Here is a 281,008-nt window from a genome sequence, read left to right as displayed (position 1 = left end):
TCAGCTTCACTAGCTTGGAAATTATCTGCCTGGAGGGAGGAGAGCACGTGAGTCTGGGCGATGAGGGTGCTCAGTGTCAGTCCTTTCACCTCCTCTGTGTTCCACACGCTGGGGTAGGGACACATGGTATTTACTTCATTTAAACAATTCAGTCCACAGCTGCACAAACCATACTAGGGTCTCTTCCATAAAGCACCAGGTTATACTCACCAAAGTGCTGTAGAGACAAGGTACTCAGCTTCCTGTGCAAATTCTCAACTGCCTCTCTACAAACTTTACCCCACTTTGAGAATCTCTCACGGCTCAGTGTGAGTGTTTTCAGGGTTTGAGCTCCCAGAGATATATGTAATATCTCTTGGGGCTTCCTGTCCCCCAAGCGGGGCTTGTACACCTCAGAATAGGGGAGAGTATTTCTGGGAGGAATATTGTCATGATACTCTGATTGTTTCATCCCTGAGATGGCATTATATCTTCTACCTTTGTGTCCTACTCACTGCCTGGCACATGGTCTGGAATGTGGAATTGCCCAGTAAAGGGTGAATGAAAAATACCAAACCTTTCAGAGCCTCCATTTATATCTATAAAATGAGGATAGTCATTCATGCCTGTCTCAGAGTTGCTGTGAGGCTTGTTGGAAGATGCATGTGGATGCATTATGTCGAACGCTACTCTGCAAGCATATGGATTTGCCAGTATTACAACTGCATCATGTTTTGTGGACCACTCCTCCAAGGCCTGTTGTCTCATAAGCATCTCAAACTTGACATCTTTAAAAATGTGATGTTCCTTCTCTAAAAACGTGCTCTTCCTCCTGTGTTTCCCATTTCACTAAAAGGTACCTCCACATACCCAGTCACTCAGGCTGGAAACCCAAAAGACATTCTCAATCCCTCCTTCCTTACTCCCATAATCAAACAATCTCTAAATCTTGTTATTTCTACTTCCAGATTGCATCTTGAATCACCTCTATAGCCGATGCCCTAGTCCAGGATTCCATAATTTCTTGCCAGGGTGTTGGCAGTAGCCTCCTGATCTCCCCACTCCCATTTTTGCTTCCTTTCCATCCAATCTGTGCACAGCAGCCAAAGGGGGATATTTGCATAATTAAATAGGAGGACGCCACTCCCTCACTCAAAACCTTTTCTGTCTTCCAGTGCACTCAGGATTAAGTTCAAACTACAAGACCCTCCATGACATAGTTGTGCCTCCCAACCTCCTATCATCCTCTGTTCTCCATTCACATTACACAAAGCTTCAGAGCCTTCCCCCCCTTTTTTTCAAATGGACTTCTTTCTTTAATTTTCTTTATTTTCCTTATTTTTTATTTATTTATCTTTTGGCTGCGTTGGGCGTTAGTTGCGGCATGTGGGCTTCTCTCTAGTTGTGGCACTCAGGCTTCTCTCTAGTTGTGGCATATGGGATCTTTCATTGCAGCGCTTGGGCTCTTCACTGCAGCATGTGGGCTTCTCTCTAGTTGTGGTGCGAGGACTCTAGAGTGCACGGGCTTGGTTGCCCCACAGCATGTGGGATCTTAGTTCTCCAACCAGGGCTTGAACCCACATCCCCTGCATTGGAAGGTGGATTCTTAACCACTGGACCACCAAGGAAGTCCTCCCTTCATTTTAGAAGGAACCACAGTCTGGTGTTCTTGATGGCTGGTGGGGTAGAGGTGGGGGTGAAGCGGCAGCTCTCAGCTCCAGGCTGGAGAATCACTGGACCCAATCTAAGGGGTGGAAGGTGCAGGGTCAGGATTGGGAGTGAGTCCTGTAGGTTTTTCAGTCCCCATCTCTTTTTGTCAGAGGCTGAAGGAAGGAGAAAAGCTGACTGCCCACCCCTCTCTTTGTTTGTCTTGTCTAACTTATGTTATTTATCAAAAAGACAGGTTATTTGGAAAACCAGATGGACCCAGGCAAAAATCATCTGGGTTTTCCAAACGTGAAAAATTAGGTTCTGGGGGCCCAGGAAGAAAGGCATATGAGAGTGTGTGTGTGTGTGTGTGTTTACGGTTGGGAGGGGGTGAGGAGTATTGAAAGTATTTTATGTCTCTGTAGTCAGACCCGGAAATCCCTCCATAACATCCAAGCTTTCCCCCTCCCTCTTTTTCCTTCAAGTTCTTTATGATTACAATCTAAATGAGAAAACTAAAATCTGTATATTGGTGGCTGGGAGTGCTGAAAGGTTTAATTGGCCAAGAATGAGAACATGTCAGTGCTGTAGCAGAACGGCAGCCGACAGCTTTCTCTAGCTCTCCTGCCCTCGCCTCCTCCCACAGATCCACTGGCTTACTGAGAGTGTCAGGGTACAGAGAGGTTTCTAGAGCAGAGACCCGGCCCACCTCTTGTCCCTTCAATGTTATCATCCCAAAATGATCACAGCAGCTATGGAAGTTAGACATTAAGGGAAGAACTTACCCTTTCATAACTTTGTGATGATATTATGGCCAAAGAACACTGGGGGTTAAGGGCTGTCTGTCCATTAAATATCCAGGGAAGGAGCTAGCTCTGTGCCTACAACCAGGAATTTTTAAAGCTTGTGGTTCTGTTACCTCTGGGCAGCAACATTATTAGGAAAGAACTAAAGCAGGAGGCTATGGAGGCATGACTCTTGGCTGCAATAGAGGAAATGTTCTGGCTGAAATCATAGGGAGAGCCCTCTCTCTACATACACACATGCATACTCACAGAACAGAGCCAAGACCCTTTCTGGCCTGAAGAATCTCTGGCAGCAGCACAAGCACTTGTCCCATGTTGAGTGTCATTTGTCACTGAGCCCTGTCCGGCCCACTCACCCATTGTCACAGTGCCATCGGACTGTGATAGCCACTTAATAACTTGATCTCATCTGTATAATCTGAGTTAACTAGCTCCACAGTTGTGAGGATTAAATTTGAGAAATTTGTAAAGTGTCTGCCTCCAGGTCCAGCACATAGTAAATCTCAATGAGTGCTTGTTGAATGAATGAATCCGTGAATTGGAGCGTTAAGGCTCCCTTGACCATTTCCAAAAGTCAGTGTGTAACAGCTTGAATAACAGGCTTGTGGGCTGTCCTGTGGAGCCTGGAGCCTGAGGCATGCTCTAACCCTGCCATTCATTTAACATATGTTTAATGAGTATCTGTGGTATGTGGGGTAGACCCCGTGATGCACCACCCTATCCCCTTTAGTGAAGGCTTTGCTGGCCCCTCTGCAGACAGCCTTCAGTGAGGGGACAGCCTCAGCTGCAGAGAACCCCTTACCCAACGCTCATGCCCCATTGTAGCACAGCCCACATCCAGTGATGACAGGAGTGTAAAGGCCTGGCCACCTCAGCTCATTTTGGGACAATTCTAAAGGGCCCATTCTCACTTCAGAGCTCCCTGGGGGGTTGGCTGAGGCTGTCATGGACCTGTATGGTAGTTCAGCTCCTTTCCCCTCACGTCCACAGACGTTGATCCCAAGGGCGGCATCCTAAACTGTCTGAGTCTGCTTCCTGGGGTATCCAGTCTATGAGTGTGCTAGTCCTGGTGGCCAAGGCTTTAGGACAGGAAAGGACAGAGACTCCTTTGCAGTTTCCAGCACTTGTTTCCAGCGTTGGAGATGTCCATGCTGCCTTTTTATGTCCACCAGAGGGCAGCAGCAGCATAGCAACCCGTCCTCCTGAGGCTCAGTGGGGTGGGCTTGGAGGTCTTTCCCCCAGCCCCCTCCAATTTCCCACCCCTAGTACTGAGTATTAGGCAGGATCACCCTCCTAAGGGAAGAAAACTTTGGGAAACTGTCTAGGCCTTAGTTTTGTCAGTCTCAACACAGCCCCCTCCCACCCCAGTGCCAAGGCCAATCTGTCTTCCTAATGCGGGCCCCACCCCCCTCCTCAGTGGGCAACCTCCTTGCCCAGGATCTCCCACCTCTCCACACTCACCATCCACAATAGATTTGTTTTCTGTGTGACAAGGTAATTATGAGCTTGGGGATAGGAGGCCCAGGGGCCAGTCTGAGGATGGTCACTTCAATCTGGTTCTCCCTGTTCTGCTAACATTATTGATTGTTTAGTTTTATTTATTATGATGATTTTTCTGTGTGAACTGGCTCTGATGACATGAGGTATGGAGGTAAGAGGGCAAAAGCGAATTTATTCTTGTCACAATTTAGCTTCCTGAAACCACCCACCCGACATTTTTTTTTTTTTTTTTGGTCTACTGGTTTTAGCATCTTTGCTTACCTGCCTTCATTCTGTTCCCTACTCCCCAAATTTCTCCCAAAGATTCTTCCAGGAATTGGAGCCAGATGTGGCTAGAGAATGCCATTAACTTATCAGCAAGCCTTTATTGCATTCCCATTACTAGTCAGTTATTTCTAGGCTAAGCTCCCCAACTTCCTGCTTCCTTCTCAGCCCTTCCCCTGGGGCAGTCCTGAGACAGGCCAAGCTATGTGCCTTTTTTTTTTTTTTTTTTTCCTGCAGGAGTTTCTCTGGCTGTGAAATGGGTATGAGGAAAACCTGAGGCGGAAGCTTTCAGAGAGGGAGATTGAGATTGAGTGGAGCCTATTCAAAGAGCATGCCTGCCTGACCTTCAGGCTACTAAAGGCCTCCCATGGTGTACTCTACTTCCTTATGGAGAACGGGAGGGGCAGGGTGGGACAGGGCACGGTGATTGCCAGATTGCCGTGGGAATCAGCTGAGGCCGAGGGCGATTTGTGGAGCCACGTTCCCCCAGTCTGTTTTCTCTGTGTGTGCCAGAAGAATGAATAAATCATTGTTCAGGGGTGGGATGCAGCTGCCGGGCTCCTCCCCTCCGGCACATGCCCCGACTCCAGCTCCTCCATTGAGGGCTGCTGGAGCAGAGCAGTTTATACACCCAGCTCCCCAAATCCTATTGAGGCCTCCCCCTCCGCACGAGCCACCGGCTTCAAGCCCATTCAGCCTGGCCCTTTGTGCTGGAGGTTAAGTGGTTACATGTGGGGGGCACCCAGAAAGGACCTGTCAGTCCCTGAAAGGCTGTGCTGATAGCGTGCCCTCCTACTGATGAATGGGTGGGTGGAGGAGAGGTGGGCGGCCCGAGGGTGGGGTGGAGGAGAGGGCAGGGGGATTATGGAGCCCATGGAGGCAGCTGCTAGGAAGGGGGTGGAACTGGCACTCCCTTCTCTCATTCTCCCTTCAGATCGGCTTCTCTACCTCACTCTGTTGTGGGCTCTGGGACCTTGGATTTGGCTTCTCTGGGCTCCTGGTGGAAGAGAGGCTATTTACCATTTGGGTGCATTGGGGAGAAAGAGTCTATGCTAACTTTCAGGCTTCCAGCATCTCCAAAACACACCTCAGTTTCTCCTTTTTCCCTTCAGGGTCAGGAGGGAGGATGCAGGGGGGCTTGGGAAGAGAAATTCATCTCCCAGGTTAATGTGGAGCAGTACATTTGGAACTGCCCCACTGAGCTTTAAAAGCTTCCTGGGGGGCTTCCCTGGTGGTGCAGTGGTTGGGAGTCCACCTGCCAATGCAGGGGACGCAGGTTCGTGCAGGTTCATGCCGCAGTCCGGGAGGATCCCACATGCCGCGGAGCGGCTGGGCCCGTGAGCCATGGCCGCTGGGCCTTCACGTCTGGAGCCTGTGCTCCGCAGCGGGAGAGGCCACAGCAGTGAGAGGCCCGCGTACCATTAAAAAAAAAAAAAAAAAAAAAAAAAACTTCCTGGGAGGTCCCTCAGGAGCTGTTCAGGGTGGATGGTTCAGGGCAGGAGAGATCTCAAACTGGGTATATTACAAAGATTTTGTTGGAAAAGGATGATTCTAAGGCTTACGACAAAAAAAGCTGTAAAACTTCAGATTTGATGTACCAGCCCCTCATTTTACAGCTGAGAAAACAGCCATGTCGGGGGTGGAGAAGGGACACATCTTACCCAAGGTGATCACACATCAATTTCTGGATAGATGAGAGTGACACTTTACCTTTAAGGGGTGGTAGAGAAATGGATGAACAAAACAACTAGGTCACCAGCTTCCTAGGCCTTCCTTTGCTGAGCTGAGCTAATTCTGGAGAATGGTTTTTTTCTGCCTTAAGGGCTCTCAGGTACTTCAAAGTTCCTCCAGGGCTCTGCCTGGCCTTAGGAGCCCAAGTAACAGCGTTCACAATTTTAATGTTATTTAACAGTGTTCAAGGCATATTATCTTTATTTAACCTAAAAGGGTTAAAATGCTTTGATTTGTCCAAGTTCCCAAAGCTATGTGGGAAGTTGACAGATGATATGAGCTCAGGAAAAGAGAAGAAAGCAGGTCACAATGGAGCTTGTCCCCCAGGATTAGATGCCTGTGCTTTGTTTTGATGTGGAATCTTTGGGGGCTTCCTCAGTTATTTCCCTGCCGTTCACAGGATGAAGCCCAAGCTCCTTGGAACGCAGGTCAAGGCCTTTCACAACTGGGCCAACTTTATCCTCCAGCCTCACCTCCCATCTCCATTTCCTCCCAAGCTCCAGCCACACTGGCCTCCTCTGTGTTATCTGAACACGCACACAGCATACAGTTTCCGCTGCCTTCTGCTTTCTCTCAGTGAGCTTCTATTCATCCTTCAAAACCTGGCTCAAATATCACCTCTGTGAAGCCTTTTCCTTCCCGTCTTTTGGGCTCATTACTTTTGCCTTCTAGCTCTGTTGTAGGACCTATCATGTTGTACAGCCCACTCTTTTCTATTTCCCTTTCTAAACAGAGAGCTCTCCGAGGCCACCACCACTTCTGATTCTGCTCTTAATCCTCAGCACATTACCTGGCACAAAGTAGCCCCATGTAACTGTGTCCTGAATGTGAATAAATGAATGGGAAGGGGCAAGGTCCTTGAGATTAAAACACCTTGATCCTAGCCATCTCTTTTTTCCTGGGAGTACTGGCATTGAGAAATTATCCACCTATAGAGGAACTCATGCCGGTCCTATTCCCTGAAGCAGAAATTCCTCTCAGCCTCCCTTGTCTGCTTGCCTCACATCCCAGGCCCCTAGGGCCTGGATCTGGCCACTCACTGCTAGCCAGTCTTGGCTCTGACATTTGTCTGCTCACCAAGATAGCGACTCACTTTCCACTGCTAGATCTTCATGATGGGCTGGCCTTCTGCAGAGCCCTGTTTGGGCTGGTACTGTCCATCTCTGGTGATTTCTGTGTCCCTGCCAGTTAAGTCCCTGCAATCTATGTAGCTGGGTGGACACAGCTACAGACACCCCTTCACCTGGGGTGACTGATTCCCTGGCATCCTGACTGAAGAAGCCTCTGGTGACTGAATAACAGACATCTGTATATCTGCTTTTCTGTGGTCATGGATGCCCCTGCCTTCCTGGGGGTTTTTGTTCTCCAGGCTCCCAGCTCTCTTGAAAGTCATGGAGCTGCCAGGACCACTGTCTGAGCACTTACTGCATTAATTATACGTGCTAGAGTATCCCACCCAAGATTATCCTTGCCTAAGAAAAGAGAAGCTACATTCTGATGCCCTTGGAATTCAATTTACCTGTCAGGTATTATGTTATTTAGAGATAATCAGCTTTATAGAACAATGGAGTGACCAACGGATGACTCAACTATGTCAGGTTATTGCACGCTGAGTAAAATATAGGCTTTAGATCAACAATCAATATATAATTCTTGTTTTTTTTGTAACCAGAATACATAGGAAGAGGTAGAGGTAGGTGTGGCATGTTATGTGATTGTACCTAATGACTTTCTCGGAGAATTTGCTTCCTGTCTCTGATATTCGACATTCTGCGGTTCAGGAGGTTTTAGCATCTAGGGAGAAATGTTTCTAACCAGGGAATGCAGAGACGATTCCACTGCGTTTTGGGCTCCTTGTAATACTAGAGGAATAGAAGAAAGGAGGTCACACTTGTAGGCTGATAATGGCTATTAAGGGGAAACAGAGTTGCTACTACTTAATGAGTGCTGAGAGGTGCCTCAGTGGGACCCAGGGGACCACCTTGTGCTCTTGTATTAATCAAGATTCTTTTGATTGCCAGTGAAAGAAATTCCACTCAAGTTAGGCTTGGCAAAATTAGGGTCTTGCTGCAAGGTATACCAGGGCCTCAGGAAACAGGGACAGGACCATCACCAGGACTTCTGTCTTTCTGTGTCTGTATGTCAGCACTATTTTCTCCTACTACAGACTGACTTCTATTTGGCAGGAAATGTGATTGTTACAGCCCTAGGCTCACATCTTCCCTGCTTTGTCTTCCTTTAATTTTATTTCAAAAAGTCCCAGAGAAGGACTCTGACACCTAGAGTGGGAGTCCTATTCCTAGATTCATCAGGCTTCCACATGACCCACCTAATTAGAGCTGGGAGAGACAGGAGAGGTATGAGGAGGAGCTATTCAGGGCCCACCAAACAAACAATGAGATTTTGTTGCGACTTTATGACATAGGAAGACCTGTATCACTGCAGACTACCAAAGCTCAGAGACTTTACAAGTGAGGATTTGGGTCACCTCATAAGGAAAAAAACTCCATCTGAAGGTAAGGGGAACTTGCAGCGGATAAGGGAGAAGCGAGACTAGTTAGGCCTCAGAACCTGATGTAGAAATGGGGCTGAGGTCTCCATGTGTATATTTTTAGCTGGGGGAGTGTCCAAAGCTTGAGTTACTTCTGCCTTTTCCTTTTTATTTCCTTTTCCCTCTTAACATAGGAGTTGTCGTAATCATGAAATTTTTTTTTTTCTCTTCCATTTCCCTTATTTTGTATATAGGATTTGTTGGTGTGATTTAATTTGCCATTTAATCTCTAGGTTGCAGAATGGTAAACTGGAATTAAGTTGGAAATGGAAGAGGATGCCTCATTATGGAGATCAGACTCAAATTCTTCTTTTAAAACAAAAAAAGCAAAAGAAAGGGAGGCGGGAAAGACAAGGGTATTTTTTAACGTATTATGATTCAAAGATGAATCCATAGGAGTTTTGTTTTGTTTGTTTTTAATTGGTGGCATGGAGGGGGTAGCAGGAGGAAGGTATAGCCAATTGCTTGGTTTACTCAGTAAAGCTGGGGGGTAGGAAGGGACCTCCTGGAAGCTCATGTGCCCTAAAGGCTAAACTTGTCCCAGACTTCTTTCTGGGGCTGCCTCTCCCTAACAGCAGCCAGTGCTTTTTGGTCTTATCATTAGAGTAAGCAATTACTCTGTTCAGTAAGTGACTTTAATTAAATAAGCACAAAATGAACATATAACTTCAAATTGTGATAGATGCTATCAAGAAAAGGATCAAAATGCCCTGGGATAATATAAAAGGGGGAACTAATCCGGCCTAGGAGGTCAGAGAAGGTTTATCTGAAAAGAGATCTTAAATATGAGAGGGGGAAGAGAATTTTAGGCAGAGGGAACAGTGTGGCAGAAAGAAGCATGAGACCCAGTTCCAGAGACCGAAGGGCAAAGGCTGAAGCTGGAGAGATAGAGCAGGACGCTCAGAGCCCTGCGGCTGCAGCCTTAGGATTTACCCTGCAATGCGAAAGCCATTGAAGGGTTTTAGGCAGGAGGGTGGTGACGATCAGATTTTCATTCTGAAAATGTCACTGTATCTGCAGTGAGGAAAACCGATCGGAGCGACCCAGTAAATGCGGTAGGGAATTAAACAGGACCTGCAAGGCTTCGGTCCGGGCTGCCGAAGCCGGGGGAGGCGATTCCGACGCTCCGCCAGGCGCGCGGCTCCGCGGAAAACCGAACCGGCACACGTGGGCCAGGCTGCCCCGCCCTGCCGCGCTGACGCCGCCTGACTCGGCAGTCCCGGCTTGCATTGGGCTCACGGCCCGGGATCCCACACCCCACGCGCCGGTCCGCGTGGACGCCCAAGCCGAGGGATTCCTCTACCCTCCCCTCCGCCCAGCCCCGAGGGACGAGTTCCCGCCGCGGGCGCTCGGAACCAGAGCCAGCCGGGCGGAGCGGCGCCTCCAGGCCGTGAGTCGGGGCCCGGAGCGGGAGGGTTTGGACCCTAGCAGGGGGCGGGGGTCACAGCCTCTGCCCAGCTGCCTCTTTTGGAGAGATTAGGGATGGACGGTCAGTATCCTCTGTCTCCTGGGGGTAGTGTCCCTCTCCCGCAAGGCTAGGCAGGAAGGGAGGCCGCCTCCCCCCATCCTTGCAGAGCGCTCTCCCACACACAAATTGTGGACTAGCTTAGAGAGAAGCCTGATCCTGGGGTGTCTCGGTTCCCATTTTACCGTCTCCGAGAACCCCTAGGTCCTTAGCAAGACCCCCACCTCATTCCAGCTGCCTTCACGGCCCCGCCCAAATTTAGAAAATAGAAAACATTTGGGCGGGGACATCTCCAGGCACCATGCTTAGCGGGATGGAGTCTGTAGATTACGAAGGGACTGTCCCTACACCATTGACCCCAGGACTTCTTCCCACCTGGATGTGGGGCGGGTCCCTGCCACCTCCACTTACGCTCTCCCTCACTCTTACTGATCCCCAGTTTTTCTAATCCTAGTAGTTTATGGTCAGTAGGAACTTATTGTCAATTTAAACCCTAATTTTAGGAGAAGTCAGTTATTGGGGAGGAAAGAATAATGTGGTGTGTTCTCTCTCTAGGGCCTCAGGATGGAGCAAGCCAGAGGCAGGGACCCGGGATAGTACTAGACATGGAGGGAAGGGGCAAGGTCAGAAGAGAGGCTTGTCAGTGGGAGAAGGGCTTCCTCACTGGGCAGAGGAGGGAACCCAACCCAGCTCTTCCAGCCCTGGGCAGTCAGCAGTAGCCTCTGCTACTCTTGGCCCGTCTCCCTGAGCATAGATAGCCCACTGCAGTCCCCTCCCCCATTCACTTACTCACTCAGCAAGGATGTGCTGGTGCCTGCTTGGTGCCCCGTTCTGTGCTGGCCCTGAATATGATGGAGGGTATATAGAGGAATTCCATGTCTAGCTAGGGAGCCGGTAAGCTGCTATTACAAGATAGAAAACAAAAACAAAAAAAAGCTGAATAGACATTTATTGATCATAAACTATGTACCGGGGACAAGAAACAAACATGAATAAGACAGCATATACCCAGGGCAGTGGGGATCCTGAGGAAGGCATAGTTAACTGTGTGTGTTTGTGTATATCGGGGCAGTGGGGAGGATATCAGGATAGCTTCAGGGAAGTGGGCGTACTAGAGCTGCGTTTTGAAGTATGAAAAGGAATTTGCTGGGTGCAGAAGGGAAGAGCTTAGAGGGAAGGGGAGAGGAAGGATATTATAGGCCCAGGGAGTTGTATGAGGAGAATAATGGTGTGTCTGGAGATCTCTGAGCAGTGTGGAGGCAGAGTGGCAAGAGGCAAGTCTGGAGCAGTGAGCGGGGGCCAGATGAAGCACGGCCTTGCAGGCCGGAAGAGGGTTAGCGGGAGGTTAGGGAGGGAGCCATGACAAACTTACATTTTTAACTAGAGGCAGAGAGATCAGAGGACAGCCTGCCTCAGGGCTGTGAGAAAACCCTGTGAGGAGACTGAATCAGCAGTCAGAGAGGGAAGAGGAAAACCACCAAGGGAGGTGTTACCAGAGCCAAGGGAAAGGAGCAGCCTTGTCCCTGCTGCTAGGCTGCCTCTACTGCAGGCACCCCACCCTGTCCTGCTCTGACTCATTCTCTGCTTCCCTTTGACAGACCAGATGTTTGCCATCCAGCCAGGGGTAGCTGAACGGGGGCACTTCCTGGGGGACGCGCCTCCTGGAGTATGTCAGCCCGAGCTTCAACCAGACAGCAACTCCAACTTCATGGCAAGTGCCAAAGATACCAATGAGAATTGGCATGAGATGCCAGGCCAAGTGGAACCCATACTGATGAGGAGCTTCTCTGAGCTGCCCTCAGACAACCAGGCCTTCCAGGATCCTGGACTCCCTGAGGGGGAGGTCCGCAGCCCACCAGAGGGGGCAGAGATCCCTGGAGCTGGGCCTGAGAAGATGGGTGGTGCCAGCACAGTCTGCTCCCCTCTGGAGGACAATGGTTATGCCAGCAGCTCCCTGAGCATTGACAGCCCTAGCCGCAGCCCTGAGCCTGCCTGCGGGACCCCTCCCGGCCCTGGTCCTCCAGCTCTCCTTCTGCCCTCGGTGGCCCAGGCTGTACAGCAGCTGCAGGCTCAAGAGCGCTATAAAGAGCAGGAGAAGGAGAAGCACCATGTGCACTTGGTGATGTACCGTCGCCTGGCCCTGCTCCAGTGGATCCGGGGCCTGCAGCACCAGTTGGTTGACCAGCAGGCCCGTCTGCAGGAGAGCTTTGACACCATCCTAGACAACCGGAAGGAGCTTATCCGCTGTCTCCAACAGAGGGCAGCACCATCCACACCCCAGGACCAGGGCTAAGGGCGTCTCTGTACAGGGGTGCGAGGGTTTATGTATATATTTGCAGGCATGTGTGTGGTTGTGCACAAGCGAGTACAGATTATTTGCTGGTATGAGTGCAGGGAAGCATAAGTGAGTATGTCAGTGCTAGCATGTAGGCAGATGTGCACAGGCCATGTGAGAAGCAGCAGCCCTATGTGTGAGTATGTACACATGTGTATGTATAGTACGTATGTAGGAGGAAGTAAGTTTGTATATGCACGTGTGGATGGGTACCCCACGGTGTGTGTTTATGTACATGAGTGAAGATATATATGCAAAAGATGTGTGTTTCTGTATGAGTGAGTTTGAGCGTGCAGATCTGTGGTGGGTGTTTGTGAGTGAGCCCTTGTGTGTGCAGGCCTATGTGTAGGGGTGCATGCGTGCAGGTGCGTGCATGGGATGTATACATTAGGAGCATGTATATTTGCAGGCTGACTCAGGAGCAAGTGTGTGCAAATATATGTTCAGTTGCAGACGTGGGGCATCCATCCATACCTTATGTTACCCGTGGTCTCCACTAGCCTTTTTTCTCCACAGGGTGCCACTGCTCCCTGGAGAGAAGGCTAGCCTGCTCTCATTATCTGAAGGCTGTGGCTGATCCTTTCTCTTGGATTTCTCGGCTACCTCTCCTTATCCCTCCCCTTCACTCCTCCCAGATCTTGCTCTGCTAAGGCTGTTGTCCCTGATGGTGGATTTGCTGTAGGAAGTTAGGTCGCTACTCTGGCCTACTATGGCTTTTTGGCTGCAATCTTGCGAAGGCAATTGGTAGAGAACTGGTATCAGGGAAGGGAGCTAGAATGGTGATTGACACCATGGCAGGCATGGAGGCGGGATCAGAGGAGAAGATAGGGGACTGTCCCACTTGAACTCTGCCATTGGGCACGTGGGAGATGGGGATGGGGGAGATGACGATGGCAGAACCCTGAGAAGACTAGGAGAATGGGAATTCTACAATACCAGTTCCAAACAAATCACACCTCTCCACTGCAAGGGAGCTGTTGCAAACCATATTGACTTAAGCTTCTGATGAAAAGGAATCTGTGTTAATATAATGTCATATGTCAACTACGCCTCAATAAAAAAGAAAAAAGAAAAGGAATGTGTGCTTTCTAAGCTTGCAAGGAGTGGAGAGGGGTTCCAAGGCTGTTGGAGAAAACTCTTACTTCCCTCTCTGTGCTTCTACTTGCTGTGCCTCTCTGGCTGTAGCAACATTAGGTGTCAAATTAATTTGGTCAATTTCTCTGAAATCAGACTGTGTGGGCCAGGAGGAGCCACAGGTTGGCTCTCCAGAGTGCGCAGTGGGCAGTGTCAGTCCAGCCACTGGAAGCTCTTAGGATGCTGGGCCATACCCTCTTCTGTGAATGCATGGGCTTGACAGGCCCCAGCAGAGGCTCCGTGAGGTGGAGAGCCGGTGAGTTCTGGAGAGAACCAAGGACTAAAGTAGTTGAGCTCCCTGCTTTGCTTTTGGGAGCCAAGAGGATGCAAAATCCTGATAGGTGAGCAGTGACACAGAGGTCACTGATGCCTCTGGCCCTGTCTCCCTATCTGTAAAATGAGTGGGTGCATAGGTGGGAGGTATAGGGAGTGACGCTGAAGCAATGGCCCTGGGAACTCTGCGTCTCACTTTTGCATGTTGAGTGTGAACCTGGCCTCTGGACCAACGAAGATAAGCTGGGGCAAAGAAATTCATTTCTCGGGTTTGTGTTTCTATTCTACCTGTTGTTAGGTAGCCTCTTTTCCTCACTGAGCTCCCCTTTTGAGCAGGGTTCTGGGCTGGGAGCTGGGGCGCGGGTGTTGGGAAAGACACTGGGGGGAGGAATTCAGTCTGCTATGGCTGACAGTCTCATGGAGGGATATGGGGAGGTGGATGTGGGGGGAATCTTTCTTCAGGGGCCTCTCAGTCTGACGGGAGACTTTGGCCTCTGCCCAAGAGCCCCATATGGGATTGTCCTTGTCCTAAGGCACCTTTGGGCCTGAAAGGGAGGGGCGTCAATTGTGAGGGACACATATGCACCTCTGACACTCATAGATCACACTCATATACTCAATCTGCCCTGGAGCCACCAGTTCCCTGAAGGGGGGTCTGATTGTGAAAGACTGAGTCAGGGTCCTTAGATGGTTCTGACACAGATGTAGTTATAGTACATGTACATGACTTCAGGTATTTGTTGGCGCCAATCTAGATTAGATCTTCTATTTTACATTAGTTTGTATGATGATTCATAAATTAGTTTCTAAAAACTTCAATACTTTTATAAAGAAAGTATATTACAGTTGACCCTTGAACAACGCAGGAGTTAGGGGCACCAACCCACCATGCAGTCGAAAATTTGTGTGTAACGTATAATCAGCCCTCCATATACGCAGTCCTTCCATATCCATGGTTCTACCTCCTTGGATTCAACCAACTGCGGATGGTGTAGTACGTAGCATTTACTATTGCATAACAAATTACCCTAAAACTTAGTGACTTAAAACAATCACAATTTCTGTAGGTCAGGACTCTCTCACCAAGCTGCAATCAAGATGTCAGTCCAAGGTCCCTGGTCTCCTTCGTTGGGAGCATTCAGTTCCCGGAGGGCTGTAGGCTGGAGATCACTTTTAGTTCCTTCCATGTGGGCAGCTTGCTTCATCAAATCATGCAAGCCAAGAAAGTTATAGAGTATTAACGAGACAGAAGTCACAGTTTTCTGCCACCTAATCACAGAAGTGACATTCCTCAGTGTTGCCATATTTTATTGGTTAAAAATAAGTTGCGGGCTTCCCTGGTGGTGCAGTGGTTGAGGGTACGCCTGCCGATGCAGGGGACGTGGGTTCGTGCCCCGGTCCAGTCCGGGAAGATCCTACATGCCGCGGAGGGGCTGGGCCCGTGAGCCATGGCCGCTGAGCCTGTGCGTCCGGAGCCTGTGCTCCGCAATGGGAGAGGCCGCAGCGGTGAAAGGCCCGCGTACCGCCAAAAAAAAAAAAAGGTTGCTTAAAGGGAGAATATTACACAAGGCTCTGAGTACATGGGGGGGAGGGGTCCTCCGGGGCCATCTTAGAGGCTTCGTGCTACAGGAGGCGTATTTTGATTGATCAGATAAAGGCATATTTTATTGATTGTTTTTAATTATACAAATAAAAATTAATTCTACTTATAAAAACAGAAACATTTCAGAGAAATCTAATATTTCCTTTTATCCCTCCCCAACAAGGTATATATATTTTATTTTATTTTATTTTATTTTTTTGTGGTACGCGGGCCTCTCACTGTTGTGGCCTCTCCCACTGCGGAGCACAGGCTCCGGACGTGCAGGCTCAGTGGCCATGGCTCATGGGCCCAGCCGCTCCACGGCATGTGGGATCTTCCCGGACCGGGGCACGAACCCGTGTCCCCTGCATCGGCAGGCGGACTCTCAACCACTGTGCCACCAGGGAAGCCCAGGTATATATATTTTAAACCTCACAAAGTATACTTCTTGCTGAAACAGTCAGTGACCCAGGACATTAATAATTCTTGTTATCTCGACATTTGACATTTAAACAGAAACGATACTGGACCAGTTTTGTTTTATTTTAAGGTGTGTCTCATTATTTCTTTTTTTTTAAAAAATAAATTTATTTATTTATTTTTGGCTGCATTGGGTCTTCGTTGCTGCGCGCAGGCTTTTTCTAGTTGTGGACAGCGGGGGCTACTCTTCGTGGCAGTGTGTGGGCTTCTCATTGCGGTGGCTTCTCTTTGTTGCGGAGCCCGGGCTCTAGGTGTACAGGCTTCAGTAGTTGTGGCGCACGGGCTTAGTTGCTCCGCAGCATGCGGGATCCTCCTGGATCAGGGCTCAAACCCATGTCTCCTGCATTGGCAAGCGGATTCTTTTTTTTTAAAAAAAATTTATTTATTTTATATTTATTTTTGGCTGCGTTGGGTTCTTGTTGCTGCGCACGGGCTTTCTCTAGTTGTGGCGAGAGGAGGGTACTCTGTTGCAGTGCGTGGGCTTCTCATTGCGGTGGCTTCTCTTGTTGCAGAGCACTGGCTCTAGGTGCGCGGGCTTCAGTAGTTGCAGCACATGGGCTCAGTAGTTGTGGCTCGCGGACTCTAGAACGCAGGCTCAGTAGTTGTGGCGCACGGGCTTAGTTGCTCCACGGCATGTGGGATCTTCCCGGGCCAGGGCTCGAACCCGTGTCCCCTGCATTGGCAGGCGGATTCTTAACCACTGCACCACCAGGGAAGTCCTGATACTGGACCAGTTTTAATAAGTTCCATTTATTAAGAGACGTTGTTCTAGCAAAGGGCTGTAACTAGATTTGAATAACTTTAACTGTGAGGATTTCTCACAAGACAACATCAAGCCCTCAGAGCACAAGAGGGTGAATTTTCAGAAAAGGCCCCTTTCCTGAATACATGAAGGCTTTTCTGAGTAAAACCGGTGACTAAGAGCACAGACTCAGAAGCCAGACCCCTGGATTTGGATGTTGGCGCCATTTCTTTCTGTCTCCATGACCTTGGGCAAATCAATTAACTTCTCTGTTCTCCAGTTTCCTCATCTTAAAATGAAGACAATAGTAGTAACTACCTCATAGGATTGTTGCAAGGGTTAAATGGATATATACTATGCAAAATACTGTACCTGGCACATAGTAAACTATGTTAATGATTATTATAGATAGTGCTTTTGTGATGCACACTTAACTTTTTCACAGAAAAACAATCAAATTTTTCCTTAAGGAGTCTGAATCTAAAATTTAAAAGACATCATTTTAAAAAGGCTTTTAAAAAATAAAGCTGCCTAATATTCCTCTCCATAAGAGAGCTTTCTGAGCTGAGAAGAAGACGAAAGCCAGACCAAGGAACAAGTGTGGTGAATTGCATGTTGACAGGAACCCTGCCAGTCCTGGGTTTAGGGACAGACCCAGACCCTGGTGTGGTGGTGGGTTAGGGAAGGAGCTTGACAAGAGCAGGAAGTCAGGGCTGGAGCCAGGCCAGCAGAGTTTGGGGCCGGGATGTTGAGGCAGGACCCCAGTGGATGAGCTGACCCAGCCAAGAATTGCTGTTTCCAATCAGGCACGCTGGCCATCATGCCTGATAGTGGGAAGCTCTGAGGCTACTGCTGTACCTGGGTGGGGAAGACCTGGTCCAGAGACTGTCTAGACTGCCTCTGTTTCTTTGCCTGTGGCAACTGTACAGACTGAACGAGGAAATGGGTCTGAATGCTTTGTAGGCATTAAAACAATCAAGGCCCCCCTGCACAAGGCCCTACAGTGCCAGCCCTGCCCTTGAGCAAGTCTTGCCTGCGCAGGTAGATAAGACTTGCATCCAAAAGACTAATGCATTAGCCGCTCAGCCAACGAGAGGGGGAGCTGCAGCTGCCCTCTGTGAAGGTCTCTGCCTGAGACTTCTATACTTGGGAGGTTGTTTTAAAGTCACTGAGTGGGGATTTCTTAGTCCCTGGGCCAGTGAGAAGAGTGGGGAAGTTCCATACACTATGTAGTTTAGCCAGTGGAGTTTAGCCAGTGAGACACCTTCCCCTTCCTGGCAGAGTGAAACCCCATGACCAGGAGCAGGGAAGTCTAACTCAGGTTTCTGGTCCTACCTGAGGAGACTTGCTTAATAGGAGGAATGAGGTTGGGGCTGAGACCCAGAGACCCACAGGTCAAGGCACACAGCAGAGGCCTGAGCAGGCCCGAGGAATAGGAGGAAGCATGGAAGGGGTTGGCAGGGAGGTAGTGCAGGGCTGGGTCCTCTGGGGAGAAGAAAGGTCTGGGTCCATGGAAACCTTCTCTCCAGGGACCCCAAATAGGTCTGCACCATCAAGTGTTGTCAGAGGGGATGGGATTAAAACCTGGGGTGCAGGGAGGCAGGGAGTGAAGTGGGAATGAGGAGTGTAGGAGTTACGGGGATAAGGAGACTGCAGAAGGTAGGTGGGCTCCCAAGCCCTAGTAGGTGTGGCATATCATAGCGGAGCTCTGTGTACAGATGGTGCCCGACTTATGATGATTCGATTTATGACTTTTTTTTAAGATTTATTATTTATTTATTTTATTTTATCATTTTTGGCTGCGTGGGATCTTCATTGAAGCATATGCGGGATCTTTCCTTGTGGCACGCCGGGCTCTTCCTTGTGGCGTGCAGGCTTCTCTCTAGTTGTGGTGTGCAGGCTCCAGAGCAGGTGGGCTCTGTAGTTTGCGGCACGCAGGATCTCTAGTTGAGGCGCGCAAGCTCAGTAGTTGTGGAGCACGGGCTTAGTTGCCCCGTGGCATGTGGGATCTTAGTTCCCTGAGCAAGGATTGAACCCGCGTCCCCTGCATTGTAAGGTGGATTCTTTACCACTGGACCACCAGGGAATTCCCCGATTTATGATTTTTTAAAAAAGTAATAGAAATATCCTAGTATATTGTACTTCGGAGATAAAGAGTCCTTTGGGCATTTAGATCCCTACTTCATCATCAACACCATCACCACACACACACACACACACACACACACACACACATGAACAAAAATGAAAACACAAATAAATTAAGGTATTCCAAACCCTTTTTCACATTCTTTCTTTTGTATGAATCCCCCTTTATTCCAGTCATTAGTGTTTGTGTTTTCTCATAAAACCTAGTCTTTATGCTATGAAGAGCATTGGTGATGAGCACTTCATTAAGAAGCATCTCAGCATTGTCTCTAGAATTTCCTTCTGAGACAGAAAACATTTCTGGGACTGGAGACTGAAGTGTTCATCCTGTTTTCCTTCTTTCCAATTAAAGCTGATTCCATGACAGAAGTATCAATCTGTGGAAATAGCATTGTTTTTCCTCCCCAAAGCAGAAAATTCAGCACCTGTACTTAGAGTTCTGTTGGAGAAGTGGCTGAACTCAAAGTGTATTGGGAACCCAACTGCAGTTTAGTCTTGGTGGATTCAACAAATTGCAGCAGTCCTTCAAATACAGGCTATGGTTTCCTTCTGGGATGACCTCACCAGGACCCTTGGCAACAGTACCGCTCAGTAGACTCTGGCAGCAAGATACTACATTGGTTGTGTTTCTAACTGAGCTGGAGTTGAAGGCGTTCTCCAAAACATGATGGCAGTTGATGTCTACAGAAGTGCTGGTAAGTGCTATGGATGTGAGTCTGCCCGCCTATCACTATGCCTAGGGAACCGAAATTGGCAAAGCCACAGAGAGCATGAGTGGCAATTGTCTCAGCACGAATCTACATATATTGCTGCACACCATCCACAAATTGGGTCCACCCTCTTGCCTTAAATGGATCAATTTTGAGAGTTTCTGATAAGCCACAATTTTATTGAAGAATGTCTTATAACCTATGAGTTTGGCAACCACAAAGCTGTCTTGCCAGTCCACTCCCATCATGAAGGAAAAGGGCATGAAGATGTAGGAGCATATTACTTCGAAACTCAGTTGTGGGTAGTCAAACATGTTTGCAAACCAGGAAAGGGCTGAATTCACAAAAGACAACAGGGCCAGAAAGGCAATCAAATTCACAGCGATGTTCGCCACCAGGGAAATGCATGAGGATGCTCCCTGAAGGTTATTTTAGGTGTTTCTGTCTCAGGTCAAGAAAGTTTAGAAATAGCCAATGCTGCAGGTGTGGACATAACTGAAGCAGTTAACAGGTGAGAGGATGAAACCCCAAAAGAAATAAATGCACCTAAGACACTTCCAGCAATGGTAGAGAACCCAGTGGTCATGACTGTGTGGAGTTCAGACTTGGTGACATATGGTAAATGTGGTTGGACCAGCAGTGGAGACTCTCTGTCCAACAAATCTATTGCCAGAAGGAACTACAGATTCAACAGATGTTCCCATAGTCGCTAGCATTACCCATCCATCCTCTCAAACAAACATGGTTGATGGTCCCAATTTGTAGTGGTCCTTCCAACCAGAGACTGTGGTGCCCACCTCAGAATGGGGACTTCCTGTTGCATCCTCTCTCCTTCCTTCCTGCTTCGATGTGGACACAGGAATGCTTTTTAATGATCCACTGCGTCAATCCGAGGTAGTGCAACATGGACATCACAGTGCTGAAGAAACCCACGATGGGCAGGACCTTAAATGCAAAAAAGTGGTCTTTATATTTCTCACCAAAGACAAATGTGGCGCCAGCATCAGTGTACTCCAGGAATGTCAGAACTTGTTTCCGTAGCCAGTCAAAAGCCATAAATCCAGTTTCCGTCTTTAGTATCAAAAGCCCAAGAAGAAACTGTAACTCAATACCCCAGAAGACAGGCCTCCAGTAAACTTTGGTTGGGTGCTTGGAAAATAGAAATGTCAGGATAAGGTACGTTAGGAGTCCACCGAAGGACAACAGCTGCTGTTGGCCCAATCTGGTGGTGTCAAAGACCAGCCAGAAAATAACTCCCAGGATCAGGCAGGCCCAAATCACCCACTTCAGCCAGAACCAATGGCTGTCCAGAAGCCTTTGGCCAGGAGACGGGAGCTGAGCGATTTGAGACTCATATCTGGCCATGAAGATCACAAAGAAGATGGCAACCACCGTGATCACGAAAAGAGGAAGGGCTCTGCGAAAGTTCAGCACACAGGCCGCAATCACCAGAGCCAGGTAACTTGCTGTTAAAATGCCCCAGATGACGGGCTTCCCTGGTGGCGCAGTGGTTGAGAGCCCGCCTGCCGATGCAGGGGACATGGGTTCTATGCCCCGGTCTGGGAAAATCTCACGTGCCGCGGAGCGGCTGGGCCCGTGAGCCATGGCCTCTGAGCCTGCGCGTCCAGAGCCTGTGCTCCACAACGGGAAAGGCCACAACAGTGAGAGGCCCGTGTACTGCAAAAAACAAACAAACAAACAAAAATGCCCCAGATGATATACTTAAGGGTTGTTTTGTGTTCCCTACAAAACTCATAAACTGTACCATACTTCCCTTCCAGGCACCTTTTGACGTGTCTCTCGATCGTCCTCCTCACCTTCAGCCTTTCTTGGAGAATCCTGCTCAGTGGTGACTTGCTCTTCCCCATTTGCCCTTTTCTTGTTCTCTTTAGCACAACTCTACTCCTTAGTGAGTTGTCATTTCCTGATGTGTTCTGGTTTTCAAAGCAGTCTTCATCACTCTGAAAGCCAGTGTCGCTGCAGCCCTCGGCTGTGAGGGCTACCATCCTCTGCAGCTCCACAGAATTTTTGCTGCTCGCTGAATTCTCTTCAGATGTCTGGGCTGGAGATCCCCTGTACCTCACTAATCCTTCTCATTATCCTTATTCCTTCTGGCCCATTTTTACTCTGGGAGGAAGACTCCTGTGCATGGGAACCGCAGATGGTCTCTGGTGCCTCTTCCCTGGTGTGTCGGATGGAGGGCCAGACGCCAGGTTCACTCCCCAGCTCACCTAGGAGAATCTGATTTATGACTTTTTTACTTTTTTTTTTTTTTGCGGTACGCGGGCCTCTCACTGTTGCGGCCTCTCCCGCTGCAGAGCACAGGCTCTGGACGCGCAGGCTCAGCGGCCATGGCTCACGGGCCCAGCTGCTCCGCGGCATGTGGGATCCTCCCGGACCGGGGCACGAACCCGTGTCCCTTGCATCGGCAGGCGGACTCTCAACCACTGCGCCGCCACCGGGGAAGCCCTGACTTTATTTTTTGATGGTGCAAAACTGATAAGCATTCAGTAGAAACCTACTTTGAATTCTGAATTTTAATCTTTCCCCAGGCTGGTGATATGCAGTATGATAGTCTCTCAATACCCTCGGGATGCTGGGCAGTGGCAGCTCCCAGTCAGCTATACAATCATCAGGGTAAACAACTGATACACTTACAACCATTCTGTACCCACACAACCATTCTGTTTTTCACTTTCAGTACAGTATTCAATAAATCACATGAGATAGTCAACACTTTATTATGAAACAGGCTTTATGTTAGATGATTTTGCCCAACTGTAGGCTAATGTGAGTGTTTTGAGCATGTTTAATGTAGGTTAGGCTAAGCTATGACGTTCAGTAGGTCAGGTGTATTAAATGCAGTTTTTACTCACAGTACTGTCAATTTACAATGGGTTTATTGGGATGGAACCCCATTATAAGTGGAGAAAGGTCTGTAGTGGCTATCTCTAAGGAGATTGAATGGCCCCTGATGGCAGCCTGTGACATGTCTGCCAGCCTCTGTTTCCTACAGGCCACACCCCAAACCCAGTGTTAGTGTTTCCTCCTAATCGCAGCATGAACAGGTAACAAGAACAGGAAAGCAATGAGATCTCTGAACACCTGATCAAGGAAAACTTCCTGGAGGAAGAAGAGCCTAGAGAATGAGTAGAAGTTGAGGCAACAAAGGATAGTGATTCCTGGTGCAGGCTGGACCCAGGTGTCTCGGATCTTCCACTTACTAGCTGTGCCTCACTTTTTTCAACTGTGAAATGGGGCAGTTAGTGTTTCTCTCATAGCATTTTGTGAGACTTCAATAAGTTTACACATGTAAAGGGCTTAGAGTTGAGCCTGGCACACAGGAAGGAGTCCATAAATGTCAGCTGTTACTATCTGACTAGGAGAGGATGGGGAGGTCATCAGAGCTAGGAGATGCAGCTGGGCAGTTGTGCTGTATATTAGAAATAATTGCTAAAGGGCCTTGACTCCCAGACCTATGAGTTTAATGGGGATGCTGGTGGTGAGGAGCATGAGATGGGGGTGTTCCACATCAGACCTCAAATCCACGCTCATATACATGCCCACACCCACCAGGCACCCACAGACACAGGGGCACTAGACCCCATGCCTATGCACGGCGCCCGTGCACAGACACACACACCCACACACACTCCTGGACACAGACCCACACGCGTGCTTCCTCCTCCTTCCCCAACCCCTCTCAGAAATAAAAGTACTCCCAGCCCGGGGTGGGGGGTGGTTTGCACACCGCCGCAGACCCCCGAGCCTCTCCCAGCCCCAGCGCCGGACAGCTTAGAAATGAGTCTGCTCCGCCATCTCCAGGCCTGAAAGCTTCTAGCCACACCTTATCCTTCCCAGCTCCTCTTCCCAAACCCCCAGGCTCAGGGGCGGTCGATCTTCTACTTGCTCCATTCTTTTTTATCTCCAGTAGATTTGAGAAGAGATTCGGCTGGTTGTGGGACTGGCCGGCGGGAGGAGGGAGGTGGCTCAGGGAAAAGGGGAACCATCATACTGAGGTCAGGGCCGGGGGAGGGGCCAGGTCCCCCAAGGACCTGTATGTACACCCTCCCACCCCCCACCCCCCACCGGGGATGAAAGAGGGCTCGGGCCGTGGGATGGGAGCAGTCCGAGGGGCTCGGTACTTGGGGGGCCGTGAGCTTGCCCCATAATGGGGCGCAAGGTGGAGCCCTAGTGCTCCGTGCTGGGGAGGAAGGAGAGGGCAGGAGGCCGGCGTTCAGCTGGTGTCCAGCGGTCCCCGGGCGGGGCTCGTCCCCCGAAAGGCACGGACAAAGGGGCGGCCTCCCCGGACCCCTGCGCCGCCTGGAGCCGAGGGCTCAGCACAAAGCTGGGGGCGGGTGGAGCCGAGCCCGCCCCACGCGCCGGCGCTCACGGGACTGTTGATCCGCACGATTGCGAGCGACGTTTCCTGCGCTTAATCCCAACAAGCATGAAAACGGCTCCAGCGGGCCCGCCAGCAGGCCCTTTGTCCCGGCCCCTCGCGGGACAGCTGCAGCCAGGATCCTACCCACTTTTGTGTCTCCACCCCCGCGCCCCTCTCCGCCCTCCCCAACTCAGCTGCCCGGATGGCCGCAAGCCTCCCAGGTCTCTCGCCTCGGGCACTTGGGCCGCACAAAGAGGGGCAGTGCCCCTAATCTGGGGGAGGGGGAAGATTAACCCCAGGGTCTGCAGGGAGAGGTGGGACTGTGGAGGGAAGACAGAGAGAGAGGGCTGAGGGGTGCGCCTTCTGCGAATGTGGGCTGTGCGAGTGATGTGGGCCTGCAAGTGAGAGCATAGATGTGGGACTGGAACCGTAGGTCGACACGTGTGAGTGGGTGCAAGTTAGCAGACTGGAGGGGACCCGAGTTGACTACTCAAGCTTCTTGGACTCCTCTGGCCAGCCCCCAACATTCAGTGTTCAGACAGCTTGCAGGGCAAGAAACTCCCTAGACCTTGATGCTCCCTGGGCTCCCTGGGACCTCCTGTCTCTACTCCTCCTGGGATCTCCTCCACTCTGTGCCTTGGCCCCTGCCCATCCTCTGGACTCCAGCAGGGTCTCTGCCTCCAACTGCCCACTGGACAGCTCCCTTCGGATGACCCACAGCACCTCAAACGTCCCATGTCCCAAACTGAGCTCATCTCATCACCCACAAATCTGCTCACCCCACTCAGTCACCTGGGGTGTAAGCCTTGGTCCTCCTAGTCACTCCTCGCACCCGTCACCAGGTCCTGTCCCTTCCGCCTCCGAACGCTTCTCTAGCCCATGCCTTCCTGTCCACTCCAGCTTCCCCACCTTGGTTCAGGCCACTGTCATCTCTCACCCAGAAAACTGGAAGGGATCCCAGCCTGGTTCCCTCCCTTCCACTCACCACACTGCTCTGGAGTGGGCTTCCATGAGACTCCTCCAACTTAAGACCTTTACAAGGCTCTCCATTTGCTTAGCTTGGTTTCCAAGACCTTCTCTGACTGCTTCCTACATCCTCACTGGCCTGATCTTTCCCCAGGGTCTGTTGTTCTCAAGTTACTGTCTAGTCCACAAAGACCTTTCCCAAGAGCCTTCATGGAGATTTTTTTCTCATGAAATCTCTGAGTAGCCTTGTTCCTCACAGAACCATCCTTCAGAAGGTCCAGGGAGCTACAGGGCAGTGGGAAGCCAGATCCTCCAGAGACAGTGCGTGCTGGCTCAGCCTTGCCCACACTATGCCTGCCACATGCAGGACAGCAGGGCCTCTCCCCAGCTGATGTGGTCCTGCCCTTCCTTGAGCTTCCTCAGGCCACCGTGGCTACAGAGGCCACTCCAGGTGCGTGAATCCTCAGGGCTGCTGGACACCCTTTTCTCTGTCCCAGATCTCTCACGATGGACCACATCCCCAGGGGGCTCAGAACCCCACAGTCTGCAAACATGTCTGTGTCACACTGTTCCTGTCACCATTGTCACCAGACACCTCCTCCCAGGAACCTGCTTCCAAGATGCTCTCAAGCCCCTGTCTTAGTCAGAGAGGAAATTCCTATATTCAACAAATATTTATTACTGTCTACCATGTTCCAGCCCCTCTGGTAGGCAGTGGTGATTCAGATGAACCAGACACAGTCCCAGCCCACTGGAACTTCACAGTCAATTCCTGGAGACCCAGACACGGGTAATAAGAGTGCAGTGTGATAAGTGCTAATACAAATCTGTCCATGGTGCTGTGGAAGCACTTTCTAAAACATATTCTAATAGGTGGGAAGTAAAAGATTTCCAGGTTTAAAGGGAATGATCAGGAAAGCGTTCACAAGGAATTCGCTGGCAGTCTGGTGGTTAGGTCTCTGCGCTTTCACTGTTGGAGGCACAGGTTCAATCCCTGTTCGGGGAACTAAGATACTAAGATCTGGCAAGCCACTCGGGGGAGGCCAAAAGAAAATAAAGGAAAAGAAAAAAAAAGGAAAGCGTTCACAGAGGAGCTGATGTGGAGGATGTGACCTGGAGGATGAGTAAAAGTAGGTAACCAACCTCCTAGGAACAGTGAAGCGGACTTACCCTGGAGACCCAGGAACCAGGAGCCTCCGAGAGTTCAGAAGCAGGGCACTGTCCAAGAGACAGAGGAGTCTCTAAGCCGGCAACTGCAATGAGGAGCGAGGCTTTACCTGTACAACTGTTATGAATGCTTGCTCTCATGAGGTTGGCCTGAGACATCACATCACTTCCTGGGATGCTGGGCAGTATAATAAACTCAGTAAAGTATCCCACTTGTCTGTGAGCCACACAAGCCTCTGTCTTCAGGTACATTCAGAACCTTCAGAGTTTGGGAGTGTATGGGGTAGTAATGGGTACAGACCGGGAACCCCAGAAGCCAGTCCTCTGAAGAAAGGGCTTCTGCACCAGGCCACTGGGCTTCATTATGGGAACCAACAATACTCCCGCAAAAGACCCTCCCTGCTTAATATCACCTAAACTTGGTTCTGCAGGAACCCAGCAACATAGGCTCAGTCCAGAACATGCAGGTGTACACAGATGTATATGTCTGTGTCCAAACCCCTGTGAAGAAGTTCAGAGCTTCTTTTATCTGGTGGGTTTCAATGCCATACTCCCCATCCCCCTCCCCCAATTTTATTCCTACTTGCATCCGTGTGTTATTCCTGTCCCTGTGGCCAGCTCATCCTCTCCCCATTCTCAATACCATCTTTCTCAACTCACTTCTCAATTTCAGCCCAAAGCATCGTCCTAACAACAACAGCAATAAGAGAAAGAAGAAGGAGGAGGAGGAGAAGGCAGAGGGGAGTAGAAGAAGAGTATTTTCTTAGAGTGCTAACTCTGTGTCAGGACAGGCACTGTTCTTGGTGCTTTACCTGTGTTAACTCATCTAATCCCTAGGAGAAAGATACTATTATCATCTGCATTTTGCGGATGAAGAAATTGAGGGCCAGGGGTGTTGAGCAACTTGCTTAAATTCACATAGCTGGTAGGAGGCAGAGCCAGGATTCAAACCCAGGCAATCTGGCTGCAGAATCAGTGCTCTCACCACCTCAACTCCACGTTGCCCCACAACCACTCCCTACTTGCCTTTATAACCATCTTCATATTCTCCTACCCTATCGCCATCCCAATCTCATTCCCTTTAGCATCCTGTCCTACACATATTATCCCATCCCACTTACTCCATGCCCAGTTTCATACCCATTCCTCACCCCCCCCCCACCCAACCTTTGACTCTTCCCCATTCCTATTCCCTTCCTCTTCCTTGTACCCCTTAGAAAACTGGCTTTGGAGTCTGTTTTCAAGTTCACTACGCTTTGAACAAGAGATACATTCACTTAAATTTTTGGAGCCTTAGTTTCTTCATCTGTTTGAAAGGGGTAAGAAAGCAAGTGCCATCTACTTCACAGGATTGCTGTGCATATTAAATAATGCTCTTGAAATTGCTTTGTAAATTGCAAAATATTTTACAGCCCAATATGTTGTTGTTTTGTTAATTTGCCTTGATAATTATTTTTTACCCCGTCTAGAAGCAAATGTTTTAATTTCAGTAATTGACCATTTGTTTTCTAAACAGTGAAATTGTTATGCTGTTTTGAAACTAATTTTAATGGAGGCTACTGAAATGGTAATCTTTATTGTTTGTGATTATTAATAATTTAAGAAAAAGAAAAGTAAATGTTGCTTGTATTAACAAGGTTGGGATTACTTTCCACCGGAGGTCCTAAAAATGGAATGGTTGTGATTGAGGGTGCTCTAGGACAGGATGGGAAAGAGCTGAGATGGGAATGGGGAATGGGAAAGAGGATGGAGAATTGGAAAAGAACAAGGTAGAGATAAAGAGCAGGGAAGGGATACAGGTGAGAAAAGAATGACCAAGCTGTATCAAGCCTTCCTATGTGCCATTTCACCCTATTTTATTATCCTATTTTATAGGTGAATAAACCAAAGTTTCTTTAGGTAGGTTCCATTTCTTGCAGGACAGACACAGTACTCTCTATTCTCACATTTCCCCTCAAATGCCTACTAGAAAGAAACAAGGTTTCAGACTCCTTGCCTGAGAAACAGGCTCATCTGTACCCAGAAAGGATTCTCTAAGATAGGGAGTATCCCCATGACCCACCTGGGACTAAGTTCAATGGAACTGAGCAAGAGATGGGAAGTTGCCATTGGGATGGAAAGGGGAGACATGGTAGCAGGCGTCTGCTTCATGCTACAGCTTTACAGTTAATGCTCCAGATGCCTGTTTCCTCCTTCTTTGGAAAAATGGAGGGAAGGGAAGGTGCTATCGCTTCCACTTCCTGTGCCTAGAGTACCTGAAATCCTCATACGGCTTCCCAGGACTCACAAAACCCCTCACCCCTGAATTCCTTCCTACCCCCAAAACTCACCCAGATAGGAGCAGAATCTTCTAGGTTGATTTCCTGACCTCTCCTCCCCTAACTTGTCTCAGGTACAATCACCACCTTGATCTCCATAATGAAACTCCTTTTATATGAGACACTCAGATACTCCCCTAATTATTACTGAGATCTTCTAGTTTGTGTGTGTGCATTTGTGCATGCACGTGTGCATTTTGGGAATGGGGAGTCTGAATGGCTACATCACGCCTAATGAACTTCACCCAGAGAAGGTTAATTACCCTCAGAAGTCCGTTACTAAATTAGCAGCCTATGGCTCTGCCCCCCACTGTGATAATATCCCATTATATGTGATCAGAGTTTTATAGTTGATAGAACCTCTCCCTCTATTTCCCCATTGCTTTCTCATGACTACACTGGGAGGTAAGCAATGGTGTGCCTTTTTATAGAAGAGGAAACAGGCAGTCACAGATGCTAAGTGTCTTGCACAAAGTTGAACAGCTTGCAATGGAGCAAGGACCCTACTCCTTCAACTAAACACTCAACTGCCCAGGTCTCACCCAGGTCTGCCTTGAATCCCATGGCAACAATGTGGCAGGACTTAAAGGAAAGTGTTGCTCAGGTGTGCAGGGAGAGTTACTGGCTCAGTGGGATTGCCTTGGCATTTGGATAATTCTTTGAGTGGGACTGTCCTAGGCAGGGTCCCAGTTTAGCACCCCTGTCCCCTAGACATGAGAGATACCAATAGGACTGCCTACACACTTGAGACGAACAAAACATCTCCCTCATATTTTTAAAGCCCCCTATAGGGGTGGTATCCCTCCCACTTCTCTCTCCTCACCACTTAGAACCACAGGGCTACGGTCTCATCTTTGGACACTGGCCCCCTTTCTATTGTCCACCCCCTACCACCCTTCTTTTCTCCCAGGGCAGTTCACCTCCCTCTTGAACTCTTATCAGCTAGAAAACGTCAAGAGTTACTGAGGCTTGAGCCCCATGGCTCTGAGGCTTAAGGTGGCTGTTCCTTTAAGGAGGCTGGTTCCCAGGACTTACAGGGGTAGGGGGGTGGGGGTGGGAGGGACAGTGACGGGCGGGGCGGGGCGGTTGATAGAGAGAGAAGGGAAAGGACCCCACCCCCGCCCCCTGCAGGCTTCACCTAATCGCCACACTCTGCTTTATTGCCCGCCTATCGCTGCGTGCTTTTAAATAAAATATGCAAAGATTTCCCTCTCAAATTATCTCCCCAGGCAAACTAGCTCAACTCCAGCTTGTTAATGGAAAAAATGCAAATAAGGCTTCCCACCTCTCTCCCTCAGCCCCAAGGCCCTGGACAGCTAATGCGATTCCTTCTTTTGGGGAATTTCTGTTTCCATTGAAACCAATTTTTAGGGGGATGGGGGACTTTTCCCAGGTGCCATCCAAAGGGAGAGCCTTAAAAGGGAGGGAACAGGGGCTTCTCTGGCGGCGCAGTGGTTGAGAGTCCGCCTGCCGAGGCAGGGGACACGGGTTCGTGCCCCGGTCCGGGAAGATCCCACATGCCGCTGAGCGGCTGGGCCCGTGAGCCATGGCCGCTGAGCCTGCGCGTTCGGAGCCTGTGATCCTCAACGGGAGAGGCCCCAACAGTGAGAGGCCCCCGTACCGCAAAAAAAAAAAAAAAAAAAAAAAAAAAAAAGGGGAGGGAACAGCTCAGGTAGAAGTTTGAGGGAATCACTGTGTTAGGGGTTTGCGTCTTTCTGAGCCTCATTTTCCTCATCTGAGATCTCAATTAGTCCTTCCCTGGGCGGCAGTGAGGCTGAACCGAGGGAAAGGCACGGGGCTGGCGCAGAGCAGGTGCACCTTTCCAGTTTAAACGTGCTGTGGTAGGAGGATACAGAGATGGAGAAAACAGACATGGCTTCTGCCCTCATGAAGCTCACAGCCTAGCAGGAAAAAGCCCCCAGACCATTTAAAAGTTGAAAAGCAATTAGAAGACACCTAAATCAAGCAATCAAAATCAATGTCATCATAGTGAAATAAAATGGACATCCACCCCCTAACATGGACACAATCTCCTAGGCAGCACAACTGCCAAAGATGCAGAATCTGAGGAATGAAGAACCAGAAGGGAAACCACAGGACAGACCTAAATTCAAGGTCAGGCTCAGCTGGCAGGGGCTCTTTAGAATATCAATGTCATGAAAGAAGAATGATCTGTTCCAGATTAAATGGGCTAAAGAGACAAGACAACTAAACCTGCAATGCATGATTCTGGATCAGATTGAAAAAAGGACAATGTCTGGGAAGCACAGCATTGGGACGTTTGGCAAAATGTGAATATGGATTGCATTATACATATTTTTTAAACATGAATTAACCATTTATTTATTTAAAATTTTGGCAACACGTGAGACATGCAAGATCCCAATTCCCCATCAGGGATCAAACCCGTGCCTCCTGCAGTGGAAGAGCAGAGTCTTAATCACTGGACCACCAGGGAAGTCCCTGTATTATACATATTTTATTGTATCTACTTAAATTTCCTGAATATGGTCATCATATTATGGTTACATAGAAGAGTCTCCTTGTTTGGGGGAAATCTATATGGAAATGTATAGGGGTAAAATCTCATTTGCAACTTAATCTCAGATGGTTCAGCGAACAAATGTAGCATAATATTAACAATGGGTGAATTAGGTGAGAAATTTAGGTTTATTCATTGAATTATTCTTGCAACTTTTCTGTAGGTTTGAAATTTTTCAAAATAAAACGTTGAAAAAAGAAAAAATAGAATTGGCTTTTTAAAAGCATGATAATGATATTGTAACTATGATTTTTTTAAGTCCTTATCTTTTCGAGACACTGGCTAAATAAAACATTTTCAGATGAAATTAAATGATCTGTATTATTTGCTTAACAATAATATAGGAGGAGGGAGGTTGTTGGGAGTTCAGGTGAAACCTGATTGGTGTGAGCTAATAATTGAAGTTGTGTGGTGAAAACGTTCTCTTTGTTTTCTTATATTTGAATTTTCTATAATTAAAAGTATTGTTGTTTTTAAGAAAAGCAATTACAAGAAATGTGGTGAGTGTTAGAAGGGAAGAATGGGTCTAGCAGGGGAACACAGTCCAGTCTGAGGGGTTTGGAGCAGGCTTTCTAGAAGAGAGGAGCGTTTAAGCAGAGACTCAGAGTGAGCAGGGCCAAAGCGGGGTTGAGTAGGGGTGAGGTAAGGAAGAGCTCTCTAGGCCAATGGTCCAAAAGGTACAAGAGTGAGATGCAGTGTGGTGGAGTGTGCAGGACCCCAAGTGAGGCAGAAAGGAGAAGTCAGGTGGAGAGGAGAGGCCCGGTGGGGAGTTGAGATGGAGCTAATGAGGACCTTGCAGTCCAGCTAAGGGCTTGGGTGTTTTATCCCCAGGGCAATAGAGAGCTTTAAGCAGGGAAGTGACAGGATCAGATTTGCATTTGAGAAAGACCACCCCGGTGCTTTGTGGGCTAATAGGAAGGTGGCAGGCTGGGGACTGTTGGAAACTCCTGTCCTGAGAGTTGCACCTGAATCGCTTCCCTCTCCCAAGCCTTCCTGACCTTCCCTTCCCAACTAAGGGACAGAGCTTGGGTGCCAAATTTCAAACCTGGGACCAACCCATCCTTAAAGCCCTGTTGGCTGTCATCCTATCTCCAATTCCCGTTACCTTCACCATCATAGGGAAGCTGTATGGCTGACGGTTAAGAGTTCAGACTCTGGGGCCAGGCTGCCTGGATTCAAATTCTACTTCGGTCCCTTTCTAGCTGATGACCTTGGACAAATTTCTTCACCTCAACTTCCTCATGTATAAAGTGGGGATGATAATAATACTACTTACATCACAGGGAAGTTGTGAGGATTAAATGCATTGATATATACCCAGTGCTTAGAACAGTGCCTGACCTGTAATAAGGTCTCAATAAACCTACTCCGAAATAGGTGAGGGAGATGAAGGGGCACAAACTTCCAGTCACAAAATAAATGACTCACGAGTGTGAACTGTACAGTGTAGGGAATGTAGTCAATAATTATGTGATATCTTCGTATGGTTACAGATGGTAACTAGACTTATCATGGTGATCATTTTGAAATGTACAGAAATACTGAATCACCATATTGCACGCCAGGAACCAACATAGTGTTGCAGATCAATTATACTTTAAAAACAAGCTAACTAACTAATAGAAAGAGATCAGATTTGTGGATACCAGAGGTGGGGGGGGTGGGAATTGGAAGAAGGTAGTCAGTAGGTACAAACTTCCAGTTATTGGATAAATAAGTACTAGGGATGTAATGTATAACATGATAAATATAATTAACGCTGCTGTATGTTATATACAAATGTTATTAAGAGAGTAGTCCTAAGAGTTCTCATCACGAGGAAAAATTTGTTTGTATTTCTTTTATTTTGTATCCATATGAGATGATGAATGTTCACTAAACTTATTGTGAACTTAATGTTCAGTAAACTTATCTCGTGATGTCTATAAGCCAAATCATTATGTTGTACACCTTAAACGTATACAGTGTTGTACGTCAATTATGTCTCAATAACAAGAAAAAAAAGAAGTCTTACTCTGTACCAAGTACTGTTCTGGAAGGATGTGGATGGATTGAAAGGGAAGAGAAAGATCTCAGCTTTACTGGACAGATGGAACACAGATCAAAAACAATATCAAAACACTGTATTTTTGCATTATTTGCAGTATTAAATGCAGCTGGAAACAACCAAGGTCCATCAATGGGGGAATGGCTAAGGAAGTTGTAATATCTAGTAATGTTCAGGAAGAGGTTGGGAAAATTCCCATTTTATCATATTAGGTGAAAAAGCCAGAAGCAAAATTGCCAATGTTATATGACTTCAACCATATTCTAGAAAGAATAGAGAGGAAAAAATAGTCAAAGGAAATACACTGAAATATTTACAGTGGTTTTACCTCTAGGTGGTGCTATTTGGGTGTAGTTTAACTTTTTAAAAAACCTGTTTCCAAAATATCTAATAATGTGCATGAATTACTTTTATAATGGTAGGGGTTCAAGCTTCTTTTGTTAAAAAAAAAAACAGTGCTTTTGGTTACAAATGAATAATGGTGAACGTCATCAGCCATCAGAAAAATGCAAATCGAACGCCAGTGATATAATCACTTCACACCCACAAGGATGGCTATAACCAAAACAGCGGATAATAACAAATGTTGGTGAAGATGTGGAGAAATTGGAACCCTCATGACCCGCTGGTGGGAATGTAAAAGGATGCAGCTGCTTGGAAAACAATCTGGTAGTTCCTCAAAAGGTTAGACATAGAGTTACCATGATTCCACAACCCAGCAATTTCACTCCTAGAACATATACACCCAAGAGAATTGCAAACATATATTCACACAAAAACATGTATACGAATGTTCATAGCAGCATTATTTATAATAGCCAAAAGTGGAAACAACCCAAATGTCAATTAACTGATAAGTGGATAAACAAATATGGCATACCCATACAATGGACTGCTACCCAGCAATAAAAAATACTGATGCATTTTAATTTATTATATTATAATTATATTACATTATATATCATCTCATCTCATATTATAAAAGTAATAAGGCCACCAACTACAAGTTTGAAAAATAAGGTTGTAGGATTATGGATGGCTCCATATAGATGGCTTGAAGTTGCATTTCTGTAGTACTTTACATTACTAAGAAAACAATGTTGTCCACATCTAAGAATGAGGGGGAGATTATGGTGAGGGGAGAGGGGCTAAAGATACCAGGCATGACTTTTCTGTAATACAAGGACTCTTATCACGCTGGTGTATTTTCTTTCAGATTGTTTTCCCTGATCGTATTTTTTTACATGCAATCGTAATGTATAAGCCTGATGAATCCTAATTTTTTGACTTAACCTTGCAGTAATCACTTTCCATGCTGTTGCACAGACTTTTTGACCATTATTTTTAATGATTTTATAACGTTACATAGAACAAACCACAACTTACTTAACTCATCCTCTATTAGACGTTTAAGTTGCCTCCAACATTTTTTTTCACTCTAATGCTTATAATTAACATCTTTGTTCCTATTTTCCCTCATGTTGCCCCTCATATTTCAAACTACAATTGACCCTTGAACAAAATAGGTCTGAACTGTGCAGGTGCACTTAAATGCAGATTTTTTTCAGTTGTAAATACTACAGGACCATGTGATTGACTAAATCCCTTCATGAAGAACTGCAGATACAGAGGAACCATGAACAGGAAGGGATGACTGTAAGTTACATGCAGATTTTCTACTGCTCAGAGGGTCAGCGCCACAAAACACCCCCACATTGCTCAAGGGTCAACTGTGTTTGGGGTAGATTCTCAGGGTTAGAATTCCTGGATCAAAGTGTCTTTTTTTGCTCTTGAGAGATATCATGAAGTCATTTTCAAAGACATCTTTGCAGGGACTTCCCTGGTGGTCCTGCGCTTCAATTGCAGGGGGCACGGGTTGCAACCCTCGTTGGGGAACTAAGATCCCGCGTGCCCTGTGGCACAGCCAAAACAAAAAAAAGACACCTTTGCAAATTTAATGAATACAAAATTAATAATATTAGATATGATTGTATACATGACAATTAATAAACTATGTTATATATTGTTATATATAATACTACAATTAACTATATATTATTAAACTGTTATTTTAATTTCCTCCTTCCTTTTTCCCTTCCTTTCTTCCTGATTTCTAGTGAGGCTGAGTATCTCTCTTTTTTTAAACAGTATCCCAATAAACATTTCATGTAGCACCTATTCTGTGCTAACTGGCTCTTTCCACTGAACCTTTTGGAAGGCAATTGAAGCCGTAAGGTTGTGAGGGCCTGAGCCAGGCCAGTGATAGTGGGAAAGGAGGAGATGGGGATGAATTCAAGAGACTTTAGGCAAAGTCTAATACCCTCTCTGAGATGAAGTACCAGTTGATTACAGGGTAACAGCGAGGGAGGATAACTGACTCAGACCTGACAAGCCTAGGAGTTTGGTCATAACATGAGAGAAACCCAGCAAAGAAGCAGGTTCAGTTCAATCTGGGGCATATTGATTTTGAGGTACCCAAGGATGTCCAAGTGGTGACTGTTGCGGTACATCCCCCGGATCCCTCTTTCAGGGCCAAAACAGTCATTCCCCCATTTCTGGAAGTGTGGGTGGCTGAGAGCTCTCAGCTGAGTCCCTCTCTGTATTTGACCTCCGCTAAGAGAGTCACCTGGCCCAAGGTCACACTGCCTTCTCAGGCAGCCAACATCAACGATTGACCAACGTGGGGATACAAAGGCCAGGCACCCTTGCTCAAGGCAGGACCACATTCCAGAACTCATGTTAGGATTGATTGTGGCTTTTGTTTTGACCATTAGGTTCTTTCAACTGCCCAATTCTACTTCCTCCCCTTCCCCACTGATGTTGACCCCAAGAGCCCTCCCCAATAAACTTTCTGCTTGCAGAGCTCCACCTCAGATTCTATTTTCTGGGAACCAACTTTAGACAGTTGGAAGCACATATCTGGGCTTGGGAGAAAAGTTTGTTTGAGAGATGAAGATTTGGAGACAGTTTGTTGTATCAAGGTGGACGTGGGGCAGTAGGCAAGATGATGGGAGATGAGGGGCCAGAGAGCAGAGACTGCATCTGAGGGAATAAAGGCCTACATGGAGGGGGTGGAAAAGGAAGAATATACAGAAAAGGGAACAGAGGCATGACAACATAAGTTGAGACAAATGTTTTCTTTTTTTCTTTTTAATTAATTTATTTATTTTTGGCTGTGCTGGGTCTTTGTTGCTGCAAGTGGGTTTTCTCTAGTTGAAGAGAGCAGGGGCTACTTCATTGCCGTGCACGGGCTTCTCATTGCAGTGGCTTCTCTTGTTGCGGAGCAGAGGCTCCAGGAGCGCAGGCTTCAGTAGCTGTGGTGCACGGGCGGCTTGTGGGATCTTCCCGGACCAGGGCTCGAACCTGTGTCCCCTGCATTGGCAGGCGGATTCTTAACCACTGCACCACCAGGGAAGCTCGAGACTAGTGTTTTCTAAAGGGCCACCAATCAGGGTCTCTCGGGGCTGACTGAGCCCAGGCCACTTTTGTTTATATGAGGGTCCAGGGTATATTAAAAAATGTCTAATACCAAAGCAGTGTGCTTTAAATGTGATATAATTTATTGTTTTTTTCCAAAGGTTTGTTTTATTTATTTATTTTGGCCGCGCAATGAGGCTTGCGGGATCTCATTTCCCCGACCAGGGATTGAACCTGGGCCACGGCAGTGAAAGCCCAGAATCCTAACCAGTAGGCCACCAGGGAACTCCCAAAATGTGATACAATTTAAATGCTTCCATTAATAAATTAACTATTTTAATAGTGATACCAAAAAAACCCCAAACCTATATATAATCTCATTAGAACTAGAAGTACAAAATTTAGGCTCTTCATAAATATGAAGCCTGTTCCAAAAGTCTCTCCAGGCTACTGACTGTCCTACCTTTCCCTGCACTAGGCCCTAAAGTCAGCAGAGGCTGACCTCATCAGAATTTGGAAAACAAAACCAGGAAAGAACAAATGTTGGTGAAGATGTGTAGAAATTGGAGTCTCTGTATATTGCTAATGGGAATATAAAATGGTGCAGCTGCTGTGGAAAACGGTACGGCAATTCCTCAAAAAGATATGCATAGAATTAGCATACTATCCAGAAAATTTTGCCTCTGGGTTAGTGCCCAAAAGAACTGAAAGCAAGAACTCAAAGATGTTCATAGCAGCATTACTCACAATAGCCAAAAGGTGGAAGCAACACAAGTGTCCATCAGTGGGTGAATGAAAACAAAATGTGGTCTATACGTACAATGGAATATAATTCAGCATTAAAGAAGAAGGAAATTTTGATACATGCAAAAACACGGAGGAAACTAGAGGACATTACGCTAAGTGAAATAAACCAGTCACTAAATGGCAAATATGATTCCACTTAGATAATGTAGGATAGTCAAATTCAGAAAGACAGAAAGTAGAACGGTGGTTGGCAGGGGCCAAGGAGCAGGAGGAATGGGGTGTTACTGTGTAGTGGGTAAGGGGTTTCAGTTTCACAAGATGAGAAGAGAGTTCTAGAGATGAATGGTGGTTTTAGTTACACAACAATGTGAATGTACCTAATGCCACAGGACTGTACACTTAAGAAAGATTAAGATTAAAAAAATGATGAAGAGGGGCTTCCCTGGTGGCGCAGTGGTTGAGAGTCCACCTGCCGATGCAGGGGACACGGGTTCGTGCCCCGGTCTGGGAGGATCCCACATGTCGCGGAGCGGCTGGGCCCATGAGCCATGGCCGCTGAGCCTGTGCGTCCGGAGCCTGTGTGTCCGGAGCCTGTGCTCCGCAACGGGAGAGGCCACAACAGTGGGAGGCCCGCATACCGAAAAAAAAAAATTATGAGGAAGGTAAATTTTATGTTATGTGTATTTTACCAGATACATAAAAACAAACCAAAAGAGTGATTGCCACAAGCTCCACTCTTGTGAGAGTGCATCCATCCCTGACTTGCCTGGACAAATCGGACCTAAGTGACTTCACACAATCCACACTCAGCATCATCACAATTTGCAAGCGAGCAGCACACAAGTTACACCAGCCATCTGAGCCTAGGGACCAAAAAACCCTATAGGTGATGTGGCGCTTTATAAGTCATAATTGAAAAATAAATTACTTGTGGTTGGTGACTAACAAAATAATTAGCTTATACCCACTACCAAAAAACAAGTCTATAAGTAATGAGCATGGACAGCTCGAATCAGGTGTTACAAAAACTCAAATTCCGATTTTGGAAGGATTCACCTCTTTGACTTGGGTAATCAGTGCCTTTTGGGGAAAAAAAAGAGAGAGAGAGAAGAACCTGAACTGGTGTCAGTGGACTTGACAGTCAGTGGTGACTGGAAGAAGTACAAAGATGGTTCTATGATCATCATAGTCTATGTGAATGGTACACTAGAGTTGTACAGTCCACAATCTCACAACCACACTTAGCTCCCTGAGTGGCCAGCAATGAGTTAGAGGAACATGTAAACACTTCCCAGAAAGCTCAGAAATACAAGAGCGAGGGGCTGGACTTCTGTGGTCACCCAGGATAGGGGCTGGGATTATTGTTATTTGAATATAGCCTCGAAGGCACAGGTAGTTACATAAGGGAGTCTCTAGCTTATGGGTGGGCAGATGTGTATTTGCTGGACCCCTCCTCAAGCAGGTGAGAGCAGAGGGAAGGTCTTTATCCCTAGGACCAGGAACTGGGAGTGACACCCTTGGTTGTTAGGATGGTGTTTGTACAACTCCCATAGATTAGTCGCTCTTCCAGAACAGATGTGAATGACTGTGGGCTGTGAGGGTTGGAATTGGGGTCCTGAGAACCTGACCTTACAGGCAGCTGAGCCCCTCGCTTGTGCAGTGGTTTAGCTCAGCCCTACCCCCACTGTCCCAATTCCAGGGTCAGAGAAGGAGGACCCAGAAGAGAAGCTAATGGCCCTGGGTTCAGTGGGTGTCCTGGGTTCCCATGATGCTAGTGTGTTAGGGCTGGGGAGGGGGCACTGAGGAGCTTCCCAGGCTGCGGTTAGGCCTCTTCGGAGGGGCTGAGCTGGGGCTCCAGAGGCTTAGGGTTCTGGCCAAGTGCCTGCTCCTGAGCTGAGCACCCAGTCAGCCTCCTGGCCTTGCTCTGGGTGCTCTAACCCTCCCCCGCTGCAATCCCAGCTCACCAGAGACCTGACTAGCTGGGTCTCTCCCAGGCAGGTGCATAGACAGGCAAAGCCCAGGGGAGAAAGCAGCTCCATTCCTTCCCCAAGATCCTCTTGGCCCCTTTTTACAACCTCTTTCCCAGAGGGTCCTTTGCGGAAATGGAGTGAGAGCCAGAACAGAGTAAGCCTCTGGCTCTTTATTAAAGGTGTGTGTGTGTGTGTGTGTGTGTGTGTGTGTGTGTGTGTGTGTGTGGTGTGTAAGGAGAGAGAAGTGCACTGAAAAATGAATGTGTCCCTTTTCCGGTTTCCCCACAGCTTCCACCTCCCAGCCCTGCTCATCTGTGCAGGTGGACCTCGGGCTCATCATTAAGTCTCTGTCTCTGACACCTGTGCAGCTTCCATGCCTAGGGCACATCTGCCTCCCCTCCCCCTCTCCCTCTCTGTCTCAGCTGCCTACCTATTCCAGCATCCCTGAAGTTGCTGCCTCCCACCCCAGTGCCAGCCCTCAGAACCAGCCCTCCACAAAATAACTTCCCAGCCCCACTCCAGCCTTGGTGCTGAGCTCCTAGAGAACAGGAGGAGGCAGAGGAAGGAAACAGAAGAGAAATGCAGAGAATATAACTGGGTCTAGAAAGATCAAGTTTAGGGAGAAGAGAGTCGGTCTGTCTGTCCAGCTATTTTTTTTTTTTTTTGCGGTACGCAGGCCTCTCACTGTTGTGGCCTCTCCTGTTGCGGAGCACAGGCTCCGAACGCGCAGGCTCAGCGGCCATGGCTCACGGCCCCAGCCGCTCCGCGGCATGTGGGATCTTCCCAGACCGGGGCACGAACCCGTGTCCCCTGCATCGGCAGGCGGACCCTCAACCACTGCGCCACCAGGGAAGCCCTGTCCAGCTATTTTATACTCACCTACTCCCCCAGCCACCTGCCCACATGCCTGTCTCTCTTCCCCACTTCTCTCTCTCCTTTGATCTATATTTTTCATTCATTCATTCATTCTTCATTTACTGATCAAACCCCAGTCAAGTAGACTTGCAAAACAACTTACATACAAGAAAAAATTTCCAAGCTCTACTTTTGGGAACTTTAACTTTCATCCAATACTCCCTCTCTTGCTTCCATTCTCTGCCCAGGGGTGGTTTGTACCATCCCCCTTGTCCCTCTCTCTCTCTTTCCGAACCCTTATGCCACCCAGCCCCACCTGTACCGGTTCTACATTCTCACTAGCACCCAAATCCCTCACCCTTGGCTTCCTGCAACACCTGCTTGACTAATATCCACACTAGGCTGCCTGCTGAGGATTGTGGGAGGGTGCTCTTGAGGGGCACTCAGTGACGCTCCCTTGCCTATTCCCACACCATTCCACATGTTCAGACCCTCCCCACTCTCCTTCCGTAAGCCCCTACCCATTCTGCTCCTCCTTATTCCATCAACCAGGGCCAAGCTCCCACTTTGCCTAACCCCTCAACCCCCCCGCCCATCAGGTGATCTTTGAGCTCTCGCCATCCTTCTTTCCCTCTGAATTCTGATTTCTCCTTCTGCGAAAGGCCACCAACAGCTTTGGATTTGACCCCTGCCTTCTCTAGCCTTTGTGGGCTTCTTTTCTTTCCTGTATCTTCTGCCTCCACTGTTTCCTTCCCTCAGCCCAAAAACACCTTCCTGCTCCCCCTCTCCCACTGCCACCAGCCCAGTCTTCTCTCTGCAAAGTCCCACTTCAGAAGAACCTCTTATCTCCCTCTCTCTATTGCTTCCCTCTCACTTTTTAGATCACTACAATTAATTAGGCTTTTGTCTCCCACTACTCCATGAAATGGTTCTCACCAGGGTAATCAATGAGCTTCATGTCTTCAAATTTAATGGTTTGCATTCAGTCCTTATTTCACTTGTCCACAATGCAATATTCAATATGATACTTTTTTTTTTTGCGGTACGCGGGCCTCTCACTGTTGTGGCCTCTTCCGTTGAGGAGCACAGGCTCCGGACGCACAGGCTCAGCAGCCATGGCTCAGGGGCCCAGCTGCTCCGCGGCATGTGGGATCTTCCCGGACCAGGACACGAACCCGTGTCCCCTGCATCGGCAGGCGGACCCTCAACCACTGCGCCACCAGGGAAGCCCATCAATATGATACATTTGATTCCCTTTCTTGAAACCTTTTTATCTGTTGTCTTCTGGGACATCATTGTCTACATGTTCTCACCATACCTTTGTAATAGTTTCTTGCCAGCATTTCTGCTTAAGATGTCAGACTGAGCTGGCATTTTGCTCCAAAAACATAGAAAGGTGAGACAGAAGCTTTTAGTTTTTTTTTTTTCTTCCAATTATAAAGAGTGTATAGTTGAGCTTGAAAGCAACAAAGGTAAAATTTCAAATACCAGAACAACACTACAGTTCCTTCAGGGGTGAGTTGGAGCCAAAGCTCTGTTGCCCATGAAGAAGTTGAGATCTAAGCTTTGGGGCTGGGCTTACAACACTACATGCTGGGGCAGGAGGCAAGACCATAGGCGAGAAGTGGGCTCTCTGCATAAAACTGGAAGCAGGAAAGGGCTGTATGGTCTGTTAATTTGGACTTACAAACTCTCTACCTGCCCATTGCCTGGGGGATATGGACAGAAGCGGAAATGGGCCACTTAGTCCAGCTTAGGGGAGGTGTTCATGTCAACCCTGAGAACTCTGAACCTCTGGCCTGAGCAATATGTGAGTAGAGGGCTACAATTCTTCATTACCTTCCTGATACAGAAAGCCTAACCTCAAAATAGTCCCAACCCAAGAAAAAAAATTGATCCAGATCCAATGAACCACCTTGGTCATAGGTAATCCACAACCTAGTGCACAACCCAGGGTGTTTATAGACTCCCATGGGAGAAAATTTCCCAGAATATGTCATAAATAAAAATTACAAATCAAGTAAAGAAATCAAATATCATAAGAGATAGTCTGCGAAGCAGAGGTAATAGAATAATCTAATAGGATTTTTAAGTGTTCAAAGAGAGAAAGAAAATATTTGAGGCATATATACAACATTATAAAAAAATAACAGTGGAGGCTTCCCTGGTGGCACAGTGGTTAAGAATCTGCCTGCCAATGCAGGGGTCATGGGTTCGAACCCTGGTCCAGGAAGATCCCGCATGCCGCGGAGCAACTAAGCCTGTGCGCCACAACTACTGAGCCTGCGCTCTAGAGCCCGCGAGCCACAACTACTGAGCCTGCATGTTACAACTGCTGAGGCTCGCACTCCTAGAGCCCATGCTCCGCAACAAGACAAGCCACCGCAATGAGAAGCCCACGCACCACAACGAAGAGTGGCCCCTGCTCGCTGCAACTAGAAAAAGCCCGTGTGCAGCAACGAAGACCCAATGCAGCCAAATTCCCAACAGCAACAATAGATGCTGGAAGGTAATGGAATAATATCAAAGTGCTGAAAGAAAACAACTGTCTACTTAGAGTTCTATACCTCACTGACCTGTCACAACAAGGTGAGAGCAAGATAAAGTTATTTCAGTCACATGAAGACAAAGACAATCTTTCTAAAATAATTTTTAAAGGATATATGTCAGCAAGAAAGACATTAAATCCAGAAAGAAGGTGTAGGATGCAAGAAGCGATAATGTTAAAAATGTTTCCAAATATCAAAAAAAACTTTTCACCTCTTGACAGACTGCTCTTCTATTTACTTCTTAAATATTCTTGCTCTTTCGAATTCTGTCTTTTTCTTTTCTGATTCTACTTGAGCAATCATATCCACACAAATGCTTTCAACTATCATCTATAAACTGATGTGTCAAAAGACTTTTTTGTTTTTATAAATTTATTTATTTATTTATTTATGGCTGTGTTGGGTCTTCATTTCTGTGCAAGGGCTTTCTCTAGTTGTGGCAAGCGGGGGCCACTCTTCATTGCGGTGCGCGGGCCTCTCACTGTCGCGGCCTCTCGCTGCGGAGCACAGGCTCCAGACACGCAGGCTCAGCGGCCATGGCTCACGGGCCCAGTCGCTCCGCGGCATGTGGGATCTTCCCGGACCAGGGCTCGAACCCGTGTCTGCTGCATTGGCAAGCAGACTCTCAACCACTGCGCCACCAGGGAAACCCTCAAAAGACTTTTAAAAAAAATTTGGCCATGTCAGGTCTTAGCTGCGGCACGTGGGCTTCTCTAGTTGCAGCACGAGAGCTTCTCTCTTTGCAGCGTGTGGGCTCCAGAGTGCAGGAACTCAGTAGTTGCGGTGAGCGGGCTTAGTTGCCCCGTGGCATGTGGGATCTTAGTTCTACCACCAGGGATTGAACCTGTGCCCCCCTGCATTGGAAGGTGGATTCTTTTTTTAAAAAATTAATTTATTTATGTATTTATTTAGTTATTTGGCTGCGTTGGGTCTTCATTGCTGTGCGTGGGCTTTCTCTAGTTGCGGCGAGCGGGGGCTACTCTTTGTCGTGGTGCGTGGGCTTCTCATTGTGGCAGCTTCTCTTGCTGTGGAGCACGGGCTCTTGGCACGTGGGCTCAGTAGTTGTGGCACACGGGCTCTAGAGTGCAGGCTCAGTAGTTGTGATGCACGGGCCCAGTCGCTCCGCGGCATGTGGGATCTTCCTGGACCAGGGCTCAAACCCATGTCCCCTGCATTGGCAGGCGGATTCTTAACCACTGGACCACCAGAGAAGTCCCTCAAAGACTTTATTTCTATTCTTGCCTTTGGGCACATATATGCAACTGTCTGAAGGAATCTCTATTTGAATGTCCCAAAGACTCCTTCACTGCATCATGCTCAAGCAGAATTCACCACCATCTCCAAACCTACTCCTCCTCCAGTTTCCTTCTCACAGTAAATGACACCAGCATCTGCTCAGGGGCCTAAGCTACATAACTGGACATCATGCTCGACTCACTCTCCCTAAATACTATAGGTTACTTACTTGTAAAATGTTTATTAAATCCATCTTTCCTTCCCCAAGTCATTGCCTTCATTCAGGCCACCATCATCTCTAGCTTTGACTGTAAAGGCAAGTAAGATTTTATTACTAAGCCTTGACTTTAAAAAGGCAAAACAGGGCTTCCCTGGTGGCGCAGTGGTTGAGAGTCCGCCTGCCGATGCAGGGGACACGGGTTCATGTCCCGGTCCGGGAAGATCCCACATGCCGCGGAGCAGCTGGGCCCGTGAGCCATGGCCACTGAGCCTGCGCATCCGGAGCCTCTGCTCCGCAATGGGAGAGGCCACAACAGTGAGAGGCCCGCGTACCACAAAAATAAATAAATAAATAAAAAGGCAAAACAATTGACACAGTGCCTGGCAGATAGTAACTACTCAATAAATGATAGGTAACTTTTTGCAATTAAATGGTTATAAACACTTTACGAAGTAGGTTCTACTATTTTTCTTATTTTAGAGTTAAGAAAACTGATGCTCATGGAAACTAACATCACTAACCCGAAGTCACACAGCCTTCTGACTGAAGACTTCAAGCACTTAACCACAGTGCTCCACTGCTTCACTTACTAACTGCTGTTTTAATCATAGGCAGAGCTGTCTAATTCTCCCAAGAGAGCAAGAGCTGCTCAAGGTCAGGGACTGGATTGGAATTGTTTCTGTGCTTCGGTAAATATTTGCTGCATTGAATCTGATTGAGAGCTTTGAAGATAGAGTTGGTATTGGGTGGATGCTCACGAGGATCCACGGTAGAGTTAGTGAAGAAATTAGCAGAAAAGGGAGTGTTTATGGGCAAGAGGTAGCTTTGGTGACTTATGGAAAGAGGAACTTGATGAGTAGGGCACCTGGAGGACACTGCCTGGGAGTTTGAGCCTCTGGTCCTGGTAGGTGTTTCTCCTTGGACGGTCTTTCTGGCTTTATTTGGGGGGAGGTGGTTTGGGCAGTGTAAGGATGCAGGGGGGCTGTGCTGGCACGGAAGGGGTCACATTGCAAGCATCCACACTCTTCATTGGATCTCTGGATGGAGAAGAGAGAAATTTAGAGCTCATCTCCTAGGGAGAAAAAAAATGCCTGACTCAAAACTAGGTACACACCATCAATTTCTTAGTTTTGACAGATACAACATGGCAATATAAAATGTTATAATGGGGAAATTGAGTGAGGGGTATACAGGAACTCTCTGTACTATCTTTTGTAACTGTTCTGTAAATCTAAAGTTATTCCAAAATAAAAAGTTTGTTAAAAACAGATAAGCAAGAATGCTTATCTGTTGGATAAGCTGGAAACCCAGAAGAGTGCAGCATCTGAACAAAGAAAGGAAAACTTCTGTTGCCTTTGAACAAGCTACCTTGCTGCCCTGAACTTCATCTGTGTAATGGAGAAACATCCTTTTGAAGTGTACTTGCTGGGGATATGGTGATAATGAAATGAGAGAAGGGACAGGAAGGAGGTCAGGACCCCAGCAGAGCAGTGAGATTCAGGACCAGGCTGTAGGTCCCGTAGGGAAGCAAGCACAAACCCTGGGAAAGGCAGCAGAGAAGATGGGTTCAGTTCATCCCAATACACTGTATACAGAAGCAGGCTGACTCAGGACCCCTGCCGTGGGAGATAAGGCAGTGATCTTCTTGTTGGGGCAGGGGCAGGTAGAGACTAACACTTCCTCAGAAATGATGCCCCAAAGCCCTGGGCCGTGGATGGCTTATCTCTGGCTCATCCTGTCCTTCTGGATCTCCTGGGAGACACGGATAGTTAAGAGGAGGTTGAGGGATCAGAGTCCAGTAAGAGTAGAAGCCCAGGTTCTGTCCCCAGAGGACAGGTCCTCCCTTCCCCATCCATGGAGGTAGGCAAGCAGGCAGCAGCTCATGGCCAGAGGGACAAAGTGGCAAATTTAGGCTGGGAGATGCGAGTGAAGATGGGTTCTGGCAGGTAAAGGCTGAGCATTCCTGTGTGCCTGGGCCCTCCTTTGCATTAATTACCCACTGACATGGTTTGTGTGCTGCTCTCCCTTTGTGCTATTTTAATTAACAGAGATCTCCTCCAAGCAAACCAGCAGCTGTGTAAGTTGTCAAACTGTCAGCACACACAGGATGGGTGCCATGGGGACATTAAGTGTGGGAATTACCGATGGGCTCCCCATCTCCTTGGCATATTTGAACCTCCCTCCAAACCCACCCCGGTAAGTAATCACAGGCAGAAGAATGTCAAGGTCAGGAACTTGGCTTTGGGTTCAGAGAGACTTTGCATTTGAACTTTGACTCTGCCACTAATTCGCTGTGAGAATTTGTGCAAACCACTTAACCTTCTGAATCTTACTTTCCTCCTCTGCAAAATGAGAATAGTAATACTTATCTTGTCCCAAGGATTGTTAGATAATGTACATTACATGCTTCATCTAGTACCTGTAATGCCCAATAACTATGACTTGTTATTAAATCTGCTTTCCTGGTCAGTGTAGGATTCTCTACGCCCTTTGTAAGTTTATTACAGCCAGAGGAGAACCTTTAACTAAAACATACACGGGAGGGATCCCATAGCTCTCCTTATTGGCTTTCTATTTTTCTATGTAGTACTATCATTCTATGTTCAGTGAACCCTTGTTTTCTCAGTAGCTTTGACTCCCATCAAATTATTAGGACCCTACAGTCCTCTTCCTCCACTTTCCTCACTTCACTAGAGGGTCCATGGGTGGACTGAGCATTCTTCTTGAGGCTCTTAAAGTTTACAAGTGGCTACCCTTACTGAATAAATGGACAAGTGAATAAATGGATGGATGGGAGGCGTGGCTTTAAGGAGGAATTGATGGCTGAATTGAGTCCAGAAGGACAATGCTTAGGTACAGAGGGGAAGCAAGGGTAGGGGAGGGTGTTCTAGGCAGAGATAATACCATGTTTAAATGACCAGAAGTGTTTAAAAGCCCAAATCCTGCTGTATTTGAAGAGCTGAAAATGGTTCAGCTGAACAGAGAAGGCATGTAGAAGGCAAAGGGGTAGGTGTGAGAGCTGAGGTACAGAGGAAGGTGGGGTCTGAGAATAGAGGGTCTCCTTAAGCACTTTCTCAGAGTTTGGGTTTTATCCTATGGGCAAACGAAAGATTTTAAGCAACAAAAGATACAGTCAGATTTTCACTTTATGTATTTTAAAAATAAGTTTATTTATTTATTAATTTATTGGCTGTGTTGGGTCTTCGTTGCTGTGCGCAGGCTTCCTCTAGTTGCGGCAAGCAGGGGCTTGCGGAGCACGGGCTCTAGGTGCACGGGCTTCAGTAGTTGCAACACGCGGGCTCAGTAGTCGTGGCTCACAGGCTCTAGAGCACAGGCTCAGTAGTTGTGGCACACGGGCTTAGTTGCTCTGCGGCATGTAGGATCTTCCCAGGCCAGGGCTCAAACCCGTGTCTCCTGCGTTGGCAGGCAGATTCTTAACCATTGCGCCACCAGGGAAGTCCCAGATTTATACTTTAAAAGGATCACTTAGGGTGTTCCCTGGTGGCTTAGTGGTTAGGATTTCAGGCTTTCACTGCCATGGCCCAGGTTCAATCTCTGGTCAGGGAACTGAGATCCCGCAAGCGTAAGTTAGAAAAGGCAAGAGCGGGTCCAAGGAACCCAGTTAGGGAGGTGTTGTTTGAATTCAAATTAAAGCTGAGAGTCTCAGTTGTGAAAAAGAGAAGTGGATTTCTTTTAGAAATCTTTAGAAGGTAGAAGCTACAGAATTAATATTGATTGGACATGGGAAGTTTAAGAATAAGGTAGAGGAAGAAGAGGCCAATAATGGGTGTTCAGAGAGGTAAGAAGAAGATGAGAAAGAGTCAATACTTGCCAAGAGAGAAGACAGCCAGCGGGGAGAGAGTCTCAAGAATTGGGGAATGGTCAACAACATCCCATGTCGCCAAGAGGTCCCAACTATAGGGACTGTGAAGTGGACACTGGTCTAACTCAAACGAGATGGCTGGTGCTCTTGGAGGGACAGTTGTATGTGGGTGGAAAGGGGATAGGATCTTGTGCAGAAGACAGCAGTGAGTTGGGAATAGAAAGAGTGTAGTAAGAAGAGGAGAAGTGAATGGAGACAACTCAAGAATATTGTCAATGAACAGAAGGAGAGAGACAGAGTGACAGATAGTGAAATGCTGTATAGAAGAATAACATATTTCTTAAGATGGAAGAGATGGTGAACATATTTATATGTGAAGGGAAAGATCTAATAAAGAGCAAGGGACTGAAGATACAGGAGACGGGGGGATAGTTGATGGAGAAGGTTTCTAGAAGAGGTGGGAGTGGGATACAGAGCAACAGTAAGCAATTAGCTGTGGACATTGCTGAGATGGGAGGCGATAAGGATGAGAACAAATGTGACTGGGTTTCTACTGGAAGGGGTTCATGAAGTTAAAAGTTTTGCTTCTGATGGTCCCTAATCTATTTATGTTCTCTGTAAAGAAAGAGGTGATGTTCTCTCTCAACATTCAAGAGAATGATGTCCTGAGAGTGAAGCCAGGGGGTGGTGAGATGTGGGCTTGACAAGGTTTGAAGCAGCTGTTATGGAGAATGGCTGGTAACTGACCGGGGCTTGCGAAAGGCCACGTGCAAGGCTGAGGCCCTGATGACAGCACAACAAACACGTGCTCCCTGGATAAAACTCTTCCTCTTCCCGAACTCAGTGTTTGCATCACACAAGTGGGGACCCATCTGTGCACTGCCCACCTGTGGGGCATGCAGCAGTGAAACCAGGAAAGGAGAAAGGCGCTTGGGGCGGCTGAGTTCGTGCAGATGTTCTATGAGATGTTTTTGATGAGTGTGGCATTGGCCTGAGGGCTGAGGGCTCTCCAAAGACAGGAACTGCGGCTCAGAGCATCCCCAGCTTCTGCTCAGGGACATGGGGGGAGGTGCCGTGGGCATCTGGAGAGAGACAGACAAGGAGGGAGAGGGGAGAGTTCTGTTCTTACAAACCCCTTCCTCTCTTTCTGCCTCCCTGCCTGCCTTGGCCCCAGACAGATTGATTCTCTGCTAATACTGATGTCTTGGAGCAAAGCAGCAGGTTGGTGAAATCACTTACTAACTGAGAAGTCCTCCTCTGGCTCATGGATGTCAAGTTAACTCAGCCCTCTTCAGGCTGGAAGATTCTCATTCTTCCAGTGTGTGTGTGTGTGTGTGTGTGTGTGTGTGTGTGTGTGTGTACGTACTTGCACATATGTGAACCTAAGTGGGCATATATGAGTGTGTTGTCTGTGAGAGCGTGCTTATGAACTTGGGTGTGTGTGAGCCTGTAGGGCAATTTGGTGCACTGTGTGTATGAGCCCAGACATATTTGTGTAGGCCTACAGGGGAGTGTGTGAGTGTGTCTTAGCGGATTCATGGATCCATGTGAGCATACATGCCCTAGCCAAACAGTATGAGCTTGTGAGTCTGTGTGTGCAAGGCTGATATATGAGAACCTCAGTGTGTGTTCATGGGCTTACGTGTGTGAAGCTTGTTTCTCAATAATAATAATTCCTAGTATTTGTATTATTCATAGTTTTACAGAGCATTTAGATATGCTTTTCACTTGATCCTCACAACCTTGTGAAGACCATAAGATAGAATATTCAACAAAAATCCCATGTAAATTAGTTATGTCTACTATGTACTAGTAGTGTGTTGGAAAGGGTGTATGAGGCCGGGTGTGGGAGGGAGGGTGTATGTGGTCAATCTCAGTGTGGACAGTGTAGCCACTGACACAAGCACACCCCATTCATAGTCTCGACACACCCACATCTGTCCTTGTCAAAGAGCAAAGGGGCAGCTTCCCTGGTGGCGCAGTGGTTGAGAGTCCGCCTGCCGATGCAGGTTCGTGCGGGAACACGGGTTCGTGCCCCGGTCCGGGAAGATCCCACATGCCGCGGAGCAGCTAGGCCTGTGAGCCATGGCCGCTAAGCCTGCACATCCAGAGCCTGTGCTCCGCAACGGGAGAGGCCACAACAGTGAGAGGCCCGCGTACCGCAAAAAAAAAAAAAAAAAGAGCAAAGGGGTGCCCTCTTGTCAGCACAGGTGAAGCCTGGGTTGGTCTGGATTCTCTCACTGCACACACAGGGTGGGCAGGGGATGCTTGTAGGAAGCCTGGACATATCTGGCCCTCGGTCAACCCTTTACTCTTCTGTGCCTTCAATCTGTATCTTCACCTTCTCCTGATCTACTGCCTCTTCTTTAGCCTATAAACTTGCCTAGGTTTTCTCCATTACAAACAGGCTTATCTCTCCTCAAGCCATCATTTCAAATCCCCCCCTTCCCTTTGTTACCAAAATTCTTGCAAGAATAGTTGCGGTCAATGGATACACTTCCTCCCCTTCCATTCTCTCTTCCACACCTGGCTACCTGACTTCTGCCCCACCACTCTTGATAGAGTTGTCAGTAAGTACAAATATCCATCTTGATGGCCTTTCTCACCACCTGTCCGAAACATCTGACACTGCAGTTGCCTGTGTTTCTCCTGAGACCCTCTCCCCCCTTACCTTCTATGACAATGCTCTATGCTCATCCTCTTCCTCCTCTGTGAGACCTCATTCTTGGTCCTGTGCTCCATTTCCTCCACCCACCCTTCAAATATTGGGGTGGGCTCCAATTTGCTTCTCCTTTTGTTTATAAATCTCACCTATGTCCAAGTCATGTTCTTCCAACTCACTAGTCTGACTGCTGCCCAGATGTCTCACTTGCAATCTGGACACTTTTATCCTGTTCCTATTGGACTCCACTCCCCCTTCTCATATTCACATTGTCATGTAACCATCACCACCATCCAGCTCCAGGACTCTTTTTTTATTTTTATAAATTTATTTATTTTTATTTTTGGTTGTGTTGGGTCTTTGTTGCTGTGCATGCACTTTCTCTAGTTGCAGCGAGCGGGAGCTACTCTTCATTGCGGTACGTGGGCTTCTTGTGGTGGCTTCTCTTGTTGCGGAGCATGGGCTCTAGGTGCGCAGGCTTCAGTAGCTGTGGCACGTGGCCTCAGTAGTTGTGGTTCGTGGGTCCTAGAGCCCAGGTTCAGTAGTTGAGGTGCATGGGCTTAGTTGCTCTGCCCCATGTGGGATCTTCCCGGACAAGGGCTCGAACCTGTGTCCCCTGCATTGGCAGGCAGATTCTTAACCACTGCACCACCAGGGAAGCCCCAGAACTCTTTTCATCTTGCATAAAAACCTCTGTACCTATTAAACAATAACTCTCCATTCCCCTCTCGTCTCGGCCCCTGACAACCACCATCCTACATCCTGTCTCCATGGATTTGACTACTCTAGGTACCTCATATAACTGACTTATTTCACTTAGCATAATATCCTTAAGGGTCATTCATGTTGTAACATGTGTCAAAATCTCCTTCCTTCTTAAGGCTGAATAATATTCTATTGTATGTGTACACCACATGCAACTAATATTTTATATACTTATTTAATCTGCATAATTCTATATAGTCGAGATTATTGTCCTAATTTTTCAGGTGAGACTTAGAAATCATCTGAGACTTTGAAGGGAAGTGGCTTTCCCTAAAGGCAGAACCAGGGCTACAACTCAGGTCCCATCCTGCTTCTCTCCTCACTGCTTACTTCATTATAAGGACCCCAGGCACAGGCCTCAGGCTCACCTGTGATTGAGATTCTAAGATAGCTCATGGTGGGGGTCTGCCCCACACCCCCTCATCATGCAAATCATCATAGGCTAGATTCGGTTATAGGAGACACAGCCTGAGTCAGGGACTCAGACCCCACCCAGATCTCCAGGGACAGAATAGGGGGAGCCCTTAGCTGTAGGTGAGGAGGGAGGTTGTTGGTCAGAGTCTTTGGCTCTGGTAGAAAGCAGTGAGACCTGGTTCTGACCTTAGGGATAGAACATGGGGGTGGGATTTCTAGTATGAAATAGCAGGGAAAGAAGGTGTAGGGCTTCCCTGGTGGCACAGTGGTTGAGAATCCGCCTGCTAATGCAGGGGACACGGGTTCGAGCCCTGGTCCGGAAAGATCCCACATGCGCGGAGCAACTAAGCCCATGCGCCACAACTACTGAGCCTGTGCCCTAGAGCCCGTGAGCCACAACTACTGAGCCTGCGTGCTGCAACTACTGAAGCCTGTGTGCCTAGAGCCCGTGCTCCGCAACAAAAGAAATCACTGCAGTGAGAAGCCGGTGCACCACAACGAAGAGAGCCCTCACTCGCTGCAATTAGAGAAAGCCCTTGTGCAGCAACGAAGACCCAACACAGCCAAAAATAAATAAATAAAATAAAAAAAAATAAAAAAAAAAGAAGGTGTAGGATTTGGACAGGAAGCTCCCTATGTATTTGCCAGACAGGCTAGCAAGATACTCAGTCATACTCCTATGAAGCAAACTGTTCCAGATGGAACTTCAAAAGTGGGTGGGAGTAGGAGGAGGGAAACACATACAGAGCAGAGTTGCCTTTGCCAAGCCTGGCACGGTCGCGTGCAGGTGTGTATAAGGGTGGACTCAGGTATGAGATGTATTAGAGGAGTGTGAGGCCATGCACAGGACCAGGCCCCAAATCCAGAGAATGGGACGGGAGTCCCAATGCATCTGGACTTTCTGTGTCCACTCCCATCTCCATCCCGGGCCCTGTGGAAGGAAGGCATCAAGAGGACAGATCACATCACATCAGAACCCGGCGTGGCCTGGCTCATGGCATCCTTCAGCTTGTCCTGCCCCGGTGTAAGCCTTCACGGAAGCCCCCTGGATGTTGCCTGGTGCCTCATTAATGGCATTGCTGAGCTCGTTAAATTGATCTTTCTCCTCTCCTCAGTCTGCCAGCTCTGAGCTGTCGCCTCAGTCACTCCCATCCTGGGGCTGAGTTAACGTCTGGTGGCTCCAGCACAGAGGATTCTACAGAGATTGCTGCGGGTCCCATGACACAATTTAGAAAAAAAAAAATGATCAGAGCTCCCTTTGGGGGTATATTAGTTCGCTAGGGCTACCTTAACAAAGTACCACAGACTGACTGGCTTCTACAACTGAAATGTATGGTCTCAGAGTCCTGGAGGCTAGAAGTCTGTGATCAAGGTATAGGCAGGATTATTCCTGCTGAGCACTGTGAGGGAGAATCTGTTCCATGCCTCTTTCCCAGCTTCTGATGCTTTGCTGGCAATCTTTGATATTCCTTGGCTTGAGATATCACCCCATCTCTGCTTTCATCTTCACATGGCATTCTCCCTGAGTGTGTCTGTGTCCAAATTTCCCCCTTCTATAAGGACACCTGTCTTACCGAATTAGGACCCACCCTAATGATCTCCTTCTAACTTGGTTACCTCTGTGAAGACCCTATTTCCAGACAAGGTCACATTCTGACATACTGGGGCTAGCACTTCAACATCCTTCTTTTGGAGGACAGAATCCAACCTATAACAGGGGACAATCTTTTGCCCTTCTCAATCCCGCTCTGAGCACTGTGTCTTTAGGAAACACCTTTGCATCCTTTGCATCCAGAATGGCAAGAACTAAAGCTCAGAAATGACTTCCTAGTACAACATGGTGATAGACATGTCTATTGCCAGTGGAGAGAGAAAGGAGAGGAGGAGGAAGAGAGGAAAGAAGAAGTAGAGGAGGAGAGGGAATGTGGGAGAAAAGTCACATCCAAACTGATTTCAGGACCATGCTAGTAAGCAAGGAGTCAGAGGCAACATCTCTAAGGACTTGGGTTGAATCTCTTAGCTAGACCCAAACCAAAATCTTGGTCAGGTAAGATGATTTATATTAAAGAACCTTTCCTTTCACAGTCAAAACGTTGAGTGAAAGGAGTCACACATAAAAGAGGATATGCCATATAATTCCATTTATATGAAAGTGAAAGACTAGAAAAAACAAATCTATGGTGAAAGGAGTCAGAAGTGCTTACTTTTGGGAGATATTGATTTTGAGGGGGGCAAGAGGGAGTCTCTAGGCTACCTTGATATGGTGGGGGGTGTACACATATGTATACCCAAGTTTTACATTTAAGATAATCTCACTTTACTATAATTAAATTAGGCCATAGGCAAACAAGTAAATAAACCCATTCCTTACTTTTCTTCTCACCACTGATCACTCCAGGCCACTCTGTCCAGCTCTCAGGCCGTTTCCATACTCTCTGTGCTCACAAATGCTCACAAATGTGAAATAATAGAAATGACTAGGGACTTCCCTGGTGGTGCAGTGGTTAAGAATCTGCCTGCCAATGTAGGGGACACAGGTTCGAGCTCTGGTCTGGGGAGATCCCACATGCCGTGGAGCAACTAAGCCTGTGCGCCACAACTACTGAGCCTGCGCTCTAGAGCCCACGAGCCACAACAACTGAGCCCGCGTGCTGCAACTACTGAAGCCCTTGCGCCTAGAGCTCGTCCTCCGCAACAAGATAAGCCACCGCAATGAGAAGCCCGTGCACCGCAATGAAGAGCAGGCCCCGCTGGCCGCAACTAGAGAAAGCCGGCGCACAGCAATGAAGACCCAATGCAGCCAAAAATATACAAATTGAAAAAAATAAGAAGAAATGACTAGCATGGTGCCCAACACACAATAGCAACTTACAAAATGCAAATTTACATTATGCTCCCATGCATGTGTTCTGGGGATACAGAAGGGGCGGTGTCCAGAGATGATCTGGGTTCCCTCCTCACCTCCCATCCATGGAGCATGACTCCAGGCTCTGGGGTAGAAGGTGTTCAGGCCTTGGTGGAAGACTAGTAAAAAAAAAAAAAAACTATCCCCTATCCCCAGGAACAGAACATAGCCCAGCAGAAACTGCAAATCATAATTAAAAGATGCCCTACAAGTCTCTAGGCAGCATCAATTTTGAAGATGAAAGTCAATGATTAAAATAATTCAACACTTCAAGCTGACAAGCTGCAGCAGGATCTTGCCAGCGGATGTTTGTCAGTAATTAGCTAATTAATCCTGGCGCAGATTAGAAGCCATAACAAACCAGTCAGGCTGAACAAAGCCGGCTGCTCAGAATTAGACTTTTGAAAAAGAGAAGGTTGGGAGGAGGAGAGGGCAAATAAGAGGGAAGGAGGAAAAATAAGAAAAAGACGTGACTTTTCTGGCCACCTGCCCTTACCCTGGCAGATAGGTGGGTCCAGCCTATACAGGGCTTCGTGGAGAGTTCTGGACCTGTGTCTAGTCCAGTAACCCTGCATCTGCTGGGACTTCAAACAGAATAGATGCTGGGGAGGAGGGGAGGGAGTGCTCTGGCCTTCAGACCAGAAGGAACAGTGGGAAGGAGTCCAGGGAGGAGGTGATGTCACATCAGGTGGGTACATTATTCCATTTATTATTCCATTCAACAAGGGACCCCAACAGTGACAAGAGTCCCAATTTGTGTGGAAAGGAATAAGATTCAAGGGGGGGATCAGGGCCCAGACAAGCAGTCTGGGATCAGGACAGGCTGCAGACTAGTGCTTCCAACAGCAATATAATGCAAACCACAAATGTAATTAAATAAAGTAAAAAATAAACAGATGGAATTAATTTTAGTAATATATTTTATTTGACCCAAAAGGCTATCATTCAGCATATAATTAATATAAAATATTTTTTCATGAGATATTTTACTTTTTTGTTTGTTTGTTTGTTTGTTTGTTTTGCGGTACACGGGCCATGGGATCTTCCCGGACCGGAGCATGAACCCGTGTCCCCTGCATCGGCAGGCAGACTCTCAACCACTGCGCCACCAGGGAAGCCCTATTTTACCTTTTTTTGCATTAAGTCTTTAAATTCTGGTATGTATTTTACACTTACAGCCCCTTTCAATTCGGAATAATTGTATTTCATGCGCTCAATAGCCACACAGGCTTAGTTGCTCCCATATTGGACGATACAGCTCTAGACAGAAAAAAAAGTGGGGGACTGAGATCCTAAGCCCTAGAGCAATCTGCAGCAGGGTGGAGACAGACCCAAGTGACATGACCTCCTCATTGTTTTTCTCTCCTTGGCCATTCTCCCACCTAAGCCACGCCTCCTGGAAATTTCCAGCCCAATCAGCCTTAGCTTCACCGGTCTCCAAGATGAAGGGTCTGGGAAGGACAGAGGAGAAACCAGAGGGACTGGATTTCTGCCCTGGTGCATACAACCTGGGGCAGGGCAGTGCCACTGCTATACACAGAGCTGTGCCCTGCTGTCTGCGTGTGGGAGTGCATCTATGCACCTGTGTGTTTCAGAGGTGCTCCAGGACATGAGCACTGACCCTCAGAGAGCTCCCTGCAGCTGCAGTCCTTGTGAAAAGCTGTTTCCTTCATAAGAATCATATCAGGCAATGTACAAGAGATGGCACATTTCACTCCAGTGGAATGTTCTGTAAGGACTGTCAGATGGAATCTGTCTCAGAAAATAATCAGGATCTTTTCTCTTTCCAATTACTTTATTGTGGTAAAAAATATATAACATAAAACTTACCATCTTAACCACTTTTAAGTGTACAGTTAAGTGGTATTAAGTACATTTATATTGTTGTGCAACCATCACTATTATCCACCTCCAGAACTTTTTCATCTTGTAAACTGTTCAATTACTCATTAAGCAATAACTCCCCATTCCTCCAGCCCCTGGCAACCACCATTGTACTTTCTGTCTTTATGAATTTGACTAGTCTAGGTACTTCATATACATGGAATCATACAGTTTTTGTCTTTTTGTGACCAGCTTATTCCACTTAGCATAATGTCCTCAAGGTTCCCTGTTGTAGCATTCCTTTTTAAGGCTGAATAATATTCCAATATGTATATACACATATTGTTTATTCATTCATCCATCAGTGGACACTTGGCTTGCTTTCACATTTTAGTTATTGTCAATAATAGCTAATCGGGGGCTTCCCTGGTGGCGCAGTGGTTAAGAATCCGCCTGCCAATGCAGGGGACATGCGTTCGAGCCCTGGTCGGGGAAGATCCCACATGTCATGGAGCAACTAAGCCGGAGCGCCACAACTACTGAGCCTGTGCTCTGGAGCCTGTGAGCCACAACTAGTGAGCCTGCAAGCCACAACTACTGAAGCCCGTGCGCCTAGAGCCTGTGCTCTGCAACAAGAGAAGCCACCTCAATGAGAAGCCCACGCACCGCAATGAAGAGTAGCCCCTGCTCGCCGCAACTAGAGAAAACCCGCGCAGCAAGGAAGACCCAACACAGTCATAAATAAAAAAATAAATAAATAAGAAAAAAAAAAACTAATCAGGAATTTTTTTTGAGGCAAAGATCAACTGCTTCCAGCCAGAGACCCATCTGTTTCCACTGCCATTCTGGCTTAAGTTCTCTGCGAATATGAATTGAATCTCTCAGAATGCACATGGAAGTTCTGGTAAAAGGGAGGGAGTGAAAGGACACAGCCTCTGGACCAGTGGCACAGACTTGGTGCAGTCACTGACACTGCCCCCACTGCTTGGAGGAGAGGTCTGGAGAGGAAAGAGGAGGTGAGAGGAAGAAGGTGAGCTTTGAGGGCCATGGCCACAGCTCAGACTGCAGGACAACAGAAGCCACTTTAACCCTTAAACTCACTACCAAAGATACGAAACACTTCTTTCTCTACCCCCAAAGCTCATCATCGTTTAGCAAAGCTCCTACCCATAGGAAGAAGGAAAGCTTTTATTTTTTTAAATTAAATTAAATTTAATTTTTTATACAGCAGCTTCTTATTAGTCATCAATTTTATACACATCAGTGAATACATGTCAATCCCAATCGCTCAATTCAGCACACCACCATCCCCAACTCCCACGGCTTTCCCCCCTTGGTGTCCGTACATTTGTTCTCTACATCTGTGTCTCAACTTCTGTCCTGCAAACTGGTTCATCTGTACCATTTTTCTAGGTTCCACATACATGTGTTAATACACGATATTTGTTTTTCTCTTTCTTACTTACTTTACTCTGTATGACAGTCTCTAGATTCATCCACGTCTCAACAAATGACTCAATTTCGTTCCTTTTTATGGCTGAGTAATATTCCATTGTATATATGTACCACATCTTCTTTATCCATTCATCTATCGATGGACACTTAGGTTGCTTCCATGACCTGGCTGTTGTAAATAGTGTTGCAATGAACACTGGGGTGCATGTGTCTTTTTGAATTACAGTTTTCTCTGGGTATATGCCCAGTAGTGGGATTGCTGGGTCATATGGTAATTCCATTTTTAGTTTTTTAAGGAACCTCCATACTGTTCTCCTTAGTAGCTGTATCAATTTACATTCCCACCAGCAGTGCAAGAGGGTTCCCTTTTCTCCACACCCTCTCCAGAATTTGTTGTTTGTAGATTTTCTGATGATACCCATTCTAACTGGTGGGAGGTGATACCTCATTGTAGTTTTGAATTGCATTTCCCTAATAATTAGTGATGTTGAGCAGCTTTTCATGTGCTTCTTGGCCATCTGTATGTCTTCTTTGGAGGAATGTCTATTTAGGTCTTCTGCCCATTTTTGGATTGGGTTGTTTGTTTCTTTAACATTGAGCTGCATGAGCTGTTTATATATTTTGGAGATTAATCCTTTGTCCATTGATTCGTTTGCAAATATTTTCTCCCATCCTTAGAGCTGTCTTTTCGTCTTCTTTATGGTTTCCTTTGCTGTGCAAATCTTTTTTTTTTTTTTTTTTGGTAGGTTCCCTCTATGCCCACTTTCTGGAGAGGTTTTATCATAATTGAGCGTTGAATTTTGTTAAAAGCTTTTTCTGCATCTATTGAGATGATCACATGGTTTTTATTCTTCAATTTGTCAATATGGTGTATCACACTGATTGATTTGCATATATTGAAGAATCCTTGCATCCCTGGGATAAATCCCACTGATCGTGGTATATGATCCTTTTAATGTGTTGTTGGATTCTGTTTGCTAGTATTTTGTTGAGGATTTTTGAATATATATTCATCAGTGTTATTGGTCTGTAATTTTCTTTTTTTGTAGTATCTTTGTCTGGTTTTGGTATCAGGGTGATGGTGGCCTCATAGAATGAGTTTGGGAGTGTTCCTTCCTCTGAAATTTTTTGGAAGAGTTTGAGAAGGGGCTTCCCTGGTGGCACAGTGGTTGAGAGTCCGCCTGCCGATGCAGGGGACACAGGTTCGTGCCCCGGTCCAGGAAGATCCCATATGCCGCAGAGCGGCTGGGCCCGTGAGCCATGGCCACTGAGCCTGCGCGTCCGGAGCCTGTGCCCCGCAATGGGAGAGGCCACAACAGTGAGAGGCCCGCGTACCGAAAAAAAAAAAAAAAAAAAAAAAAAAAAGAGTTTGAGAAGGATAGGTGTTAGCTCTTCTCTAAATGTTTGATAGAATTCACCTGTGAAGCCATATGGTCCTGGACTTCTGTTTGTTGGAAGATTTTTAATCACAGTTTCAATTTCATTACTTGTGATTGGTCTGTTCATATTTTCTAATTCTTCCTGGTTCAGTCTTGGAAAATTGTACCTTTCCAAGAATTTGTCCATTTCTTCCAGGTTGTCCATTATATTGGCATAGAGTTGCTTGTAGTAGTCTCATATAATCCTTTGTATTTCTGTGGTGTCCATTGTAACTTCTCCTTTTTCATTTCTAATTTTATTGAATTGCATCCTCTCACTTTTTTTCTTGATGAGTCTGGCTAAGGGTTTATCAATTTTGTTTATCTTCTCAGAGAACCAGCTTTTAGTTTTATTGATCTTTGCTATTGCTTTCTTTGTTTCTATTTCATTTATTTCTGCTCTGATCTTTATGATTTCTTTCCTTCTGCTAACTTTGGGTTTTGTTTGTTCTTCTTTCTCTAGTTCTTTTAGGTGTAAGGTTAGATTGTTTATTTGAGATTTTTCTTGTTTCTTGAGGTAGGCTTGTATAGCTATAAACTTCCCTCTTAGAATTGCTTTTGCTGCAACCCATAGGTTTTGGATTGTCGTGTTTTCATTGTCATTTGTCTCTAGGTTTTTTTTTTGTTTGTTTGTTTTTTGCCGTACATGGGCCTCTCACTGTTATCGCCTCTCCTGTTGCAGAGCACAGGCTCCGGACGCACAGGCTCAGCGGCCATGGCTCACTGGCCTAGCCGCTCTGTGGCATGTGGGATCTTCCCGGACCGGGGCACAAACCCGTGTCCCCTGCATCAGCAGGTGGACTCTTAACCACTGCGCCAGGGAAAGCTCTAGGTATTTTTTGATTTCCTCTTTGATTTCTTCAGTGATCTCTTGGTTATTTAGTAACCTATTGTTTAGCCTCCATGTATTTGTGTTTTTTATGTTTTTTTTTTCCCTGTAATTCATTTCTAATCTCATAGCGTTGTGGTCAGAAAAGATGCTTGATATGATTTCAATTTTCTTAAATTTACTGAGGCTTGATTTGTGACCCAAGATGTGATCTATCCTGGAGAATGTTCCATGCGCATTTGAGAAGAAAGTGTAATCTGCTGTTTTGGGATGGAATGTCCTATAAATATCAATTAAATCTATCTGGTCTATTGTGTCATTTAAAGCTTCTGTTTCCTTATTTATTTTCATTTTGGATGATCTGTCCATTGGTGTAAGTGAGGTGTTAAATTCCCCCACTATTATTGTGTTACTGTCGATTTCCTCTTTTATAGCTGTTAGTAGTTGCCTTATGTATTGAGGTGCTCCTATGTTGGGTGCATATATAATTGTTATATCTTCTTCTTGGATTGATCCCTTGAGCATTATGTAGTGTCCTTCCTTGTCTCTTGTAACATTCTTTATTTTAAAGTCTATTTTATCTGATATGGGTATTCTTACTCCAGGTTTCTTTTGATTTCCATTTGTATGGAATATCTTTTTCCACCCCCTCACTTTTAGTCTGTATGTCTCCCTAGGTCTGGAGTGGGTCTCTTGTAGACAGCATATATATGGGTCTTGTTTTTGTACCCATTCAGCAAGCCTGTGTCTTTCGGTTGGAGCATTATTCCATTCACATCTAAGGTAATTATCAATATGTATGTTCCTATGACCATTTTCTTAATTGTTTTGGGTTTGTTTTTGTAGGTTCTTTTCTTCTCTTGTGTTTCCCACTTAGAGAAGTTCCTTTAGCATTTGTTGTAGAGCTGGTTTGGTGGTGCTGAATTCTCTTAGCTTTTGCTTGTCTGTAAAGCTTTTGATTTCTCCATGGAATCTGAATTAGATCCTTGCCTGGTAGAGTAATCTTAGTTGTAGGTTCTTTCCTTTCATCACTTTAAGTATATCATGCCACTCCCTTCTGGCTTGTAGAGTTTCTGCTGAGAAATCAGCTGTTAACTTTATGGGAGTTCCCTTGTACGTTATTTGTCGTTTTTCCCTTGCTGCTTTCAATAGTTTTTTGTTTGTCTTTAATTTTTGCCAATTTCATTACTGTGTGTCTCAGCGTGTTTCTCCTTGGGTTTATCCTGTATGGGACTCGCTGTGCTCCTGGACTTGGGTGGCTATTTCCTTTCCCATGTTAGGGAAGTTTTCGACTATAATCTCTTCAAATATTTTCTCTGGTCCTTTGTTTCTCTCTTCTCCTTCTGGGACCCTTATAATGTGAATGTTGTTGGATTTAATGTTGTCCCAGAGGTCTCTTAGGCTGTCTTCATTTCTTTTCATTCTTTTTTCTTTATCCTGTTCCACAGCAGTGAATTCCCCCATTCTGTCTTCCAGGTCACTTATCCATTCTTCTGCCTCAGTTATTCTGCTATTGATTCCTTCTAATGTAGTTTTCATTTCAGTTATTGTATTGTTCATCTCTGTTTGTTTTTTCTTTAATTCTTCTAGGTCTTTGTTAAACCTTTCTTGCATCTTCTTGATCTTTGCCTCCATTCTTTTTCCGAGGTCCTGGATCATCTTCACTATCATTATTCTGAATTCTTTTTCTGGAAGGTTGCCTATCTCCACTTCATTTAGTTGTTTTTTTCTGGGGTTTTATCCTGTTCCTTCATCTGGTACATAGCCCTCTGCCTTTTCATCTTGTCTATCTTTTGGTGAATGTGGTTTTTGTTCCACAGGCTGCAGGATTTTAGTTCTTCTTGCTTCTGCTGTCTGCCTTCTGGTGGATGAGGCTATCTAAGAGGCTTGTGTAAGTTTCCTGTTGGGAGGGACTGGTGGCTGGTAGAGCTGACTGTTGCTCTAGTGGGCAGAACTCAGTAAAAGTTTAATCTGCTTGACTGTTGATGGGTGGGGCTGGGTTCCCTTCCTGTTGGTTTTTTGGCCTGAGGCAACCCTGGAGCCTACCTGGGCTCTTCGGTGTGGCTGATGACAGACTCTGGGAGGGCTCACGCCAAGGAGTACTTCCCAGAACTTCTGCTCTCAGTGTCCTTGTCCCTACGGTGAGCCACAGACTTCCCCTGCCTCTGCAGGAGACCCTCCAACACTAGCAGGTAGGTCTGGTTCAGTCTCCCCTGGGGTCACTGCTCCTTTCCCTGGGTCCCGATGAGCACACTCCTTTGTGTGTGCCCTCTAAGAGTGGAGTCTCTGTTTCCCCCAGTCCTGTTGAAGTCCTGCAATCAAATCCCACTAGGCTTCAAAGTCTGATTCTCTAGCAATTCCTCCTCCCGTTGCCGGACCCCCAGGTTGGGAAGCCTGATGTGGGGCTCAGAACCTTCATCCAGTGGGTGGACTTCTGTGGTATAAGTGTTCTCCAGTCTGTGAGTCACCCACCCAGTGGTTATGAGATTTGATTTTAATGTGATTGCACCCCTCCTACCATCTCATTGTGGCTTCTCCTTTGTCTTTGGATGTGGGGTATCTTTTTTGGTGAGTTCCAGTGTCTTCCTGTTGATGATTGTCCAGCAGCTAGCTGTGATTCTGGTGTTCTCACAAGAGGGAGTGAGAGCATATCCTTCTACTCCTCCATCTTGGTTCCTCTCTCTCAATCCTGTCCAAGATCAAGATCCAAAATCAAGTCCAAGATCAAGGTGTTGGAAGGTTTTCTCCTGAGGCTTCTCTCCTTGGCTTGCAGATGGCTGCCTTTTCGCTGTGTCCTCATATGGCATTTTTCCTCTGTGTGCCCACACACCTGGTGTCCAAGGAAAGCTTTTTTCTTGCACACTGAAAGATCCAAATTTGACTATGTATCTTGGCCAGGAACTCTGTGCCCATAGTCAAATAAAGCAGCTTTGCTTAGGGCCAAGAGAGGTGCACAGAGACTCCTGTGGTGGCTCAGGGCTCAGGGACATCCTTGTTAGCTGGGTTGATCAGAGAAGGCCCCAAGGAGAAGAAAAGCTTGAGTTGTACCTTGGAGAAGGGGAAGAATCAGAGAGCAGGGAAAAGGAAGGAGGGCACTTTGTAGAGGAATTTAATATAGACCCTCTCGTTCACATAGCTCTTCAGAGCTTACAAAGTATGTTCACATGTGTAGTCTCATTCCATCCTCATTGGGATGTAGGATCCCAGAGGTACTGTCTCATTTGAGAGACAATATAGCGTAGTAATTAAGAGTGCCGTCCTTGGATTTCTGGTTAAATGTGGCAGATGGAATACATGCATTTATATCTGCTCCTTTTTAAAAGCCTCGCTAAAATAAAAGTAAAGGAATATAAAAGAGGCCGTGGTGGACCACAGATGTCAACACATTTTTGGAAGATGGCAAGTGGATGGAAGAGTTGGCAGAGCTGAGATAGCTACATACTAAGTGCTACAGCAAAGGATGCCAAAGAGGAGTCAGCCAATTAGAGACCCAGAACCAGTGGAACAACAAAGGAGTTGGAGGCAACACTTATCACAGAAGGTGGGAATGAGGCATGGGGCTAAGAACATGGGAATGGGTTGAAAGTCTGCATAAGAAGCAAGTCCCTTCCCTATCACACACAGACAGCTGACTATATCTTCCACACCCTGGCAGGGACTGGAGGTTTTATTCTGCTTAAAAAGTGAACTAGAAATACAAACTATTATGTATAAAAGAAGCTACAAGTATATATTGTACAACACGGGGAATATAGCCAATATTTTATAACTATAGATGGAGTGTAACCTTTAAAAACTGTGAATCGGGCTTCCTTGGTGGCGCAGTGGTTGAGAATCCGCCTGCTGATGCAGGGGACACGGGTTTGTGCCCCGGTCCGGGAAGATCCCACATGCCATGGAGCGGCTGGGCCCGTGAACCATGGCCTCGGAGCCTGCACGTCCGGAGCCTGTGCTCCGCAACAGGAGAGGCCACAACAGTGAGAGGCCCGCGTACCGCAAAAACAAAAAAAACACACAAAAAACTGAATTACTGTATTATAAACCTGTAACATATAATATTGTACATCAACTATACTTCAATTTAAAAAAAGTGAACCACAAAAGCTCTAGCCAGGAACACTGGGCACGGTGGAAATCAGTGGAGAATGCCATAATAAAAAGAGCGACATTGTGGGGGAACGTGAACAGTGAGGCTCTAGGGCCCATGAGACACGGTTTCTAGAATGCTCATACTCAGGTGCATAACCTCTCGGGTGGGGAATGGTGGATTCTTCACTGGAGAAACTGAGCATAGAAAATATCTTTAGATATTAAAAGAGAGGTCAGATACAATGGAGAGAAGAGATTCACAGAAATAATAGAAGAAAATTTCTCAGAGCTCAAAGACATGAGCTTCCTGAATGAAAAGGCCTACAAAAGGTGTGACAAATAAATTAAATGAAAATAGGCACATACCAAGTCTCATTAGCATGAACTTTTAGATGGGCAAGGATACAGATAAAATCTTAAAAGTTTCCATACGGAAAGGACAGGGTACACACAAAGTATAACGTAAAGCCAGTAATGGCAATGGACTTCTCAATAGCCATACTGGACCAATGCCTTCCAAATTCTAAAGAATTCTTATACCAGCCTAGCTATGAATCAACTGTGAGGTAGAATAAAGAATTTTCTGAAATTCAAGATTTCAAATGTTTTACTTTTCATCTATTCTTCCTCAGGAAGTTACTGAAGGTTGTGCTCCATCAAAATGAAGGACTAAGCCAAGAAAAAAAAAAGTTGTGGGTCCTGGAAAAGGGGATACAGCCCAGAAGAATTACAAAGACAATCCCCTGAATGATGGCTGTGCAGAAGGACCAGAGAGTAACTACAGTCAGCCCTCCATATCCGTGGGTTCCACATCTGTGGATTCAACCAACGGCAGATAAAAAATATTTGAAAAAAATAAGTTCCAAAAAGCAAAACCTGAATAGCATGTACACTGTATTTACAACTGTTTATATATCATTTACATTGTAGTAAGGTAATAATCTAGAGATGATTTAAAGTATGTGGGAAGCATGCATGGGTTAAATACAAATACTGTGCCATTTTATACACTGCCATTTATTAAGCATTGGTGGATTTTGGTATCTGTGGGGGTTGTTGAACCAATCCTTCAAGGATACCAAGGGATAGCTGTACACATTGAGCAGGGAGATGGAAGACTCCAGGAACGATGCCTTTAGGAAAAACAAAATGGTGGAATTAATAGATTACTTGATGTGTTTCACCATGTGGAAATTAGCATTTAGAAGGTTTTGCATTGTGTTAAGGAGTTTGGGAAGAATTCATGATAAGGATATAGAACACTAAGAAAATGGGAGAAAGAGGGACTTCCCTGGTGACGGTGCAGGGAACTCGGAATCGAGCCCTGGTCCGGGAAGATCCCACATGCTGTGGAGCAACTAAGCCCGTGCGCCACAACTACTGAGCCTGCGTGCCTAGAGCCTGCACACCACAATGAAGAGTAGCCCCTGCTTGCCGCAACTAGAGATAGCCCACACACGGCAACGAAGAACCAGTGCAGGCAAAAATTAATTAATTAATTAATTAAATTAAATAAAAAGAGAATCTTTAAAAAAAAGAAAATGGGAGAAAGGAAAAAAAAGCCATTAACATAAGGAAAGACAGAAAAATCTGTACAAGAAATGTTACACAACATTAGTTTTGGCAGTGAACCATGTGTGCAAAATCAATAAGGCAAATCCTGAATGTTGATTTGATGAAAATTGTTATATAATTATACAAGAAGGATGCAAGAGGGAGAGGTGTGGGTGTGCTACAAGAATATTAAGTTATTATCTTTTATAGTAGATTAAGAACTAACATAAAAAGCATATTATTTAGATGCTCAGAGGTAAATACCAGTAGGCACAGCTAAAGTGATTTTAAATGGTTGCCTTGAGGAGTAAGACTTGTGTGTGGGGTATGGACTACTGTCTTTTGTGATAAGACTTGTAGTACTGGTTGGCTTTTTAAAACTATGTACATGTATTGATTTGCTTTAAAAATAAAAAAAGAAACATACAATGGAATATTATTCGGCCTTAAAAAAGAAGAAAATCCTGACAATGCTACAATATTGATGAACCTTGAGGACATTATGCTATGTGAAATAAGTCAGTTACAAAAAAGACAAATACTGTGTAATGCCACTTATATGAGGTAGAGTAGTCAAATTCACAGAGACAGAAAGTAGAATGGTGGCTTCCAGGGGCTAGGGGGCAGGGGGAATGGGGTTATTGTTTAATGAGTATGGAGTTTCAGTTTTGCAAGATGAAAAGAGTTCTAGAGATGGATGGTGGTAATGGTCACACAACAATGTGAATATACTTAACACTGCTGAATCGCACACTTAAAAATGATTATGATAGTAAATTTTATGTTTATTTTGCCACAATGTAAAATATATAAGTAATTTTTAAATTGGTTAATATGGTAAATTTTGTTATATATATTTTACTACAAATAAATTTTTAATTAAAATAAAGAAGGCAGTCTTTGACTTAGATTTCCAAAAGGTTAAGTGTAGGATTAGAATGTAGGGATTAAATGTAAACTCCAAGAGAACAGGGAGTTTTGTCTGTTGCTCACTGCTATGTCCCTGGAGCCTAGAATAGTAGTGACTCAATAAACAGGTACAGTAAGGAGTCAATAAATGCTATCTATTTTATTCTCTGTGTTTGTCTTCAGGGCACATCCCTTCATGCTGGAGCAATAGCATTACTTCTCATCACGCATGTGCACATGTGCACACACGTGCACACAAGTACGCAGTAAGTCTCAGGACATATTCCTTCAAGTACTTGCTGAACGAATTAGGAATGACTCTGTAAGACAAGCATTATCCCATTTTTCAGATGAAAAACTTGAGGCCATATAGCCCGTAAATGGGATTCCAATTTTGGTCTTCAGACTCGAAGTCTGGTGTTCTTCCTTCAGCAGCTGACAGTTGAAGAATTGTAGAAGCATAGAGCTGAGAAATCACCTAGATTTAATGGGAATGACAAATGGATCTGTTTGGCTGGAAAAGAGGAGGACTCATGCAGGGGAGGAGTGGACAACAGCTCTGGAGATGTGAATGCTTGTCAGATGGCGGGGGAGGGACTTGAATGTCAAGTGAAGGGGTCTGGAAATTATTCAAAAGCAATGTAGAGTCATTGAAAATCTTCCTATGAAAGGCCTTTTAGGATGCTTCATTTGGCAGCAGTATGCAGAGTGTACTGGAGTGGGAGGCTGGGGCATAAACACTTCTTAGGAGGTTGCCACAATGAAATGATAATGTTCTAAACTGGCATGATGGAGGCAGTGGCAGGAATAATGAAAAAATAAATGAAATTTATAAACCTCTAGTCAGACTAATCAGAAAAAATGGAGAGAGTATACAAATTACCAACAGCAATATCAGGAAACAGAGAAAGGTTAATCACTACAAATCCTAGAAAAATTAAAAGGATAATAAGGGGGTACCATGAACAACCTTACACCAATAAATTTGACAACTTGGATAAAAATACGATTTCCTTGAATTACTCAAGAAGAAATAGATAGCTTGAATAGCCCCATGTCTGTTAAAGAAACCACATCTTGGGCTTCCCTGGTGGCACAGTGGTTGAGAATCTACCTGCTAATGCAGGGGACGCGGGTTCGAGCCCTGGTCTGGGAAGATCCCACATGCCGCGGAGCAACTAGGCCCGTGAGCCACAACTACTGAGCCTGCGCGTCTGGAGCCTGTGCTCCACAACAAGAGAGGCCGCGATAGTGAGAGGACCGTGCACCGCAATGAAGAGTGGCCCCCGCTTGCCACAACTAGAGAAAGCCCTCGCACAGAAACGAAGACCCAACACAGCCAAAAATAAATAAAAAAAAAAAAAAAAAAAAAAGAAACTACATCTTGTTTTAAGGTAAAGGAGGATGTGCCTATTACTTCCCACTGTTTGTTGCATCAAGTCTCAGCACTCAGTTCCACCATCTCTCTCATCTGGCTCATTCAAAGACTAGCTTAAGCTAGTTTGAAATAGGTCTCCATTTCTTGTAGTCAGAAGAATCTTGACTAATCCACCGTCTTAAAGACTACTTCCAGGACAACAGAGCCTCTGTTTGTGGTGCTGACTGTGTGCCCCTATTCACTTCTTCAGCATGGAGTCAGGGACATGAAATCCATCCTCAACCACAGGCACTCTGGACACTGTGGGCTCTGTCCATGGTCCTGACCACAATCTTCATTTGCCACTACAGCCCTAGGAGTCAGTAGCAGAGCTTAGCCACACTTTCCAAATTTGGGAACTCAAGAACCCCCTACTCTCTGGCTGTAGCCACCTTTGATGGTCATGAAGTGCCCAATTCAGGCAAGGCTGAGGCCAAGCTCTGGTAACAGAAGGCATAAACAACTTGGGGCAGAAGGCCAGCCATCAGTAGGCAAGTCCAGGCCCCTAAGGAGAAGTCTGGCAAGATCAAGGCAGAAAATCAAGGTCACTACCAACTGGGCAGAGCTCCAGCCTTGGAGGAACAGGAGAGAAAACTAATGAAGGAAGTCTGCCATGTGGACCAAGTACACCTGGAGGCAGTGAAAGAGGTCACAGCCTGACAGGTACAAGAACGCCCAGGGCATCCCTAGATACCATGTGACAAGCTTAGGATAGAACCTCTAAGTCCAGATAGACTGGTGGTGGTGGGGGTGTGTGTGATGAATCTGAGCCTGTTGGGTTCCCTTGTTGGAACTTGACTGTTCACTCACCCAAAGGCAGCTCAATACTATGGGCTGAGCTGCCTTGGAGGCAGAACTTCTCCAGGTCAGCGAAAACCCTGAGGCTTTTGTTGTCACTTGCGCATGACACTCAAATGATGAAAAGAGAGATAGAAGTTGGATCAACCAGAGAAGGCTTCCCAGAGTGGGTGCCTCTTGAGGAGAGTGGAGAGTCAATTTCCAAATAACATTCCTACTATGTGTCAGGGACTGCAAAATACTTTTTCACACACTTCCTTGTTTTTTTTTTTTAATAAATTAATTTTGTTATTTATTTTTGGCTGCGTTGGGTCTTTGTTGCTGTGCGCGGGCTCTCTCTAGTTGCAGCGAGCAGGGGCTACTCTCCGTTGTGGTGCGTGGGATTCTCGTTGCAGTGGTTTCACTTGTTGCAGAGCACGGGCTCTAGGCTCACGGGCTTCAGTAGTTGTGACACGTGGGCTCATTAGTTGTGGCTCGCAGGCTCTAGAGCGCAGGCTCAGTAGTTGTGGAGCACAGGCTTAGTTGCTCAGCCGCATGTGGGATCTTCCTGGACCAGGGCTCGAACCCGTGTCCCCTGCGTTGGCAGACAGATTTTTAACCACTGTGCCACCAGGGAAGTCCCCACACACTTCCTTTTTTAATCCAAACAATCCAGTGAGAAAGCTATTTTTATCCCGTACTGTATTAGTCAGGGCTCTCCAAGAACAGAAACAATAGGATATACATATTCACATATATGAGGATATTTATTATAGTAATTGGCTCACATGGTGGCCAAGAAGTCCCACAATATGTTGTTTGCAAGCTGAAGCACCAGGAATGCTGGTGGTATAATTCAGCCTGAGTCCGAAGGCCTGACAACCAAGAGCTCTGATGTCTAAGGGCAGGAGAAAATGGATGTCTCAACTTAAGAAGAGAGAGAGAGAGAGAGAATTTACCCTTCCTCCATCTTTCTGTTTTATTTGCGCCCATCAACAGATTGGATGATGTCCACCCACACTGGTGAAGGTAGACCCTGTTTACTCAGTCTACTGATTCAAATGCTAATCTCTTCTGTAAACACCCTCACAGGCTTACTCAGAAATGTTTTACCAGCTATCTGGGCATCTCTTAGCCCAGTCAAGTTGACACACAAAATTAACCTTCACACATATACATAGGGAAACCGGAGCCCAGAGGGGTAAATGATTTGCCTAAGGTCACACGGTCAATATGTGTCAGAGCCCTTGCTTTTCCCATTGCATGGTGTAAGCTCCAACTTGAACCCTGCACCCACTCACTCACACTTTATCCTCCAAGCAGGCAGTGCATTTTAGAAAGGCCAGCTGCTTTTCTACCAGCTGCACCTAGCATAGCTGAATGAGGTAAGTACCAGCCATGCCTCCTCTTTTGGTCAAAAGCAGGTAGAGGAGCTCTGAGCACACATTAGGCCTGGCAGCTGGAGGAGGTTTGGAGACTTCAGGTAGCAGGGAGGGGGAGGAAACCTCTGTGGAGGGAGGAAGCTGGTGGGGATGGAGGTGGGAGAGGACTGGTTCCTTGCTGCTCCCAGAATGATTCTCACCTGCCAATCGATGGCTGGAGACTCACACAAGTGCTAATCAGCTCCATTGACACACACAGGTTGGGGCTATAATCCATTTTCACATGAAATGGCAGATCAATTCCTCATTCTCTGTAGTCCCTGACCAGCTTCATCAGGCCATCCATCCCTGAGGGACTGAGATGCTGAATTAACTCTCTGCATCTCCAGCCACCTGCAAGCTTTGGCCTTCTCTATATTTTCCCCAGATACAATCTCACTCCCCAAACCATTGCCAGGTAGCAGTACAGTGGAACTCTGGGCTGGGCATCCAACAGACCTGGGTTCCAGTTTCAGATCAGCACCTAATGGTGTGACTTTGGACAAGTCACCTCACCTCTTCCAACTTCAGTATTTCTCAGCTGTGTAATGAGGATAAAAATTTCGTATCTGCAGGATCATCGTGAGGACCCCAGCTATATCTACTGAATGTAAAGTTGGGAAACACTGCAAAATGTAGCTAATATAAAGCACAGGCTAGAAGAATAGGTTATTTTCCCAAACCTGGTCTTCCCCCTTCACCCCAAGCCCTAACCTTGAGATCTGACAATTCTGGGAGGCAAGTTCTGTTGACACAGCTCTATGAGAGGTTTATCTCCTCTCTTGGGTTATGTTAAGTAGTCAAAAACAGCTCTTGGGCCCTTGTTTTCCTGGCATGATCAGATCTTCTGGTGAAGGCCACTGGGTTCTGGAAACTGAGCTTGGAAGTAGCAGAAACCAGGCAGGCAGGAGCTGAACTCAGCTAAGCCTGGTGGAGTGCCTGTGGAAAGGATGTGTCTAAGACTCTGGGTAAATTTCTGGGCTTACATCCTACTCACAAAAAAGAAAGCTCACCCATAAGGACAGATACTTTGTCAGTACTCATCAGTTTTATTTAATTTCCGGGGAAAGGACCATGTTCTAGAGGTGCCCTTCATATTCTTCTCGTGGATATCCTCTTCCAAAAGCAGGAGTCCTCTGAATCCCTCAATCCTACCTCCTAGTCATAGATGATTAGATGGGAGTAGGGAACAGTTGCTTAAAGCTGGGCCAGTCAGATTCTTTCTCGCTTCCCATGTATTGGGGCAGCCATAATAGTGTATGTGGAAACAGAGGAAACCAGTCTCTGGGAGAAGAATGGAGCAGACATGCAGAAAAACATAGAGGCAGAAAATTAGGAGGCTCTAAGAGACAGAAATGGGGGGGGTTACTGCTGATTTCTTAGTTACCAAGCATATTGACTGGACTTGTTGGAGGTGGGTTCAATGAGTTTCTCCTGTGCTCTTCCAATGTAAAAAAACACTTTATTAAGCTGGATTGGGCAGATTTCTCTTCCTTGCTGCCAAATAGCTCTCTAGAGCAGACCTCAAGTGTGCAACCAGTGCTTTAACTTTTTCTTTTTTAGACACCTACTGCTAATATTGACACGTTAAGTGGGACAATTACTAAAAACCGAAATGGAAGTTGTTTGGCCGTGGAACAATTCTACCAAAGTGCTTCTCAGCTAGCATCTGTACACCCCATGTATCCTGGAGGTGGAGTACCAATCATTCACTCATTCAAAAAGTATTCAGTAAATACCAAGTAATACGGTTCCAGGTACCCTACTACGGACTGGGGATACAATGGGAGCGATACAAACTCTCTGTTCATATGAAGTTTGCATTCTGTTGGGCTCACTTTTTCTCATATCGAAAATGGAAATAGTAGCAGTATTAAATAACCAAAACACATTTAATTTAAACACGATAATCAAACAATTTAAATACATACATAGGACTTAATATATCTTAAAAGCTGTAATAGGTTCTCTTCATAAACAAATTACCTCATTTAATTCTTACATCATCCTTATAGGTAGATACTATTACCATCTCTGTTTTACAGATTAGAAAATGGAGGCACAGAGAACTTAAGTAACCTACCCAAGGTCACACAGTTAAGTGTTGAATTTGGGATTTTTTTGTTTTGTTTTGTTTTTTGTTTTTGTTTTCCGCTACGCGGGCCTCTCACTGTTGTGGCCTCTCCCATTGCGGAGCACAGGCTCCGGATGCACAGGCTCAGCGGCCATGGCTCACGGGCCCAGCCGCTCCGCGGCTATGTGGGATCTTCCCGGACCGGGGCACGAACCCGTGTCCCCTGCATCGGCAGGCGGACTCTCAACCACTGCGCCACCAGGGAAGCCCTGAATTTGGGATTTGAACCCAGTCTGCTTGGTGCTAATCACCCATGCACTTAACCATTACATCATACTATCAGTACAAATGAATAACATCCTAAGTCAGAGATGAATCTGCATCAGTTCCCCTGGTCTCACCTGGGCCCATTTCCCCAGATGAGAGCCAGGAAGCTGAGCAGATCTAACAGGTCATGAAGAGCGGAGCACTTCATCAGCTACCTCTGGAGCCAAAGCAGTGCACAAAAGTTGGATCCACGGTACTGGAAAGGAGCCCTGGCCACTGCTCATCCTACCTTGGGCTCTGCACAGCCATCTGAACTCCCCAGACCTGCCTGCATGCTGAGCTCTCCAGGGAGCTTCCTGGTGAGAGATGCGAAGTCACTCACGTGGATAGCTGCTTGGCAAATGCCTCAAAGAGCGGCCTGCCCAGCCCAGGGCCTGCATCTTCTGACTGTGCTCTTGCTTCTTTTTCTTCCAGAGCATTTATCGCCAGCTGCTCTGATTCAGAAGTTTTCTCACATCCATGCCTTCCTTATCAGCCTCTGTCCTGACTGCATTGTTTCCCACCGGGTGATGCTAACAGCCCCCTCATTGGTCTTCTGGGGTCAAGTCTCTTTCCCTCCAATTCTTCCTCTTCACGACAGCCACAACAACTTTTCTCAAATGCATCCTTGACTGAGTCATGCTCTTGCTTTAAAAGCAATGCCTCCCTTTAGGATGTTCCCTTTAGTGGAAACATTTCTTGAAGATGCCATCTGTTGGACACACCTCAATACCATTACATTGTTTGGAATGTTTTTCTTTACACCCTTGACTTTCTACCCTGTCAACCTGATGAGATCTTAGCCAGTTGTTTTTACTTACCAAACACTTATGTAGTATTGTGTGTTACTACTTATGCAGTAATAGTGCTGTGTTCTAAACACCTTACAAATAATCTTTACAACACCCCCATAAGGAAGGTACTGTTATTAACCCATTTTACAGATAAGGGAACCAAGGCATAGAGAAGTCAAGTAACCTGTCCCAAACCACACAGAGTTGGTATTCAGACCCAGGCACTCTGAATCTAGACTCCATGTTCTTAACCAGTTAATTAATTAATCAATCAATCCATTCACTCATTTATTTATTCTTCATTGAAACATATTTATTGAGCACTCACTATGGCCAATCATTTTTCTAGGCACTGAGAATCCATCCACCTACAACAGCAATCTGTACAACCCTATACTGGAATTATTTGTTGATCTCTCTCTTCTCTGGTGCCTCCTCCTTGAAACTGTTCGTCTTTGTAACTCCTTTAGAATCTTGCACAGTACCTGGCAGGCAGTTTGTCCTCAGCAAATGTGTTTCACAGGAATAAATGAATAGTTATCAAGAATGGTGCTGACAGTAATGATAATGTCAACCATTCAGTGTGTGAATCTGGTGTGTGACTATGACAGTGTGGGCCAGGGGCCAGCTACACCGTCACAGTTGAGCCCTAGGCCAAGAGGCTCCTGGGGAGATGACAAGTACCTTCTGCGTGTAGACCAAGCCGTTGTCACTGTGATTATTTCTGCCATTGGTGTTTGTGTTATGCTACAGTGTGGCAGGTGCCAGCAGTGAGTTGGCCTGCCATACTTCCTCATGGCAGGAGAAGCATCAGGGAAGCAAAGGCTTTCAGAAGATGAGCAGCAAGGAGGACCAGGCTCAGGAAGGGCTTTTAGCCCAGAGTCTCAACAATCCAAACATCAGTTCTGGGTAGCTGGAGTCAGGGCACATTTGTATCTTACTCTTGTCTCCACAGTCCAAAGCCCTAGATATATCAGAGAGCAGGAATATAGAAGGGGCTGCTTTGGAGCAGGAACCATTAGATTAAAGGGCCCTAATCAAGAGAGCTCATCAGCTTTCATTGACTCAGAGCCTGAGTGGGTGATGGGATAGTTAGGGGTGGGCTCCAGGTGGAAGATGGATTTGGGATGAGAATGGGAGGGGGACAGGTAAGGCAGAGCTTAACATGGTCCTGAATTCCTTTATTTTTCCAAGCCCTGGGAGGAGATACACCAGGCTTCCTGATTCTGTTTAATCTCCTTGGGGACGAAAAATCAGATGGCACAAGTGATACTTCTGATGTTTATGCAGAATTCTCGTAAGTCCTCTATGACTTTTCCTAAAGGATCCCAGAATCACTGTATTTAATGATTACAGGCTTCTTGGGTCACTGGAATTCTCTAAAAGTCATCAGGTCCTTTCCCCTTCCTCTGGGCAAGAGGTTAAAACAGTTATAGGTGGTAAATAGAAATTATGTGCCAGTGACATGCTTGGTGCTGTCAGTTTCAGACAGTACAAGACAGCAACAGGTCTCTGATTATGGACCACTTCAATTCTACTGGGGCTGCGTCAGCTCCTGTGGGACCTAAAAGAAGACTTGTGTTTTTGGCCATCAGCAGATGTGACCACTTTGGTCCCTGGGGGTAATGCAAGGAGGAGAAAGGTGTCATTTGTCTGACAGCTTCCAGGATGCTGGAGCCTGCTGCTGAAAACACCAGCCAGCCCTGGTGTTTGTGTTTTAGGCCAATCACACAACCCAGGGATGGGGAGGTATGGGAGATTTTCCAGGAAAAATTCTTTCTTTCCAGATGGAGAAGCTAAGGCCTGGAGCACAAGATGTATTCATAGAGTTTGTCCAATCCCTAGGTTCCTTATTTTTAATTTAACCTCTTCCCCAGGACTGGCTCCATCCCAAAGCCTTCTAACTGAAAGTGAAACTTCTTTTTCCCAGGCCAGTAGTGGGGAAGCAGGAAAGAGAATTTGAAATTTGAGAAGGTTCTCATCTGTCCTACATCTTTTTCTCTAAGATTGCTTCTATCACCTCAGGGTATCTTGCCCAGGAAGGACATTGCTTTTTGGGGTTTTCATTCCAAATCTGTGCAGTTCACCCATTTGTACTTTAATTTTTCTCTGTTTACCCCAAACATACCCTCATTCATCCCTGGCCTTCTCCCCTGCCCTTCCTCTCCAGTTGAGGCTTGGGTGGGCTGCCTTCTGCCTTCTATGCTTTGGTTTGGTACCCTGCATTCTGTCTGGACTGACTCCCCTCTGGCCTAACCTCTCCTGTAATGAACTTCCTTCTGGTACGTCCTTGGTACATCCACCTCCCACAGTGGTGAATGGCTCTGATGGATAGTTCTTTTTTTTTTTTTTTTTTTTTTACGGTACGCGGCCCTCTCACTGTTGTGGCCTCTCCCGTTGTGGAGCACAGGCTCCGGATGCGCAGGCTCAGCGGCCATGGCTCACGGGCCCAGCCGCTCCACGGCATGTGGGATCTTCCCAGACCGGGGCACGAACCCGCGTCCCCTGCATCGGCAGGCGGACTCTCAACCACTGCGCCACCAGGGAAGCCCTGATGGATAGTTCTTACTATGCATTGATTGGCCATTTGCATAACTACCAGACAGCTCTGGGACTTGAACAGCTAACTTTGAAGATGGTGAATATGTAATAATGATATCATTTATTAAATGCATACTGTATGCCAGACACTAGGCTAAACACTTTGTTTTATCTCATTTCATCCTCACAACAACTCTCTAAGTACTATCACGTTCATTCCCCATTTTATAGGTAATGAAATTAAGACTCAAAAAAGTTGAACATCTTGGTCAAGATGATCCAGCTAGTAAGTGGTAGAGCCAGGATTGAAACTTGGGTTTGTTTCATTTCTAAATATAAGCTTTTAACCACCATTTGCACTGTCTATCCAAGTTGGAGGAATTGAGTTTTCTGGAACGTGACAAACATCAGTGGTAAAAGCATAGAGACCATTTTATGGAAACGTGTGTTTGGAAGAAATCTTCCTGACCTGATGCAGAAGGTGCTAAACAGAAATGTGATGAGGAGAGATGAACATCCAGGCTGAAGTAAAAGTAGATACCATGAAGGCCAAAGATGTGATATAGAAAGGTGCCTTGTAGAAAAGGACGAGGATTTAGAAATGCTGCTTATGATTTCAAGTGTCTAATCATCAATAAAATATGGATGACAAAAAATGAACTATTTAAATGACACATTTATCCATCTGGGGTGGACAACCTCAGAGGTACCACCAAGGCTGAGAAGAATGGGACTTGAATGTGTAAGAGAGTGGTTTATACAGTGGGCCTGATAAGCCCAGAACCTTGGGAGTATCAGGGCCCATTCCAGAGGGGCAGGGAGCATATGTCAGATGTAATCAAGGAGGCAAGGTCGTCATTGAGAGGTGAAGCCAAGGATAACTAATGAATATCAGTGGCTGAATATCACGACCAACCTATGAGGCAAAGGTAGGGCCAAAGGGGAAGCTATAGTCACTGAAGGTCAGTCAGAATGTACCAAGGGAACGGGCTCTGACTGGCAGAAGCAAATGAAACAGGAAACATGGAAGACTGAAGAGGGGGACAGTCATTCAGTTAAGCGTGGTTCTGGTAGATGGTGCCTTGCTATTAAGAGACAGTTTCCTATCACATTGTGGATTGTTTTAAAAGTGCGGACTTGCATCTGGCAATGGAAGGATGTACCTTGTTCAAAATAAATTCATCTGCTGGAAGGGGTGTGGTGCAAACCACAAGACAAGAGATATACACCTATAATGGGTGTGAATTTTACCCTACAACTGTCACACGTAAGAAGTGGTGCATTTTTCTACATTAGATAAATATCACGTGAGCCCTCACTCACCCTGGTTAATAAGAAATTCAATTTCAGAAATGTTTTTGGGGACTCTCCCTCTCCCTAAGACCACACAAAAATTCTGAGCAATGTACAGCGGCTTGGATTAGGTTTCCTAGAAGCAGAGTCTGAGACAGGGATTCTTGTTCAAGTGACTTATTCGGGGAGTGATTTCTGGAGAGAGGGTGTGAGAGAAGCAGGATGGGACAGAGAGTAAAGAGCTGGAAAGAATGTGGTCTCAGCTGATTCTACAAGAAAGCTCTGGAGCACAAAATAGAACTCAGAATTAGTTACCCATTGAGGCAAAAGAGCCAGTCTTTTTTATCCCTGTGTCAATGAGTTATTGCTCAAGGTGGGATGCAGCCTCCCGAGTGAGGGGAAGACAGTTCTCTAGAAGAGAGGGCAGCTGTTCTGGGCTGAATGTTTGTGTCCCCCACAAAATTCATATGTTAAAGCCCTAACCCCCAATGTGATTATACTTGGAGACAGAACCTTTGCACGGAGGTAATTACGGTTAGATTAGGTCATGAGTGTTTGCCTTCATGATGGGCTGAGAGTTCTTAGAAGAGAAGAGGAAGATTCTCTCTCCACACAGAGGAAAGGCCATGTAAGGAGACAGTGAGAAGTCAGCCATCTGTAACCCTGGAAAAGAGCTCTCACCAGGAACTGAACCATGTTGGCACCTTGATCTTGGACTTATTAGCTTCCAGAAGTGAGAAAATAAATTTCTGTTGTTTAAGCCACCCAGGCCGTAATATTTTGTATGGTAGCGCAAGCAAATTAATACAGCAGCTGTGAGTTGTTATTAACCAACATAGCTGGGGGATGTCTACCCTAATAAAGCCTCTATAGTCCACCTCTTACCCCAATCAGCTCCACTTTCTTCTCATATTAATTTCACTCTGTCCAGGCATAGCTTCTCCAGGGCCCTGGTTGGTCACAAATCTGAGGAAACTTACAAGAGGAGGGTTAGTGGAATGAAGGACAGCCCCTGTTGCTGCATTTGGTCCATGAGCTGTAACTGACACTCATCATCTCCCTCTACCACCACTCATTTTATTTTGTATTATTATTAAAAAATTTTTTTTTAATTTTTATTATTATTATTTTGGCTGTGTTGGGTCTTCATTGCTGTGTGCGGGCTTTCTCTAGTTGCGGCAAGCAGGGGCTACTCTTCGTTGCCGTGCACAGGCTTCTCATTGCGGTAGCTTCTCTTGTTGCGGAGCATGGCTCCAGGCACGCTGGCTTCAGTAGTTGTGGCTCATGGGCTCTAGAGTGCAGGCTCAGTAGTTGTGGCGCACAGGCTTAGTTGCTAGGCAGCATGTGGGATCTTCCCGGACCAGGGCGTGAGCCCGTGACCCCTGCATTGGCAGGCAGGTTCTTAACCACTGTGCTACCAGGGAAGTCCCGCCACCACGCATTTTAGATCTCCCTCCCCTTTGGCTTACCTGGTAAGTTGACCCACATCCTAATTTCTTTTTACCTCCAGCTTCATTGAGATATAATTGACATATAATATTGTTTAAGTCTAAGGTGTATAATGTGATAATTTGATACACGTCCACACTCTCATTTCTAAGGTGTCTGGTCTCCTGGTCACCAGACCCTTACCAGGCCATGGTTGCTATAATTGCCCACTTATAGTTCAACTGGGCATAGGAGTACTAAGAGATGCCCCAGTAGATCACCTGAGCGCTAAACATATTCCTCTGTGCCCTCATTATGTGGCAGCAGCCCTATCTCCTCATGATGATTAGGATCAATTATCCCTGCCAACGATTTGTGCAGTTTACTTGTGATCTCTGGACCTGCTCAGACGTGATCCTAGATGTATCACTTTCATTTTATGATGTGTTACTGCTGGGCCCACTTCACCTTATAATCTGGGGGGTTAGATAGAACTCAGGTCATAATGAGAAGTTCTAACTATACGGTCATTTGATGTCCTATGATCAGACACTTCTACCAAGATGGTATGCCCTTGCTCTAGAATCATAGAGGTCTGAGCTACAACTCTCCCACTGTGGATTAACAGAAGTTCCAGATGGCATATTTCTTTACCAAAGGCATCTCTAGTAACATGCAGTCAACTGAGAGCAAATGGCCCAAGTAGCCAGGCTGCTTATATTGTAGCTTGACACTGCTGAAGAGCACTTTCTTGCTCTGGACCCACTCAAAGCTAGAGACCCTCCACATGTCGATAGATGAGACCACCAATCAACATCAAAAACAAAAAATACAAAGCTTAATGTATTGCTTACTTATGTACATGCTTATCAGGCTTAGTTTCTCCAAGAAGAGCAGATTGCTGATCTTAGAGTTTTGGGAAAGCATGGAATTCAGAGATGGGTGGATTTTCAGAGGCATGAGGGGGTTGACATAATCCTAATAAGTGTGGTTACTTGAGTGAGTCTGTTCATTAGTTGGCATTCAGAAGTATGTTCATTGGAATCAGTCAAATCTTGATTGGCTGACTTTTAGAGATAAGGAGTTGTCACTGAGTGGTTGGCTTGCAAAAACATGTGCATTAGGTAATTGATATATCAATATTGATTGATTAAAAAAACCATTCTGGTGATTTGTTACCAAGGGTATAGAACTCTCATTTATTGATTAGACAGGTTTGAAACAGATTCTTGCTGGATACCATCACCTCAGAAAACAATCAGTCTTTTCATAATAATGTGGGAACTTTTAAATTCTGTTTTCCCTTTTGATTTTCACTCAGCCAAAACTCATAAAAGGAATTTTGAAGTCACTGGGGAAATGTGATCCAAGATTTCTCAGGTCTTACCAAGAAAACCTGTTCAAACAACTCCTTGAGTCTACCTTAGATAGCCAGGCTGTGTTTTCTTTTAGCTTAGATGTAAATTGTTCCATTTCCCTGTGATGTTAATTGATGTAAAATATGAAGTTGGGGGCCAGATTTTGTGTACCTATGATGTAATATGTGAACCTCTCCATAATTTTGTTTTTCTGTTCTATAAGAGATTCTTGCCTAAGGCCTTTAGACACAGCAGCTTGTTAACATTAATATCTGCTAAAGAATTCCTTTTAGCTTCTGTAGTAGGAGAAGGGGAGTAACAGAAGCAAGATAGGGCAGGGAATAAAGCTAACCAAGAATGTGGTCTTGGCTGGAGCTTAGCTTTAGACTGATCCACAGGGACACTCTGGAGGACAAATTATATCCCACTTTAAGTTAAGGGAATTGACCTTTTATCCCTGTGTCAGTCAGTCAATTGCTGGGGAGTGGGAATAGGTGCATAGCCTCGCAGGCGAAGATGCTTCTCATGTGGTTAAGGGAAATTCTCTGAAGAAAGGCAAAGCTGTGAGTTTTTATTAATCAAGATTTACAGCAGCTAGGGGATGGCAGCTACCATAAATAGGTAAAAAGGTTATGGGCAGGACATCAACAGTATCTGATACATTAACATCTCTGAATATTTAGGAGTGGGCCACTGATCTCCAGTCTATCTTTGTCCCAACCTTACTATCTAAGTTCACAGAGTCTTTTGAGTATGGGGTGTGCTGATGCTTCCATGTCAAGCTTGGGAGTCTTGGCAAGGCTGGTAGCCTCCCGTAGTATGGCCACATTCCCTAGGTACAATGTGGTCATTCTTCTTTATGGTCCTGCTAAACTTCCCAGGGTTCATGAAGGAGCAGGATATGATTTCTTATACTCATGGAGCCAACCAAACCTGCAACTCCTTCCCATCTCAAGAGAAATACAAAGCAAATCTCTCTCCTAAATGTTCCTTTTATAAATAAGGAAACTGAGGCTCAATGAATTTTGCACCAAGGTTGGAAGAGGTGGAGCTGGGACCAGAGTTATTTGTTGATTTACAGGTCTCCCACTACTTCAGGGGTCTGAAAACTATGTTGCATGAGCCAAATCCACTTCTCCCCCTCACCTGTTTTTGTAAATAAAGTTTTATTGGAACATTGCATGTTCACTGATTTATATATTGGCTATGGCTGCTTTTGCACTACAATGGCATCATTGAGTAGTTGTGGCAGATACCTTATGGCCTACAAAGCCCAAAATATTTACTATCTGGCCCTTTACAGAAAAACTGACTACATCATGCTGTTTCTGGAACCTCCACAGACACTTTTTCTAATCTAAGATTTGGTTATTCTAAGACTTTAATTGAAGGAGGGATTCTCCCTAATTCTTAGTAAAATAGAACAAGTTATGTCTTGAAAATCTACTTTCTTTTATATTAATGAGAAGTTAGAGAATCTTTAGTTTGACTTAGCTAGAGGGGATTTCAAGAATCCTGGGGAGGAGGAGGAAAGAGCCGGTTTAAAAGATACTTGGATCCTTTTTTTTTTTTTTTTTTTTGCGGTATGTGGGCTTCTCACTGTTGTGGCCTCTCCCATTGTGGAGCACAGGCTCCGGACACGCAGGCTCAGCGGCCATGGCTCACGGGCCTAGCCGCTCCGCGGCATGTGGGATCTTCCCGGACCGGGGCACGAACCCGTGTCCCCTGCATCGGCAGGCGGACTCCCAACCACTGCGTCACCAAGGAAGCCCAACTTGGGTCCTTTTTAAAAATTAGATTTTCCAATTCAGAATTCTGCAGGCTTTATGAATGAATGAATGAATATTGGTATATACAAAGGAAAAAGGTCTGGAAGGATACAGACATTTGGTGAGTAGTTACCTCGAGTGGGAGGAGAAATATTTCACTCTTCGCTTTTGTATTATTTTTGTGTGTGTGTGTATAGTATAACTATGTAATTTTTGCAATTGTAAAACGCAAGCAAAATGACAGAGAAAGAGAAAGAGAAAGGGAGAGAGGCTTGAGAGACTTCTTTCCCATTGGTGTTTAAAAAAGGATCTTTCTAGGATGATGGATGCATCTGTGTTCATAGTGGAATGCTTGACTTAATGACCTCACTTGCCTCTGGCATCATCCCGTGATAGATGGGCTGCCCCAAACTCCTCAGGCTCTGTGTTCCTTCATGGGCAGAGAGCTGGAAGAAACATTCAGAAGGGAGTAAGGACTACACATTTCTGCAGAAGCAAGTGAATTGCACGGTTGTGTCTGGAGATACAATTGCAACCGGTTTTCCATTTCTGAGGCAGCTAGTATGGCTAGTATGAAGACTCAATTGTGAAACCATTCAAATGTCAGAAACTAATCATGGAATGTATCAGCTTTCCCCGGAATGGCTGCAACATATAAAGGGATGGCTGTGCTTTTTCCTATTAAAATATGAGTAATACGTGAGCATTGTGAAACATTCAAATAATACAGATGTGTACAAAATAAAAAGTGAAAGTGCTCCCTTCAAATCACCGTTACCCGAGGTAGCAACTACATACAATTTGAGGTTGGAACATCATAAAAAGATCTTTTACGATTTTAGTCTTCATGCTTAGATCTTTAACGCATTCATATTTTACTTTTATGAAACATGTAAAAAGGGGTCCTTTCACGTTTTTATTTTTCCTACTAGCTTGCAGGGAAGGGGTTTCTGGCGATATTTTACCGAGCACCGAAGGGAAACGGCCATCCAGAGACGCATGCCTTTTGGCACACACGTGTGCTCGGCACTTTACATATAGTGCATGATTCCCTCCTCAAGCGAGTTTTAAACTCTCAGTTATAAATAAAGAAACTAGGCATTACGTAAGTGAAGTGACCTGTACTGCCGGGATTGCAAGAGCCCTGGACAGGGCCAAGAGGCGAGGGAAGATTTTTCACACACGCCCACTTTCCAAACTCTCGCGACAGTTGTACGTCATCCAAGAGCGCCGTTGGCCGGGACGCTAGCGAGGTCTGCGTCGCGCGCATCTTCGCTCGGTTGTGCTGTCTCACCGGTGAGGCCGAGAAGCCCGCCAGTCCCGGGCTCCATCGAACCTGCAGTCCCCGGCCTCCTGCCACAATGGAGTACCTCATCGGCATCCAGGGCCCTGACTATGTCCTTGTCGCCTCCGACCGGGTGGCCGCTAGCAATATTGTCCAGATGAAGGACGGTGAGAGGAAAACAGGGAGGCCCGGGCCTGGGTATAGGGGCAGCCGGGAGGAGTTCGTGGGGGGGCGGTTGGGTGAGTACCAGGGAGGTCTGGGAGGTGGAACCCCGACTGCCCTGGTCTGCACTTGCTTAGTTTTAGAATTAGGAACAGGAAGACAAGTTTAGGGCCTTGACTTTCGCTCCTCCCAGGGCTCCTGGGTCAGTACTCTTCTCTGGCTTTTGCTGAATGCTTGCTGGGCGAGAGTTGCTTAAGGGAATTAAGTTTTTAAGTGTCTAAGCGCCAGCCTGGCTCCAGGATTCCTAGATCCCCTAATCTCTGATAAATTTCCTGTTGTCGGGCTGATGACGTTAGTTTGCTGGCAGCATAAGGTGGGATCTTGGGGAGAGTGAGAGACTGTGGGGCTAGAAACCTGGCATTTGCCTTCCGCGGCCTGTATCTTCCCGAGTCTTAGCTCTGATCCTTCTTTTCCAGGGCACTGGCTGCCTAGTTTTTCTTACATTTATGTAGCTAGGGGAGTTAGGAAACTGGAGCCCTGTCACTTACTTGCTTTATGACTTTGTACAAGTTTTTTCTTTCTCAGTGCCCAGATTTCCTCATCTGCTAAATCGGGTTAGTAATACCAACCTCAAAAGCTTGTTGGGAGGATTGAGTGAAAAAGTTTTGTGCAAATGATTAACACCATGACAAATACTTAGTAGTAAACATACTAAGCACTTATGTATGTATTATTTTAAGCAATTTACATTAATTCATTTACCCTTTTGAAATGGGTGCTATTACATTGCCACTTTACAGATGACAGTTCTGAGGCATAGAGGTTAAGAAACTTGCCTAAGGCCACAAGTGGCAGAACCCAGGTTCAAACCTATGCAGTTTGACTCCATATCTTTTGCCATAACTGCTATACTATACTGTCTCCCTACAGTCAGTACTCAATAAATAATTTAAAAAAGATTTTGGTTGCTGATCTGTGGAATTGAAGAGTGAGTTTTCGTGATTGATCATAGGCATACTGCTGTTAAAAGAGTATTATACTTTGGCTCAGATGATTTAATGTTCATTTGATAAATAGGTTTTGGGCACCTATGTGTCCATTACAGTGCTAGGTGCTAAAGGGATGCAAAGAAGAATAAGATGTGGTCCTTATCTTAGAAGTTACAGTTTAATAAGGGATTCAGATATTAGTACAGATAATTATGACACAAGCTAGAAAATGATACTGCATATGAAAAGTACAATCAAGCTTCTCAGGTAGTGCAGAGGAAGCAGAGTTGTTTTTAGGTACTCCAGAGGAAGAAGCGATTCTAGTTGTAGAGACTAGGGGAAGCTTTGAGAGCAGATAACAGTTCATTTTGGGCTTAAAGAAAGAAAAATTATTAAATTTTAAAACATTTATGGTATGGATTGTTCCTCAAGTCAGATTATGAAATTCCATGATTAGTTTGTAGAAGTTTTATTTGTAAACCATGCTTTCCAAAAGAGTCAATTTGTTTTTTTGAGGGTAAATCTGTCCATTATTTTGAATATTAAGACCTTTGACATGCAAGTGAGTTTAGTATGAAGTAGTGTCTAGATAGAGCTATAACAAAGTCAGTACATTTATAGGTGTTCTGTTTCATCACATTAATGAATATGAAATCATTTTGAAAAATAAAATGTGTTTTAAGCCTACCTACATACACAGTACTTCTAGGTGTTATAGGGTATGCAGTGTATTGGGTATAATCCATAAAGGTATCTAAGACATTAAAAAAACAGGAAATAAATACTACAAGATGATTTTATATGATGAAAGAAGTATCACTAGTAAGTATTAGGTTAATTTTTAAATCAGTGGTTTCAAAAGTAAATCCTTATGGTATTCAGAGAAAAGAAATCACTGTGGTCTATAGAAGAAAGATGAATTTGAGCTAGTTCTTGAAAATGGTTGGAAATAACTGTACTCAGCTCTGATTTTCCCTATAGTGTTTTACGATATAAAAATGTTTATGGGGCTTCCCTGATGGCGCAGTAGTAGAGAGTCCACCTGCCGATGCAGGGGACATGGGTTCGTGCCCCGGTCCGGGAAGATCCCACACGTCGTGGAGCGGCTAGGCCCGTGAGCCATGGCCGCTGAGCCTGCGCGTCCGGAGCCTGTGCTCCGCAACGGGAGAGGCCACAACAGTGAGAGGCCTGGATACCGGGGGGGGGGGAAAAAAAAATGTTTATGGTAGAAGCTTTGGAGTAGCATGAGGACTTTTTCCTACCTTTCTTTTCATGAAGGAACTGTGTAGAGTAGGCAAGAATGCTGAAAATGAATAACCTTTTGAGATTCATTTTTCTCCAGGTATAAAATGAGAGTGATACTTCCAATCAGTTTTTTGGTTTGTCACTTTGTAAGATATTTTGATACTATAGAGGAGATATTTCCCAGAGATTGATTGCTTATTAAAATGGCACAATTCTTCAGTTTGGTTATATGCCACATTTCATTTCTCTTCTGGCCTGTATAGAATTGCTTTTATTTTTTTATTTTTTTATTTTTTTAATTTTTGGCTGAGTTGGGTCTTCGTTGCAGTGCACGGGCTTCTCATCTTGGTGGCTTCTCTTGTGGAGCACGAGCTCTAGGCACACAGGCCTCAGTAGCTGGGGCACACGGACTCAGTAGTTGTGGCTCCTGGGCTCTAGAGCACAGGCTCAGCAGTTGTGGCACACGGGCTTAGCTGCTCCGCGGCATGTGGGATCTTCCCGGACCAGGGCTCGAACCCATGTCCCCTGCATTGGTAGGCGGATTCTTAACCACTGCGCCACCAGGGAAGCCCTAGAATTGCTTTTAAATTACAGTACCTCAGCCCACACAGATTGCTCTTTTTTCTGAATTCCTGTAACATGTATAATCTGAACTACATTGTCTCACACTGAGTATGATAATATTGTACATGTACAGTTTTCCCCACCTATGAGTTAGGCAGGTGTAAGTGATAGTATTACCATGTTACACACTTGGAAACTGGCTTAGAAAGGGCAAATAATTTGCCCGAGTTCAGAGTGCTGAACCCAGATTATAACCAAGGTCTATTGGGTTCCAGTCTAGAGTATTGTACACTCATGTTGCTTATTTTGTTGTCCGTTTGTATCATGTATGTGGATCTTTTAAGTTCTTTGTCAAGGATCAGAAAATTTCCTAGAGCTACATAGGCTATTTCCTGCATAACTCAAGGAGTAATTAGCATCTATCACTTTTTTTTTTTTTTATATCCCCCTTCACCAATCACTGGCCACACAATAGATGTTTAAAAAACACTTTTGGCCTTGAATTAAGTTCATTTCAAAATTGAACAGTTTACTGTCTCAAAATTTAGCATTTCTTCTAATTGTAACATAAATTCTTTGTAAACAAGCTCCCTCCGCCCCCCTGAAATAAGAACAGCGTTTTTTCTAATTATGGTAATAAACTTATTAAGTAATATTTTCTTACAAAGATGATGCATATTAAGTATAGACATTTTAGGAAATACTCATAAGCATAATGAAGGAAATAAAAATTGCCTGTACTTTTGCCACTGGCAAGAACTCAGATGCCAGTGGCATCTAATTCTCTTTTGGTTCTTTTTCTTTGCATAGATAATATATTTATAAGTGAATTTTTTTCTGTCATAAACAGTTTTGCAAATTAATAGTCTCTAAGTCTCCTGTAGCCTATAACAAATAAAAGTGTGTTTATTTAGGAGTTTCAAGGCAATTTGATACTATCTACAGGTACATTTTATGTGGTCCCTCCCACCCCCACAAAGTCTAGGAAACCAAATTACTGGTATCTACAACTCTCAAACACTTGTAAAGTACTTAACTGTAGCATTCTGTTTTTAAAATCCTATTAAGAGATTTTGACATTTCAGAAACTTTCAAACAGGAAGCATGTCTCCCAGGGAAGATTATTCAGCACTATTTGAAAAATGAAAAGTGAAAGTGAGAGTAAGATAGGGAGATTTAGCCTTTGTCTGAAGCTACAGACTGAATATGGAGTTTTCTTCCTTGGGCATTAATTGCTATCTGAATATTTATTTATCTGTTTAATCTGAATGAGTCTGGTTCAGTTAGATAAGATTAGAGCATTGGGATTTTTGAGGTATTTTTAAATAGCTTAGTATTACAATATTTGTTAGAAGTTTTGCTTTGGCATTCATTTTAAACTTTCTCTTTGCTTTGGAAATGGAGTTGGTTTACTTTCTATGGTGATTTATATTCTCAGTTGATTTTTTGTTCTTTCTTGACGTGTTCCTTAATTGTAGCACTGGTAGTTTTCATATATGTTTTTTGTATGTGTATATGTAATAATTAACATTTGTATTTGTAGAGACATTTCAGGGCTTTGTAATCATGAGCCTAAAGATAATGGCCATTGGCTTGATTCCTTCAGTTTCTTTAATTGTTGTTCATTGTATTTCAAGTGCCTTGATGTTTTCATGTATGTTTTCAGTTATCAGCTTTTACATATATTCTCCAGCTGAAATTGATAGTAATAAAATATGCAGATGAATTTAACATGCAGAGTAAGAGTAATTGATACAGTTGCCCATTAAAGTCTTCTAAAAACAGTGATTCATAAAATTATTCAGTATAGTAATTGTTAAACCTGTTTATGGTTGCCTATGTAATAAGAATAAATTTCTGATAAGGCAGTTTCTAACAGTGTGTGTTTTTTATTTTGAGCAGATCATGACAAGATGTTTAAGATGAGTGAAAAAATCTTACTCCTATGTGTTGGAGAGGCTGGAGACACTGTACAGTTTGCAGAATATATTCAGAAAAACGTGCAGCTCTATAAGATGCGAAATGGTGGGTAATACTTAGAAAATGGCTTTGGTGGGTTTGTCTTTAAATTTGTATTGAAAGAGAATATTCTCTACAGTTATATACATGAGCAAACCAATGTGGTCTTATTTTTATTTGAGTCTTCTTATTTTTGAAGCCTTAGCTAGATCCTCCTTCTGATCCTAAAGATTTTCTACAAAAATCCCAGAGCAGAAAACAGAACCATTACAACACTAATACTTGGGGGATAAAGCTGATACCATCTTGAAAAATGAGCATGTTAATATCAGACTTCTCAAGTTTTAGAGAATGTGATTTGAGCTAAAGTATATCTGAAATCTCAGAGCTAAAAGACCTAAGTTAAACTTAATGTGACAAATCACTTATCCTCTCTGAACCTTTATTTTCCTTATCTCTAAAATGGTATTATTGGGAATTCCCTGGCAGTCCAGTGGTTAGGGCTCCATGCTTCCATTGCAGGGGGCACGGGTTCAATCCCTGGTTGAGGAACTAAGATCCTGCAAGCCGTGTGGCATGGCCAAAAAACAAACAAACAAACAAATAAAATGGTATTATAATAATATTAATGAATAATATGTATGAAAATGCAATATTTGTTTTTAAACAAAATTTAAACTCTGTGTAATTGTAGGAGATTTACTGTGTCATAAAAGGGTTCTGCCTTGCCTCTCTGGTAGCTTTCTTGTCTAGGGAGATAATTAGGATTTTTGTGAGATATTTTGTGAGCTCTCTCTGTGGCTAATGAACTCTATCCACTGGGAAAGCCTCCCTGTGAAATAATACTAGCCACTAGCCCTCTGATCCAGGGGAAGTGTATAGTGATGCTCCAGCAGAAAGAACCTTCCTTCCAGTTACTTACTTCACAGTGCAATAATACTGTTATACACAGCACTGCTATATTGTGGCACTGTGAAGGAGCTTAAGTTGAATATAATTGTATGTGTAAAATGACTAGATATGATCTATTTGTATGGTTTTTTAGGCAGCAGACTTAGCATCATGCATTAAATTCTGTAAATATTTTTGAGGGCCTCATCTATGTTAAGCACTCTGCCTAGTACCACAGAGAATTCAAAGATGAATATGGTTCAGTTCCTGCCATTCAGGAACCTAAAGTACCATGGTGTTTAGGTTAAGCAAGTTTAGAATAGTTTAATAATTATTTTTTAACGACTCTTACTTATTGCCTGCATGGCCTGCGAAGGATGCCGGTGTTTCTGAAGTACAGTCAGTAGAGCAATACTTCACTGTCCTGTCCCAGGAGAGGGAGAAGGAATAAACAAGAGAGGTTCTGTTACGTAGCTATCAGGGTCTAAAGTCAGTGCATAAAACAAAAATTGTATGTGACTAAAATTAAGGTAAGTCATATACTAAAAATTGTATATGACTAAACCCCTTAAGCGGGGGACTTCCCTGGTGGTCCAGTGGTTAAGACTCCACGCTTCCAATGCAGGGAGCGTGGGTTCGATCCCTGGTCAGGGAACTAAGATCCCGTATGCTGTGTGGTGCAGCCAAAAAAAAACCCTTAAGTTACCTGTCAAGTATAGTTTTGTGCATGTATCCTTACACAGTAACTCTTATGCGTATTAAAATTTAAGAACTAAGCCAAAATAAGGGAAGAAAGAAAAATCTATATGCAGATGATCAGGCATCAGACTTTTCTGCCTTTAAGATAATTGTCAAATCCTTAGTTTATAGAGGGTTAGGTAGAGAATTGAAAAGCATTCCTGCTTATTCAGAATTGCTTCCATCATAGTTTAACATGTACTAGTAGACTTTTTATAAGGATGAAATTCAGTAATGTATGTGAAAGCACCTAGCATAGACCCTGAAACATAGTAGCTGCTGTATAAATATTTGTTAGAATTTTAATCTACATCTTACCTGCTGTGACATTGGTGTTTGGAATGTTGTAGGAAATAACCACATGCTCTCTTTCCAGACTGGCATATTCTGTGTGGGTCTACTGAGTTGTGGGTCATTCTTGTGTCTTTTGGCACTAGCCCCATTTTACTGGGAATTAATTCCCAAAGTGAGTGCATTGTTAATGCACACCTGACGCCATTCCTCTGGGCTGTACTTTTGCTGGCATTACAACTTTATTTAGAGGTTTTATGCTGGAGATCCTCTATTTTTTTTTTTTTTTTTTGCGGTACGCGGGCCTCTCACTGTTGTGGCCTCTCCCGTGGTGGAGCACAGGCTCCGGACGCGCAGGCTCACCGGCCATGGCTCACGGGCCTAGCCGCTCTGCGGCATGTGGGATCTTCCCGGACCGGGGCACGAACCATGTCCCCTGCCATTGGCAGGCGGACCCTCAACCACTGCGCCACCAGGGAAGCCCGAGATCCTCTATTTTTAAAATATTGTAGATAGTGATAGAAACATTTTTTCCCTGTGGCTCGTACTTTTGAAATATTACACTTCTTAATAAAATGTCTTTTTTTTTAAAGAAAAGAAACCTTATAAAGTATGTCTCTGAGGCTATCCTAATTTCCAGCCTCTCTTTTCCCAATATCCCTTTTTATATAAATTTTAAAAGTTGTCATCTCAAGACCTCTTTCTTTTTTTCCAACACCTGTGTATTTGTACCTCTTTCCTTCTACAGAGGAAACCACAGTCTGTTGATGAAGGAATAGCTTGAGCAAGGCTATGAATTTGATCTCACTGTAGAATAATTACCTCGGTTCTGTTTTATGAACAGTAATTACTGCCAGTACTAACTAGCTATTTCACAGCCGTTGACAAGAAGTATGATTGCACTCTTTATTCGGTGTATACTCTGAATGTCCAGAGGGTGGTAGGCTGTAAGAACAGGAGTAGTGGAAGGATTTGTACTGATATTCCTTCTGCTTCACTTTAAATATGATTATTTATCTTTCATACCAGGTTATGAATTGTCTCCACAGCAGCAGCTAATTTCACTCGCCGAAACCTGGCTGACTATCTTCGGAGTCGGGTAAGCAATATAGCAAGCAGCCTTAGGAGCAGAGAAATCTGTGCTTCTTTTCTGTTCCTGTTACACACGAGTAGTATTTTTGCCCTATTTGGCCTTCCTGAGCCCCTTACCATTGCTACTTGTTATTTTTCAGTCTTGTTGGATTTGTTTTTTCTTTCTGCATAGTTGCTAATTAAAGCCCAGAGGGTGAATATACATTGCAGAGAATTTGGATGGGGTACACCAACAGGAAGGCCCTGTGATGGCCTTTTAATTTGTTTTCAGTGTTTTCATAGCAAACCATGTTTCTTATTTCCATGCTTGAATTACTCGGTAGTAGAGATAAAACCTTAAAAATAATAATGCAAATTTCATTTTGAGATTAACTGTGTCTTTCAATGGCTCTTCTTGCCTATGCACACAGAATTATTCTTTCTCACTTATTCTGGCCTTGTTTTTACCTTAGAGCTGTCACTGTTCCATTGACAGCATGTTAAAAGATGCAACATTAAGTTAAGGATTGAATGAAAAAAGAAAGAAAGGGGAAAAAAAGGCTTGACTGTATTAAAGATTGTATAGGATGTGCTAAGAACGTTCGTATGATTGCTAAAGGTGTGTATTCCCTTCCCACAGCGACTTTGTAAACGGAGCTTTACCATGTGGCCTTACCCCCTGTGCCTGTTTACTCATCTATGAAATCGAGATAACTTCCTAACCCCGTAGGAGTGCTAGGAAAATGAATGCTTGTAAATCATAATATTTAACATTCATATGACTTTTGCCCAAAGCATTTTGCTTAATAATTTAATCTACTCACTAGTCCGCTGAGATATATAGCAGTTAATTCTCTATCAATGATACGGAATGAAAAGCGTAAAGTGGCAAAGGGATTAGCTCCAGGTCACACAGCAGGTCAGGCAAAAGCTACACTAATGGGGCCATAATTACTTGCCTGCTCTGCCTTGACAGCTCCTTGGTTTTTCAGTAATATTTCTAGAACATAGGTTTTTTTTTTTTTTTTTTCCATTTGGACTTGATTAAGCTGAGTTATGACAGAAATCAAAACAAGTACAGGCTTTTGGTTTATTTTAGTTATTTTTTACAGATCTTTAAAGCAGTTTATTTTCTAGTGCCTAATAATGCTGAATTGAGAACTCAATAAATAGAATCTCTTTTTTAAAATTAATTAATTTTTATTGGAGTATAGTTGCTTTACAATGTTGTTGTAGTTTCTACTGTACAGCAAAGTGAATCAGCTATACATATACATATATCCTCTCTTTTTTGGATTTCCTTCCCATTTAGGTCACCACAGAGCATTGAGTCAAGTTCCCTGAACTATACAGTAGGTTCTCATTAGTTATCTTCAATAAATAGGATCTCTTTTTCTGTCTTTGACCAAGGGGTTTGTGCAATATGAAGGATTATGAAGTTTGAAGAGAAGCTAGAAACATGATGGGTAGGGGAGAGGAGACAAATTTACATGCATTGTTTTGATCTGGGTGAAAAGTCAGTGGCTTTTTTTGTTCATTTCTCCACCAGAGAGGAAAATGAATCACATATGAGCTTTCCTGCCACTTAGAATTTCCTGTGGTATTCAGTAAAGAGTGTGCTGTGCCTTGTTGTGTAAAATATTCCTCTGACTTGTCAAGCAGAATTGGAATAAGAATTCTAGCTTTGGGCACAATAAACACTTGTCTTAAATGCTACAGACATAAGTGAGTTAAGCTTCTTTTAGAATTGAGATAAGAGTGGCAATGTGCTTCATGCAAATGTAGTGAATCCGGTTAATCTCCTAGCAGAAATGTTTGATGTCTTAACAAATAAATATCCCTTGTAGACAGTGACATGGGGCTCTTGTAAATATTGATTACCTCTGCCTTGTGCTTCTAGGTCCAATCCCTGCTCCCCCACCCTCCAGTCAAAATAGATTGTTAGTTCTAAAATACTATTTCATATTTCAGTCATTTTATTATGGGGAGAGAGGTGATGGTAGTTTTTCAGTCTTCCTAATAACTAAAAAGTCACTAGATTTGGTACGTTTGTATAGTCACACCAGTTGGCACATGAGACTTACTTTAAGTCAGCCAGTTAGCATGTGTAACTTTGTGTCTGTAGCTCAAATTGTTTGATTTCCGGTTTGCTGTGTACTGTGCTGTTTGCCAATTTTTTGTAAATTGGTTCTTTAAGATGTAGGTGGTTTAGCTTGTTGGTTAAACACAGTGTCTGGAATTACACTGCCTGGGTTTAAATCTTTGCCCACTGACTTGCTAGCTATGTGTCTTTGGACAAATTCTAAGCTTAATTTCCCTACTTATAAAATAATGGCACCTACTTCATAGAGTTATTATAAAGATTAAATGAGGTAATCATGCAAAGTTGTTAGCACAGTGTATGGCACATAGACCTAATTAATACATTCACTTTTGTTTTTATGCTGCTCTTACTGTTTGGTCAAAGAAACAATTTAATAGCTATAAGTTATTTTTCTATTGGAGATTGTTGTGCTATTTTAGTTGAACTGATTTGCTGGTAAAGAGTGGGATACTGGTATTGATAAGGAAAATAGAAATAAACCAACATTGACCATCTATTATGTGCTAGGCTTCTTTCTAGATTGACGCAGTCCAGTACGGTAGCCACTAGTCATATGTGGCTAATTAAATTTAAAATAATTAAAATTATCAATTGATGAATGGATAAAAAAGATATGGTATATACACACACACACACACACACACACACACACACACACACACACACAATGGAATATTACTCAGCCATAAAAAAGAATGAAATTCTGCCATTTGCAACAATGTGGACGGACCTAGAGGGTACTAAGCTTAGTGAAATAAGTCAGAGAAAGACAAGTACTCTTATCATTTATATGTGGAATCTAAAAAATAAAACAAATGTATATAACAAAACAGAAACAGATTCACAGATACAGAGAACAAACTAGTGCTTACCAGTGGGGAGAGGGAAGAGAGGAGAGGCAAGATAGAAGTATGGGATTAAGAGATACAGACTACAATGTATAAAATAAATGAGCGACAAGGATATATTGTACAGCACAGGGAAGTATAGCCATTATTTTGTAATAACTTTTAAATGGAGTATAATGTATAAAAATATTGAATCCCTGTGTTAGATACCTGAAACTAATATAATATTGTAAATCAACTATGTTTCAATAAAAAATTTTATTTCAATTTAATTTAAAATTCAGTTCCTAGGTGAGAGTCTCCTGGACTTTGAAAGAGAAGTAAATTTTTGTTTCTTTAAAAAACTTTGGTTCCTCCGTCACATTAGCCACATTTCAAGTGCTCAATAGCCACATGTGGCTAATGGCTACCATATTGGACATTACAGATATAGAGCATTTTCATCATCAGAGAAAGTTTTCTTGGACAGTGCTATCCTAGATAACCGTATATGGGACCTTATTTAATGCTTCTTATGATACCATAAGATGAGTTAGTCCCATTTTGCTTACAGAGATGCTAAGACTGGTTAATAGAAGGGTTAAATATTTCTCTTATGTGTCCAAGTATACGAGAGGAATATTTCTCTTACGTGTCCAAGTATACCAGAGGCACATATATCATCTATAAAAGGCTGAAGTAAGACTCTTAACTTCAAATACCATACTGTTTCATACTGTCTCCTTTATTAGTTACTGGACTAATGTACAAGTGTGCTTGTTCATTTGGGGAGGCATGAAATGTTCAGTTCTACTAAAAAGTCAAGATTTCCACATAGGATTATATAGTTAAGGTATAAATATGTGCCCATGGTAGGTGTTCAATAAATGTTTGCTGAATAAATGTCATCCAGTTAGGTCCACATATACCATTGAAAATGTTATTGTGCATTTATACACTGGAAGGGAATTTTATTAAAGTATTCTTAATGAATAGGTGTTACTTCTTCATGTAAGAATTAAAGATATGAAATCAGCAGGAGAAGATGAAAAAGACACACAGATTGGAGGAAAAAATCAAGAGCCTTCTTAGTTTTTATTTAGACGCATGTGTACAATTAAGTTGGTCTGCTCCTGGTTAGACCCCAACGAACGAGAAAGGGCTTATTAGGATTTTGCTATAGGTTTGACTCCCCAATTTCAAATATTTTTTTCCCCCATCTTTTTTTTTTTTTTTTTTTTTTGTGGTATGTGGGCCTCTCACTGTTGTGGCCTCTCCCGTCGCGGAGCACAGGCTCCAGACGCGCAGGCTCAGCGGCCATGGCTCATGGGCCTAGCTGCTCCACGGCATGTGGGATCTTCCCGGACCAGGGCACGAACCCGTGTCCCCTGCATCGGCAGGTGGACTCTCAACCACTGCGCCACCAGGGAAGCCCTTTCCCCCAATCTTAAATGCTTATGAGGCTTCTTTGAGCATGGATTTTGGAGTCAGATCTACCAAAGTTCTGGTCTCTTCTCTGGTATGTACTAGCTTGTGTAATCTTGAATAAGTTACTTATGTTTCCTGAGCCTCACTTTCTTCATCTGTTAAGAAGGAAGGAGTGATCAGTTGTGGCAAATTATATATGCCATTGGTTTAATAAATTTAATAAAATATATTTTGAATGAGTGAATGGTAACTCCCTGAAAAATAATAAGTATTTAATAAATGACTCCATCATTAAGGAACTGCTAGATTTTTAACAGGATTATTTTGAAAAATTTGTAATGACTTACAGGCATAGTTTGCATGATGTTTGTTTAACTTCTTATGATTTGATTAATGGACTACAGAAGGGAGAGTGATGAATTATGGAGCTATTTCTTGCTTGAAATGAATTATGTGGCACATTTGGTGTAGTCCATATGAATGCCCTAAAATTATCTGTTATTATCCATGGAGATCTCCGTTTTACATATGTGGGAACTGAGAGATGAACCAGCCGGATTTGATATACTTGGGGAACGCAGAGTTTGTGACAAGACTTAGGGTAGAATGCTGGCCTCCATGGTGTGTAATCTTCAGGGCTTTACTATACTGCTATTCACTGGCCAAAGTGTTTTCAGAAAACCTTTTCTGAAGTGCTTGATGAGCCTTTGGTAATTTATCTTCTTATGGGGCTATACCTGTAAATGTTTAGCAAGCAAACAATAGAAATAATGTTGGAAAAATATCATCCAGCCTGGTATGGTGGTTTTCAAACTTTATTACATGAAGCTGCCTCAGGAAACTCACCAAGGAAGACCAGTGTAATGAAACTTTAGCTCTGTTTCATATAGATCAGCTCAACTTCTATCTATTTTAATTTTTTTGCTTTGTTTTTTTCTTGTTTGGCCATGCCGCATGACTTGTGGGATCTTAGTTCCCTGGCCATGTATTGAACCCGGGCTCTGGCAGTGAAAACACCGAGTCCTAACCACTGGACCACCAGAGCATTCCCAACTTTTATCTATTTTATATATAGGAATTCCATGTAAGGTTTTATTTGAAAAAGTGACTTCTCTGTCCCTTTCCTACTGAAGTTTGAAAACTAGTATAATTGCTGCAGGAGGTATAGCACTAGCTCTCCCATGAGCTAGATGAAAAACCTTGGGAGAAAAAGCATATGGGTAATTTTTATGGTTTCTTCCAGCTCGCAAATAGCATGATTTAAAGATCTGATGTCAAATACTACAAAGCTACAGTAATCAAAACAACGTGGTATTGGCACAAAAACAGACATATAGATCAATGGAACAGAATAGAGAGCCAGAAATAAACCCACATACCTATGGTCAATTAATCAATGGCAAAGGAGGCAAGAATATACAATGGAGAAAAGACAATCTTTAGCAAGTGGTATTGGGAAAGCTGGACAGTTACATGTACGTCAGTGAAATTAGAACACTCCCTCTCACCACGTACAAAAATAAACTCAAAATGGTTTAAAGACCTAAATACAGGACATGCCACCATAAAACTCCTCTAAGAGAACATAAGCAAAACATTCTTGGACATAAATTGTGGCAATATTTTCTTAGGTCAGTCTCCCAAGGCAAAAGAAATAAAAGCAAAAATAAAGAAATGGGACCTAATCAAACTTAAAAGCTTTTGCACAGTGAAGGAAACTGTCAACAAAACAAAAAGACAAAGTACGGAATGGGAGAAAATATTTACAAATGATGCTACTGACAAGGGGTTAATAGCCAAAATATACTAACAGCTCATAAAACTCAATATCACAAAAACAAACAACCCAATTAAAAAGTGGGCAGAAGACTTAAATAGACATTTCTCCAGAGAAGACATACAGATGACCAACAGGCACATGAAAAGATGCTCAACATTGTTTTTTCGTTTGTTTGTGTGTTATAAATTTATTTATTGTATTTATTTAATTTTGGCTGTGTTGGGTCTTTGTTGCTGCGGACGGGCTTCTCTAATTGAGGCGAGCGGGGGCTACTCTTGGTTGTGGTGCATGGGCTTCTCATTGTGGTGGCTTCTCTTGTTGTGGAGCACAGGCTCTGGGCACACGTGCTTCAGTAGTTGCAGCACACGGGCTCAGTAGTTGTGGCTCGCGGGCTCTAGAGCACAGGCTCAGTAGTTGTGGTGCACGGGCTTACTTGCTCCTCGACATGTGGGATCTTCCCAGACCAGGGCTTGAACCTGTGTCCCCTGCATTGGCAGGCAGATTCTCAACTACTGTGCCACCAGGGAAGCCCTCAACATTGTTAATTATTAGAGAAATGCAAATCAAAACTATAATGAGGTATCACCTCACACCAGTCAGAATGGCTATCATCAAAAAGTCTACAAGGGCTTCTCTGGTGGCGTAGTGGTTGAGAGTCCGCCTGCGGATACAGGGGACACGGGTTCGTGCCCCGGTCCGGGAAGATCCCACATGCCGTGGAGCGGCTGGGCCTGTGAGCCATGGCTGCTGAGCCTGCGCATGCGGAGCCTGTGCTCCGCAACGGGAGAGGCCACAACACTGAGAGGCCCACGTACCATAAAAAAAATAAAAGTAAAAAGTCTACAAATAATAAATGCTGGAGAGCGTGTGGAGAAAAGGGAACCCTTGTACACTGTTGGTGGGAATGTAAATTGGTGCAGACACTATGGAAAACACTATGGAGGTTCCTTAAAAAATTAAAAATAGAGTTGCCATGTGATCCAGCAATCCCACTCCTGGGCATATTTCCAGAAAAGGCAAAAGCTCTAATTCGAAAAGATACATGTACCCCGATGTTCATAGCAGCACTATTTACGACAGCCAAAACATGGAAACAGCCCAAGTGCCCATCAACAGACAACTGGTTTAAGAAGATGTGGTATATATACACAGTGGAATATTACTCAACCGTAAAAAAACAATGAAATAATGCCATTCACAGCAACAATGATGGACCTAGAGAATATCGTATTAAGTGAAGTAAGTCAGGTGGAGAAAGACAAATATTTTATGATATCATTTATATGTGGAATCTAAAAAAATAATACAAATGAACCTATATACAAAATAGAAACAGACTCACAGACCTAGAAAACTATGGTTACCAAAGGAGAAGGGGACGAGTGGGGGTTAAATTAGAAGTATGGGATTAACAGACATAAACTACTCTACATAGAACAGATAAGGAACAAGGATTTACTATATAACACAGGGAACTATATTCAAGATCTTGTAATAACCTATGATGAAAAACAATCTGAAAAAAATATATATAGCTGAATCACTTTGCTGTATACCTGAAATGAATACAATCTTGTAAATCAAAACTATACTTCAATTTAAAAAAAAAAAAATCTGATGTCAGGACCGTAACCTGACTTGAATTTATTTTTTTCAGTGAAAGGGAAAGAATATAAAGGAGAGAATTTCAGGTATCAGTCATTTCCAGACATGACTCGTCTCAGCACTCTGGCCTGAATTTGAGTGTGTTTGGTCTGGTTAATATTAGGCAGGTATTGTGTGGTCCTGTCCTAGAAGAACCCTGTTGCTTTGAGCCTTCTATTCAAAGGACAATATTGTCCTCGTGCCTTTGGTGGCTGGCCTAAAGATATCTGTTTATTGGTATCAGTGAGGTCATGTGACCTTGTGAACAGATGGCCCAGGTGGAACCTTGACTTTGCAGGTCTTGTCCCCTAAAAACAACCAACCATTTGTTACATGTGATTAAAATATCACTAACAAGGGTAATTTCACAAGCTTTGGCAAACGTGGTTAGCAGGATGTGACATGACACAGCACTGCCTTCTTCCTCCATGTGCCATCTCTCTTGAGGCCTCATCTCCCCTGCTCACCCCCGTCTCACCCATGCCCAGGCTTGTCTTCCAGCTCACCTGCTCCAGATGGGTGGCACAGTGGGAGGACACTGGCAAAGGCAGATGTGTTTATTTTCCAGAGACACAATGTTGTGCTCCTGCATATGGCAGTGCCTTGAAGCAAATGGCAGCCTTTGACACTGCTGCCATGCAGCCTGGGCATCTTGACAGACAGAGCTGGCTTACTTTTGGTGATGAGGAAATTGAAAAAAAATACCAAGATGCTCATCATGAAACTCAGGGAGTTTCAATGCAAGCAGTGTTGTTTTTAGACCTGGAGAGCAGTTTTCTTCCCTGCCAGACCTCAGTTAGCTAGTCAGCTAGCTGGATTTTCACTATGGGCCAAGAGTTAAATGTCTGTTAATTACTTTTGTCTACTAACCTTAATAGAACATAAAGTAAAAACTTAAAACATATGGCTACATATAGATGGACATTCAATGGTATTGTAAGACATGTGCATCCCAGGTCACATCTCACTGGAATCTCTTAGGATTGGGAGTGGCTCATATCTGCCCCATTGGAGATACCACTGTTCTATTTTTAGTGGTCATTTTGATTATCCAAAGGCCCAGGGACAAATGTGCCTTGAAGTTGAGATGCCTTAATTAGTATGACAACACTTTGTGCTTATAGTGTTTTTCTGCCAAGAAGAAGAAGAATTCTGACACCTGCCCTTTTAAGCAGTTTGCTTATACAGTCATTAGGGCTTGACTCATTCCATTAAGGAGACAAAGACTTGGATGTTGAGTCATTACACTTACTAGTCTCCTAGAAAAAAATGGCTTAAGAACATCCTTCTTTAAAAGTTACTGGCTTTGGGGCTTCCCTGGTGGCGCAATGGTTGGGAGTCCGCCTGCTGATGCAGGGGACGCCGGTTCGTGCCCCGGTCCGGGAGGATCCCGCATGCCGCGGAGCAGCTGGGCCCGTGAGCCAAAAAAAAAAAAAAAAAAAGTTACTGGCTTTATCAGGAAACCTTTTTTCTTTTTTTAAAATATGTGCTGTTTTTCCCAGTCCTGGCACTGATAGAGTGAGGAGTTAGCAGGTGTAAAGCCCTCCCCGCTCCCCTTCCCCATCTCTCTCCAGGGGGTTGTATGTGAGAAGGTGTTGCTTTCTCACTCAGAGAGCATATATGTGCTACCCTGTTGTATGCCTGCTGTGAGCATAGAGAACCCCTCTTCTGGTTGAATGGAATGAGCCTATTGGGTGGCTGGGGTTGTGTGACCCCATAATGCCAACTTTTCACTTAAAGCATCTTTCCTATCCACAATGGGGATGAAGCAAATACAGGTAATTGGTCTTAAATTTGTGTTGTTTTGAAACTTGTGTCTTGACAATTATGTGGTTTCCTGTTAAGGTTTGGTTTAAGCTGTAAGCAGCAGAGTACAGTTTTACTAAGCAGCAGAGTGTTTACCATTAGAAATATAGATTTACCCTACCTTTCAAGATTGCTTTAAACCAGTGCCTTGGCCTGTGGGGGCATGCCCTCACACATACTCACAGATAGAAATACACATGTACCCTGGCATCTTAGTGCTTCTCTTTACCTGCCATAGCCCAGGATCACGCAGAGATATGAATTCAGGGGCTGATCCAAAAAACTGAGGTTTTCTTTATTCTCTCCCACAGTTATCTAAAATGAAGGGGAATGGAAAGCCTCTGGAGGGAGAAATAGTTGACTGTTCTGTGTCTTGACCTTGGTTGTAGTTAAATGTATGTTCAGTTTATTCATTAAGCTGTACATGTATATTTTATATACTTTTATGTGAGTGTGTTGTTCCACCAAAAAAGTTTAAGAGAATAAAACGGAAGAGTAAAGGGGTAGGAAAGCGTAACACATTTTTTAAGAGCTAAAAATGAAAAAAAGTTCAGATTTACCATTATTTTTGAGTGTAGACAATAGAGCAGATAGCATGAACTAGATTGGAAAGAAAAAGGGAAGGGAGAGGAAATAATCTCTGAATCCTTATAAACTGAAATGCCCTGCCAGAATTCCACATTTCCCTTTCTGATGCCTCCTAATTTGTACAGTTTTGTACAGCTGAGAAGTTCCATAGGTGCTGATAGCCATCCATTCAACAAATCTACAGCCTTTGGGGCTGAGGAAACAGAGGTGCAAAGCTCAGTGTGTGCCTTCAGATGGGGCAATAGAGAAGTAAATAGTCAACTGTACTGCAGAGTGACAAGTACTGCAGTAGCCTTACAGGTAGTTGCTCTGCGAATAGAGCCTAACTTGAGCTTTGAAGGACCAGCTGTCATTAAAGCAAAGATGAAACAGAAAGGAAAACTGGAGGCGCAGACCTGAAGGAGTGTGAGAGAGCAGGTTAGGTTAGGCACAGTGATTTTCTAATGATGTTTGGGGCAGGCACAAATAGTTCTCTGAACCTCCTATTCCTAATTTTTTATCTGTTTTAACTAGTGGAGTACAGAATACAAAGTAGGGCTCTATTGATGGGAAAACAAATAGAAATAAATAGCCTTATATAGTTTTTACTATAAACACATATACAAAATCCATAGTCTAAAGTAGTTTGTTAAATATGGCTCAGGGTTTTAGGGGAATGGTAAGAGATTGAAACTAGAGAGGTAGTCCGTGTTACGAGGACTTTGATGAAAAAGCATTGTGCTAAAAGCAATGGGCCTCTCTGGAAGCTTGTTGGCTAAGAGGGGGTTAACATGATCAGATGAGATTTGGTTAGATCATTGGCTACTCTTTGGTAGAGCATTTAGGGAAAGTAGAAGAAAGCAGGGAGACCAATGTGGAGCTTTCATGTCCATTGAAGAGGTAGGGGTAACTTGTGTTGGACCTAGGCTGCTAATGGGGAGCACTGTGTTCTAATAGAAGGGCTTTTTTTTTTTAGGCTGCACTGTGTAGCATGCGGGATCTTAGTTCCCCGACCAGGGATTGAACCTGTGCCCCCTGCATTGGGAGCACAGAGTCCTAACCACTGGACCACCAGGGAAGTCCCTAGAAGGGCTTCTAAATAGTCTTTTCCCCAGGATTTCCTAGTTGCTATGGACATCTGAAAACATATACAATTATATATAGTCCTAAATAGTCTTTAGCAGCAGACTTACTTCTTAACTCAGGGAGATGAATCAGCTCAGATGTTCAACATGCAAAGATATTCATGGGTGTGAGTTCCCTGGTGGCCTAATGGTTAGGATTCCGGGCTTTCACTGTGGTGGCCCAGGTTCAGTCCCTGGTTGGGGAACTGAGATCCCATAAGCCGAGTGGCATAGCCAAACTCCCCCCCACAAAAAAAAACAAAAAAATACCCCCAAAACAAAGATATTCATGGGCATGCTTAGCATGTACAACTTAATATACATATGCCTTGGGGTGTACAGAGTGTGGCTTCTGCACTTGAATTTTTTGAGAACTGACTTAAAGGTATATGGAGTCTTATATTTTCCCTGGACACTGCCAGCTCATGAAAAAAAGTTCAGGTGGCCTTGTTGCGGACATGGTATTATTGGTTTTACCATTGCACAATCAGCGATTTTATTTTGATGTTTGGGAGAAAGCAGTATTTTTGATTAGCAAGTAAAGTTAATGTAGAAAACAAATACTGTGTTAACTAGTTGGTATAATAAGGCATCTGTGCCTTGTTGCATTTCAACTCATTAAATTTCTAAACTTCTAATTACGAGAAGATTACAACTTTCATAGAAGAACCATTCAAACTTCGGGTTAGTGATGGTTTTAGAAAGTAAAATTTACAGAAATTTCATAATTATTGTGGGGTAACTTTAAAATATAATTTTGCTAAAAATTGAGATATACACAATGTTTAATTTTTTGCTTCTAAAATTCAGATTCATTTGACATTTATTGGGCACCTACTACTTCCTAGGCCTTCTTCTAGGAACTTTAACACAGATGAGTACTTTTCATTCCTCACAGCTATCAGGCAAGCAATACTGTCCTCCACGTTCAGATGGGGCACTTGAGACTTCAAGACCAAGTGGACTGTCTTTTGTAGCACAACCGTAAAGCGATAAAGCCACTTTTGACCTTGAGCCTTTATTATTTTTTTTCACAAAAACACATGCCTAACTTTTGACTTAATGGCATTTTAAAAACATAGGTTTTTCAAATAATAATTTAAAAGGTGTTTTGCTTTTAAAGTTTGAAATGTTGGTTGTGGGAATTCCCTGGTGGTCCAGTGGTTAGGACTCTGCACTTTCACTGCCAGGGGCACAGGTTCAGTCCCTGGTCAGGGAATTGCGCGGGGCGGCCAAAAATAAAAATAAAATAAAATGTTGGTTGTAAATGCAGTGATGTTCCTGAGCTTAAGTTCAAGAAATCATCCATTATAAGAATTTTTGCCAGTGTGTAAAGCAAAATTATTTGAACATGAGCTAATCATTGTTAAAGGAGAATGAACACAATTTTTATATTATGCTTTTGCATCTGCCAGCATCAAACGAGTATGCCAAATACACTTTCAGAGAATGAACTAAGGCAGACAAAAGAAATGGGAAACCTTGGTTAGACAGTCTCATTTTCAGAGTAAGTTTCTTTTATTTTGTCTTGGGCTTCTGGAAATAAAAGGTTTGCTTCATTTGAGGCACACTTGCTTCCTTATTTTTTAATTTAGTGTGAGAATTTATAAACATGGGCTGGTTTGTGTTTTAGTGCAACAGAAGATGAGTGTATCTGAAGCAGGAAAGAATGAGGAAAGTCAGTCAGTTTAATTTAACTTCTCTGTGGTGAAGCTCAGTCTAGTATTCTGATTCTGATCAGTTTAAACTCATACTATTTTTTCCATCACAAGATTAAGAGGAAACTATTTTCAACTTCCAACATTGTACCTCCTTTTTTTCCTCTGAGTGGTAACAGTAGGTAACAGGACTGGTCCCAGCTTGTGATCATGAAGGAGCAATAGGCCAGTTTTTTCTCAGCTCCCAGAACTGCTCTCTTCAACTTAGGTGTACACAGTCTTCGAAATTAGCCTCTCTGCTTCATCTCTCTTCTTTCACTTATTCCTCTGCTTTGTCTCCAGACCTACCTGTCACCCCTTTCTCACTGGCATTCTCTGTTTCATACTGAATTACTTGTACTTCCCCTAACCTGCTGTGTGTTCTCTCTTGTATCTCTGCCTTTGCCTACTCCAGCACTTTGCTGGTCATTCTCCCCTGAATGTACTTCCACATCTCCAAAGGCTAACTGTTTTTTTTGTTTTGTTTTGTTTTTTTGCGGTACGCGGGCCTCTCACTGTTGTGGCCTCTCCCGTTGCGGAGCACAGGCTCCGGACGCACAGGCTTAGCGGCCATGGCTCACGGGCCCAGCCGCTCTGCGGCATGTGGGATCTTCCCGGACCGGGGCACGAACCCGTGTCCCCTGCATTGGCAGGTGGACTCTCAACCACTGCGCCACCAGGGAAGCCCAAAAGGCTAACTCTTAATTGTTGGTTAAAACTCAATTTGTCATTTTCCAGGGAAACTGTATTTCTCCACATATGTTCGTCACTCATGAGGGCTTCTTTGTGCTCTCATGGCAACCTACGAATACCTCTGCCATAGTGTCCTGTTGTAATTGTTTCCTTTATTGTCTTCCACATGTGAACTTAGGAATGTGTGTTTGTATAAATAAAACCTACCAACTGGCTGACTCTTCATTCAGTCTCATGATTTCAGCTATACATTATTTTTTCTTTCCAGCTACTTCTGAACAGCTCAACTTAAGCCTCTTTCGGCCTCAGTTGAGTTTTTTACATTGCTCCTCCACCTTTCCGTTTATTGAACATTCTCTTAACTCCTCTTTTTCTCTCATCTTCTGTTCTACTATTCATTAACTCCTATCTATTCTACTTTCTAAATATTGATATATCTTATATTCCATATCTCCCCCTCCATCCCTACTGCTTCTGCAATTTTCTAACACATGAAAAAGGCTTGTATTGTCATGGGAATGGGAGCAGTTTTCACTGGTTTCTCCATGGTTTACATACTGATGTTCATATTCTTTTTTTTTTTTTTTTTTGGCTGAGCCGCATGGCTTGCAGGATCTCAGTTCCCCAACCAGGGATTGGACCTGGGCCACAGTAGTGAAAGCCCAGAATCCTAATCACTAGGCCAGCAGGGAACTCCCCTGAAGTTCATGTTCTTTAGTCTAGGAAGCCAGTGACAGTATCGTTTCAATTCCTGTTATCCCACTTCCTCTCTGCTTCTTACTGAAATCACCTAATTCACTAAGTATACATGTCCCATATTCACCAATACCCAAATATTCCATGTTCCTCCATGTTTCTTTACCTTCACATATGCTGTTTCCTCCATCTGAAATCTTTCCTACTCCAGTCTACCTTCTCAGCTCCTTCCAGATCCAGGTTTCCATCTTTGTCACCTGGCACAATGCTTCTCACATAGTAAATGCTCAATAACATTTATTGAATTTATAATGTATTCATATTCCACATGCAAAAGTGAAGTTGGTTGGGGCATTTACTCATTTCATAATTATCCTGTGCAGTCTCGGAGAACTCTTGCAGGATTTGGTTGAGGCCTTTTGTAAACTCTATGTTTTTGCTTAAGGCATAGTCACCACTGTTATTAGAAAAAGAGATTGATGGGTTTCCTTAAAAAGGACTCCGTCAGAGAGGATTAAAATCAAGGTGCAAATGATTCTGTATTGCTTAGGCATTAGGGATAAGTAGTTCTTCCCCTGCCCAGCCCTATCCCCATCCATAGAACCATAATCTCTTCAAGCTGGGAAAAGTACTTGGTCACAAGGACAGTTGGAAGCTGCCGAAATCTTTTAGATTTTTTAAAAGTGTTAAATAGTGAACATTGAAATTCCAGTATAGGTGCAAAGTCTTTCTTTAATTAAAATGGCAAAATTGACATTGAAATTTTAAAGTTATACCACCAAACCCAGCCAAAGGAGATAGCTAATAAATTCTGTTGGTTATTGGAAACAAGCTCCTGATTCAGAGTTCAGAGCACCAGTGTAAGAAAATAGCAGTGGATCCATTTTATTTATTAACAAAGTTGAAAAACTGGGCATTGGCAAAGCAGTTAAGGTGTTGGCATCTATTTATTTAGTACCTACTACATATCTTGCATAGTTGTAGACCCTTTAGAGGAGTCATAATGGTCTGACGTTAAACCTGCCCTTTTAAAACTTAAAATATTATTGGTCATATAAGATGTAATACATGAAATAGAGGACAATAGATGCTGGTATGCAAAATAGTACATTCTGAACTGTTTGAGTATGAAACTGACATTTACATATTGAATCATATTTTCACACTAATTTCCATTTTGTGGAGGCAGCATCGTTTCCTAGAAAAGCACACAAGTCTTGGGATCAGAAAGCCTGAATTCTGGTCCTGACTCTAATTAGCCCTGTGGTTTAGGGTAAGTCACTGTCCCCTCTTTGAACCCGAGTCCCCACATTTGTGAGAGGGACATTGGATAAACTAGATGAGCCCTTAGATCCCTTCTAACTCTGTAAACTGCATTTTTGTGAAATATTCTCGGTGCCAAAGATGGAATTTTAGGCAGCTTTGGCAATCGGCTGGACTAAATGAAAGAGCAGGCACTGTCTCCTTCAAAGCCCAGTCTCTGTTTAGAAGTCTGTTTATTGAAACACTGTCATCATTAGCTAAATCCTTTGTCCCGTTGGTGGTTCTGCCTCTCCTACCAAATTCCCGACCCAGACCCACGAGGGATGGGATTATGCTTCACACGCTTAATGTTCCAAGGTGTGCAGCACATTGCAAAAGAAACCGCATCGTTCTCTGAGGCACCTGACTCACAGCGACGTCGTCCTGTTCATTGAGAGGTGGCAAAGGCTGGCCTGGCTCCAAAGGAAGACTGTCAATTCCTCTCCTTTTCTGTGTCCACGCTCGGCAGGGTGCTTCCTCACGCCCACCTCTCTCCCCCTTGCTGTGACTTTGGCTTCCGCCAGATGTCACACCGCTGCTTGTCACCGCCCAGACTCTCTTCACTGATTTTGTTGTTTCAGTGTATTTATCACAACTGTTCTCTTGAGCTGTAAAATTTATGGAATTTCACACTCTTCTTAATCACTACAGTGTTTCTTTTTCATGAGAGAGAGAATATACAAGGAGTTCTATGCACAAGAGTTAGAGGGAAGGAAATGCTCCATCAAACTGAAGGAAAGTTTGCATGTGTGTGCCATGTACACCCCCCACTCCCAAATGTACAAGGAAATTGAGCTCAGATGTACAAAGTGAAACTGAACTCAGTTCTGCAGGGCTCAGGGGTACTTAGGAAGTCCATTTCAATCCCAGGGAGAGGGACATAAGAGATATGCTTATTGGCTAATTCCCCTGGCTTAAATTGTATTCCTTTTAGCAACCAAAAAAAGGTGGATAATTTATTGGCACTCTGTGGTAGTTAGTACATCTCCTTCTTCTTCGTTTTTTTTGAGCCTCGCCTTGCGGCTTGTGGGATCTTAGTTCCCCGACCAGGGATTGAACCCGAACCCAGTCCCTTGACAGTGAAAGCTTGGAGTCCTAACCACTGGACCGCCAGGGAATTCCCTGGTGCATCTTCTTGATCTTATTATTATCTAATCAGATCTGTTAATAATGCTGTCAGATCCTAAAAATGATGGGGGTGGTGGTGGTGATGATGGTGTTATTACTATGGAACAGGCATTTCATTGAGCAGTTTACATTTATTTATTTAAACCTTGCCATAACCCCGTAATGATGGATACTCTTATTATCCCTGTTGTATAGATGAGGAAATCTCAAAATGACTTAAAGCTCTTCATTTTAAAAATAAGCTTACCTCATGTATTTTTTTAAGGGAGGAAGAGATACCAATTTATCTAGGTTTTTTTCTTTTCTTCTTTCTCTACTTGTAAAAAGAGGCAAAATTTTGGTGGTATTTTATTTTAGAAACTAAAGTTCATTTTGAGTTCCCAGGATGGATCATTTAAATTTTTTTCTTTGTATGTCAGTTAGATACAACTTTAAAACTAAGAACGTTGGCATTTGTACTGCAAACCATTGATGGTGATCCTCATGGCCATTGGACAGAGAGTGTCTAAGCTAAATGTTTAAATTCATTTATTGGTCACTTGGATGTTTAGGTTAGTTCAGAGTTATGTATAGATACTGTTCCTCCTCTTGGGGACCTCATAACTTTGCTTTATTACTTAGACTTACTATCTAAATAATTAGAATAGTGGAGACAACCAAAGACAGATTATATCACGCACAGGATAAGGATTACTTTGTAAAAGATACAGGATTCCTGGCAATGTTATCATGATTGATTAGTGTTCGCATTCCTTCAGGTTAATTGGCAAATTCTCATGTTGTACTGATCATGGGAAAGAAGGGAATTGATGAAAAAGGAGCTAGAAAGTGAGGCTTAGCACTCAGGATGGACATATCTGTAACGGTGGAAATAGTATGAAGGTACTTAATAAGTGGTAATTTGCTCTCCAAATCTGGATGTAGGATTTGTTGTTTTTGTTTTTTCAGGCTTCCAGGAAAATGTCTCTGTGCCTGTGTCAATTTCAAGATAGGTTAGGGTGGGTGTACTGTGAAGTAGATATGCTCGAAGTGTCAGTGCTTATGAATGTTTGTGACAATGAATACCTTCACCTTAGGGCTCCTTCCAAGAGTCCAGGAAGGAGAGAGAAGGAAACTGTCATATATTTCTACCATGTGTCAGGCAGTGTGCTGGGCACTTTTTATAAAATTCCCACCATATCCCTTTAGGAAGATGTATATGAGGTGTTTGTTTATTTTCCTTTAAAATTTTATTTATTTTCCTTTAAAAATTAAAAAAAAATATATTATTGACATATAGTTGATTTATAATGTTTCAGGTGTACAGCAAAGTGATTCAGATATATATATATATATATATATATTCTTTTTCAGATTCTTTTCCATTATAGGTTATTAAAAGATACTGAATGTAGTTTCCTGTGCTATACAGTAGATCCTTATATATCTGTATCCATTAATCCCAAATTCCAAATATATGCCCCCCTTCCCTTGTGGTAACCGTAAGCTTGTTTTCTACGTCTGAGTCTGTTTCTGTTTTGTAAATAAGTTCATTTGTATCATTTTTTTAGATTCCACATATATGTGATAGCATATGATACTTGTCTTTTTCTGTCTGACTGACTTCACTTAGTGTGATAATCTCTGGGTCCATCCATCCATATATATACACACACACACACACACACACACACACACACAGCCCACATCTTCTTTATCCATTCATCTGTTGATAGACATTTAGGTTGCTTCCATATCTTGGCTATTGTAAATAGTCCTGCTGTGAACATTGGAGTCATGTATCTTTTCAAGTCAGAGTTTTCTTTGAATATATGCCCAAGAGTGGGATTGCCGGATCATATGGCAACTCTATTTTTAGTTTTTTAAGGAACCTCCATACTGTTCTCCGTAACTGCACCAATTTACGTTCCCACCAACAGTGTAGGAGGGTTCCCTTTTCTTCACACCCTCTCCAGCATTTATTATTTGTAGATTTTAAAATAATGGCCATTCTGATGGGTGTGAGGTGGTACCTCATTGTAGTTTTGATTTGCATTTCTCTAATAATTAGCAGTGTTGAGCATCTTTTCATGTGCTTTTTGGCCATCAGTGTGTCTTTTTTAAAAATATATATAATAATAATAATGGCCAATTTTTGGGCTTCCCTGGTGGCACAGTGGTTGAAAGTCCGCCTGCCGATGCAGGGGACACGGGTTCGTGCCCCGGTCTGGGAAGATCCCACATGCCGCGGAGTGGCTGGGCCCGTGAGCCATGGCCGCTGAGTCTGTGCGTCCGGAGCCTGTGCTCCACAACGGGAGAGGCCACAACAGTGAGAGGCCCGCATACCACAAAAAAAAAAAAAAACAAAAAAAAAGCCAATTTTAAAAAAAATTATTTATTTATTTATTTTTGGCTGCGTTGGGTCTTTGTTGCTGCATGCCGGCTTTCTTTAGTTGCAGTGAGTGGGGGCTACTTTTCATTGTGGTGCGCGGGCTTCTCATTGCGGTGGCTTCCCTTGTTGCAGAACACGGGCTCTAGGCACACAGGCTTCAGTAGTTGTGGCACGCGGGCTCAATAGTTGTGGCACACAGGCTTAGTTGCTCCGTGGCATGTGGGATCTTCCCGGACCAGGGCTCAAACTCATGTCCCTTGCATTGGCTGGTGGATTCTTAACCACCATGCCACCAGGGAAGTCCCCATCAGTATGTCTTTGAAGAAATGTCTCTTTAGGTCTTCTGCCCATTTTTTGTTGAGTTGTATGAGCTGTTTGTATATTTTGGAAATTAATCCCTTATTGGTAGCATCTTCTTTTTCCCATTCCATAGGCTATCTTTTCATTTTGTATATGTTTTCCTTTGCTGTGCAAAAGCTTTTAAGTTTAGGTCCCATTTGTTTATTTTAATTTTTGTTTCCATTATTCTAGGAGACGGATCCAAAAAGATATTGCTGCAATTTATGTCAGAGTGTCCTGCCTGTATTTTCTTCTATGAGTTTTGTAGTATCCAGTCTTACATTTAGGTCTGTAATCCATTTTGAGTTTATTTTTGTATATGGCGTTAGAGAATATTCTAATTTCATTCTTTTACATGTAGCTGTCCAGTTTCCCCAGCACCACTTTTTGAAGAGGCTGTCTTTTCTCCATTGTGCCTCCTTTGTCATAGATTAATTGACTTTTAGTGCATGGGTTTATTTCTGGGCTTTCTATTCTGTTCTGTTAATCTGTGTGTCTGTTCTTGTGCCAGTACCATACTGTTTTGATTACTGTAGCTTTGTAGTATAGTCTGAAGTCAGGGTGCATGATTCCTCCAGCTCTGTTCTCCTTTTTCAAGATTGTTTTGGCTATTTGGGGTATATTTGACTATATGAGGAATTTATCTTATATCTCAGTGCTAGGAGTGGATGGGCTTCTCTTGAGTGCTTACCCTGTTTATTTCATGGACACTGTGAACTTCATAGGCGATTGTGTTTCCTAGTAATTACTTTAGCATTTACTGAGGCTTTATTATGTTTTGGGTACTATGCTTGTTTATATGCATTATCTCTTTGAGTCTTCAGTGCAGCCTTTTTGTAGTAGGTATTATCCCATGTTTTCAATGAAAACATTTTCAGAGAGGTTAGGTTACTAACTTTTCTAAAGCTACACGTCTGGTAATAGAGCTGGATTTCAAACTCGGGTCTAACTGTAATGTAGTCCAGCTGTTTCTTCCTGAGCTATTTAAGCTACCGTTCTCTTCATTTAATTCTAAATGCCTGTAGCATAATTTTTTTACTTACTTAGCAACCTATGTCTAAAGAAAAGTAGAAAGAGAAGGACCTAGGAGCCTAGAAAAAAGCAGCAATATTATGTGCAATCATAGGATACTGGCAGTCAACTTAAACTTCAACCAGTTCTCAGAAGTAGGACCTATCACTTTCTGACATTTGTTTAGTGATTTTCTTAATCTTCCTTCTTGTGATACTAGGCATTAGCCATATATGTATTAAAACATATATAGGGCTTCCCTGGTGGCGCAGTGGTTGAGAGTTTGCCTGCCGATGCAGGGGACGCGGGTACGTGCCCCAGTCCGGGAAGATCCCACATGCCACGGAGCGGCTGGGCCTGTGAGCCATGGCTGCTGAGCCTGCGTGTCCGGAGCCTGTGCTCCGCAACAGGAGAGGCCACAACAGTGAGAGGCCTGTGTACCACAAAAAAAACCAAAACAAAAACATATATAATGCCTTCTGGTATGATTATTATTCACTCAGCAAATATTTACTGAACATATACTATATGCTTATATATCATTGAACAAGCCAGACACAATCCTGCCTTCATGGAGTTTATAATTGGTATAAATATTTGAATAGGTGGATTGTGTCTTACACATACTATATGTTTTCCTAAACACACCACAGTCACACATGTATATGCTGTAAGAGTTTCACAAAATCGAATGGCTTGGAATTTGTCTTATTCCAGGAAAACACTGTTGCATCAAGAATATGAGGAAATGTAACAGTCAAGAGACCCATCACTGTGGCTTTGTCACTTTGAATGTCATGATTCTTAGAGGAGTAAGAGAGTGGCAGTATACAAGACTTTATTTGAAATTAAAAGAAAAAAAATAGTGTGAGCCAGAGATCTTTGATGGAGCATTGTCAAAAGAATTTCAGAAACTGCAAGTTGTTGCACAGATGTATTGATTTAATTAGTCTAAATAACACCATTTATCTGTGCTTAAGCATCTCACACACGCAAAAGTTGGTGATTCGAAGTCACAGAATAATTTATGAGTTATCTTCTGTACCACGTGTTATAGCTTCTGAATACCAGCTTTGATGTGTGTGTGTGTCAGATGCTTAAGCATAAATAAATGATATTATATAGACCAGTTAAGCAATACAGTTTGCTTCTGAAATTCCGTTGACATCTTCATGTAAAAATTTTTTGGTGGTGGCTTTTAAAGATCACATTAACTGTTTTAAATACAGTTGAAGTGTGGGCAAGAGCCTCACTGGAGACAGCATATGAGGGTTCTGCTGGTTAGGTCTCTAGTTATCTGGGTGGATCCTTAATATACCATTGCAACTTGATAAAATTGTTTTGGTTAGCCGTAAAAGGAGTATTCTCCAGTGAATGGAGAAGAGTAGAGTTATCCTCATAGCAAAAAGATGAACCTACTTTGTGATAGGTAAGAAACTATATTATTAAACCTCTTGGGGAAGGAAACCAGTTAGAATCTCCTTGCTGTATATTTCTCTCTCTGTTTTGCTATTCGAATTTTAACTATAAGAACACTACAGTATTCTTTGTCTGCCTGACTTTGCATTACTATTCTCACAGTTTAAAAATATATATATGTTTTTTATTTTTAGGTAATTTAGACTTTTTTGTTGTTGTTTAAAGTGGTAAGATGTCAAAAGGAGACTGGGGTATAGCTAATATACTAAGAATTCAGGTAGCATTTTTTTCTTCCAGAGTTTGGGATGCCTCACCTCTATTATTTTTTTCTCACCATATTTCATAGAAGACAGAAAGGGGAAGGATTAATTAACTCAGTTTTACACATAAGGAAACATATGCTTATAGGGGTTAAGTGTCTTGCCTAAGGTCAGACTTACTAAGAATGTAGTCACAGAATGTGGCAGAGAATTCCAGAGCCTGGCAAAGTGTAGCACGCTACTTACTGGGAAATGTGATAGGCAGATTATTTTCTCTAAAGACTTGACTATTGCTGGTCAATTCTTAACCCCTGAGACTATTCAGCATCTTATCCCCAAGGCAGAAACTTGTTTGCAGGTTAGGGCTACTCTGTAGTCTAAGGGAAGTATTACTTAGCACAGCTGGCTTGGAATTCCAAGTAAGTACATGATATTTTCATGTGTTCTTCTAACATGAGTTAGAATGTTTCTTCAGGCTGCCAAGTGCCCATGTTAATCAGTGTTCAAAGAATACAAAGCATCACTTTTAAGACCATTAGCTGTTATTACTTTATGCCCCGTAATAGGATGCATAAATGTATTTGATTTCATTTAATGTGCATTTAATCGAATGTATAAGTTTAGGGAGGGACATATAACCATGGGCAAGGCCTGCTCACTAGCCATTGTGCCAAATGCAAGAGGGAAAACACACTTTGCACAGAAAAAGGAAGACATTTTACATGGGAGTCTCACCGCTGATGCCTGGCAGCATAGACAGGCCATGGTAAATGGCCCACCTGGTATAGAAAAAGAATCATCCATTTGGAGATGAAGAGCAAGGCAGACATAGTTAAGGTTCTCTGTAGAAACTTGCATTTTTAGACTTGCAGGTAATACAAAGAAAGGATACCTATAAATAGGTTATTATAAGTACTGCTTATTTATCTCACTGATAAAAATTACTTCTTAGTTACCTTAGCAGAGCCTTATTATATTAGAAAAATATTAGCATTTCACCTAAATCTACAGTTCTTCTAGAGTTACCACATTTCTTTGTATTTATGAACTTCCATTATTACTGTCTGCATTAAAAGTTTAATGATTTGGAAATTCCCTGGCAGTCCAGTGGTTAGGACTTTGAGCTTTCACCACCTGGGGCGTGGGTTCGATCCCTGGTCAGGGAACTAAGATCCTGCAAGATGTGTGACACAGCCAAAAAGAAAGTTTAGTGATTTGACTTAAATATTTGAGACTTTCTACCCTTCCCTACTGCAAGACTTGTTTCTTTTTTTCTTTTTTTAAAAAATCTTTTCTTTTTTTATAGTTGATACACAATATTATGTTAGTTCCAGGTATACAGCAGAATGATTCAGTTTTGGGCTTCCCTGGTGGCGCAGTGGTTGAGAGTCCGCCTGCTGAGGCAGGGGACACAGGTTTGTGCCCTGGTCTGGGAAGATCCCACATGCCACGGAGCGGCTGGGCCCGTGAACCATGGCCGCTGAGCCTGCGCGTCCGGAGCCTGTGCTCCACAACGGGAGAGGCCACAACAGTGAGAGGCCCGCGTACCGCAAAAAAAAAAAAAAAAAAAAAAAAAAAGATTCAGTTTTATATATACTATTTTTTTCAGATTATTTTCCAATATAGGTTATTACAAGATTTTGAATATAGTTCCCTATGCTATACAGTAAATCCTTGTTGCTTATCTATTTTATGTGTAGTAGTTCGTTCATTCCATACTCCTAATGTATACCCCCGCTTCCTTTCCCCTTTGGTAACTGTAAGTTTATTTTCTATGTCTGTGAGTTAGTTTCTGTTTTGTATATAGATTCACTTGTATTATTTTTTAAATTCCACATATAAGTGATATCATATAATATTTATCTTTCTCTGACTTACTTCACTAAGTATTATCTAGGTCCATCCATGTTGCTGCAAATGGCAATAATTCAGTCTTTTTTATGGCTGAGTAATAGTCCATTGTATATATGTACCACATCTTCTTTTTTTTTTTTTGCAGTATGTGGGCCTCTCACTGTTGTGGCCTCTGCCGTTGCGGAGCACAGGCTCCGGACGCGCAGGCTCAGCGGCCATGGCTCACAGGCCCAGCCACTCCACGGCATGTGGGATCTTCCCAGACCGGGGCACGAACCCGTGTCCCCTGCATCGGCAGGCGGACTCTCAACCACTGCGCCACCAGGGAAGCCCTGTACCACATCTTCTTAAGCCAGTCATCTCTTGATGGGTACTTGGGTTGTTTCCATGACTTGGCTATTGTAAATAGTGCTGCTATGAACATTGGGGTGCGTGTATTGAATTAGAGTTTTGTCTTTTCTGGACATATACCCGGGTGTGGAATAGCTGGATCATATGGTAGCTCTGTTTTTAGTTTTTAAAGCAACTTCCGTATTGTTTTCCATAGTGGCTGCACCAGTTTACGTTCCCACCAACAATGTTGGAGGGTTCCCTTTCCTTCCAGTTTACCATTTGAGATTTTGGTCCAGTTGTCCAGACTGAGCCTTCTTCTTTTGGATGATGTGGTTGGAGCTGCAGCTTTCTTTAGCCTGTGGCCTGACACTCTCAGAGTTGTGTGTGTTGGTTTCAGCTATTAGGAACAATACAAGAACACCCGTGCTTTGCCTTTGAAATGCTTTTGTAACAGGTTTTGGTCCAGGGGCTTTAAGAAGCAGCTTTTTCACATACCTTAAAGTGCTCCAAATACTCTTCTGTTCAGAGAAAACAAGCTGACCTCCCTTTACCTCTGACCACACTCTGGGTCCTTTAGATTTGTCTAAATCTTTACTTTCATCATGATTTACTCAGCTGCTGCTATTTTCTTATTTATCAAGAGTTGGAACGTTCCTATTTCCATGAGGAGAGGTGTTGGTGTTATTGCTTTGACCATCACTTTGCAGTGTCTTTCCTTTGCAGACCCCATATCACGTCAACCTCCTCCTGGCTGGCTATGATGAGCATGAGGGTCCAGCGCTCTACTACATGGACTACCTGGCAGCCTTGGCAAAAGCCCCTTTTGCAGCCCACGGCTATGGTGCCTTCCTGACTCTCAGTATCCTGGACCGGTATTACACACCAAGTAAGTTTCAGCTCTCTAAGTGTAGGGAGCAGTAGCAGAGCCCTGTCCTCAGCTGTTTCCTGGTTTTGTGCACAACCCCCTGGAGTTGGGTGGCCAGGGCTTGAAAAGAGGATGGATCCTAAGTACATGCAGGTACCCTCTGGAAGCTTTCTCCTGTAGGTCATTAGGGTTATGGAAAAGCTGATCGACTCCCTCTTCTGCCAGATAAAACGAGGTATTGCATATGCCCAGAGCTGGGTTTTGTTTTGTTTTAAAGGGGAGTTGGAGTAAAACTATAATTCTTCAGTTACATAAGTTCAGTTTTTTCACTCATTTTGCCCTAGTTAGGTGCTCATTAGCTTCTCAGGTGTAAAGAATGAGCAAGTAAACCAAGTGGTTTGAATGTTTGTTTTGAGCTTGTGGTGATGAACAGGTCTCCAGCTTGACAACTGAGGGTTTCTTTTCTTAAATATCAAAGCTTTCTAGGGCCATAGCCTGAGCTGTTCCCTTGGTTCTTATCACCTAATGGCTACCCTCTCCTACAAGAAAAGGCTGGCTCTCTACTTGTCCATGAACCATCAGCTTGGCAAACCTCCAGACACTGGGATGCTTTTGTGTTAAGTTCTATTTTCTGACCCCAATCCTAACCTCAACTTCAGCCACTGTGAGCAGTAGGCAGTTGGGATTCTCAGCTTTTACAAGCTATAGATGTAGCACAGATAACCAGTTTTCTCCTTACATTCCATTCATCCCTGTCAGTATAGTAAGAATCTGGCTTGTTCATTCCTTTTTTGGTGCTGCCCTCTCACTCAACCTCAGCCATGCCAGAGCTCCAGGCCACATCCTAAAAAGAATTAGCCTGGCCTCCTAGTGACTGCTTCTTGATTTGGCGTCTGTCAGTAATACAGCTGATTTGCCCACCAAAATAACCACCAACCACCCCTGAAGCCTAACTGCGTAATATGTCATCCCAGTTTGCCATGCCTGTGGACAGTTCCTTTGGCTCCTATTTTATGAGAGACTCAGCCCCATCCTATGAATTCTCATTCCATTGTTAAGCTGAGGCCCAGCTGGCAAAGTGAGGCTAAAACACTGGCCCTGGCCTCCCTTTCCCTGATTTGCAGCTGGCTAGGGCAGATGGAGCTGATTTAAGCCCTGGTCCAAAGGGGGGCTGGGGGCGTTGGGAGTTGGGGGATGGGCTATAACGAAGAGGCAGACCGCTGGACTTCTCTAGAGGCAAGCCCTGGCCATGGGAGGCAGAATTCCGTCATGCTCTCCCTTCTCTGTAGCAAATCAATTTGCAATGGCTTGTGGCTGCCTGAGCATTGGGTGTGGGGCACCCTCAACTGCATATGGAATAAGTTTGTTGAAAGCCAGAAGGCTAGGCTTTTTTTGTTGTTTTTTTGCCTTTTCTGTTGTGTGGCATTTGTGTGGCATATGCTGACCTGGAAACGTGTGAAACTTAGTCAAAAGTTGCAGCAGAGCGTTGGACTTAATGTCAGCACCTTGAGTGCCTGGCCTCTGTGTTCTCTTTCAGCTATCTCACGTGAGAAGGCAGTGGAGCTTCTTAGGAAATGTCTGGAGGAGGTGAGTAGCTCCCATGGGATCCTGAAAGGAATGTTTTGTCTCTCTGTTTGCCAATATTGTTCCCGTTCCTCAGTTGCATTTTTTCTGATCCTTGCCAGAAGGTATAATAAATATCCACTAACCAGATGTGAAGTTGCTACCAGGGGTAGAGTTTGGTACATAACAAGCTTATTTTTTCACTCATGGGTCACCTTCTCATCAATGTCAATTTTATAATTTAATTAATTTTCTTTTTGGTTCATCCAGACTAGTGGTTCTCAAAATTTAGCATGTATAAGAATCATCTGGGGAGCTTGTTTCTTAAAAAAGGCAGATTCACACTCTCCACCCAATTCTGATTCAGTGGTCCTGGTGTAGATCTTGAGAATATTTTAACCAGCAGTCCCAAATGATTTTGCTGCAGGTGGTAACTGGAGCCATACTTTAAGAACTATTGTGCTAGATTTTATACCTGCTCTATTTTTGTGCTACCCGGAGTTGTCATAAAGTCTGCTCCCTTGGGGACTTCCCTGGTGGTGCAGTGGTTAAGAATCCGCCTGCCAACTCAGGGGACACGGGTTTGATCCCTGGTCTGGGAAGATCCCACATGCTGTGGAGCAACTAAGTCCGTGTGCCACAACTACTGAGCCTGCACTGTAGAGCCCGTGAGCCACAACTGCTGAGCCCGCGAGCCACAACTACTGAAGTCCTTGTGCCTAGAGCCCCTGCTCTTCAACGAAGAGTAGCCCCCACTCGCTGCAACTAGAGAGAGCCTGCATACAGCAACGAAGACCAAATGCAGCACCCCCCCCAAAAAAAGTCTGTTCCCTTAATAGTACATAAGTTTGGGAGGGAAAGCCTCTGCTGGGAATTCAGGAGGCCATAGAAGGTAACTAAGAGGCTTTGGGCAGTAGGGGAGAGCAGCCCTTAGTTTATGAGGCCAGGAACACAGGCCCTGCCCATTCCAATACTACTCCTAGGAGTCTAAGGCTCTGGGGTATGAATGGAAGATGAGGAGGAAAAGAAAGCAGCTCCTGTAGGCTTTTTAATTCTTTTACTGTTCTTGTAGCCTAAGGATGAACTTGAATTCATGGTCTAGTGAGAAGAGAGTAGGAGGTTGAGAGCAGGTGGTAGCATTGGACAGTAATGTCAGTTTGCCTCTTACACAAGCCTGTCATTTTCAGTCCATAGTGCCCCTTTTTCCTCTTGTTTGTAAATCCCCTTTCCAAAGCAGAAGCTGAGAATAAACTCATGTGCTTTTCTTATTAACCATTCAGCCACGAGGCCGTATTAGTCCAGCAGCCGCAAGTGTTGCAAGGGGCTGCCAGGAAGAAGCCACTGGACTATTGAATGCTTTGAGACTTTATTCCTCAAGGATCCTAAATATGATTATTTTATAAACCCACATTTCCTTATTGTCACCTTTTCTTGATCTTGGAGCTGGTGTCTGGACACAGGAGTCATCAGCCAGAGAGGACGGTAGAAATGGAAATGGTTCTTGCTGTCCAGTCCTCATCTGTAAAGGAGATGGGAAACATCAAGAGAGAGAGGGCTTAGGCCTGGAGAGGTGTACATGTCCAGGATATGCCCCTAAGGGAGCACATGGAGCTTTGTGCCTTCTATCTAGAGATTAAGTGAGGTGTCCAGGAAGAGTCACCCACAGAAGCAAAGATTTCCTCCAGCTGTGTTTCTCAATAATCTCCAGCCAGGTTAATGGGGGCCGTCTGGTTTTATGCACATAGACCACAGCTCCTTTGGAATAGCCTCTCAAGCAGAGAGTCTCATGAAAGCCCAGAGGTGTTTCTTTAATGACAGGTTAGCTTGTATTGGAGGAGACAGAAGCAGGAGTTGTTCCAAGAGTAGTTCTGAGGCCATCCTTCCCACCACTCCCCAGCTATACACACAAACACATACACATCTGGTCCTTATAATGTGGGCGGGTGACTGGAGCAAACTGTTGGGACCTAGGAGTACATGGCTTTGGTCCAAAGCTTATTCCTAGGGCAGTCGCTCCTTGGTTGGCTTGTTACCTTGAGACACTTTAAAAGAGAAGTCTGTTTACCAGGCTAATTAGTGGCAAATTGTGAGGAATAGAGCATTAGATTGTCTCATTCTTCATCAGCTGACTGACAAGAGTCAAGCCCTCAGCTCTTGCTCACTACCTTCCAGTCAGCCTCCACCTGCCGTTTGGGCTTTCCTCAGTGTCCTAGTACCAACTGCCTCCAATAGGATACCAGCGGCACAAAAGCAGAGATTATTATCTGCTTATATGCCCAGTGCCTAGAACAGAGCCTGGACCACAGTTAGTTCTCAGTAAAAACTTGTTGACTGATTTCCTTCATGTTTCTCTGCAGCTCCAGAAACGCTTCATTCTGAATCTGCCAGCCTTCAGTGTTCGAATCATTGACAAGAATGGCATCCACGACCTGGACAACATTTCCTTCCCTAAACAGGGCTCCTAACGTCATGCCCTCCCTCCCACTTGCCAGGGAACTTTTTTTGATGGGCTCCTTTATTTTTTTCTACTCTTTTGATGTGTGCTCTCCATAGATGGTTATTTCAGAATAAAGCTGACTATGGATAAATTGAGTGCTCTGGGTTGAGTCTCAGTTTACCTAACATCACCTCAGGAAGGAAGTGGAGGGAGGATTGCCTGCATTGGACTTTTTGCCAGGACTGTCTTTCCTCCTGCCCCTTTCCCTTCATTAATGCTCTGATTGCCCTTTAGCAGTTGACAGCTTGCTTGCTAATGTTTCATTCCCTCTAAAGCAGTGGTTCTTTATTGCCCCTAAGCTTAAACATTTTTAACTTAATTAATTTGAATAAGTAATATATGTACCTATAGATTGACATATATACACTAATATGTATAAAATAAGTAACTAATAAAAACCAGGTGGATAGCACAGAGAACTCTACTTCACTTTGCTGTACAGTAGAAACTAACACAACATTGTAAAACAACTATACCCCAATTAAAAAAAAAAAAGAAAGAAAGAAACATAAATAAAAAGTAAAACTGTAAAACATCTAGAAGAACCCTCCCCCCCCCAAAAAATTGTTATTGGGCCATTAAAAAAAAAATGTAAACAGTACAAAAACACACAGTAAAAATGTTTCTCCCATCCCTATAATTTAATCACCTTCTTCCCTTCCCAGGGGAAACTTCAGCTACTAATTTCTTATCTAACCTTTAAGAGATATGCTGTTCTTGTATAAAATATGTGCATGCCCACGTCCCTTTTAAAAAATATTTTTAAATGTTCTGCATATTGCTTTTTTTCATTTAACACTGTGTTGGAGATTGTTTTTATATCAGTACCTAAATAACTACCTTATTGTTGTTGACAGTTGGATAATATTCCATGAAATTGGTGTACTGTAAGTGGTTAACCAGGTATCTGTTTTACTTCCTAACCTAGCTTTTTGGAAATGAGTAATGTAGATATTTTTTGATTGGTGCCACTAAAACAGTGGTTCTTAACCAGATGTATGTATGAGTCACCTGGGGAGTTTTCTTTTTTAGTCTACATGATTAGGCTGCATTCACTCCCGGATTCTAACAAACAGGTTTGGGGCCTAAACTAGGAATATTTTTTTAAAGCTTCTAATCTTAGGTGATGATAGAGAACCACCAGATTGAAGCTTTTTTGGAGCAGTGGTCCTCAAACTTTAGCATGCATCCCAGCTTCCTTACAAACACAGCTTGCTGGGTCCTACTCCTGTAGTTTAGGGTGTGGCCTGAGATTTTACATTTCTAATATTTCCAATTGATGCTGATGCTGCTGGTCTGGGAACCATACTGTGAGCACCATTTGGTCTTAAACTAAGGTAAGCCCTACTTTATTCCATTCTGTGCTACTCGTAATACCACATACAATAGGTTTTGGGTTTATCTGAGGCGAAATATACCATCTCTCTAAGATACTCCATATAGATCAGCACATTTGTATTAACAGTATTGGATTAATATCAAATTGAATGTCATACACTTTTTAATACACCAATGGTAAATGCTAATCATTTACCAATGACAAGCTAATCATTGACTAAATGGGCAAAAGAGATGATTCACATGACCACAGCTGGTTTATCATCAAACACCACCATCAGTATGCATAGGTGTGGGCTTTGGGCTAGATTCCTGAATCTCTTTCCAAGGCATCTATTTTAAAACTCCACAGGTGATTCTTAGGCTTGCCCCAGTTGAGTGCCACTACTAGGGCACGAGCAGTCCTGCTTCATGGTTTTCCCATCTGTAGAATGGTTAAAATTGTACGAGGATTGCATGTGCAAATATAAAGCATTTGGAACAGGGCCTGGTATGTGGTAAGTGCTCAATAAGTACATAATTATTGATAAACTTGTTATTCTGCAGCCAAGCCTCACGAGGAATGAGATTGTTCTCTGCCTTTGAATATAAGTGTCCCCAGGGCAGTCTCATAGGCAAGCCCACCAGCCCACCCTGACTTCCAGTCTGTTTTCTCCAATCCAGATCTCTTTTCTGAGCTCAAGATATACTTAATTCTAGGTATCTCACCCTCTAGTCATAGGGACATCAAACTCAGCATGTCTAAATCTAAGCCTTACCATCAGCCCCCAGCTCCCAAGTGCCCAAGCCAGAAACCTAGGCATCATTTATCTTTGATAAGCTTATTTTGGAATAAATTTGGTTTTGCAGAAAAGTTGCAAAGATAACACAGAGTTTCCTTATACCCCTCACCTAGTTTCCCCTGATGTTAACATGTTAACATTTGTAAAAACTAAGAAGCCAACATTGGTTGGCACATTAGTATTGATATTAACTAAACTCCAGCCTTCATTCAGATTTCACTGATTTTTCCACTAACGTCCTTTCTCTGTTCTAGGATATGATCCAGGATACCATATTGCATTTAGCTGGGCATCATTTTTGATGCCTTCTTTATCTCCAACCTTCACATAGTCACCAAGTTCTGGCAGTTTTACTTCCTAAATCTTTTTTTATTATTATTAATTTTTGTTGGAGTATGCTTGCTTTACCTTCCTAAATCTTTTAATGAAAATCTCCATCTCCATTATCTCAATTCCCCAACCAGGGATTGAACCCAGGCCATGGCAGTGAAAGCCTGGAATCCTAACCACTAAGCCACCAGGGAACTCCCTTGGATTTTTTTTCCCCCCATTTATTTATTTATTTATGGCTGCATTGGGTCTTTGTTGCTGCGCGCAGGCTTTCTCTAGTTGTGTCAAGCAGGGGCTACTCTTTATTGCGGTGTGCGGGCCTGTCATTGTGGTGGCTTCTCTTGTTGTGGAGCACGGGCTCTAGGCACACAGGCTCAGTAGTTGTGGCTTGCCGGCTCTAGAGTGCAGGCTCAGTAGTTGTGGCGCACGGGCTTAGTTGCTCTGTGGCACGTGGGATCTTCCCAGATAAGGGCTCGAACCTGTGTGCCCTGCATTGGCAGGCGGGTTCTTAACCACTGCGCCACAAGGGAAGTCCCTCTTGGACTATTTTAACAGCTTCCTAACTTCTCTCTACTTTTTTTTTTTTTTTTTGCGGTACGCGGGCCTCTCACTGTTGTGGCCTCTCCCACTGCAGAGCACAGGCTCTGGATGCACAGTCTCAGCGGCCATGGCTCGTGGGCCTAGTCGCTCCGCGGCATGTGGGATCTTTCTGGACTGGGGCACGAACCCGTGTCCCCTGCATTGGCAGGCGGACTCTTAACCACTGCGCCACCAGGGAAGCTCTCTCTACTTTTAATCTCCTCCCTCTCCAGTTTTTTCTCTGTACTCGAAAAATTGGATCGTCCATTCCTCTCCTCACTTAAAACTTTTTTGATGGTTTTCCATTGCTTATAGAATAAAGCCTACCTTTTTGGTTTGACATGCTAAACATTTCATAATCCTTTACCAACCCAGGTCCCCAATTTCCTTTTCCTCTTCTGTACCTCATAACTGAATTGATATGGCCTCAGCATACATTTTTTACTTCACGCCTGTATATATATATATACCTACTGTAAGAAGGGTAAGCATTGCTTCCTGGAACTTTTCTTACAGGTGTGTATATAAGTGTGATTGAGTCGTGATGTAGTGCACTCTGATATTTTCTAATCTGTTTTCTTCTACCAGATTTTGTTTTTTTTAATGCCAGCTATGTCCTAAATCAATTTCATGTTTGAAAAACACTGGGAATGCACTGATGCTTTAACACTCCTGGCCAAACACTGCTCAGAATGGTCTCCCGATTGGTTCCCATCTGCTTTCAGGTGATTAATACACTGAAAACAATTTATTCCTTCCCAGGCTTGAGGTGAGAGGGGATAGGTTGGAGAAGAGAGCACCTGTTTTGCCTCAGGGTAGGGAAGCTTAGCTCTGACTAGTGAAGAGGTTAGGGAGGCTGACAAGGAACCCTTAAGAGATGGAAGAGGGTGCTGAAATAGTTTAAGTGCCATATGTCTTACCTCATTTAATCCCTTCAACTTCCCATAGTGTAAAATAATTTTAGTAGTAGAATGTCTCTTGCAGGCCCAGGGCTTTCGTTAAAGCAGAACATACTTTCAGCCTTTACTCCAGTCCTCCCTCCTTTCCTATGTGTGGGCTGAGGCAGGGAAACTTCTTGGGAGAAGAAATCACATCTTTGGACCTTTCCCCTGGGAGATGACGCCCAGACCTTTCATTTCTGCAAAACACCTGACCATCTGTCTCTGGCAGCACACCTACAAAGGATTGAGGGAAGAGAATTCCAGGCAAAGAGAACGGTAAGTGCAGTGGCCGAGGCATAAAAGTGGTAATTTGAGGAACAGGAAGGAAACCAGTGTGGCTAGAGCAAAGTGAGTGATGAAGAGAATAGTTTAAGATACGGTTGAGGAAGTAGGCAAAGTTTTGATTGTTGCAGGGCTTTAGTATGAAGGTGTACCAGTGAAAACAGAGGGACCAGTTGGAAGACTATTGTAATAGTCTCGAGGACTAGGGTGGTAGCACAGGAGATAGAAGGAAAAGGATGTGGACTTTCTAATGGATTGGGTGTAGGGAAAGAATCAAATATGACTCCCTAATTTCTGGCTTGAGCAACTGGGTCAGGAAGGTGGTGAGGTCAAGATTTGAGTACTTGAGTCAAGTACTCCTTTTTTTTTTTTTTTTGCTGTACGCAGGCCTCTCACTGTTGTGGCCTCTCCTGTTGCAGAACGCAGGCTCAGTGGCCATGGCTCACGGGCCCAGCCGCTCCGCGGCATGTGGGATCTTCCGCGGCACGAACCCGTGTCCCCTGCATCGGCAGGCGAACTCTCAACCACTGCGCCACCAGGGATGCCCAAGTACTCCATTTTGGACATAAATAGAAGAGAGAATTTCAGAGAAGAGCAAGTGGTCAGCCATGTCAAATGCTGCTAAGTCCAGAAAAAGGGCCTTTGGGTTTGACATGTGGCCATTGAGGACCTTGCTGAGTGGATTTCCATAGGCTGGTAGGGATAGAAGACAGATTAAAGTGGTTGAGGAGTGAATTGGGGGTGGGTGAGGAAATGGAGGTAGGGGTGTAGCGATCTTTTAAAAACTCTCCAACTGCAAAAGAAGTAAATGGAGAAAGGATTTATGTTTTGTAAGGTAAGAGATCATAGAATATGTGTCCTTTGGGGAACGATTTAGTATAGATGATTCAGTAGAGAGGGAGAGAATAAAGGTGCAGGAAAGAAAAGTGGCCTCAAGAATGAAATCCTCAAGGAGACAGAAGAGCTGGATTTGAATGAGCCAGATAGACACACGTAATCATCATCAGCATTCATATTGACACACATACAGACCCACCACCAACGGTCATGTTAACACATCACATAGACCTAATAGCTGGACTGACACATTCACACACACGGCCCAGTAAGTCACAATAATACACATACAGCCCCCCCAGGATTCACTATACACACACACACAAACACACACACACACACACACAAAAATAGCAGCCACACTAACAAGCCAGATAGACCCACCATCTGTACCCCCTCACCCAGAGGTGCCCACAGCCCCTTCCGAGGTTTCCTCCTTATAGTCCCCCTCCCACTCCACCTCCCCACCCCCAATTCCTAGGCCCTGCCTCTCCCCCGTGACCTTGGGCTGAAGAAGGACAGGGAGAGCTTCATATCCAATGAAAAGGTTTTATTAAGAGAATGAGAAAGCAATCTGAGAGTTGGGGAGGTACATTGACTGCAGGGTCAAGAGAAACAACAGCAAATAAAAAATCCCAGCAACAACCTTGGGGTCCCTGACATCTTTATTCCCTCCTAGCCCACCAACAGCCCTTTGCGAGCAAAAACACCCTCTCCATCCTGGTCCAGCTGGACATCTTGGTGCATAAGCAGAAGACATTGAAACAAGAGTCCTCAACTCATTGGGATAAATAAGTTGCACTGAACATTTTAAAACTTTAAATTACAACATAAATAAATAGGACACAGCAACAGGACTGAAATGCAGCCTGGATTCAAGTTATCCAATTTGTGTTTATCTTCTCTGTTCCTTGAGGGCCCCTCCTGCCCACTTCTTTACAAGAGTGGCAGGGGTCCAAAGAGCCCACTGGGGCCTCCTGCCAGCACCCCTTTTCTGGGGGTGGGCGATTCTGGGATGAAGGGCACCAACTCCTCAGTAGCACCTGGTTTGTTGATTCCTCTCCTGCTGTTAGTAAAAACAGCAAGGCCTTGGCCTCTAGGAGCACCCATCACCCTAATGGGCAGCGCTGGCCCCAAGAACCAGGCTTTTCCATGCAATTTCCTGTCCAAGCCTTTCTCAGCAGTCAAGGGTCAGAAAATTGCACGTGCGAGGCAGACGCCTGGGCCCTTATCTACAAACCACCACAGAGGCCACCTCCCCTTACTCCAGCCCAGACCCCTAACTCATGGGTTTCTGGAGGAATGTTCTCTTTCTGGCCTGACTCCGACCCCACCTTTTAATCCTGTCAGGCCCACCCCCAGGAGCAAAGACCTCATTTCAGACCTTGGGAGCCCCTTAGGGATGGGGTGGGGGAAGCAGTTACTTCCGAAGTTTGGCATCCTTCTCCGAAGCCTTGGTGTCACCATGCCCACTGCCTGCACTGCTTAGAAACATCTTGTCCAGCCCCTTGAGTGACTCCAGCAAGTAGTTCTGGAAGGCAGTGAGGGCAGCACAGATGGCAGGCCCGCCGAAGCCGTGGGTGATGAGGCTAAAGTGTGTCAGGCAGCTCTGCACTCCGGGCTCCAGGATGAGTGCTGGGCGGGTGTTCCCCAGCGGTGAACGGTCCTGCGCCATCAAGTCTGCAAACTCCTTGCAGATCTGCCTGGTGGGGGAAGGAGGGTCAGAGGTTAGAGGACAAAGGTCTGAGTCCAGGGAAGGACCCACCACATACTGGGTACTTTATATACATTATATATATGATTGCTGACCCAACAGTCTACAAATGATGATCATACCTGTGTTAGAGAAAAGTAAACTAAGGTTTAGAGAAGTTAACTGATTTGCCCAATATCACACACCTAATAAATAGCACATGCCAATACCCTACAATTTCTGTGGATGTCCTGCCCACGTTCCAAGTCCAGCTCAACTCCCACCTTATCCAGGAAACTTTCCTTGATTCCCTCTCCTACTGCCACCTCCACCCAAAACAGCCAATGCTTCAAGAGGTTTGTCTATGGAATTATTGGGGAACAATCCAGAATCTGCCTTAAATAACTGAAATAATAGCTAGCAGTGAACATGAATTGATGCCTGGATGCTGTGCCAAGCACACTGTATGTATCATCTCACTTAATCCTCACAACAAATCTATAACGTTATTATCATTCCCATCACATGGAAGAGGAAACTGGGTGGTTTCAGACAGGTTAGATGACCTGCCCAAGTGACTAGGCTGGGATTTGAATCCATCTCCAGTATGTGGCTGGATATATGGCTCAGGCAGGAGAATCACTTGTGTCTCACCTTTGCATCACCAAGGAACCAGGTCAGCATCTTAGACATGACTGGGACCCAGAAAGTGCTTGATGAGTTAGCTGATTGAGTGAGGTGATCCCTGCCCTAGATATGTTTCTCCAGCTCCAATATGAGCAGCCTCAAAGGCCCCATGAGTCATGGCAGTCCCATGAGTCTGTGATTCCAATTCTGCCTAGGGGACTTGAGGAAACCTTGAAGGCGGGAGCATGGAGTTGTGATTTGAAGGACTGTTAGGTGGGGGGACTGGATGGTGTTCTAAGCAGAAGAACAAGCCCAAGGACAGGAGGGCAGGAGAGAGCAAGTGGGTCAGTTGGAGTGGGTGGAGTTTGTGCAGACCAGATTATGGGGGCCCTCAAAGGAGTCTGGACTTGACAGAATGGTGGTTTTCAAACCCGCCCCCATGTCTGTCTCTTCTTGCAATGGGACCCTTTCTAAAAACTAAATCTTAATGGAACACCAGTTCATTAAACAGGCCCTGCGGCATCCCTACAGAACCTAGTTTGAAAATCAATTGCAGTAGCAGTGGGAGCCATTGAAGGCTCTTGGGTAGGGATCAGTGCATGTGCAGGGAGGCTGGGGGAACAGAGGGGCGCTGGGGTGAACGTCCAGGAGTGAGACTGGGAGACCAGAGTTGAGGTGGCATGCGAGTGGTGGCGAGGGAGGCATCAGTGAGACTTGCAGAGGGGTCAGATGTGAAGTAAGAATAAAGGGGGGTCAACCCAGGGGTCTGGGTGGGAGTTGGTGCCCTGATGGAGGTTACTGGAGCAGAGGGGCTGATTGGCAAGGCTCAGGCAGGGGGAGCAAGGCCAGAGAACCTCAGACCCATGACGGGACTGGGGCTGGTGGTGCCCACACGTGGACTTACCTAAGCCTGTCTGTGACACTGTTTGCTGATGTGTAGAACCCAGATATGTTCACATGTATCCATGTGTGCCCTGTCAAGTGCACAGCATGGAACCTAGGTGTGCCTGTGTGCAGTGCTGCATGTACCGTGTGTACATCACATGTACACGGGTGGTATCCATTGTGCCCATGCTTGGTGTCTGTGTCTGTGCATTGCACCCATGTGCCTGTACGCGGCACCCATGACAGCCAGTGCGTGGCGCCCTCACTCACTTGGCGGCCAGCAGCATGTGCTTGCGGCTGTGCAGTTCCCCCGGGTCAGCATGCTGGCGGCACAGGTACTCGGCAGCTGCCTTGGCTGGGAACTCGGTCTCACAGACGTAGCCAAAGTCTCGGGCCAGGTGTACAGCCTCTCCTAGGAGGGAGGGGAGGCAGAGAGATGAGCCGTCACTACAGCCAGGTGTACCTTTGAGCCTGGAGCATGGCCTTGACACTCCAACCCCTGACCGGGGCCATCCTGCTTCTATATATATCTTTTCTTGATTTCCCTCTCAGCTCTAGACACAACCCCGCTGCCCTCCCTTGGGGCTACCTCAGATGGGCTCTGAGCTAAGGGGTGGGAGCTGAGCCCACCAGTTGTCCCAGAGCCTGAACTCAAGATGATCAAGCTGAGAGTCACCAACCTCCAAGGAAGGGACTCTGACCCCCTCATCTCTTTACCACATCCAAACACTGGCCACTCTTCCCCCCATACACACACACACACACACACACACACACACGTGCTCTCTACTGCACCGGCACATGCACATGTGTGCTTGCATATACACTTCAAGACTGTACACGTATATCACACACACCCCTTACTTATACATGGTGCACAGAGAACACACACATGACTAACACACCCTCCTGCATTAGAGACAGCCACACACAGTCACACTGGATGACACAGGTCCCCTCAGGCCTCACCCTCTACTAGTGAAGTCAGCAGCGTCACATTGGCGGCCTTGCGACGACCAGCTGGCAAATTGAGCCCAATCTTCTCCAGCCGTTCCCGCAGGCACCGGCCCCCATTCTTGGACTTGGCCCTTGCCATGCACACAGAAAGACAGACACACACTATGAAGACAAGATGAAGCATGTATGCTAAGTGACCCAACAGGGCCTTCCTGCCTCCACCAACCCTGCTGAGGCTGGGGTCTGGTCCTGGGGACACTCTGGGGTCTCTATTTACCTGATCCCAATCTCCTAATCTCACTGGTTTTGCAGCCAAGATGGGAATGGGGGGCCTAGCACGCAGCTCCAGGAACCCCTCACTTCTCCCTAATCCTCTCAATAACAGGGCCAGCCCAAGGTGGGGCAGGATGAACCAGCATCTTAGGGTCCTTTTTCCCACCTGAGCACACCAACACAGCTACCCAGGGACACACAGACCCTGAAACACACAGGGAAACACAGACACATGGGGAGACACTGTTACACACACGGCTGCCCAGGAGCACATAGACACATACACAGATGAACGCACACTGAGGGCCAAGAATAGAGACACACACACCAATAGAGACAGACACACAGACTCAAACACCCAGGGATACAGTCAGAGACACATGTTCACACCAAGTCAGGATCCCAGGGACATTTGTACAGACATTCACAGACTCATACAAGTCGCTCTGGGTTGCTCAAAGAGACCAGGAATAAGGAGATACTCCCACACCTGCACAGATGCAGCCCCACACAAAGGTACAGACAGGTAAACACACATATGTCTAGCTCCACGTGCGCATGCAGTCACACACACACACACAACATACACACTCAGAGTAGAACACGGTAACCAACACATCTCACTAAAGGTAACACAGGAAACTCACACTCACGGAAACATATACTCCTGGCCACTCCTACACTACATATACACACACATGCACACACACAAACACTATCCTCAAACATATCAAAGCTCATAGCCCTGAAGCAGAAATACCCAGGCACAAGGACACGCACACAGAGAGACAGACACAACTATGAAGACAAACCATGCACCCCATGCTCCCCACCCCAAAACACACGCACCAGAGAGGACTATACTGACACAGGGAATGGGCCTCAGGTCCCGGGGATCCTTTTCCTGAGGGATGGGGTGAAGATGGCACTCTCCCTTCCCCAGACCCAGCCTTGTCCATCGTACCCAATGTGGGTGAGTCCTCCATCCGTTCTCTGTACCCAGGCTCCTCTCTACCCGCGACCCCCAAGCCCACAGACCCATGGGAGCTGCTGAGGACCTAGGCCTGCCCAGAGAGCATGCACAATCCCCCAGGGAGACTGAGGTGGAGATGACCCTGTGGCCTGGGGTGGGGCCGGCCCCTCTACGATCTCCTGAGAAAGTCTGAAACGACCACACATTTTAGCTTTGACACTGTGCAGGAAGTTGTGGGCTGGCCTTCCTACCTGCGAAGGACACCACCCAGGAGAGAGGCATTGAGGCACTCGGGAGGTGAGAGTCGCCGCTGGACCTCCCCCACTGTCACCTTGTACTTGGATGTCGAGCTGAGCAGAGACAGCCGGCCTGGCACGGAGCAGAAGACCTCACTGGGGTTCGTGATGCCGCCAACCAAGCTGTCTTTGGCCAATGAGAGGGCCGAAAGGCTGCTGGCTTTGGAGGGGATGGGGACTGTGAAGCAGAAGCAAGAGCAAGGGAGAGAGAGACAACACTGAGCCAGGGACCACCGGACACAGGCACTAGCCAGCTGTGGCATGAGCGCATTGCTGAAGCACCAGCTGTGTGCTGGCCCCCGTTCTAGCATGCTGTGTACACACAGCTGCATCTGTACGTCCCGGCACCTTTTGGAAGGAGGTTCTACTATGCCTGCTCTACAAGGGAAGAGACTGAAGCACAATGAAGTTAACGTGACTCCCTCTAGCTCACTCAGCTAATGGGTGGTAGACATTAAACCCTAAGTTCTCTGGCTCTTGAACCCCTGTTCTTTCACTGAGTCAGGCTGGTTCCCTGTTAAAACTCAAACAGCTTCAGCAGTCTTGGAGTTTTGCCATGTGTAATCAGAGAGGGAGTTGGAAATAAGGAAATGGAATATGAGCTGGAGGCAGGATTCCTGGGTCACTGCAGCAGAGCCCAGCCAGATCTGCACAATCACAGGCAATCCCTGATTCCCCCCGCTCATTTGTGATCCCCACGTCTCACCCACAACCCCAGATCAGTGAAAGGCCTGGGGCCCTTGGGCTCCCACATCCCAGGGACAGGGAGGTTATGGTCCCGTTAGGCCCTGGCCCCTTTCCTGCCAAGTCTCTCTGGGATGCTCAAGGAGACCAAGAATGAAGAGACACACTCTATCACCCCCTCCCCCAAATGCTTTCTAATTATCTACTAATATCTATGAAGGACAGGAAGGGAAATCTGAGAAGTTTATTTTTTAACACCCATTTGGACACTCTTGGCTCTAAAAGAAAGTTCTTCCTGCAGTCTAACCTCCATTCTCTGCTAAGCATCAGGGCGAAGGGAGACTGACTGAGGCACCTGCTTCCCCTTGGGCTTCTCTTCTTTCAAGGAAGTGAGAGCCTTGGTAGAAAAGGCAGGCCTTGTGTGTTTGGGGAGGGGGATCAAGTGGGGAGCCTGAGGCCAACAGTCACTGAGCACTCACCATACAGATAACCTCACTGAATCCTCAGAACAACCCACCAGGGGGCTATGTTGTTATTCCCCTTTTACAGATGAGGAGACTGAAGCCCAGAGGGGTGAAGTAATGTGGCTGAGATCACACAGCTGGTAGACTTAGTACCAGTAGCAAGCCCTGGACTATGGCATCAAAGGCAGCACTTGGCCCTCCAGCCATTTGGCAAATATTTGCTGAGCACCTGTGTGCCAGGAACTGTGCTAAGCCTTGGGAAGGCAGAGGTAAGCAAGGCTGGCCCAGTCCCTGGCCTGGCAGAGCCCCTCCAGCTTTTTCCTCTCTGGATGCACATTCAAACCCTCCATCCCATCGCCCAGCTAGAAACCTCAGTGAGGCCCTCCATGCTGCCCTCTCCCACCACATCCCATCCATCACCACGTACTAGGGCTTTCTTTTCTCCACGTGCCCTGGATGCAGCCACTTCTCCAGGTGTACAGGGACGCTCACTCATTTCCCACCTGAATTTCTGCCCAGCCCCTGCTCCAGAGGGATCTTTCTGAAACACCCATCACTCCCCAGCCTAGAACCCCTCAGTGCCCGAGAATTAAATTCTAGCTCCATAGCTGAGCAGAATGCTGCCGCCTATCCTTCAGTGAGTGCCAACTATATACCAAGTGATCCACATTAACAGCTCTGTGGAGATGCTATTTTCTGTCCCCATTTCAAGATGAAGAAACTAAAAGTTCAAAGAACTTAAGATAGTACAGCAATAAGGAGCAGACATGGGTCTTGACCTCTGACCATGGACTTTAAAGTTCACATTCTTAACTGTCATAATGTCCTCCTTCACCCTCCTTTGTGGTCCGGCCCTGCCTACCCCTTTTGCCTGGTCCTCCATCTGCCCTTTAGGCTCTCGACCCACACTGACCAATACAAATATACTGTAAGCCACATATATAAATTTATATTTTCTGGTAGCTCTATTTTTAAAAAGTAAGAAACATGTTAATACCAATTTTAATATATTTTACTTACCCCGTATATAAAAATATTATCGGGACTTCCCTGGTGGCACAGTGGTTAAGAATACACCTGCCCATGCAGGGGACACAGGTTCGAGCCCTGGTCCAGGAAGAGCCCACATGCCGTGGAGCAACTAAGCCATAACTACTAAGCCTGTGCTCTAGAGCCTGCGAGCCACAACTACTGAAGCCTGTGTGCCTAGAGCCCATGCTCCACAACAAGAGAAGCCACCGCAGTGAGAAGCCCACGCACTGCAACGAAGAGTAGCCCCCGCTCACTGCAACTAGGGAAAGCCCGCATGCAGCAACAAAGACCCAACACAGCCAAAAAAAATAATAATAAAAATTAAAAATTTTTGTAAATAAATAAAAATACTATCACTGAAACATACAATCGATATTTTAAAAATTATTAATGAGCTTTTTTTGGTAAGTTATTTTATTTTTGGCTGCGTTGGGTCTTCAATGCTGCTCGTGGGCTTTTCTCTGGTTGTGGCGAGCGGGGGCTACTCTTCGTTGCTGTGTGCGAGCTTCTCACTGCGGTGGCTTCTCTTGTTGTGGAGCACAGGCTCTAGGTGCGCGGGCTTCAGAAGTTGTGGCTCGTGGGCTCTAGAGCGCAGGCTCAGTAGTTGTGGTGCACGGGCTTAGTTTCTCCGCAGCATGTGGGATCTTCCCGCCCAGGGCTTGAACCCATGCCCCCATGCATTGGCAGGTGGATTCTCAACCACTGCGCCACCAGGGAATCCCTTAATGAGCTATTTTACATTCTTTTCTTGTCCTTGGTCTTCAAAATTCAACACGTATTTTACAGTGATAGCCCATCCTAATTCGGACTAGCCACATTTCAAGTGCTCAATAGCCACACGTGGCCCGTGGCTCCCACAGTGGACAGCACAGTTCTAGACTTCAAAGGGGGGGAGCACAGGAGTTAGCATATAAGTAAGTGAGATGTGGGAGACCTGCTACTTGGCCGAGTGTTACCATGCAGGATACACCAACATTGCCAGAACTCTTGGTTTGTTTTGTTTTTGTTTTTGCTGGTGAGACAAGGATTTGAGATTTCTAGGTGAAATCTCTGGATTTTTACTTTATTATTATTTTTTGGCCACACTGTGCAGCTTGTGGGATCTTAGTTCCCCGACCAGGGATTGAACCCATGCGCCCTGCAATGGAAGCATCCTAACCACTGGACCGCCAGGGAAGTCCCTGGATTTTTAAACATTGGCAACTGATTCAAAAATTTAAAAACCCAGGACAGGTCACATGGAACGTGTGAAGCACCACCTGGGATGCGGGACGACTAGCTCACCAGCGTGTGGGCTCTTTAAGCCCCGCAGAACTGCTTGCTGTCTGTCTCAGGAGCCCTTCTCCATTTTACTAAGCAGGGCCTCCTCCTTCTCAAGCCTCAGTCCGGGCACCACCCCCAATGCAAAGCTTCCTAAGCCCTCACCCCCTGCTCCTTTTCACCCTCTGTCGCTGTCCTTACCACACTGAACCTCATGTCTGCTTCCTCCTCTGTCTTCCCCACCAACTGGGAGTGCCTGAGAGCAGAGTCTTGGCACAAGGGGGTGTCAATGAATGTAGAATAAATGAGGGAAGCAAGGGCCCTTGAAACGTGGAATGGGAGAAAGTGTGAAGACTCACAGCCAATATATGCATGGGGTGGGGGTGGGGTGGGGGAGGGTCGGAAAAGGAACCTCATTCCTTTTTTAGCAATTGATGGTAAAACTGCCCTTCCTCCCTGGGTCGTCCCTATTCAGGCACCAGGGCAGGGCCAACAGGTCATGGATGGGGCTGAGTGGGAGAAGTGAAGAGGTGGGGGGAGGTGGAGAGAGTAGCAGCACACACCCTACCCCAGGCAAGTTCCCTGTCCCCAGAGCTGGGCCAAAACTAGGGTGAGGCAGGGGAGGCGCTTGTCGTGGGTGCAAAATTTAAGGAGGCAGCAAAAAACTCAGCAATCAAGGCAAACAGTATTTTAATGCAATATTTTTTAAAGTAAAAATTAATGTAAAAATCTACAGTGACAAAATATCAAAAATTTAAATAGAAGCAGGCTCTGATCCCGCTCTTCCACGACCCTGCCTCACTCCTCTTATCCTAATCCCAGCCTCCGCCCCAGAGTGAGGAGCAAGGATGTCCTGACCCAACAGACACACTGACACTGGACACGCAATAGCAGCCATGCCACCCCCCACCCCAGTGTCTCCCAGGCCTCTGCACGGGCTCCCTCATCACCTGTGTCCCTCTGCCTTGAGGGGACTTTCTGGGGTGATGGAACCATTCTCTAACATATTTCATATCTTGACTATATGTTTACATTTGTCAAAATTCATAGAAATGCACAACTAAAAAGGGTGAAGTGTACTATACGTAAATTATACCTCATGCTCGACTTAAACAACTAAAACTATGAATTAGCAAATTAACAAGAAGGGCAAAGTGACTGTCCTCTCTCCCATGACTCCTAGCCAGAGGGAATGGTCAGAGGAACAGAGAATTCCTCTCTTCCCCAGCAGCCTCCTCTATCCAGCTTTTATTAAAATCTGGGGACCCCGGAGGCCAGGCACTGTGAGAGAGGAGAGAGGCCAAAGCTGGGTGAAGCTGTTTGCACATGTACAAACAGGGACGTATGTGAGCACACGTGTCACACAAACATCTATACGTAAAAACTACATGCCCTGCCATAGAGCACTGAGGATGAGACTGTGCATATATACACTTAACAACAAATACCGAGCCCCAGCTATATACACATAGGCTCTGCTCGACTGTTGCAAGAATGTGGCAAAATGCATAAGGATATCTGCAAGTGCTTTTGCTCCTGCTGATATATTTAAACATAGAGTATATGCCAGATTTATGCAAACATAGGTGCGGCTAATGTAGTGCATGACAGGTGGACATGTGTTTGTGTATACGAATTACAGACTTTGTTGCTTTCCCCACTTGTCTGTACCCTTTTCCTCAGCTTCTTCCTTCAAAGAGTACAGAGGTGGGCTTCCCTTGTGGCTCAGTGGTTGAGAGTCCGCCTAACGATGCAGGGGACACGGGTTCATGCCCCGGTCTGGGAAGATCCCACATGTCGCGGAGCGGCAGGGCCCGTGAGCCCTGGCTGCTGAGCCTGCGCATCCGGAGCCTGTGCTCCGCAACGGGAGAGGCCACATCAGTGAGAGGCCCACGTACTGCAAAAAAAAAAAAAAAAAAAAAGACAGAGGTTTGGAGGCCAGGGTTAGGGAAGCAGGTAGCCTGGGACAGGAGCAGTCACGAAGGTGGGAATTAACTAGCACGGATTGCAAAGGAGGGACCAGTGTTTGTCTCCCACACCACAGTGTCCTAAAGCTGAAGTGGTCTACCCATGGCGTCCCCCTGGTCATGAATGCAGAAGCCATTCACATGTACACACTCCTACAGACATAGGAATGTCCTACAGACAGAGCTCCTAGTTAGCCAATCTATCAGACAAGACTCTCTCACACACACACAAGTCTACATACACACTCTGTCCACAGGTGGTAGATATGGTCTGACCATGGATTCTGGGGAGTGTGCAATAGACTCTGTTGGAAAGTTGGTTAAAATTGCAAGTCTTTCTAGAAGAAAATACAGGAGAAAAATCTTCATGACCTTGGGTTAGGCAAAGAGTTCCTAATATAACACCAAAAGCATGATCCATAAAAGAAAATAATGATAAACTGGATTTCATCAAAATCGAAAACCTTTGCACCTGAAAAGACACTATTAAGAAAATGAAAAGACAAACCATAGACTTGAAGAAAATATTTGCAAATCCTGTATCTTATCAGGGATGTGTATCCAGAATACATAAAGAGTTCTTATAATCCAATAGTAAGATATACAACCCGATTAGAAAATGTTCAAAATATGTGAGTAGACATTTCACTTAAAATGATATATGAATGGCTAGTAAGCACATGGAAAAGTGTTCAGCATCATTAGTCATTAGGGAAATGCAAATTAAAAGGATACTGAGGTACCGTCAGGAAGGCTATAATCAAAAAGAGACATATCAAGTGCAGATGACGATGTGGAGAAACTGGAACTCTCACACTTTCTTGGTGGGAATGTAAAACAGTACAGCCACTTTAGAAAACAGCTTGGGAGTTTCTTTAAAAAAATTAAAGACAAACTTACCATAAAATCCAGACATTTCACTCCTAGGAGTTCAAGAGCGGTGAAAACGTATGTCCGCACAAAGACATGCGTGTAAATGATCATAGCAGCATTATTTATCCTAGCCAAAAAGTGGAAACAACCCCAGTGTCCATCAACTGCTGAATGAATAAACAAAATGTGTTACATCCACACGATGGAGTATACTAGCCAATAAAAAAGGGATGACCTACGGATACAGCCTACAACACAGATGAACCTCAAAAACATTATAAGTACAAGAAGCTAGATGCAAAAGTCAGCATACTTACATGTTCCATTTATATAACATGTCCAGTATGTGCAAACATATAGACAGAAAGCAGACCAGTGGTTGCCTAAGGCCTGGAGTGGGAATTAATTACAACTGGGAATGGAGGAACTTTGGGGGGTGTTGGAAATGTCTTAAAACAGACTGTGGCAATGGTTACACAACTCCATACATTTACTAAAAATCATCGAACTGCACTTTTCCAATGGGTGAATTTCAGGTATGTACATTTTACTTCAATCAATCAGTTAAAGAAATGAAGTTCCAGGGCCATAATTCCAGGGATTCTCATTCAGTAGATGTGAAATGGTGCCCAGGAAATCTGCATTTTTTAACAAGCACCCCTGGGGATTTGATGCATGTGGTTCCTTAGACCACACTTAAGGTACCACTTAAGGTCCAAAGCCTGGGGGGAAGGGGCAGCAGGAGGAAGGCAGACAGGAGGGGTCGTGACCCTTCTCCCAGCCCACTTGAGTCCCCTCATCTCCCCAGTGGGACCTGCTGGTTAAGTTTCCTTCTCACCAACTGCTAGAGGGTTTCTTTTATTTTTTTAATTGAGGGATAGTTGATGTACAATATTATATAAGTTGCAAGTGTACAACACAATGATTGACAATTTTTAAAGGTATATTCCACTTATAGTTATTATAAAATAACGGCTATGTTCCCTGTGTTGTACAATATATCCTTGTACCTTATTTACTTTATACATAGTAAGTTTGTACCTCTTAATCCCCTACTCCTATCTTCCCCCTCCCCTATTTCCTCTCCCCTAGAGGGTTTCTTTTAAATATAACTGCTACCGTTCACTGCCCTGCTCTATGCTGCCCTCAGGTACAGTCCACAGTCTATCTGCATGGGCACCAGTTTTTTTGTCTCATTCTGGGCCCAATGGTAGCCTGGGAGGCAAGTGAGGCAGGGTTGTAGAAGTGCAGGGTCAGATTCCATCTTTACGTAAATTTTGATATTTCGTTTATTGTGGATATTTTTTGCATTAAAAAATTTTAAACATATTGCACTAAGATGTATCATTTACCTTGATTACTGAGCTTTTAGGCGCCCTCCTAAATCTTGCCTCAAGTGAGTTCCTCACTTACCTCACCCTGGTCCTGGCCCTGCTTGTAGATTCACTTGGAAGCCCAGAAACTCCCCATCTCCCTTTTCTTTCCCCAGATCCAGGGAGAGCAGAGAACTTACATCATCCCCTGCCCTGAGACTGGACAACAGAGCCCAGCAGAGAGGGATTCCCGCCCCCCCCAATTAGGCAACTATCCACTCTCCTCAGAGGAAAGGAGGATTATCTCAATTCTCATCCCCAAACCACTCCCCTCCAGCTGTGACTGTACAGCCTGAAACCCACGGAGATTTTTAACCTTTTTAAACCTGTCTGGCTTTCCAAAGAGAGGGCATAGGCACGTGCTGTTCCTAGTGGAGTGAAAGTAGCTCGGCCCTTTGTACACCCCCTCTCCAAATGCACTCAGACTTCCAAACCCTTCATTCAACAAATCTGAACACCTACTGAGCCCCCTGCTGCCTCTCCCTCAGGAAGCCTCCCAAGTTCAGGCACTCACTGCTCCTCTTCTGAGCTCCCGCTACAAGGTATACAGACCCTGTTCACTGCCTTTCTTGGCTGGGAAATATTCCTGTCCATGTCTGTCTCTCAGGCCAGTCCCGCCTGCTTTCTGTGCCCCTAGGACAAGTCACGAAACTGAAAGTGACAAATGTGGGCAGAAAATTGAGGGCTCCCCACTTCCCTTCGGGTCAGCCTCAGCCCCATCTGCCATCCTTGCCCCGGCAGCCCTGGCTACAACGGGCTGCCGGCCTGGAAGTGTGTGGTGGGGCGGGGACTTCGCCTCCCCTCCCCTGCCTGGAGTAGTGAAGATTTTACAACCTCCCTGGACGCACTGTCGAAGTCGAGACCCGAGGCCTCCCTGCGGTAGCAAGGCTGCTTCTGGTGTAGGGCTGCGGCCGCCTCCCTTTCACAGCCTAGGACTCCAACCGCCCGTGACACAGCTGCCCCTCCCGCCAGGGCCGGGAGGAGCTGGAGGAGTGAATCCTTTGCTTCAGCTAGCCAAGAACGACCTTCTATAATTCCAGGACCCGGGTCTGAGTGGGATGGTCCTCCACCGCCCCTGGCAGGTGCCGGAGGACTTCAGGACTCGACCGGGGCTCCCGATGCCTTCAGAAGGCTTGAGGGCGAAGAAGGATGCTAATCAATTGTGCCCAAGTGGCTGGCGGCGTGGCCGGAGTTCCGCAGTGACTGCGGAGGGCCCAAACGAAAATTACCCGCCGCGTGGGGCGTGGAGGCTCCAGGGCGCAGGGCTCCAACCGGGCCACCTGCTTAGCCACAGCTGGGTCGCCCGCCCACGCACCCCGCTGCGAGGTCCGGACCTCGCAGATCGGCTCTGCCGCAATGACCCTCTCTCCTCCTCAAAGGCTCGCCACGCCAGCCGAAGGACAAGCTCGCGACTCAGGAACCAGCCTGTTCCTTCCGTTGGGAGCCCCGGCTCTCATCCCTCCCCCTTTGCTGCATTGCTCCGGGCTGTGACTCGATGTCCGGGTTGGGGCCCCCAGGACGCAGTCCCCAGCTCAGGTCGCCGGGCTCCACTGGGCCACCGACGGGCTGACACTGGTGTCCGGCCGGTGTGCACGCCCGCGTCGGCGACATCCCGAACAGCACCAGCGCCCATATCCATCCCCCACCCGCTGGAGCCCGTGTGCAGCACTCGGGACAGTCCCGGCTGCACTCACTGTGTTCTTCGGGGATCCCGGCACACCCCTAGGACCCGGGATTTATGAAAGCTGATGTCCTTTGAGAGAAACGAACTCAAGGCAATTTTGGTTCCTTCTTGGTAGCCAGTCTTTTGTCCTGGCTCTGGCCAGGGGATTGGGGTTTAAGGTACTCAGAGCCCCACCTGATCCTTCTACCCTTCCCCAGGGCAGAAATCCCCAAGCTCCTTCCCAAAATGCAAAGTCCTGGCCTCCCTGAGGGAGTCAGTGAGCCGAGCCCCCGTAGCCTGTGGAGCCCGGGCAGGAGTCAGAACTGGGGACCAAGACCATGGTTGAATCTCTGGGTGGACAGCACAGCGGCAGGCTCTTGCCGCTGCACACCGAGCTCTCCCTTCTGTCGGGTTCCAAATAATCCACTAAAGCAAGGCAGCGGCCGCCAGCGAAGAGCTGGCTCTGAGTGTACACCTGCCCGGACTGCAGGCAGCCTCCCCAAACCCCCAGCTCCAGGTAACAGCCCCAATACCTGGAGCTCCCTTCTCCCAAGTTCTGGGAGGCCTGTCTCCTCATCTTCCCCACATGTACACCAGGTGGTCCAGCTAACTCCCAGCCCCAGGTAACTCAGCCTCAACTTTTGAAATCCAGCTCCCCCCACCCCACCTCCTTGGGACTCAAGGAGGGCAAACAGAGCCCAGGCTTGAATTCACTCGTTTGAAAAACAACTTGAGCCAATTCCGGCTCAAGTGCTTGCCCCAGGTACAGCGGGCTTGTCTGTGTCTCCATATTCCTCTCTGCACCTGCCCCAAATTTATCCCTGGGCCTCTCTGAATCTCTGTCTTTCTCACCTTTCCCTGTCACAGTCAGAACTCACAGGCCCGAAAATCCACTGGAGGGCAGATCTCAAACCCCTGGCTTTTCCAAGGGCAGAGAGACACAAACATCCTGAAAATACACAGGGAGCAACCCTACATGCTTAAAGATCTTCAGTGCCAAAGAACAAATTCTGGGATACAACAGGGACCCTGACCCCCAAACACATGGAAATTACACCAACATAACAGACACACGTCACACACTCACAGCAAGAGACACCAAGAAATACTGGGAAAGCAACATAGAGACATGTACAGGATCCCAAACTCACATAGACACCAACTCCCAAGCCCTGACCCTCCTGCGCACAGCCCAACACAATAGTCACACACCAGCTCCCCTATTCCTAAACTGCTGAAAGAGGCTCCCAAACCGAGAAAACATTCCCTAGGGAAACCTCAAGGTCCCCAAGGCCCTGCTAGGAAGGGAGGGGCAGAAAGCACCAGACAGGCTAGGAAATGATAAGGCTTGGTAAAGTGGAAATCATTTAACGACATCCATGGGAATAGCACTCCCATTAACACCTCTTAGGAAACAGAGAAGTGGTTTAACTCGTTTTGCAAATTAACTCCAGATCCAAAAGAGTGCCCTTGCCTTGGTAAAGAGTGAGCTTGGCGACGCACAGGAGGGACGCGCCACAGGGGAAGAAACTGGGTCTGTGTGCCGAGGCCTGCACCGTTTCGCCCGGTTCTGCCCTGGCAGATGCACGCCATTCCTTACCTTTCTTGATCACGGACTGGTCCAGGAGGCTCATTCCTGGCTCGTCCATGGCCTGCAAATAGGACAGGGTGGTGGTAAGGGCGCTTGTAGATCTAGTCTCCTTTCGCTTCCCAAGCCCCTGCTGTCCCCGGTCCCTGTCCTGTCTGCTTCACCCAACGCGCACCACCCGTCGCCTGCGGCCGGCGACGGGCGGGACCAGGATTCACCGGCGCTCCACCATTTGCGGCTGAGTTGGAGCCCTGGGTGCCTCGCCATGCCGTGCAAAAAGGGCATTTTGGAACCTTAAGACAGGCAACTCCTCCACTTCGCTTCGCTCCAGGTACAGGCTGCTCCAGTAGACCGCGACTGGGCATAGGTTCCCTACGTTGCCCAGTGGAGAGGGACAAAAGTGGTTCGGCCTCTGCCCATTTACTCGGCGAAGGGTCGCCGCCATCCAGGCACCTGCTCATGGACTCAGTGTCAGGCCGCCCGAAAGGCCAGGCAGCGTCTAACCTAGGACGTGGGACGCATCCTGGGAGTCACGAGCAAGAAGTGTCAGGCTGGGAGAAAAGTCGGGTTCCTGCATTGGTCACTCTTTGCCTCCAGCCAGGTCCTAAGTCACCGCAGCGGATGCTGGCCCATCCCGGACCCTTCGGGCCTCACCTGCAGGTCCTCCAGGCTCGGCGGCACCGCCAGCCCGGGAAGGCCGAAGGGCGCGTCGGCCAGGCTGTGCGCGCCGTCTGCCAGGCCGTGCAGGAGCCGCGGCACGGCGGCGGTGTAGTCGCGGCGCGGGTCGAGGCCCAGGGCGCGGGCGGGAGGCGCCAGCAGGCCGGGCGGCTCGTCGTGGGCGCGGGCGGCGGCGCGGGGCGCGGCCCAGGCAGCCTGCGGAGGCTGCGGCTGTGCCAGGGGCGCCAGGCCACCGTACGGGTCTCCGGCCAGATGGGGAAAGGCGGCGGCGGCGTCGGACGCCTGGCCGTAGGTCAGTGGCGGCTGCGGGTAGGGCGGCGGGAAGTAGGGCGGCTGGAAGTCAGCGGCGGCGGCGGTCGGCGTGTGGCAGAGCTGCGGCGCCGGCCCGTAGGCCGCTTGGGGCAGCGACGACAAGCGGGCCCCGCTAGCCGCTGCGCCCAGCCCGTCGGGGCGCTCCTGGGGAAGAAAAGGGGCGCGTTAGGCGACCCATAGGCAGCTGAAAGGACCCAGCCCGAAAGGACCCTCCTCAGCTCCCGAGGGGCCAGCTGCCGTCCTGCCCGCTTCCCGAGGCCCGAGGTCTATCTCTGAATGACCCGTGGGCGCGGGAGCCTTGGGCTGGGGACATTGGTCTCCGGCGCGCACAGTTCTCAGCGGGCGGAGTCGCTGTGGCCCCCTCCCTCCGAAATTTCGTTGGAGGAGGAGGTTCGGAAGGTCCAGCATTCAGGCTCCCGGATCCCGGCCCGGTACGCCCCGGTGTCCCCGGGCCCGAGACTACTCACCATGGCGGAGTAAGTGTGCACCAGCATGGGGCGGGCAGCGCGGGGCGCGAGGCGTGGCGGCGGTGGAGCCCTCGCCCGACGGCGAGCTCTGCGGGAAGAGGTGCTGGGAGCCTGTACGGCCCGTGGGGGGTCACTTTGCGGTGGCAGGGTGCAACCTAGCCCGGAGCCCAATAGGCATCGGGTCCTCAGCAGTGGGCGCCCCCGGGCGGGTCCATGGGGGCGGGATGTAGGCCGGACGGGCGCTGATCGCACTTGGAAAAGTCGGTCAATGGGCGCCCAGCGCCCGCCCTTCTTCCTCTGAACGCAGCTTGCTCCATGCACTCCAGTTATAGTGGCGGGGGCGCGCCGGGCCTCCGGGGGCGCGCATTAAAGAGATACGCTAGGGCCGCTTTCTCCCAGCTCCCCAGCGACAGCCCAAGAGGAGGCGTAGCTTTGGCGCAACCCCCTGGGAAGGATAGAGGGTTGTGATTCCAACCCGCGCTTGTCTGATCGCTTTCTAGGCTCGAAGTTCCCAGTCACCTTGAAACAGAGAAGGATTCGAGGCTGGGACATAAGGGCTCTAGTTTGCTATCGGTTCTATTGCACCTTTGCCTTTGAGCAAAGCACTACTCCTCCTCGGCCTCAGCTCCCCTGTCTGTAAAATGGGTATCAGTCCTTTCTCTAACCGTCTCACTGGATTATGGATGAGGTGGGCAGTCTTGAAGGTGGAAGAAGTTTGTGAGCTGCAGACTCAAGCCTGCTGGCTCATGTGCACACATGTCAGTATCTGTGTGTGTATGTGTGAGTTGGGGGCCATCACAGCCTCTCTGCACATTTCTGGATCAAAGCCCCTCTGAGGGTGCTTACTTCACTCAGGCTTCCCCCAGCTGGTAACTCCCAGTGCCAAGCCAGGGTCTGAGGAAGTTGGAGACACAAACTGGCCCGAAAGAGAGAGTTGCCTGACACTGGGGTTGGGCATCGTGAGTTCCACCTGAGAAGGGCTCAAGCTATTTCTGAAGCCATGAGGGCCTGGGCTGACTGAGTGTGGGCTCCCAGAGGATGTTGAGTGAAGCTGTGTGTAACTGACATCATGTGGACCGTGTGCTCTCATCACACTAACATGCGCAGGCTGTGTGTTTGTGTGTTACCATGGCAGGCACTGGCTGGCTCTCAAGCATGTTCCACTTCCTGCAGTCCCTCTATCTTTCTTTCCTTCAAAACCCAACCCTCCCTTCCTAAGGAACAGGGACAAGGGTTAAAGAAAGGGAAATGAGAGGAATGCTAAGGGGAATGGGAATTAAGAAAGCCGATGGAAGGTGCTAAAAGAAAGTAATAAAAATAAAAATTAAAAAAGGGAAGATGCTCAGACCAGGGCAGAGTAGAAATAATCACAGCAAACATTACAGAGTGTGCCAGACTCTATGCTAAGTATTTGATGAGTATTGAGTTATTTAACTCTCACAACAGCCCTATGAGATAGAAACCCTTATCACCCCCATTCTCAGTTGAGAAAAGTGAGGCACAGAGAGGTGACATGACTTTCCCAAGATCACGGTGCTAGTTAAGTGGCAGAGCTGGTGTAGTCTGCTTCTAGCCTCTTTCTGGGTTCAGAATTACTATTCTATATTGCCTTAGACTCAGGTGCCTAGAATTTAGTCCTGACTCCGATGGACTGTGTGATTCTGGGCAAGACCTTTTTCCTCTCTGACCTCAGTTTCTGCAACTTCAACAACAAACAACAATAAAAAAGTATGGGAGGGGGACTTCCCTGGCGGTCCAGCGGTTAAGACTGTGTGCTTCCAATGCAAGGGGCGTGGGTTCAATCGCTGGCCAGGGAACTAAGATCCCACACGCTGTGTGGCATGGCCAAATTTTTTTTTAAAATTATTTTTTAAAAAAAGGTACGGGAAGGAAGAGAGGGCTAGATGTTTTCTTAGGCCCCTTTCTAATGAAGTGGAGGATGAGAAAGTAAAGGTAAAAATATTGAGCTAAATTAGAGGAGAAAGGGAGATAGAGGTGATACCATTAACACATGGGAGGTATGTGGAGGAGACTTGAGGAAGGCATCCCAGAAGGCACACGGCAGGTGCAGAACTCAGGTCTGGGTCATCTCAGCCTGGGAGGCTTTGGGGGAATGAGGAGGCTAGAAGCAGGCAAGGTTTCATCACTAAGAACTTTCCAGAAGGTGGAACCACCAGCTAGGGTGGTAGACGAAGCAAAATTGGGCAACTCTGCAACCTCATGCCTAGGACAGATCAGAGGTCAGGAGTGTGTGTGTGTGTGTGTGTGTGTGTGTCTATATGTGTGGATATGTGAGTCAATGGTGAGACCCCTCTTCCCCCGACCCTCAACTTCAGCCACAGGACATTGGATATCAGGCTCCAGGACAGGTGTATGTGTGACTGAACGCATGCAGCTCGGTGGACCCCTTTGGGAGACGTCCAGGAGCAGCGAGGCTGATGATGCCTGTGCCTAGCTCTGGGGCTCTCCTGCTCTCTCCAGTAGGCTTGGGAAGGCCACAATGACAGGAAGAGCTGCCTGCCCAGTGGCTTCCTTGGGTTTCCTCACCCTACTTCCCTGCAGCTTAAGACAACCTCTTCTTGCTTCTTTCTCCTCCTTTCTAATCTGACCATTTCTCAGTCTTCTTTTTTAAAAAAAAAATTATTTATTTATTTGGCTGCTTTGGGTCTTAGTTGTGGCATGTGGGATCTTCGTTGAGGCATACGGGCTTCTCTCTAGTTGTGGCGTGGGCTCCAGAGCGCACAGGCTCAATAGTTGTGGAGCGTGGGCTTAGTTGCCCCGCAGCATGTGGGATCTTAGTTCCCCGACCAGGGATCGAACCCACGTCCCCTGCGTTGGAAGGTGGATTCTCAACCACTGGACCATCAGGGAAGTCCCTCAGTCTCCTTTTCTATCTCCCCTCTTTTCACTCACATCCTTAAGGTCAGTTATTCATTGCCAGAGTTGCAGCTCTTGCCTTTTCTTCCTATCTACACTCTTCACTAGTGAGTTCATCCCCTCTCAAGACTTTAATGACTACCTGTCTGCTGTTATCTCCCAACCTTGTTATCTCCAGCCTGTATCTCTCACCAAAAATCCAGACCCACAGATGCACTTGTCAGCTGGATCTTTCCTCCAGACACCTTGTTGCAGCCATCTGAGACTTTCCAAGGCCCAAACTGAACTCAACATTTCCTCCACCCCCACCACCAACCCCAGCCTGCCTCTCCTCCTGTGTTCTATAGTTCTTTAAGTGGCACCACCATCCTTCAAATTAAGAAGAGCCATCCCAGCCTCTGTCCTTTCCCTCACCTCCATAAGCTAATCCTCATAGAGTGTTGTCATTTCTAATCCTTAAACATCTCTCTCCATCCTCTGTCAGCATCTTAAGCTACCATACTCTTCCTCATAGACCAGTAGTTCTCAAAGTGTGGTCCCTGGACCAGCATCACCTACAACATCTGGGAACTTGTTAGAAGAACTTGCCAGTTCTTGGACCCCACACAGACCCACTGAATCAGTAACTCTGGGAGTGGGGCCCAGCCGTTGCCTGTAAGGCAGCTCAGAAGCAAAGTCAAGTCTGAGTACCACTGCCTAGACCATTGCAACGACCCCCCACCCCCAAATGGTCTCCTGCCTTCATTCATATCTCTTCTTCCACAAAAATGACTGGACCATGTTACCTCCTGACTAAAAACTCTCCTGCGGTTCTTCATGGCTCATCTTTGGGGAGAAAAATTTTAAACACTGTAACCAGCATTTTAGGCTCCTTGCAGCTGAACCTAATCTTCCTTTCCTGCCTCATGAACCTGTTCACAAGAAGAAGATGAAAGGAGAAAGAGAAAATATGTCTAGTCTAGTGCTGGGCTTGGTACATGGCAGGTGCTCAGCAAATGCTCATTAAATAAATGACAAATGAGTGAATGGATGAGTTTATGAATCCCTCAGCCTACTGAGGCATCCTTTAGGAAGCCTCCATGTGAACATGACCCTGCGTAGCTAGACATAGAACCCAGGTATAATCTGGGGAGGTCACCTGATGAATGAATGATTTCACTTATGGCTACTAGGGAGATGGATGTTCTGCATGGTCTGCTGCTGCTTTGGGGGCTCCTCAAAGCTTCCGGGTCCTGTGCTTGCAGACTCTATTGCCCTTCTTGTTCACCAAGGGGCTCCTCACTTTCTGAGGCATGGAGGTGGGCATTGTTGGTTGCCCACTCTCTGGAACACATGCACACATGTGGAGCCCTGGAATGTGCACAGGGGTACATGTGCAGACACCCCTGGACACAGAGGGCACAGAGACACTTATGGGACACATGGGAACACAGGACATATATTGACACATGGGTACGCATGTTCAGACATACATGAGCCCCCATTTGGCATACTTGCCCTATTGCTCTTTTCCCAGGCTCAAATCTTCCCCTCTCTTTTCAAAAAGTGAGTTTGCATTGTTTTTTGTTTTTTTTTAAATTAATTAATTATATTTTTGGCTTCATTGGGTCTTTGTTGCTGCGCGCGGGCTTTCTCTAGTTGCTGAGAGCGGGCTTCTCATTGCAGTGGCTTCTCTTGTTGCAGAGCATGGGCTCTAGGCACGCGGGTCTCAGTAGTTGTGGCTCGCGGGCTCTAGAGCGCAGGGTCAGTAGTTGTGGTGCACGGGCTTAGTTGCTCCGCGGCATGTGGGATCTTCCCGAACCAGGACTCAAACCCGTGTCCCCTGCATTGGCAGGCGGATCTTAACCGCTGTGCCACCAGGAAAGCCCTAAATATGCGTTTGGACTTTATGTTAAGAAAAGACTCAGGCCGGCCTCCTTTATTGTTGACACAGCCACCCTCCTCCCAGCCTTTGACAACCTTCTGCTCTGGGCCGGGCTGTTTGCAGGGTGGGGGAAATCAGGCACAAGGAGATGCTGAGGCGCCACCTCGTGGTTAGATCTCACAACTGCAGCTCAGGTCCCCCTTTCTCCCTTGCTGCTGAATTACCAGGAGCAAACTTGGTCTTACCCTGCTAGCCTAGTCCCCTCCCCATTCCAGAGCCGGGAACTCTCTGACCGTCCCTCACCAAAGTACAGAGCTCAGTCTGCCTTGCATTTTGAGGCTTTATGCAGGGTTTTTCTTCCCCACCGCACAAGGGAGAGTACTTTGAGAGCAAGGACCAAGGGTAGTTGCCTTTGGCTTTGGGGCCCTTCTCTTCTCTTTTCACTTCCCCAGATGATCTCAGTCGCTTCCCTGACTTTAAGGACCCCCTATACTGACAACTCCTAAATCTGTCACTTGCCCAGGCCTCTCTCTGAGTTCCAGACTGCAGAGAGCCACTTCCTCCTGGACATAAGCTACACGCATTCACCATTTACCAAAATGAGCTTTTATTTTACACAAACCTGTTTTTCTCTCAGTGTTCCCCGTGACAGTGAGTGGCCCCACTATCCAGTCACTGGCCCAGATCAGGAACCTGGGAGTCATCCTTCGCTCTTTATCCCTCTTCACTTCCAATTAATCACCAAGCCCAATTAGCTAACTCTGACCTATACTTTCTCCACCCTCACTGCCACTGGCTCAATTCAGAGTTACTACCTCCTCTCCGAGCTCCCCGACTCAGTCATCCCTGTTGCAGCCAGTCATCTTTCTGAAATGCAAATGGATCGCATTCCACCTGCTCAAAAATCCACAGTCTCAACGTGACCCCACATCCAAACTGCTTAGCCTGGCACACCAGGAACTGTAAGATCTGGTCCTTGCTCACTGGTCCAACCTCATCTTCCACCACTCCCCACTTCACACTCTCCACTGTAGCAGTAATGACCTACTTGCAGTTCCCAAGCTGCGGTCTCTCCGCTTGTCTACCTGGCAAGCTCCTTCTCCCTTCAGGTCTCGCCACAAATACTTTCTCCGAGTTTTCCTGGACTTACTCAGCCAGGCTGAGGGGCTCTTATGCTCCAGCCACACTTTATTCAGACTCCCCTGGAAGCAAGCAACTGCTTACATCTTTAGGAGCTGTCCTTTGCCTTGTCTGTTTCCTCTCTAGATTTTAAGCTGCTCGACAGGCAGGGTTTGTCTTTTCATATTTTTCAGGGATTTCAGGGACTTCATGCCGAGGACATGACTTTCAGTACATCCAATAGATAAATGAATGTTCCTGTCTATGCATAGCCAACCACAGGTAGGCACTTAGGATGTGCTCAACCAATGCTTGCAGGCTTGAGGGCCTTGGTAGAAAAGAGTCTGCAGAATGTGGGCCAGAGGCTGGTCTGGCTCCAGACTTACAGCTTTGGTTCAGGCCTGGTGAGGCAGTGGGTACTTGGGTCCAGTCTCCACCGAAGCTCTCAGACCCTTCCCCTTCTCACTTGGCATAGAACAGAAGTAAACAACTGGTGGCCTGAAAGTCACGTTTGGCCTCCAGCTGTTCTGTTGGGGTAGTACTGATTTAATTAAAAATATCAACATTCAAAATCAGATTTCACAGAAACACTAAGATTTCTGACTTCCCTTTAAACATTGGAGTATGTGGCAGTGCCACTTGGCCACAGTCTGCTGACGTGGAGGGGCGGAACTTCGTTTGTACACAGGAGCACAAGAGCCCCCCCAGAGGCCTCGCCACATCAACATAGGAGTGTGTCACCTGATCTGGCATTGAAGCGTGTGGGCTGAGAAGTTGGATGGCCCGCATGGAGCCTTGACTCTGGCACGTACTGGCTGTAACACCTCGAACAAATCACCTACCCCTGCTTGAGTTTCTTCACCTGGAGAATCAGGATGACGCTTGCTTCATTGGATACTTGGGAGGGCTGAATGAGATGACACTTGTGAAGTGTGTTTCGCAGGGCATGTGTGCTGCGAGCTGCTGGGGCCTGGAAGGAAGAAGGTGCAGGACAGACCACACAGGAGCCATCTTGTCACCAATGAACATTTATTGAGTGTCCACATGTGCACAGCTTTGAACTGGGCGATCACAGAACGCACTGGGGGAGGGAAGGGGAGAGGGAAGCAAGGGATCAGGTTCATAAGAAAGGTAGTCCCTGCTGGAGCCGCCAGTCGCGTCTCTCTGCAGAGAGGAATCACAAGCAGGGGTGGGAGTTAAAGCCAGGCACTAGGATGGTGATGGGGTGCAGTCACTAGGGAAACATGCGGATTCTGGGTAAGCATCCCTTCGGTTCCTGTCTCCAGCCAGGCCATATGGCACCAAGGGGACAGGGATCAGATGCTCAGGTGTCCAAGCAGGGAAAAGGGCAGGCAAAATAAATAACTCCCCAACCCTCACTGTCACTCTGCTGCAACACAACACAAAAGCTTACAGACCAGGATCCAAGGGCTCCTGGGTCCCCTCAAGGAAGCTCAGGTGGAAGGCTTCCCGACCCCCCCCCACCAGGGCTGCCTGCCCCAGGTTGCCCTGGAAGGCTGAGGCAGTTCAGACCCCGGGGTCACTGAAGTTGATAGGAAGAATTGTGATGTCAACGGCCTGAGCCTGCTCTCTGCCCAAGGGGGCCAAGGGCAAGAACCAAATGGCCAATTTAAAGGACGTGGACCTGGAAGTCCAGAGGGGCACCACAGTCTAGGGGAGCCCACGCCCTGGCCGGCAGGGCACATGGGCTGAAGCAGCCAGCTCCTGCCAGCCCTGTCCCATCTGGGGGCCTCCCTCCTGCGAGGGAGCCAGACATCGGGCACAATGACACCTAGTGCCGCCCTCCCTGCGGGCTGCTCCAACCTCCCCCGGCCGGGCAGGAACAGCCATGCTGATTTCCAAGCCAATCCCTGCCCCTGAGCGGGCCCAGGGGGCGTGACGCAGTTCCTTACACTTGAAGGATGGGCACCATGCCCTCACCCTCGGAAAAGCCAGAAAGCTGGGATGTTTAGCGGGGGGAAGTTGGGGGAGAGGGTCCAACTTGGGGGCTTCAGGGGAGATGCCTCCTCCCTCCTTCCCTTGCCGCCCGCCCCCGGGTCTGTCCGCAGTGGATGCCCCCTCAGGGCTCTGCCAGGCATTGCTCCAGGGCGGCCATGTGGTAGTGGCTGGCCGTCTCCTCGCCTGCCTGCAGCCTCATGGCCTCCCGGCACAGCCGGTTGGCCCGTGCCAACTCAACCAGGACACCCTGATAGGCGGCTACCATTTCAGGCTTGACAGAGTTGGGGCTGACGCTGCCCAGCAGCTGGAGCAGCTCCTGTGGCCAGCGGGAGCGCAGGGCGGCGGGGGCCAGCCAGGGCAGCAGGGGCACGCAGCCTGTGAAGGCCTGCATGCCCAGGAACCAGAGCTCCTGTAGATCCGCCCAGATGCCCTCGTAGTCGGGGGACAGGGCCAGCACTGCCTGGTCTGAGCCAGGTGTGGCCCGTGCTACGTGGGATTGCGACAGGAAGAGGATGGCAGCTGCGAAGAAACCTCGGGACGCTGGTGTTCCCTGAAGAGCTGGAAGGCAAGGAGGGAGGGGGGCATGAACGAGCTGCCTCACCAGCCCCTTCCCTTCCTGGGGGGCATACTCAGGAGCCGAAGCATAGCCTGGAATCAGCCTGCCTGCGTTCAAACCCTCCCTCTGACTTCAGCGTGTGACCTTGGTTAATTCACTTTTCTGGGTCTTGTTTCTTCACTAGTAAAATGGGGCCAATAGTGCTAATCTTAGAACTCTGTGGTGAGAATGAAATGTAACTTGGGACACTGCCTCGCGGTCGGACCCTCCTGTAGCCTGAGCAGTGATGGGAGCTTCCACTGGGCCTCGTACTTTGTAGGCTGAGGAGGGTGCAGCAATTTGATTCTCAGGCCAGAAGAGGGTGCCAGAGGGGACCATGGGCTGGGGTCCAGGCTTGGCTCGCCTGCCTGCAGGGGTTCGGCCCCGGCACTGCAGATGCTTTCCCGAGGCTGTTAGGCTAACCTGGTGGCATTTGTGGGTGAACGGGCACTGTGGCTCTACTCAGGGGCTGTGGACATGCAGCCTGGATCTGAGGGAGCTCAGGGGCTAGAGGGAAGGGGGGAGCTCCTGGTCTACTGGGACGTGCTCCCCTTCCAGCTGCCAGGTACCCTACTGGGCCCCCCCCCCACAGGGAGCAGAGGCAGCTGAGGGTACAGGCTCATTACACCCTGTTCCCAGGCATCTGCGCCGCTCCTCCAACCAGACAGATGGGGTACAGGGAACAGGCAGGGACAGAGGGACCCAAGCAGACACCCACGGCCAAAGTGGGAGACACAGAGGGCTGGCAGGGGGCTGAAGCGGATGCCCCTCCCTACCGCATGCAGCCAGAGTGCGGTGGGAGGTGGGGAAGGTAAGTACACAGGAGCACCGAAGCCTGTCACAAGGTGCGGTGCCGAGCACAGAAAAACCTCAATGGAGAAAAGTCATGTTTCTGACTCAAGGCCTGGGAGGGGGCGGCTCCACCTTGAAAACACAGAATTCAGATTCCTCGGGCTGCTGGGGATTCCAGGTGCTTAAGCCTGTGCCTCCGAGCGGGCCTGTACTTACACCCACCAGACCTTGCCTTAAAAGGCTTCAGAAGGAAGAAAACGTTATCATTTGGGGAAGAAGGGTGGGGTGGGGCGGGGGAGGGAGACGCACTTCAGAGATTTCCTTGACTGGAAAATTCTGTTCAGAATTTCAGAAAAGGATGACTTATGCCCAGAACACAGCAGGTCCACCCAGGTCTTCTGCTTCCGTCTGTTAGGACTGGGTCCCCAGGGCTTACCTGGAGAGGTGCTAAGGAGCCGGGCCATGAGGAGGCCCAGGGTGGCCACATTGGCAGCCAGAAGCAGCCTCCCCTGCTGCTGTACTAGCGCGGGCAGCGACGCCATCAGGGTGTTCATCAGAGAAGTGAAGCAGGCATCTCGCCTGGGGAGAAAGGGAGCGAAAGATGGGAGGCGGGAGATTAGTGGAGCCAGACCAAGCCCTGAGGAAACCTGGGATGCTGGGCTCCCAGCTTTACCAGGCCAGGGTTTGGCAAGAAATTAGGCAGCAGGGTGAACAGTTAACTTTGGGCCCCATCCGTGGCATCTGGGGAGCAGAGACTGGGTTATGGCTGAAGCAGGTAGACATACATGCCCAGAGGGCTTCCACATATACCAATTCCCTGTGTGGGGTGGCTCTCTCTTCCATTCTGAGACCCTTTCATTCTAACACTAATAGGAACCCATGGGCACAGGGAAGCGAAGTAGGAGACCGAGATTTGGGGCAAGTTTGAGCAGGACCCCTGCTTCCTCCAACTCCTCCCCGGCCTCACTTGATCAGCCCCGGTGCAGTGACCACAAGGTTGAGGAAGATGTGACAGCAGGTCTGCAGGCTGATCTCCACGCTGTCGGGCAGCACTGAGGTGTCATGGCCAGGGGATGTGAGTTCCCACTGCTGCAGGAAGTACTTGCACAGAAGTGAGGGGGCCCCCTCCTTGATCAGGATCTCCCGGGGCCCATCTTCGACTGTCAGGTGGCACCAGCCGGGCAGGAGGAGCCTGGGGGTGTAGAAGGGACAGATGTGTGTGGGGAGAAATGAAGGCACCAGGATTCCCTTTTGGGGGGGCACCCCATCTAAGAGAAAGGGAAGTAGGGGAGAAGGAAAACACATCTTTGTAGGCACTGCAGAAAGAGCACAGGCCTGGGCTCAAACTTGGGCTGTGAGTGTGGGTAAGTTACTTTAACCTCCTTTAGTCTCAGTTTCCTCATCCTGAAGATGTGGATGAGACTTCTGTCCTAGATTTGCTGCGTGGACCAAATGAGATCAAAATGGTAAAGGGTACAGTAGAATGCCTGGCAGGCAGCAGGTGCTCAATAGCAGTTCTCTCTTTACAGAGTAACCTGGGGTTGGCAGGTGAGACTAGGAAGCCCAGGTGTCCTGAGGGAACAACCCCTCACCCCACCCCCAACAAACAGAAATACTACCACACCTCAGGCCCCCGTCAGGAAGCCCAGCACAGCCCAGTGTGGGGAGAGGGGAGGTATCCGTGTTACTCCTTCCTTTAGCACATTCTGGCTGAACAGACCATAACTACAAACTCACCGGAGAGCATCCCCTGGCCAGGTGGGCCCCGGGGTGGTGGGGGAGATGGCCAAGGTGGCCACCTGCTGGGAGAGGTCATTGGCCTCCTCGGCCTCCTCGTAGAGGGTCTTGGCATAGCGGACGAGGAAGGGCAGCAGCTGGCAGACCTCCTTGCGCAGGGATGAGGTCTCTTCGGCCAGCCAGGCACCCAGGATCCGCACGGAGGCAAACACAAAGGGCTCCTTCTGCTTCTCTGGCCCCACCTGTTGCCAAAGGGCTCCCCTGAGATGGAGCAGGACCAGAGGACCTCCCCTGCCTGGCCAGCATGCCGGCCAGGCTAGGAATAACACAAGTGGAAGGGAATGCTGGCCCGTGAGCCCTGCAAAGGCAGGCCCTATGTACCCAGAAGCCAGCGCATGGTTGGGACACACTCAACCGGGGGCTGGCACAGAGCAGGCCCTCAGGGCATGCCTGCTGAGGGAACTGGACTTTAGACAACATGCCCCTGCACTCGCTGGGACTCAGCCTCTAAAGCATCTCAAGGCTAGAAGGAGACCCACAGGTCCAAAGCTAAGAAAACACTCCCTCTACAGCGGCTCTGACCTGGGGTGGGAGGCCAGGAGAGAAGCCCCACTTTGGGCTAAATCAGAAAGAATGAGACAATGGGAGCTTGGCACGGTGTGTGGGGTATGCAGCTGGAGCAGGCTACTAAAGAGACCGGAGTGTTGGGCTTCCCTGGTGGCACAGTGGTTGAGAGTCCGCCTGCTTTTGCAGGGGACACTGTTCGTGCCCCAGTCCGGGAAGATCCCACATGCCGCGGAGCGGCTGGGCCCGTGAGCCATGGCTGCTGAGCCTGCGCGTCCGGAGCCTGTGCTCCGCAACGGGAGAGGCCACAACAGTGAGAGGTCCGCGTCCCGCAAAAAAAAAAAAAAAAAAAAAGAGACCGGAGTGCTGAGGGAACATCTGCAGGACAGGAGAGCTGGACTGTCAGGCAGGAGGGATGTTGGGGCAGGTGATCAAATGGAGTTAGCAGACCCTCCACAGAGGACAGGAAGCAGGCAGCCCTGCTCCTTTTCCCTGTACAAGTTTGTATGTGTATGTGTGTAAGGCCATGCTGTAGACTGAACAGAACAGACTGCTTCACTTTCGTGTGTGTGGACCGGGGGGAGGGTTGTGAGTAGGAGGTTTCTGTGTTGTGTGTGTGCGTGTGTGTACTGTGATGGGAGTGCACATATGGTGTGTGGTATGGTGCTTGTGTGGAGGCTCAGGGAGGGAGAGGGAGGCTTGGCCACACACTACTCCCTGGAGTGCTGCAGGGTCAGCCCTCCGTAGGTAGGTAGGAACGTCTTCTCTGTCTCCCCATACACCCAGGTTCCGGGTTTCACTTCCCCCTTTCCCTTGCCTTCTGGCTCCCCCTCCCACACTGGGCCCCCTCGGGTGGGGCACTGCACCCTCACCTGCTGCAGGTAGTGGATGACAGACCCGATGGCCTCCTTCATGACGCTCACAAGCTGCACCTTCTGTGGCTCCTTAAGCAGTGACTGCTCACAGCGGGTGCACTCCTGGATCCCCAACTCCATGAGGGCATAGCAAGCGGTCACCACATCCTCTTTCACCTCTGTGCCTGTCTCCTCCAGTGCCAGCCGCACCTCCACGCATGCCAGATTCACCAGCAGGGCCAGGAATTTGCTCCCGGAGTTGCCCGCTGGGATCCAGTCGGAGCCGCAGGCGTGCGCCAGGCGGGCTGCCAGCTTCAGTGCTGGGTTGCGCTGCCAGGAGCTCAGCTTGCTGCCCAGGATCCGTGCCAGCCCGGCCTGCAGATCCCGGAGGCATTCAGAGGGCACAGTTGTTGGGGGCAGAAAGAGGGGCAGCAGCTGGCAGAGCTCAAACTTGCTGGCATCCTCGGCTTTCTGGAAATCTTCGCTGAGGCCCCGCAAAACAGCCAGCAGGTCAGGCTCCCCCTCTTTCCAGCACTGTGTCTCAGCAGCGGCCAACAGCCCCACCAGGAGTGCCAGGGCCTGGTCAAAGCCATAACCATGCCCCAGGTATGCCTGACACAGGGCAGACACGGTGCCACCGGCAATGAGGTGTCGGGGCCCACGAGGTGTGCCTGCCACAGCTGTCAGGCACTGGTAGGTGTCATCAATCATGGAACGGCGGGCAGCATCGTCAGGGTCCCCCCGGGCTGTGAGGAAGGTGCTAAGGATGGGGATCTTGTTCAGGACCTGGGGATGGGCAGCTAGTTCAGGGTCACTGCAGAAGCAGGCCAGCAGGGCCACACCCAAGGCCCGGAGAACATGGTCGGGGCAGCCATCCGGTGCCTCCTTGGTAGTCAGGAGACGATTGGGGAAGGTGAAGCCGACAGCATCAAAGATCCGCCGCCTAGTTTTGGCATCGATGTCACCTGCTTTGACTGCCTTGGTCACCTAAGGGAGGTATATGCTATCAGCAGGATGAAAGGAAGGGGTGGCAAAGACTGTCCCCTGCACTCTGGGGGTTGACCATTAGCAGGACTAGGTTATATAACAAGATTCACTCTGGGGTCAGGAGGTCTCCCAGAGATCACTTCATCCAGCTCCTTCCTTCTCCCCAGAGGCAGACAGGTGTGACCTCTGGGATCCCTCATCTGTGATCCCTGTGGAAGGGAGGTCAGGTCCTCCTCAACTACTCACTCTACTGTTTCATTACCTGGTTAGTTGGGAAGTTCTTCCTGATGTCTAAGCTAAATTCTTCCCGATGTCCAACACATCCTGAGTTGGAAGAGGCTTAGAACTCAGTGTTTAAAATTCTCCAAGGATTTGGGGTCCCTCCCTAATTGCTCTCTCCAGAGAAGTCTCTGATCCACTCCCGCCACCTTCTCAGGGGAAATGGCTCCTGGGTCTCGCCGCTCTGCCTGTCAAAACATTTCCCCTTACATTTCACCTAAACACCTCCTCTGCTGCAGTGTGAGCCCTTGACTCTGGAGCCTTCTCCCTGTTGCCATGGCAAACAAGCAGGCTGTACTCCCTCCTCCCTTCACCCCCCCCACCCCTTCCCAGCACTGCAGCTCCTGTTCTGCTGTCCCCAGCTTGGGTTCCTCCAGGGCTAAGCCCCGAACCAGATTCTTCACCCGCAACCTACATACGCATCCTGGCCATCCCCTAGGACCCCTTCCCAGTCACTTCCAGTCTGCTACGCTCTCCACCTCCAGAACAAACATCCCCAGCCCTCAGGTATTCTGCACTAGTTACTACCTGCTGCTGCAACCCTATGAGTCAGCTCCCATCTGCTCTGGGACGCCCCAGAGAGCAGACCCACTCAGCTTCCTCCAAGGCTCCTAGGGCCACAAGCTTTATTCACCCCCATTCTCCCCTTTGCTCCCATACGCAGGGGAGCAAAAATGAGTCCACAGGTAGGTGCCTTGGGCCTTCTTTGGTGCCTCCACGGTTACCAACACCACCTATATATCCTTGGGGACTTGTTGACCCCATTCCTAGGGAGCCCAACCACCCAGCCCTTCCCACCTCCCAACTGTCAGTCAGTTCCTTACTAGCAGCAGGGCTGCAAACTGCTCGCTGTCATTCTTGGCCTCACGGAGGGCTCCCAGGTAGCGCTCCAGGGTGGGGTTTCGGCCCTCTGCCTGGTTCAGAGCTGGCTCGCAATCCGAGGCCATGATGCCCGCCTTGCCCAACTGTGAACACAAGAGGGACTGAGCATCCCTCTGCAGAGGAGGGGTGGGAGTGGAGGAGGGAGTGGAGGAGGGAGGGAGGGAGGGATTAGCACAGAGGGAGGGGAGGATCAGAAGGGATGGACTCCTCAGGACTGACCTCCCTTGGGGGAGCCCCTTTAAGGGGCTGGACCCTCAAGTCCTTAGGGGTGAAGAAGGGACCCTGGTCCAAGGTCACCTCCGGAAAGTGGGAAAGAAGGACCATGCATCCTGCTGCTCAGCTGGACAGCTCTCCTCACCAGTCTCCTGGGGGTGGGAGGGGGCTGGCCCCACTGCTCAGCTGCTCCCTGGCACCAGAGGCCAGGTTTTGTTTCCCTCCACCAGGCGTACAGGGAGGGAGTGGTGAGGACAGACAGGGAGGAATGGAGACATACACGGGTGAAGTTCGATTATCCGGACTCAGGCTGGCATGAGGGAAAAGGGCATCCTAGGTTTCCTTTCCCCTCCCTTCTTCAGGAGAGACAGGAGACAAGCTTCAGCAGAAGGGAGGAAGCAAGGTGCTAACCAGGGAAAGCTCAGAGGGCCCTCTGGAGACCCCATCCCTCCAGCCAGGGCTCTCAGTCGCCCCCGCAGGCTCCGTGCCTCCTCTCCTTTCCCTCCCTCGGGCAGAAGCTGCAGCAGCGGAGCAGCAGCAGAATTAACCCCTTGCGCTCCCTCTCCTCACCCTCCCCGCCCGGCTACCAGCCTGTGGACGCCGGCAGGGGCTGGAGAAGCAAGAAGGGGTCCCGGGTAGCTCCCAGGACAACGGAGACTCCAAAAGCCGGATAATCGAAGAGGGGCAGCTGAGATGGGGAGATGAGAAGGGAAGGAGGGTTCCTGACGGTCACCACCTGTCCCGCCGCAGCCAGGTCACAACACGACATTGATGAAGTCACGACAGGGCGGCGATGAGATCACACTTCACGATGGCGCGGTTATGTCACGGAGAGATCACGGCAAAACCACGACATGGGACAGCCCCCAAAGATGACAGAGCAAATTTTTAAAGAATATATAGCTATATATTGAGAAGGGCTGTGGCAAAATGGAGTCTCGACAAGGCACGATGGTGTCGCGATATGGCGCGATGGAGTCGCGATAGGGTCCCCGGGGTGTGTCGGCATCGATAGGCGCCGGCTCGAAGTGGCCCCGGTTGGGATGTAAGGGAGGGCTTGAAGGGGGCTGAGCTCACCAGGCTGCGGCCCCGAGCGGCGAAGTCTTCTCCGAGCGCGGTGCTCCGGGAGCCTGGGGCCGCTGCTCACGCCGCGTTGCCCACTCCCGGCTCCAGGCTGCTGCAGCTCCACCCCCACCCCCGCAGCGCTCTCGGCCAATCCGCGGCGGCCTCACTCCAGGCTCTAGCCAATGGCACAGCTGGGCGCTAAGCCGTAGGGGCTGCTGCCGTTGCCGCCATCTTGCTTGTGGGTATTGCCAGAGTCCGGGGCCTGGGGCTCGCGCAGGGCGGGCGAAGGTGCAGACCGCTTCTGGAGAGCGGGAGGCGACAGCCTGGGGACGCAGGTTCCTTCGCTCGTGCGTAGTTCTACCCCCCAGCACTACCCCTCCTCCCCATCGGGCTCGCGGCTGGAATTGAGCTTCCGGGGGGACAGGAGGGCTTGTTTAGCATCAAGAGTGTGTTTCCGGGTTGAGTCCGGGAGGTGGGAGGGGGCGGCGTTTCCGGCCGCCGTCGCTGTCCAGGGAGGCTGAGGCCAGAGTGAGCTGTCCGGGTGGGGAACCCGCATTGCCTTCTTCCTTTTCCTCCTCCCCCGGGTGAGGGGAGCGAAGGTTGGGGCCCCGACCCCATGTACCTGGAGGAGGCGGAGGCCGCCGAGAGCCGGGGCCTCGCTTTGTGGCCTTGAGCCCCGGTAGGTGGCCGGGGGCGGCTGGCTGCCGGGCCGAGTACCACGAGCTCAGGGGAGGGGCAAGTGGGACGGGCTGTTTCTGGGGGTGCGCTGGCCGGGTGTTGGGACCCGGAGGTGGCGCTCCTGGCCCGGCTAGGGCAGCCAGCTGCTTCTGGCTTTGTAGGTGCGGAGCTCGAGTCTCAGGCTGAACCCCGCTTCTTTCGGGCCCGGGCCTGGTCTTGCGGCTCCCTCCATCCCCAGACAGACAGACCAGCCGCGAGACGCTGCTGGCCTTCTTCCTCTCTACCCGCTAGCTTCAGTCTCTGGTGTTTGTTCTACCCACCAGGACAGCAAGTTGATGCTGAATAAGGGGGGCGGGGCTGAGCACTACGTGTAAATTACGATGCGAAACCTGCCTTATTCAGGACTTGGAAATTATGCCCTACCGAGGGGTCCTGTGGTGGCTTCAGTGAGCACAAAGGTGAAATAAAGGAAGTCAAGAGAAAAGACCTCAGGCGAGATTCCAGGAAAGCTTTGCTTTCTTTCCTCTCACCGTGGTTGTGCGCAATCGAAGATAGATGCAGTTGGTGAAGAGTATTAGCTGACTCTCCTTGTGCTTTCTTATCTGATGAACAGACTGGAAGCTAGGAACAAATTGGAAACACGACCTCCCAGAACAATCTGTTCATTTTTCCAGCTATTTGGAAAACAGTGTCTACAAATATAAGCAAAGCTATTCATGGCAGTCTGTTCTGTAACTTTCCCAAATATCTGAGACTTTTCTTTTTTTAAGAGCTTTATTCTTAATTACTCATACCAGCTGAATAGGCTGTTTCAGACTTGCTCTGTCGTTGTTCAAACATATCTTATCTCTGGGTACATAAATGGAGTTCCACATATGTAGCTGACAGACTGAACTATGATACATTCCCCCATCAACCTGAAGCATTAAGTAAACATTACCCCCTGCGCTGTCTGAACAGCTGCTGTAACAGAGAGTGCTTTTATTTCGGGTGTACTTGTAACGCCCTAAATGCCAGAACTCTTGCAAGCTTTTCTAGATTTTCATTTGTCAAGTATTGTGGAGGTGTGTGTTCTCTCCCTGGGCTGTTTCCCTTTGATTCTATAACAAGCCATTTGGATCTTGGTGGTGTTCCTGCCTCTGGTCAGCAAGCCTTTGACTGGACCCTAGCAGTGATTTGTGCCCTTAGGCAATTGTAGGTTTCAGAGGAATGACTGGTTGGGAGTTCACATGAAAATAACTGCCTCTCTCATGCATGGTTTGTGAGACATTGCCCTTCTAATCAGCTTGCTAATCCAGTGGTGTTTATTACTCCCATTTCAAAACCTATTCATTTCTTTTATGCTTCTATCGCCCACCTGCCACACTATTGATGACAGGTGTTGAGTCACCTTGAATTTAAAATCCTTTTGTGGTAGGCAGAAATGTGTTGGGTAAGATTCATATGCACACACGTGCACACACACGCACACATGCACACTCATTCATTCCATCTTGGGAGGCTGGAAAAGTTGCAGGATATACTTTCTAACTTAGGCTCCATTTCATAATCTTTTGAGCACGTGTCTGACCTGCACACTTCCTTTCTGCCCCCTGCTCCCTAACATACAATGACAAACCGCTAGAAATAGGAATGGATGGAAGTGAATGAGAAAGATGAAGTCCTTCAGATGCTTAAGGCTCAGTGAAAGCTTTTTCTTGGGTGGGCTTTGCCTTAGTTTTGCAGTTCTGTGTGTGTTTGTCTATTTCCTGGTGTTAATCAGTATTGATATCCAACCCATACAGTGCTGGCTGGGGCTGGGGTTGTCAGTCTGTGCCATTTTCCAGATGTGCATGACAGGTGCATATTTAGGACAGAAGATTTTTATTTTTACTTATTTATTTTTGGCTGCCTTAGGTCTTCGTTGCTGCGCGCGGGCTTTTTCTAGTTGCGGTGAGCAGGGGGGCTAGCCTTCATTGCAGTGCGTGGGCTTCTCATTGCGGTGGCTTCTCTTGCTGTGGAGCACGTGCTCTAGGCACGGGCTTCAGTAATTGTGGCATGCAGGCTCAGTAGTTGTGGTGCACAGGCTTAGTTGCTCCACGGCATGTGGGATCTTCCTGGACCAGGGCTCGAACCCGAGTCCCCTGCATTGGCAGGCAGATTCTTAACCACTGTGTGGCCAGGGAAGTCCGGGACAGAAGATTTTTTTTTTTTTTAAACATTTGTGAGGAAATTGCGGCTTAAGTTTTTTTTTAAATAAATTTATTTACTTATCTATTTTTGCTGTGTTTCTGTGAGAGGGCTTTCTCTAGGTGCAGTGAGCGGGGGCCACTCTTCATCGCAGTGCGCGGGCCTCTCACTATCGTGGCCTCTCTTGTTGCGGAGCACAGGCTCCAGGCGCACAGGCTCAGTAGTTGTGGCTCACGGGCCCAGTTGCTCCGCGGCATGTGGGATCCTCCCAGACAAGGGCTCGAACCTGTGTCTCCTGCATTGGCAGGTGGATTCTGAACCACTGCGCCACCAAGGAAGCCTGGGACAGAAGATTTTTAAATTGCTTCTTCAGAACTCAGTCAATCCTCGTAATACTGCCAAGGTTTATATAATAATTTATACAATATAGGGAAGTTGTGTAAGAGAGAAGAAACTGATGGAAAGTCATTTTTTCTTCTTGAAGGGACCTAAATCATTTGGTCTTTAGATTATGGAGTAGCCAGCACAATGCCTAGTACAAAATAGGGGCTGTGTAAATCCTTGTTGAATGGCTATATGAATTTAAGTCAGGAATTGCTAATGATTCTAAGGATCAGGGAGGTGACATCAAAGTGTAAACTGGATAGAATTTAAAGATAAGAGTGGTGGGGACAGTAGCAAACTGGAGAGTGCATGCCCTGCCTAAAGACAATCACATTAAAATTTTTAAAAAACATGGCTAGAAAAGCCTTCAGATTAGTTTACCTCTGATGCTCTAAACTCTTCTTTTCATGGGTAAGAAAGCGTATTTGTATTGGGCTTCCCTGGTGGCGCAGTGGTTGAGAGTCCGCCTGCCAATGCAGGGAACATGGGTTCGTGTCCCGGTCCGTGAAGATCCCACATGCGCAGAACGGCTAGGCCCATGAGCCATGGCCGCTGAGTCCTCGCGCGTCTGGAGCCTGTGCTCTGCAACGGGAGAGGCCACAACAGTGAGAGGCCCGCGTACCGCAAAAAAAAAAAAAAAAAAGAAAGCGTATTTGTATAAAGTCACAAAGCTGTTAGTAGCAGAACTGGAACTGAAGTTCAGATCTTTTTTTTCAGTCTGGTATGCTTTCCATTGTTCCACACAGATGATGTTAGATTAGAAAATATGGAATATAAAGTGTTTCAGTTTTACAGTGGATTCATTTCATATCCCTGGCTATGTTTTTATCCTGATAATTATAGGCTATGCCAAAGCTCAGCTTTGAAATTTATAGGCAGGTATGAGCAGTGAAAGACAAACTTGAAAATTCCCTTCTCCCTAATCTGTCACACTCTCTAGCACTCTGCATTTCGAGGAATCAATTATTAATTACTTGGCATATAATTTCTTTTTCTGTCTTTCTAGTGGACTGGTTCTGCCTGTCTGGAAGGCCATGGAGAAGCTGGGAATCAAGCCAAGCCGTGCTTCTTGGATTTTATCAGGATTTTGTTGGCAGACATCTGTGAAGTGGTTGAAAAGCTTGTACCTGTTTTATATTTGCTTCTGCTTCAGTGCTCTGTGGCTGTCAACAGGTACCATTTTCTTTATATATTTAAGATTTTTAAAAAAGCGTACTCGGTGTGAGTCTTTCAGTTCATTTTAAAGACTAGTAGGAGCCAGAAAAGCAACCTGCTAATTGACAGAAGTGGTCATCCTTTAGGTGGACACTTAGTTTGTTGGGTTTATTTGTCTGTTTTGTTTTAAACCAAAATTTAAATTGGGTTCTTTCTCTGTCTTTTTTTTTTGGCCGCTGCCACTCAGCATGTGGGATCCTTAGTTCCCCCACCAGGGATTGAATCCGTGCCCCATGCAGTGGAAGCATGGAGTCTTAACCACTGGACCGCCAGGGAAGTCCCTGGGTTATTTCTCATAAAGGAGGATTGGCATGATCATTTTGAGATTTGATGAAGATGTAATGAAAAGAAAAGGTTTCAAAGTTAGAAGGACCTGGGTCCTGGAGCTGGATGTTTCTTTCCACTTAATGACTATAAAACATTGAGCAAGTTACCTATTGTCTGTAAGGAAACATAAGATCTACCTTATAACTTTGACTTAAAACATAATATAATTAAAGCGTGTAGTACAATTCTCTGAACATAAGTGATACTTGGCTTTCTTTCCTTTCCTGAAGGAATCTACACTCTATACTTAGAGGGAGAATATGTTCCTTGCTTCTTCCGTAGAATGGGGTTATGCTGATAGATTTTATAAAGTATGCTTTCCTCCTAGAGATTATTTCACCAGTCTGTTACCTCTTGCCAGGAAAAAGTGCCAAAAAGGCTAAATCTCAAAGAATATCCTTTTTTTCTGTCTTTTTTTTCCCTTTTCATTCTTTTGTTGACATTGTACCTTTCAGAGTATGAAATGTGAGGAAACAGCAATTTGAGAATGACTTCTCAGTATGTTGCCGTTCTGGGCAATGACCAAAAGACTTCTGTTGTAGAGACCACTGTCTGGGACAACTAATCCGTCTTTTGCCCCCATAATTAGAAAAGTTTCTGTTGCTTTCCAAAAGGAGTTGGTGGCCATGATCTTGAGAATCAAGTAATTACTGTATTTAACAATTTCAGTAACATCAGCTTTGGGGTTTTTGTTGTTTTGCGGTGGTGGTTGATGATTGCATAATTATAGCAGTGGAAATTGCAGTTGACAGAAAGCTGACCTAAATGTTTTTTACCCAGATGATGCTTTGCTGGGACAGCTAACTATTTCAAGCCAACATTTTATGTAAGATCATTTGAATTAAATAAGTAACTGATTTAGCACCATCAGAGTACCCACACTTTTTGAAGTTCACCTACCACATACCAGACCCCTGGCTGTAAACATTACATGTTCCATTTAATCTTATGATAACCAGAAAACAGATAGTTTTATTTTGTAGTTAGGAAATTGAGGCCCAGGGAGGCAAAATGACTTGACCAAGGTCATACAGCAAGAACATGACAGAGCCAGGAATCTAAATGCAGCTTTTTCTACTCTAGAGCTCACGCTTTTTTTCTTCTGCTATGCTGCCTTCCAACCGCAGGTGATCTTTTGGAGGACCAAAGACAGTTTTTTTGCCCTGAACGAGGATGAGCTTGTTATTTGAGGGATTCTGAGTATAGGGGAGGAAGAAGCATTGCTGAGAGTTTCTGTATTTGTAAGCTAGTTGGTTAAACATGGCACTGTGGTCTCACTGGGCTATTCTTTAGTATCCCTTGAGCCTGGTGCTTCAAGACAGCACCCTAAGGAACAGATTGAGTAGAAAGGTGGCAAGGTGGTATTGGTAGAGTGGTTATGATGGAATTAGATTGTACCAGTTCCATTTTGGAAAAGTTTGAGCTTTTATCATGGAAGAACCAAGAGCCATATGTGTTCAAACTGAGGGAACATGCAAGCAATACATGACAGACAGATTTTTTTATGTATTTTAATTTATCAGAGCTCTTTTACATCAATTTTTAAAAAACACAGTGTCCTAATAGCAAAAAATGAATGAGACATAAGCAGAGTATCATAGAAATTAAAATTTATAAAGCATTAAAAAAAATGTTCATTCTCATTACTAACTGAAGAGCTGCAGATTTAAGATGAGAAAAATCCTTTTAACCTATCATATTGATGAAAATCAAAGTAAAAATATCTAGTGCTGCCAATAGGTCCCTCCTATTGTGCTGTGAGAGTTTGAACAGAGAAACTTTCTGGCATAAATCAAGATCCTTAAAAAGTTCATATTCTTTGACTTAGTAATTCCCCCTTTAGGAATTTACCTCAAGGACATATTTTGATGGTTGTGAATGAGAGCAGTCATCAACACTTATTTATTCTGTGTTGCAAAACGTTGCTACAACCTGCCCCACAATAGGAGTGGTGAGATTATGGCATGTCCACATGGTGGAATATTACCTGACTTAAAAATTCACATTTTAGAAGAACAAGTACATGGGAAATGCTCCTAATGTTAAGCATGAAAAAGCATGATATACAGTTGCATATTCATATTCAAAATTGGTGTCAATTTTGTGAAAAGAAAAAATATTTTTATGTAATAGAAGGTCTGAAACAAGATATATAACTAAATGTTTATATATTTTTTGAGTAGTGGAATTATTATCTTTTTATACTTTTCTGTGTTTTCCAGGGTACATGTTAACCTCTTTTTATAAGTGGGGGGGTAAAAACCTATCTGAAGAAGCAACAACAAAACAACAGCAGCAAAAACCTATTGTTGGTAGCCTGAGTCAGTATTTATCTACTCATGAATTTGTTTAGTTTTTATCTGAGCTCTTACGTTTTCCCTGATAAAATACATTCTTGATTGTTTGCTGTTGTCTTTAGCTCATGGATTATAGAAATTATTCCTGAAAAACTAAACAAAGCAGCTCTCCAATTATCCCCATTCCTGTTTATCACTTAGCAGTTTCTCCATCTTTGGGAGAGCCCCAGGTACCCACTGACTTATGTATAGTGGGCTTATTTTTTATTTCAGCTTTGGGTTCAGTGCTGGAGCCCACTGCTAGGAAGCAGTGATTACAATTTGATAAAAGATGCTCTGTGTTTTCCTTTTGAGCCATTGAATTACTATTTTTTTGTCTAACGTTATTGTTACATGGCTTAAAATAGCATTTTGGACCTGGGGATTATCAGTATCTGGAGAAAAACATGAAGTGACCCCAAGAATTTGGAAATTCCTCTTATAGATTGTCAGCTTCTTGAGAGCAGAGATTTTGCCTGTTGCTCACGCCAGCTATTTCTAGCAAGTACCAAGGGCTTGACCTATAGTAGATGCACCATAAAAATATTTGTTGACTGAATAATAATTTAGCAATAAGGGAATTGTCCTTTGAGAAACAACAACAATCTATCAACAATTTAATCAACAGTAATTTAATAATTTAAATAAATATTTAAATAATTTAAATAAATAATAATTTAATAAAACAATAATTTAATCAACAATTAAAATCAACACACTCTATCATTTGAGAGTTAAAGCTTAAAATGAACACAATCGAGGCAAGGGTATGTAGAGGCACTTTAAAGAGACATAATGCCTTTGAGAGCAACAAGATCTGATTAAAATATTCACAAATATTTTAACATCTAAAGAAAGAATGTGTGCATCTGAAGAGTTATATATGGCTCATGCACAGGAGAGGGCCGGAACCAGCATTGGAAACCTAAACCAAGGAGGGTCATTGAGGCTGATGTACTCCAGAAGCTAACAATTGGCTATGAAAACTTTTATTGTTATTCCCTTACTTCTGGGAAGTAGATTACAGAGTTAGTTAATAAGTATTTTGAGTACAGAGAAAAAGAATCCAATTCAGAACCAATTTTTGAGAACTTATTAGGAGTTTGGTCCTGGGCTAAGCATGAGGGTAATAAAGATGAGTACAGGGCTTCCCTGGTGGCGCAGTGGTTGGGAGTCCGCCTGCTGATGCAGGGGCCGTGGGTTCGTGCCCCGGTCCGGGAAGATCCCACATGCTAGGCCTGTGAGCCATGGCCGCTGGGCCTGCGCGTCCGGAGCCTGTGCTCCGCGGCGGGAGAGGCCACAGCTGTGAGAGGCCCGTGTACCGCAAAAAAAATAAAAATTAAAAATAAAATAAAGATGAGTACAACACAATTCCTGCCCTGGAAGAACTCCCAGTTTAATGAGGGAGACAGATGTATAAATACTACGGTGTGGTAAGTGAAAAGACAGAGGGATACCATGCCCTGAGTGCTACTGCAACCAGAGAAGCATTTAGCTTAGAGATGAAGGGGGAGAACTGAAGAATTCTCTCCAGAGAAACTGATGCCTGACCAGAAATTTGAAGGTTGAATTTGAAGGATTCGAAGGGTATTCCCAGGCAATGGGATTGCAAGAGCAAAAGCACAAAATTATGAAACAGCTTTTGGTAAATAAAGGAAACTCTATACGCAGTTTAGTGCTGCTGAAATGCAAAGAGCAAAGCTGGAATGGCAACTCCTGAAGAGGCAGATGGTGGCCAGGTGATGAAGAATCTTGTATGCCATGGAAAGAAGCTTTGATTTTAATCTTTTAAGGCAGATGGTCTACAAATTTTCTTGATTATGTACTTATATCCATAAAAAATGTTGAAGATGTGCCCCAGTTTTTGTTTGTTTATACATTATAATCAGCACCTTTGTACTAATGTCTTATGTTTATGAGAGATGCCCAAAACAAATATAAATAGTTTTAATATTTTCTTTTCATATCCCAATGATTTGTTTTGTGCACTTCTGGTAAGCAAAAACTCTACTTTGGAGAGAATTGCCTTAGGAAATTGGGAGCTAGTGAAAACTTTAAGCAGAAGAATAATACCGGTAAATTTCTAGAACATTTTTGCTGGAATATGAAAGAATGGTAATGGTGGGGATGGGACAAAGATGGAAAGGGGAGGGAGGTCAGGGCTAGAGGTAAGGATATCTGTTAGAAAGCTAATGAAATAGTAGTCCAGGAGAAAATTGATGAGGCTCTGTGTCTTCAAGGAACCTCTCTCTCACTGGAGAGAGTAATTTTACTCAATGCAAATCAGTAGATTTAGGGGTAAGTAGATGGGTAGAATTTAGGAGTTCTGTAGTAAGAGATTAGATGAGGTTATTTATTTTTTTAATTGAGATGTAATACCACGATTTAATTCCAGAACAGTTTACTCACCTCCTAAAAGAAACCTCATACCCATCAGCAGTCATTCCCTCTTTCTCCCTCCCCTAGCTTCTGGAAACCACTAAGCTACTTTTTTTTTTTTTTTTAATATGAATTAGTTCCTCAAAGTTGTTTATTAATTAATTAATTTATTTTTGCTGTGTTGGGTCTTCATTTCTGTGCTAGGGCTTTCTCTAGTTGTGGCAAGTGGGGGCCACTCTTCATCGCGGTGCGTGGGCCTCTCACTATCGCGGCCTCTCTTGTTGCGGAGCACAGGCTCCAGACGTCTGTGCAGGCTCAGTAGTTGTGGCTCACGGGCCTAGTTGCTCTGCGGCATGTGGGATCCTCCCAGGCCAGGGCTCAAACTCGTGTCCCCTGCATTAGCAGGCAGATTCTCAACCGCTGTGCCACCAGAGAAGCCCCACTAAGCTACTTTTGGACTCTATGGATTTGCCTATTCTGGACATTTAATATAAATGAATTCATACAATATGTGGCCTTTTATGTCTAGCTGCTTTCACTTAGGGTAATGTTTTCAAGATTCATTCATGTTGTAACATATATCAGTACTTCATTCCTTTTCATAGCTGAATAATATTTCATTGTATCTATACCTAGGAGTGGAATTGCTGGATCATATGGTAACTCTTTGTTTAACTTTTTGTTTGCTACAGCTGCTGCACCGTTTTACATTTCCACCAGCAATGTATTAGGGTTCCAATTTCTCCATGTCCTCACCAACACTTGTTACTGTCTGTGTTTTGATTGTCATAGAGGAGGTTGTTGAAGGTTAGAAGAATCAGGGAAGGCTTCGTGAAGGAAATGGAACTTGGCTTGGGCCTAATACATATCCACTTTGCAGACAGACAAACTGATACAATTAGAAACAAGGACTGGTCAAATAACCATATGGGTACAGATTATTTATTTGTTGTATTTTTATTATTATTGCTTATTCATTCAACAAATATTTATTGAGCCAGGCACTGTTCTTTGTGAGGGACCTCTAGCCAGGTTCCTGGCTTAGCCTTCCCAGTCAGGGAAGCTTTCTGAATGAGCAGACCACATTTGCTGTCTCTATTCTCCCACCTCTGTCCTCTTCTGAATCCAGTGAGGTGTGGCTTCTGCCTAAACCTTGGCTTTTACCAAGGTAACCAGTGACTTCCCTAGCTTGACACCTTTACTTTTTACCTTACTTAACATCTCTGCTGCATTTGACACCTTTGACTACTTTCTTGATACCCTTTCCTCAGTTGCCTTAAGTTACAGCATGCTTTTCTTTGCTCTCCCTTACAGCTGATGCATCGCACTTTCTAATTCTTCCCACACTTCCTTCTCAGCTTGTCCCTTAAATGTTTTGTTCTTCAGGGTTCTGTTTCTACCCCTTCTTGTCTCACACTTGTGCGCTCTCCCTGGGCAATCTCATTCTTTCCCATAATTGTAACCTGTGTGCTCACTACTCCCAAGTCTATACGTGTTCAATTCACTTCTCTCCTGGGCCCCAGACCACATAGCCACCTGTATGTCACACATCTCCAACTGGATGTCTCCCAGCTACCTCCAACTTAATATATCAAGACTGAACTCACGATCTTTTACCCCTCTTCCTCCTTTATTCCCTGTAGCGGTGCGAAGATCACCTCTACTCGTATACTTAGGTAGAAATCCCTGAAGCATCCTATACTCCTTTTTCTCTTCCACATTCAAATCGCTTTTCATAGAGTGCCATTTCATGTTTCCACAGAGTACTCCATTCCTCTGCCTATGTCATTACCATTCTCTCTGATGTATTCTTTTCTTTTTTTTTTTTTTTTTTTTTTTTTTTTTTGCGGTACGCGGGCCTCTCACTGCTGTGGCCTTTCCCGTTGCGGAGCACAGGCTCCGGACGCGCAGGCTCAGCGGCCATGGCTCACGGGCCCAGCCGCTCCGCGGCATGTGGGATCCTCCCGGACCGGGGCACGAACCCGCGTCCCCTGCATCGGCAGGCGGACTCCCAACCACTGCGCCACCAGGAAGCCCTTCTTTTCTTAAAAAATAAATTTATTTATTTATTTTTATTTTTGGCTGCGTTGGGTCTTTTAAAAATTTTTTATTTTATTTATATATATATATATATTTTTGGCTGTGTTGGGTCTTCTTTGCTGGGCACGGGCTTTCTCTAGTTGCGGCAAGCTGGGGCTACCCTTCATTGTGGTGCATGGGCTTCTCACTGTGGTGGCTTCTCGTTGCAGAGCACGGGCTCTAGGCGTGTGGGCTTCAGTAGTTGTGGCTCGCGGGCTCTAGAGCGCAGGCTCAGTAGTTGTGGCACACGGGTTTAGTTGCTCCGCGGCATGTGGGATCTTCCTGGACCAGGGCTTGAACCCATGTTCCCTTCATTGGCAGGTGGATTCTTAACCACTGCGCCACCAGGGAAGTCCTGGCAGGCGGATTCTTAACCACTGTGCCAACAGGGAAGTCCCTGCCTGATGTTTTCTGATTCAGGTCAACATAAGCTCCTTTCTGGTGCTTCCCTGAAGCCTTGATTTGAACTTGTTCTTTAGTGTTCTCACAGCGTCTATATATTTCTCTATTATTATGCCGTATTATACTGTGTTGGTTTTAGGCTTTGTGAGGAGAGGTTCAGAGTAGGTTTTGCCCTAGAATGTGGTCTTTCCTCCTGAAGGCCTTTCTAGTGTCTGCTGGTCTGTGTTGTTAATGTGATTTCTTCACTTCGGCAGAGCAGGAATTCTAAAATGCTCCTACCTCCTACCCCAGCACTGCTTGACCTCTAGTGATCCTGTCTCCTTCTCATCGATGTAACATCTAGTATATGACAAACCTGTGCCTTTATGTCCTAGCCCTGAGCCTTTTGGGATCTGCTCTTTTCACAGCTCCTTCTCCAGTGTCCTGCCACTCAAATTCTAGCCAGATTCAGATCTCTGCTCCTTGGGCTTGGTGAGAACCCTCTGTTCTGTTTGGGGTCCAGCTTTCTGTGCTGTGGTTGAGAAGCTGTCCCTTAAAAGAGAACTGGGCAATTATCGGGCTCACTTCAAGTTTCCCTTCTCTCAGAGATTGTAATCTTGCACTGACTATTATATTCTTATGGAAAACAGTTGTCTTAAGTATTCTATCCAGTTTCGTAGTCATTTATGGTAGATTGTGAGTCTGGTACCAGTTCCATCATGGCTGGGAGCAGAAGTCTGCTATGATTATTTGCTTATGTGTCTACTTCATGAAACTGTTTTACTCATAGTTACATACCTAACATATAGCATGTAGTAGGTAGCAATAAAGGTTTGTTGGGTTAACCTGAAGATAATGCTAGAAATAGGACCACCTTGGAATATACATGTTAAGGAGAATCAATCTTTCATACTCTGTTTTTCAGTATTGGCCAATTAAGTGGGCACTTCATTTCCCAGGAAGGTAATTTTTGTTCTCTTTTTCCCACCTTTCTCTGACACTCTCCGTGAATGGAAGAGCGATTTTTCTGTTTGGTGATATTGGAAAAGAATTCTGTTGCGTGGAATGGCTAGTCTTCAGGATTTTCATGTATTCTCACCCTGCCATGCTCTAACTGGTCTGCCCATGCCAAGACAGCCTGCATTTGTCCAATTGGTAAGTTTAATTCAGTGTAGGAAAGTATTAGGAAGCCCATTTGTGATTATACATCTAAGTTATGTTCTCCAGTCACCTTACACTTATAAAGATGATATTTTGGTCTCCATCTACCTCTAACTGCCAGGTTTTATTTTTTTCATTAGTCCTAAACTTTGGATGGGAGAGATTAATTATCACCCTCAGCCCTCACAGAGACTGCAGATGGGACAGAGACAGCTTCTGGCTTAGCAAGAGGTCTTCCTCCACTAGTTGCCATTCTCATTTTGTTCTTATAACTGCTCGCATTTGCCCCTGACAGACAGAAGGCACCTGAACTCACTTTCTTCCTTTGCCCCCACCTTTTAGTTGTACTTTGAGGGCTGTAGCCCCTGTTGTACCAGTCAGACCAAGTGGTATCTTTTGTCGTTGAAGAGAATAATATTTTTTGAACATGCATTGTTCTTATCTTTAGGAGAAAAGCATTTTCCAGAGAGTTTTTGGGTGGCATTATATCCCTGCTCTTCTTGTATCTGCTGGGCACCTCATTTAAGGTGGATGACTAATGGAATACACCTCATAGCGATGAGCCTTCCGCAGGAACTTTCTGCTGCCAAACTGTCCTATATTCTTAACTGCATTGCACTACAGGAAGGTAATAAATTATTAATCCTAAATCTGTCTCCTCAGATTGTGATAATGACTTGAGTACATCGCAGCTGGGGGAGGTAGAGTTTTCTGGTCGTTAACATAAACCATGCAAGCTTTTTGATTCTAAAATTCAGCTAGCATTGAGCAAGTCTATGGGATCTTTTTATATCACAATTTAATTGACTTCGGTAAGACCAATCAGAATTATCTAAAGTTAGCTTCTCTCCCAATGAAATGAAGTAATTGTCTCTTGCTTAAATACTCTTCAGTAAAAGATAATCATCTTAAGTCCTTCTCTCTAGCTAGAAAAACTATAATTTTGGTGGGTTCTTTTTGCCCTTTAGAAACATTATGCAAACACAGACTTATTTCCTAACTTGTGTGATAAAGTGAAGAGGGTTAAGAAAATGGCATAATTGGGCAGTAGATCCAGTTCAATTTAAAAGCTGTCTTAAATTGACTCTCCTTTGGAATTCCTCAGAGAGGAAATAATACAGTAGTGGAGGAATTTATAAAAACAGAATAATTGCAGGACCAAAGCAAGGCCTTGGTCCAGACATTGTGTGGAATCAGCAGGAACATGATCAAGACTGTAAGTGTGGTTACTCTTTGGACATCTATTCTCAGGTGAGTAGTATTGAACAGTTTGGGTTAAAATGCACAGCTCTTGGTTTGAGGACCTGCCCTTTGAACTTTCTGATCCTCCATCCAAGAGCTTCCGTAAGAAAAGACAGCGTGTGTGGTTAAGATCCTTTAACCACTTTTGATTCCAGACACTACTGGATATGTTTTAGAGAGAAGTTGTAAGAATTGGTCTTGACCACCTACCTAGTTCATCAACTGAGCAAGAAACAGGAGGCAGAGTGGACAAGAGCATGGAGCATGGACTCAGGAGTCAGACAAGCCTGTATCTGAGTCCTGGTTCTATTATATACTGGGTGGTATTACTGAAACCCACCTTTCATCAGGTTCCTCATCTACAAAACAAGAATGACAGTACCTCTGATAGGATTGTTACGAAGATTAAATGAAATGTTCACACAAAGTGCTTAGCCTACTCCCAGGTGCATAAATAACCATTCAGCAAATGTTAGTAGTAGTCATTATGATGTGATGACATAAAATCCTGTTTGGTTAGACTCTTGTCTTAGCCCAAGGTGACCCCGTAGGCAGTAGGTTTGAGGTCTCTGCTGGCTTCTTAAACCTCTGTCTAGTGGGATGTCAATCCCCACATTTTTTTAGAGTATACTGTAGGCAGCTGGCCTTTCTGCATTCTCAGGAGAAGTAGGCCTCCATTCAGGCCTGAGGTTGGTTGAAGCCCATGACAGGGTGGGCTGTGTTGTGCATCTCCTGTAATTGTAACATGCCACTAAGGAGCACGACTGCTTGTTGGCTCCTTGTTTCTTCTTCAGCCAGGGATACTTTTCCTCTGGAAGAGGACTTTGTTCTGCTGCCATGACACCATCTGGCCCTCAGCCCTGGTTCACTTCCCCCAACACTGATGATATGCCCATGTTTGGCAAACTCTTGTGCTAGGCCAGATTGGCTTTGTCTTTTAGTCAGGGCAGTGTTTTGCCTGGGGCTACTTCAATAGCATTTTTTGGATTTTATATCAGAAGTAGCTTGCAGAGTTACTTCCTTCCATCAAAATGTATTTATTGGATGCCTACTGTCTTAGGCATTAGAAATGCAGTGGTAAGACGGACATGGTCTCTGCCCTCTTGGAGCTTGCAGTCTAGTGATTCCTTGGCCATTACTAGGGAACAGAAGGTCTCTTCAAGAGGGATGATGTTACTGGTATCAAGGTTCCCTTCAAAGAGGCTGAGAGTCTCAAGGTAATTCAATGACAGGAGAGACCCAGTTTTACTTGCAGAATCCTAAGAGACTAGGGAATTTGATGTCTCAAGCTGGTCTCAATAGAGTAACCATCTGCTAAGAATTATGTAGGTGAGTCCCCTGTCTATTAATGCAGTATATCCAGCTTTCCTTTCAATCCAGCCCACTCTTGCCACCATTAATAACCCACATCCCTGAATAAGCAGCGAGGGTGGTTATCTGGAGATTTGGAAAAAGTGCGACAGCTGCAGCCCTTGCCCCAATTTGGAAGTATATGTGTGTCCTCTGGTGATTTCATGGGTATTAGATATAACCAGTCAGTCAGCTCCTGAAACTCTTTTTTGCATCAGGTTTGTTACTTTAGGCCCTCAGGTGAACAGTTCCAGTGCAAGGCAAGCACCAAATTATATAAATTTTGAACTTCTTTGGTCAGTCACAAAAGGAAACTGTAAAATATCCTGAGATGAGATGGAATTATGAATGTCCCTGAATGATGAGTTAACTGTCACAGGCGCTGTTCTAGGAGAAATAAAAGCAGAGAGGAATGCTGGCCAAGGCCTATCCAGCTCCACCAACTGCAGACTCTGCCCCTGAAGATGGACGCCTAGTGTAGCTCATCCCATTTCTCCTTTTAAAACTCTCCCAGCAAATGACAGGATTTTTAGGAATGCTTTCTTTCTTCCAACTGGCTTAAACGTTATGCTTTGATTCTAATCGAGCAGCAATTTAAAGTAAAAGCTTATGGATTCTCTCACTTTTAGGTAATAAAGGAAATCACTCGTATTACCAGATGTGGGAGATGGGAAGTTTGTATTGATTTGATTTTACTTCTGTACTCTAATTTCAGATTTAGGTTTAAAATTTTAAAGGGACTGCCATTCTGCCTATTAAGAAAGGGCTCCTCTGTTTTTTTTTGTTTTTTGTTTTTTTTATACAACTCAGTGCTTATTGTCCTTAACTGTGGGCAACTTGAGTCAGCTGGAAGCTTATGGAAGTAGGCCTGGTAGAATGAAAGAGTCTTAATCAGAATAAATGAAGCAACCTTGTAGAGAGAAGCTGAAGAGCTAGGTTCCACCTGTGAAAGTTGCATCCTGCTGGGTCAGTCTGTGGCTTTTGGCCTGAAGGAAAACAGCCCCCTGTGCTGAAGCAGTGCCAAGCTTCTATTCTGCCTGTGCATTCTACTTCTTCCGTCTCTCTGGCTGCTCTAGCTTGCTTCCTTCCTCCCTCCCTCCCTCCCTTCCTCTTTAACCCTTTCTTTTTTGATTTTAAAAGTCACACATGCTTAATGTAGAAAGTTTAGGAAACGATTATTCCAGATAGAAATAACTACATCCTGCGAATTCCATTGCCAGAGATGACCACTGTGAACCTGAGGCTGTAGTTTCAGGAATATCGCTGGGGAAGTTCTGTTTGTGAGAGCTTGCTTGCTCTGCTCAGTTACTGGAGGCCGCCATGGCACCAGCCATCTCTGGACCTGGTAGAAGGGAGATATTCTGTTCTTGCAAAGGCCCTGTCTCAGCCTGACAGAAGCTCCTGGCTCTTCCTGTCTAACTGCTTGGTTTTCAAAATTGCTCTCAGCTATGCTCCCCAGAGTATGTGTATAAGCTGCACCCTGACATTTCTCATAATGCACTTTTGAAATGGGTGAATTTTCATATTACCCCTTCTCAGAAAGGTTTAAGGGAGGGCTTGACCTCTAAGCTCAAGTAAGTAGATCTTGAGCAAGGTTGTTTGCCCAGGATAGTCAGGCCGGAAGGGAAGGTTTTCTGGCTTTTCCACGGAGACTTTCGCTGATGAGCATACCCTTCTTTCCTTCCCCAAGCTGTTTTGATTGAGCTCTTCCGCCCCCACTCCTTTGTGTCTCACGTGGCGGCTGCCTCTGTCAGGAGGGAGGGAGAGGCAAAGAATGAAGGCCCTCTGTGTGTGGTGTGTCTTTAGGGGTTTCTCTGTGTGCCTTTGCGGGGTGTGTGTATGTGTGTGTGAGAGAGAGAGACAGAGAGACCAGGCGCACTTGGGCATCCTTGTTGCCCTGCCTAGAATTAATGTCACTTTTAAGCAGCAGAGAAATATTGTCATTTTACAGGTGAGGATAAGGAAAGGCCAGTTTCTCTGTGGCTAGACAGAGTCTGTACTAGATAATTGGATAGTAAGGAATGTTTGTTGACCATTTTGCCAAGATTTTTATTTCTGTCACACATTCTGTGGAATGTGTGAATTACAATCAACTTGAAGATGGAAGTATAGGAGAAAGAATGATTGTGTGTGTGTATGTGTGTGTGTGTGCGCGCGCGCGTGTGTGTACATGTCATAAAAATGAAGTTATTGAAAGCCACACATCTGCAGTAAATAAACCAAACAATGCCAAATTATCTGAATGTCAGTGCTAGGCTATGTTGATGACTGACTAGATTACAATTTTCTAATATTTGTGATCTCTGGTGCTTTATACGTGTGGTCATATTCAGTGCCTTAAAATATGCTTACCGCATTTTTAATACCTTCTCTAGGATGCTTAATTCAAATCACTTAATGATAATTAGTATCTAGGTGTTATGTACATACAATTCCTGTCAACAAGGACTGTCCCTGGCTAAATAAAACCCAGTTCCTGCCATCAGAGTGTTCACGCTATGGAGGCAGAGATAGATGTAGAAACATAAAAAAGCATGATAAACTCCACGATGTGTTATGGGAGCACAAAGAGTGGGGCAGGGAAGAGCTGAACCCTACTCTATAGCAGACTGGTGAGACAAGTGATATTCTAATCCCTTTGAACTTCCTTCTCTCGGATTCATTTGAAGTGGTTTTTAACCTGCAGAGCTCTTTCATTTCTTTATCACAGAGGGAGGGGTGGAGGGAAGAGTATATACAGCTCTGTAAAGTCTAGAGAATAAGAGCCCTAAGAAAATTTTATTTTTATTTCTGTACAGATACAGATTGGCTTTGATTTAATTTAAATAAACTGGCTCTTAAAAATTCTAAGAATACTAACTACTCGTACAGTTTCGCTTTCATTTACACACAGATGAGAAAGCATCTGTAGCTCTGCATTTTATTTGTTATAAGCAAAAAGTGGTATGAGATATTTAAGTATCTGAAGCTTGGTTGTATTGAGTCCTCGCATGTTCCAGTTCAGCCCACTGCAGGTTTTTTTTTTTTTTTTTTATGAGACTTACATAATACTCCAAAAAGAGAGATTTTTAATGGATAAATTGACATAAAATTTTCCTCTATTGGCCATATCTGCTGAAGTAACACTTCATGGTTTGCTATATTATTTCCTTATTTCTTCTCAAGCTTACTGCTGTTTTATTTAATTTACATATCTCTGCTTCAGCCCTCTAAATGACCTTCTCTTTAGAAACAACAAAACCAGCCAGCAAAAAAAAAAGAAAAGGAAAGGAAAGAAAAGAAAACCAAAAAAATACCCCACCAAAAACCCAAAAAACCTTCTCCCGAAACAAAACAGTGCTCTGTTTCAAGGTTTATTGTGTGGATTTACAAAGAAGGTTGGTGTGATTGTGAATGCAAATAATTTATCAGCCCTGTAGTCAGAGACAGGAATCAACTGCAGGTTCTTTTTTTTTTTTGCGGTACACAAGCCTCTCACTGCTGTGGCCTCTCCAGTTGCGGAGCACAGGCTCCGGACGCGCAGGCTCAGCGGCCATGGCTCACGGGTCCAGCCGCTCCGCGGCATGTGGAATCTTCCCGGACCGGGGCACGAACCCGTGTCCCCTGCCTTGGCAGGCGGACTCTCAACCACTGCACCACCAGGGAAGCCCCCCAACTGCAGGTTCTTAACAATAACATCTACAAGTGGGCTATATAGGGAGTTGCTAGATTAATGACATCATATCCTGGGGCTTTTCTCTTTAGAAAAAAAAAGTCTTTCTTGTTAGGACCACTTTTATTTACAGGCCAAAGTTTATCTGTTATCATTTGATACCTGTGCTTTTTGAAGTACGAAGACAGTGTTTCATAGAGAGGTGTGGGCTCCTTCACGCTGTGGCTTGGAGGCGTGCTCTCCTTGCTGACAGGATTCTCCATAGTCTTTTAGTCATAAAGTGGTGGGAGAAAAAGCAAAGCAGCAGATTCTGAGAATATTATATGCAGCATTGTAACCCCCAGTCACAGTTTTTTTTGTTTTGTTTTGTTTTTTAAGTACATCGTTTACTCATTTGCCTTCAATCTGCTTTTAAATATTATAAAGCCCTTGATGACTGGCTCATTTCTGAGCAGGTGACTTTGGTAGGAGAGCTATTTTCAGCTATACCAGTGTTTCGATTAGTACTCTCACTTATGACTTGGTTGTGAAAATGGCTTTGGACTAAACCGTAACAGATAGGTCTTTTGAAACTTTATAGCAACCATATCCAATTAAGGCAAACTTCTAATTTACTAATAAGTATCAGGTAGAAATTAAAGGCATTAGAATTGTGATAGACTGGTTTACATTTTTCATCCAGGTGACCAGAACTTAGATGTGTTTTTTTCTTTTACTTTTCCTCATTACTCAGGAGAACGGAAATTGAATGGATCTAGATGTCATCAGTGATGGATGAATATTTGCATGGGTGAACTGGGAAGCTATTCTCCACTGTTGCTTTGTTCTGAAAGTTCCATGGTGAAAGCCTGTCTTGCCTTTGAGTGAAGTGGAGTGAGTGGTCTGAAATAGATAGCTCGGGAACTAAAATTTGGTTGGTCCTTTCATGAGGAAAGATTGCTTTGTGATTTGAAAAGATTTTTCAGTTCAGTGTTTAGGCAGGAAAGGCTGTTTCCTAGCTGGTTATGTTAGATTCCTTTATCTCTTTTTAATCCATTTGGCTTTTTGTTAGTTTCTCATTTTGCACATCTCCCATCATACCTCCCATTCAGTGCTCTCCCCAGTTTGATTCAAAAAGCTCTTTCCCATTTCTTAGTGAACTGGGAACTTTGCTTTTCTCTCTTGTCCCTCCCTTTTAGCCAAGGAAATGAAATAACATTAAGAATCCGACTAAAACTTAAGTAATTCCATATTAGAACTGACATCTTTTGCCAGACTTTGTTAAAAAAACAAACAAACATAAATTAATTTAAATGTTGGGTAAACTTTAAAAATTAACACATAATTCTTTGAATGCCTACTATGTGCCAAGCATTTTGCTGGGCCTACAAATACAGTGATACAGGATACAACCCTAGCACTTAAAGAGGGCAGAGTGTGTGAGGTAGACAAATGAATATGATCCAGTGAGAGAAATGCCATGGTAGAGGTATATGTAGGATATGCAGATGAGAGGAATCTTGGGTGAAGGTTTCAAGGAAGACTTTCTGGAAGAAGTGGTGCCTGAGCTGAAATGAAGTGCAGTAACGACAACAAAAAGTAATGGCAGCTGATAATTACTGAGCTTTAACTACATGCCAGGCATTGTGTTAAGTACGTTGCATAGCTTATCTCCTTTTATATCTATTATGAACCTGTTATCATTCCTATTTTTACACATGAAGAAACCAAGATATTTGACCCAAGATGATACAGCTAGTAAGTTGATTGGATTGATATTAAAACCCAGGCAGTCTTATTTCAGAGGCCAAAGTCTTAACCAGACTTGAGGGGTGGGGGTCAGAATATGGGGTGAGATGGAATAAGGGTGTTAATCTTGGTATGGGATTATCTTCTGGATATAAAATTTTTAATGTAATTTTCTGAGGGTTCTGTATGAACCTCCAACCTCACTTTGGAGGCTGGATGTATTTTCTTATTAAACCAAGATTAAATGAGGGTGGTTTTCATAGTTCCTTTAATCTATAAAGTACAGTTATAGGTAGATTAAAAGAACATTTCCCCCCTCTTTTGCCTGTAAATATTGCCCTCCTCTAAGGAGACGTTAAGGTGCTGTTTTTCACCTCAGCAGTTTGCTGCAATCCAGTACCTTTGAGGCTTCTTTATTGACAGTCTTATAGATGAGAGCTTACTCTTCTAAGTATTCTTAACTAGAGAAGTGCTGAAAGGCTCAGGTTTTGTGATCGAGTCCTTGGAAGCTGGTTTTTCCACCTAGCAGACAATCAAGAGTTAATGTGAACAGCGGCTGAAAGGTACCTGGTGGGCAGCTAGTTCCACAGAGCCTTTGCCTTTGATCAGAATGGTCTTTGGGAAAAATGGAAACTTTCCAGTCAAGGGAAAGGAGTCAGAATATGGACTTAAAGACTACTGATTCTTCTTTAGCAGTAGTTTAGTTCCAACAAATCACCTAAACCATAACATTTAACAAACTGTGCTCTTAACAAAGCTAGGCACACAGCAAAGACGATAGTAATTATTTTCTTTTCTAAGGACTGCTTTTCTAAGGACTGCCACCTTTCAATCTAACTTGTATGCAGTCGAGGAAAAAAGTATTGGCCCTTTTGAAAAGGAAGAGAGAGGGGAATGGTCATTACCCTGGCTTTTTCCAAACTTCATACCTGATTGTGCCCTCCAAAGGATTTAGTTACTCCCTCTGCCTTGCTTTCTGAATATGCTAACCCCCTGCAGGAGAGAACTGGTGTGGAGAGTAACATGGAACCATTTTTGTATTTGTTTATTAGTGGGTGTGCAGGTGACAGACATGCTGATAGTCAAAAGGAAGGTGGAGGCTGCCCCCTGAGGTGGTTTGTTTTTGAACAGTTCCTGTGAGTTGTTTTTGGGATGGATAATATGCCTGCTGGTCTCATTTTCATATGGCATCCATATTGGCTGAGACCTACTGCTTCTGAGAGCATGCATACTTCTGATGATAGCTTCAGGAAGACAGGTGGTGTGGAGCCGTAGTTCAGTCACTGCCTGAAGCACCAAATTTAAAGCTTTTGCCTTGCTGCTTGGTAATAATTATTGCAGGTATAATTACCAAAGGAATGCTTTGAATGGATTCTTGACCATATTGTAAAATTGTGAAATTTCAAGAAAAGAGTTTTAGTTTCAGTGAATGTTAAAAGTAAGTGCAGGATGGCTTCACAGGCGAATTTTATCAAAAATTTAGAGAAGAGCTAACACCTATCCTTCTCAAACTCTTCCAAAATATTGCGGAGGGGGGAACACTCCCAAACGCGTTCTACGAGGCCACCATCACCCTGATACCAAAACCAGACAAAGATATCACAAAAAAAGAAAATTACAGACCAATATCACTGATGCACATAGATGCAAAAATCCTCAACAAAATGCTAGCAAACAGAATCTAACAACACATTTAAAAGGATCATACACCATGATCAAGTGGGATTTATCCCAGGAATGCAAGGATTCTTCATTATACGCAAATCAATCAGTTTGATACACCATGTTAACAAATAAAAACCATATGATCATCTCAATAGATGCAGAAAAAGCTTTTGACAAAATTCAACACCGATTTATGAAAAAATTCTCCAGAAAGTGGGAATAGAGGGAACCTATCTGAACATAATAAAGGCCATATATGACAAACCCACAGCAAACATCATTCTCAGTGGTGAAAAACTGAAAGCATTTCCTCTAAGATCAGGAACAAGACAAGGATGTCCCCTTTCACCACTCTTATTCAACATACTTTTGGAAGTCCTAGCCATGGCAATCAGAGAAGAAAAAGAAATAAAAGGAATCCAAATTGGAAAAGAAGAATTAAAACTGTCACTGTTAGTGGATGACATGATACAGTACATAGAAAATCCTAAAGATGCCACCAGAAAACTAGTCATCAATGAATTTGGTAAAGTTGCAGGATACAAAATTAATGCACAGAAATCTCTTGCATTCCTATACACTAACAGCAGAAGATCAGAAAGAGAAATTAAGGAAACAATCCCATTTACCATCACAACAAAAAGATTAAAATACCTAGGAATAAACCTACCTAAGGAGGCAAAAGACCTATACTCAGAAAACTATAAAACACTGATGAAAGAAATCAAAGACGACACAAACAGGTGGAGATATATACCATGTTCTTGGATTGGAAGAATCAATATTATCAAAATGACTATAATACCCAAAGCAATCTACAGGTTCAGTGCAGTCACTATCAAATTACCAGTGGCATTCTTCACAGAATTAGAACAAAAATTTTTACAATTTGTATGGAAACACGAAAGACCCCGAATAGCCAAATCAGTCTTGAGGAAGTAAAAGGGAGCTGGAGGAATCAGGCTCCCCAAATTCAGACTATACTACAGAGCTACAGTAATCAAGACAGTGTGGTACTGGCACAAAAACAGAAATATAGATCAATGGTACAGGATAGAAAGCCCAGAGATAAACCAACGCACCTGTGGTCACCTAATCTATGACAAAGGAGGCAAGGATATACAATGGAGAAAAGACAACCTCTTCAATAAGTGGTGCTGGGAAAACTGGACAGCTACATGTAAAAGAATGAAATTAGAACACTCCCAAACACCATACACAGAAATAAACTCAAAATGGATTAAAGACCTAAATGTAAGACAGGATGCTATAAAACTCTTAGAGGAAAACATAGGAAAAACACACTTTGACAGAAACCACAGCAAGATCTTTTTTGACCCACCTCCTAGAGTAATGAAAATAAAAACAAAAGTAAACAAATGAGACCTAATGAAACTTAAAAGCTTTTGCACACAATAAGCCACATCCACAGAAGGGCAGACAGCAGAAGCAAGAAGAACTACAGTCCTGCAGCCTGTGGAACAGAAACCACATTCACAGAAAGATAGACAAGATGAAAAGGCAGAGGGCTATGTACCAGATGAAGGAACAAGATAAAACCCCCAGAAAAACATCTAAATGAAGTGGAGATAGGCAACCTTCCAGAAAAAGAATTCAGAATAATGATAGTGAAGATGATCCAGGACCTTGGAAAAAAAATGGACGCAAAGATCGAGAAGATGCAAGAAATGTTGAACAAAGACTTAGAGGAATTAAAGAACAAACAAACAGGTGAACAATACAATAACTGAAATGAAAACTACACTAGAAGGAATCAATAGCAGAATAACTCAGGCAGAAGAACGGATAAGTGACCTGGAAGACAGAATGGGGGAATTCACTGCTGCAGAACAGAATAAAGAAAAAAGAATGAAAAGAAATGAAGACAGCCTAAGAGACCTCAGGGACAACATTAAACGCAACAGTATTCACATTATAGGGGTCCCAGAAGGAGAAGAGAGGGAGAAAGGACCAGAGAAAATATTTGAAGAGGTTACAGTTGAAAACTTCCCTAACATGGGAAAGGAAATAGTCAGCCAAGTCCAGGAAGCTCCGCGAGTCCCATATAGGATAAACCCAAGGAGAAACACGCTGAGACACATGGTAATCAAGTTGGCAAAAATTAAAGACAAAGAAAAATTATTGAAAGCAGCAAGGGAAAAATGACAACATACAAGGGAACTCCCATAAGGTTAACAGCTGATTTCTCAGCAGAAACTCTACAAGCCAGAAGGGAGTGGCATGATATACTTAAAGTGATGAAAGGGAAGAACCTACAACCAAGATTACCCAGAAAGGATCTCATTCAGATTCGATGGAGAAATCAAAAGCTTTACAGACAAGCAAAAGCTAAGAGAATTCAGCACCACCAAACCAGCTCTACAACAAATGCTAAAAGAACTTTTCTAAGTGGGAAACACAAGAGAAGAAAAGGACCTACAAAAAAACCCACCCAAAACAATTAAGAAAATGGTCATAGGAACATACATATCGCTAATTACCTTAGATGTGAATGGATTAAATGCTCCAACCAAAAGACACAGGCTTGCTGAATGGATACAAAAACAAGACCCACCTATATGCTGTCTACAAGAGACGCACTTCAGACCTAGGGACACATACAGACTGAAAGTGAGGGGATGGAAAAAGGTATTCTATGCAAATGGAAATTAAAAGAAACCTGGAGTAGCAATACTCATATCAGATAAAATAGACTTTAAAATAAAGAATGTTACAAGAGACAAGGAAGGACACTACATAATGATCAAGGGATCAATCCAAGAAGAAAATATAGCAATTATAAATATATATGCACCCAACATAGGAGCACCTCAATACATAAGGCAACCACTAACAGCTATAAAAGAGGAAATCGACAGTAACACAATAATAGTGGGGGACTTTTAACACCTCACTTACACCAATGGACATCATCCAAAATGAAAGTAAATAAGGAAACAGAAGCTTTAAATGACACAGTAGACCAGATAGATTTAATTGATATTTATAGGACATTCCATCCCAAAACAGCAGATTACACTTTCTTCTCAAATGCGCATGGAACATTCTCCAGGATAGATCACATCTTGGGTCACAAATCAAGCCTCAGTAAATTTAACAAAATTGAAATCATATCAAGCATCTTTTCTGACCACAATGCTGTGAGATCAGAAATGAATTACAGAGGAAAAAAGGTAAAAAATACAAACACATGGAGGCTAAACAGTACATTACTAAATAACCAAGAGACCACTGAAGAAATCAAGGAGGAAATCAAAAAATACCTAGAGACAAATGACAATGAAAACACAACAATCCAAAACCTATGGGTTGCAGCAAAAGCAGTTCTAAGAGGGAAGTTTATAGCTATACAAGCCTACCTCAAGAAACAAGAAAAATCTCAAATAAATAATCTAACCTTACACCTAAAAGAACTAGAGAAAGAAGAACAAACAAAACCCAAAGTTAGCAGAAGGAAAGAAATCATAAAGATCAGAGCAGAAATAAATGAAATAGAAACAAAGAAAATAATAGCAAAGATCAATAAAACTAAAAGCTGGTTCTTTGAGAAGATAAACAAAATTGATAAACCATTAGCCAGACTCATCAAGAAAAAGAGGGAGAGGACTCAAATCAATAAAATTAGAAATGAAGAAGGAGAAGTTACAACAGACACCGCAGAAATACAAAGCATCCTAAAAGACTACTACAAGCAACTCTATGCCAATAAAATGGACAACCTGGAAGAAATGGACAAATTCTTAGAAAGGTATAACCTTCCAAGACTGAACCAGTAAGAAATAGAAAATATGAACAGACTAATCACAAGTAATGAAATTGAAACCGTGATTAAAAATCTACCAACAAACAGAAGTCCAGCACCAGATGGCTTCACAGGTGAATTCTATCAAACATTTAGAGAAAAGCTAACACTCATCCTTCTCAAACTCTTCCAAAAAATTGCAGAGGAAGGAACACTCCCAAACTCATTCTATGAGGCCACCATCACCCTGATACCAAAACCAGACAAAGATACTACAAAAAAAGAAAATTACAGACCAATATCACTGATGAATATAGATTCAAAAATCCTCAACAAAATACTAGCAAACAGAATCCAACAACACATTAAAAGGATCATATACCATGATCAGTGGGATTTATCCCAGGGATGCAAGGATTCTTCAATATACGCAAATCAATCAGTGTGATACACCATATTGACAAATTGAAGAATAAAAACCATGTGATCATCTCAATAGATGCAGAAAAAGCTTTTGACAAAATTCAATACCCAATTATGGTAAAAGCTCTCCAGAAAGTGGGCATAGAGGGAACCTACCAAGAAAAAAAAAAAAAGCTTTTGCACAGCAAAGGAAACCATAAACAAGACAAAAAGACAACCCTCAGAATGGAAGAAAATATTTGCAAATGAAGCAACGGACAAAGGATTAATCTCCAAAATATACAAACAGCTCATGGAACTCAATATCAGAAAAATAAACAACTCAATCAAAAAATGGGCGGAAGACCTAAATAGACATTTCAGCAAAGAAGACATACAGATGGCCAAGAGACACATGAAAAGACGCTCAACATCACTAATTATTAGAGAAATGCAAATCAAGACTACAATGAGGTATCACCTCACACCAGTCAGAATGGCCACCATCAAAAAATCTACAAACAGTAGATGCTGGAGAGGGTGTGGAGAAAAGGGAACCCTCTTGAACAGTTGGTAGGAATGTAAATTGATACAGCCACTATGGAGAACAGTATGGAGGTTCCTTAAAAAACTAAAAATAGATCTACCACATGACCCAGCAACCCCACTACTAGGCATATACCCTGAGAAAAACCATAATTCAAAATGACACATGTACCCCCTGTGTTCACTGCAGCACTATTTACAATAGCCAAGACATGGAAACAACCTAAATGTCCAATGACAGATGAATGGATAAAGAAGATGTGGTACATATATGCAGTGGAATATTAACCATAAAAAGGAGTGAAATTGGGTTATTCGAAGAGATGTGGATGGACCTAGAGTCTGTCATACAGAGTGAAGTAAGTCAGAAAGAGAAAAACAAATATTGTATATTAATGCATATATGTGAAATCTAGGAAGATAGTACAGGACTTCCCTGGTGGTGCAGTGGTTAAGAATCTGCCTGCCAATGCAGGGGACATGGGTTCGATCCCTGATCCGGGAAGATCCCACATGCTGCAGAGCAACTAAGCCCACGTTCCACAACTACTGAGCCTGCGCTCTAGAGCCTGCGAGCCACAACTACTGAGCCTGCGTGCCACAACTATGGAAGTCTGCACTCCTAGAGTCTGTGCTCCGCAGTGGAAGAAGCCACCGTAGTGAGAAGACCGTGCACCACAACGAAGAGTAGCCCCTGCTCACTGCAACTAGAGAAAGCCCACATGCAGCAACAAAGACCTAACGCAGCCATAAATAAATAGATAGGTAGACAGAGAATTTTTTAAAAAGAAAAATAGTACAGGTGAACCTATTTCTAGGGCAGGAATAGAGATGCAGACATAGAGAACAGACATGTGGACACCAGCGGGGTGGGGGGGTAGACGAATTGGGAGATTAAGACTGACATATATACACTACCATGTGTAAAATAGGTGGCTAGTGGGAACCTGCTCTATAGCACAGGGAGCTCAACTCAGTGCTCTGTGATGACCTGGATAGGTGGGATGGGGGATGGGTGGAAGGGAGGTCCAAGAGGGAGGGGATATATGTATACATATAGCTGATTCACTTCATTGTACAGCAGAAACTAACACAACATTGTAAAGCAATTATACTCCAATAAAAGAAAAAGAGTTAATGAAAATAGAAAATAAACCAAATTGTCATATACAGTTAGCATAATATTCAAAGGCCTAATTTGTGATACAGTAGTATGTGTACTCTAGTAATAACAAAAAAGATGTAGCTTTAGGTCTGATAACTACTGTAATTTTAATGTTATTTTGAGGTGTGACAATTGGAACACGAGAACATCTATGGCTTCCCTTGGTGACAAAGTCACACATCTGATACTACTGTGATTTATTGCCTATATTCATAATCAGTGGAAGTGCTTTGATACCTTAATTGAAAATAAAGATGCAATTCACCCCCCCAAGAAAAATGTACGTGCAAATTTTGCCTATAAAATATCCTAACCGTGTATAGTTTTCCTCAGAAACTTGGTTCCCCCTGCACCCCCCACCCCCAGTTCCCAGGAGATTTATCAGCTGCTTTTTTTTTTTCAGATAATACCAGTGGGGCATTCTCTCTACTCCCATTCCCACTATCTCAGACCTCCCATTGGGATACCATTTGATGAATTTGGTTAAAGTATGAATTCCCAAATGACCTTAACCGTATAGTTCCTAAGATAGCAGGCATTCTGTCTCTACTTCCTTCTTGGTTGCCAGCCAGCACAGTTTCCAAGTTAGCTGGAGAAGTCAAGCTTGTTACCTGAGATTTAAGAATGCCGGAGGCAACAGCAGTGTCTAAATATTTCCAGAGTTGTTCACAGCTTTCTAAAAGTATTTGATGAATTTCCTTCTGGCAGTAATTCTTATATTCTATAGGCTTTTCTACTCTGCTACTTGGAATTATGAAACCTGGTCTAGATTTTGTGCCAGATTATTAGAATTCTATCTTTTGAGAGGTGGTAATGTTAAGTAAGCATTGTTAGTTCCAGAGCCTCTTGTTTTGGGGATCCTCCGGGTAATTCATATGAGAGACCTGTATTCTCTGCTTTGTCAAGACTTTAGAAAGAAAGGGATTGGCTCTGCCTTCGTTTTCACCCTGGGTAAGCTTTCTCTGTGCTCCTACTAACAGTGAGTTCTAGACTTTCCCAAAGGAAAAGTCTAAGATTCTACCAACTGTAAGCCCTTTTTGGTATAAGGATTTAGTATTACTTTTGTTTAGGCCCTGGGAGCAGAGCCAGGCTATGGCCGTGTGGGCAGGAGAGGAACTGATCTAAAACTGGAGCTTATTTTCATCTTACCTTTTATCCAAGTTACTTGTAGAATCCAATATTGACTCTTCCACTGCTTCCCTGCTTCCTCCTCTAATGCCTCCTTTTTCTCAAGAGTAACAATAATGAAAACTGAATCTCAGAGAGGTTAAATTACTTTTCAGAGGTTAAATTACTAGTAAATGATAGATCTAGAGCTGAAACTAGAACCCTTGTCTTTTAATCTAAGAGGAAGAATTATGATCCACTGAATAGATGAAAAAGAACTGTTCCCTCTCCTGCATTTTTGTTATTGAACACATAATGGAGCAACATTAAATAACATTTAATTTAAAAAAAACCCTCAAATTCCCACTAACTGAACATATGAACTAACAGATCAGAGTACCTCCTCCCCTTATTGGGAACTATTGGGATTAATTTTTTTAGCAACACTGAAGCCAGCTAACCTCCCCCAGACATTACTTGTCATCAGTTCCTCATCAGTTATTCCTGGTCACTGTTGAAGATGTAAGTGCTTCTGATCATCTGTTCTCTCCCAGGCTCTATTCCTTTGAGCTAATACAAAGGATCAAATTGTCAGATAAGACTCAAAAGAATCAGAGATCTTACCCATTACTAAGCTTTACTAATACTTTTTTTTAATTTTTATTTTTGGCTGTGTTGGGTCATCGTTACTACGTGCGGGCTTTTTCTAGTTGTGGTGAGCGGGGGCTACTCTCCGTTGCAGTGTGCAGGCTTCTCTTTACGGTGTCCTCTCCTGTCGCGGAGCACGGGCTCTAGGCGTGCGGGCTTCAGTAGTTGTGGTGCAGGGGCCCAGCTGCTCCGCGGCATGTGGGATCTTCCCGGACCAGGGCTCGAACCCGTGTCCCCTGCATTCGCGGGCAGATTCTTAACCACTGTGCCACCAGGGAAGCCCAATGATACTTTTAAGAATTTGGAAATCAAGAGGTATAAGTGAAGTAGGGAGGATCTGGAACATCCTGTATGAACCCGCAGGTTGTTCCTTCCCTCATTGAACATGTTCTCTCCAGCCCAGAGTAGTGGATGAGATCTGTAACTGAGGCTTCCAGGTCACCTCACAAAGCAGGGAGAATGTTTGGGTTATGAGACGTTTCTCTTTTATACTACCAGATAGTTGTATAGCTTATGCGACATTCTTTGCGGAGCCATGGAAGCAAAAGAAGTCCTCCCCACCTGCTTTTATCTCCTCCTCTTTCAAGATCTTAATTTAACCAGAGCTGCTAGTAACAACTAGGGAATTAGAATTTTTTGCTACCTTCTCTTCGACCTTGTAATCTCCATAAATCCCCTTGACCATTTCCCTGGAGTCTAAATATGTTCCCCTCTCCCCTGCATTCCATTGGTAAGACATCCTCTGTAACTTGCCTGGAAGCTTTCACCATTTTATACCAAGGATGGATAGGCAGCCATTCCTGTCATCAGTTCCTCATCATATTTTTCCATCTTCTTTTCTTCTTGCTGTGAAGTGCCTTAACCATTACGATTTGTGTGAGTCTGATTTGATGTTCCCATATAAATTCGTGCTTTTCAACTCACTGGCACTTACCACCCCTCCCTTCCTAACTTTTTAACTGTGACAAGAATCCACTGAGTTACTAAACCCTCTCTATACTCTAACTCGTCAGTCAGGACGTTGGATAGAGAGAATGTTCTGAGACCTGGCTTTCTCTGGGGAAATATTTCTCTCTAGCCTGCAGGCAGTGGTTGCTCATTCTCCCATATCCCATTTACCTCTGAGTTTGGAGGTGGAGCTGACTCCTCACTGTTATTTCTTGAACATTACTCCTCCACTTTCATGTAAAAACTTCTTCTTTTTGAGGTTTATAACACTTCTTACCCCTAATCATTACTCACCTACCAACTGTCATTCACCCTCTCTCATTTATTGTGGCATATGGGCCTCGTCTCTTTTCAAAGTTCTGCCATCAGGGCTTCCCTGGTGGCGCAGCGGCTAAGAATCTGCCTGCTAATCCAGGGGACATGGGTTCGAGCCCTGGTCCAGGAAGATCCCACATGCCGCAGAGCAACTAAGCCCGTGTGCCACAACTACTGAGCCTGCAAGCCACAACTACTGAAGCCTGCACGCCTAGAGCCCATGCTCTGCAACAAGAGAAGCCACCACAATGAAGAGTAGCCCCTGCTTGCTGCAACTAGAGAAAGCCTGCACGCAGCAACAAAGACCCAATCAGCCAAAAAATAAATAAATAAATAAATCCTGCCATCAGCCTGGATGTCTTCAGTATGACCCTCTCAATACCTGGCCATCTGACAGTTCCTTTGTTCATTCTTTCAATACTTCCTTCATGCATACATGCATTTATTTGTGCATTCATTCAAAAAGGGTTTTTGATCACCTACAATGTAATGTGCCGAGTCCTATGCTAGAATTGGAGATACAGTGGTGAGGGGGGGAAAAAAGCCAGATGTGATCCTGTCATCCTGGAGCTGACAGTGAAGCTGTGGGGGAAGGACATTGAACAGATGATCACACAAATACATGTAACTTTATAAGTGCTATGATTACTTTGAAGGAGAGAGGCAACAGGACCCAAAGGGTGTACTAGAGAGACCTGTCTTAGCATGGAGGCTTCTCTGAGGAAATGATGGTTGACTGCAACCTCCTATGAGGAGTTAACTGGTTAAGGAAAGGAGGCAAGAAAATTCCAAATAGCGGGGACAGCATGTACAAAGCCCAGTTAGGAGAGGGAGCGTGGTCCATTTGAAGAATGAATGAAGTCTGGCGGTGGAACATGATGAAGGAGGGAGAGCATGATATAAGGTGGGGCTAGAAAGGTAGGCAGGGTCCAGATCATACAAGATCTTTTTAGGTTATGTTAAGGATTTTGATTCATTCAAGGGAGTGAAGCCATTGAGAATTTTAATATTTTTAAAATTTATTTTTCCAGATATAATACATATACATTGTACAAATTCAAAAGGTATAAAAGGGTATTTAGTGAACAAACAAGTCTCTCATCTACCTAGTTTCCCCTCCTAAAGGCAACCATGCCAGTTTCTTGAATATTCTTCCAAAAATAGTCTATGCATACACACACACACACACACACACACACACACAATTGTATTCTTTTTTCCCCACACACAAATTGTAGCATACTGTACACACTGCTATGCACCTTTCTTTTTCCACGTAATGTTTTAATGTTTCCTGGACATCATTTCATATCAGGACTATAGAGAGTGGCCTTATTCATCCCAGCAACTGCATAAATCTTCCTTAGTTTGTTTAACCAGTTCTCTGTTGAGGGATGTCTAAGTTATTTCCAGTATTTTTCATCAAACAATGTACAGTAACTATCTTTGATATCATGTCACATATATGATAATGTATCTGATAAATAAGTTCCAAAGTTAGCTACCTTTATTCTGTAAAGACTGAATTTCTTTCCTTCATAGCACTCCATTAGTTTGCAGTTCTATGTTTATTATGTCTATTTAATCACTGTCTCCCGCATCTAAATTATAAGCTCCATCAAAGAGATACCTAGCATGAAACAGATGCTCAATAATATTTGTTGGGGATTTCCCTGGCGGTCCAGTGGTTAAGGCTCCGCACTTCCACTGCAGGGGGCTCGGGTTCAATCCCTGGTCGGGGAACTAAGATCCCACATGCTGCTCAGTGCGGCCAAAAAAAGCCAAAAAAAAATTTTTTTTGAATGGATGAATGAGTAAGGAGATAAGGATAATAGCTAGATGGGAAGTAAGGGCACCTTATTAGTTTAAGCTTTGAGGTTATCTTTCACACCAGACAGAAATAATTTACATCTCTATAAAAATCAAAGTCATTTGGAACTTATCTCTTCTATAAGTTAACATCTAAATTTAGGCTCTACTCAATAGTAAATAGTAAGTCAAACAAAAGTATATTCTCTTACACCAGGGGTTGGCAAACTTTCTTAAAGGGCCAGACAGTAAATATTTTAGGCTTTACTGGTCTTAAGATAACTCTATTGCAGCTACTTAGCTCTGCCATTAGAACAGAAGCAGCCATAGGTAATACATAAATAAATGAATGTGACTATGTTCCAGTGAAACTTTATTTACAATAATAGGCAGCAGCTGGAGTCGGCCCTTGGGCCATAGTTGGCTCCCCTGGTTTAATGAATCAGTAATGATAACCCTTCTTTCATTCCTGATATTGTCAATTTGTAACTTTTCTCTTTTTTCTGTCATCAGTCTGACTGGGGCTTTATCAGTTTTATTGACCTTTCAAACAACCAGATTTTGGTTTCATTGATTTTTCTCTGTTGTTTTTTGTTTGTTTTCTGTTTCAGTGGTTACTCTTATCTTTATCTTTTCCTTTCTCTGCTTATCTTGGATATATTTTACTCTTTTTTTTTCTGTCTTTTATGATGAAAGCATAAGATCATTGTTTTTTTTCCTGTTAAAGTTTGGCCTTTATTTTTCCGGATTTTTTTTTTTTTTTTTCCCGGATCTTTTTGAATGCGTATATCTACAAACAAAAAAGCTTCATTTTAAAGAATATAAATAAGACCATAATATATAAATTTTCTGCAACTTGCTTTTTTAACTTAACAAGGTATCATGGGGATATTTCTTTGGCTGTATATAGAACTCTACCTAATTCTTTTCACTTGCTATATAGTATTCTGTAGTAACTATTTCTATATTGATAGACATTTAGGTTCTTCAAATATTTTACAGTACAAACTATACTATAATGAAGTCCTGACAAGTGGGAAGTTCTCTGGGATAGAGGTACACAGAATATTTTTGTTAGATGTATAATTTATTGAATGTCTTCTCTTTGATGCTCAGAAGGAATAAACTACTTCTATGTGATTTACCACAATAACTACTTTTCATGGCTCTTTCTTTGCTATGAATTATCTTTTGTTGTTTAAGGGCTGAACTTTGGGGAAAAGTCTTCCCATATTAATTTTGTTTATAAGACTTTTCTCTGGTATGGCTTTTCTGATGTCCAATAAAAACTGAGCTAGCTCTTCATATGGGCTTTCCCACAGTCATTACATCAGTAGGGTTTATTTCCACTATGAGTCTTCTGACGTCCAGCAAAGGATGTATACCTGAAAGATTTTCCACATTTACTACAGCTATAGGGTTTCTCTCCTGTATGCATCTTTGATGATTAATAAGAGTTGAGCTCTTCCTGAAGGCTTTTCTGCATTCATCATACCAGCATGGTTTCTCATCAGTATGGCTTTTCTTATGTTCCAACACAGTTGCGTTATCTCTGAAAGCTTTCCTACATTCATTACATATAAAAGGCCTTTCTCCACTATATATTCTCTCATGATGAGTAAGGGCTGCCTTCTGAGCAAAGACTTTCTCACAGTCTTTACATTTGTAAGGGTTTCTGACTGGTCTGAATTCTCTGATGACCTAAAAGGATAGAGTTCTTTCTGAAAGCTTTTCCACATGCATTGCATTTATAGGGTTTTTCTCTAGAATGAATTCTCTAATGATTAATAATTTTGAGTGCTTCTTGAAGAATTTCCCACATTCAGTACATCTATAAAGTTGTTTTCTTATGTGAATTTTATGATGATTAAAAGAAATGAGCTGCTCATAATGGCTATCAAACATTGTTTATGTTTATGGGATTTCTTACCAGTATGATATCTCTGGTGTCTAATAAAGGAGGAATTTGAAGACTTTCCTACATTATAGTACTACTTTTCTATGGAGCTTCTGTCCTCCCACTTCAGGCCTATATCAATTATGACACTTTTTGTTTGCACTTTCAGAGCAGACGGTTCAGAAGTATTTTGCTTTAGGGCTGACATCTTTGTTTCAAACCCGTACACCTGGACTGCACAGGTACCTGGTGGAACTTCTCACACTTCCATCCAGGGCTCTGCCCCTTGCTCCAGTTGGGCTGTTAATTTTGGTTTGAAAGAGAGAAAAGCCCCATAACAACAGATTCCTATAGATTTCCAACATCATATCTCTGTACATGTCCATTGAATGGCATCCAGGTATCTTCATTCAATCTGGGTAGAGGCCATAGCCTCATCCCCAAATGTCAAGAATCCCTAGATCCAGGCTCTTGGTAGTCTTGGAGCCATCTGTCTTCTGAAGTATTCTTCCATGCAAGGGCAGAGAACACTGCTTAGGCCAATAGTTCTGGATGCTAGAAGTCCAAAATCAAGGTGTTGGCAGGGTTGGTTCCTTCTGAGACTCTGAGTAGAATCCTTCTTTGACTCTTCCTAGCTTCTGGTGGTCACTGTCAGTCCTTGACTTTCCTTGCCATGCAACTGTATCATTTCAATCTCCGCTTCTGTCATCACATGGCATTCTCCCTATGTGTCTTTCTAGAGCATTGATTTTAGACTTTTCTTCTTTTCCAAAATAAGCATTTAAAGCTATAAATGTCCCTCTAAACGTTGCTTTAACTGCATCCCACTAATTTTAATATGTTCTGTTTTCAGTTTCATTTAGTTCAAAATACTTTCTAAACTTTCATGCAGTTTTAACCTACACTTGGTGTAAATTAGTATTATACCAAGGGAACCACTGTCCAACTGTCTGGAGGTCTTTCTCTGTGTAGCTTCCTCCTTTCCGGTAGTCTCTAGCTATCATAGTCACCCTGAACTCTGTTTCCTCAACTCAGCAAGACCACCCTACTCTGCTTGGGTTCTTCCTGTTACACAGTCTGCAGCATGCCTATCCTGTAAATGGAAAGCCAAGGTGGTCCTAGGGCTCACCCTTGTTTATTTCCTTTCTCTCTGGGATCACAGCCCCAGACCACATGTTGTTCAGTGTCCAAAAACAATTGTTGCTTATATTTTGTGTAGTTTTCTAGTTTCTCATGGTAGGAAAGCAAGTCCTATGGCAATTTCTCCTTCAAGGGCAGAAGTGGAGGTTACAGTACATTAAAAAAAATTAAATAAAATAGTGGCTTATAGAAAACTGCAAGCTATTTTCATCTTTGTGGACCTTTTCACTATATTAAATATGAGAGACTTTTTCTGAGAAGAATGATGGAAAGTTGATGTAAAGGTAACTGAAAGTAGTTACTGATGTAACAATTTACTGATTTCAGCAAACTCTGTACACTCAGCTGTTACCAAGATTCATTTTAGGAAGGTGGATGAGGAAATGAGCATTTCCATAGCTCTTGGTAACTTCATTTTTTTCATAGTTTCTATTTATTCATCTTAAGTAAGTTCTATTTTTTTCTGGCCTCTAAATTGTCTTGCCTGATGTTAGGTTGGTGCCCATGTTTCTCTCTTTTTGTTTAAAGAGCAATGGCAGGGACTTCCCTGGTGGCACAGTGGTTAAGAATCCGCCTGCCGATGCAGGGGACACGGGTTCGATCCCTGGTGTGGGAAGATCCCACATGCCATGGAGCAGCTGAGCCTGTGCGCCACAACTACTGAGCCTGTGCTCTAGAGCCTGCGAGCACAGCTGCTGAGCCCACATGCCACAACTACTGAAGCCCGCGTGCCTAGAGCCCTTGCTCCGCAACAAGAGGAGCCACCGCAATGAGAAGCATGCACACTGCAACGAAGAGTAGCCCCCGCAATGAGAAGCATGCACACTGCAACGAAGAGTAGCCCCCGCTTGCCACGACTAGAGAAAGCCTGCGTGCAGCAATGAAGACCCAACGCAGCCAAAAATAAATAAATAAAAAATAAATACATTTTAAAAAAGAAAGAAAGAAAGAACAGTGGCAGATTGGCTTCCATAGTGCTTGACTCCATAATCCAGAAGGCTGCCTGTTTTTCTCTTATCTCTCAGTTGACCGGTGTCCACATTTAGTAATTGTTTCCTGGGAGTCACGATGGCTTTGGCAGATTATCCAGTTGTTGCTTTAGTCAGTCTTAGCCCTTTTTCAGTTATGTGTACATGTAGACATGACTATCCATCTGTTCAGTGGTTTGGTTCTACTATATATTTTCTATATGTAATTCTACAATAAAATTTTATGCTATAACCCCAGGGCTAGGGCTAGGGTGAAGAAAGAGGTACCTAGGGTATGAAATTTCAGAAAACACTCACTCTCAAGATGGGGGTAAGCTGGGACTTCCCTGGTGGTCCAGTGGCTAAGACTCTGCACTCCCAATGCAGGGGGCTGGGGTTCGATCCCTGGTCAGGGAACTAGATCCCACATGCAGCAGCTAAGAGTTCGCATGCTGCAACTAAGACCCAATGCAACCAAATAAATAAATATTTAAAAAAAAAAAAAGGTGAGGGTAGGCCAACCCTGCACTTACATGACTCCTCTAAGAGTGTGCCTGAGGCATCTCTCTTGCCTCATCCTGGTTCTGGCTTTGTATAACCCTGACCATAGCTGGTTACAGACACCTATATAACTAAAACCTTAAAATGAACTCTGTATAAAAACTTTAATTCAGACCATGCTTTGACTTTATTTCATCTAAGAAAACAGAAATGAGGTGATATTTCAGGAAAATCAATACCATGCCTGAAAGCATTCAATGGCTCAAAAGTTTATCTGTAAGCGACGTTAGCCGGAATTTTGGACCATGTTATCTAGGTTAACCACAGTACGTCACTGTTGTACTCCTATTCCTTTTTCTTTTTTTTAAATTAATTTTTATTGGAGTATGGTTGCTTTACAATGTTGTGTTAGCCTCCAATATTTCTTATTATGACACGGCTTAGAACTTAGAAGTTCATTCTAGCGGAATACCTCTCATGATTAAAATTTTTGGTAAGCTTGACTGACTACTGCTCTGGTTGATGCTGTGATATGCAAAACCACCTGACTTTGGTAAACCATTGATTAGAGAATGGATGAACCTGAATCCTGCAGTAGATCAGGAGTACTCAGTTTGTGTTGTTGCCAGGTCAGTGGGCAGAGTACTCCATCTTCTTCAGCTGGCTGCTCTTCTGGTCCCATAATCTTCATACTGTCCCTGAGAAATGCCTTGGAGGTGAATGTGAGGTCAAGTGGTGGGACTCTGCCCCCATCCTTCAGTACACTTCCATCAGAAGAGCTCTTTTGTTTTGTTTTTTCTGTTTCATGAACTGGAGTTCTGTTTAAAAGGTCTACATGCAAGGGACTCATTGAGGAGGGGAGCCAGTGATGAATGTGGAGCAGTACTTCTACAAGCTAAAATATCCTGAGCCAAAAAACTCTCTCTTTTGTGTCTTTTATTCCACTTACTAGACAGCTTTCCCAGCCTCTTAAAAACCAGTCTTCAAAACAGCCTCAAATGTTAGAATTCAGGACTCTTTACAGAGCTGTAGTCTCTGCTTTTATTTCATTTTAAAATGTTTTCATTCTTTGTTTTTAGATGCCAAGGAGAGCAGGTGCCAGCAGGCGAAGACACAGTTTGGAGTTGGCCTGAGATCTGGGGGAGAAAATCACCTCTGGCTTCTTGAAGGAACCCCCCCTCTGCAGACATGTTGGGCTGCCTGCTGCCAGGACTCTGCCTGTCATGCCTTTTGGTGGTTAGAAGGGATGTGCATTCAGGCAGACTGTAGCAGGCCCCAGAGCTGCCAGGCTTTTAGGACAGACTCTTCCAATTCTATGCTGGTGTTTTTAAAAAAATTCCAAACTGCAGATGACCTGGACTTTCTACCTGAAGATGATGTTCCACATATTCTGGGGCTAGCTTGGAGCAGGGTATCTTGGAGGAGGCAGAGCCCACCCAGAACTCCACTCAGACCTACTTTATCTTCCAGTGACCAGCAGAGCTTCATCAGGAAGCTTCGGAAGAGAGAGAGTCCCAGTGAAGAAGTAGCTACAGTGACACAGCCTTCTAAAATGAATGAGCGTGGTGATCTGAATACCACTAGCTCTGCAGAGGTAAGCATATTATGAATAAGGAGCAAAGAAATTGTTTAATCTGCTTTTACATTTGGCGCATACATGACCTATGAAGCTGGTGCTTGTGGGCGGTGCTCCTAGGCTGAGGAGTGTATGTATAAAGCTGCTTGGTGTCATCTTAGTAGGTGCTGCTGCCCAGATGTTCACGGTAATTTGACCTTAGAGATGTTCTTTCCGTGCAAGTCTGACCACTGTTTTGGTAAAAGCAGAAAGCTGCTCATTATCTAGTCTAAGCTGGCTCTTGGCTACAGGTGAGTGCAGTTGTGTGGGCGTTAGTCTCCACCAACAATTCTGCAGTGTTTTCTGCCAGATTGCAGAACACTTGATTGATGTAGTTGCAGTCAAGTTCTCCTCCTCCTCCCCCATCTCCCTCCTGTAAACACATTCCTTAGGAGGTAGTTTCTATTCAACTCTGAAGTAACCATGCCTGGTATTGCAGATGAAGACCTGACCTGCCGGGCTGGGGAGCTGGATGTGGCCATTAGCCAAGAGGTCTCGGGTGAATTCTTACCAAGCTTTGTATGCCAAGGGAGATACCACCGGTAGAGTTTATTCTGCTTATTATGTTTCTTCATTGTTGATCTTCCTGGGCGAATGATTAAAAGGAATGAATCACTCTGTGCTCGTTCTCCCTTGATTGCTGTGACTTATTTTTGTATTTGTTTTGTCCTAGTTGTCTCTATCAAGTTGAAGCCATACTAGGGAGGCTACTGCATGCTAGGCACTGTGTGTGCTAATCGTTATATTATGTCATTTTGTTTAATTCTCATAGCAATATTTCCAAGTATGTATTATTAGCCCCGTTTTACTAGTGAGGAAACTGAGGCCCAAAGAGGTTAAACAATTTGATCATACAGCTAATGAATAACAAAGTTAGAATTGGAACCCAGATTTAATATTAAGGAAAAACCTTTCAGTGCAATATTAGAGATACAGTGTTAGGTTCAACATGCCCATAAACATTTATGGACATTTATTATAAATGTCAGGTACTTTTCGAAGCGCTAGAGAGGTAAAGGTAAACAAGACATGATCTGTGCCCTCAGGGAGTTTACAGTCTAGTGGAGACTCAGGCATGAAGATGGGTATTTATGATAGTGTATAATTATTGCATTCGTTGATTTAGGAACAGTAGGAGCACAAAAGAAGAAGCGATCCTCCTGAGCAGGCAGGTGATGTGTATGTACAGGGAAGACTTCACTGAGATGCTTAACTTATTTCTTGAAGCATGTGGAGGATTTCACTAGGGGTTTAAAGGTAATAAAAAACATTCTGGGGCTTCCCTGGTGGCGCAGTGGTTGGGAGTCCGCCTGCCGATGCAGGGGACGCGGGTTCGTGCCCCGGTCCGGGAGGATCCCACGTGCCGCGGAGCGGCTGGGCCCGTGAGCCATGGCCGCTGGGCCTGCGCGTCCGGAGCCTGTGCTCTGCAGCGGGAGAGGCCACAACAGTGAGAGGCCCGCGTACCGCAAAAAAAAAAAAAAAAAACATTCTGGAGGGAGATCCAGTGTATGCAAAGGCTTGGTTACACATTTACTGTCTGCAAGGTCCCGTACTAAAAGCAAGGCACTAGGAATATTATAGCAAATAAGATCATGATTCCTGCGCTAATGGAGCTTACCCTCTGACAAGGAAAATAGACATGACGTTTATGATAAATAATTATAAGCTTGATGCACATCATGAGAGGGTAAGTGGAGTGCTCTAAGAGCATCTAACAGAGACCTAATTGAGACTGAGGGGTAAAGTTAGGCCACCCTAAGTAAGGAAAGCTTAAGCTGAGACTTAAAGTAGAAGTAGGAATTCGGAAAAGAAACAGGCAAAGAGTAATTCAGGCAGAAGGAATAACAATTTCAGAGTTGGTTAGGTGCCCTAGAAAATTGGAAGATCAGGAAGTTGGGAGAGACTGGTCTTGCTTGGCAGACAGAGCAGGAGAGCTAGTGGAGAAAGAACAGGCTTCAGAGGTGTGCAGAACCTTGAGGCCTTCTTAAAGTATTAGTTTATCTTAAGCAGGGAATTAAATGATCAGATATGTTTTGTGTGGTGAGTAGACTGGAGAAGTGCAAGAATGTACATGGAGCAATCAAGTAGGAGGCTCTTCAGGCAAGGGAACCATCTCACTAAAGAAGGCAGTTGAAGATACAGGAAAGGGGATAAATGATAAATACTCCCTCAGAGCTGAGGTTCTCAAACTTTAACAAGTGTCAGAATCACTTGGAGGCCTCGTTCAAAACAGATTGCTGGGCCCAAGCTCCAAAGTTTCTGATTCAGTAGGTTTAGAGTGGGGCCTGAGAATTTGCAATTGTAACAGGTTCCTAGAGTGCTGATGCTGCTAGTCTGGGAACCACGCCTTATAAGGCAGGTGGGTTAGAATCCAGAGCACAGGGCTTCCCTGGTGGCGCAGTGGTTGAGAATCCGCCTGCCAATGCAGGGGACACGGGTTCGATCCCTGGTCCGGGAGATCCCACGTGCCGTGGAGTAGCTAATCCCGAGTGCCACGATTACTGAGCCTGTGCTCTAGAGCCCGCGAGCCACAACTACTGAAGCTGGCGTGCCTAGAGCCTGTGCTCTGCAACAAGGGAAGCCACCACAAGGAGAAGCCCCCGCACCACAACGAAGAGTAGCCCCCTCTCACCGCAACTAGAGAAAAAGTCCGCGCAACAGGAATAAAGACTCAGACGTAGAGAATGAACTTGAGGACACGGGGAGGGGGAAGGGTAAGGTGAGACGAAGTGAGAGAGTGGCAGGGACTTATATATACTACCAAATGTAAAATGGATAGTGGGAAGCAGCCACATAGCATGGGGAGATGAGCGCAGTGCTTTGTGACCAACTAGAGGGGTGGGGTAGGGAGGGTGGGAGGGAGACACAGGGAGGAGATATGGGGATATATGTGTATGTATAGCTGATTTACTTTGTTATAAAACAGAAACTAACACACCATTGTAAAGTAATTATACTCCAATAAAGATGTTTAAAAAAAAAACCCAAATGGAAGGACCTTCTACAAAACTAGTAGTCTTCAAATATGTCAAGATCATGAAAAAGAGAGACAGAACTGTCATAGACTGGAGGGAACAAAGGAGATACAACTAAATGCAGTGTTGGATTCTGGATGAGTCATGGACAAGAAAAAAGACTTTTTCCACTGAAAACAGGCAATATTCAAATAAGGTGATTACTTAACAGTACTATATGAATGTTAATTTTCTGGCTTCAATATATATGTAAGATGTTAACCTTAGGAGAAACAAGGTGAAGAGTATTTAGGAACTCTATACTATGTTTGCAACTTTGCAAAATAAGTTTTTAAAAAGGCAGTGCCTGACACACGCACACACACAGAAAGCCTGTGTGCAGCAATGAAGACCCAATGCAGCCAAAAATAAATAAATTTATTAAAAAACAAAAAAGAATCCAGAGCACAAGATTAGCCTTAAGCAGGAGGAGAGACATCTCCTTCATTGTGATAGGAAGGAAGAAATGGGTGGATATAGATGCGGCTAAGGTGGACTTTTAGGTTTGATAGGAGGAAATTGTGGTAGTTCTAATCTCATTCTTGTTTTTTCTGAAGTGGGATAGATCATTTATTGAAAGTAGAAGCAGAGGTAGGTGGAGTGGTGTTAGGTGGGTAGTAGGCAGGAAAATGAGAGGTCTGGAGAGAGTGGTAAAGGCCTGAAATGGCCATTGTGAGGGGTAGGAGATTGTAAACTAGGTAAGGAAATAGAAAGATTGCTGGGTGTCATTGAAGGTGGAGACCATGAATTTATAATTATAGTTGTATGATTCTCCTCAGTAGCTCTCAGCAACCCTGTCAAGAAAAGCCTGATAGTTTGATTCATCCAAGATTAGAACTTTGCCAATTTTGTATAGAAGGAAATTGGGGCGTTGAGACTGAGGTTGTTGTCAAGAGAGTAGATGAAAGAGAGATAGAAGAAGAAAGGAAAAGAGACAAAAATAGGAGGGGCTGAAAGAGATTCAGTAGAGGAGTCTGGCATTCAGAGGTTCGATGATGGGAAGCAGATATAGGGGGACAGGTAAATGTGCTGGAAGGACAGAAGGTAGTCGTCAGAGAGTGAGATATTTGAATTTAATATTCTGGAGGTGGAGAAGATATGGTGATTAGAGGATCTAGGGTGAAGCTATGGAAGAGAGTTGCTGGGGTAGAGCAGAGAAGAAATTTATTGGTGACAGGGAGCTCATAGAACATGTTGTATGAGTTATCCATGTAGACATTGAGATAGACTTTAATAAGGATGATGATAATGATGACAGCAGTAGTAGCTGATGTTTACTGAGTACTTACTACTATTAGTAAGTACTATGTACTTAGTACTATGTCAGGTACTATTTCGAACCCTGTACACGAATCAACCCTTTTAACCTATGCAACAAATCCTGTGAATTACTATTACCATCTTTATTTTATAAATGAGGAAACTCAGGAAAAGAAAGGTTAAGAAACATGGCAACATAGCTATATGTGGTAGTACCAGGACTTGAACCCAGCAGTCTGATTCTATCCGGAGTCTGTCCTCTTAATCTGCTTACTCTTGAGGCAAGACTTGCAGTGAAGAGGAATTCTGAGATCCAGATGTCAAAGCCATCAGTAAAGTAGGAGGAGTAATGAGTAAGTTGAGAGATGACAGCTATGATGAGAGTTGAAGTATTGTGCAGCAAGATAGCAAAGGAGAAGAGGTTTTTACAGAGAAGACAGAAGAGTAATGATTTGCAAAGGCATTGAGAAGGGGAGCAAATAAAATAGCAACCTACCTTTAATCCTAAAGCGTGGGAGAATAAGTAGCCATCCTATTGCAGAGATAGGTGGGAAACAGTATCCTCAGGGGAGGGCAGGCTTACACTTAAGAATAGGAGGTCAGGGCTTCCCTGGTGGTGCAGTGGTTAAGAATCCACCTGCCAGTGTAGGGGACGCGGGTTCGTGCCCCGGTCCGGGAAGATCCCACATGCTACAGAGCAGCTAGGCCCATGAACCACAATGACTGAGCCCGTGCGTCTGGAGCCTGTGCTCCGCAACAGGAGAGGCCGCGACAGTGAGAGGCCCGTGCACCGCGATGAAGAGTGGCCCCTGCTCGCCGCAACTGGAGAAAGCCCCCACACAGAAACGAAGACCCAACACAGCCAAAAATAAATATAAAAAATAAATTAATTAATTTTAAAAAATTCTGTGAATGTTAAAAAAAAAAAAAAAGGAGGTCAGGGACTTCCCTGGTGGTCCAGTGGTTAAGACTCCGAGCTTCCAATGCATGGGGCTTGGGTTCAATCCCTGCTCGGGGAACTAAGATCCCACGTGCCATGTGGTACGGCCAAAAAAAAAGAGAGTAGAAGATCAGGGATCACTTTATGGGCATGTGACCTGTGCAGTCCCCACACTTAGAAAGACCTTGTTCTTGATTTAATGCTCTGTTCTCATTATCTTGAAATTCTTAATTTTTGAACATGGAAGCCCACATTTTCATTTGCCACCAGATCCTGAGAATTTATTTAGCCTCTCCTGCAGGAGGTATAGGGAACAAAACATGAAATGGTTGAGTGTACAGGTGACTTTCTGATCATTTGAATTGAATATTTGGAAGAAAAGGAGGTTGGGTTTTAAAGGAGAGGAAGTATAGATCATTGTAGGGATAACAGTGTGGTGTGGTAAATGGTTCACAACTGGGTTTTCCCCCAGAAAACAAAGTCAAGCCCTGAGTTGTAGACTTTGCCAGTTTTCATGGTGTAAATACTACCACCGTGACCAATTTCAAGCTACCAACATGAAGTCACTGAACACAGAGTTGGCAGAGATGAACACAGTCGGCATATGACCTGGCTCTAGCACACCACAGGATAATGATGATCAATAAAATTGGACCAGTAAAATGAGAACTATTGTAGATTTAGGCCTGACGGTCTTCTGGAAAATGATAAAAACTCAAACTTAGGCCTTACAAAATTCAGGTATATGCTGGAGGGAGGATCCTGAAGTTGTGTTGGCTGGGGAGTTCTTTTTCTTGTTGTTCACCAGTCATAGGCAGTGGCAATAAATTGCTGCTAGTGAACAGGGACTCAGGCTTTATGGTCTAACATGGAGAGTGGGTGGACATGGGGGGAGGAATATTGAACTTGAACTTTGAAGCCCTAGGAGTGGGAGTGGGCTTTGTGCAGTGTCGCACATAGGCATTTCGCATCACATGTTGGGAACTGCAAGCATTGCTGAAAAATGGGGCAAAGTGAAGTCTTCAGATCCAGACAAGTTACATTTGACCTTATATGCCATGCTTAGGAGCTTGATTCTCATGCTGAAGGCCATGGATAGCTCTGGAAGGGTGGTAGGAACTTCTTGTACATTCAGAATAGTTAATTGCTAGGCATTTCTTTTAGGAGAGGACTTGGAGTTCAAACTTCTGGCTCAATACATTAGGGAGAGTAAGAGAAATGTATGTACTGCAGATCTCCTTCTAATTGGGGATGACTGACTAGCAGCAATAGTTTGTACTAAAATTTTAGTTTGTACTGTTTTCACTAAGGTAGGTCAAGCAAGTCTGCATCCAAAGGAGGAAGAAATTGTATCATATATTACTCCTGTCTTGCCTGAAATGCTTGCAGAGTTGCAAATGCATGGGGTTGTCAGTAGCATTTTTCATTCTTTTGAAAACATATATATATTGCATTCAAGAGTAGGTATTGTGGACCTTCAGCAATTCCAGAAGTGGAAAGGAATGTCATCAATTTATTCCCCTTTCTCAACTTAGAGAAGGAGAGGCTTGTACTGCTTGGTTGAAGTATTTCATCCTTTCTGGATCATGAACCTCTGAATTGTTGGCGGGAGGGGCATGAAGGCTTGTTAGTTGGGTACTGGCACATTTACAGTACGAGGAGTTGAGCCACTGGCTGTTAATTGCTGCCAATCCTGCTTTGTGAAAGGAGGAGTGTTCTCTTTGAGCCCAGGGAATGAAGGTCCAATTAGGTATCCCCACACGTAAGGTTTGACTTTAACTGAGGTGCTCCTTTCTCTACCGGCACCATTTCCCCGTTTCTAGTCAATATTACAGCATTTCAACCCCTGCAAGCCGGTGGCTTTCTGTAGAACAGACGACTGAGAAGGATAAGTGAGCCAAGCTCTTGGACACCTCTCTGCTGCCTTTTATCCCCAAGCAAAACTCTTATGCTGACTTTACAGAAGGTTGGAACTTACTTAGCTCTTATCCCAAGGTAGAGGCGTGGGGTGTGGGCAGCAACAGAGAAGAGCCTTGCATAACCAAGGACAGAAACCCAAGCAGTTCTGTTTCCCTTCATCCATAATTTTGTTTTGTTTTGGTTTGTTTTTTAAGGTTTTTTGCTTGGTTGCTTTCTTTTGGTTTTTGTTTTAAAATCTTCCCTTTAATCCTTTAGGCTTGTGAAATTTTTACCAAGGGTTCATTTATTCTTCTGGCTATTACTTCCTGACAAATTTGGAATCTCTCAGGACCTAGTTTTCTCCAGATTCTCATTCTCAGTTATCTGAGCAGCAGACACCAAAAATTTTTAAGCCCCAGACCCCCTTCCAGCCCTCTGGCCTGGATAAGTTTTGTGGGTTTCTCATCCCTCACTGACCTAGACCCTTCCTGTACTGTGTGCATATATTCAATAAGTGCCCCCTCAACGCCCCCCAACCCCCGCCATTCTGATCTTACATGAGTGGCTTGTTGCATCAAGAGAAAAACTGGGCAGCCTGTTTCCTTGTTGTGTGTGGGTATGCAAAAATCCCTGCTATTTTACGTTTCCTTTTTCAGAAGTATTAGTGCCTGAACCATAATACTTTTTCCTTATTTTTTTCTCACTATACCTGCACTCTTTCTCCTCTAATCTTCTAAATCTTCTGGCTCTTTTATCTGATTATCTGGGGTTTGTTTTTTTTTTGAAGTACAGTTGATTTATCGTGTTAGTTTCAGGTGTACAGCAAAGTGAGTTGGTTATGTATAAATGTATATATCTATACATATGTATGTATAAATAAATGTATCTACATTCTTTTAAAAATTCTTTTCTGGGGTTTCCCTGGTGGCGCAGTGGTTGAGAGTCCGCCTGCCAATGCAGGGGACGCGGGTTCATGCCACGGTCTGGGAGGATCCCACATGCCGCGGAGTGGCTGGGCCCGTGAGCCATGGCTGCTGAGTCTGCGCGTCCGGAGCCTGTGCTCCGCAACGGGAGAGGCCACAACAGTGAGAGGCCCGCGTACCGCAAAAAAAAAAAAAAAAAATTCTTTTCCATTATAGTTTATTATAAGATGTTGTATATATGTCAATCCCAGTCTCCCAGTTTATCCCCCTCCCCATCCCCTGGTAACCATAAGTTTGTTTTCTATATCCGTGACTCTACTTCTGTATTGTAAATAAGTTCATTTGTACCCTTTTTTTTAGATTCCACATATAAACGACGTCATATATTTGTCTTTCTGTGTCTGACTTATTTCACTCAGTATGACAATCTCTGGGTCCATCCATGTTGCTGCAAATGGCTGAGTAATATTCCATTGTATATATGTACCACATCCTCTTTATCCATTCATCTATCGATGGACATTTAGGTTACTTCCATGTTCTGGCTATTGTAAATAGTGCTGCAGTGAACACTGGGGTGCACGTATCTTTTTGAATTATGGTTTTCTCCAGATATCTGCCCAGGAGTGGGATTGCTGGATCATATGGTAGTTCTATTTCCAGTTTTTTTTTGTTTTTTTTTTTTTTTTTTTTGCGGTACGTGGGCCTCCCATTGCTGTAACCTCTCCCGCTGCGGAGCACAAGCTCCGGGCGCGCAGGCTCAAGCGGCTCCGCGGAATGTGGGACCCTCCCAGACCGGGACACGAACCCGTGTTCCCTGCATCGGCAGGCAGACTCTTAACCACTGCACCACCAGGGAAGCCCTTATTTCCAGTTTTTTAAGGAACCTCCATACTGCTGTCTGTAGTGGCTGCACCAATTTACATCCTCCCCCAACAGTGGAGGAGGGTTCCCTTTTCTCCACACCCTCTCCAGCATTTATTATTTTAGAGTTTTTGATGATGGCCATTCTGACTGGTGTGAGGTGATACCTCATTGTAGTTTTGATTTGCATTTCTCTAATAATTAGCTGTATGGAGCATCTTTTCATATGCCTGTTGGCCATCTGTTTGTCTTCTTTGGAGAAGTGTCTATTTAGGTCTTCTGCCCATTTTTTGATTGGGTTGTTTGGTTTTTTTTTGATATTGAGCTGCATGAGCTGTTTGTATATTTTGGAGATTAATCCCTTGTTGTTCACTTCATTTGCAAATATTTTCTCCCATTCTGTGGGTTGTCTTTTCGCTTTGTTTATGGTTTCCTTTGCTATGCAAAAGCTTTTAAGTTTCATTAGGTCCCATTTGTTTATTTTTATTTTTATTTCCATTACTCTAGGAGGTGGATCAAAAAAGATCTTGCTGCAATTTATGTCAGAGAGTGTTCTGCCTATGTTTTCCTCTAAGAGTTTTATAGTATCTGGTCTTCACATGATGTGATTTTAAATGGGATTTTTTAAACTTTCTCTTTCTGATAATATCATTGTTAGTGTAAAGAAATGTAACCGGTTTCTGTATATTAATCTGGTATCCTGCTACCTTGCTGAATTCATTTATCAGTTCTAATAGTTTTTTTTTTTTTTTTTTGCAGTACGCGGGCCTCTCACTGTTGTGGCCTCTCCCGTTGCGGAGCACAGGCTCCGGACGCACAGGCTCAGAGGCCATGGCTCACGGGCCCAGCCGCTCCGCGGCATGTGGGATCTTCCCGGACCGGGGCATGAACCCGTGTCCCCTGCCTCGGCAGGCAGACTCTCAACCACTGCGCCACCAGGGAAGCCCCTCTAATAGCTTTTGTGTGGAGTCTTTAGGGTTTTCTATATAGAGTATCATGTCACCTGCATATAATAACAATTTTACCTCTTCCCTACTGGTTTGGATATGTGTTATTTCTTTTTCTTGTCTGATTGCTGTGGCTAGGACTTCCAATACTATTTGAATAGAGTGATGAGAGTGGGCATACTTGTCTTGTTCCAGAATTTAGTGGGAAGGCTTTCAGCTTTTTACTGTTTAGTATTATGTTGGCTGTGGGTTTGTCTTAAGTGGCTTTTATTATGTTGAGATATGTTCCCTTTATATGCACCTTGGTAGGAGTTTTTATCATGAATGGATGTTGAATTTTATCAAATGCTTTTTCTGCATCTATTGAGATGATCATGTGGTTTTTGTTTTTTGTTGATGTGATTATGTTTTTTTTACTGTGTGAAATGAATTTGAAAATGTGTTTGTTGACTACTTTGTAAGTTAGGTTATGAAGTGAAGAGGGTTTTGTTATGGATCCATTAACAGCTCCTTGCTAATTGGCAGAACTTGAGCCACAGGAAAAACAGTCTCAAAACCAGCCATATCTTATTTAACACTCCTGTCATCCCTCCCCCTTTCTCCTTTCATGGGTGGTCTTAGTTTCTCAAGGAGATTCTGAGAAGACATAACTTTGTAACTAACTATTACAAAGATAAACCCTGCCATATTCTGAGAATATGGGTTGGGATGTTACTGAGAATTGGGTTGGGATGTATCTTTCAGCTCCACTGGCTTTGCTACTGCAGAAAGATACTGTCTTTCCTCTAGTAGGATTTTTGTTAGTAACCATAACAGTTTTGTTTTGTTTTTGGCTGCATTGAGTCTTCATTGCTACATGCAGGCTTTCTCTAGTTGCAGCAAGTGGGGGCTACTCTTCATTGCAGTGCGTGGGTTTCTCATTGTGGTGGCTTCTCCTGTTGCAGAGCACGGACTCTAGGTGCTTGAGCTTCAGTAGTTGCAGCACGCGGGCTCAGTAGTTGTGGCACATGGGCCCTAGAGGCACGCAGGCTTCAGTAGTTGCAGCGTGTGGGCTCAGTAGTTGTGGTGTGCAGGCTCTAGGGCATGAGGGCTTCAGTAATTGTGGCTCGCGGGCTCTAGAGCGCAGGCTCAGTAGTTGTGGTGCATGGGCATGTGGGATCTTCCTGGACCAGGGATCAAACCCGTGTTCCCTGCATTGGCAGGTGGATTCTTAACCACTGCGCCACCAGGAAAGTCCCTTGTTTTATTTTAATACATTTGTGTCTCAAATAAAAATATGTTGAAAGCTGAATTTTTGTGAGTCATTTTTTAATATTAAGTAGGCACTAGTGTAGCATGTGTCTTACCAAGGAGGGCTCCTACCTGGTCTGTGGTGATACTGCCTGGATAAGCATGAACATCCTGTGTGTGCCCTGCAGGCTCCTACTCAGAATAGCTCATGATGGAGGATATTTTTTGTCATTTTGAATTATGGTATTAATCAATGGGGCTGGCTTGCCATATTTAGAGAGGGTAGCCCCAGAGTGAAGGCGGGGAAGAAGGAGAGAGGAGGAAGAGGGAGAAAGAGGGAGAGAGAAATGAAGAGATGGAGAAAAAGAATGTGAATAGAAACCTTTCATCATTCTGAATAAAGCTTCCTTGAAGAAAAACCAGGTATATCCATCTGGGGCATGATTTATGACTTATGGTTTGTTCACAATTGGATTAGTTTTTATGATTTCTGTCAAGTGCCAGAAAAAATTGTCCCAAGGAAATTCCACCCAAGTCTCCCTGACCCTATACCATTTCTGAAAATTTTCAGTATTACTTCATAGTTTCTAAAGTAAAATAATTTGCTCTATATCTCCTTTTCCTTTTTCTTTAAAAATAACTAAATAATAAACTGTTTCTTTAAAAATAAAAATCTGCCTGCCTTACTTAAAAATATTTCTATGTGTCTACTTCTGAGAATTTATTCTAAAGCAGTAATTCCTTAATAAAGAAGGAGCTTCACTTACAATGGTGAGCTGGTATCTAATTAAAAAGTGGAAGCAGTCTATCTAGTAAGGGGAAAGTGACATAGTGCAGCCATTAACAATACATTTTTGGCTGCATGAATGGCCCTTTTGTTACTCCGTTCTACTTTCCACTCCAGCTACACTGAATGGAATTTTTGGTCTTCTGTGGATACCATACTTTTTTTTTTTTTTTTTTAATCGGTACGCGGGCCTCTCACTGTTATGGCCTCTCCCGTTGCGGAGCACAGGCTCCGGACGCGCAGGCTCAACGGCCATGGCTCACGGGCCCAGCCGCTCCGTGGCGTGTGGGATCTTCCCGCACCGGGGCACGAACCTGTGTCCCCTGCATCGGCAGGCGGACTCTCAACCACTGCGCCACCAGGGAAGCCCCATTTTTTTTTTTTAATGGTTTATTTGTTTATTTATTGGCCACACTGTGCAGCTTGTGGAATCTTAGTTCCCTGACCAGGGATCAAACCTGTGCCTCCTGCAGTGGAGGTGCAAAGTCCTAACCACTGGACCACTAGAGAATTCCCTAAACTGTATATGTTAAAGTGTACAATTTGATTATTTTTGACATATGTATATACCCATAAAACCATCACCACAAGAAAGATAATGAACATATCATTACCCCCCAAATTTTCTCCTGTCCCATTGTAATGTCTTTCCCATTCCCTCCCTTATGCCTAGGCAACCACTGATCTGCTTTAGGTTATTATAGATTTTCTAGGGTTTTTATTTTATTTTTTCCTTTATTTTTTTCTTTTTTTTTTCCTTTTTTTTCTAGGATTTTTAAATAAACAGAATCATATTTACATTATGTACTCTTTTTTTTTTAGAAATTTATTTTATTTATTTGCTTTTGGCTGCTTTGGGTCTTTGTTGCTGCGCACAGGCTTCCTCTAGTTGCAGCGAGCGCGGGCTACTCTTCGTTGTGGTGCGCAGGCTTCTCATTGCGGTGGCTTCTCTTGTTGCGGAGCATGGGCTCTAGGTGTGCAGGCTTCGGTAGTTGTGGCACGCGGGCTCAGTAGTTGTGGCACACGGGCTCAGTAGTTGTGGCTCACAGGCTCTAGAACGCAGGCTTAGTAGTTGTGGCGTATGGGCTTAGTTGCTCTGAGGCATGTGGGATCTTCTCAGACCAAGACTTGAACCCGTGTCCCCTGCATTGGCAGGTGGATTCTTAACCACTGTGCCACCAGGGAAGCCCTATGTACTCTTCTTTTTAACAATTCTATTGAGGTATAATTTACATACCATAAAACCCATTCCTTTTAAGTGTACAATTCAGTGACTTTAGTAAATGTATAGAGTTGTATATCATAACCACAACCAGTTAGTTAACATTTCCATAACCCACAAAACTCCCCTGGTGCTCATTTGCCCAAAACTTCCCTTGTGCCATTCCTACTCCCTCCCCCAACCCCAGGTATCCCCTAATCTGCTGTCTCTGTAAATTTTGCCTTTTCTGGACTTTTCATGTGAATGGAATCATGCAACATGTAGTCTTTTGTGTCTGGCTTCTTTCACTTAGCATAATGTCTTGATGTTCATCCTTGTTGTAGTATGTGTCAGTAGTTTGTTCTTTTAATTACTGAATAGTGTTCCATTGTATGGACATGTCATAGTTTGTTTATCCGTTCACCTGTTGATGGACATTTGGGTTGTTTCCAGATTTTTTAAGCTGCTGTGAACATTTGTGTGGTCTTTGTATGTACATATGTTTAAATTTCTCTTGGTCAAATAACTGGGAGTGGAATAGCTGGGTCTTATAGGTCTATATTTAATATTTTAAGAAATTGCCAAACTGTTTCCCAAATAGTTGTACCATTTTACATTCCCATTAGTAATGTATGAAAGTTCCAGTTGCTCTGCATTCTCACCATCACTTGGTATGGTGAGTCTTTCTCATTTTAGATATTGTAATAGGTGTGTAATAGTATCTCTTTTTTTTTTTTTAAGCTTTGCTTTTTAGTACTTTAATGCTTCTTTCATTATTCCCTTGTGGTATCTCTATAGTGCCATTTTATTTATTTATTTTTTAACATCTTTATTGGAGTATAATTGCTTTACGGTTTTGTGTTAGTCCCTGCTGTATAACAAAGTGAATCAGCTATATGTATACATATATCCCCATATTCTCATTATGGTTTTGATTTGCATTTCCCTAAATACTAATGATGTTGAACATCTTTTCATGTGCTTATTTGCCATCCATATGTTTTTGGTAAAGTGTTCATATTTTCCCCCATTAAAAAAAATTGGGCTGTTTTCATATATATATATATATATACACACATACATATATATACACACACATATATATTTTGCATGTAAGTCATTTATCAGATAAGGGATTTACAAATATTCTCTCTCAGTCTGTGACTTGCTTTTCATTCTGTAAGCAGTGTCTTTTTTTAAATTGATTTTTAAATTGAAATATAGTTGATTTACAATGTTGTGCCAATCTCTGCTTTACAGCAAAGTGACTCAGTTATACATATCTATCTATCTATCTATGTATAGATATAGATAGATAGATACATTCTTTTTTTAATATTCTTTTCCAGTATGGTTTATCCCAGGAGACTGGATATAGCTTCCTGTGCTATACAGTAGAACCTTGTTTATCCATTCTAAATGTAATAGTTTGCATCGCCAACCTCAAACTCCCAGTTCATCCCTCTCCCTCCGTGCCTTCCTCTTGGCAACCACAAGTCTGATCTCTATGTCTGTGAGTCTGTTTCTGTTTTATAGATAGGTTCATTTTTGCCATATTTTAGGTTCCACATGTAAGTGATATCATTTGGTGTTTGTCTTTCTCTTTCTGACTTGCTTCACTTAAGTATGATAATCTCTAGTTGTATCCATGTTGCTACAAATGGCATGATTTTGTTCTTTTTATGGCTGAGTAGTATTCCATTGTATACATCTTTATGCATTCATCTGTCAGTGGACATTTTGTAAGCAGTATCTTTTGAGGAGCAGATATTAATTTTGATGATGTCCAGTGTATCACTTTCTTTTTATGGATCATGCTTTTGATATTGTATCTAAGAAAGAGTTCTCCTAAGTTTTCTAAAGCTTTTATAGTTTTAGGTTTTAAATTTAGGTCTAGAATTTTTTTTTGTGCACAGAGAGAGCTGTGGATGGGAGGGTTTTGTTTTGTTTTTTGGCATATGAGTATCAAATTGTGCTAGCACCGTATTTTTACCATCCATTTTCAAGCAAGTGAATTGCTTGTCACTTTTATTGAAAATCAGTTAACCATATGTTTATGAATCTATTTCTGGACACTGTTTGGTTCCACTGGTTTATTTGTCTATATTGACATCAATACCACACTGTCTTGTTAACTATAGCTTTGTAATAAGTCTTTAAATCAGATAATGTAAATCTTACAGTTTTGTTCTTTGTTATCAAAATTGTTTTGGCTCTTCTAAGTCCTTTATATTTCCATATACATTTTAGAATCATCTTGTCAATTTCTTTTTAAAAAGCTTTCTGGGATTTTGATTGGGGTTATGTTAAGGCTGTAGATCAATCTGGGGAGAATTCATAGCCTTATAATAATAGTGAGTCTGTCTACTGATCCATGAACACAGTATATCTTTCCATTTGTTTAAGTCATCTTTAACTTCTCTCAGCAATGTGTTTCAGGGTACAGATTTTATGCATCTTTTGTCAGAATTATCCCTAAGTATTTCATTTTTGATACTATTATAACTGATATTTTAAAATATTCAGTTTCTGTTTGTTGCTAGTGTATAGCAATACAATTACTTATTGTATCTTAGGAAGATGTAACTATTATGGAAGGACACAGAGAGATGTAACATTGCTTGCTTAGAAGATGGAGGAAGGGGACCATTAGCCAAGAAGAGTACGTGGCCTGTAGAAACTGGAAAAGGCTAAGAAATGGATTCTCTCCCTCCTTCTGATCAGACTGGCTAGGTTTTCTCAAAGACAATCTTTGGTTTCATTTCTTTTTCTCTGTTGCTTTTCTATTTTATTGATTTCTGTCTAATTTTTATTGTTTCATTTCTGCTGTTTAATTTGGATTTCATTTGCTCTTTTTTAGTTTCTTAAGGTGTAATCTGAGGTTGTTGATTTGAGACTTGCTTCTTTTCTAACATGGGTATTTTAGTGCTATAAATTTCCCTCTAAGTATAGTTTTAGCCACATCCTACAGATTTTGATATTGTGTTTACAGTTTATTCAGATCAAAATACTTTTAAATTTCCCTTTTGACTACTTCTTTGACTTTTGGATTATTTAGAAGTATATTATGTAGTTTCCAAATGTTTTGGGAGATTTTCCAGATGTTGTTGTATTATTGATTGGAAATTTAATGCCATTGTAGCCAGTGAACATTGTATGACTTGAATCCTTTTAAATTTATTGAGACCTGTTTCAATGCTGAGAATATGGTCTATCTTTGTGAATGTTCCAAGTGTACTTGAAAAGAATATGTATCCTATTATTGTTGGGCAAGTGTTATATAAATGTCAATTAGATCAAATTGGTTAGTGTTGTTCAGGTCTTCTATATGCTTATTTTCTATTAATTTCTATCAGTTATTTAGAGAGGTGATGAATATATTTGTAGATATATGTTTCTCCTTAGTGTTAGATTAGCTTTTGCTTCATGTACTTTGAAGTTCTATTATTTGATGTATAAATGTTTAGGATTGTTTTGTCTTCTTGATGAACTAACCCCTTTATTGTGATAAAATTTATCCTCTTTATCTCTGGTAGTATTATTTGCTCTGAAATCTGTTTTCTCTGATATTAATATAGCCAGTCAGGCTTTCTTTGGTTAGTATTAGCAAGGTATATCTTTTCCCATCCTTTTACCTTGAACCTATTTGTGTCTTTATATTTAAGGTGGCTTTCTTATAGTTTTCGTAGAGCTGGGTGTTGCTTTTTATCCACTCTGACAATCTCTATCAATTACTTGGATTGTTCAGACCATTTAATGTGATTATTGACGTGATGGGATTCAAATCTACCTACTTAGTTTTCTGTTTGTCCCATGTGTTCTTTGTTCATTTATCCCTATTTTTATGCTTTTCTTTGAATTAATTATTTTTCATTCCATTTTACCTCTTTTTATTGACTTATCAGTTGTGATAGTTAAAAAATGACCCCCCGGGCTTCCCTGGTGCCTCAGTGGTTAAGAATCCGCCCGCCAATGCAGGGTACACGGGTTCAAGCCCTGGTTCGGGAAGATCCCACATGCCGCAGAGCAACTAAGCTTGTGCACCACAACTACTGAGCCTGTGCTCTAGAGCCCACGAGCCACAGCTACTGAGCCCACGCGCCACAACTACTGAAGCCCATGCACCTAGAGCCCATGCTCCGCAACAAGAGAAGCTACCGCAATGAGAAGCCCATGCACCAAAACGAAGAGTAGCCCCTGCTCGCCACAACTAGAGAAAGCCTGTGTGCAGCAACACGAAGACCCAACACAGCCAAATTAATTAATTAACAAAACAAAACAAAAAAATGACCCCCCACCCCTCACTCCAAGGATGTCACTTTCCTAATCCCAGGAACCTGTGAATATGTCACATTACATGGCAAAGAGGTATTAGGGTTGCAGATAGAATTAAGGTTTTCAAACAGCTGACTCTGAAATAGGGAGATTATCATATTTTCTGAGTAGGCCCATTTTAGTCACAAGGGTCCTTCTTCTAAAAGTAGAAGAGGAAGATGTGTGGAGGACACAGAGAAATGTAGCATTACTTGCTTTGAGGATGGAGGAAAGGGACCTTGAGCCAAGGAGAGTGCCTGGCCTCTGGAAACCGGAAAAGGCTAGGAAGTGGATTCTGTCCTAAAGCCTCTGAAAAGGAGCACATCCCTGCCAGCCACTTGGTATAGCCCAGTGAGGTCTGTATTTGTTGGGTTTCTCACTTATAGAACTCAAGATGATAAAGTTGTGTGGTCTAAGCTGCTAACGTGTGTGGTAACTTTTTACAACAACAACAGAGAAATTAATACATAGTTATAATTCTTTACGTCGTGTTACTGGTTGCTGTGAAGTTTGTAGCATGCATCTTTAGCTTATCAAGGCCTAACTTCAACTGATACTTTACTAGCTCGTGTATAGTGTAAAGACCCTACAACAGTACGCTTCCGTTCTCTCTTCCTGGCCTTTGTGCTGTTGTCGTCATACATTTTACTTCTATATATGCTATAGCCTCCACAGTATATTGTTACTTTTTTTGCTTTAAACAGTCAATTATCTTTTAAAGAGATTTGAAAATAAGAAAAATATACACCTAGTTAGTTACTATTACCAGTGCTCTTCATTACTTTGTATAGATTCAGGTTTCCATCTGGTATCAATTTTCTACGTCTTGAAGGACTTCCCTTATCATTTCAAGTAGTGTAGGTTTGTGGCGATAAATTCTTTCAACTTTTGTATATCTGAAAATTCAGTATTTCACTTTAGTCTATGAAAAATATTTTCACTATTTAAGTAAATCTAAGTTGGCAGGGATTTTGGTTTTTTGTGGGGTTATTTTTTGTTGTTTTCTGTTCCTTTTTTTTTTTTTTTGCTTTCAGTACTTTAAAGATATTATAGCAATCTCTTCTTGCTTGTGTTTATTGAGAAATCTGCTGTAATTTTTACATTCATTCCTCTGTGTATAATGTGTCTTTTTTCTCTTGCTCCTGTTAAGATTTTCTCTTTATCACTGTTTTAAGAAATTTGATTATATTACTACTTGTAGTTTTCTTTATGTTTCTTGTACTTGGAACTTGTTGAACTTCTTAAATCTGGGTTCAAATGTGGGTTTATAGTTTTTATCACATGTGGAAATTATTTCTTCAAATATTTTTCTGTACTTCCTTCCTTTTTAAAAAAATTTTTTTTAAATTTATTAATTTACTTTTGGCTGCGTTGGGTCTTTGTTGCTGCGTGTGGGCTTCATCTAGTTGCAGCGAGCGGGGGCTACTCTTCGTTGCAATGCGCGGGCTTCTCAACGTGGTGGCTTCTCTTCTTGTGGAGCACAGGCTCTAGGCGCATGGACTTCAGTAGTTGTGGCACATGGGCTCGGTAGTTGTGGCTCATGGGCTCTAGAGCGCAGGCTCAGTAGTTGTGGTGCATGGGCTTAGTTGCCCCACAGCATGTGGGATCTTCCTGGACCAGGGATTGAACCCGTGTCCCCTGCCCTGGCAGGCGGATTCTTAACCACTGCGCCACCAGGGAAGTCCCTGTGCTTCCTTCCTTTGAGAACTCAATGAGAAGCATTTTGACCCCTTGAATTTGTTCTACAGTTTGCTGATGTTCTGTTCATTTCTTTTCAGTCTTTTTTTTTTCTCTGTGTGTTTTGTTTTGAATAGTTTCTGTTGATGTCTTTGAGTTTTCTTCTGCATTGTCTACTTTGCCATTAAATCTCTTACAGTGTATTTTTCACCTTAGACACTGTAATAGTCATCTCCAGAAGCTTTATTTGGGTCTTTTAGAAATATATCTTCCATGTCTCTACTTAATATATGCAGTCTTTCCTAAAGCTTTTTGAACATATGGAATCCAATCATAATAATGATTTTAATATCCTTGTAGAAACGTGGGATTCACCTTAGATTTTTTTTCCTGAAGCCCAGGATACATTTCAGCTTCATAAATATTAGATTCTTTTTTTTTTTTTTTTTTTTTTTTAGATTCTTAATATTTTAAAATCCATCCCACAGGGGGAATTTCCAGTAATGGTGGAGAGTAAAGAAGTCTCTTGAACCTTCCGACAGATAATAATTATAAAATATGTAAAAAATATATTTAAATGAAGTGGAAAGTATCCAAAAGCAGAAAGAAGCTAGAGGAGAGTTTACTCTTGAAAAACAGTAACTAGAAATGATAAGAATTGTGAGTTTGCAGCTTTTTAAAATTTTTGCCTGAGGGCATTCATCAACCCCCATAGCAGAGGAAAGTGGCAGTGGAAAACCTCAGTTTTACTTTCTTATGGTGGCAAAGAACAGAGTTCAGGGTAGAAAAATTACCTGGAAACATAAGGGGAGGAGCTCTTGAAAGTTAAAAAAAAACAACACAGAAGAAGGTGAAACCCATAACCTGACTATAAACCACACTAAAATCCCCTGGCTGAACCTCTAAACTACACTTACATGGAGAAATTCCAGAGGGCCTGGTAAAAAAGCATACAGAGATCAGAGAGGCAGTCCTGTCTTTGAAAGACAGAACCTAAACCAGGTGAGCTCTGTGAGTTTGCTGCTTTTTTTAAACTGAATTCATTACCCAGCCATGTGTAACTCAGGTGGCAGAAATCTGATGTCTTATTTACTTGAGGTATCAGAGGACAGACTCTAAGACTGAAAAATTAGGGAGTAATCTCAGTCAGAACAGGCCCTGAATGTGAGTATAATCTATGGCCAAATTCTTGGCCAATCACCAGATTCACAAGAAAACCTACAGGGGACCAGGCTGAAAAAGTAGCTGCAAGAATTACAAAGAGGGACTTCCCTGGTGGCGCAGTTGTTGAGAGTCCGCCTGCCAATGCAGGGGATGTGGGTTCGTGCCCCGGTCCGGGAGGATTCCACATGCCGCGGGCCTGTGAGCCATGGCCGCTGAGCCTGCGCGTCCGGAGCCTGTGTCCCGCAATGGGAGAGGCCACAGCAGTGAGAGGCCCGCGTACTGCCAAAAAAAAAGAATTACAAAGAGGTATCAGTTGCTGCACATTGCAGGGGAAGCAAACTCTACAGATTAAATCCAGATAAGTTACTTGCCTGCTAGGAAAAATACAGTGGCATTGGTGTAAAGGTAGACTAAACCAGTGAAACAGAATAGACTCCAGAGAAAGACACACACAAATATGGCCAGCTGATGTATCTAGGCAATTCAGTGGGAAAGGATAATCTTTTCAATAAATGGTGCTGGAACAATTGGATTGTGATATGGAAAAAAATGAACCTTGACCCTTACCTCATACAATACAGAAAAACTAGCTCAAAATGGATTGTAGGCCTAAATTTAAGAGCTAAAACTATAAAACTTGTAGAAGAAAACTGGAACACATTTTTGTGATCTTGTCAATAAATACATAAATAAATAAATAAGTCACTAACATTATGAAACATAAAAGTAAGAACTGATAAATTGGAACTCATCAAAATTACAAGTTTTTGCTGTTTAAAAGACATCATTAAGAAAAATGAAAAGGCAAGCAACAGACTGGGAAAATGTATTTCCAAATTAAATACCTAACAGGACTTGTTTCTAGAATATATAAAGAGCTCTTGTAACTCAGTTAGAAAATTAATAATGAAACAAAGGATTTCAACAGATAGTCTACCAAAGAATTTATACAGGTGTCCAGTAAGTACATGAAAAGTTGCTCAACATCATTCACCATTAGAAAAATGCAAATTAAAATGGCTAAAATTAAAAGAGTTATAACGAATTCTGGCAAGGTTATAGAACAACTGGAATGCTCACACTGGTGGTGGGACTATATAATGGCACAACTTTGGAAAATTGTTTGGCAGTTTTTTAAAAAGTTAAAGGTACATCTTCCATATGACCAAGCATTCTACTTACAGATATTTAATCAAGAGAAATGAAAGGATATGTTCATACAGAGACTTGTAGAGGAATATCTATAGCAGCTCAATCTGTCATAGCCAAAAACTGGAATCACCTCAAATGTCCATCATTGCCGAACAAATAAATATATTTGTATATTCAAATATATTGTATATTTTATTTGTATAAATATATTTGTATATTCACTTGTAGCATTCAGTAGAATGTTACTCAGCAATTGTAAGGAAAGAACTGTTGGTACACACCGTAACAGATTAATAGCAAAATAATTTTGCTGAGTGAAAGAAGCCAGACCAACAAAAAAAGTGTGTACTTTGTGATTCCACTTATATAAAATTCTAGAAAATGGAAACTAATCTATAGTGACAAGAAACAGAGCAGCGGTTCTTTGGAGGTGAGAGTGGGGAGGAGAAGTGACTACAGTAGAGCATGAGGAATCTTTGGGAGTGATGGATGTGTTTATTGTTTTGATTGTGGTGATGGTTTCATAAGTGTACACATATGTCAAGTTTTATCAAATTGTATACTTTAAATATGTTCAGTTTACTGTGTCAATTATATCTTAATAAAGTTGTAAAAAAATGGACATAGATTTGAATAAACTTCAAAGAAAATATATATCTGGCCAATAAACATATGAGAAAAATTTCGACCTCATTAGTCATCAGGAAAGTATAAGGTAAATCTCAGTGAGATACCATGAGAATGACAAAAAAAAGAAAACAGAAAAAAGACCAAGAATACTAAGTATTGGTGAACTTGTGGCACAACTGGAGCTCTCATACATTGCTTGTGGAAATACAAAATGGTACAGCAGCTTCTTTGGACAATAGTTAACTGATTCTTATAAAGTTAAACATATATGTAATTAGCAATAAATATTTCTAAGAATTTACCCAAGATAAATTAAAATATGTTTACAGAAACATTTTGTATTCTAACATTTATAGCAGCTTTATTTATAAGAGCTGAGAACTGAAAACAACTTAAATCTCCATCAGTAGATGAATGGATAAAGAAATTTTGGTATATCTCTATAATGGTATACTACTCGGTAATAACAAGGAGTGAACTATTGATATACTGATATGAATCTTAAAAATGTTATCTTGAGTGAAAGCAGCCAGAAACAAAAATAGTTTGTATATGATTCGTTTTATATGAAGTACAAAAACTGCCCAAACTAACTAATGGTGACAGAAAACAAATCAGTGGTTGTCTGAGCCTGGGGCTGGGGGCAGGAATTTACTGCAAAGGGGCATGAACCAACTGTTTTTTTTAATATGGTTGACATACAGTATTATGTTAGTTTCGGGTATATTACATAGTGATTTGACATTTGCATGCTTTATGAAACAATATGTCTAGTGACAGACTGTCCCCATACAAAGTTATTACAATAGTATTGATCATATTCCTTGTGCTTTATATTACATCCCCATGGCTTATTTATTTTATAACTGGAGGTTTGTACCTCTTGATCCCTTTCACCCTTTTCACCCCCACCCCTCAACCCACCTCCCTCTGGCAACCATATGTTTGTTCTCTGTATCTGTGAGTCTTTGTTTTGTTTGTTTTTTAGATTCCACATATAAATGAGGTCACATGATACTTACCTTTCTCTGTCTGACATATTTCACTTAGTGTAATACCCTCTAGATGTATCCATGTTATCACAAATGGCAAGATGTCATTTTTTATGGCCGAGTAATATTTCGTTGTATATATAATACCACTTCTTCATTCATTCATTCATCTATCAATGGACACTTAGGTTGCTATCATAACTTGGCTATTGTAAGGAATGCTGCTGTGAACATTGGTGTGCATATGTCTTTCCAAATTAGTGGGGTTTTTAAAATATCTTTATTGGAATATAATTGCTTTACAATGTTGTGTTAGTTGTTGCTGTATAACAAAGTGAATCAGCTATATGTATACATATATCCCCATATCTCCTCCCTCGTGCGTCTCCCTCCCACCCTCCCTATCCCACCCCTCTAGGTGGACACAAAGCATGGAACTGATCTCCCTGTGCTATGCAGCTGCTTCCTACTAGCTATCTATTTTACATTTGGTAGTGTATACATGTCCATGCCACTCTCTCACTTCGTCCCAGCTTACCCTTTCCCCTTCCCGCGTCCTCAAGTCCATTCTCTACGTCTGCATCTTTATTCCTGTCCTGCACCTAGGTTCTTCAGAACCTTTTTTTTTTTTTTTCGGATTCTATATGTATGTGTTAGCATTCGGTATTTGTTTTTCTCTTTCTGACTTATTTCACTCTGTATGACAGTCTCTAGGTCTATCCACCTCACTACAAATAACTCAATTTCGTTTCTTTTTATGGCTGAGTAATATTCCATTGTATATATGTGCCACGTCTTCTTTATCCATTCATCTGTCATTGGATACTTAGGTTGCTTCCATGTCCTGACTATTGTAAATAGAGCTGCAATGAACATTGTGGTACATGACTCTTTTTGAATTATGGTTTTCTCAGGGTATATGCCCAGTAGTGGGATTGCTGGGTCGTATGGTAGTTCTGATTTTAGTTTTTTAAGGAACCTCCGTACTGTTCTCCATAGTGGCTGTATCGATTTACATTCCCACCAAGAGTGCAAGAGGGTTCCCTTTTCTCTACACTCTCTCCAGCATTTATTGTTTGTAGATTTTTTGATGATGGCCATTCTGACCGGTGTGAGGTGATACCTCATTGTAGTTTTGATCTGCATTTCTCTAATGATTAATGATGTTGAGCATCCTTTCATGTGTTTGTTGGCACAAATTAGTGTTTTAATTTTCTTTGGGTAAATACACAGAAATGAAATTGCTGGATTATATGGCAGTTCTATTTTCAATTTTTTGAGGAACCTCCGTACTGGTTTTCATAGTGGCTGCACCAATTTACAGTTCCACCAACAGTGCACAAAGATTCTCTTTTCTCCACATCCTCACCAACACCTGCTATTTGTTGTCTTTTTGATGATAGCCATTCTGACAGTTGTGAGGTGGTATCTCATTGCAGTTTGATTTGCATTTCTCTGATGATTAGTGATGTTGAGCCTCTTTTCATGTGTCTGTTGGCCATCTGTATGTCTTTTTTGGAAGAAATGTCTATTCATGTCCTCTGTACATTTTTTTTTTTTTTTTTTTTTTTTTGCGGTACGCAGGCCTCTCCCTGCCGTGGCCTCTCCCACCTCAGAGCACAGGCTCCGGACGCGCAGGCTCAGCGACCATGGCTCACGGGCCCAGCGGCTCCACAGCATGTGGTATCCTCCTGGACCGGGGCACGAACCCGCGTCCCCTGCATCGGCAGGCGGACCCCCAACTACTGCGCCACCAGGGAAGCCCCCTGTACACTTTCTAATTGGATTTTTTTTCTATATTCAGTTGTATGAGTTCTTTGTATATTTTGGGTAGTAAACCCCTTATCAGATATATCATTTGCAAATATTTTCTACCATTCAGTAGGCTGCCTTTTCATTTTGTTGATAGTTTCCTTTACTGTGCAAAAGCTTTTTAGTTTGATGTCGTCCTATTTGTTTATTTTTGCTTTTGTTTCCCTTGCCTGAGGAGACATATCCAAAAAAAAAATCAATATTAATATTATGTTAAGACCAATGTCAATATATACACTACCATGTGTAAAATAGATAGCTGTTGGAACCTGCTGTATAGCACAGGGAGCTCAACTCGGTGCTCTGTGGTGACCTAGATGAGTGGGATGAGGGGGTGGGAGAGAAGTCCAAGAGGGAGGATATATATATATATATATATATATATATATATATATATATATATACACATATATATGTATATATATGTATATATATATATATATGGCTGATTCACTTTGTTGTACAGCAGAAACTTACACAACATTGTAAACCAACTATACCCCAATTAAAAAAAAAAAAAAAGACTGAGGTCAGATAGCTGACTGCCTGTGTTTTCTTCAGGGAGTTTTGTGGTTTCAGGTATTACATTTAAGTCTTTAATCCATTTTGAGTTTAATTTTATATGTGGTGTGATTAAGTAGTCCAGTTTCATTCTTTTGTGTTTAGCTGTCCAGTTCTCCCAACACCATTTATTGAAAAGGCTGTCTTTTCTCCATTGTATATTCTTGCCTCCTTTGTTGTAGATTAATTGATCATATAAGCATGGGCTTTTTTTCTGGGCTCTGTGTTCTGTTCCATTGATCTGTGTACCTGTTTTTGCATCAGTACCATATTGTTTTGATTATTGTAGCTTTGTGGTATAGTTTTAAGTCAGGGAGCATGATACCTCCAGCTTTGTTCTTCTTTCTCAAGATTGCTTTGGCTATCCAGGGTCTTTGTGTTTCTGTACAAATACTAGAATTATTTGTTCTAGTTCTATGAAAAATGAATGTTTTTTGTTTTGTTCTGTTTTTGATAAGGATTGCATTGAATCTGTAGATTGTTCTGGGTAGTGTGGTTATTTTAACAATATTAATTCTTCCAGTCCATGAGCATGGGATATCTTTACATTTGTTTGTCATCTTCAGTTTCTTTCATCAATGTCTTTTTTTTTTTTTTGGCCACACCATGCTGCATGTGGGATCTTAGTTGCCTGATCAGGGATCGAACCCACGCCCCCTACACTGGAAGTGCAGAACCTTAACCACTGGATCGCCAGGGAATTCCTATCAATGTCTTTTTTTATCCTCATAATATTTATTTATGTATTTATTTATTATTGGGGTATAGTTGATGTACAGTATTGTATAAATTTCAGATGATTCACAATTTTTAAAGGTTATACTCCATTTATAGTTATTATAAAATATTGACTATTTTCCCTGTGTTGTACAATATATCCTTGTAGCTTATTTATTTTATACATAGAATACATAGAATTTTGAACCTCTTTATCCCCTACCCCTATCTTGCTCCTCCCCCATTCACTCTCCCCACTGGTAACCACTGGTTTGTTCTCTATATCTATGAGACTTTATTTTTTGTTATATTCACTAGTTTGTTTTATTTTTTAGATTCCACATAAACTTATAAGTGATATCATACAATATTTGCCTTTCTCTGTCTGACTTATTTCACTTAGCATAATACCCTCCAAGTCTGTCCATGTTGTTGCAGATGGCAAGATTTCATTCTTTTATATGGCTGAGTAGTATTCCATTGTATATATATACTGCATCTTCTTTATCTGTTCATCTGTTGATGGACACTTAGGTTGCTTCCATGTCTTGGCCATTGTAAATAATGCTGCATTGAACATTTCAAATTTGTTTTTGTTTTTATGGATATATACCCAGGAGTGGAATTGCTGGGTATGGAAATTCTATTTTTAGTTCTTTGAGAAACCTCCATACTGTTTTATACAGTGGTAGCCCCAGTTTACCTTCCCACCAACAGTATACAAGGGCTCCCTTTTCTCTTTCATCAATGTCTTACAGTTTTCAGAGTATAAGTCTTTTACTTCTTTGGTTATATTTATTCCTAGGTATTACATTATTTTTGATGCAATTGTAAATGAGATTGTTTCCTTAATTTATCTTTCTGATAGATCATTATGAGTGTATAGAAATGCACCAGATTTCTCTATATTAATTTTGCATCCTGCAACTTTACTGAATTCATTTATTAGTTCTAATAGTTTTTTGGTAGCATCTTTAGGATTTTCTATGTATAGTGTCATATCATCTGCAAACAGTGACAGTTTTACTTCTTTTCCAGTTTGGATTCCTTTGATTTCCTTTTGTTGTCAGATTGCTGTGGCTAGGACTTCCAGTGCTATGTTGAATAAAAGTAGTGTGAGTGGGCACCCTTGTCTTTTGTTGAGTATGATGTTGGCTGTGGGTTTGTTATATATGGCCTTTATTATGTTGAGGTATGTTCTGTCTATAGCCAGTTTTAGAGAGTTTTTGTCATAAATGGATGTTGAATTTTTGTCAGAAGCCTTTTCTGCATCTATTGAGATGATCATATGATTTTTATTCTTCAGTTTGTTAATGTGGTATATCACATTGATTGGTTTGTGGATATTGAATCATCTTTGCATTGCTGGGATAAATCCCACTTGCTCATGGTGTATGATCCTTTTCATGTAATGTTGAATTTGGTACTCTAGTACTTTGTTGAGAAGTTTTGCATCTATGTTCATCAGTGATATTGGTCTGTAATTTTCTTTTTTTGTGTGGTGGCTTTGTCTGTTTTTGGTATCAGGGTGACACTGGCCTTCTAGAATGAGTTTAAAAGTGTTCCTTTCTCTTCAATTTTTGGGAATATTTTGAGAAGGATACGTGTTACTTCTTCTTTAAATGTTTTGTAGAATTCACCTGTGAAGCTGTCTGGTCCTGGACTTTTGTTCACTGGGAGTTTTTTAAATTACTGATTTAATAATTTCATTACTGGAAATTAGTCTATGGCATGAACCAATTTTTGTGGCTGATAGAAATATTCTCTCTCTTGATTGTGGTTACATGGGTGTATACACTTGTCAAAACTCATTGACCTATACACTTTAAATGTGTACAGTTTATTTTGTGTATTATACTTCAATTAGTTGATTTAAAAAAATCCATACAACCACCCTGTTTAACCACTCATCATTTCTCATTTGGATGAATGCAGTAACCTCCTAAAGGGTATTCCTGCTGTTGTCTCACTCCTTCAAACCCATACACTGTGCAACAACCTGAATGATTCATTTAAAACAAAAACCTGACCTACCTTGTCACTTCCCTGTATATAACCCTTTAATTGTCATCATCACCTGGCTTCTTAAAGTAGCATCTAATGTCTTCTTTAGTCTGACCCCTCACTGTCTTCCCAGCTCATCTTCTATTACTCCCTGCCTCTCACTTTGCTTATGACTCATTTCCCAACACTAGCCATGTTAATCTCATTTCTTGTGCTTATACTCATCTCTCCCCTCAGCCTCTTCCCTAGTTTACCCTTTAAAATGCATCTCAGGACTCTCCACCTCCAGAAGGTCTTTATTTACTTATTTAAACCATCCTTCTTCGCATGCTTCCTCTCTCCAAGAAAGAGACATACTCCGATTATGTTTCTTTGGTTCAGTCATGGCTCTTATAGGTATATTTACCATTTTGGCTTATTATGTTTCTAGTCCTTTCTTCCCCACTAGATTGTGTGCTTGTTAAGCACAGTGATTATGTTTTAATTATATTTTGGATCCACAGGCCTGTTTTATAATAGTTGCTTAATACATATTTGTAGAAAGATTGAATATAAATATTAAGTAAGAAAAGAAGGTAAAAGTATACATAGTGTAATTATTACTACTTTGTTTTAAGCAAAACTTCGCATAGAAAAAAAATACTGGGAAGATTTATATCAACATTTTAACACCACTTTGGGTGATAAGATTAGTTTCTTTAATATTTTTGACAGTTTTGCATTTTTCAAAAAAAAATTTAACGTGCAGTTATTTCATGAGACATGACCTAAAAAACTGGCTGTATAACTTTTGCCTATTCAAATGAATTTTTGCATTTCTCTAGGTCCACAACACAGATACAATTTCTAATCCCTTAACCACAGATCTGACTGCGAAGATTCCTGGTTGGTCAAATGTATCAGTTCAACCTGAGGCATCAGAGGACCCGGGTGCTACTCCTAGCATTCAGCAAGTAACAATCCCTGGGAAAATCCTGATTGCTACCCCTCTGCCAGTGGCTCCTTCCTACAGTTATGCCACCCCTACCCCTCAGGCCTCTTTCCAGAGCACCTCAGCACCATACCCAGGTGAGGCCCTTTTCTTCTGTCCTTGGAGATAGGATGGGGAAATAGAGATTTTGATCAAAGTGTTCCCTGTTCGTGGAAAGAAAGGAGGGAGGCATGACTTTTAGATACTGTAGGTTAAAAAAATAGTAATCCTGTTAATGTCCCTGTAATCATAGGACTTGGTCTCTCAATCCTTTTTTCAATAAGCTCCAGCCTATGGGTATTTTGAGGCTCTTTCCAGAGCCAAATTCCACTGTACCTAGATTCAATTAAGTAATGTTCAAGGAGCCAAGCAAGCAGAGGCCACTGGGAAGAAAGAGTCGGATCTGTATAACTGTTTGCCTTCTGAATGGGTGATTGTGGGTCAGATATTTGTGTCTGTGATTTCGATAGCATCTTTATTTTTATTTTTTAAATGTTTATTTATTTATTTATTTAGGCAGTGCCATGTGGCTTATGGGATCTTAGTTCCTTGGCCAGGGATCAAACTGGGGCCACAGCAATGAAAGCACCGAGTCCTAACCACTGGACTGCCAGGGAATTCTGCATCTTTATTTTTTTTATTATTACTATTTTTTGCATCTTTATTTTTAAAGCAACTCATAGGAAGGAGATTTATACAGAGTGTTGCCTTAACAACAAGTCTGCTTCATAAGTTCTGTTCTAAGGTATTAGGAGGAAATGCTTAATCAAGGGAACTAAGTTGATCTTTATCCCCTGAAAAAGTCAACAGGGTGAAGCAAAGCCAGTGAAAACGAATTTTTGCCAATTTTTAATTTCCTAAGGTTTCCTTCAGTGGTAATATAACATAAAATTTTAGTGTTTCAGTCCTGAGGCACTAAAGTAATTTTTGTATTCAGGCAGAATGGTTGTAATTTTTGGTGTAATTGTGAAAGTTTGGGGCTGCGCTGTATATATATAATTTTTAAGATAAATTTATTTATTTATTTTTGGTTGTGTTGGGTCTTTGTTGCTGCATGCGGGCTTTCTCTAGTTGCGGTGAGCGGGGGCTCCTCTTCATTGTGGTGCGCGGGCTTCTCATTGCAGTGGCTTCTAGTTGCAGAGCACAGGCTCTAGGCGCACAGGCTTCAGTAGTTGTGGCACGCAGGCTCAGTTGTTGGGGCTCGCGGGCTCTAGAGCTCAGGCTCAGTAGTTGTGGTGCACGGGCTTAGTTGCTCCGTGGCATGTGGGATCTTCCCGGACCAGGGCTCAAACCCGTGTCCCCTGCATTGGCAGGCGGATTCTTAACCACTGCGCCACCAGGGAAGCCCTGTGCTGTATTTTTGACCATTATACTTTCTCTAAGTATAGTGATTTCCTTCTTTCTTTCTTTTCTTTTTTCTTTTTTTTGAAAGTTACTGCAACAATTCTTATTCCACCTCCTGGAGTGTCTAAATGCTGAAGCTTCCATAATGGATGGTTTCATTTCTCCCCAGGTGCAGTGTTCCCAAGCAGACAGATAAATCTCAAATTTCATATTTGTCTAGGAGACCCTTTTCACCTTCCAGTCTTGGAATATGGGTGAACCAGCCAGTTGTTTGCTTTAAGCTCTCTAGTTCCTAAGTCTCATACCAAGTGAACAATTATTGTTAGAGAAATAAGATTTATATAATCAGTGGTTCTCAACAGCCTGTAAACATTTTTCGTTGTTACAACCGTGGAGGAGAGGTGCTACTGACATCTAGTGGGTAGAGACTAGGGATACTACTAAACATCTTACAGTACACAGGACCATCTCCCCGCATCCCAACCCCAACACGCACAAAGAATTGGTCCAGAATGTCGTGGTCCAGAGAATTGGTCCAAAGAATTGGTTGTGCCATAGTTGAGAAGCTTTGACATGTATGGAATAGCTGGTGAAAAGCAGAAATATAGTATCTAGCTATTAGCTGATGGATGTTCCAAAAATGCTAAAGTGGTTCAGGAAGTAGATCAGTTCGAACTGAAATGGTCTGGGAAGATTTTTTGGAGAGAAGCCTGGCTTTTAAGCTAGAAACAAAGTACTGTATTTATAATAAAGTAAGCACACACCCCAATTGAAGAAAAAAGCTTTAGCAAAGTCCCCAAGAGTAGACTTCTATGGAGCACAAGAGGGAAAATGAGTATAACTAGAGGCAGAATCGGGTGGAAGGGTGAGATGATGTGATCAGATGATGATGGATCTCTGATGCCAGGTTAGGAATTTGAACTGAAACATGGTGTGGGAGTGGGGGTCTTAAGTAGGAGACTATCATGGTGGGTGAGTATTTTAGAAAAATTCATGGTGATGGGTGTTTTAGGGAGACAGAATGGATTAGAATGGGGAGAGCTAGCAGACGGAAGACCGGTTAAGATTCTTGGAATTATCTAAGTCTATGGCTGTATCAATTGAAATGGAAAGAAAATTAAGGCTGGCCTTGCGGCCAACACTTGCCTTTTCCTCTAGGAACTTTATATATATATTTTATTAGAAAGTTATGTATCAGCATAAAGATGATCCTTGAAACAGTTGAACTCTGTTTATTGAATTCTGTGGAAAGTACTATATAAAGAGGGCTTAGGGAAAGATCATAGTTAAAATACAGTGGAGAAAAACTCAGAAAGGAAGAAAGTGGAATAATATGGTGTCATGATAACCATGAGTTTTAAGATGGAGGCAGTCAGCAGTATTAGATACCACAGAGGTGAAGGATGAGGGTTGAGAAACAGCTATTAGATTAGCTAAGAAGCAGTTTGTTGATGACCTCTAAGGATCCTTTTCGGTGGAAAAGTGGGGGCACAGTCACGTTTCAGGGGATTAGAGAGTGGGTAAATAATGAGGAAATGAAGGCAGTAGCTGAATATTGTTTATAGAAGAAATTTGGCCACAAAAGGAAGGAGAGAAATGAGATAGTCTAGATCTAATTTCTTATCTCTTGTGTATTTTCTTCGTTTCCAGTTATAAAGGAACTGGTGGTATCTGCTGGAAACAGTGTCCAGATTACCTTGCCTAAGAATGAAGTTCAGTTAAATGCATATGTTCTCCAAGAGCCAGATGCAGGTAAAACATCCACTTATATTTGGTTAATGTTTTAGTTCATAATGGAATCTACATACATTTACTGTCTGTAAAAGTCCTATGAGAATAAGATATAGCTTGAACATGCACAAATATTTATGTGTTATGAGAGGCAATATAATGTTTGAGATCATGGGCTTTGATGTCAAGGCTGGGTTCAGATCTGAGCTCAGCCAGTCATTAGCTGAATGATTTTAAGCAAATTATTTAACTTCTCTAAGTTTCCATTTCTTTCTCAGTAAAATGAGGATAATAATTCCTACTTTATAAGGTTACTTTAAGAGCAAAATTAAATGGTATAACGTACCTATATACCTCAGTGCCTAGCACATAGCTGATGCTCATTAAATGTAGATTTTATTATGCCCATTTAAAACTGGGACTCAGGTTAACCTGTTTATTTTGGCCAAACAACTAGTAAGTAGCAGATATAGAACTTGTAGAGAAGTTATTAAAGACTACTACTAATATTGATTTGTCATGTAAAAAAAAAGACAAGCCCAATGTAATATACAATATTCAAATTTATAAAATATATAAATTAGGGGATGATTAATTTATTACTTAAGAAAACTTTTGCAATATGCGCATCCCTTTAACCTTTGAAGTACATGTTAATATACCAAAGTTTGACTTATAAACACGTATTCTCTTAAGATTATCTGTGACATGAAGTGAAGCATATGTTGATGGAAGATGATTGCATTGGCTTTGTGTTAACTCTCATTATACGGTTAATCAAGTAGCTCATTGTAAGGCTAGTTAAGCAAAATGCCTTACTGTATTCAGGATGGGGTCCTTGCATTTTAGGTACACATGTCTCCAATACAATATCCCTACTTTCTGGGCCTAGTACCAAATAGTGTATTTATGCAAAAAGTACTTTTCCAGAACCTAAATGCCCTCTCTGTTCTTTTTTTTTTTTTTAAAGAAGATGTTGGGGGTAGGAGTTTATTAATTAATTCATTTTTGCTGTGTTGGGTCTTCATTTCTGTGCAAGGGCTTTCTCTAGTTGTGGCAAGCGGGGGCCACTCTTCATCGCGGTGCGCGGGCCTCTCACTATCGCGGCCTCTCTTGTTGCGGAGCACAGGCTCTAGACGTGCAGGCTCAGTAGTTGTGGCTCACGGTCCCAGCTGCTCATGTGGGATCCTCCCAGACCAGGGCTCGAACCTGTGTCCCCTGCGTTAATTAGCAGGCAGATTCTCAACCACTGCGCCACCAGGGAAGCCCCATCGCTGTTCTTTTTTTTTTTTTTTTTTTTGCGGTACATGGGCCTCTCACTGTTGTGGCCTCTCCCATTGCAAAGCACAGGCTCCGGATGCGCAGGCCCAGCGGCCATGGCTCACGGGCCCAGCCGCTCCGCGGCATGTGGGATCTTCCTGGACCGGGGCACAAACCCGTGTCCCTTGCATTGGCAGGCAGATTCTTAACCACTGCGCCACCAGGGAAGCCCCCCATCTCTGTTCTTTATTTCTGCCCTCACATTGAGTTTTCCTTATCAGTTCATTCCACCTTCCTATAGAGAAACATATTCCTTTCCTCCTCTGGTGATAAGTTAAGGTGAATGGATTTGGTGGCCTTTGAAGATGCAGGTAAAGAAAGAACTGCTTTGAGCTGCCGTTGCTTCCACTCTTCGGTGAAAGATATCCTGGCACTACTGTATTTTCTTTTCTAACCCCTATTTGCATATACATTTCTGTGAGTTGATATCACGTTGTATATCAGTATTCCAAAACACATCAGTTCAAAAACAGATTCTTTCAACTCTCCGCTCCCCAGTTTCTTCAGTCTTAATCAGATACATGAGATGGATGGTTTCAAACTTTCAAAGGTTGGGGACGATGAGGCAGGACCAGCTCTGCCTGTTCTTCATTCCTCTCATCTCCTATGGCAGCCCCTGCAGCACCTCTCAGGATCCCTCTAGGGTTCAGAGGCATGACTTGAAAACCACTGCCCTAAATCATTAAGACCAGCATTCTGTCTAACAGACCTGTACTCAGTTGTTCCTACCCTTAGGCAAATTCCTGTCTGTAAGTCGTAATTCGTCCCCTGAGCTTTTCTGTTCTAAGAGTATTGTCATTTGTTGAAATTTGTGTTGCTAGCCTTAGATGTTATAAAATTGTCAATTCCCAAGCTAGTGTGAGTCTGTTTTCTGTGTGGGGAAAAAAAATTTCTAACTACAGTTCAAGAAATGTCATCTCTTAGCACCAGTCCTACTTCTACTTCTTCTTTCCTGCTCCTCACGTAACCTAACTTCTACAGATACATTTATGAGAGCTGCCTGGGGCTGACAACTGGCCAAAACAAAGCTAGTATTCTCTGGAGGAAGGAAGAGTAATAGATCTTGTATCTCAGGCTTATAAAGTAAAATCTAGTCTTAAGACTTTGGAATTAAGTTCTGTGTGTTAACTTTTGAACTCATAAAGTAAGAAAAAGGTGACCATTCTCTGTAAGCATTTGAGACTTCTTTTTTTTTCCCTTTTATTTTTCCCTTTTTGGGTAGTAAATTAAATGAAACCTTCCTACTGAATCCCACCCATTCCTAGCCATAAATGCATCTTGTTCCAAAAAATATTTAAGACAACTTTAACTGGGGAGGGATTCCATTTAGATAACAGGATTCTATCCTCACGCTACCCAGTCATACAGTCTGAGCTACAAATGAGGACCATATTTAATGCTTCATTTGATCTTAATTAATTTCATTGGGGCCTGTTTTAAATGGGCCATCCCCTACCACCTTCTGCAGTGTGTTATTTATTAGCTCAGCAGGAATGAAGTAGCTCTTTTAACTCACCAGGGTGTGATGACCTCAGTGAGACGAGTATTGTTAGCACTCTTTAAAAAGGTATTTTTGAACCATGTTATTTAGAAGTCATTGCTGTTCTTTGTTGCAAAAGAAGTTTTGCAAGAAAATGGCCTTTATTCCCAGTGAGTTCATTCATAGTGGTTTGTAGAGCATGTATTTTCACTGGGATGCCATACCATGAGCAACCTGGTATTTTAGGGGAGGATTGGCCCAAAGCAGCGTGGGTATGGGGCAGGAATGAGCATTGCTGGGAGAGAGTTGGAAGAAGCCCTGAGTATAGTTGAGTCAGCAGAATCCACTTTTTCTTTCAACAGAATATTTGGTTTCCCTTTGGCTCTGGGGTAAAATCTTGAAAACTAAGGTCTTGTCAAGATTGAGAAAAATTTTGTTATTCACAGGCTATGTGGTTGCCCTCTTTGTGTGTAGGTGTGTGTTTTCATGATTTTTGTAACTGCCCTTCTATAGGAGAAACCTACACCTACGACTGGCAGCTGATTACTCATCCTAAAGACTACAGTGGGGAAATGGAAGGGAAACATTCCCAGATCCTCAAACTATCCAAGGTGAATTTGCTTCCTGTCATTTGCAGGGATGGGGTAGAGGTGTTGACCATTTTCTAACATGTATAATATAGAATTTTCTGTCCACACTTAACTTAGGAACAGTCTTTCAGAAGCGAATCCTCCAAAAGTCTGGCTGGCTGACATCCAGTATTTGTTAGTGTATGATTCTCAAATTTTCATTTATGGTGAGAATATTGTATAAGCATAGTGGTGATAGCTGAAAATACACACTAAACAGCTTTTAAGGGTAACATAAGGATTTTAGAATTTGGGAGATAAGTTAGGTTATTTGTGGCCACATGACTGTGTAAATTGGCTCAGTCTTTTTTTGGGATTCAGTGTAGTTATTAAGAGCCATAAAAATGTTCATATTCTCTGGCCAAGCAATTGCTTTTTCCTTCCTTCTTTCTTTCTTTCTTCCTTCCTCCCTCCCTTCCTTCCTTCCTTCCGTCCATCCTTCCTTCCTTTCTTACCTCTCTTTCTTTCAACAACTGTTCATTGTACACTAGTTATGTGGCAGGTATTGGGGATTTACTAGTGAATTAATCATAATATTAACATTTAAGGAAAATACAGTCTAGTAGGTGCTACTGACCAGAAGCAGGTAATTATAACAGGAGTCCACTAGGTCAGTGCATGGGGTATTGAAGCCCTGGAGAGTTAGAGTAGATTTCTTAGAGTTGGCCAAGTTGGGTCATGAAAGGTGACTGGCTTACTGGGTAAAGGGTGGAGTGGTAATACCCCAAGCAGAGGAAGCAATATGTCCACTGGGCCAAATAATAGAGAAATGTGGGAAAAAGGGAATTTTACGTGGTTCATCCTGACTGGACCCCATGGTATGAGAGGAGCAGTGGCACAAGTAAGTTGGAGATGCAGGTGCCAGATGGCACAGAGCCTTGTGTGCCAGAGTGAGGCCTTGGGCTCTTATCCAGAGGGAATATGGCGCCTTTGAAAGGTTTTAAGCAGGAGAATGACATGTTCAGATTTTCAGTTTAGAAGGATCACCCTAACTGCAGGTTGGAGGAGATAAGACTCAAACTAGGGAGACCAGGGAGGAATCTATTGAAAAATGTAGGTGTGAGATAATAATAGTCTGAGTGAAAAAAAAGCTAAATAAATAAAATAAAACTTAAAAACCACCTATTGAGCTCTTACCATGTGCCAGAAACAGTGCGAATTATTTTATGCAGTTATTTCATTTAATCTTCCTAACAACCCCAAGATGTAAATATTAGTATTTGTTTTACAAATGACGAAAATAAAAATTAGAAAAACAAAGTGGTTTGACCAAAGTGCACAAAGCTATTAAATGGTAGATTGGAACTGGAACTTTCCATCTCTAAGCCCATGCTCTTAACAACTGTGCTATGATGAATGGTTAAAAACTAAGGTGATGACAGTGTGAATGGAGAGAAGTGGGTGGATTTGAGAAATATTATGGAGGTCAACTTGGTGATCAATTAATTGGGTGGAGGTGTTGAGGAAGAGAAGTCCAGGATAATTTTAGCCTTTTGGCTTAGACACTTCGTTGGATGTTGGTATATTTGTGGTGATCTTCACTGAAATGAGGAACATAGATAGAGGAGCAGGTTTGGAAGAGGTTTGCAGATGATTAATTCATGTTGGGACAGAGTGAGTTTGAGGTACCTGTGAAACATTTGAGTGGAGGGACCAATAAGTATTTGGGGGTAAGGGGCTAGGGATCAGGATGCAAGTCCGGGCTGGAGAGAGAAATTTGTACACCAGCGTCAAATAGTTGACAACTGAAGCCATGAATAGATGAAAACATCCAGAGAGGGTGTAGAGTGAAGTAATAAATGGATTGCAATTGGAATGCTGGGGAACACTGTCATTAAAGGTATGGAAGGAAGAGGAAATGGAAGAAAATGAGGAGTAGGCCTAGAAGTGAAAGCCAAGGAAGGAGAGCATTACAAGAAGAAGGAAGTGGTCAAAAATGCTCCATGCATTCAATTAGCGTTTACCCAAAGAAGATAATTCAAAAGAAAGAAAAAAATCATCTTACCTGAAAGGTGTTCACCACAGCATTAGTTATAATAGTAAAATTTTGGAAACAACCCAAATATCCAACAATGTGAAATGCTTATGTGAATTATGGCACATTTATTCATGTACTATTCTGCATCCATTAAAATGACGATTTAAGAGACTGTTCTAATGGGGAAAGTGTTCATGCTAAATGAATGGAAGAAGGAATAATAAAAAGTTTGATATATCGTGATTTTAGCTAAGCCCTGAATACCACTGAACTGTGAGCTCCTCAAAGGTAGGGACTTTATCTAATTCCTCTCCAAACCCCAAGCCTAGGACAATGACCACATAAAATTGATTCTCAATACATGTTTGTTGGACAGATGTACTGTTTATAGCTCTTTTTTTGGATGTGGTAAAAGATTAGAAGGAAATAAGAAAAATGTGATTAATTGGGGTGTTAGGACAATGGGATTGTGGGTGATTTTTTTTAATGTTCATACAGTTAGTGGAAATCAAGAGGGGGAAATATTCAGATATTTGAGAGCTGTTTGGTGTTTTTTACAAAATGTTTTTCTTTGCAGAGATGATTGTTTTAATTTCATAACTGTGAAGTAGGATGGTTGGGCCCTTAATGTTCTTCTGAAAAGAAAATGGGAGTACAGAGATGTTGAAATCCCTTCTGTTGTTCCGAGTCAGCTAGTAATAAGATTCACATGAAAAGCTATGGTTTTTTAGTTTATAATTCATTGTTTCATATCTTCAGCTAGTTTACTTTCTCCATTTTGGAAATGGTACAAGAAGAGGAGAATTCAAGAAACAACATTGGAAAATTCAGATATATGTGTTATTTTAAATATTATGCTGCTGTTTGTGGTTGTCTAAAAGATCTTCTCTCACTTCTGCAGCTTACTCCAGGCCTGTATGAATTCAAAGTGATTGTAGATGGTCAAAATGCCCATGGGGAAGGCTATGTGAATGTGACAGTGAAACCAGGTATGTTACCCAGCCCTGGCCATGTCTCCACTGCTCCTTCTGCAGGATTCCCAAGGAGATGGAGATTTGATTTTAGGGGTTTTAAATTCTCATTCTTTTTTTGTAATATATTTACGTTTTGGGCAATTCCTAGTTCACAAAGCTTGTTTGTTGTCCCCCTCTACTCAGCTTGCTTGAAAGCAGGAAGTTGCTGCTGTAGTACTTCTGATGTAGTAGATAGGACATGAGCATTGAAAGAAATTGAAAGAATGCGCAGGGCATGGCCTTAGCAGTTGTCAGGTTTAGAAGAGGCTTTAACACTCCCAGGTGTCTTAGGTTAGAATGGCAACCTGATCTGTGACTTTACCATTTGGTGATGCTCAGCTCTCACTTATGTAATGGAAAATGACTTATGCTCCACCCAGATATGGCCTGCTTCTCCTATAATTTATAAAGACCCTCTTCCAATTTCTTGTGGGTCATGTTCTTGCAGAGCCCCGTAAGAATCGGCCTCCTGTTGCCATTGTGTCACCACAGTTCCAGGAGATCTCTCTGCCAACCACTTCTACAGTCATTGATGGCAGCCGTGAGTACTTGTCTAGGCATGATGTTTTAGAAGAGCCTTCACTGTGTACTGGTAGAAGGTTTGGGGCCAACTCTGTCTGCATACTGTTTAGGCCAGTCCTCTTGGCCATGTTAGGGGAAAACCAACCATCTGAAGCAATTGATTAGGAAGTAAAAACCAGACAGGCCCTGTTTAAAATCCCCATGTGGGGCTTCCCTGGTGGCGCAGTGGTTGAGTGTCCGCCTGCCGATGCAGGGGACACGGGTTCGTGCCCCGGTCCGGGAAGATCCCACATGCCGTGGAGCGGCTGGGCCCACGAGCTATGGCCACTGAGCCTGCGCGTCCGGAGCCTGTGCTCCGCAACGGGAGAGGCCACAGCAGTGAGAGGCCCGCATACCGCAAAAAAAAAAAAAAAGTCCCCCTGTGGCCTGTCTGCAGTAATAGTTCTGCTCTGAGATGGTAAGAAAGTAGGATTGTTCATGTGTTTAGCATTATTTTAGTTGAAACTTGCTGGTTTTCAAATTTGCTTGCCTGGAGTTGCCATCCTTAGCTATGGAAACAAAGCTCCTTCCTATCATGACAAGATAAGTAACTGAGAGTCTTGACAAAGAGCTCTCACTCAGCTATCACTGCCTAGCAAGATTCTCGTTAGCCTTCTCCTGGAGAGACTCACAGAATGGAGCACACACCCCTGCCTGGGCCCATTGTTAACATGTCACCCTTCAGAGTAGTGTCACCTGATGGGTGACATGAGACGATTTCTGGGCCTCGGCTCTGTGTGTGCAAGAGGTTTCGGGCCTGTCGCCCTCCAGCATTGGCTTGGTCTCTCTGGAGGCCCGTTAAGGCCCTGTCACCCCTGAGTGTCTTGGCACAACAGGGGCTTGTGGCAGAGGCAGCTGCTGCTTTAGCAGAGGGATCTCTAGCAGGTTAAACCTTTCATGTAGGTGATTCTGGCCAGAAGAGGAGGACAGAAGAGTAGCAGGCCAAGAGGAAGAGGCAGAATAGGAAGAAACACTTGTGAGAGTGGCAGAAAGGGTTCACTTAGTACCATTTTATTTTATATTTTTGATTAGATCAAAGTTGAATAATATGTAAAGGTACACAGTGAACAGAATCACTACCCTCCCGGTCTCCCAACTATCCAGTTTTCCTCCAGGCAACCAATGGTATTATCTTATGTATCTTTCCAGAGATATTTGATGCGTATTTAAGAAAATACATACACGGTCCTTATGACAACACATTACATGCGCTGTTACATACAGTGCTTGTTTCTATATGTTGGAGAATTTTTCTGAATTAATACATGCAATACTTCTTCATTCTTTTTTTCCTTTAATGATTACATAACCTTCCATGATATGAATATATGATTTCATTGTATGAATATGTACTTGTTTTCAATCTCTATTGATGACCATTTAGATTATTTTTGACTTGCTATTACAAATAACATTATTGTGAATAATCTTGTAAGCATGACATTTAACACAAATATTAGATGTCCTACAGATACACAACACAAGTGCAAGTAGATCTGAAGGATTAAATTCTTAGAAGAGGAATTGCAAGGACAAAGATAAATTTTCCCAAATTGCTCCTTATAGAGGTTGTATCAATTTATGCTTCCACCATGACTTATGAGGGGGCCTCTTTCCCCACACTTTTTACCCACATAATGTGTTGTGAAACTTTGGTGTTTACCAATTTGAGAGGTTAAAAAATGCTATCTCAAGTGTAATTTAAATTTGCATTTCTTTTTTAAGTGAGGTTGAATATCGTTTCATGTGTTTAAGACCTTTTGATTCTCCTTTTTTTATACATATACTTAATACAGTAGCGTTTTAACCAGAGGTTGCCTGTGTTGGAGTCCTTGGAAAACTACGCAGTGGAATATTCGTAGAGAGGCAGAATGACCCAATAATCTGAGGGAAGAAACACTCTGGGGAGATAGTCTGTAATTTCATGAAGTTTTCCTAGCCTCAAATCTCTGGGTAGTTGCCCTGGTTTGTATAAACTGGATAAGTGCTAAGACCCAGTGCTCTCATGCTGTAACTGATATTTCTTTATGGTCAAGAAAGCACGGATGATGATAAGATCGTCCAGTACCATTGGGAAGAACTTAAGGGACCTCTGAGAGAAGAGAAGATTTCTGAAGATACGGCCATATTAAAACTAAGTAAGCTCGTCCCTGGGAACTACACTTTCAGGTAAATTTGGATCCTTCAAGTTTACCATAGGCCATTTTTTTCCCCTTATGGGTTTTACATTCTTATAGGAGTCACTCTGACAGATATCAAATTCCCTGTAGAGTTGGCTGATAATATAGCCTTTGGTTCCCCTGGTTCTTTGAGCCATGTTGTAACTGTGGTCACAATAGTGATAACTTTTTAGGGCAAAGGTTCTTGCATAATAGATCAGGATCCACAGAGCTAATCCTTCTCAGAGCCTTATTTGGCATATATCCAAACCTTTTTTTAGAATTTCTGTCATTAAGTGAAAGGGCCCATCTTCCTTTGCCTTTTCTCAGGAAAAATCTAGAAGGAATCTACTCTCATCTCTCCCCTTTGGGAAATGCTTCCTCAACTTAGGATATATCAAAATCTTTACTTTTGACTTAGTGGTTTATTTGAATATGATTTGTAGCATCTTTCTCTGTTGGGGCTTTTCAGAGAATTTGATTCAAAGATAGTTCTTTTGGGAACTAGTGTTGATATACTAGACTGTGATTAATGAGTGTGAGGCTGACCCTAGAGTAATCCTCCTTATATTTGCATTATTCACTGTAGGCTACAAAGCACTCGTACATGAGTGTCACGCAAATACCATATGTACACTATACCATCCTCATTTTACATCTGAGAAAAATGAGGCTTGGTGTATTTACTAACTTCTCTGAGGTCACACAGCTAGAGCTGAAATGCAGATTTTCTAATCCCCAAGTCAGGACTCATTCTACTCTGCTCCTTGACTTGGCCTATATGTATTTTGTTTATGCTTCCTTGAATCCCCTTCTCAATCTGTTGGGACTCCGCCTATCTTTAAGAACCTCCTCAGTTTTCTGTGAGGCTCTCTGAGATCCCTCCAGAGAGGAGAGGGTATGTCCCTCCTCTTTCCCTGTTGCACTCAGTGCCTCTATGTGGTGCCTGCCATGGTGCAACGGCTTGTTCATGGGTATCTGTCTTCCCCACTGGATCTGAGATTAACCACGTTGTAGACACTACCAGAGACGCAGCAAGGAATGTCCTAGCACAGCACCTACCATACAAATAAATATACAAGTTCTGACTTAGCAGCACTCTCACTGACTCAAGACTTCAAGTGAATGAAGGGTAGCTGCTATTACAACGAGGTAGGAGCCTTCTCACTGAGTTAAAATGGAAATGTGAGTTGGTTTTCGCCTTGGATTTCTAATATAGGAATTTTAACATTTATGGAATTTAGCCTGGGCGATGTTCATCCTTTTTGAAATAGTAACAATAATAGCTACTGCTTCTTGAACATTTTCTTTGTTAAGTACTGTTCTGAGCTCTTTGCACGCAGTAGCTCATTTAACCCTTGTACCTGGTATTATAATGGCTCTTATTTTACAGATTAGGAAATATTGTCACAGAGAGGTTAAGTAACTTGCCCAAGGTCACACAGGTTGTCTGATTCCAGAGTCTGAGCTTTTAACCACAGTATTAACCTAGAGTGTTTTGGGTGAATGGGATATTGGGTGCAGTTCTTTTTTTCTAAGCCTCAGTCCATGAAATGATGGGATTGGGTTTGATTAGCATTAAGGTCCAATCTGTTTGATTGCACTTACCTTTTCCTCTCCCCTGCTTTTACACAACAGTGGCCTCTTTCCCCAGCCCTGTGGTCAGCTGCTGTTTGGTTCCAGAACTTTTGTGTGCAAGCCAGGGACTGTCTGAGGTGAAAGTCAGCGTAATGGGCAGCTGCCATTTTGCCATCTGTCTATAACTTGCTTTGTTCTGAAATAGGAGACAAATAAGACATGTTAAAAAAAAAAAAAAACTGAAAACAGAGAAACTGGAAAGAGAGGAAAACTTCTGTGGATTTTTCTTTTTCAGATGTTTGCTGATTTGCACATGTCTGTGTGTCTGATGTTTTTGTGTTCTTTTTCTAAAAGCTGTAATATCAGAAGTCCCCTTAAGATCATAGGTAAAAAGTGAGATTGTGGGATGAAAACCCCACAGATGTCTGGCTCTTTCTGTGGCTGGTTGTGAGGTTTAAACAAACGACATGTCTTTTATATGCTTTTCCTCTTTCTGTCAGCAAAATGGAAGCAGCCCAAACCTCCTTGCTTGCTTCTGCTCACATTTTGAGGTGGCAAGAGAAGCTTTAGGCTGTTCAGCTGGAAGGCATCATTTAGGTAGAAGCCTGCTCTTACAAATGAACATTTTTTTTTTCTCTTGCAAATTCTCTTTCACACTGGCACAAACTGTGGGACGCTTGCGTAGGAGAATTCATTTCCATCTCGGGCTTCTATCTTACTGGAGCTAGCCCCCCTGGTCCATCCTAGAGGCTGTCTGCCCAGGAAGTCCATTCTTGTGCTGTGTACACAGCCAAAACAGGATGATGGGAGGAGAGCCTGCTGCAGTCAGAGCTTGCTTTATTTAGTGTAGCGTCTTTGAACCCCATAGGAATAGTGGCCAGGGATTATTGCTTCTTAAGACTTGGTTCTGGGCTTTGGAGTCAGAGAACTGGGCTTGCATGTTGGCTCACTATTTAGCTCTGGGCAGGTTTCTTACCTCTCTAAGGCTTCTATAATAGTGAGGTTGATGATACCTATTCTATATGATTGTTGTGAGGGCCAGATCAGACAATGCTTATAAAGGTCCCAGCCACAGACACTTGCAGGCAGCAGAGCGAAATGGTGCTGGAGATATACTGTCTAGATTTAGATCCTGACTCCACTGTTTTCAAGCTTTCAAACTTGGGCAAGTTACTTTACCTCTTTTGGCCTCGGTCTCCTCATATGTATAAGGAGTAAAATGGGGATAGTACTTTATAGAGCTGTTGTGAGGATTGAATGAGATACAAAGTGCTTAGAACAGTACCTGGCACACAGTAAACCCTCAGTCGGTGTTAGCTTCTAGTATTATTCTAACTTTCCAAAAAGAATGCGTTAGAATTGGTTACCGATTGGTAATCCTGCCACATTGGTATTTTTTAGCCTTGATTTTCAGTTCTTCCATGTTTATTCCTCTTTCTTTAAGACCATCCCTGATTGCATTCCTCTCTCTTTCCTGATAGCTTGACTGTAGTAGACTCTGATGGAGCTACCAACTCTACCACTGCAAGCCTGACAGTGAACAAGGCTGTGGATTACCCCCCTGTGGCCAATGCAGGCCCCAACCAAGTGATCACCCTGCCCCAAAACTCCATCACCCTCTTTGGGAATCAGAGCACTGATGATCACGGCATCACCAGCTATGAGTGGTCACTCAGCCCAAACAGCAAAGGGAAAGTGATGGAGATGCAGGTAGGAGGGAATAGTTTCTGTCTTTTCTTGCCCAGGGAATGAGAGCTGCTGGACTGGGTCACCCATCCAAGGCTTATATTTCTCCATCTTAATAACCAAAGTCAGATTAGTGAACAGAACATTTGAATTTTTAAAAAAATCTAGAAAGATTAAGGGGCCTTTAGTTAACACATTAGCAAAAACTTTATCTTAAATGTTTAGTATTAGAGGAAAAGACTGGTAGCTGCTCTAGGATAATTTCAGGGAGTAAAATTCTTTAGAAGCTACAAGGGTGCAAATTTTTTTTTTTTTTTATACAGCACAGGACAATTTATTGATTTATTTTTAACAGTTGTGAGTTACAGTACTACATAACCCTCCATGGACTCTTTACAACTACCGTCTCCTTTTCGAAAGTCTCTTTTTTCCCAAACATTCCGTCCAAAGGATGAATGGTCTGCTTGCACCCAGTGCCATCCAAATGTTCAAGTCAAAAATATTTATACATTTTACATTTAGTTCTTTTATTTTTTTGTCTGCTAAAAATAGTATTGCAAGTTTTGGCTTCTTGTGACATAAAAATTACAATCACGTGCAAAACGCTAACAATGAAGCATTGATCAGAATTCAAGCAGGTTGTCCAAGCTGAATGCTTTAGATGCTGCATCATTTTCCTTTCCGTTTTTCTCAAATAAACAAAACAAACAAACAAAACCCACAAACCCTTGCTATGTTAGAAACACCTTGTACCGAGCACCCCCATGGTCTCTGGCCACCGGTGGGTGACATGCTCGGAGCTGGCTGGATGACATAATGACAAATTTATGCAGCAGCAACATTTGGAAACAGTAGTTAAAGCTCAAGACGGCTCTCAACTCTCAATTCTGTGTTTAGGATTTACTGCTGGCAGAGGCAAACAGAGGTTTTCTCTGAGTTTTCAGTTGGTTAATGGGCCATAGGCCTTTTTCTACTTGCAGCAAGATATTTCCATAATTTTTATCGGAGTATAGTTGCTTTAAAATGTGTTAGTTTCTGCTGAAGAGTGCAAATCTTAGTGAGCTCTATTACAAATTGGAGGAGATTGCCTGACTAGATGGTGAGCATCTTCTCTCTGGAGATATGTAAGAAGAGACTAGATCTGTCACCAGGTAGGTAACGTAAGTAAATGAAGAAAACTGGATGCGGACTGTGGCAAACCAGAGGGCGTAAGCCCTGACCAAAGGGGTCAGCAGCCCTCCAGTCAGGCTGGTTGTTGCCACGCTGGAGTATCGTCCCAGTGTTGCTAGGTCCTCCAGCTTTTCAAGACAAGACAGAAACCTAGACTTCTATGTGAAATTTTCCAACTTTTAAGAACCCTAAGGCCAAATAAAATGTCTGCAAGGTGTTAGGTTAGGTTTCTCCGCTGTTGCAGAATCTGTACAGACCTGTAAGGGCACACACAGCATTACAAAGCATCTTGAGTCGTTGCTGCCATGTTTTATCGAGGCAGCTTTGTTAGGGTCACGCTGTGTAGCTTCAGTAGGAAGAACATTGTTTTGTAAATTGTGTTATTTTATTATATGTTAATGGTTTTCTTTCTGCTTGGGTCATCGAAATGGATCTTGATTATCTCTGCACATTTTCCTGTACTCGTCTACCTTGTGAGAGCTCTGACTTTATTTGAAACTGTTGCTGTGTCAGAGGGTTATTTCCTTGAAGGGTGAAACTTTTAACAAGATGTCCCACAGTGTCTGATTGAGCATTCAGTAATTGTGTTGAATTGGGAGGTAATGGCCCACTACCAACCTAGGTTTAGAAAACTGGGTAAATCATTTAGACCAGAGTAGGACTTCTTGTATTATGTGATTCCGGGAGTCCACTTGTCTGTATTTATATATCCAGGGTGTTAGAACACCGACCCTACAGCTCTCTGCCATGCAAGAAGGAGACTATACTTACCAACTCACAGTGACTGACACAATAGGACAGCAGGCCACCGCTCAAGTGACTGTTATTGTGCAGCCTGGTAAGTTCTAACCTTGTGGTGCAGGCTCTTCTGTTGGCTGGTCCCTTGACCCTTGGGGGGAGAAGAGGGCTTGGGTTCTGAGCTCCATGAGGGTGGAAGTGGGAGTTACCAATCCACCAAGCCCCTGGCAGCTGCTCTTGTCCATTCCCCAAGTGCTTTCTTCATAGCTAGAGAGAAGGAGTATTTCACAACCTCGCTTGTGCCCTTGCTCTTGGCGAGTTATTGTGCCTTCAAGGGGAGCTAGCAGATAGAGTCTCTGCCAGCCCAAATCTTACCATGTCCTATTTTTTTTTTTTTTGGCTGCGGCTTGCAGGATCTCACTTCCCCGACCAAGGATTGAACCTGAGCCACAGCAGTGAAAGCGCCGAATCCTAACCACTAGACCACCAGGGAACTCCTCCCACCATGTCCTTTAAGGGCCACCTTAAAGCCCACTTCCTCAAGAAAGCCCTACCTTATCTTTCAGACCCTCTCATTTGAACTCGTATAGCATTATACTTCAATCCATGTTCTTTCAGAGTTGTTTTATACGTTTCAGTCTTATATTCTTCATGCGAGCTCCCTGACCATACCCTTACCTCACACCGTATCTGACAGTTCTATGAGTGGAGAGGGAGAGTCCTTGAGGCTTCCAGAACATACGTCCCAATTGGTTCCTCTCCTTTCCCAGCTGGACTGCCTGCTTTTGAACTCCCAAGTCTCTTGTCTTCTAGAAAACAACAAGCCTCCACAGGCAGATGCAGGTCCAGATAAAGAGCTGACTCTTCCCATGGATAGCACAACCCTGGATGGCAGCAAAAGCTCAGATGATCAGAAAATTATCTCATATCTCTGGGAAAAAACACAGTGAGTATTGACACAAAATCCTTATGTATGCAAGGGCTCCAGACCTTTGAAGAGCAAGGTTTTATTTGCTTTTAAGAGTTTACTTTCTCTTATTAGCTTATCCAAGGGGGATTACTGAGAAAGAAATGTTTGCAATCCCAAACTTCAACTCTAAGAAAAATATAATTTTTGTAAGAAGGAAAAAAAGAATGCTTACCATTAGCTGTCCCCAGGTAGTACTTTGTGGTTCTGGTGCTTTTACAGGTACAATCCATTTGCTGAAATGCATAGTTTAATTACACTTGAGAGGCAGGATGGAAGGGGTAATGGAGCAGAAAAATACTGTTGCTCAAAATTAACTGGGTAAGGCTGTCAGGGGGGATGGGACAGAGCAGCTCTTAAGGGGAATTGAAAATTCATCTCCAAAATGAAAGCATTACTCTGTTATTGTTTCCTTGTAGATACCATATGCCATTTATGTTAGCCAGAGGCCAAAGGCAATAACCAAAATAATACTAATTAAATTGGAATTACCTAATCGAACCATTCCTGGTTCTCACAGTTTCTTTCAGCTCCCTTAAACCATAACAAATGGAACTCAGATTATATGCAGGATCCCACAGGAAGCAATCCCAAGGAAGACTTAAAAGCATTCCCAATTTCCAAAGGTAGCAACCATAGGACAGACTGGGTTTTTTGTTTTTGCTTTTGTTTTTGACTAGGATGTTAGAGATGGGTGGGGAGGGGCTGTAATTTGACTTGTAAAAGCACTTGACTTACGATTAGTGAGTTGGATTCTAGAAATGATTTTCCTTAGCTTTCGTTTCTATCTTTTGGAGAACCTAATTTTCCTCAACCCAGCATGTTTTAATTATAACTGTTTATTGAAGATACAGCAGATAAACCTTTTAGTTCAGTTCTATTAGTGTTTACAGCAGAAATAATCCTTAGCATAGCTTCTTGGAGGAGAATCTGTTTCAAGGGGGGCTGCTAGGGTCAGGGTTATACATTTAAACAGCAAAACAAAACAGAGCAAAACCTGGGAGTCTACAGGTTTCTCTGGTTGTCCTGCAGTGTTAACGAAAGCTCTGAGGCATTTTGACCCTTGAACAGAAGGGCTGTCTGGTATGTGTGCAGTGTTGTGCCTACATGCTGGCTCAGAGCTCGCTCACCTGCAGCATGAGGCCACAGGGGAGGAGGAAAGATACAGGGCATCCTGGTTCCTCTGTGGCCCCTGTCCAGGAGCTGGAGGGAGTTTTGCCTGTAGAACTGCTAAGAAGAGGATGGTTTTACCCTGAGAGTTCCTCTGTAGCCTTGGCCCATTTCCTTTCCCTGACTTTTCAGCAAGAGGGAGTTTGGCATGTGACTAAGAAATGCATTTTGCTTCTTTTCTGGCAAGAGCTGAACCAATCACTGGGCCAGAAATGCTTTTCAGAAACATCACTCTTAAATCATTCTTTTGATCAGAGACCTGCTCAGAGCACTTTCTTCCTTTTACTGGAGCAGCAAAGAGTTTGAATGTTCTAGAAGCTCTTACAAAGGATAAGGCTAGATGTGTTTGAAAGCTGGTGAATGGAATTTTCTGATCAGCAGGTAGCCTGTATTTTGGGGCCAAATGACACGCTGTCCAAATGGAATATTTTTAAACATGCCCTCTCAAGGTGTGAGAAACAGTAGTTCATGTCTTAGCTGAGGCAATAATTGTCTGCTCCTGCGGGGACAGGAGAGCAGTAGACAGGTACAGTTCCACCCTCTGGTTTCTCTCTTTGTCCAGGGGACCTGACGGGGTACAGCTTGAGAATGCTAACAGCAGTGTCGCCACTGTGACTGGGCTGCAAGTGGGAACCTACGTGTTCACCTTGACCGTCAAGGATGAGAGGAACCTGCAAAGCCAGAGCTCTGTGAATGTCATTGTCAAAGAAGGTACCTCACTGCCTTGGGTTGGTGCAGCAGCCTCTGGGCCAGATAACTGAAGAATGCATCATCTCTTGTTTGGTTGCAGAAACTGATTAGAGACAAAGTAGGGAAGGAAGTTAGAGGTTAGGGTAACTCTTAGTTGCTTTTCTACAACACCCTTTGAGTGAGCGACTTTTAAGGTGAATTTTAACTTCTTGTTTTCCCTCCCTTCCTTCTCAGTTGAATAGGGAGAGAATTAAGGTTTTTTTACTTTGTATTTTTTTAAAAATAAATAAATTTATTTATTTATTTATTTTTGGCTGCCATGGGTCTTCGTTGCTGTGTGCGGGCTTCCTCTAGTTGTGGCCAGCAGGGGCTACTCTTCGTTGCAGTGCGTGGGCTTCTCACTGCTGTGGCTTCTCTTGTTGTGGAGCACAGGCTCTTGGCACGCGGGCTTCAGTAGTTGTGGCACTCGGGCTCAGTAGTTTTGGGTCGCAGGCTCTAGAGCACAGGCTCAGTAGTTGTGGCGCACGGGCTTAGTTGCTCTGTGGCATGTGAGATCTTCCCGGACCAGGGCTCGAACCCACGTCTCTGAATTGGTAGGCGGCTTGTTAACCACTGCGCCACCAGGGAAGACTTGCATTTTTATTTTGCCTCTGCTGCTGGGGTTTCTGTGACTCTCCTGCTAGCTACAGTGACACCTGCTGTCAGACCTTAGAATGACTGCCCTGCACTGGAGCTTCCCATGCTCATCCTAGGAGCACGCACACTGAGGCCAACTTGAGCAAAAGTGGATTGTCCTCGCTCTGGTTTGCAGGCACAGTGATCAGTGATGGTCTTAGGAGAGGTCTATAAGCTGATGGTAGGAAAAGCTATCAGATATGCAGGTGATCCCCAAACACAGTGTACTGAACTCAGTGAGTAGAGAGCACACACTGAGTAAACAAAGCTGCAGGTGGGGCCCAGAATAAGAAAAGTGTCTCTCTTCTTTTTCTCTATTAAAGTGCTAAGGAAGAAGTCAAGAAAGATGTTCAGAGAATAACATTTTCAGCCATATTTTGAAGATAATTTGTGATATCAGCTGATGAAACCTGAACTTCAGGGCTTTAATCCACTTTAGGCCTTCGTTTCCGATCATCATATATCCCCAAGCAGAGAAATGGGTTCCTTTGCGGGAGGCTGCTATGAGAATACAAGAGGAAACTATACTTGTCCCCTCTACTGTACTGGTGTCAGGGGAACATTTCTCTGGGTGGGAATGGAGCCTCAGGACCTGTGGCACTGGTGGCGTTAGCTCTACACTGTTAGTTGCTGGCATGGGCATGGATAAGCACTTAAAACAGTTCTCCATTTAAGATAATTTTGAAGTTTAATTTTCTTATAAGCATCACGAGAAGCATTTCTTCTTTTTCTGAATGTTACATTTTTTCCCATGGTTTCTCTTTGTTTAGAAATGAATAAACCACCTATAGCCAAGATAACTGGGAATGTGGTAATTACCTTGCCCACAGACACGGCAGAGCTGGACGGCTCCAAGTCCTCAGATGACAAGGGGATAGTCAACTACCTCTGGACTCGAGACGAGGGGAGCCCAGCTGCGGGGGTGAGTGTGCCAGCAGGTGGAGAGCTACACAGGTCATGGTGGTGCGGTGAGGAGAGGAGACTGGGCTAAACACTCCAGTACCTGTTTTAACCAAGTGGTCTCTTATGTCAAACCTGGATTGTGCTCTGAAATCCAGGGAGGTCAGATGACTTGCTTAGGGTCACCCCTCAAGCTAGTTGGAACAGAATGTGATTCTTTTCCCTGATCCTGGTTGCTGTGGGCTGTAGTGCCATCACAGAGCAGGAACTGCCCCGAGTCAAAGCCATCTAGCCCAGAGGGGACTTCGTTATGACAGACACAACAGCTGACTCCACGAAAGGAGTGTGATTTTGTTCTGCCGTATAGCCATGTTGTTCAACCCCACAGGAGGTGTTAAATCACTCTGACCACCACCCTGTCCTCTTTCTTTCCAACCTGGTTGAGGGAACCTATGCATTTCACCTGAAAGTGACTGATGCGAAGGGTGAGAGTGACACAGACCGGACCACTGTGGAGGTGAAACCTGGTGAGTTCACTTACTGAGGAGTCGGGGTGGAATTGCTGGATCAGCCTAGCAGGGCCTCGATCTTGAGGCCCTTCCCCCAGCATGGACAGAGCCAGATGGCATATCCAGCTTTAAAAAAATCTAGAACCCCCAAGCTAAGAACTCCTTAGAGACTTTCTGTTCCAACAAGACCTCTCCTACCCACACAGAAATATGGACCTCCCCCTACTTAGCTCAGATGGAGAAACAGAAACTCAGAGAGGGTAGGGCTTGCTCAGCTTCACACAGCAGTTGTGTCAGAGCCAGGCCTTTGGGCCCCTACTCCAGCACTTTCTCCTCTGCGTGTGACTGATGAGAGAGGGCCCAGGGTGCTTTGGGAATCTGAGCACAGGAATAACTTGAGTCGTGGTGTCTTATCAGCACCCAGCTGCAGAAAATGATTTATTTTTGTAAGTTGAGCCTCAGGCTTTATCTGACAACCCCCAGGGAAGGTAAAGTAATTGGCATCCTTTACATTTTTAAGATTTGCAGAAATAAAATTTCTTTCTTATTACATTTTTAAGATTTGCAGAAATAAAATTTCTTTCTTAAATAGAACCATGTTTTTGTTTTATATCAAGGCTAATTTGGTAATAGGGAGGCAGTGAGTACAGGGTGGGGTAGAGCTTTATAAATTCCTGAGCAACTGATGAGAAGGTATTAACTTTAAACCTACTCTTTATTATCTAGGCCAAGCTAATGTACAGATGTCTTAGACGGGAAGGGATCTTGGCAGGTCTTCCAGTCCTTGTCCTACCTCTGAAGGACAACAGCCAAGACACTATAAAGTCTCTTCTGTGTTTAAAATCAGATCACAGATAGTCTACTAATTATATAAATTATACATCAGGACAGGCAAATGGTGCATCCAAGTATGTGAATAGGTATTCTGAATAGTCACTTTTAACTTGGCAAGTGTAGAATAGTCTTTAGGACATAATCAAAAGTGTAAAGCACAACGGTCTTACAGTTCTAGAGTTGTAAAAACATCGTCCGGCTGTGATGTTGTTTTAAGGAAATCCTTGTTTCTTGGCTGCCTGTATTTCCTTTGTGTTTATGGTTTTCAACACTGTAGGGCAGATGCATTCCCATAAGATTGTTGAGATGGAAAATTTCCCTCCCATTGTTGTAAACAAAGTACAGCAAGTTACTGAAAATCAGATTGGATCAGGAGAGATCGCTAGCTACCTGCCACTTGGCCTGGAGAGTTCAGCAAAGCCAACTGGGCAGAGACTTTTAAAACAAACCTTAAAGTATTTCTCTGTTCCCCACTTCCTTCACTAAACCCCATCACTTCGGCCTGGTCCCCAGCACATGTGTGGTAATTGCCAGGTTGGTATAGAGACCAGGAGTGCTTCTGAAGCTCTCCAAGCCAGCCCCAGATTGCTGGGGACCAGGACAAAGCAGTGGGGAATTCACTCTTGTGCCTTTCCATTTTGAAGGAGGGCAGTTGCATTTCTGAATGCTCTCACCACATTCTCTCCTGGGCCAAAGCACCTGCACAGTGGCAGGTCTATGTTAACTCTCCTGCTTCTAAAGCCATGACTGATCCACATGCTTTCCAGATCCCAGGAAAAACAACCTGGTGGAGATCATCTTGGATGTCAACGTCAGTCAGCTAACTGAGAGGCTGAAGGGGATGTTCATCCGCCAGATTGGGGTCCTCCTGGGGGTGCTGGATTCCGACATCATTGTGCAAAAGATTCAGCCGTACACGGAGCAGAGGTAGCTGGGCAACGAATGGGGGGAGAAAAGGAAAGACCAGGGGTCCCCTGGGCTTCTTGACTGAGCTGAGAAATAGTGTGGGTAGGTAGAGAAGGGTGGGCTCTCTGACCAGGAACCACTCATGGTGTTCATTTTTTTTTTTGCGGTACGCGGGCTCTCACTGTTGTGGCCTCTCCTGTTGCGGAGCACAGGCTCCGGAGGCGCAGGCTCAGCGGCCATGGCTCACGGGCCCAGCCGCTCCGCGGCATGCGGGATCTTCCCGGACCGGGGCACAAACCCGTGTCCCCTGCATCGGCAGGTGGACTCTCAACCACTGCGCCACCAGGGAAGCCCAGTGTTCATTTTTTTAATGAAGAAGAAATGTACTTCATTTTTAATGAAGAAGAAATGTACTAGACACTGCAGCAGGGTGCAAGGTCAGAAGAGGCCTATGATGTTTGAAGACCATAGTCTAGTAGGGGAGATAATCAAGTTAACATATAGCATCAGTACAGGGTGGATTTGACAGAATAAGTGCTATTGTAAGCAGATAGTGTAGGGGGTCCTCAGAGAAAGAGAACCAGGCATGGCTTTCTTGACCTAAGCAAAGCCATTTTTGGCCTAAGCCATTTTGTGATCTAAGCCTGGCCACAGTACTTGCCCTTGAACAGGTCTCGGTAATGAATGATCTTAAGGGAAAAAAAGAAGTCAGGAACAGGGAGTTCCCTGGTGGCTTAGTGGTTAGGATTCCAGGCTTTCACTGCCTTGGCCCGGGTTCAATCCCTGGTCGGGGAACTGAGGTCCCACAAGCCGCATGGTGTGGCCAAAACAAAACAAAAAACAAAAAGGAATGCAGGAACAAATGACTCTTTTCAGGCAAGAGAAGTAACAATAGCAAAAATAGTAAATCAGTTGTAAAGACTCCCAGTTCTGTTTCAGTGGTAAAGGTAGCCTGAAGTACTTGACAACCAGATCAACTGGAACCTAAGGAATGATGATATCGACCTTTTCTGACCCTCATGACCCTCAGCTAAAGCTTGGACTCTGTTGACTTTTGTCCCAATTCTATGCTGAATTCTCCTCTGCTCAAGCCCCTTCACGAATATGCATGTACCCTGAGCTTAAAGCTTCCGCAGTTGTGCTGCTCACAGAGACACTGCTTTGGGAAAGATCCCGATGTTCTCCTTACTTGCCGCAAGTGATAAAAGTCTTCCTTCTCCTCGTTTTTGACTTGGTTGTGTCTTTTGGCTTAACACCATGTAGAGAACCCAGTTTTCAGGTAACACAATCATGGAGACACAGGCAAGGGCGATTATTTCTTCCAGGAGGGTTGAGGTAGTCCAAAGATTTTCCAGAAGTAAAACTTGCCCTGATGAAGCATAGAAGGACTAGGAGGAGATTCAGAGTAGGGGAACAGCATGAGCAATGGTCCTGTGGTATGAAAGTACGGAGTTTCCTCTGGAAGAAGTCCTTGGGTTCAGAGCATTTACCGGGCCCTAGGATATGGGGGACAATAAGGCTGGCCCTGTAGACTGAGAACAGTCATAAGCAAGCAAGCAGTTTAGTGTTAATACTTCGGATAGGAGGGCTCAAGTTAGTTGGTTTTATATGTGTGAATTTTTTGTTTTGTTTTTGAAGCAAGGATACTAGATTTTTTTTTTTTCCTTAGGGAGATCGGTAGTGTGGAGGCTAGACTAAAATAGGGAGAGATCAGGACATCCCTTGAAGTCCATTTGTTAAGACACCGCGCTTCCACTGCAGGGAGTGCAGGTTCAATCCCTGGTCTGGGGAACTAAGATCCCACGGGCTGCGCGGCTCGGCCAAAAAAAAAAAAAAACAGTAGGGAGAGACCAAAGGCTGGGAGACCAGTCAGGATGCTTTTGGACTAGTCTAGTAAAAAAGGTGATAACACCTGAATTGAGGTAGTGGTGGTGGAAATGGCAGAAGAGAAGAGGAAATTAAAAGAAATCCAGAGGTAAATCAGTAGGACTCGGTGACCTTTGGGGAATGAAGGTGAGTGAGCCATCAAGTATGAGGATTTTTGCTTGGATGCCTAGATAGATGGTGAATGCCATTAACTGAGATTAGGGATCCAGTTTCAAAGAAAAGATAATGAGTTCAGTTCTGACTGTTGAATTTGGCATATCTTATGGGTTACATAGGGACAGGTAGTAGCACATATAGGCTGGAACTTGAGGTGGAAGTGAAGGCCTGAGGTAGGGAGTCACTACATACAGGCAGGCGTTAAGGCCATGAGGACGGATGAGACATGCTGGGAGAGTCAAGAGGGTTGAGGAGAGAGCTGTGGAGAACATCAATATTTAAGGGGGAGGCAAGGAAAGAAGGGCCAGCAAAGGAAACTAAGAAACAGCCGTCAGAGAGATGGGAGGAAAACCAGGTGGGAGCTGTCTGCTGGAAGTTAAGGGACAAGCTGGCAGTAAGGGGCGCTGCCAAAGGATTCAGGTGCTATAGAGACAGGTGTGGTGAGCGCGCAAAACAGGCTTTTGGGTTTGTAATTAGTAGATCATCAGAACTATAGTGAGATCATTTTACTTAGATGCTGGGAGAAAATTTTTTTCATAGTTTGAGGATACAGAGATGGTAAGTATAATGCCTCTTTGAAGAGGCTGGTGTTGAAAACAGTATGGGAGACAAGCTCAGAAGAACACCTTTTAAAGATACTTGAACATTTTTATAGACTGAGGGGAAGGTGCAGAGGAAAGGTAGATGGTGGAGATTGGGGAGGCGGGTTATAAATGGAGGTAGGTCTGGGGCACTGGCTGTGGGCAGAGCAGGAGACCACTTTCCCTGGAGGCAGGAGGAAAGGAGGGAAGATGTGCTATTATGGGTGAATCTCGAAGTAGAGAAGGATGAAATTTGAGAGTATTGGTACCAACATCCTGTTTTTTCGTATTGGTACCAACGTCCTGTTTTTTCTCTGAAACTGGAGGCAAGGCCATCTGCTTTGAGGAGGTGAGAATGAGGTGGGCAGTCTGAGGAAAGTGGTAAAGGTTGAGAACAGCAGCTCCAGGAAAGGATGCCAGCTTTGAGCAATATTGGAGTCTGAGCCAGGGTTAGACACATGAGGTGAGAGCAGCGATTCCCAACTCCAGCTGCATAACAGTATCACCTGGAGCTTTTATGAACATACCATTACCCAAGCCTCACGCCCACATGGGGATGATTATGGTTATGATTCAGTTGGTCTGCAGTGAGGTCTGGGCACCTAAAGCTTTAAAACTCCCCAGGTGAATCTAATATGCAGTCAGGGTTCAGTGGGTCAGAGACAGCATGATGATTAGGACTTCCTTTTTAACCTCTGCTCAGCAGCCTGGGAATAGGAAAAGGGAAGGTGGCTGCTGGGATCGATCAAGCTGGTGGGAATTGGCTGGGACAAAGCAGTGGAAGACACTAACGAGAGTGCGGGTAAGAGCATTGCGGAAGGGTTTGCTTGCACACTTGCCGTCACTGCCTCTGGGACACGAGGAAGAGAGAAGCATCACAGTGACTCTGGGTTTCTGGCTTGGCCTAGATTGGCTTAGCTGAGGAATTCAGGAGGAGGATATGATTGGAGGGAGATAGTGTATTACAATGGGAAAGAGCATGGGCCTCACACCAGGCAGACCTGGATTCTGAGCCCTGCTCTGTTAGTGACAGCTTTGCGACAGTGGGCAGATTACTGCACCTCTCCGAACCCATTCTTCACTTATAAAAATGCTAGCACCCATGTTATAGGGTTGTTGAAGATTACATAAGATAATGTTTGTGTAGTCTCTAACACATAATGAGTTAGTGATTGTTATAAGTTTATTTTGGAACATGTTGGATTTAAGATGACTGTGGATGATCTGGTATAGATATTCTAGCAAGCATTTGCAGATACAGATTTGGTCACTCAAGAGGGACATAGGAAGAGGAGACAAAGATTTGAGGGTTATTTGTATATAGACAAAAATTGAAACTATAAGCATGAATTAGGTAACTAGGAGAAAATATGAGAAATGACCACAGATTTCTTTAAATTAATTTTTATTGAAGTATAGTTGCTTTACAATGTTGTGTTAGTTTCTGCTGTACAGCAAAGTGAAGCAGTTATACATATACATATATCCAATCTTTTTTAGATTTCCTTCCCATTTAGGTACCACAGAACAGTGAGTAGAGTTCCCTGTGCTATATAGTAGGTTCTCATTAGTTATCTATTTTATATATAGTAGTATATGTATGAGAAATGACCACAGATCTTTTATGGAAAAGGTTTGTTTCTTGATTCTGGAGTTTATAGTACCCCATTGTTAGCCTCACTATGCAGCAAGCTTTGAAAAGGCTTTTAGGACAGGGCTACCCAAACTTTCATGTCAGTTCACCCATAGAAAATGATGCTGTTTATATGGCACTTTGGGATAAATAGACAGTTATACTGGAAGCAGCTGGTCCAGGGCCTCTGGGATACCCAGGTCCCACCCAGCCACCCTGTGTGCTGTAGGGATCAATACCTGGGGCTCACCTATAAACCCAATGTGACCCACTGATTGGGAAAGTTCAGTTTGTGAGACTAACACGGAGTCACGAAGCAGGCTGCCAAAAATGGAGGCCAAGGCAGAACAGATTTTGTGCCACCCAGAAGTGAGTTCAGACATGGTCTACCTTGGACAGAAGTTGACGGTCAGAAAACAAACAGATTCTGGGCCTAGAATAACATAATCTTGTACTGGCCACACCATTGTGTGAGGTCTTTATTGTTGCTGTCATAGTAATGATCATTTTGGCTATGTTTTGACCTACGGATAATGCTTTGATGCTGTCCAACAATTTATATTTTACAAAGCACTGTGGTTTGTCTCATAGATAACCCAGGCACAAACCCAACAGCACCACATTCTTAGCTGTTAAAAGGCTGGCAGGGCTTCCCTGGTGGCACAGTGGTTGAGGGTCCACCTGCCGATGCGGGGGACGCAGGTTCGTGCCCCGGTCCGGGAGGATCCCCCGTGCCGTGGAGCGGCTGCGCCCGTGAGCCATGGCCGCTGAGCCTGCGCGTCCAGAGCCTGTTGCTCCGCGGCGGGAGAGGCCACGGCAGTGAGGGGCTCAAGTATCGCAAAAAAAAGGCTGACAGCAGGGATGTACCCATAACCAAATCCCCATTTTTCTGGCCTCCAGTTAGGTTTTGGAATAGGTCTTCTTGTTAGTTGGGGCAGCTTAGGCCTTTTCTAAAAGCATAGGCTTTAGAGTCAGACATATCAGTTGGGATCTGGCTCTGCCATAATTAACTGTGTGACCTTGGGCAAGTTACTTAACCCCTCTGAGCCCCAGTGCTGTCCTGTGTAAAATGGAGATGATGCTGATAACCCCTTTCTCACGGGCTTCCTGTGAGTGAATGTGTATAACACTTAGCACAGGGTCTGGCACAAACAGAAGGTACTTAGCAAATGATAGCTGCTGCTATCATGTTGACAGCTTCAGCTCGTTCATACTGTTCCATGTCTCTGCAGCACCAAGATGGTATTTTTTGTTCAAAATGAGCCTCCTCACCAGATCTTCAAAGGCCATGAGGTGGCAGTGATGCTCAAGAGTGAGCTGCGGAAGCAAAAGGCAGACTTTCTGATATTCAGAGCCCTGGAAATCAATACTGTCAGTGAGTAATTCTGGGAAGTTCGGAATGAGAGTCCACCCAGTGTCCACAGCTCACCTGTCAGTCCCTGCTGTCCTTGGGCTTCATTTCCTCTTCTCTGGGAACAAGGAGATAATCACTTTCCTCAACTACCATTTTTTCTTGAAAGAGTGTCCACTCATTGCAGAGCTTCTTAACCTTCCATGGGCCCCTGAGATAGCATTCAGAGGGGCTGTGAGTTTGAATGGGAAAAAAATTACATCTTTATTTTCACGAACCTCTAACTGAAATTTATTGTTTTCCTCAATCATGAAGGTAGGCAAGAAACTACAGTATTAACAGAACGTGTGACTTTAAAGCAATAGAAATCTCAGATAATTTTGTGTCATACTACATAATGAAATAGCATTTTTACTCATCACCACTTCGAAATTATGACAGTTGTTAGACACACTTCTAGATCTTGTTACTTAATATTTTAATAAAGACGCACATATTATTTTAAAGTTCTGTATTCTTAAATACTTCAAAAACATGTATAGTATAATTGCCTTCCTTTGTAATACTATGTGTTTTATTTCGGCAGTTATTCAGAGAAGGGGGTCTGTGGGGCATGAAAGATTAAGAACTGCTGATATGGAGAAACAGCAAGTAAAAACAGTCTGGAGCCTTTCTAACTGCTCCAGTTTTATCCATGATGATAATAATGGGCACTGTGTCCAGCTATAAAGGTTCTTGGGACAGGTCTCCAGGAGATGTCGTCACAGGCCATTGAGCAGGGGATCCCTTCGTATCTTCATGGGCACTGGAATTTGGTCAACCCCCGGCTCTGACGCCCCTTGACTTTTTTCCCTTTCCTGCTACTTTCAGCATGCCAGTTGAACTGTTCTGACCATGGCCACTGTGATTCATTCACCAAACGCTGTATCTGTGACCCTTTTTGGATGGAGAATTTCATCAAGGTGCAGCTGAGGGATGGAGATAGCAACTGTGGTGAGTTTTCTGCTTGAAACTGTGCCAGCTGGTTTGGCGTTGAGTGTGGCTCTGAGTTTGAGTGGGTGGGTGTTGGTGTTTCCAAGGCAGATGAGCAACGAGGAGAAGAACTTTGTGTATTTTCTGTTTGCAGAGGACGTTTACTTCCTTCCTCCACACTTGCTCAAGGTTAGAGGAAAGCTCTGAAGCAGTTTTTTGTTTTTGGTTTTGTTTTTGTTTGGCCTCCCAGCACAGCTTGCGGGATCTTAGTTGCTTAGTTCCCCAACCATAGATTGAACCTGGGCCCTGGCAGTGAAAGTGCCGAGTCCTAACCACTGGACTGCCAGGGAACTCCCCTGAAGCAGTTGTTTAAGAAGAAACAAGCTTAAATCAGAGCAACTACAAAATGCAGCCTAAATCAGATGAGCCGCACGGCCTCCTGTCTTTCTGGAATGCCTGTGTACTCTGGCCCCAGGGAAGCCCGTAGGTGTCCATTCCTCCCTTTCCCTCTGTTAAAGCTCCTTACAGCCTGCCCCACTTCCCCAGGATCTCAGAGCACCACCTAGAAAACAGGGGCAATTCATAAGGTTTAAAGTTTCAGCTGCCTTTAACTCCAAGGTCTCACCTTCCCTGGGCAGCCCGAGGGGCCTTCTTGTTTACAGAGCGCAGCCATCTCCTACCCAAGGTGGGCAGCCCAGACCCCCCTTCTAGCCTCTCTTTTCACTGCCCTTAATATTTTGTTTCTCTTGGCAGAGTGGAGTGTGTTATATGTTATCATTGCTTCCTTTGTCATTGTTGTTGCCTTGGGAATCCTCTCCTGGACTGTAATCTGTTGTTGTAAGAGGTAAGATGGACTTTCCCTGGAAATTTGTTCGTGCTTCTAATTACATATTTATTCATTAGAGAGGTATCTGGCACCTTCTATATTGAGGGCGCTGAGTCCTGGGTTTCTTCCCTTCCCATCGCTGTTACATGCCATGGCCCACCCACGGCATGCACAGAAAAGTTCTCCTTACCTCTGACACTCCTGAAGGCAGAAGCACACTCCTGTAGGCTGAGTGGCTGTCACTGCAGTGATTTGCCACGTGGAAAACGTGGCTGTGGCTGGAGTGGGAGTGGGAGGGCCTGGGGTGTGGACCTGGCTCTTATCTCTAGGGTATGTGGCCTTTAATACTCCACACCTCAGCCTCACCACCGTAGCACATGGGTTCTTTTTTTTTTAAATTGGGGTATAGTTGCTTTACATTGTTGTGTTAGTTTCTGCTGTACAGCGAAGTGAATCAGCTTTATGAATACATATACCCCCTCTTTTCTGGATTTCCTTCCTGTTTAGGTCACCACAGAGCATTAAGTAAAGTTCCCTGTGCTGTACAGCAGGTTCTCATTAGTTATCTATTTTATACATATTAGTGTATATATGTCGATCCCAATCTCCCAATTCATCCCACCACCCCTTTCTCCCCTTGGTGTCCATATGTTTGTTCTCTACGTCTGTGTCTCTATTTCTGCCTTGCAAACAGGTTCATCTGTACCATTTTTCTGAATTCCACATATGTGCGTTAATATACGATACTTGTTTTTCTCTTTCTGACTTATCTCACTCTGTATGACATTCTCTAGGTCCATCCACATCTCTACAAATGACCCAGTTTGGTTCCTTTTTATGGCTGAGTAATATTCCATTGTATATATGTACCACATCTTCTTTATCCATTCATCTGTCGTTGGACATTTAGGTTGCTTCCATGACCTGGCTATTGTAAATAGTGCTGCAATGAACATTGGAATGCCTGTGTCTTTTTGAATTATGGTTTTCTCAGGGTATATGCCCAGTAGTGGGATTGCTGGGTTGTATGGTAATTTTATTTTTAGTTTTTTAAGGAACCTCCATACTGTTCTCCATAGTGGCTGTATCAATTTACATTCCCACCAACAGTGCGAGAAGGTTCCCTTTTCTCCACACCCTCTCCAGCATTTGTTGTTTGTAGATTTTCTGATAATGCCCATTCTGACTGGTGTTAGGTGATACCTCATTGTAGTTTTGATTTGCATTTCTCTAATGACTAGTGATGTTGAGCATCTTTTCATGTGCTTCTTGGCCATCTGTATGTCTTCTTTGGAGAAATGTCTATTTAGGTCTTCTGCCCATTTTTTTGATTGGGTTGTTTTGGTTTTTTTTTTTTGATATTGAGCTGCATGAGCCGTTTGTATATTTTGGAGATTAATCCTTTGTCCGTTGCTCCATTTGCAAATATTTTCTCCCATTCTGAGGGTTGTCTTTTTGTCTTGTTGATGGTTTCCTTTGCTGTGCAAAAGCTTTTAAGTTTCATTAGGTCCCATCTGTTTACTTTTGTTTTCATTTTCATTACTTTGGGAGGTGGGTCAAAAAAGATCATGCTGTGATTTATGTCCAAGAGTGTTCTTCCTATGTTTTTCTCTAAGAGTTTTGTAGTGTCTGGTCTTACATTTAGGTCTCTAATCCATTTTGAGTTTATTTTTGTGTATGGTGTTAGGGAGTGTTCTGATTTCATTCTTTTACACGTAGCTGTAGCACATGGGTTCTTAATTTGTTTGCCTTCCTTTCAGTTTGGGATTCTCACATGTACATGTTTTTACGTAATTGTAGACTTAGGTTAGTCATGATTAAGTCTTTCAGGTTTTTTCATTCAGTCTTCCTATCTAGTCTTATAATATTTAATGGTAACATTTATTATGTTTTTAATTATTAATAATAAGTATCATTTCTATGTTTACTGTGTACCAAGCAAAAATGTATAAAATGTGCATAACATTTTATACATTTTATAGGTAATATCTTTTTTAATATGCGTAACAACCTTTTCTCAGGAAAATGACATTTTCCATGGACACACAGTTAATAAGTGGCAGAACTGAGATTCAACCTGCAATATAATCTCACAATAAAACTTAGAAAATTAAAAGAATTTTTTAAAATTCCCACCAGCCTAAGACAACCACCATTAACAAGGTTTTGCTGGTTTAATGCTTTCCTCCACCCTCTACCCTTCCAGCATAGGAGCGTCATTTTATTTACATTTTTTTTTTTTTTTTTTATGCGTTACGCGGGCCTCTCACTGTTGTGGCCTCTCCCGTTGCGGAGGACAGGCTCCGGACGCGCAGGCTCAGCGGCCATGGCTCACGGGCCCAGCCGCTCCGCGGCATGTGGGATCTTCCCGGACCGGGGCACGAACCCGTGTCCCCTGCATCGGCAGGCGGACTCTCAACCACTGCGCCACCAGGGAAGCCCTTATTTACATTTTTAACCCATCTATCCTTCCTTCATTGCCACTGTGGAGTGGTGAGTCCATGATAAAATGATGTTTCCTTTACCTTTTCCCAAATTGGTGAGGACTATTTGAATAACAAATCACAGTTGCTACCTTTCCCATCTGAGAAACAAGGAGAAGCATCCCTTCCATTAAGCAGCATCCCCCAAGTCAGGGCTCTGCATGCAGTCTGGCTGCCACCCTGTGGTGGGCTACCTGAACCTCACACAGAACCTCTTTCCTGAGCAGGGGATTGTGTTTTTCAGACAAAAAGGAAAACCTAAGAGGAAAAGCAAGTACAGGATCCTGGATGCCACGGATCAGGAAAGCCTGGAACTGAAGCCAACCTCCCGAGCAGGTAGTGGCCCCGGGAACTGGGAACCGGGGGTGTCTAGGTTGGTGCACTCTCCCTGAAGAGCCACCACCATCACCAGTCCCTCCTAAATGTGTTTTTGTTGGCAGCTCTTTGTGCTGGAAAAGTATCTTGTCCCGTCCCTGATGAGGGCTCAGGGTCGGCTTTGCCTACTGGACAAGCTCGGACTCCAGGGCTCACTTCTTAGTGGTCCTTTGACTGTGCTGAGGGGCTCAGCCCCTTGCTTTCCTTTGCCTGCTTGTTCCCCTCAGGGTTCCTGCCTGGAGTTCAGCTTTTCAAGCTGCCCCTGTAGTCAGGCTCAGGGACCTTGGTCTCTTATTCCTGATCAGTCTGTCCTTTCTGGGCAGACAAGGTGAGGCCATGAAGAGATCAAAGCCAGTGTCTGCCAGCTGGCCTCCTTGCCGCCAGCCATCCTCTCCCACCTTCCTTTCTCCAGTATTTGTCAGGTAGATCCGCAGGCTCCATCGTTGTCTTAGAGCAGGCGGAGGGCAGCTCCCCTGCTGGCTCCAGGTGCACCGCGCTCATCTGTCAAAGAATTTGCGGCTGCACAAGCTTGAGACGGCTTCCAGTGACGGGGCTCGGGGCCAGGGTGGGCAGAAGGCAGAGGGGAGGGTCCTGGGCAGGGAGGAGGGAGGAGTGGGTAAAGGGCTTAAGATGCCTCTTCTGAGGCAGGCGGGTGGGTGACGGCAGGATGGGAAGGCAGACTTGTGGGGAAAGGGAGGGAGCGGGGAGGGCTGCAGGTGGCCAGCTGCTCCCAGGTAACCAAGATGAGACTAGATGAGGGTCGGCAGCCCCTTCTGTGCGCGGTGTCCACGTGAGGAGGTGGTGAGAGTCGCCTTCCATCTGGTGTGGATCTGACCAGGCCAGAAGTCCTGGCTCTTGTTCTGGGCTCTGCAGTGGATTCGTGGGTGCAACCCAGAGCGGAGTCACCAGTAGGATGAGGAGAATAGGATTCAGGACCAAACTGTACAAGGTGTGGAACTGAAGAAGTTCAGCCGGAAGAAGAGTGAGTTTAGTGGAGCATGACGTGTGCGGAAGTGACCTGGACGTGGCGTGCGCCCACCTGAGTGAGCTCGGAGCCGCTGGCACCGAAGGCCAGCAGGCGGAGTGGGACACGTGCCCACCCTCGGGAGACGTGGTTTACATTCAGCAGTTGTGGGTTTTGCTTTGGTTTGGTTTTTTTTTTTTTTTTTTTTTTGGGTACGCTGGCCTCTCACTGCTGTGGCCTCTCCCGTTGCGGAGCACAGGCTCCGGACGCGCAGGCTCAGCGGCCATGGCTCACAGGCCCAGCCACTCCGCGGCATGTGGGATCCTCCCGGACCGGGGCACGAACCCGTGTCCCCTGCATTGGCAGGCGGACTCTCAACCACTGCGCCACCAGGGAAGCCCTTTGGTTTGGTTTTGCTGTTCTGTTGACTTTTTTTCAAGACTTTCTATTGAAGTCTATTAGATTGAACCATATAAAGATTACTGATAATTGACTTTTGACCTATAAAAATAGCAGTTTTCTGTGATTCAGTCTAATGTGTACAGAAAATCATAAGCACATTTCATAAGTGAATGTACCCATGTAATCAGCCCCCCAGAAGCGCCCCCTTTGTGCTTCTTCCCAGTCACTGCCTGCCTCCCCCCAATTTACTTCTAATATCTTGGAGTAGTTTATATAAATGGAATCATTGGGCTTGGCGCCTGTCCCTCAACATTACATTTAGGACGTCCATCCGTGTTGTTAGGTAGAGCAATCGTTCGTTCATTCCCATTGCCGTGTAATTTCCCTTGTAGGAATATATTTATTTGTCAGGTATACTGTTGATGGGCAGCTGAGTTCTTTCCATTTGGGGCTGTGATGGGGAGTGCTGCTGTAAACGTTCTTGCCCATGTCCTTTGGCGGACATGTGTATGGACTTCTGTTAGGTGTAGACCTAGGAACAGGATTGCTGAGTCAGAGGAGATGTGTGTGTTCAGCACCCACTGATATAACCAGCTTCCTAGCTTGTATTGCTTAGTGGATGAATCCCACTCAGTTCTTCAAGCAGAGCGGGAGCTAGAGGTAGGAGGGCCCGGGTGAGTGCTGTGTACTTTGGAGCCAGCAACACGTCCCCCCTTAAGCTCCTGTCCTCCACACCTATGGCCCAGAAGGGCTTTAGGGAACAAGGGAAGCTTCAAGTGCTTGGATGCTGGAGGAGAAAGCCCTCAAAGGGTATTTCATCTATAGGGGCAAAACAGAGGTTTTGAGAACATTGACGCTCCCCTGGTCTTGACGCTTCTTACGTTGACACTGTCCCCTACCACATTGGAAAAGCCTGGGAAGCTGGTGTTCTCTGGCCCTGCTGCTCTGCAGTCCTGAGAATCAGTGGGAGTTGTGGCCGTCCACAGTCATGTCCCAGAACCGTGCCCCTGAGATGGACAAGCTGGGCCCCAGAGCACACTGCACAGATGACCAGCACACGGGCAAGGTCTGTGGGGCTGTGGTTCCCAAGTGACAGGTGCAGTCAGAGTCTAGATGCCCTCATCGTTCACAGCCTGAAGTCATGTCTGGCCAGGAAAGGGCAGAATGCCTGAGAATCATCCCAGGACCTTCTTTCAGTGTTTATTGGGGACCTGGATGGGACCAGGGGGAGGGAGAGTGATTGTTGGAGGATGAGCGTTCAAACACAGCTCACCTGACTGGTCACCTTTTTTTTTTTTTTAACTAATTTATTTATTTTGGGCTGTGTTGTGTCTTCGTTGCTGCATGCAGGCTTTTCTCTGGTTGCAGTGAGCGAGGGCTACTCTTCGTTGCGGAGCACAGGCTCCGGATGCACAGACTCAGTGACCATGGCTCATGGGCCCAGCCGCTCCACGGCATGTGGGATCTTCCCGGACCGGGGCACGAACCCCTGTCCCCTGCATCGGCAGGCGGACTCCCAACCACTGCGCCACCAGGGAAGCCCCAAGCTGGGTTCTTGATGTTGGCAATTCCCACTTCTAGTTCTGCTGTCTCAGCCTACCTTTTGCTTACTCTGGAGTAGTATTTGTACCAGCCAGCAGGCAGCCATCCTGCTGTTGGATGGGATCTGCCCTAAAGCTATTACCAGACCTCGTGGTATGGTCTGGCCTCTGCAGCCATAAGGATGAATAGTGAAGGAAACTATAGTGACATAGAATCTCAGGCATCTTGGGACTTCCCTGGTGGCACAGTGGGTAAGAATCCGCCTGCCAATGCAGGGGACACGGGTTCGAGCCCTGGTCCGGGAAGATTCCACATGCCATGGAGCAACTAAGCCCGTGTGCCACAACTACTGAGCCTGCGCACCTAGAGCCCGTGCTCCACAACAAGAGAAGCCACCGCAATAAGAGGCCCGCGCACCGCAACGAAGAGTAGCCCCCACTCACCGCAACTAGAGGAAGCCCGTACATAGCAACGAAGACCCAGCACAGCCAAAAATAAATATAAAAAAATAAATAAATTTATTAAAAAGAAAAAATCTCAGGCATCTTTTCTGACCTCAGGTGCTTCTTATGGGTCCTCGTTTGTGTGTTCTGACCAGCTGACGGCTTGGGACAGTCCCCGCTTCAGTCAGGCTCTGCAGCAGAGGCCTCTCCAGGCCACATGCCTGCTCTCCCACCCCTTGTACCCTCTCAGCGAAACCAGAGTAAACGTCTACGTAGAATGAAATTGTGTCCTCACTCAGTGTCAGCACCTCTGGCAGGCACTTTACATCCATACTGAGCCAGGGTACAGTGACAAAACTCATTCTCTAGAGCCTAAGTTCTTGTTCCTTGTATTTCCTCCCTCCCACAGAACTCCACCCTCTGCATAAAGGGAGGTAAAACATTCTACATTTAAAAGAGAGAGAAAAGAGAATGTCGTTGGGTGGCACTAACCAAAGCTAATAGATGCTGAAAATAAAGAATCCCCATTGGAACCTGATCGGTTGCTCTCTGAGGCTTCCCTGATGGACTGTCCCATCTAGCCAGGGCTGGGAGGACTTGGGAAGCCTCCTTTTCAGGAGAGGGACCATGACTGGCCCTGTCCCTCCGCTCCTGTTCAGGCTGGGAGGAGGGTGCAGGGTGTGGCTCAAGGAAGAGAAGATTTGTGCTTCTGACGCTGGGTCCCTTGACTCCCCTGCAGGTGTCAGACATAAAGGCCCGGCGCTGAGCAGCAGCCTGATGCACTCGGAGTCGGAGCTGGACAGTGACGACGCCATCTTCACGTGGCCAGACCGAGAGAAGGGCAAACTCCTGCATGGTCAGAACGGCTCCGTGCCCAACGGGCAGACCCCGCTTAAGGCCAGGAGCCCACGGGAGGAGATCTTGTAGCTGCCTGGTCTGTCTCCTCAGGTTAGGGGTTGGCAGTGCTAGGGTGCAGGGCATTGCCAGGCTGATTCTCATACCTCCCATGTCTGAGGGCAGCTGTTCTCCCAGCGTCTGCTGGTCAATCCACCCTAATACCCTCAACTAGAGTTGCTGGTACTTGAATCCAGAGACCTTCTCCGGGAACCCCTGAATGAAGCTGTGAATGAAGAGGTTTCCTCTTTAATCCCGTCTGGTAGGTCCCACAAAGTGTCCTCACCTCAGGGCCTCCTTTTCTGGAACCCCTCCTCTGCTCCGAGGATGGACACTGGCAGCTCCTGGCCTCCTCTCCAGCTCTTTGTTGGCAGGGTTGCTGCTTCTGGGGCATCTGCACAGCGAGGCCTGGCTGTGTCCTCCACCCCTGGGTACAGAAACAAGCACCGCCAGCCCCCTGGCTCCAAAAGCCTGCCTGCAGGCACGTTCTTTGTTCTCGTCTTTGGGGCGGAGTGCGCCCTCTTGCTAGGCCCAGAGGAAGTGGTGCCCCCTTCTTACCGCTGCTGCTGGGCTAGGGGAGGGCTGGCTGTTTCAGGAATGCAGAGGGGCCCCTCTGGCTGCTGGACTGTTGTTTAAGAGTAGCCAGGCTGGACACAGACTGCCACCCTTCTTCCTCCTGACCACGCTGGCTGCTTCAGGGATCAGGCCACCACTCCCTGTGCCCAGAGGAGGTAGCCACAAACAGACTGGAATGTTATGGCATGAGAGTGCACGTGTGTGACTGCCCCACAGCGGTCTCCTCTGTGTCCATCTGTCCGAGTGTCTTCTCTCTGTGTCCCTTGCGTGTGTGTGTGTGTGTGAGAGTGAGTGTGTGTGCATCAACTCCTTCTAGGGCTCTTGGCTACTCATAAGGCAACCTTGACCTGGAAAGACTATCAGCTTCATGGAACAGAGACTTCCTGAATCCCTCCGGCCCTGTCACTGGTTCCCCAGCCATGGTTTCTGGGTGTTGAGGAATGGGAGCTTTGGGGGAGTGGCTTTTTAAAAAGAAACGTACCGTTTATACTACTGCACTACGGTCTGTTGTGAGATGGTTAAACATGCTATTTAATTGTACGTGTGCCTGCTGGGTGTGCTGCTTTGTGCTCCATTGCTGGCCTCTACCACGGGTCCAGGCACCTGTATGTTCCTGTGACATGATGGCCTCCGGCAGGGAGGTCATGGGCCTGGCATCAGCATGTGTGGTGCTGGGACCCTGCCTCAGTGGCTGCTGATGGAGGAGTCACCGCCCTGGCCCCTGCTGGCCAGCTGCTCCGTGTGGCTTTTAGGGAGGGGATTTTTCTGTCCTTCCTTCGACCTTCTGTGAACACAAAACTGATGCATACAAACACCACCACCCCCTCTCACCCCTACCCTTACCCCGTGGACAAGCTGGGGATACAGCGTGTCCCAGTGCCCAGGTTGGCCTTTATGGGCCCTGCCCTTCTCTTTTGGAGTTTCCAAAGCAGTAGGGCTTGGCCCCGGGCCCCCAGAACACTGTGCAGTGTTGGAGGAATAGCTTGCTGAGCTTGTGGGATAAAAGGAGGGCTGCTGTTCGGTCTTGCACTCCCAGGAAAGGGAGGGGAGAGAAGGACTGTGGAACTCATTCTTTCCCCAAGGCCCTGTGCACAAAAATCCGCTGAGGGTGGGCGGTATTGGTTCTGTTTTTACAGGAACAGAAACGAGGCATACGAGAAGTAACTCGGTCCACACACCGTAAATGACGGAATTAAACTCACGCCCAGCAGAGCCTGTGCGTGGTCTGGATCAAAATCACCTTTAAAAATGGGTTGCTGGGCCCCACCACTGTGTTTCTGATTGAGTAGGACTGGGACGAAACACGAGAATTTGCCTTTCTGATAAGTTCCCAGAGATGCTCTTCTGCTGGTCTGGAGACCACACTTTGAGAACCGCTGGTCTAGAAGTGCACATTCAGTGTGTCATGAATAGGAGGCAGCAGCTGACCCGTCCCGAGCGAGGGTGCAGGAAGCTCAGAGGAGTGGGAGCTTGAATCTGCCCGGGGCGCGCTGTGGGCCAGGGCCGCGTGTGTTCTCGGGTGTGCAGGCCAGGCTGCCCCAGAGCAGCTGGTGGGCAGGCGATCGGGAGTTAGTGAGGTTGGTGTACTGGAAGAACTTTGAAGGATCCATGAAGGAGCTACAGGACTTGATAACTTACTGGCTTTGTAGGTTTTTTCTGTGTTCTTTGGGCCTCATTCCTGTATCTTATCTCAGCCACAGCTCATTGAAGGATATATTTTTATCTCAGTCTCAGATGAATAAAAGAATTTTTCATCCCCTACTCCTCCCACCAAAAAAGGGACAAAACCCAGAAACCAGTGCTGCTTTCCTGGCTTGGGGTCTTGCATCGAGAAGACTGCCGTGTCCCTATTCTTGCCTGACTCATGAAAGAGCCAGAAATCCTTGGGCTTGCTTAGGGAGAGCTAGGCTACTTCCATAAAACCCTGTCACCCCAAAGGAACCCTTCTGAAATAATCCTGAATTTCAGGAGCCTGGGAGCCCCTGCCTTGACCAAACCTAGCTAAACACTCCACCCTCAAAGGCCTCCATCTTTCATTTTCTAGAATGGCCAGAGGGAAGGCCAATAGAGGGCATCCTCGCATTTCTTGAAGCCCACAGGTACCATGTGTGGAGAGGAGAGTTAGTCACCAGGAAGCAACACTCAAAGAAAACCCTTCGGGCTGGTAGGCTGCAGCATGGCCTTCCTTCTGAGGGAGCAAAGGTGGGGGAGACGCTGAATCTTGTTCTTCCAGCTTCCCATTGGCCTGTCTGATCAGTGAACGGAGCCGGCACAGGTGGCCACACACACTGAGAGTTGTTCTCTGAGAACAAACAGGTATGGAAAGAAGGTGCGCGCAGTCAGGAGCCATGAGCCCCTGGGAAGGAGGGTTTGAGGAGCATGGATCAGGCCCTTGATTCCTTTGTGGAATTTGTGTTGAGGTTTAAAGGCCCCTATTTAGTCTCTGGTCAAACCCAGGCCACCGGGCTTCCCTGGTGGCGCAGTCGTTGAGAATCCGCCTGCCAATGCAGGGGACACGGGTTCAAGCCCTGGTCCGGGAAGATCCCATGTGCCACGGAGCAACTAAGCCCGTGAGCCACAACTACTGAGCCTGCGCACCTAGAGCCTGTGCTCCGCAACAACGAGAAGCCACCGCAATGAGAAGCCCACGCGCCACAACGAAGAGTAGCCCCCGCTCGCCACAGCTAGAGAAAGCATGCACACAGCAACGAAGACCCAACGCAGCCAAAATAAATAAATAAAAATGTTTAAAAACCAAAAAACCCAGGCCACCATTATGACCCCTTTCTACGTAACCCTCCAGTTTGTGGTTGGTGCTGGTGGTGCCTACTTAATATCCAGGATTTCCAGTGCCAGGGCTGGGGCTGTCCACTCTCGTGCCTCCCCACAAAGGCCCAGGTGGGGTGTGTGCCTCTGTGTCCAAGTGCTGCCGAACAGGTAAACTCCCCCACCCCGGGGGCCTCTCTGAGTTGCTGGGGTTTGACATTGGAGGGTATTGATCAGGCATTTTTGGTCACAAGGAAGAAAACTAAAGTTACCTTTCATGGGAAGGCCAGCCTTCTGTCCAGTTCTGAGTGCAGATACAAAACACTGGCTGCCGTGCCCTAGTCTCACCTTCTGAGCTACGCTGTAGGTCCCGGTCCCCACTTCTAACTAAGCACGTTCTTGTGTATCGACATCAGTGGTTCTCACACTGGCTGCACATTAGAATCACCTGTGCAACTTTTAAAACATACTGATGCCTGGAACCCACACCCCATAGGTTATTGTGATTTAACTGATCTTTTATTAATTCCTCAGAACATTTGTGCACCCATACCATACCCTTGACAAGGGGGAAAACAGCCCTTAGCAGCTCAGCTCCAAAAGACTTGCAAACCAGCTGGATTTGGAGACAAAGAGGGAAAGTACCCAGACACCCAGTTCCTCTTAACCACCTCAGGGAGAAGCCCTTGAAGTTGGGTGTGGCAGAGATCAGCTGCTTGCCAAACCAGAGTGCTTTTCCGGGACACAAATCACTTCATCTCCAGCCTTCTGCACAATATGGGCAGAAGAGAGGTGTTCCATCTTCAGCCCTGACCCATTAGAAACTTCTGTGTGATGCCCCCCTCCTCCATCTGCTGGCCAGATGCAGAGGCGCTCTCGGGGGACTCTGAGGCCATGGGAGAGACATGCATGGTGGAGGGAGCCCGGTTCCTAATCCACCATCTAGAAGAGAGCTGCTCTACCAGAATGGCCGTTGGATTGTGATGAGAGAAATGAACTTTATTGTACTAGCCAATGCATTTTTTTTAAAAAGTAAGGGGCTTCCCTGGCTGTCCAGTGGTTAAGACTCTGCACTCCCAATGCAAGGGGCATGGGTTCGACCCCTGGTCAGGGAACTAAGATCCCACATGACGTGCGGCGCGGCCAAAAAACAAAAAAACTAATGGCTGGTGTTAAGACTGTGGGCCCAGGCTCTCCTTTGACAGGCCTCCCTGGGCCCAAGTAAGCTAGCAGGATTGACAAAGATGCCTCAGCCCAGGGCTCTGTGACTGACAGCCACGTGGGCTGCAGGAGGGGCAGCTATACCGTTCTAGTTCACATGCCCTCTGTTTGTCTTCTGAAGAGCAGACAGTAATAACTCAGATCCTCCCTGAGGATAAGGGCAACATGCTTAGGGATCCTCGGGGGTATGATTGCCTGTAGTGTGTGGTTTGGGAATTTGAGGGCTTGGAGAGGAAGCAGCAGCAACAATCGGAAACTTAAACTAGATCTGGGAGGGGGGGAACCTCCAGTCTGTTGACAGGCGGTATCTCAATTGTTACTAGATCTTGTAGCCCAGAAGACTGAAGATTTTCAAACACCCATTTCTATGATTAAAAAATAATAATAATAATAAAATAAAAAAAGCTTAAAGGAAGAGCCAGGACAAATCCAGTGCAAAAAGTGTTTAATTCAAACTTTGTGCTGTAAATGACTACAGCATTTTAGTATTCAACTGGAAATATGGCTACATGGAGGAAAGTCATTATCTTTGTAATCTGCAGGTAACCACACACACCCTGAATCTCTGAAGGAGTCCAGTGCCCTTAAGAAAAACAATGTCAGTATACACTTGGAGTCAGACCTGGGCTCCCAGTTTGAACTGTAGAGCCCAAAACGGGGAATTGAATCATGGGAATATCTGAGTCACAAGCTTTTTCTTGGCGTTTATTAGTTGGCTAAATAAATTGAAGCAGATAAAGCACCATGCCCTTAGAGCAGTTTAAGCTTTCCCCCAGGCAATGCCCTCCAGCCTTCAAGTAGACTAGATTCAAGTAGGCTGCCTCCTAGCAGCCTAGAATCTCTCTCCTCTAAAACCCGGGGCTGTATCTGGGGCTGCACTGACTCATGTGCCTCTACACTCTAGACAGCACTCAACCTCCTGCCTCCTACTTGCTTACAAGTTCATGAGGCTGTGGAGCCATCTCGTGTTTTATAACTCTTCTGATTCTGGTGGGTTCCATGGAGACAAAACACAAGTCTCAAACACCCGTGCTTCAGACAAAGAGGGTTCCTGTCATGCTGCCTATAATCTGCACGTGCTCATCAGTGACTAATGCCAACAACAGGCAGCTCTGGAGAAAGCACAGACACCACTCTATCCCTGCCTTCGCTCAAAATTCCCAAGCTATCTCTATCAAAAGCATGAAGCGCTTTTAAACATGGTACTCTTTGGATCTATTAAATGCCGTATTCTTTTTTTTTTTTTTTAATTATTTATTTTTGGCTGTGTTGGGTCTTTGTTGCTGCCTGCGGGCTTTCTTTAGTTGCGGTGAGCAGGGACTACTCTTCGTTGCGGTGCGTGGGCTTCTCACTGCGGTGGCTTCTCTTGTTGTGGAGCACGGGCTCTAGGCACGTGGGCTTCAGTAGTTGTGACATGTGGGCTCAGTAGTTGTGGCACACGGGCTTAGTTGGTACGCGGCATGTGGGATCTTCCTGGACCAGGGCTCGAACCCGTGTCCCCTGCATTGGCAGGTGGATTCTTAACCACTGAGCCACCAGGGAAGCCCCAAAATGCCATATTCTTGTTTGGAAAAGCAGTGTCAACTTCAGCATTCCAAAAGTGCCCATTGTCATCTTACGGTGGCTGGCATGCACTTGAAAGCATGCCTAGGATGAACACAGAGCCTAGCACAGACTGACCAAGCCAGGGATGCGGAAGAGGTGGCTTCTCAAAACATGCCAGCTGAAGAGGGAAGAGGATCTGGTCACCGCTGAGCTGACACTCCAAGGTAACCTGGCCGAATAAGCTCCCAGGTAGTGCTACTTGAGGGGGAGAATAAAAAGATGGAATTAAAACACTAAACAATGAATGCCATTTAAGATAGAGGTATGGTGGTAACTGAAATGAAAGTAATATAAGGTCCTTTCATAGAAGGACAGTAAAAATGCTGATTAACTTTAGAGTTGAAGTCAGGTGTTCTTGTTATAAATACTGAGTAAGCCACTAAAAATTCAGAACTAGAATATCTAAACCAGAAGAGGAAAAAAAATACTTCAATCAACCAAACAGAAAGCAGGAATAGAGGTAAAACTGCAGCATTAAAAATTTGATCACTGGGCTTCCCTGGTAGCGCAGTGGTTGAGAGTCCACCTGCCAATCAGGGGACACGGGTTCATGCCCAGGTCCGGGAAGATCACACATGCCGCGTAGCGGCTAGGCCTGTGAGCCATGGCCGCTGAGCCCGCGCTTCCGGAGCCTGTGCTCCGCAACGGGAGAGGCCACAACAGTGAGAGGCCTGCATACTGCCAAAAAAAAAAAAAAAAAATTTGATCACTTAATAGGCAGAAGTTGTCAGATTGAATACTAAAACAACTACCACTACCACCTCCAAACAGAAGTTAACAGATGGGATATACCTGTAAAACTATATTCACAAGAGACAGCTAAAATATAGCATACAGAGATTGAAAATAAAAGGACAGCAAAGATATACTGGGGGTTTTAGTTCCTATTAAGACAATGAAGTAGCATAGGCTACTAGCTCCCTTCCTCAAAAATTAACCCTAGGAAAACAGTACACCTTAGGAAATAGCATACATCTGAGGAACCACCACCAAAAACCAAACCGACAAGAAATCTCCCCCAATCCTAAGAACGCCTAGGACACTGAAGGTCATCAGAAACTGTAAGGGCAGGTAGGACATCAGTGAGTTGTTTACTCTTGCTGAACATGAGACACACAGCCAAGTCACTGGCATCAGAGGGACACTACCGAGTCAGCCCAAAATCTCTGCTGGGGTAAAAAGAGGGGGTGGGCTAGGCAGCTGCTCTTGGGATTAAAACCTTTCCCCACTCCAAAGCCCCAGGGCTGGTAGATGACAATTAGGAATTACTGCTTCTTCCTAAGGCTCTGAAAGTAAATCTTTGAGCAGTTACTGGTAGAGTGGTTGACAGTGACTGTGAGGTACCCAGAGGTTATTACCTTCCCCTTCTTAATTGAAAGGGACAGCATAGAGCATGGCCTTGATCTTTCACCAATAAATACTACCAGACAGAAGAGCTAATGCTCTGGAGGGACATGAGCTCACAGGCCAAAATAACCAGAATACAACCCCTGGCCCCCGAAGACAGCAAACTAAACATATACTCTCTAACCAAGAACTGAAAATAAAGCAAAATAAAAATACAGGAAAATATTAGCAATATGAAGCAGGAACAAGAACCAAGTGAAAATATTATGAAAAATATAATGACTGGGATACAGGGACAGATACAGGTCAAAACCAGTTAGTTGGAGCATCATCTCAAGGTCCTTTACCAAAAGGAAGCAGGAAATGGTCAGAAGACACACACACACAGCAGTCCAGCAGTAGAGTAGAAGTGCCAACATCTAAAAAGACAAGAGAAAAAAGGAGGAAATATTTGAAGAAATAATGAGAATAGGTTGATCAGAATTAAAGAAAGATGAAGGAACTCATGGATGATTAAGGAAAACGTACAACCAGAAACACTGTAGTAAGAGATTTAAGACCACCTAAGAAAATGAAAAATTCTGAAAGCTCCCAGAGAGAAATAGCAGATCAATTACAAAGGAGCAAGAATCAGATTGACATCAGGTTTCCTTACAGTATCCTCAGATGAAAGAAGACAAATGAATCACGTTTTCAAAATGCTGAAGGAAAAGAATTTTGAACTCAAAATTTATTCAAAACAAACCCATTTAAACATGAAAGTAGAATAAAAAATATTCTCAGGGATACAAAGCTTCAGAATTTTTTCACAATAGATCCACCTAAAATATACTTAGAAGTGGTTAAATATGAAAAATAAATTTAGACATGGGAAGACATATAGGAAGTAAGGGTGAGCAAATAAATACTCTGGCAAAGTTTGTACAGATGGTCCCCAACTTATGATGGTTTAAGATTTTTCAACGTCATGATGGTGTGAAAGTCATACAGATTCAGTAGAAACCATCTTTTGAATTTTGAATTTTTTTTTTTTTTTTTTTTTGCGGTTACGTGGGCCTCTCACTGTTGTGGCCTCTCCCGTTGCGGAGCACAGGCTCCAGACGCACAGGCCCAGCGGCCGTAGCTCACGGGCCCAGCCACTCCGCGGCACGTGGGATCCTCCCGGACCGGGGCACGAACCCGCGCTCCCTGCATCGGCAGGCGGACTCTCAACCACTGCGCCACCAGAGAAGCCCTGAATTTTGAATTTTAATCGTTTCCTAAGCTAGCAATATGTGGAAGGACACCTTCTCGTGATGCTGGGCAGTTGCAGCTGCCACAGCTCCCAGTCAGCCACACGATCACAAGGGTAAAACACTGACACAACTATTTTGCGTCCATATAACCCATCTGTTTTTCACTTTCAGTACCATATTCAATAAATTACATGAGATATCCAACACTTTATTATAAAACAGGCTTTGTGTAAGATGGTATTGCCCAATTAATGTTAATGCAGGCTAATTTAAGTGTTCTGGGCACCTTTAAGGTAGGCTAGGCTAAGCTATGATGTTCAGGTTAGGTGTGTTAAATGCATTTTTAAAAATTAATTTATTTATTGGCTGCACTGGGTCTTCATTGCTGCAAGCGGGCTTTCTCTAGCTGAGGTGAGCGGGGGCTACTCTGCGTTGCGGTGCATGGGCTTCTCATTGTGGTGGCTTCTCTTGTTCCGGAGCACGGGCTCTAGGTGCATAGGCTTCAGTAGTTGTAGCACACAGGCTCAGTAGTTGTGGCTTGCAGGCTCTAGAGCTCAGGCTCAGTAGTTGTGGTGCACGGGCTTAGCTGCTCCGTGGCATGTGGGATCTTCCCAGACCAGGGTTCGAACCCATGTCCCCTGCATTGGCAGGCGGATTCCTAACCACTGCGCCACCAGGGAAGTCCCATTAAACGCATTTTTAACTTACAATATTTTCAACTTATGATGGGTTTATTGGGACATAACACCATCATAAGTTGAGGAAGATCTGTAGTCTGAAACAGCTAGAAGGAAAGAAGAGGAAGTGGGGAAGAGAGAAGAGGAAGGGGTAAGAGAAGAGAGGAAGGGGAAGGAAAGGAAAACAATGAAGTATGTTAACAACCCAGAGCCAAAATTCTGAACAATATCCACACGGTAGGGTTGGGAAGACCAAAATCTTACCAGGAAGAAGATTTACATGACAGTTAAAGAAACCAATAGGGGTAAACACGCATGTTTAGTATTAACATCAATAAAAAAGTAGAATGTATTACTTTTAAACAGGTAGAAGAAAATTTTCCATTGCTACTCAGTGGAAAGCAGGGGGGAAAAAAGTACACTAAGTAGAAATTGTGAAATAACAGCAGAAATATGGTTTAATAGCAGTGGTTAAAATGAATGTAAACATCTTAAACTTAACTGAAGACAGACTCACCCCTTCTTTTCCATCTTCACTTGCCCTCCCTGAATGGACATTAGTGTTTGAGGAAGTAAACGCATGTAAAGGGAGTAACTGGTGGGCCTGGAGCCCACGGAAGCCCACTGGTGAAGGGGGCCACAGTGAAGCAGCCCAGCAACAGGGCAAGTGAGACAGTGGGTGACTGGAATAGGAGACTGATTACGTTGTGCAAATACATTAACTGATTGAGAAAATAACTATATATATTGAGGATAATGGGAGACAGAGTTCTCAGTGTTTAAGAAAGGATTTATGAACATGGAAAGGGAGAAGGCTTTCTCCCGAGGTATTGAACTCAAATTGGAAGAACTGGTATGAACTCACAGTTTCAGATAGATGACAGACAGATGATAGATAGATAGACAGATAGATGATAGATAGGCAGATAGATGGTAGAGTTGTATATAGTTATATAAACGTGTATATATTTGCTTATGGATTGAGTCTATCCACTGACAGGGCATAGGAACAATTTTATCTTAGTAGCAACAAGCGTACCAGTTGCTCAGGCATTAGGGCTTCATGGCTGAGTCTAAGACTGGGGAAGGGAAAGTACAAAATAATGCTGGAACATTTGGTTTTGAGTAACTAAATGCTGAAAAAATAATGGGGACATGTCAGAGGGACGAAGAAGCCAGCCAGAAGTGGCTTCCATTGATTAAATCTAGGACAATTTGAGTATCAAAATAAATGAGTATTGAATTATAACCTAATAAATGAAATAGGAATCTATGACTTTATACTGCTATACATAAATGTATAAAAAATTTAAAAGACCCAATATGAATTCTTTTTAAAAAAAAAACAGCAATTTAGGGCAACAATGATGGAAAAAAAGAATAAACAACAGGGGAAAAAAACAAGAAAAGAGAGGAAAAACACTCATAAAATCAGAGATGGAAAAGAGAACACTGACAAAACCAAATGATGGTTCTTTAAAAAGATTTTTAAGATAGATAAGACTGATCAAAAAGCAACAAATAACACACAAGGGAATACCGATAAGGTTATCAGCTGATTTTTCAGCAGAAACTCTGCAGGCTAGAAGGGAGTGGCACGATATTTAAAGTGATGAAATGGAAAAACCTACAACCAAGAATACTCTACCCAGCAAGGCTCTCATTCCTATTCGATGGAGAAATCAAAAGCTTTACAGACAGGCAAAAGCTAAGAGAATTCAGCACAACCAAACCAGCTTTACAACAAATGCTAAAGGAACTTCTCTAGGCAGGAAAGAGACCAGCAACTTAAAACCACCTTCTATATATATAGACGGCTATATCAAAACCTCATGGGAACAGCAAACCAAAAAACTACAAGAGATACACACACACAAAAGAAAAAGCAACCCAAACACAACACCAAAGATAGTCATTCAAATCACAAAGGAAACAAAAGAGGAAGGGAAGAAAAAAGACCTACAAAAACAAATTGAAAACAATTAAGGAAATGTCAGTGGGAACATACATATTGATAATTACCTTAAATGTAAATGGATGAAATGCTCCAACCAAAAGACACAGACTGGCTGAATAGATACAAAAACAAGACCCATATATATGCTGTCTACAAGAGACCCACATACAGACTGAAAGTGAGGTAATGGAAAAAGGTATTCCATGCAAATGGAAACCAAAAGAAAGCTGGAGTAGCAATACTCAGACAAAATAGATTAAAATAAACACTGTTAGGGCTTCCCTGGTGGCGCAGTGGTTAAGAATCCGCCTGCCAATGCAGGGGACACGGGTTTGAGCCCTGATCTGGGAAGATCCCACATGCCGTGGAGCAACTAAGCCCATGTGCCACAACTACTGAGCCTGCACTCTAGAGCCCATGAGCCACAACTACTGAGCCCACGTGCCACAACTACTGAAGCCCGTGAACCTAGAGCCCATGCTCCACAACAAGAGAAGCCACCACAATGAGAAGCCTGCGCACCACAAAGAAGAGTAGCCCCCGCTTGCTGCAACCAGAGAAGGCCCATGCGCAGCAACAAACATCAAATGCAGCCAAAGATTAAATAAATAAATTTTTTTTTTTAAAAAAGACTGTTACAAGAGACAAGGAAGGACACTACATAATGATCAAGGGATCAATCCAAGATATAACAATTGTAAATATATATGCATCCAACATAGGAGCACCTCAATATATAAGCCAAACGCTAACAGCCATAAGAAGGGAGATTGACAGTGACACAATAATAGTGGGGGACTTTAACACCCCGCTTATACCAATGGACAGATCATCTGGACAGAAAATCAATAAGGAAACACAGGCCTTAAATGACACATTAGACTTGATGGACTTAATTAATATTTATAGAACATTCCATCTGAAAGCAGCAGAATACACTTTCTTCTCAAATGCACATTGGAACATTCTCCAGGATACATCACATATTGGGCCACAAATCAAGCCTTGGTAAATTTAAGAAAATTGAAATCATATCAAGCATCTTTTCCAACCACAATGCTATGAGATTAGAAATAAATTACAGGGGAAAAAAGAACTGTAAAAAACACACATGGAGACTAAACAATATGTTATTAAACAACCAATGGATCATCGAAGAAGTCAAAGAGGAAATAAAAAAATACCAAGAGATAAATGACAATGAAAACACGATAAAAAACCTGTGGGGGGACTTCCCCGGGGGGTCCAGTGGCTTAACACTCTGCGCTCTCAACTCAGGGGGCCTGTGTTCGATCCCTGCTCAGGGAACTAGATCCTGAATGCTGCAATTAAAGATCTCACATGCCACAACTGAAACATCCCACATGCCACAACTTAAAAAAAAGAAAAAGAAAAAAAGATCCTGCATGCAGCAACGAACATCCTGCAAACAGAGACGAAGACCCTGAGTGCTGCAACTAAGATCCAGCGCAGCCAAATAAATATTAAAAAAACAAACAAAAAAAACCCTATGGGATGCAGCAAAAGCAGTTCTAAGAGGGAAGTTTATAGCAATACAATCTTCAAGAAACAAGAAAAGTCTCAAATAAGCAACCTAACCTTACACCTAAAGCAACTAGAGAAAGAAGAAGAAAAAAAAAACGCTCAAAGTTAGTAGAAGGAAAGAAATCATAAAGATCAGAGCAGAAATAAATGAACTAGAGATGAAGATAACAATAGAAAAGATCAATGAAACTAAAAGCTAGTTCTTTAAAAAGATACACAAAATTGATAAACTTTTAGCCAGACTCATCAAGAAAAAAGGGAGAGGGCTCAAATCAATAAAATCAGAACTGAAAAAGGAGAATTTATAACTGACACCACAGAAATATAAAGGATAAGAGACTACTATAAGCAACTATATACCAATATAATGGACAACCTAGAAGAAATGGACAAATTCTTAGAAAGGGACAATCTTCCAAGACTGAACCAGGAAGAAATAGAGAATATGAACAGACCCATAACGAGTACTGAAATTGAAACTGTAATTTAAAAAACTTCCAACAGGGCTTCCCTGGTGGCGCAGTGGTTGAGAGTCTGCCTGCCAATGCAGGGGACACGGGTTCGTGCCCCGGTCCGGGAAGATCCCACATGCCGCGGAGCAGCTAGGCCCATGAGCCATGGCCGCTGAGCCTGCGCATCCGGAGCCTGTGCTCCACAACGGGAGAGGCCACAACAATAAGAGGCCCGCGTACCGCAAAAAAAAAAAAAAAAAAACTTCCAACAAACCGAAGTCCAGGAACAGATGGCTTCATAGGCAAATTCTATCATTTAGAGAAGAGTTAACACCCATCCTTCTCAAACTCTTCAAAAAATTGCAGAGGAAGAAACACTCCCAAGCTCATTCTATGAGGTCACCATCACCCGGATACCAAAACTAGACAGATACCACAAAAAAGAAAGTTACAGGCCAATATAACTGATGAACATAAATGCAAAAATACTCAACAAAATACAGGCAAGACAAATCCAACAACACATCAAAAGATCATACACCCTGATCAAGTGGGATTTATCCCAGGAATGCAAGGACTTTTCAATATACGCAAATCAATCAATTTGATACACCATGTTAACAAATTAAAAAATAAAAACCATATGATCATCTCAATAGATGCAGAAAAAGCTTTTGACAAAATTCAACACTGATTTATGAAAAAATTCTCCAGAAAGTGGGCATACAGGGAACCCACCTCAACATAGTAAAGGCCATATATGACAAACCATTATCAATGGTGAAAAACTGAAAGCATTTCCTCTAAGATCAGGAACAAGACAAGGATGTACCCTCTCAGCATTCTTATTCAACAGTTTAGGAAGTCCTAGCCATGGCAATCAGAGAAGATAAAGAAATAAAAGGAATCCAAATTGGAAAAGAAGAAGTAAAACTGTCAGTGTTTGCAGATGACATGACACTGTACATAGAAAATTCTAAAGATGCCACCCGAAAACTACTGGAGCTCATCAATGAATTTGGTAAAGTTGCAGGATACAAAATTAATGCACAGAAATCTCTTGCATTCCTATATACTAACGACAAAAGATGAGAAAGAGAAATTAAGGAAACAATCCTATTTACCATCACAATAAAAAGATTAAAATACCTAGGAATAAACCTACCTCAGGAGGCAAAACACCTATACTCAGAAAACTATAAAACACTGATGAAAGAAATCAAAATGACACAAACAGATGGAGCGATATACCATGTTCTTGGATTGGAAGAATCAATATTATCAAAATGACTATAATACACAAAGCAATCTACAGATTCAATGCAATCGCTATCAAATTACCAATAGCATTTTTCATAGAATTAGAACAAAAACTTTTATAATTTTTATGGAAACATAGAAGACCCCGAATAGCCAAA

General features: G+C 44.4%; 5 protein-coding genes and 1 pseudogene across 8 annotated transcripts; 3 read left to right on the top strand and 3 right to left on the bottom strand.

Annotated features, from left to right (window-relative positions):
* Positions 1-7,914: 7,914 nt before the first annotated feature.
* On the top strand, positions 7,915-13,325 carry C1H1orf216 (chromosome 1 C1orf216 homolog). Its single transcript, XM_032616205.1, has 3 exons — positions 7,915-7,919; positions 9,765-9,868; positions 11,542-13,325. Exon 3 carries the CDS (start codon positions 11,547-11,549, stop codon positions 12,234-12,236), a length of 690 nt encoding a protein of 229 aa, XP_032472096.1. The 5' UTR covers positions 7,915-7,919; positions 9,765-9,868; positions 11,542-11,546; the 3' UTR covers positions 12,237-13,325.
* A 5,772-nt stretch (positions 13,326-19,097) lies between these two features.
* Positions 19,098-22,908, bottom strand: LOC116755757 (annotated as a pseudogene).
* A 59,925-nt stretch (positions 22,909-82,833) lies between these two features.
* PSMB2 (proteasome 20S subunit beta 2) lies at positions 82,834-120,188 on the top strand. Its single transcript, XM_032602508.1, is given in 7 exon segments — positions 82,834-83,042; positions 87,738-87,860; positions 90,744-90,758; positions 90,761-90,813; positions 115,892-116,054; positions 117,571-117,620; positions 119,954-120,188. Coding segments are annotated over 7 exon segments (603 nt in total). The 5' UTR covers positions 82,834-82,951; the 3' UTR covers positions 120,062-120,188.
* A 5,802-nt stretch (positions 120,189-125,990) lies between these two features.
* Positions 125,991-143,540, bottom strand: TFAP2E (transcription factor AP-2 epsilon). The gene is made up of 7 exons (XM_032602496.1): positions 143,248-143,540; positions 142,445-142,924; positions 141,803-141,854; positions 130,842-131,064; positions 129,357-129,475; positions 128,658-128,799; positions 125,991-126,885 (listed from the first exon to the last, which is right to left on the bottom strand). Exons 1-7 carry the CDS (start codon positions 143,272-143,274, stop codon positions 126,603-126,605), a joined length of 1,326 nt encoding a protein of 441 aa, XP_032458387.1. The 5' UTR covers positions 143,275-143,540; the 3' UTR covers positions 125,991-126,602.
* A 6,579-nt stretch (positions 143,541-150,119) lies between these two features.
* Positions 150,120-159,133, bottom strand: NCDN (neurochondrin). 2 transcript variants are annotated; one of them, XM_032630997.1, is made up of 7 exons: positions 159,047-159,133; positions 157,699-157,839; positions 155,627-156,595; positions 154,191-154,432; positions 153,421-153,645; positions 152,890-153,032; positions 150,120-151,624 (listed from the first exon to the last, which is right to left on the bottom strand). In XM_032630997.1, the coding sequence occupies exons 2-7, from the start codon at positions 157,819-157,821 to the stop codon at positions 151,188-151,190; spliced, it is 2,139 nt and encodes a 712-aa protein (XP_032486888.1). In that variant the 5' UTR covers positions 157,822-157,839; positions 159,047-159,133; the 3' UTR covers positions 150,120-151,187. The 2 variants fall into 2 exon arrangements, with proteins under 2 accessions (XP_032486888.1, XP_032486881.1); XM_032630990.1 differs by lacking the exon at positions 159,047-159,133 and adding an exon at positions 158,706-158,767 and having other exon boundaries at positions 150,123-151,624.
* KIAA0319L (KIAA0319 like) lies at positions 158,708-267,325 on the top strand. 3 transcript variants are annotated; one of them, XM_032630969.1, is made up of 21 exons: positions 158,708-159,381; positions 163,272-163,438; positions 198,069-198,583; positions 227,517-227,760; positions 230,657-230,758; positions 234,051-234,148; positions 237,046-237,133; positions 237,606-237,698; positions 239,755-239,887; positions 242,937-243,165; positions 245,026-245,149; positions 245,863-245,995; positions 247,749-247,897; positions 249,322-249,473; positions 249,840-249,978; positions 251,562-251,721; positions 257,190-257,332; positions 258,179-258,301; positions 259,034-259,124; positions 261,834-261,925; positions 266,055-267,325. In XM_032630969.1, exons 2-21 carry the CDS (start codon positions 163,300-163,302, stop codon positions 266,240-266,242), a joined length of 3,135 nt encoding a protein of 1,044 aa, XP_032486860.1. In that variant the 5' UTR covers positions 158,708-159,381; positions 163,272-163,299; the 3' UTR covers positions 266,243-267,325. The 3 variants fall into 3 exon arrangements, with proteins under 3 accessions (XP_032486860.1, XP_032486849.1, XP_032486867.1); XM_032630958.1 differs by lacking the exon at positions 158,708-159,381 and adding an exon at positions 159,508-159,713; XM_032630976.1 differs by lacking the exon at positions 158,708-159,381 and adding an exon at positions 159,522-159,575.
* The last annotated feature ends 13,683 nt before the right edge of the window (positions 267,326-281,008 follow it).

The sequence above is a fragment of the Phocoena sinus genome, chromosome 1 (genome assembly GCF_008692025.1).
Source record: "Phocoena sinus isolate mPhoSin1 chromosome 1, mPhoSin1.pri, whole genome shotgun sequence".
In the NCBI taxonomy this organism is placed as follows: Eukaryota; Metazoa; Chordata; class Mammalia; order Artiodactyla; family Phocoenidae; genus Phocoena; species Phocoena sinus.
The sequence above is the reverse complement of the archived record's forward strand: the minus strand, read 5'-3'. Positions and strand labels throughout refer to the sequence as shown.

What these genes read in the sequence shown, in the direction of transcription:
- TFAP2E (XM_032602496.1), bottom strand. Translation starts at nt 143,274, where the DNA reads ATGCTGGTGCACACTTACTCCGCCATG. An exon ending in CTGGGTGGTGTCCTTCGCAG is followed by an intron (nt 129,476 to 130,841) that starts GTAGGAAGGCCA and finishes GTGCATGGCAAG; the next exon opens with GGCCAAGTCCAAGAATGGGG. An exon ending in CACATGCTGCTGGCCGCCAA is followed by an intron (nt 126,886 to 128,657) that starts GTGAGTGAGGGC and finishes TTCCCCCACCAG; the next exon opens with GCAGATCTGCAAGGAGTTTG.
- C1H1orf216 (XM_032616205.1), top strand. Translation starts at nt 11,547, where the DNA reads ATGTTTGCCATCCAGCCAGGGGTAGCTGAACGGGGGCACTTCCTGGGG.
- KIAA0319L (XM_032630969.1), top strand. Translation starts at nt 163,300, where the DNA reads ATGGAGAAGCTGGGAATCAAGCCAAGCCGTGCTTCTTGGATTTTATCA. An exon ending in CACTGTGGAGGTGAAACCTG is followed by an intron (nt 249,979 to 251,561) that starts GTGAGTTCACTT and finishes CATGCTTTCCAG; the next exon opens with ATCCCAGGAAAAACAACCTG. An exon ending in CCTGGAAATCAATACTGTCA is followed by an intron (nt 257,333 to 258,178) that starts GTGAGTAATTCT and finishes TGCTACTTTCAG; the next exon opens with CATGCCAGTTGAACTGTTCT.
- NCDN (XM_032630990.1), bottom strand. Translation starts at nt 158,738, where the DNA reads ATGTCGTGTTGTGACCTGGCTGCGGCGGGACAG. An exon ending in TCATCCACTACCTGCAGCAG is followed by an intron (nt 154,433 to 155,626) that starts GTGAGGGTGCAG and finishes CTTTGGCAACAG; the next exon opens with GTGGGGCCAGAGAAGCAGAA. An exon ending in GCTCCTTAGCACCTCTCCAG is followed by an intron (nt 151,625 to 152,889) that starts GTAAGCCCTGGG and finishes CTTGCCTTCCAG; the next exon opens with CTCTTCAGGGAACACCAGCG.